Source organism: Syngnathus leptorhynchus, chromosome 5 (assembly GCF_054491065.1).
Source record: "Syngnathus leptorhynchus isolate UIUO chromosome 5, UIUO_Slep, whole genome shotgun sequence".
NCBI classification, from domain to species: domain Eukaryota; kingdom Metazoa; phylum Chordata; class Actinopteri; order Syngnathiformes; family Syngnathidae; genus Syngnathus; species Syngnathus leptorhynchus.
In genome coordinates, this window is record NC_141199.1 from 4,204,702 (window position 1) to 4,469,253 (window position 264,552).

The following is a 264,552-nucleotide window of genomic DNA, read 5'->3' on the forward strand; positions in this document are numbered from 1 at the left end:
TTTCAAATAACTATCATATTCCAACAATATTATCAAACCATCTGTCACTCCAAATCATTAAATCCATCGATCAAATTCCTCGTCCTTTATGTCAACAACGCCGTGCGTGCGCCGCACAGATCTAGTACAGTGGAGCCTCGGTTTTCGAACACAATCCGTTCCAGAAGGCTGTTCGAGCGTCTTTGTGTTTTTGGATGGCTTTGCTGCTCCCACTTGCTTCCTTTGGAGGCATGATTCGAGTTGATGTAATCCTCAGAGTAATGAGAATGTAATAACGAACGGAGTCAGTTGGCATGCGCGTGCTCTCGGCTCATCTTGCGAGGTTTGAAATATTGAATTTGTTCGAAAACCGGGATGTTCGAAAACCGAGGCTCCACTGTATTTCCATTTTTATGCGTTGCTGCCTGTATATGGCTTATGTAAAACCAAACGTATCAAGTAAGGTCTGAAATGCCAAAGTAAGTGGCTCTGACGGTAAATCCATTCATCCATCTTCTTCCGCTTATCCGGGGTCGGGTTGCGGGGGCAGCAGTTTTAGATGGGACTCCCAGATTTCCCTCTCCCTAGCCACTTCATCCAGATCATCCCTGGGGATCCCAAGGCGTTCCCAGGCCAGGCGAGAGACATAGTCTCTCCAGCGCATCCTGGGTCGTCCCCGGGGTCACCTACCGGTGGGACATGCCCGGAACACCTCCCCAGGGAGGCGTTCAAGAGGCATCCTGATGAGATGCCCGAGCCACCTCATCTGGCTCCTCTCCTCGTGGAGGAGCAGCGGCTCTACTCCGAGTCTCTCCCGGATGACCGAGCTCCTCACCCTATCTCTAAGGGAGAGCCCGGACACCCTGCGGAGGAAACTCAATTCGGCCGCTTGTATCCTGGATCTCGTTCTTTCGGTCACGACCCATAGCTCGTGACAATAGGTGAGGGCAGGAGCATAGATCGACCGGTAAATCGAGAGCTTTGTCTTTTGGCTCAGCTCTCTATTCACGACGGACCGTTACAGAGTCCGTATTACTGTTGATGCTGCACCGATCCGCCTGCCGATCTCGCACTCCATCCTGCCCTTAATTGTGAACAAGACCCCAAGATACTTAAACTCCTCCACTTGGGGCAGGATCTCATCCCTGATCCGGAGAGGGTATTCCACCCTTTTTCGAACAAGGACCATGGATTCGGTTTTGGAGGTGCTGACCCTCATCCCGAACCGCTCCAGTGAGAGCTGGAGATCACGCCCTGAAGAAGCCAACAGCACCACGTCATTTGCAAAAAGCAGAGACGTGATGCTGAGGTCCCCAAACTGGACCCCCTCAACGCCTCGGCTGCGCCTAGAAACTCTGTCCATAAAAATTATGAACAGAATCGGTGACAAAGGGCAGCCTTGGCGGAGTCCAACCCTCACTGGAAACGAATCCGACTTACTGCCGGAAATGCGGACCAAACTCTGGCATCGGTGATACAGGGACCGAACCGCCCTTATCAGTTGGCTCGGTACTCCCGAAGCACCCCCCACAGAATCTCCCAAGGGACACGGTTGAACGCCTTCTCCAAGTCCACAAAACACATGTGGACTGGTTGGGTGAACTCCCATGCACCCTCGACGATCCTGCCGAAGGTGTAGAGCTGGTCCACTGTTCCACGGCCAGGACGAAAGCCACACTGCTCCTCCTGAATCCGAGGTTTGACCTCCCGACAGACCCTCCTCTCCAGCACCCCTGAATAGACCTTACCAGGGAGGCTGAGGAGTGTGATTCCCCTGTAATTGGAACACACCCTCCGGTCCCCCTTCTTAAATAGGGGAACCACCATCCCAGTCTGCCAATCCAGAGGCACCGTCCCCGATGTCCACCCAATGTTGCAAAGGCGTGTCAATCATGACAGCCCCACAACATCCAAAGCCTTTATTAAATCCGGGCGGATCTCATCCACCCCCGGGGCCTTGCCACCGAGGAGTTTTTTTTAACTACCTGAGTGACTTCAACCCCAGAGATTGGAGAGTCCGCCTCAGAGTCTCCAGGCCCTGCTTCCACAATGGAAGGCGTGTCAGTGGAATTGAGGAGGTCTTCCAAGTATTCTCCCCACCGACTCGCGACGTCCCGAGTCAAGGTCAGCAGCACACCATCTCCACTGTAAACATTGTTGACCGTGCACTGCTTCCCTCTCCTGAGACGCCGGATGGTGGACCAGAATTTCCTCAAAGCCGTCCGGAAGCCATTCTCCAATGCCTCGCCAAACTCCTCCCACGCCCGGGTTTTTGCCTCAGCAACCGCCGAAGCCGCGTTCCACTTGGCCATCCGGTACCTGTCAGCTGCCTCCAAAGTCCCGCAGGCCAAAAAGTCCCTATAGGACTCCTTCTTCAGCTTGAAGGCATCCTTTACCGCCGGTGTCCACCAGCGGGTTCGGGGATTGCCGCCACGACAAGCACCAACAACCTTACGGCCACAGCTCCGGTTGGCTGCCTCAACAATGGAGGCACGGAACAAGGTCCACTCGGACTCAATGTCCCCCGCCTCCCCCGGGACGTGGGAAAAGCTCTGCCGAGGTGGGAGTTGAAGCTCTTCCTGACAGGGAGGGGATTCTGCCAGACGTTCCCAGCAGACCCTCACAGAGCGTTTGGGTCTGCCAGGTCAGACCGGCATCTTCCCCCACCATCGGAGCCAACCCACCACCAGATGGTGATCAGTTGACAGCTCCGCCCCTCTCTTTACCCGAGTGTCCAAAACATCCGGCCGCAAATCCGATGACACGACTACAAGGTCGATCAACGAACTGCGGCCTAGGGTGTCCTGGTGCCAAGTACACACATGGACACCCTTATGCTTGAACATGGTGTTCATTATAGAAAATCCGTGTCGAGCACAGAAGTCCAATAATAGAACCCGGGCAAAAACCCGGGTGTGGGAGGAGTTTGGCGAGGCCATGGAGAATGACTTCCGGACGGCTTCGAGGAAATTCTGGTCCACCATCCGGCGTCTCAGGAGGGGGAAGCAGTGCACGGTCAACAATGTTTGCAGTGGAGATGGTGTGCTGCTGACCTCGACTCGGGATGTCGTGAGTCGGTGGGGGGAATACTTCGAAGACCTCCTCAATTCCACCGACACGCCTTCCATTGTGGAAGCAGGGCCTGAGGACTCTGAGGCAGACTCTCCAATCTCGGAGGTCGAAGTCACTGAGGTAGTTAAAAAACTCCTCGGTGGCAAGGCCCCGGGGGTGGATGAGATCCGCCCGGAGTTCTTAAAGGCTCTGGATGTTGTGGGGCTGTCATGGCTGACACGCCTCTACAGCATTGCGAGGACATCGGATTGGCCTCTGGATTGGGGGACCGAAGGGTGTGTTCCAATTACAGGGGAATCACACTCCTCAGCCTCCCTGGTAAGGTCTATTCAGGGGTGCTGGAGAGGAGGATCCGTCGGGAGGTCGAGCCTCGGATTCAGGAGGAGCAGTGTGGCTTTCGTCCTGGCCGTGGAACAGTGAACCAGAACCTCGAGGGGGCATGGGAGTTTGCTCAACCAGTCCACATGTGTTTTGTGGACTTGGAGAAGCCATTCAACCGTGTCCCTTGGGAAGTTCTGTGGAAGGTGCTTCGGGAGTACGGGGTGCCGAGCCAACTGATAAGGGCGGTTCGGTCCCTGTATTACCGATGCCAGAGTTTGGTCTGCATTTCCGGCGGATTCGTTCCCAGTGAGGGTTGGACTCCGCCAAGGCTGCCCTTTGTCACCAATTCTGTTCATACTTTTTATGGACAGAATTTCTAGGCGCTAGACATGAATCTGCTCGTGAGAGCTGTATTAGTCACAAAATGTATGTGTTTTACTTTATAATTTTTAGTTCACTGGCGTGTTCAATGAATCTTTTGTCTGTCATTGATGAGAGCAATGAAAGTGGAATGTGGTTGACAGAAAGCCAGTCACCTGTTGGGAGCTACTGATGAATGAATGCTCTTCCAGCTTCTGCAGTTAAAATGAGTCAAATCGCAAGAGCCAAATCTGGCCTCACTCCCTTCACACCTGCGGTCACTAATTTGTTTGTGCTCTTCAACTACTTGATTTGATGACATGAAGGAAAATGTTTGTCTTGTAGCGTGACGATTATGTTGTAGTTAAAAAGATGGCCTTTCATAGTTAGCTTATTATTTCTATGACTTTTCTCTGTCAATGGTACCAATACTAAATCAATCTAAATGTACAGTATGTTTGCAAGAACTACCAAGTGCCTTAATGCAATGTGACCATGTGGAAGCTGTAGTGATCACCGAAAACGGCCATTCGTGGCCACGGCCACCCTTGACCACGTACATAGGCATAGCTCGGCACCTGTTTGTGGGTAACAAAGTTTTTGAAAGCAATCAAATGACAATCACCAATCAAATATTAAAAATGAAGGGGCATATTGTCCCGTGTCTTTAAGTCAGAAAAGCCGCGCTGTTGCCCACTTTTTTGGTTGCACAGATTCTCCCATCAACTGTGTCATTTACACACCTTCATGAAATGTATGCACTCTGGGTAGACCAACCCTAAAATGAGGGTGACAGGGCGTAGCTGTTTATACGTCCTGGACTTTATTCTCTGGACCAGACATGGGCAAACTACGGCCCGCGGGCCGTTTAATCCGGCCCACCAAACCTGAATAAATTGTATCATTACACTTTTTTTGTCATTTTCCCTGCAATGACTGCGTTTCCTCAGTAGATGGGGAAACGCCTGCCCGCGCATTTACTCCCGGAAGCCGTGTCTGAAAGCTCGGTGCACACTCATAAATGCGTGTACGTACTCAGTACTCTGCGCTCTATTTCTATCAGCGCCGAGTGCGGGCTGTGACGTCAGCATTCTTGTAATTCTCGCACTGAGCTTTCAGATTCAGTTTTACGCTAAAGCTACCCACAAACCTTCCCCTGGAATTCTTCCGTTAAAATGAGTGGCCAGAGGAAAAGAAAGGCGGACACTGAGTGCCGAGTGTTTCAAAAAGAGTGGACAATTTGGCTCGACCGACGTGTATGAGCAGACGCTCAGCCACGTGAACATCAACAAAGCCCCGTCACAGATCAAGGTTAGCGGAGACCTCGGCTCTATCCTAAGAATTGCCACAACAAATTTTACTCCAGACTATGATGCACTAGCAAAAAAAGGGAGACCAACCCCACTGTTTCCACTTAAAATGAAGGGGAGTTTCTCTAGTTTGTTGTAAAAAGAAATGTGGTTTTTAAAATAATTTGTACAAGTAGCAGGGATGGAAATGAACGACTATTCTCATTTTCAAACAATGCAGGATGCTCAAGGACATTGATGCACCACCTGTTTGCGACTAATCTTAACTTTTAAAGGTTTTAAGGCCGACTTTAAGGAAGTGTTTCCCGTTTCCTCACCTCCCGTCACCAGGTGTTTGTGAGTTAAAGCTCTGCTCTGATTTTCAGGTATCCGTCACCGTGTTGCCGTTTTGATTTCTTTATTACTTTATTGAGGCGTTTTCTTTCACTGACTCTTTAAGATGGTGTATTTGGTCTGAATGTTTGCCGTTTTATGTGATTTCGTCTCATAAGATGAACATCTTTCATAAATCTGACCTGCAGCTGGTGAAGTGATGGGAACTGTTATTCATAATAACAGTGTCATATTTAATGAGAATCATCGATGGTAATTTTTCAATGAATTTTTTTTTTGCTGTTAATAAATGCGTTTGTTTTCAAAAAGCTTTTTTTTCGAATAAATATACTTTACTACCTACTAAAGGCCAAAACCAAGTGTCATGTCATTTATATATTACTTCACACAAACACTACATCCATCTGCTCCTGGTTCGCCCCCCCCAGTCAGAATTTAGAACCCAATTCGGCACGCAAGTCAAAACGTTTGCCTACCCCTGCTCTAGATTCAGAGACTGCACAAAGTACATCGCCCCCTAAAGGCGAAACTTCACATTGCAGGTTTTGAGTCATTTTAGCAGCTCTCCAATGACTAATGACAGCCGTCACCGGTCGATCGATTTTTATTTGATTGACTTTGATACTTTATTTGGATTTATTCAAAACAGACTGCAAAAACTCATTTTCCTTCAAAGTGGTCTTTTGAGATTGAGCGCACACGTGTCAGTGGCGATGATTAGTATAACTTCCGGATCCATTACACAAATTAATTTTACATTCAAAATGTGTTAGTTTTCAAAGTATTGTTGAAATTTGTCATTCAAAGTCTAACTCAAATCATTCTTGTGTATGTGCAGTTGCATCGTCTCAATGCTGTGACCGTTTGCACAAGGAGAAGGAGGAGGCACGCATCAATTTGGAGGAGGCCTTGAAAAGGCTAGATGAGCAACACAAGGATGAATTGGTGCAGCTAGAGGAGAGGTACCGATTTTTCCACGCACAGAACACATCCAATCATAATCGTTTGTCCAAAATTCTTATTCTGTCTTGTTTGTGTATGTCAGATTGAGGAGTTTTTACCAAACAGAGTGTGACAAAGTCCATCAAACATACCAGGAGGAGGCTGACAAATGTCGCATGTTGATGGAACAACAGGTCAGAGAACTTGCACCGATCAGCTTTCTGGCAACAACTCAAAATCAACAATTCACCAAAAAAAGCCGCTCCGGACAACAAGCCGCAAGGTTCAAAGCTTGTGCAAATAGTAGTTGCTTATAGTCCGGAAAATACAGTATTTTAACAAAACAATTTCAAATTCTTGGGCTAAGGCTAAAATTCTATACGTTCTTTATACTTATGCACACATATTACAAATGTTTTTATTTTTTCTCTTAGGGATGCATAGTGCATCCATCCCTTTATCTGTACCCCATGTCCCAACGGGGGTCACGGGTGTGCTGGAGCTTATCCTAGCAGTCATCGGGCAGTCGGCGGTGGACACCCTAAATTGGTTGCAAGGCAATCGCAGGGCACACAGAGACGAACAACCATCCGTACTCGCACTCAGACCTATGGGCAATTTGGCGTGTTCAATCAACATACCAAGCATGTTTTTGGGATGGACCCGGTGAAAACCCATGCCGCCACAGAGAGAACACGCAAACTCCATATAGAGAGGGCCGGAGGTGGACTCAAAACCGCACCCTCCGAACTGTCAGGCTTGCGTGCTAACCAGTGCTCCACCGGGATGCATTGTACTTTCGTAAAATCCTTAACAAAGCAGTAACAAATGAGCAAAACATGACAAATGACAGACTGCTGCACAACACAAGATTGGAGCACAGATTCCTTATTATTGTTGACTTTTGAAAATGACCAACTGTAGATCTACTTTATCTTCACTTTTGTTATTATATGAAACTCGGGACACAACTAATGACACTGTTGCGCAACAATGATAAACTCACATTGGATCTCACATAGTTTTGATGAATCAAATGATCTGATCTCAGATTAATGTGCACAAAACAAAAAAACATGCTTACAGTGACATCATTTAAAAAAGAAGTTACTGATCATCAACTTTGATTTGTAGGTGGAAGAGATGAGGACCAGGAATGAAGCTGAGAAGAAGAACCAAGAAGTGAGTCACCGCCAAATCATTGAGTCTCTCAAACAGCAACATGAAACCTCCCTACAAGGTGAGTCCATCAACCAATAAAGCTAAACAAATAACTTAACCCACTTGTTAAACAGTTATACAGTAACATACAGTATCTATACTCATAGGTACATCTCATGTCAATGTTTGTTCATGAATTTGTTCATTTCAGACCTAAAGATAATTCAGGAAATCGACCTGGAGAACCTGAACAAAATATTAAAGGAAACAAAAACAACTTTTACTGTAAGACTAGCTTTTTATTTAAAATGTATTGTCTTTTTTAACCAAATTCTGCAGCCTAAATATTGTATATCAGTGTTTACCTATCAGCCTTTAATGCCCTTCTCCCATCAGGACAAAATAGATGCGCTGTCAGCAGAAAACGCGGCCATGAATGAAAAGCTGAAAGCAGAGGATGAGAGGCGGATGCTCTCAGATAACAATCTGGTAATGACTTTTCCAGCATCGTACATGACACCACATGACTCTTCTGCTTATCATTTCACTATTTAGGGAATAACAACCAGCACTAAGTTCAAAGAGCAAAACCAAGGTGAAGCAAATTTGAACACAGCTGCCCTCTGCTGGCACAAAAACTGATTACGCTTGCCCTACCTTAAAAGCGCAACTGCTGGACAACATTCACTTTGTAACTTATAAGATCAGACTGCAAGGCAGGCATTTCACAACATTAGGTAGACATGCACAATCTAATGAAAGCCAATACACTTAAAAAATTACAGGTGCTTCTGTTAGAGACCATACGTATGTGCTGTGTTTAATGATATTCTCTGTGTGTGTGTGTGTGTGTGTGTGTGTGTGCGTGCGTGCGTGCGTGCGTGCATGCGCGTGCGTGCGTGCGTGCGTGCGCGTGCGTGCCTCTGTGTGCCTCTGTGTGCCTCTGTGTGCCTGTGTGTGCCTGTGTGTGCCTGTGTGTGTCTGTGTGTGTCTGTGTGTGTCTGTGTTTGCAGAAGGATTCCCACACTCTTTACCTGGAACAGGAGCTAGAAAGTTTAAAGGTGGTGCTGGAGATTAAGAATAACCAGCTGCATCAAAAGGAAAAGAAGCTCATGGAAATGAACAAACTGGTTAGTAGCTTCATTTTTAGGCTTATCGACATATAGGCAAAATATTTATGGCTGTGTGTGTCCCAGGTGGAGACAAATGTGAAACTGGAGGAATGTCTGACAAAAGTTCAACAGGAGAACGAGGACTACAAAGCTAGGATGGACAAACACGCTGCTCTCTCAAAGTACGTACATACATGTGTCTGTGTCTATAGATTGTATTTCGGATTGTCACCTTTATTTACTAAGCGGTGGTCTTACTTCAAAAACACATTACAGGTGGGTTCATCAAGACTTTTATTTGTGCTGAGTATATATCTACACATGCACAAGCACAAGAATATAAAGATTATTTTAAAAAAAAGAAAGTGCTGTCCTTAATTTTAAATCAGCACGTAATTGTCACTCTGGAAAAAAAAGGTTTATGTAATTACGTAGAGATAATGACGCTCCACAACACAATTAGTTCCTTGGCACAACGATGCCTCCAGATGGGCCTCTACAAAAATTGACAAAACACTTTTAGGGAGACAAACCAAAAATATTATAACAATAAAATAAAATAATATATTATTCTGTCTACAACGTGTATTTCCAAAAAAATGTGAACCATCTCAACTGCATATTTTCAAGAGAAGAAAAAAGAAAATCAACGCCTGTGCATCTTATCATCTCCAGTATGTTCATCTAAAAAGGTATGGCCCTTTGAAAATTATGTTATGCAACTGTGACTGCAGGCAACTGTCCAACGAGCAGGCCAAACTCCAGCAGACACTACAGAATGAGTCCAAGGTCAACAAGCGTCTTTCAATGGAGAATGAGGAGCTGCTGTGGAAACTGCATAATGGCGACCTGCTGGGGAGTCCACGCCGCCTCTCTCCTACATCTCCCTTCAGCTCACCACGAAACTCTGCGTTGTTCCCTGCCGCTGCACCCTTATCGCCTAGATAACGACGTCCTCCCCTTCTCCTCTAACGGCTCATTCCAAACGCCATGAAGATCCAAAAATTGTACAGTGTTGGATACGTATCTCATGATGAACTTGTACATTTTAAACTATTTGCAGTAAAAGACTTGTGCTTTGAAAGCACATCATGAGGCTTGTTTAGCTTCTGACTACCAAATGCCAAGAAACGTCTTCGTTATTCTCAAGAAAATTACAGGCACTAACTACTCAGGGTTTGTATATAGCACCTCTCGTATGTTATGGCTATTCACTTTTTATTTATGTTATGTACACAATAAGGAGGAGGCTGAAATAACTTGGTTGGGATGTGTACCATAACCAAAATCTGTCATTTACATGTTCGTTTTTATTCTCCTTTTCAAGAGAACAGTTTTCTCTCCAATGAGCAAAGCTCAATCACTGGTCTGCTTCAGACCTTTAGAAGAATGAATGAACTTCACATGCTAATGTAAGCAAATGCAAACTTTCATCTGACCTAAACCCATAGACTTGAACTTAGATGTGCTTGTTCTAAGTTTGCTCCTTTCAACCTTACTCTACTATGCGGAAATTAATTCTCCTTGGATGTTTCGCTATGTTTGTGCTGGTCAGATTAGACCCCACATCCAATTTGCTGAAGCAAAATGCTTTTAACTACTATATTCCCGCTGTTTCCTAAAATCCCAGGTAAATAAGACTAATTGACACTTTGTAAAAGGACCTAAAGCCCTCATTGACTTCATAGCTGATCACTTATAATGTCACATTTGCCAAAACCTTCCTACAGCATGAAAACATTTATTGAGAGACACTAACCTTTTAGGGTTGTTGTTTTTTTTTTTGTCTTAATCCTCAAAAACTTCAAATGTACCCAGAATACCTCAGTACAGTTTGGTCTCTTTTGTTTTGAAAACAGGATAAATACAGTATGACGATCGATTTTAGTGACGTTTTAATTGTTGCAATCCAACTACAGTGGTGCTGTAATACCAAAAATGAAACAACAGAAGCACAGACTACATCTGCTTTTGTAACTGCAAAGTTAGACTTCAGCCTATTGGCCAGGTGGGTAATGAGAGAGATCAGCTGACGCTTTCTTCGGGTCCAGTTGTCTCAGTGCCTTGACCTGTGGCTGCTTAAGGTCAGCAGCTCGTACCATCATCACCACTGATTTGATGGAGTACCACCACCCGTGCCATGTGTACCACACCATGCCATCAGTGGTCATCGCTTGGTATGGTCCTTTGTAGTAATGACCGTTAAGGTTCCCTGAATCGCACCTGAGCACAAGATGTGAGAAGAAAATTACAGTGCAACCCATCTATGAAGATGCTTTGCAGCATGGTGGATTTGTGGGAATGAGAAAACAGTTTAACCTGCTGAACCACCAGCCTGACTTGCTGTGCCTGATGCACTTGCCAGCTCCACCGGGCTTCTTGTCATAGGTGCTGAATTTGACTCCAGCCGAACTGCTGCCTGGAGATGGGTGCTTGGTGGTGTGCAGGTCAGCCAGGGCGTCTCCTGCATTCCCCCTGTACTCCCCCAAATGCAATCGGTACAAGTCCTGCCACACATTCAAAGTCAGTATCAGCTCTAAAATTTGTAAAAATTGTCAAATAGTTATATGAAAACCAAAATGAGCAGAGCAAAGGTCCCGACATGGGGTCAAAAAAGAGGATGTAGTTGAACTATATCTTTTGTGGCACCAGTCCCAATAATCTATCGATGAAGAAAAAGCATAGGTGTTGTTGAAGGATTCAAGAAAGAGAAAACTTTAGTCTAAATAAGAGCCGTACTGTTGTGAGAAAAGAAGGAAGGTCGAGGTTACAGATAAGGTGCTTGGAAACAGCAGATGGGAACTTACCGTTTCGCTGTCCACTTTAAATTTCTTGTACTCTGCAAAGCTTTCTTTACCATCAAAATCTTCCATGTCAATGCGCAGGTCGTAGTCCCCTAGAAAAGGTTTCATTAAAGATCTGACGTGTGACAAATCACCTATGAGACAATGGGAATGTGTGCTTGCACACACGCACTTTGTGAGGTGAGATGATGGAGAGCATCATTGCCCATCCAGAATTCTCCATCAGGGGAATGTAGGTCCCCAAACCCATGCTTGTACTCCACCCACGCTCTGCACACACAGAGCATTTACTTAAGACATTTTGTTCAATGTTCCATTGATTTAGCAAAGTCACACACCTATCAAAGTTCTCTTTGCCATCCCTCCTTCTCTGAAAAACTGTCCATCCTCCTCCATTGTTCATGTCACAGTAGACACTGAGCGCTGTGGGTAAGCCATCAGGGCGGATCACATACAAGCCACTCGCGACGTTTCCATCAGCAAACACATCGGAGCAGTCTACACACATACACACACACACACACACACACACACACACACACACACACGTACACACAGTCATGTCTGGAACATTTTTGAATTGTGTTGTGTGCAGTGTTTTAGCTGGAAATACGGTTGATGTGAGAAATTAATATAAATGTTTTTTGTTTTCATTTTTCATATTTTGACAAAGTTTGACCAAAAGTGCCAAAACACCAAAAACTTTCACCCTGTATCAGCATGGCATCTATGATAAAAAGACATTTAACTGTATGTAGTTCACACTTGTTTAGTCTTCTGGGTATGAGCAGGCAGAAAGAAAAGAGAACTGTACCTCTGTAGGAATTTTGGGCTCCCATATGTGAGTATGGAATGTGCTCTAGCTGCTGAGCCTGTTGGCTGTGGAGCACCTGGATGTATCTGTGCTGTTCATTGATCACATTTGTCAGCTCCTCAAGGTCTGCCTGCAGGCGGACCACAATCTGTTCACATGGCACAGGTGCCTGGACAAGGTAGCACTTTTTTTTTAGTTGAATCAACAATATGCAACAACTGTCACAAATACTTTGGAACAATGGCATTCTCTATGTGGTTATAATTACTGTAATTTTCAGACTATAAGTCGCGTTTTTTTTTCATAGTTTGGGTGGGGGGGCGACTTATACTCAGGAACGACTTATATGTGTTTTTTTTTTCAAAAAAATTTACTTGATCATTAACACATTACTTACTAGTACAGTTGATCACCTCACATATTTTTAATACACTGAAAAAACGAATAAAGCAATTCACACTTTAAAGCACAATATTCAAGTTCATGAAACAAATAAACAAAACAAAAAAAAAAACGACTGAAAAAGAAATATAGTCATTTTCAAACTAAACTGAACGAGGGTGATTTAAATTTCACCATTGGCCGTGACGCAACAACTGGGAGGGGAAAGCGCTGTTTTTTTTTTTTTTTTAAAAGGCACAGGTCTGGTGAAGAGAATTTAGTGAAACAGTAGGGGGAGCAATGCAATTTAGGATGCAAGCTCTGCTTGTGATGGACAGCATGCGAGCACACATCACGCCAGACATGCAAATCACGAGTCCGACGGCGCGCGTACGCGGCATTGTTTACACGATCGATGATCGATTTATTTTATGATTTGGAGAGACAGATGGTTTGGTAATATTGTTGCTATATGATAGTTATTTGAAATATACTTTGTATATCGTTATATGGGTCTGTGGAATAATTAGACATGCAAATCACGAGTCCGACGGCGCGCGTACGCGGCATTGTTTACACGATCGATGATCGATGTATTTTATGATTTGGAGTGACAGATGGTTTGGTAATATTGTTGCTATATGATAGTTATTTGAAATATACTTTATATATCGTTATATGGGTCTGTGGAATAATTAGACATGCAAATCACGAGTCCGACGGCGCGCGTACGCGGCATTGTTTACACGATCGATGATCGATGTATTTTATGATTTGGAGTGACAAGATGGTTTGATAAACGTGTTATTTATGTAATACTTATTTGAATAACTGAATGTCACATCAGGCCCGTTCTCAGCTCCTCTTTTGTGTTTATGTCACGTTAGCATACCGTATCATTTAGCCTGTCGTTGCTGGTTCATGTCTGTTCTTAGTGTTGGATTTTGACAAATGAATTTGCCTCAAAAGTGTGACTTATACTCCGGTGCGACTTACATTTTTTTTCACTTTATTGTGCATTTTATGCGATTTATACTCCAGAGCGACTAATAGTCCGAAAATTACGGTACTAGATTTATTCTACATTATTGGAACTTGGGCGGCTCGGTGGAGAACTGGGTAGCACGTCCGCCTCACAGTTAGGAGGGTGCGGGTTCGAGTCCACCTCCGGTCCTGCCTGTGTGGAGTTTGTGTGTTCTCCCCGTGTCCGCATGGCTTTTCTCCGGGCACTCTGGTTTCCTCCCACATCCCAAAAACATGCTTGGTAGGCCAATTGAAGACTCTAAAACATCCCTAGGTATGAGTGCGAGTGCAGATGGTTGTTCGTCTCTGTGTGCCCTGCAATAGACTGGCAACCGGTACAGGGTGTTGTCCCCCGCCTACTGCCCGATGACTGCTGGGACAGGCTCCAGCACGCCCGCGACCCCCGTGGTGGGGACAAAACGGTTCAGAAAATGGATGGATGGATAGTTGGAACTTGTTTGTTGACCCGACGTGGCCCATAACACACACTGATTACAACAACAACAAAACTGAAATAGTTTATGGTAAGTCTATTTGAAATATTGATGCTGTTTCTTTCAACTTTGGAACAAATAATTACCTAGTTAATAGAAACCACGAACATACATACATTGCCTTCATTTTTCATTGGATATCATTGGATTGTGCAGATGCACTATCCGATTTAAAACTGCCTAACAAATGCGAGTGACTCGGCGTGGCGACCCCTGACTACAATAATACTCTACACACGCAACAAGTTAAAGAATGAGGTACGATTTCTTACCGCCACTGACACAGCCATGTGAAAAAGAAAATACACTGATTTTATCAGCCTCCACATTATGTTAGTCCTCTCCCGACCTGCTGTCTTGTTCTCTGACCTAGTCTACCTTGAGTTCAGCGGTGTAACCCACTGCAGCATTGTCCTACATTTGCATGTACGCCATCTACTGGTAAGAATAAACAATGGCAAGTTTTGGGTGTCCTGCTCCTGAAGGTTCTCAAACGTTCAAGTCTTGCTGATATATATGCGCTTCGTGCCGCAAATCGCTATGCCTCGATTTATAGGCCATTAAATTTCAATTACAAAGAATTCATTCTAAACATTGAATACATAATGCGACGAAGGTAATCATTATTTAGCTTTGTATTCTTGATGGTTGTTGGTTTGATAAAATAAAACTCTAACTAGGTAATAATTATGTAGCGTTGTATTTTTAGAAAAGTTTGATAGGTTACGTCGTAGTGAAATTGTGCTAATTACTAAAAAAATAAAAAGCTTTTCTGCCAGAAAATACGACTCCGGTGGGACTCGAACCCACAACCTTTGAATCACTGCGAAAGCCTAGAAGTCCAATGCGCTGTCCATTGCGCCACGGAGCCACCTGTTGAATTCACTTGTAAATCCTATTATATACTATAGTGATAGCCGTAATGGAATTTTTAATCAAATTTTTTTTAATTTTTTTTTTGCTGCCGCTTGCTGTATTCACGTCTGTTTATATGTTAGCTCCTCACACCAGAATTTCCATCGAACAGACGCTAACGCAACAGTCTTGCTGCAGTAGGAAAAATGCATCGTTAGATAGCTAGCAAGATAGCTGTGTAGTTTTGTTGGAACTTGACCAATTTCCCGTGACAAATACGTTTTTTCTGGGGTCTAAAAAAGTGTTCCGATTATAACCCATTTACGACCTACGTCACGATGGCGTCACTGTGTTAGTAAACAGCTACATTTATGGGAAAAAAAAGTTGTCTTATGGTTTTGAATGCCAAAATTGTAAAAGCTCATTAGATAAATAGCAAGATAGTTGTGAAGTTGTTTTGTTGGAACATGACCGATTTCCCGTGACAAATACGTTTATTCCTGGAGTCTAGAAAAGTGCTCCGATTATCATCCCTTTACGTCCTACGGTCACGATGGCGTTGCTATATTAGCAAACACCACTACTTTTATTGTGGTTTTGAATGCAAAAACTAAAAGAAACATACAAAACTCAAAATTATATCACGTCACAGATCGGGGCGGCCATTATGGAGGATATGCACGTGACGTCACAGACCGGCCGACGGTTTGTTTGGATGGCAAAAAGCGGCGGACGCTAATAGTACCAAGGCTGGTACTGGAGCATTTTTTTAGCATTTTATCGGAAATGTCCTGTGTGCCGCGGCACAGTGGTTGGGAAACACTGTTTTAATTGATTAAATTTTTTTTTTTCTTGAAATTCAAATTTATGCTGATGTATTCAAGAATCTGAATACATAAAAAAAAAAAAAAACATGAAATAGAGTTAAATAGTGACAGGGTGCCTACGACTATACGTAGATTTATTGATTGATTGTGTCATTTTGGGGTTCTTATTTGTTAATAGATCAAAACTTGCCCGAGACCAGAAATCATCCAGGCTATGGGGCCTTGTTCAGACTGCCATTTAAAATCTGATTTTTATCCTATCCAGAATGAAACAAGACAAAAAGACCCATGACAAAATCATAACGGATAAAGAGTAGGGCTGAAAATATATCAAAAATATTGACCCATCAACCAGTTTCTTATGGAATTATATGCTTTTCTCTGGATTTAACCAGTCAGATGCGAACTTCATTGTATATTAGTATCCAATAGTTGAACATTGTCCACTGTAATTACAATTAATTAGCAAAGAACACTGTAAAATGGCTTATTTTGCCGCATGACCAAAATCTAAAGATTTCATTTGATAATAAAAATTGTATTTATTCAGGTACGTGCTAAATATCCAAATTTGCATCTTTGTGATATGTCGTTTGCCCAGATGGAGTGACCTCACAACCTCTGCAAATTTTATTTATTACGTTTTTATTTTCAACGTCATAAAGTTCAGACGAGTGGAGCAAAAATTAAGATTTAAACATTAACAATATCTTGACTGCTATTGTCAGCAAGCATAGTATGGGTCTGCCTTATTTCTTTATAATTGATTGATTACCTTTGATTTCAGAATCTCTGGATTTGAGGTTAATGGGTGGAGGTAGTCAATGTGCTGGGTGGCTGGAACTGCAACATGACAAAGACTGGAGACCAGTCAGTTACCAGAACAACTGGGGTCTGAGAGAAGGTGCTGTGGTCTGCCGACAGCTTGGCTGCAATTCGGTTGTTTCAACCAGAAAAGTTAACAAATCAACGCATCCTGTGCCTGTGTGGCATTTTTATTCAAATTGTGAAGGTTCTGAGCTTGCACTGATGGACTGCGTGACTGTGAAGAATCAGCATTCTTCTGCAGTTGAAGTTGTCTGCCCTGGTGAGAATATTAGTATCAGTGGTCCCGAGTTGCTTCTTTGTTATAATGGTGGTCCCTTGGACAAAACCAGTTAAAAACCTCGGTAATAAGTCATTAATAGCCCCACAAGTTAAACCATAACTACGATGTGGGCCGCAACTAAATGAGTTTTACACCCCTGAATTGTAAAGGAATGAGGTAACCAAACAGAAACAAGTTTCAAATCACTACAAACAACAGTTCAATTACAGCACAATTACAAAAAGTGTTAGTTAAAACTAATCATATCAAGCGAAAATATTTGCATATTTAATAATTAGATTATAATAATTCCGTAGTGTAGTTTATGTCATATCCGGTGTATAAACTAAAGGGAAGACAACATTTTGACCACATAACCATGACAAATGGTATCAAATCTTCAGTTTTGATTGTACCTGTGCAGATAAGGCTCTGGAAACCTGGTTATATATTTTTGCATAATACAAAGTATTAATGTTTTCATTGGGACAGTATCATAGCAACTGTTCACAAGCAAAGCACATAACACAAATGTAGATATGAGCACTGTATAAACTATAAACTTACGACTTTATCATAGAATGAGGCTTAATTTTATACAAATGTTACTATTTTGATAACCACACTGAACAAAAACTCATCTTTTTGCAGACGTCCTGCCTCAACCAAATATAATGCTCTTCTCTGGCTGCACCGGGGAGAAGTGGCAGGAGAAAGTGGAGGTCCTGAAGGGCTACAGCTTCTCCATTGAGTGCTCTGTGGAGCCACATTACCCTAAAGGTCACTTTAACCTGAATTTTAGTGGCCTCCTACCAGACTTTCAGCCAGAGCCAGCCAGCTGTCAACCACTCTGCTCACTTCATGTTTCCTATTGCACATTTTCTGCACACTGGAAACTATACTTGTGTGTACCACAACTTTGTTTCAGAATGTTACGTCGGACTCGTACACTGCTAGGGGGAAGTGCAGGCTCCTCTCACAGACTACCTATCTATTCTTTATTTTGCATTTTAAAGGTTTAAGTGTAACACGTATTTAGAAGGGAGTTAACCGTTTGGGGTTGGCTCATAATAGTCAACTTCTACTTCACAGATGGCTGGCATTTTTTAGAACATAATCAAGGTAACACTGTCTTATCGCTTTGGGTTGAATCGTTAGTAAAAAAAATAAAAAAAAATAAAAAGACACCCTTGTTTTAGTGCTTCAGTGGTATGCAAACTCCTTTTTAAACAAAATCATGCTTTTTCTCATCAGTCCTAGCAATGCATTTTTATCTGATTCCTCCATTTTGGTAGCCATCAGCCGAACTCTGATGTCTCAGTTAATTGCTGTAAAGGGAAATTGTGCACTGAGAAAGGTCCCACATTGTTTGGAATACAAACTGCGATCTAAATGCTTGATTTTTTTTGAATGTGTTAAGTATTTGTAATCAATTATTATAAATTATGCTTTAAGTCCCACCTCTAGTTTCCAACAATTCAAATTCACCTTATTGTAGGGGAAGTGAAATGTGGTAAAAGAACTGTAGCTTTGTCTGGCCTATCTTTTCAGGCAAAAAGGAGGCAACGAATGAATAATGACACAAAGCATCCACCGCCATTTTATTTTTAATCACCAATATTGGAATAGTCCATCGATTAGCTTTAAAAAGCACTTGAGAAATAAAATCAAAGTCAAAGTCCGCTTTATTGTCAATTTCTCCACATGTCAAGGCACACAAAGAGATCGAAATTAGATTTCCCACCGTCCCACGGTGACTAGACACAGTACACAACACTCACATCAAATAGCACAAAGAGTAAAAACGAACAGACAAGAGCAACGAATAAGTAATAAGCAAATAACCCAAATAAATAAACAATAAATAAATAGACAAATAAGAGCAGCAAAATGGAGCAAGCGCGCTAATAGCAGACAGCCAGATCATAGCGCAAAAGAACAGGACGTCATGTAGCAGAAGGTGGAGGGAATTCAGGATCCGGACAGTTTGGAGTACGAAGCTGTCTCTCAGTCTGGTGGTGCGGGAGCGCAGGCATCTGTATCTCTTCCTAGAGGGCAGAAGTACAAACAAAGAGTGAGCGGGGTGACTCACATCACACATAATCGCGGCCGCTTTGCGGGTGAGACGGGAGGCGTAAACTTCCTTCAGGGAGGGGAGTGGAGCCCCGATGATTTTACTCGCAGTGGTCACTATGCGCTGCAGGGCCTTCATGTTGTACAGCAGCCACCACCCCACACAGCGATGCAACTGGAGAGGACGCTCTCAATGGTGCCACGGTAGAATGTGGTCATGACGGCGGGAGGAGCACTTGCTCGCCTGAGTTTCCGCAGAAAGTACAGGCGGCGCTGAGCCTTCTTCGCCAGCGACGCAGTGTTAGTGGTCCAGGAGAGGTCCTCACTGATGTGCACCCCCAAGAATCTGGTACCGCGCACTCTCTCCACCACAGCACCGTCGACGGTCAGTGGCAGGTGGTGGGTGTGACCCTTCCAGAAGTCAATGACAATCTCCTTGGTCTTGTTGACGTTCAGCAGAAGGTTGTTGTCCCTGCACCATGCGGCCAAAAGGTCGACCTCTGATCTGTAGTGAGTCTCGTCGCCACCGGTGATCAGACCCACCACAGTCGTGTCGTCTGCATATTTCAGCACACGGTTGCTGCTGTAGGTCGCAGTGCAGTCATGCGTCAGCAGGGTGAAGAGCAGCGGACTGAGAACGCAGCCTTGAGGGGCCCCCGCGCTCAGCGTGATGCTGCCGGAGACATTGTCGCCCACACGCACTACTTGAGGCCTTCGACAGAGGAAGTCCAGTAGCCAGTTGCAAAGGAAGGTACTGAGGCCCAGCTTGTCAAGTTTGCAAATGAGACGCTGTGGAACAATGGTGTTGAATGCAGAGCTGAAGTCCACAAACAGCAATCTCACATACGAGTCCCTGTTCTCCAGGTGGGTGAGGGTAGAGTGGAGGGCAGAGCAGATGGCATCCTCAGATGACCAATTGGGTCGGAAGGCAAACTGGAAGGGGTCCACGGTGGGGGGAAGAACAGATCTTCATTGAAGCAGGAGGGAGCAGGATTTTGGCAGCCTTGAAGCAAGACGGGACGACGGCCTGCCGCAGGGAAATGTTAAAGATGTCCGTGAAGACATCCATCAGCTCCTCAGCGCAGTCCCGGGATGTTGTCCGGGCCCGCGGCCTCACGGGTGTTGATAGCAGCAAGCGTCCTCCTCACACTGACGGCAGAGAGTGTCGTTCTGTGCGTCGAAGCAAGCAAAGATGCGGTTCAGTTCGTTGAGCAGAGGGACGTCGCCCTCACATCTCTGTGGCGCGGGCTTGTAGTCCGTGATGGTCTGAATGCCTCGCCACAGGCCCCGAGCATCCCCGCTGTCCTTGAAGTGGGCATTAATCTTGGAAGAGAACGCCTTTTTCGCATCTTTGATGCCCCGGGACAGATTCGGCCTAGCTGATCTCACGCCCGCTTCATCCCCAGCCCTGTAGGCTTCGTCCCTGGCCCTCAGTAGCCCGAGGACAGCCCCAGTCAGCCATGGCTTCCAGTTAGCGCAAGTGACGACGTACTTCGTGAGGGTCACATCATCAATGCACTTCGCGATGTAAGAGGTCACAGAGTCAGTATACTCCTCAATGTCCGTCTGATTGTTGCAAGTGGCTGCCTGCTTAAACATTTCCCAGTCTGTAGTGCCAAAGCAGTCTCGAAGAGCATCAGAGGCCCTCAGGCCACACCCTAACTCGTTTGCAAACCGGCCTGGAAGTTCTCACTCTGTCTGTATGCGGGGGTAAACAGAACGGTGACGTGGTCAGAAAGTCCGATGTTGGGGAGGGGGGTGGCCTTGAAAGCTCCTTTATGTGCAGTGTAGACCAAGTCCAGGAAGCTGCCACCACGCGTTGGAAAAGTATCATGCTGGTGAAGCTTTGGAAAGACAGACTTCAGGTCAGCATGATTAAAATCACCAGCGAAGATGATGAGACCGTCAGGGTGCGCCGTCTGCTGATCACTGACAGCCTGATACAGTTCATTAAGGGCCGTGATCCTGTCACTTCCAACGTTGGAAGGCGGGATGTAGACCGGGACAAGCAGAATCGCAGTAAACTCCCTTGGTAGGTAAAATGGACGGCACTTAACGATCACAAACTCCGCCAGTGGCGAGCAGTGTCTGCATACCACTACAGAGTCCCGGCACCATTCGTCGCGGATGTAGACACATATACCTCCTCCACGCGATTTTCCTCCTTTTTCAATTGCCCGGTCCGCTCGATAGCACGCTAGCTGCTCCAGTTGCACAGCAGAGTCCGGAATGTTGACATTCCGGCCAAGTTTCAGTGAACACGAGCACACAGCAGTTACCCACTGCCCGGTTTGTGGATCTCAGCAGACGAATGTAATCCATCTTGTTGTCCAGCGAACGGACATTCGCCAGAAGAATGGAAGGCACGGCCGGGCGAGTTGGGTTCGCCGCTAGCCTGGCCCGGACGCCTCCGCGCTTTCCCGTCTTCTGCCTCCTCGCACACCGCTTCCGACGCTGCTTGTCCGGGGAAGGAGTAGCAGACGAGTCCGGCGATGATTCAGGCCGGAGTAGTCCCAGTGACTTTAATGTCCCCGTATCAAAGTCCAAAACGCCGCAAAACTCGCTTTCGCCGATGTCAAGCAGAACCTGCCTGCTGTACTTGTAGCACAACGTGGTACGACCAGATAACCACATAAAACTGTCTGACAAACACTTATTAAATGAACAAAACACCGATCGGTTGGGACTGAGAGAAGCCGCTGCGTGTGCGTGTGCCAAAACACTTGGGATTCCTGGTAAAAATGAAAACATTTTATTTGTTTTATGATTTTATTTTTTTTAGTTATTTTTGCCTGTATTGAAACAGTAGATGTTTGTCATAATTTTGTATGATTGTAGGACTTGAACTAATGAACCTCTACGAAGGTGGTAAAGGAACTTAAGAGTTTGAGCTTTAAGTAGTTCATTAGACATCCTGTGTATGAGAGTGTGAAACTGTAAAGTGCTGACCGTGTGACGGGGGGGGGAACAAAACAAGATGTGTGGTGCAAGGATGTGCAAGAATGGAATGTTCCAGAACAAACGAGATAACAGAGGCAGCAAGGAGGACAAGATAACCCAGAAGCAGCAAGGAGGACGAGATAACCCAGGGGCAGCTGGTGGATAACAACAACACAACTGTAAGGAAAACTACAACCAGGAGGAGCCAGCAAGTGATTCTGCAGGAGAAGACCAATGAGAGCAAGGTAAAGTTAACTGCAGTATACACATAGCCAATAGAATAATGCCAGAATGCCTTTGTTGTTGTGCCATTTGCATATTGTTTAGTATAACTCATTGCTGGGCAACTCGGATAGAGAGTATGTCTGCTGGTGGCAACAGAGGCGTACAGACCTGTATTGAGAGGGACCCGAGACCCAGGTGCTTGTATTAGATCTGTGTGTTAGGAATAAATCCACTCGTGTGTGAAAATGCCGGCTTCCTGATACCTTTCTATTGCAGAACGAGCGCGCATATTGTTGGATGAGTGGCAGTTGGGTAAGGTCACAAATTGGAATCAGATTACTAACTTGAGTTTATGTTGATTTAGAAATAAATTCCAACAGTGGATACTTTTTAAAAATCTTTCAATCAGCACCAAATTGTGCACCTTTATAGACCTCTTGATAGGTCTACTCATGTCGCCCATTTTGTCAACAAAGTGAAATAAATTAATGGATGCTTACCATCATTATACAGGTTCTTCCCCTACCTTGAATTTATATTGAAATGTAAAATAATAAATTTGTGTTTAACATATCTGCTTCAATGTTGAATGCACAAGTTCTTTCTGGGTAACTTAACAAGACTGAGTAAAAAAAGCACGTATGAAAACTTGCGAGTGATTGAATTTTTATTTGCAAAATGTCTCACAAGAATGTTCCCAATTTATTCTTCAGTGAATGTGGGACATTACTGACTTGTCTTTAAATCACAAAACTAAGAAAAACTAAAACAAATGTAAACTCTCGTTTTTATTTTGAGGAAACCAATTTTATTCATGTATAAGTATCAAATCAAAGGTGCTCCCAAGGCATGTTTGATGAGGAGTAGTTCTATGACCAACCTCCAAGTATTCAGACAAATATGTGAACCTTGAGTATGAAGCAATTCTATTTTTTTAATGATGGTCGAAAAAACTTAAGTCTCCAAAGATGCCTTGAAAAATTATGATCTCCACTGCTTTCTTTAACCACACGGATTACCTTTATAGGGACAATCATTGCGAAGACACACTAAGAATGTACAAACAAGGATGTAAAGCAGATTAATTTAGGCTATCAATGACTTGATCATTATCATTTATTATTCATTTCTATTTACTATGTATTTGTGGGTTGGAGGGAGATTATCGTTGCACTAAAAGAACTGGGCAAGAAGATAATGGTGCACTTTTTATATAATAGAAATAATTTTTAATTTGAAGGTTCAACATAGGCATAATTGTAAACAAGATTTTAGATTAAAAAAAGATTTAATTATTAAAACTGCTGTTGGTTCATTCAAACGCAATCCTTGTTCTTTATCACAAAAACATACATTAAAATGACTCAATGCGGCCATGCACACACACACACTCGCACAAACGCGCACACACTGCCTCAAGTGTGGGGTGGGTTGGATTGATGATCTAGAAACTTCTACCTGGACGAGGCAGGGATCCTGGGAAAGACAAAATATATTATCTTAGAAACTGAATTAATGAACAAAAAAAAAACGTTCATTAAATGAAGATTAATTTAAAATACAGTGTCCGTCGGCGAGTGTGTATGATGGTGTGCTCTGGGATTGGCTGCTGCGATTGATCGGTGGCCGATCATTATCAGGCGATATTCATGAAAAAAATGCAGGATTGGTGAATTTAATGGACAAATGGTCATCTTATCTAAATCTTGTGAAGGAATGGCAATTTTTTTCAGTTTTTTTTGGTATGACTAATAGTTGTGTTAAGCTCAATAAAATGTTTAGAATTAGTAGCACCACCTCTACACTTCATTAATGCTTACCAAACGAAGAGGGTATCGCAACTTAGAGCAAGAAATTGACCTGGACATCTGTATTTCACATACAACTTAAAGTCACAGTTTGTTTGGGGGGAGAAAAAAGAAAAAAAAGGGACAAATGTTGGTGTTCAAATATGACAGTTGTTTTTTGTATTACTACCAGTTGTGTTAAGCACAATTAAATGTTTAGAATTATCACCAGCTCTATACTTCATTATTTGTTGCCAAACGAAGAGGGCATGGCAACTTATAGCAAGGGATTGATCTGGACATCTCTATTTCACAACTGAAAGTCACGGCTTGTTTGGAGAGAAAATGAGAAGAAAAAAAAAAAGGGGTGACAAATGTTAAGTGTTTAAATATGACACTCATTCGATGACTGGCAAAAGAAACACATGACAAGGATTAACATCCTCACAACTTCAGGAATTAAATGTATTGCAGCACGCAATGTACCGTGGTGACCAAGTGGTGCTAGATCATATGACATCTGTACATTGTCACTGCGTTCTGTTCATCAATCTGTACTGTCAAACTCAAGGCCCGGGGGCCAGATACGGCCCGCCACATCATTTTATGTGGCCGGCAAAAACAAATTGTGCATCAAATTCGTGTCATTACTATAATTGCAAATTGTCTTCACTTTTAATAATATCTTTTTTTTTTTGTTAGTTTTAATATTTGACCAGTTTTTACTCATCTGATTTGAAAACGAGTTATTTGTCAGTTTGTTTTGTAGCTTTTACTGTATATAATATGAGGTGCTCATACATTTATTTGGGTTGACAGTCATAATGGCCCTCCAAAAGAAGCTATGACTACAATGCGGCCTGCGAAAAAAATGAGTTTGACACCCCTGGCTTAAGCCATACATAGTTCATACATGTGGTGTGAAGAGTGATGTGACTTACTGTAGTTTTTCCTGTAAGAAGTCCAAGCGCTGACGGTCAATAAAGCGTGAGAAGAGGGTGACCAGGTTGGTAGGTGTGAAGAGAGGAGATGAGAGGGATGAAGAGGGAATGCTGAGCAACTCCCTGGTTATAGAAAACACCAGCTCTGTCCTGGAGAAGGGTTGAGGGTTTGAAAAGAGTGGGGAGGACCAAATAACAGGAAATATTATAAAAAGGCATGACTACAGACAGTAAAACACACAAGACTACAAACACTGGTGAAACTAACATCACAAAGTAGCTCACCATCGATTGTCATCCATGAGCTGACAGTTGGGGTCAGAGCTTTGCATCCTCTCTCCTTCACTCAGTATCAGATAGAGCAGTGTGACACCAAACTGAACAAAAACAAAATAACGTATCTTCATATCTGAACATTTAAATATGTAAACTAAAGTGCAATCAGATTTGTAAATAAATGGCTTCTGGTTTTTGAAATGTAAATATACCAAACTACTGTGATAAAAAAAAAAAATTGCAATAACTGCATTAACCATCAATGTGAAGTCTAACTAGTCTTGAAACAAATCTGAATAAGGAAAAACATTGCAATAAAATAATGCAAGCTGGTTTAAACTTGAGAGTAGCTGAGATCTCTCTCTTTCTTCTTTGTGACAGGGGTTCGCTTTGGCCAGGGGAGTTAAGTCCAGCATTCGCTTTAAAGATATCTGGCGCCATCTAGCGTTGTGAATGGGTATAATGTCTAGTCCCCGGATGTAAGACGACCCCCACTTTTTCTTATTTCAATGCAAAAAACACCGTCTTATGTTCGGGCCAATACGGTGCACGTATATATACACTGGTGTGTGTATATATGTGTGTATATATATATATACACACACACACACACACACACACACACACACACACACACACACACACACACACACACACACACACACACACACACACACACACACACACACACACACACACACACACACACACACACACACACATATATACACTGGTATATATCTATATCTATATATATCTATATATGTATAGGATATATATATATAGAGGGTGGAACGCCCTCTTCAGATCGGGGATGAGGTCTTGTTCACGAGTGAGGGCAGGATGGAGCGCGAGATCGACAGGCTGATCGGTGCAGCGTCGGCAGTCAGGCGGACTCTGTACCGGTCCGTCGTGGTGAAGAGAGAGCTGAGCCAAATGGCAAAGCTCTTGATTTACCGGTCGATTTACGCTCCTACCCTCATCTATGGTCACGAGCTATGGGTCGTGACCGAAAGAACGAGATCCAGGATACAAGCGGCCAAAATGAGTTTCCTCCGCGGGGTGTCCGGGCTCTCCCTTAGAGATAGGGTGAGAAGCTCGGTCATCCGGGAGAGACTCGGAGTAGAGCCGCTGCTCCTCCACGTTGAGAGGAGCCAGATGAGGTGGCTCAGGCATCTCATCAGGATGCCTCCTGGACGCCTACCTGGGGAGGTGTTCCGGGCATGTCCCACGGGTAGGAGACCCCGGGGACGACCCAGGACGCGCTGGAGAGACTATGTCTCTCGACTGGCCTGAGAACGCCTTGGGATCCCCCGGGATGAGCTGGATGAAGTGGCTGGGGAGAGGGAGGTCTGGGAGTCCCTCCTAAAGCTGCTGCCCCCGCGACCCGACCCCGGATAAGCGGAAGAAGATGGATGGATGTTTAGTATTTCAATTATATATATTTTATATATATTTTTTATTTTCACTTTTCTTTTTAATATTGGTGTTTTTTGGTATATAGTATATAGTACAAATAGTAACACAGATTACAAGTTTCTCAAAACGGCCATTGTTATTGAGTAACTTGTTACTAATGCATTATCGACATCACTGATTATAACCCCTTGCAAATGTCCAGCCATCACACTATTCAGGAAGGAGATTTTCCATAGATTTATATGTTTTATTTATGAAGTTTTATGTCCCTGAGCGAAACATGCTTTGTTCCGAAACTTGCACATCATCCCAAGACCAAAAGACCTTGTGAACATGTTGCTTAAGTTGCTAAGAGCGTGAACACAAAAATAATTTGGGATTTAAAACTAAAATTCAAGAGGAAAAAATAATAATCATGGATCATTACCGTTCTGTTTAATCTAATTGGATGTGGGAGTCCCATTATCATGCAGGGTTTGATGTATAGTAAGCTGACTCGTCTATTGTGTGGGAAACGTAATTTCGATCTCTTTGTGTGTCTTGACATGTGAAGAAATTGACAATAAAGCGTCAAAGTCCGCTTTATTGTCAATTTCTTCACATGTCAAGACACACAAAGAGATCGAAATTACGTTTCCCACCGTCCCACGGTGACTAGACACAGTACACAACACTTACAATCAAATAGCACAAAGAGTAAAAACGAACAGACAAGAGCAACGAATAAGTAACAAGCAAATAACCCAAATAAATAAACAATAAATAAATAGACAAATAAATAGACAAATGAGAGCACCTTATGTATGTGTGTACCTTGTTGTGTAGTACGGTGGCAAGTTGACCCTCATTGCCCTGAAGCTCCTGGAGCAAGTCTGTGAGGGCAGAGCTTGATAAGGACATGATCACCGCAGACACAGGCTCCACTAACAGGCACAGCACCTAATGATGGCAGAGAAACATCAGTACTGATGTGCAGATACAATACCTGTAAAAAAAAAAAAAAATCACTTCCACAAATACTGTACTTTACAGCAATTCCAATCTACTGTAGATCCTACCCCATACTTTAACCACCCATCCCCGTCAACATCAGGACAAAACACTTAGTTTGAAGCCATCACCTTTTCAAGTGAGTACTGTATTTTTTGGACTATAAATCGGGATTTTTGTCAAAGTTTGGGTGGGGGGGTGATTTATATGTGAAATTATTCACAAATTTTCAAAATTCAAAAATCCACGATGTAGTGAAACCCCGATAAACGAACCGCGATGTAGCAAGGGATTACTGTAATTTGAACATTAGCGGCGTAGCGCAAACGCGGTGGTGTTTACATAAAGGACAAAGGATTGGACCACGGGATTTAATGACTTGGAGAGACAGACTTTGTTTAATAAAATTGTTGTTTATAATTATATGGGCCTGTGGAATAATTTGAACAGCAACTGAAGACGAGTCCCACGTCAGCGCACATCGATGGATTTAATGATTTGGAGTGACAAAGGTGGTTTGATAATATTGTTGCTTATATAATAGTTATTTTATATATAATTTATATAACGTTATATGGGCCTGTGGAATAATTTGTACTGCAACTGACATCAGCGGCGCGGCGCGCACCCGGCATTGTTTACATAAAGGACGATCAATGGATTTAATGATTTGGAGTGACACAGATGGTTTGATAATATTGTTGCTTATATAATAGTTATTTGATATCTAATTTATATGTCATTATATGGGCCTGTGGAATAATTTGGACTGCAACTGACGTCAGCAGCGCGGCGCACACCCGGCATTGTTTACATAAGGACGATCGATGGATTTAATGATTTGAAGTGACACAGATGGTTTGATAAAGGTGTTATTTATGTTATAGTTATTTGGACAACTGTCAATGTTAAGGTCAGGCCCGTTCTCAGCTTTTCGTTTGTGTTTATTTCACGTTAGCATACCGCATCCTTTAGCCTGTTATTGCTCGTTCATGTCTGTTCTTGGTCTTTTGTCAAAAATATTTCCCCCAAAATGCGACTTGCACTCCAGTGCGACTTACATATGATTTTTTTCACTTTATTGTGCATTTTATGGCTAATGCGACGTATATTCCGGAGCGACTTTTAGTCCGAAAAATACGGTAAAAGGATTGGACCTTGGAACTGTCATGACTAAATTAACAAAGTGAATAACATTTAATATTTGGTGGCCTAAACCTTGCATTAACTTTGGACCCAGACCCTATTTCATGAGATATTTGCATCTCTAAACCAATGCTAAATCACGATAATGAAAAAACACTGCTGGCTAATAATTGGATCTGACAGAGGCCTGTAAACTTAAGAGGTAATGGCTGCACTCACTGGTGCTTGCAATATATTTGGTGTGAATACAGCTCGTCATAGAGTTAGGGGTAAATAGACAGAGTTTTCGCCAGTAGTCCGTGGGTTATTTTGCCTTTCCCTGTGCAGTGTCACTGGGAGAGTCTCTGATCTTACCATCGCCTTGGTCCTTGGTGTGCGGACATTTGAATGAGGAAATGTCTGTGTCACTGATTATCTGATGATCACAAACGGACACCTGTGTGCGCGTAAACTGGGAAGGGATGGGGGAGAAGGTGCTCGCACCTGATCATGAGCACCCGCTCATGTGCGTTCGTACGCGTTTAATTTCTGTGGCTTGCTCCGGGGCGCACAGGTCCCCGCGACAGTGCCAGCAGGCCACATATTATTGATTACATGACACAATGCTTCGGGCCAGTCTAAATTTACACACGGGCCGAATTTGGCCCACGGGCCCAGAATTTGGTCATGTCTGTTTTAGTGTGTTTCAATGTATTGTAATTTGCTCTGGAACTTTATGCTGCAACCTTTGAGCACTACCAATTTGAAATAATTCCCTTTTAAAAATTAAGGGATCAAAATTAAAAATAAAATGAGATTCACTTAATAATAAAAAAAGACGGATTTATCAATTATTAATATAATTATTAGTTGCAGGTCCAATATGGTAGTAAATGGTCTTGATTACCTGGTCCTGCTTGTCCTTCTTGGCCAAAGTCGGAAGGTTTCGAGCAATTACCATGACAACTGCGGCAGCATGAGAGGGGGGTAGGTAGGGTAGGAGCCTGGAGATGAGCCGCTTGCCTTTCCTCACCGACATGATCATTACGCAACGTTCATCGCTCACCCTTTCCAAAAAGCACAAGGGAAAATAATTTGTGTGTGCAACATGTGTTTCTGTGGGTATGATAAAATCTTTCATTTATACCGTATACCCTCAGTGATTTGCAAATTGCCATTTGAAAAACATTCTCTGAAACACACACCTACGGTTCATGCACATATGAGTGGATTACTAAAAATACTCCAAATTTATTTTGGAGCAGTCATTGCCAGGGTGGAGCTGTCACGTAATGCCTCCACTTCACAATACATAAAAATGTAAATTACTTCTTTCCCGGTGACCATTTTATTGTTGTTGTTTTACTCATCGGTAAAACACGCCTGGAAATTGAGGCGCAAGAACATTTCCCTGCAGCAGACCATCGTCCCGTCATGTTTCAAGGCTGCCACATCATACCTGTGCCGAAAAAACCTGCTTCAATGACTACCGCCCTGTGGCACTGACACCCATCATCATGAACTGCTTTGAGCGGCTTGTCATGGCGCATCAGGTCCGTTCTCCCCCCCACCATAGACCCTTTCAGTTTGTGTACCGAGCCAAATGGTCCTCTGAGGATGCCATCTACTCTGCCCTCCACTCTGCCCTCACCCACCTGGAGAACAGAGACTCAAGATTTTGATGAATTCTGATGTGATATTATTCAAAAGCTGCTGCAAATTCTCACCTGTACCAAGGATTCAGCAAACAGAATGAATTTGAGTAATTGAGAAGTTTTACATATGTCATTTATGTACATGATAAACAATTTTGGTCCCAACACTGACCCCTGTGGCACACAGTTTAGACCACCAACACTGCATCACTGGTGAAGAAAGCTCAGCGCCGCCTGCACTTTCTGCGGAAACTCAGGCGAGCGAGTGCTCCTCCTGCCATCATGACCACATCCTATTTGGCACCATTAAGAGCATCCTCTCCAGTTGTATAGCTGTGTGGGGTGGTAGGTGCACTAAATACAACATGAAGGCCCTGCAGCGCATAGTGAACACGGCTAGTAAGATCATTGGTGCTTCACTTCCCTCCCTGAAGAACATTTACACCACCCATCTCACCCGCAAGGCGACCACGATTGTGTGTGATGCGAGTCACCCTGCTCACACTTTGTTTGACCTACTGCCCTCTGGGAAGAGATACAGGAGCCTGCGCTCCCGCACCACCAGACTCACCAACAGCTTCATACTCCAAGCTGTCAGGATCCTGAACTCTCTCCCCCCTTCACCCTGGGCTGCATAACGTCCGGTACTTTTGCGCTATGTTCTGGCTGTCTGCTGTATGCACGCTTGCTCCGTTTTGCTCCTCTTATTTGTCTATTTTTTAATTTATTGTTTATTTATTTTGGTTATTTGCTTATTACTTATCGCTCATATCTATTGTTTTTACTCTTTGTGCTATTTGCTTTTATGTGTTGTGTAATGTGTCTGGTCACCGTGGGACGGTGGAAAACGTAATTTCGATCTCTTTGTGTGTCTTAGCATGTGAAGAAATTGACAATAAAGCAGACTTTGATTTTTATATGTTTTTTTCACGTTATTGTGCATTTTATGGCTAATGCGACCTATATTCCGTAGCGAATTTTAATCCGAAGAACACGGTAGGTTGAAAAGGATTTTCAAATCATTGTATTTTGTTTTTATTTACAATTTACACAGTTTCCCAACTTCAACCGAATCTGGTTTGTACTTCACACTGAAAATCAAAAGATTGTAAAAGGAATTCATGACCACAATCCTCTTTTGTTATCTTAAGTAATCTTCCCAAACAATTCTGTTAATTATGTATATGTATGCTATTACACTGAAATAATTCCATACTAAGTACTTCTGGAAACAATCTACAGAACTAAGTAAATATGGAGAATAATGCAATTTCCTTCTCAACAAATTTAGTCGCGGTAGATCTACAAGTGAAAATGTGCCTAATGTATCTTGTTAGCCTTTAATGTAGTAGTTTTATGTTGAAAACATTTAAAATGGTTTTAATCGTGATCAGTAAGGTAAAAAACAGACAAATTGCCAAGCTTCATCTGACAAGTTTTGCCAGGAATAATTGTTGATGTGAATCTGACCGCATTTGGTCCATCAGAATGTAATATGGACAAAGCAATTTTAATTACAAGCCTTTATTTTTAAAAATACTAATTGAAGTAACATTGTCACTTTGATGCATGTAAGTAGATTAGTTATGTAGTTCCAAAACAATTTTGCAAATTGAAAAGGCATTTGCAGCGTTAGCAATAATGCGGACTCTGTACCGGTCCGTCGTGGTGAAGAGAGAGCTGAGCCAAAAGGCAAAGCTCTCGATTTACCGGTCTATCTATGCTCCTACCCTCACCTATGGTCACGAGCTATGGGTAGTGACCAAAGGAACGAGATCCAGGATATAAGCGGCCGAAATGAGTTTCCTCCGCAGGGTGTCCGGGCTCTCCCTTACAGATAAGGTGAGAAGCTCAGTCATCCAGGAGAGACTCGGAGTAGAGCCGCTGCTCCTCCATGTTGAGAGGAGCCAAATGAGGTGGCTTGGGCATCTCATCAGGATGCCTCCTGGACGCCTACCTGGGGAGGTGTTCCGGGCATGTCCCACCGGTAGGAGACCCCGGGGATGACCCAGGACGTGCTGGAGAGACTATGTCTCTCAGCTGGCCTGGGAACGCCTTGGGATCCCCCGGGATGAGCTGAATGAAGTGCCTGGGGAGAGGGAAGTCTGGGAGTCCCTCCTAAAGCTGCTGCCCCCGGGACCCGACCCCGGATAAACGGAAGAAGATGGATGGATGGAAAAAGGAAAACTTTTCTGGGATAAAGTTTATAAAGTGACCAGTGCCGTATGATCATCTGCAATTTTGTGCTATTTAAGGTCCCTAACGCTATGAAAAGCTAGGGTCAGCTGTACATTGTCCCTACCTGTCATCCCACTCCTTCTCTTGCAGAGAATTACAGAGCTGCATAGTATTGGTTTTGTGCTGCTCCAGTAACGTCTCCCTGTCCTCCTCTGGTGCATGGACAAAACGTTTCTCAAAGTCTTGGACCTCGAGCATCAAACTGTAGATCTGAAGACGGTGAGTGAGATTAAACTTTCAGCACACAGGTTGAATTTGTGGAGGGTTCTTTGGATTGTCAATTTACCTTCTCCACAGTGTATAGAATCTGTCGTCTTTTATTCCAAACCTGCTTTTCTCTCTTTTCCTGGTGATGAAAGCATGAAAAATGTCAGAGAAAGTATTCAAGAGGACATAAAATACAGTACGGTATTTCTGAAGGTAACAATTTATCAGTGATGTCCGATGAGAGGAGGCAAGGGCCGTGCCTCCCCTGCCATCATGAAAAGGTGAAATAACAAATTCAATTTAATTATTATAAAGTAATTTTCCTTTTAATTTCAGTAGTTTTGTATCATTTTGAACCAAAATTGATGAATTTATATACCGTAATTTTCGGACTGTAAGTCGCGTTTTTTTTCTTAGTTTGGGTGAGGGGGCGACTTACACTGAGGAGCGACTTATTTGAATTTTTTTCCACAAATTTTCACAAAAAAAAAAAAAAAAAAAAAAGGGAAACCATGATAAATGTAGCAAGGGATTGCTGTAATTTGAATTTCAAGTGACGTCAGCGCGCAGCGGTTGTTCACATAAAGGACAAAGATTCGATCACGGGATGACGAAGATGATGAAGGGCCCCACGTACTACCGGCATCATTAGCGGCTTTGTTCGTAAGCGACACGGAGGACAACGAGTTTGAAGGATTTAATGATTTGGAGTGACACAGAGGTTTGAAAAACTATTATGGCTTTTTTTTACGCACGCCCGGTCATAATCTACGGAGCTTTCTTTCACCTCCGTGGATGGAAGTCGGGGGCCGGCGCTTGGTCGGCTGGGTGGCTGTCCGGGGACGGTGGATGGGGCTCGGACATGGCTTTTACGCACGCCCGATCCTACTTTATGGAGCTCTCTTCCACCTCCGTGGCTGGAAGTTCAGTAGTTGTTGCCTTGTTGAACTCTTGTTTTGTTAAATAAAGAGCCATTTACCAAACCCACATCTTTGCTTGTACTTTGCTAACGCCACAATATAGTTATATACTAGATCTGGGGAATAACGACGAGGCTGACGTCAGGGCGCATGTGCGGCGTTGTTGACAAAGGACGAGGAATTTGATCGATGGATTTAATGATTTGGAGTGACAGAGATAGTTTGATAATATTGTTGTAATATGATAGTTATTTGAAATATACTTTATATATCGTTATATGGGTCTGTGGAATAATTAGAAATGCAATTTACGAGTCCGACGTCAGCGGCACGGCGCATGTGCGGCGTTGTTGACAAAGGACGAGGAATTTGATCGATGGATTTAATGATTTGGAGTGACAGAGATAGTTTGATAATATTGTTGTAATATGATAGTTATTTGAAATATACTTTATATATCGTTATATGGGTCTGTGGAATAATTAGAAATGCAATTTACGAGTCCGACGTCAGCGGCACGGCGCATATGCGTCATTGTTTACATAAAGGACGATCGATGGATTTAATGAATTGGAGGGACACAGATGGTTTTATAAACGTGTTATTTATTTATGTAATAGTTCGTAGAATAACTCTGAATGTTACGTCAGGCCCGTTCTCAGCTTTTTGTTTGTGTTTATGTCACGTTAGCATACCTATCGTTTAGCTTGTTGCTCGTTCATGTCTGTTCTTGGTGTTGGATTTTGTCGAATAAATTTCCCCCAAAATGCGACCTATACTCCGAAGCAACTTGTGTTTTTTTCACGTTATTGTGCATTTTATGGCTAATGCGACCGATATTCCGGAGCGACTTTTAGTCCGGAAAATACGGTAGTTATTTTAAAATGGAAGATGATTCGTTCGGAGGAGCCAACTTCCTGCCTTGCCTCCTCTGAGGATTGCGTAATCACACGGCTGCCTACGCTGACAGGCTATGCCGTTAAACTGAATTGCTGTCTATCGTTGTTTAAGTGATCAAACACTGTGGCTATATTAACACATTTCCGTAGTTAAGGTGATGTATATACCGTAATTTTTGGACTATAAGTCGCGTTTTTTGCCATAGTTTGGGGGGGGGGGGGGGCGACTTATACTCAGGAGCGACTTATATGTGATTTTTTTCACAAATTTACAAAATTCAAAAATCCGTGATGTAGTGAAACCGCGATAAACAAACCGTGATGTAGCAAGGGATTACTGTCATTTGAACTGCAAGTGACGTCACGCGCGGCCGTTGTTTACATAAAGGACAAAGGATTCAATCACGGGATGACGAAGATGACCAAGGGCCCCACGTATTACCGGCATCATTAGCGGCTTTGTTTGTAAGTGACATGGAGGACGAAGAGTTTGAAGGCTTTAATGATTTGGAGTGACGCAGAAGGTTTGAAAAACTATTATGGCTTTTACGCACGCCCGGTCTGGGGACGGTGGATGGGGCTCGGACATGGCTTTAACGCATGCCCGGTCATACTCTACTGAGCTTTCTTTCACCTCTGTAGCTGGAAGTTCAGTAGTTGTTGGCTCGTTGAACTCTTGTTTTGTTAAATAAAGAGCCATTTTCCAAACCCACGTCTTTCCTGGTACTTTGTTAACGCTACAATATAGTTATATACTAGATCTCTGCAGCGCACGCGCGGCATTGTTGACATAAAGAACGAGGAATTTGATCGATGGATTTAATGATTTGGAGTGACAGATGGTTTGATAATATTGTTGTAATATGATAGTTATTTGAAATATACTTTATATATCGTTATATGGGTCTGTGTAAAAATTAGAAATGGAACTTACAACAGGTCCGACGTCAGCATATGTGGCGCATACGCGGCATTGTTTACATAAAGCACGATCGATGGATTTAATGAATTGGAGTGACGCAGATGGTTTGATAAACGTGTCATTTATGTAATACTTACTTGAATAACTCTGAATGTTACGTCAGGCCCGTTCTCAGCTCCTCGTTTGTGTATATGTCACGTTAGCATACCATATCGTTTACCCTGTTGTTGCTGGTTCATGTCTGTTTTTGGTGTTGGATTTTGACAAATACATTCGCCCTAAAAGTGCAACATATATTCCGCTGCAAATATATATATATATATATATATATATATATATATATATATATATATATATATATATATATATATATATATATATATATATATATATATGTTTTTTTCCCACTTTATTGTGCATTTTATGGTTGGTGCGACTTATACTCCGGAGCGATTTATAGTTCGAAAATTACGGTAATATCTAGTGTTTTTTGTCATCTGTCTGTAACGTCGTGTTTCTTTAGATGAACTAAACGGCTTTGAAAAGAGACCTTACAGAGGCAACAAAAAAAAAGGCTCTCCAGCCTTATGGCAGGGGGTGCTAGTGATCCCAGGATGCTTCATGAGCCCACCTGTAAAATAAGTGATCTCCAGTTCGAATTTACAGTGAACAACTGAGGAGCAGTTGTCCATTTATTTTGTTTTACATCTGTTTTTACATTTCATTTTACAATGGAAGATTACATATCTAAACGATTTTCAACTATGGATTTTGGTCGAAGCAGGAGGTCATCAGCAAAGGAAGACTAACCCCGGAGTTAAAAGGCTTGATTCGAACGGGACTTCGAAGCATGTCTTTTCAAACAGAGTTGTACGCACGATTGAAAACAAATTTTTGATTCCATGTGCTTTATTGAGTGTTTTTATGTGTGAAGACTTATGATATGGGATTTCAATTATAATAGTTCAAATTAAATAATGAATAAACTACTCTAGAGCAACATTCCCCAACCTTTTTTGTGACACGGTTAGGTGTCTGAGAAATCTTACTGGGGTAGGGGGCGGGATGATTCCCCAGTCATGAACCTCACCGCACGTCACTGCAATTTATATGGTTTTCTCAAAAGTAAAACACAAACTTCCGATGTACCAGTAACACAACATAGCATTAATTTGAGTGCAAAATATGTGTGGCTTTTGATGACAGTCCTCAAATTCTCAATAAGGGTATTTGCTGACTGGAGAGATCCCAGTCTGAGATTTTGAGCACGAGTGTGCATCGAACCGATATGACACTTTAAAAAATTTTGTTTCCACCCTGGGAAAATAAGCAAGGTTCTTCGTCTAGTTCTGCCAATTCAAAACAATGTAATCATTGATAAAAGAAAACTGCACAGACACGCTATATCAAACGTACCTCGTCATCTGAGCGCGTGGTGACAACTGCGTCAATCATTTTGCGTGGATTGTTGACACTAGAAACTGTCAGTTTACCCAAAGAGCCTGCAAATTGAACTGTGAGAAAACAACAATTAATCAGGGATGAGAATGGCAAATGTGAAAAAACACTTAAAAGTAGCTGGGGGTCTGAACAGGGGTCGGTATATATATATATATATATATATATATATATATATATATATATATATATATATATATATATATATATATATATATATATATACAGTAATCCCTCCTACTTCGCGGCTTCAACTATCGCGGCTTCGCTGTATCGCGGGTTTTCAAAAATGCGTAAATTAATTATTTTATCGCAGAAATTTCATCATTTCACGAGGTTTCGCGGCCACTTGAGTTTCTTCATTTTCCTTTAATAATGATAGCTTACGTTTAAAAGTCGTTTTCTTGTTTTGAAATGAATAAATTAAAGAGTCAGTACAGTATACTTTATCGTCACATGTGACTTCAGGGCGTTCTCTCCACCGGCGGTGGCCTTCATCTGGACATAGCGATACACTGTTAGTCTCGTCGCTAAGGCATGAATGCGGAGCGCACAGTCCATTGATATGAAAGTCCCCTAGCAGCGAGCTGGTTGATGTCAGCGATAAAAATAGAATATCCTGTTTTAGAAAGCAGTTTAAGTGTTCTGAAGTGTTAAAATTATGGCTCATACTTCAAAAAAATCTAGTTTCTATTTCGCGGAAATTCCCATTTCGCGGGTGGGTCTGGAACGTAACCCCCGCGAAGTAGGAGGGATTACTGTATATATATATATATATATATATATATATATATATATATATATATATATATATATATATATATATATATATATATATATATATATATATAATATTTATATCAGGAGATTTAATGATTTGGAGTGACAAAGATGGTTCAATAAACTTATTATTTATGTTGTAGTTATTTGATATATAGTTTATTTAGAGTAGCAACGTATATGTTGTTAGACTTAAAGGGAAATGTGCTTTCAGCAGTTTGCAAACATTTTTTGAGGTTGTGTTAACCTCATAATCATATCAATATAATATCTAGTATTGGAGTGCTTGTGTGGATTGGTGGGGGTGTGGAATGTGCAGACACACAGCATGAACTTGTCTTCTTCAAAGTGTTGTGGAACAGGCCCAGGAAGGGAGTACCAGAGGAAGAGAGTACAGGACGGTACGGGACGAGGGGAGTACCGGACGATAACACCTCAAGGTCGGTGAGGAACGAGAACAAAGAACAACACCACGTCCAGGTGGATGGGCTTCGAGAGGAAAAAAACCAACCGCCTGACCAGAGTGATGACACCTCGACGGGGAGGAGATGGCCATCGACCAATCATCACATAATGTTTTGCATGTTTAAATATTCATATTGTGTATCTTTAAAACTGGGCGACCCGGAAGAATGTGTCGTCTTTTGGTGGTCAGAAAAACGCACGAGTTTTATTGTGAGGGACCCGGGACCCAGGCCTGTCTTAGTGCGCTTTGTTAGGAATAAACAATTGGTAAATTTGGTCTGATTGATCAACTGGTCTTCTCTTTGACAGAACGAACTCGCAAAATTGTTAGGTGCGCCAGTGTGTGGATTGGGACATAGCAACTTGTGTTAAGTGTTGATCGCAATTTGGAGTCAGATCCGTATCCTAACAGACTTCAGTAGTTTCCGATTGTCTAGCAAGGCCGTGAAGGCAGCGGGGGGGCCGGGGGGGGGGGGGGGGGGGGAGAGTGATCCAGGGCGCTTGCTTATAGCACTGTGTGTTGGCTCATATGTTGAGGTCTTGATTTGTGAAATAAAGAGCTGGTTACCAAACCCATGTCTTGCCTGGTACTTTGACAACGCTACGCCTCCCTTGCCATCATGAAAAGGGGAAAAACTAACTATTTTATTTTACAGTCATTTTCCTTTTAATCTCAATAATTTTGTATCATTTTGAACCAAAATTGCAGAGTTTTTATAGTTATTTTAAAACCGAAGACGATTCGCTCGGAGGAGCCAACGTCCTGTCTTGCCTCCTCTGAGGATTGCATAATCACACGGCTGCCTATGTTGACAGGCTATGTAGTTACACAGAACTGCTCTCTGTCTTTATGTCGCTGTTTAAGTGTTCAAACACTGTGGCTATATTAACTAATTTCCGTAATTAAGCTGATTTGTATAATGTACCGTAATTTTCGGACTATAAGTCGCGTTTTTTTTCATAGTTTGGGTGGGGGGGGGAGTGGGGCGACTTATACTCAGGAGCGACTTATATGTGTTTTTTTTTCCCAAAAAATGTACTTGATCATTAACACATTACTTACTAGTACAGTTGATCACCTCACATATTATTTTTAATACACTGAAAAAACGAATAAAGCAATTCACACTTTAAAGCACAATATTCAAGTTCATGAAACAAATAAATAAAACAAAAAACAACTGAAAAAGAAATATAGTTATTTTCAAACTAAACTGAACGAGGGTGGTTTAAATTTCACCATTGGCCGTGACGCAACAACTGGGAGGGGAAAGCGCTGTTTTTTTGAGTTTTTAAAAAGCACAGGTCTGGTGAAGAGAATTTAGTGTGGTGATGTAAAAAAAAAAAAAACCAGTAGGGCCAGCAATGCAATTTAGGATGCAAGCTCTGCTTGTGATGGACAGCATGCGAGCACACATCACGCCAGACATCCAAATCACGATTCCGACGGCGCGCGTACGCGGCATTGTTTACACGATCGATGATCGATGTATTTTATGATTTGGAGTGACAGATGGTTTGGTAATATTGTTGCTATATGATAGTTATTTGAAATATACTTTATATATCGTTATATGGGTTTGTGGAATAATTAACATGCAAATCACGAGTCCGACGGCGCGCGTACGTGGCATTGTTTGCACGATCAATGATCGATAGATTTTATGATTTGGAGTGACAGATGGTTTGGTAATATTGTTGCTATATGATAGTTATTTGAAATATAATTTATATATCATTATATGGGTCTGTGGAATAATTAGACATGCAAATCACGAGTCCGACGGCGCGCGTACGCGGCATTGTTTACACGATTGATGATCGATGTATTTTATGATTTGGAGTGACAGATGGTTTGGTAATATTGTTGCTATATGATAGTTATGTGAAATATACTTTATATATCGTTATATGGGTCTGTGGAATAATTAGACATGCAAATCACGAGTCCGACGGCGCGCATACGCGGCATTGTTTACACGATCGATGATCGACGTATTTTATGATTTGGAGTGACACAGATGGTTTGATAAGCGTGTTATTTATGTAATAATCATTTGAATAACTCTGAATGTTACGTTAGGCCCGTTCTCAGCCTCTCGTTTGTGTATGTCAATTAGCATATCGTATCGTTTCGCCTGTTGTTGCTGGTTTGTGTCTGTTTTTGGTGTTGGATTTTGACAAATAAATTTGCCCCAAAAGTGCGACTCATACTCCGGAGCGACTTATATATGGTTTTTTTCACGTTATTGTGCATTTTATGGGTGGTGCGAATTATACTCCGGAGCGACTAATAGTCCGAAAATTACGGTATTGTGTTTTTTGTCATCCGTCTGTAACGTCGTGTTTCTTTAGATTAACAAAACGGCTTTGAAAAGAGACCTTACGGAGGCTACAAAAAAATGGCAGAGGGTGCTAGTGATCCCGGGATGCTTCAACATCGCTGACATCAGTGCCTCCCCAGTCATGAACCTCACCGCACGTCACTGATATAGTATATAATTATATTATACTCGCCGGGAGTCCCAGCCACAATCGGCGGCATACGGGGAGTCCTAGCTGCAATCGCAATCGGCGGCATTCAGAGATTCTGCATGCAATCGGCTGCATTCAGGGAGTCCGCGTCGCAATTGCCGGCATACGCGGAGTCCCAGCTGCAGTCGACGGCATACGTGGAGTCCCAGGTGTGATCAGGGAGTCCCTGCCGCAATCGGGGGCATACGGGGAGTCCCAGCCGCAACCTGCGGCATACGGGGAGTGACTATATATAATATATACATAGATCTGCGGAATAATTGGAGCCGCAACTGACGACGAGGCTGACGACGAGGCTGACGTCAGCGGCGCAGCTAGAGCAATAGCTGTTTTATTTTTGTTTTTTGTTTTTTAAGTGACACAGAGGACGAAGATTTCGATGGATTTAATGATTTAGAGTGACACGGATGGTTCAATAAATTAGTTGTTTCTATTATAGTTTATATATAGTTATATGGACCTGTGGAATAAGTTGAATTGCAACTGACGTCAGCAGCACACCGCACACATATCCGGGGTTATTTGCACAAAGGACGAAGATTCCAATGGATTTAATGATTTGGAGTGACACGGATGGTTCAATAAAATTGTTTATATTATTGTTATTTGATATACAGTTTATATATCGTTATATGAGCCTGTGGAATAATTTGAACTGCAACTGACGACGGGTCCGACGTCAGCGGCGCGCTGCACACGCGGCGCGCTGCACACGCGGAAATGTTTACTCAAAGGACGAAGATTTCAATGAATGATTTGGAGCGACACATATGGTTTGATAAACGTGTTATTTATGTTATAGTTTTATAGTAATTATACAATTAGAATCAATAACCAGTCTTAGTCTTATGCAAACAAACCACATTTGGCAAGAGTAATTAAATGAATTAAAATGGTAACTGCTTTGCCTTTTTTGTCTGCCCAAAGCTGCCAGAAAAAAAGTCATCCTGAAGCACTGGGGAAGTAGTGTTGGCGTGCACCTGCAGGACAGGAATCTGTTCAGGTTCTGCAAGTGTCTGAATTTACCTGGTCTGTAGGTGTGTTCAATCTTGGCAACTTGTGGAGTGATGAGCTTGGCAGTGTGCTCTTTTTTACTGCTGTCTCTCTCTTTTTCCTGACGCTTTTCCATCTTTTCATAGTAGTGCTGTATAACAATATAATGATGGAGACCATAGAATAATAACATAAATTATAGCACAATTTGAATGGCCAGGATTTAAATGCATATGAGTCTCTGTGCATTTTCATAGTGGAATCCCAGAGGTTGAACACAATCAAATCCAGTTTGACCTTTTTATTGTTCTAGATTTTTTTATATTCTTATTGTAGGAGTGGAAGGAAATAATTACAATTTTAGAGGAGCAACAATTAATTGATAATTATTTTCGATAATCGCTGAATAATTTGGATAGTTTTCTAATTCAAAATTGTCCAAATGCCTTGAACTGTCAGGTTCTCAACATTATGCAACTCATGTAGTTCTCTATGAAAGCAGCCCAAAAGTATTTGCGTTAAATTGTAATCAATTTATGTCAATTTGAAATAATGACAGGATTTTAAATACCGTATTTTTCAGACTATTAGTCACGTTTTCTTTCATAGTTTGGTGGGGGGGTTTTCACCAATTTTTACTTGATCATTAACACATTACTTACGTACTTACTAGTATAGTTGATCAATTTGCATGTTATTTTCACTTTAAACCGCGTGAGGGCGCACTATGGTTGTGGAATAAATGGAGCCCCACTGACAATGAGTTCCATTCACTGACTTCCAGAGTCAGGAGATTTAATGATTTGGACTGACACAGATAGGTTGATAAACTAGTTATTTATGTTATAGTTATTTGACATATAGTTTATTTAGAGTAGCAACGTGTATGTTGTTAGACTTTAGTAGTTTCTGATTGTCTAACAAGGCCGTGATGGCAGCAGGGAGAGGAGGGGGGACGGGAAGAGCGAGCCAGGGCGCTTGCGTGTGTTGGCTCATATGTCGAGGTCTTGTATTGTGAAATAAAGAACTGGTTACCAATCCGACGTCTTGCCTGGTACTTTGGTAACGCTACAATATAGTTATATACGTATATCTGTGGAATAATTTGAGCCGCAACTGACAATGAGGCTGACGTCAGCGGCGCACGTAGGTCCGGAATCAACAGCTGTTTTGTTTTGTTTTTTGACACAGAGGATGAATATTCCGATGTATTGAATGATTTGGAGTGATACAGGTGGTTTGTTAAAATTGTAGTCCATATTACCCTATCTTCTGGACTGTAAGGCGCACATAAAAACCTAAAATTTTCTCAAAAGCCGACAGTGCGCCTTATAGTCCGGTGCGCCTTATATATGGATCAATTGATGAATTTGTTGATCCATACTGGTTGTACACAGTGTTCTGCCAAAATTTTCAGTACGTTTTAGTACGACTAGTAAATTACAAGGTCGCATCGCTTATCAGCATTACGGTAACCGTGGTCAGGGGGCGTCACTGAATAGCTGTTGGGGCTATTTCATTTCAAAATAGGATGCTCTGGTAATCTTTCGAGTAAATTTACAGATAGATATGGGAGGGAAACATAGGTAAGCAGTACCAATGTGTTAGATCAAACTTTAGTCAGTTTCGATCATTTTATAAGCGCTCGTTTGAGAAACGCGATTGTTTACACTTTGCTGAGGCTCATGGGAGTCTGCGAGCTGAGGCTCATTGGAGTCTGTGGGTGGCTAATGCTATAGTGATAGCTGCTATACGCACGAAGCTATTTCATGTCAAAATAGGCTGCTCTGTTAATGATTCGAGTAAATTTATGGATGGATATGGAAGGGAAACATAGGTAAGCAGTACCAATGTGTTAGATCGAACTTTAGTCAGTTCTGATAATTTTATAGAAGATAGTTTGAGAAATGCAATTGTTTACAGAGGGCTCATTGGTTATTGGCTAGTGGATGCATACCGCAACCCTAGTCAACCGCAGTTTGTTGCAGGATAGCTTCTATTTTATGCGCCTTATAATCCGGTGCGCCTTTTAGTCCGGAAAATACAGTACATTTATTTGATATATCGAGTCTGATGTCAGCAGCGCATGAAGTTCCGGCGTCAACAGCTGTGTGTGTTTTTTTTTTTAAATTGACACAGAGAATGAATATTCCGATGGATTTAATGATTTTGAGTGTCACGAATGGTTCGTTAAAATTGTTGTTTAGATTACATTTATTTTATATATCTAGTCTGACGTCTGCGGCGCACGTAGTTCTTTTTGGCGTCAACAGCTGCGTGTGTGTTTTTTTTTAAGTGACAAGACTAAGATTCCGATGGATTTAAAGATTTGGAGTGACACAGATGGTTCAATAAAATTGTTGTTTATATTATTGGTATTTGATATAGTTTATATATTGTTATATGGGCCTGTGGAATAATTTGAACTGCAACTGACGACGAGTCCGACGTCAGCGACGCACCGCACACGATGAAATCGATGGATTTAATGATTTGGAGTGACACAGATGGTTTGATAAAGGTGTTATTTATGTTGTAGTTATTTGAATCACTGCTAATGTTACGTCAGGCCCGTTCTCAGCTCCTCATTTGTGTTTATGTCACGTTGGCATTCCGTATCGTTTAGCTTGTTGTTGCTGGTTCATGTCTTTTCTTGGTGTTGGATTTTGTCAAATAAATTTCCCCCCAAATGCGATAAACTCCGGTGCGACTCATATGTTTTTTTCCCCTTTATGGTGCATTTTATGGCTGATGCGACTTGTACTCCGGAGCGACTTTTAGTCCGAAAAATACGGTAACTGCATGAAAATTAAAATGTTTAAATAATTAGATTCACCAATTAATCAACAAAATTTTAATCAATTGTCAAAATTGTTGGTTGCAGGCCTTGATATCATGCTTACTGAAGTGAGCTCTCGAGATATAAGGTTTTGCGTGACGCATATGCAGCACATTCTTTTGTAAAAGCTGTTGCAAAAAAGCCACATTGAACTGAGGTGCATCTCACAATATGATGTTCCCTGTGATGCCGCACAACAGCACTCCAATTGCGAATGTTATGTGTGACTTTAAACGTATATGTTACAAGAAAATGTAATCAAGTTATACTGTAAAACTTCAGCGGCTCCACTGTATGGGCAAAGTGACAAGTCAAAGTTTCAACATGAAATACACAGCCATATAACATTCTAACAAACCTGATAATAGTAGTCATCCAGGAAAGGGTCAGTACTTTGAAGTTGCATCATTTGGATTTTAGTGACCCATTCCTTCTCTTTCTGAGTCATCAGGTTACTATATGGGTCCCTGCTGCGCCAGTCCCCTCCTGTTCTGCTTCGCTCTCTTCAGGGTAAAAAAAAAAAAAAAAAGGGACAAATGAGATTGGTTTTATGGGAAGGCTCAGCTCTGGCATTGTTAAAAGTACATAATAAACGACGGACGATCACATACCCGCCCCTGTTTTGCATGCGCTGGGTAAGTATGCGCCGATGTTGAGGATGGAGATGAGTGGCGTTATGCCTGATGGGTGGCATGTGGTTAGGATGACCATGCGGATGCGGCGGCCCCATTCGATGACCGTGTGCAGGGTGCGGGCCACTGAAAAATGGTCTGAAACCACCACCAGCTGGTAACAAAGAAGGCACTGGACCACCACGAGGAACTCCTGCCACCTAGAAAGAGAAGAATGTGTGATATAAATAATATCATACACACAGGACAGTACATACAGTATCCAGTGTCCAAATCCAGTTGTGGAGGGCAGATATCCTGGATGTTTTAGATGCTTCCTGCCTCAAAAGCACCTGATCCAAATGATCAGGATTGTTATCAGGCTTCTGCAGAGCATTTGACTCAGGTGAAGAAGGAAACATCTAAAACACTTAGTATAGCGGCCTTTGGGAGCTGGATTTAGACACCCCTGCAATCCATGCACACAGTTGCAAGAAAAAAAAACCTTTGGAATTAACAGGAATTTTGAAATTGGTTATGTAATATGTAATAAATTTTTTTTTTTTTGGTATGGCGCTGTTGTGAGTGGCAGCCTCCCAGCAGTATTCTCGCTTTTCCGCTTTATTTCCTTCTTTTCTCCTCTTTCTTTCTTTCTATTTGCCCATTCAGCGATGCCGGTGCCTTCTACTGCACCTCGGCGTGTGCAGATCGGTTCGGATATTTTTTTCTCCAAGAGCCGGGCTGCGCACATCAGTCGGGACTGGCGTAGAATCCCTTGGTTGCACTAGTGAAACCGTAAGGGAAGTGGGAATATGTGGAGTGTCCTGTTTGTAAATTAAACTGGGGTGGAAATGAAGGAATGAGTGTAGAAATGTGACTGCGTGGTGACTGAGATTGTGAGAAAAGTGTGAAATTGCTCAGCATGTGTTTTAGAAGGAACATAGGTTTCCAGGTTTTTACTGAACACACGTCAATTACAATGCAAGACGTAAAAAGTGTATGATCCAATGGATTTAGGTGAGCATCCTGGCAGCAATTACCTCAACCTAAGGTTTTTTTAAGTTGAGACCTGCACAATGGTCTGAATGAATTCTCGAACATTTCCCTTTACAGAACAGTTTTAGTAAACAATATTCTTGGGATGTCTGTGTAAATTGCTCGCTCACGCACGCTCACGCACGCTCGCGCGCTCGCGCACGCACGCGCACACGCACACACGCACACACACCACACACACCACACACACCTCTGCTCAGCCAAATCTATTGTGTGACATTATCATGTCACTCACCAACATGATAATGACATAAATTGACACCTACAGTACTAAGACCACAGACCAAAGACCACATTTTCAACAATGAACATTGTGTGCATTGTCTCACACAGACAAACTCCATCCATCCATCCATCCATCCATCCATCCATCCATCCATCCATCCATCCACCCACCCACCCACCCACCCCACCCACCCACCCACCCATCCATCCATCCATCCATCCATCCATCCATCCATCCAGTTTTTTAATTTGGAAAAAAATTCCACGATGTAGTGAAGCCGCGATAAACGAAACGTGAAGTAGCGAGGGATCACTGTATTATTTTTACTGTGGCTGTACCACTGACCTGAGAGTTGAGGAGCTGGGCCCGTTGAATCTGTGACAGCATCGGGCCGACTCCTGGAGGAAATGGTCCACGACACAGTGGCGAGTTCTTGTGGGGGAGAGGGCAAAAATTAAATATAAATCTAATTTATAATGGAAAGATTTCAGTGACAAATGAAACTAAATAAGGAGAAATTTTGTTTTGTTCATATGAATATCAGGCACAATGACATAAACCACTGTTACCAGTATACAGGGATACATCAATACCACTTTTACACTGTGTTCAGCATTATTAGGCAAGTGCATATTTTGACCGTATGATCATTTATATGCATATTTTCCAACTCCATGCTGTATAAGCTTGAATACTTAATACAAGCACAAGCAAGTGATGTTTATTTGTGTTATGAGGTGTGATGGAGGATGGTGGGTTCTCAGCAGATCAACACCCAATATAACTGCATAATTATGAGGCAGCTTGCGTTCCTCAGGCAAAATGGGACAAAAAAGAGATTTAAGTGACCCTGAAAAGTCAAAAATTGTAAAAGGTCTTTCAAGGGAATGCAGCACACTTGAAATTGCTAACCTCAGAACCATCAAACATTTCATTGCAAATAGTCAATTTTCCCAAGAAAGCCAGAATCTCAATTTTACTCTCTTAAAGATTGAAGTTTAAGGTTAATTAACATTTTGGTTGACTGGGAACTCTGTAGCTGTTCAAAAACAAAATTAATCCTCAAAAATACAGTTTACCTAATAATTCTCCACACAGTGTATATTTTTTCCAAGGCATCAAAACTATGAATGAACACGTGGCATTATTAGTACACACACACACACACACACACACACACACACACACACACACACACACACACACACACACACACACACACACACACACACACACACACACACACACACACACACACACACACACACACACACACACACACACACACACACACACACACACACACACACACACACAAACAAAAGATGAAATAACTGAAAACATGCTTTATATTCTAGGTCCGTAAAAAATAGCCACCCTTTGCTCTAGTTACTGCTCTGCACACTCTTGGCATTTGATCGATGGGGTTCAAAAGGAAGTCACTTGAAATGTTTTTTCAACAGTCTTGAAGAAGTTCCCAATGGTGCAGAGCGCTTGTTGGGCCCTTTGCTTTCACTCTGTGGTCCAGCTCACCCCAAACCATCTGATTGGAATTCAGGTCTGGTGAATGTTGGAGGCCAGGTCAACTGTCGCAGGAATCTCTTCTGCTTGTTGCCTCTCTCATGGTCAAGTAGGGGCTACTTGACCATGAAGGCCAGATTCAAGCAGTCTCCTTTTAACAGTTGTTCAAGAAATGGGTCTGCCACTAGAACTGCGTGGCATTCATCTGGTCTGTGATCTGAGCTGCTGTTAACTTTCAATTTTTAAGGCTGGTGACTCGGGTGAAGCCAAGGTGACTCTTGATCTTCCTTTACCAGGTTGGTCCTCAGTTTCAGTTTTATCTTTACTGTTTAGTTTCGTTGTCACGCTTGATAGTTTTTGTGACTCTACATGGGGAGACATTGATAGTTTTTGCAATTCTCCGACTGATCTTCATTTCTTCAAGTAATGACGGGTACTTATATTTCTTTAGTTATCTGATTGGTTTTGCATTATTTGAATTTGAATAGTTGTTCAATAGGGCTGTCGGTCGGCTGTGTATTAACCTGACTTCTGCGCAAAGCAACTGATGCTCCCAACCCTATTGATGAAGCAAGAAATTCCATTAATTATCCCTGATAAGGCACAATGTGAAGTGAAAACCATTTCAGGTGACAACCTCTTAAAGCTCGTTGAGAGAATGGCAAGACTGTGCAAAGAAGCAAAAGGTAGCTATTTTGAAGAAACTAAAATACAAAACATGTTTTCAGTTATATCACCTTTTTTTGTTAAGTATGCAGATGCATGTGTTATTTAAGGTTTTGATGCCTTCAGTCAGAATATACATGTAAATAGTCCTGAAATAAGAATCCATTGAATGAGCCTCGAATGAAACTTTTGGCCTGTACTGTATGTAATCAGATTGAATTCGAAAACCAATTATATTGAGATTATCAAATTGCTAAAATAACGATCAATCAATTGCTTTACGGTTTCTCCCGTGAAAATTTCTCAATGGATTTGCGCTTACGTCGAAAGTGGTTATTTTTGGTCCAAAAAAGTCGGGAATCTGCCGATTGGAACAAAATCTTCATCTATGTCATCAATATTGCAGTTGTGTAATACAAATTAAGTACCAAAATTGATCCGATTTTATCCATCTCAGAAGGTGGCCATTTTGCCATATACTGTCAACTGAAAATGACATCAATGATTGACCGTATCGAAAAATACTTGATATCAAGTGACTCACACTGATGCGAAAGGCAAAATTAGATGATGTCACAGAAAAGCAGTGTGGCATTATTACCCATCGAAGAAGGTAGGGAAAAAACTCACAGCAAAATTGAGCAGAGTGTTGGGTGACAAACGTTCAGGGAAAGGAAGAGGGTATCTGTGCTGGATTGGGGCTCTCACATGAACTGCTGTAGGATGATGAATCTTCATACACAAAAACACAGAAACAAACAGAAGAAGAAAACAGTTTTAGTGTGGATAAAACAGAGTTTTAGTGGTGCTCTATAACGGATCGCCAATCAGCTCTTGGGCAGCACATGGTCAGCAAATTGGTTGGTGAAAAGAAATCTATTAACGTGAAAACATCACCAGTCCAGAGAGTAGAGGAACTTGAAACCTCTCGTGGATCATGCAAGTCATGTATCACCAACAGCCCGCAGCCCCCAAAGGACCACTTCAATAGCTCATCTATTTTTCTTTGTTAACTATTCTAAAAAATGGCTCCTCTTGCCAGTAATCTGCTTTTTTTTTTTGTTGCTATTCTTATTGAATCACACTTGTATTGGTCTAAATGTGGAAACAGCACTTATTATCTATCTTCACGCTAGTGAAGGTCAAAGGTCAGCATAGTAGCACATGACCAAATCATAGAATTAGTGAGGGGGAAAAAACAGTGGGCGAAATGATGACCAGAAGACTTACTGACGAATAATTTAAGCAAAATTGTGATTTATTCATCACGAGATATCATTACATGACTGCTTTTCGTTTTAAATATGCTGCAAACCAGTGATGCTTCAATTAGCCCTAATTAAGACAGAGCTGAAACGTTGGCAATAAATTCCTTTGCTAGAGTGCCTTAGCTTCTCCTATGCATTTAATTCACTATTTTTTGGCAATCAAGCTGGAAAAGCACCTGTTGCTCGTATGTGTTGTGTAATGTGTCTAGTCACCGTGGGACGGTGGGAAACGTAATTTCGATCTCTTTGTGTGTCTTAACATGTGAAGAAATTGACAATAAAGCTGACTTTGACTTTGACTTAAGCGTTGACATGACTACACGTTCAACGTTTTTGATCCACAGTAGCACTATCATCCTCCTACCTTTTTTTCTTCAAATATTTTTTTGCTGATCTGAAAAACGGTCAGAATTGTGACTCAAATTCGTGATTCGGTTTGAACTGTGAGTTTTTTTATTCATTGCACCTGTAGTAGCTATTAGCAGGATTGCAAAAAGCTTCTTGTAATCTTGATAAATGGCCAACAGTAACAACTGAATTCTGACATGACTTAGACAATTTCTGTAAATAAAGGTTTTAGTTGGCTCACACATGTAGTCTTGTCTGTTTCTTAAAAAAAAATATTCTGCAAAGAATATCAAACAAGCAAGAAAAAAAGAAATGTATCACTGGAAGCTGTGATCTGCTTTGTACCTGATGATTTAAGGCGTGACTTATTGGTTGCTTCGGCGGAGTTCCAATGGGCACTGCCCTGACTGGAGGGGAGCCAATCACAGGAGAAGAGGAGCGTGGAGGTGGAACCCTTTCTGACAAATCCCGTCCTTCATCGTTCCTCCCCTGAGATGGACGTTTTGGAAGTCCAACCTCTTTTATTATTGACATTAATGGACTATCCTGAAGAGCCATCCAAAAACAAGCATGGGGTATTATAAAATCAATGAGAGTAATCTCATAAAACATAAAAAATGTGCTAGATTACCGTAATTTATGGACTATAAAACACTACTTTTTCCTCAAGTTTTGAACCCTTTGGCTTGTCATCCGGTGCGGCGTATCTATGGATTTTTCGTGATTTTTTGTGATGACTTGATCACCTTTATACACTCGTAAAAAGGCTGTGGACCGCTATTGTGCGGCACCGCTCTGCTGGGCGGAGGGATATGTGAGACAGTCAATGTTGAGAGCAGTGGTGTGTTGATCGCATGTCCATGCGCCAAGCAAATAGTGCCGTGTAATTGACAAAAAGAAGAGACAGAACGAGATCAAGACGGACATTACTAAAGAAAGGAAGCTTTTATACACAACCCCTCATTATGGGGGACAAAAGAAATGCATATGAAGCTGTTTTTAAGTTAAAGGCAATCAATTTGGCTCTTAACGTAGGAACTACAGCTGATCATGCATTGTAAAGGTTTCTTCCGGTCACTATGGGGCACTGGGCTATTGTTGGTGACATCTTGTTGCGTCACCCTATTCATTATTTCCTGGTCACGTCTACTCTGGAGCTAGCGTATTTTTCGGACTAAAAATTGCTCGGGAATATACGTCGCATCAGCCCTAAAATGCACAATAAAGTGAAAAAAAAAACATATATAAGACGCACCGGAGTATAAGTCGCATTTTGGGGGAAATATTTTTTACAAAATCTAACACCAAGAACAGACATGAACGAGCAATAACAGGCTAAATGATGCAGTCTGCTAACGTGACATAAACACAGAGCTGAGAATGGGCCTGACGTAACATTATGTTATCCAAATAACTGTAACATAAATAGCACCTTTATCAAACCATCTGTGTCACTCAAGATCATTAAATCCATCGATCGTTCTTTATGTAAACAATGCCGCGAATGCGCCACGCCGCTGACATTGATTGCAGTTCAAATTATTCCACAGGCCATCCATCCTCTTCCGCTTATCCGGAGTCGGGTCGCGGGGGCAGCAGCTTTAGGGTGGACTCCCAGACTTCCCTCTCCCCAGCCACTTCATTGAGCTCATTCCGAGGGATCGCAAGGCCTTCCCAAACCAGCCGAGAGACAGTCTCTCCAGCGTGTCCTGGGTCGTTCGCGAGGTCTCCTACCGATGGGACATGCCCGGAACACCTCCCCAGGGAGGCATCCAGGTGGCATCTTGATGAGATGCCTGAGCCACCTCATCTGGCTCCTCTCAACGTGGAGGAGCAGCGGCTCTACTCCGAGACCTTCCCGAATGACCAAGCTTCTCACCTTGTCTTCACTTGCCCGCTGAAGACCCTTCCATACGAGCAGCCCCTGTGCCTCTCTGCCGATAGCGTGAGGAGGACGCTTGCTGCAATAGACACCCGTAAGGCAGCAGGCTCAGACAACATCCCAGGTCGAGCGCTGAAGGACTGCGCTGGGGAGCTTATGGGTGTCTTCACGGACATATTTGCCATTTCCCTGCAGCAGGCCATTGTCCCATCATGTTTCAAGGATGCCACCATCATACCTGTGCCAAAGAAACCTGCTCCTTCCTGCTTTAATGACTACCGTCCCGTGGCACTGTCTCCCATTGTCATGAAGTGCTTTGAGCGGCTTGTCATGACGCACATCAAATCCGTTCTCCCCCCTCCCTTGACCCCCTTCCAGTTTGCGTACTGAGCCATCTGAGGATGCTATCTGCTCTGCCCTCCACTCATCCCTCACCCACCTGGAAAATGGAGACTCGTATGTGAGATTGCTGTTTGTGGACTTCAGTTCTGCATTCAACACCATTCTACCACAGCGTCTGATCTGCAAACTCGACAAACTGGGTCTCAGTACCTTCCTCTGCAACTGGGTTCCGGACTTCCTCTGTCAGAGGCCTCAGGTGGTTCGTGTTTGCGACACTATCTCCGGCAGCATCACGCTGAGCACAGGGGCCCCCCAAGGCTGCGTACTCAGTCAGCTGCTCTTCACCCTGCTGATGCATGACTGCACTGCAACCTACAGCGGCAACCGCATGCTGAAATTTGCTGACGACACGACTCTGGTGGGTCTCATCACCAAGGGCGACGAGACTCAATACAGGTAGAAGGTCGACCTTCTGGCCACGTGATGCAGAGACAACAACCGCCAGCTGAACGTCAGCAAGACCAACGAGATTGTTGTTGACTTCCGGAAGGGTCACGCCCAACACCTGCCGATGACCATCGACGGTAATGTGGTGGAGAGAGTGAGCAGTGATGACCTCTCCTGGAGCACCAACACTGCATCACTGACACAATCTTTCTATTGCTGAATATAATGAATTTTGTCTTGCTTAGGTTTAATGATAACTTATTTGTACTGAACCAAGATTTTATTTTGATGAATTCTGATGTGGTATTATTCAAAAGCTGCTGCAAATTCTCACCTATACCAAGGATTCAGCAAACAGAATGAATTTGAGTAATTGAGAAGTTTTACATATGTCATTTATGTACATGATAAACAATTTTGGTCCCAACACTGACCCCTGTGGCACACAGTTTGGACCACCAACACTGAATCACTGGCGAAGAAAGCTCAGCGCCGCCTGTACTTCCCGGGGAAACTCAGGCGAGCGAGTGCTCCACCAGCCATCATGACCACATTCTACCGTGGCACCATTGAGAGCGTCCTCTCCAGTTGTTTCACTGTGTGGGGTGGTAGCTGCACTGAATACAACATGAAGGCCCTGCAGCGCATAGTGAACACAGCCGATAGGATTATTGGTGCTTCACTCCCCTCCCTGAAGGACATTTACACCTCCCGTCTCACTCGCTAGGCGACCACGATTGTGTGTGATGTGAGTCACCCCGCTCACACTTAGTTTGATCTGCTGCCCTCTGGGAAGAGGTACAGGAGCCTACTCTCCGGCACCACCAGACTCACCAACAGCTTCATACTCCAGGCTGTTAGTCCAGCTGACTCTCTCCCCCCTCGGCTGCATAACGTCCAGACCTTTTGGGCCACGTTGGCTGCCTTGCACTCCTCTCGCGCTATATTCTGTCTGCCTACAAGTCGATCAACAAACTGCGGCCTAGGGTGACCTGGTGCCAAGTGCACACATGGACACCCTTATGCTTGAGCATGGTGTTCATTATAGAAAATCCGTGTCGAGCACAGAAGTCCAATAATAGAACACCGCTCGGGTTCAGATCGGGGGGGCCGTTCCTCCTAATCACGTTCTTCCAGGTCTCACTGTCATTGCCCACGTGAGCATTGAAGTCACCTAGTAGAACGATGGAGTCCCCAGAAGGAGCGCTCTCCAGCACTTCCTCCAGGGACTCCAAGAAGGGTGGGTACTCTGAGCTGCCGTTCGCTGCATAGACACAAACAACAGTCAGGACCCGTCCCCCCCACCCGAAGGCGGAGGGAGGCTACCCTCTCGCTCACCGGGGTGAACCCCAATGTGCAGGCGCCCAGCCGGGGGGCAATAAGTATGCCAATACCTGCTCGACGCCTCTCACCGTGGGCAACTCCAGAGTGGAAGAGAGTCCAGCCCCTCTCGAGAGGGCTTGTACCAGAGCCAAAACTATGTGTGGAGGCAAGTCCGACTATGTCAAGTCGGAACTTTTCTGCCTCACACACCAGCTCGGGCTCCTTTCCAGCCAGAGAGGTGACATTCCATGTCCCTAGAGCTAGCCTCTGCAGCCAGGGATCGGACCGCCAAGGTCCCCGCCTTTGGCCGCCGCCCAGCTCACTTTGCACCCGACCCCTTTGGCCCCTCCTACAGGTGGTGAGCCCATGGGAAGGGGGACCCACGTTGTCTTTTCGGGCTAAGGCCCGGCCACCAGGCGCTCGCCTTAATAGTAATATATAAATTATATATCAAATAACTAATATATAAACAACAATATTATCAAACTATCTGCGTCACTCCAAAGCATTAAATCCATCGATCGTCCTCTATGTAATCAACGCCGCAATCGGACTCGTCATCATTTGCAGTTCAAATTATCAGGCCCATATAACGATATATAAATTATATATCAAATAACTACCGTATTTTTCGGACTATAAGTCGCGTTTTTTTGTCATAGTTTGGGTAGGGGGGCCGACTTATACTCAGGAGCGACTTATATGTGAAATTATTCACAAATTTTCAAAATTCAAAAATTCACGATGTAGTGAAACTGCGATAAACAGCAGTGTTTGGAAAGAAATGTTAGTATATTATTAAATCTTTAAAAAGCCTTTCTGTGTCCAGTCTTTCTTTGTAAATAACATGCGTGCACATGCGGCTTTTAGTACAGTTCTGTTTATTTATTATATTAAAAAAAATAATCTTCGAATTTATGCTGGTGCGGTTTATAATCAGGTGCGGTTTATAGTCGAGAAATTACGATACTCTTGAGCAGGTGTGTCAAATTCATATTAGTTCATTGGCCAGAGTCACCATGATGTGATTTCAAGTGGGCCAGACCAGTTCCATATATTTTGGGCCCAATAAGTCTGTAACACTTTAAAAACATTTATATTGGCAGTATTCAGGTTTCAAAAGGCCACGTAGATATTAAATCGGGATATTCAAATGTGGGAGTAACTCACGCATGTAAACAGGTTACACCGAACGTTTCCAAAATCTTCACCAAAATTTTGACTGCATGTAAATGAAGTCTGTTAGGGTTTACAGATTATCTTGATCGTATGATTATATTGGAATGTAGACTAGAATTATTAACTTTGTTTAAACCTTTTACCTTTCCTTGACTCTGAAAAGTTTAACCATTTAGTTGTTGAAACTTTCCAAATGGTGTGGAAACATTCTTGCTTAGTTAGTCATCTAAAATGCTCCACTAGTTTCTGTTTCCATAACCTTGTAAAACAATGAGCTGGGACCCTCCGCACTAATTAACCAGTTGTTGAGGTGACCACCAAACATGTCCAATGTCACCCGCACCCTACTTGTTCTCAATAAATACTCTCTTGCAAGAATCCAAAGTCAGACTTTGTTCGAACATTGCTGTACCTAAAGTAACGAACAAATTCTCTACTTGCAAGTGCTTAAAGGGCATACTGTCTCCCATGTGGTTCTTGCAAAATAAGTTAGAGTGGGAACATCTCTAACAAAGTCAATAACTACTCCAAATTGTCCCAACATTTACGTGTAGATAAAGTACATACTAAATAGAAAACCACATTAATTATCATTATGTTGCAAATCTGTAATTTGCAGTCAATGTGTTCTACTTTGCCAAAATCCAACACAAGGGGTTGAATGGACCGCTGGACAGGCTGGTTTTGGCTGCTGGCTGTACGTTTGACACCCCTCCTTTTGAAAGGAATTTTTTAAATTAACAATTAAAATTTACATTTAGTATCAGAGTGTTCAAGCTTTTTCCTAAAAAGGTTCTCCCGTAGGAATGTCTCCAATGTTCTAATTGTGACCCGTTAGTGATTCTTGACCATACACCAAAACTAAGGGCCTACATTCATTGCTTTTTGCTGTCGCTAAAGAGGTAAAATCTACAATAATAATTTAAAAAAAGAAAAAAAAATGTTCCAACAGTAACATGACTTCATTGGTCTAAAGTCAAGCAAGATATTTTCAATTCGATACACAAAATTCTTAGTGGTCAAAAATCTTTCTTCTAAAATCTGTATAATAATAATATTCATTCATTCATTTTCTGAACCGCTTAGTCCCCACGGGGGTCACGGGCGTGCTGGAGCCTATCCCAGCCGTCATCGGGCAGTAGGCGGGGGACACCCTGAACTGGTTGCCAACCAATCGCAGGGCACACAGAGACGAACAACCATTTGCACTCACACCTAGGGACAATTTGGAGTGCTCAATCGGCCTATCAAGCATGTTTTTGGGATGTGGGAGGAAACCGGAGTGCCCGGAGAAAACCCATGCGGACACGGGGAGAACATGCAAACTCCACACAGGGAGGGCTGGAGGTGGAATCGAACCCGCACCCTCCTAACTGTGAGCCGGACGTGCTACCCACTGCACCACCGAGCCGCCCCATAATAATAATAATAATAATAATAATAATAATAATAATAATTAAAAGAAGTAGAAAAATAATGACTCACCTCCATGTGTGTAACTAATCCAGGACTAACACTGACTGGTCCAAACCCCATACTGTTCTCCCAGATATTGCGTGAGTTCATCTTAAGAGCGACGAGGGAGAAATGAATAAATATTGAAAAAAACAAAAAAAAAAAAACATGACCATCACCATATAGACAAAAAAACAAGCTGCTGCAAAGACATGTTTGTAGATATTAAAGACTAACATGGCTGACCTGGTAGTTAGTATGAATTGTTTTCTTCTCTTGAGCTTTAAACAGTGTGTAGGAAGGTAAAACAAGTTTAAGTAAAGTTTAAAATGACAGAAGAGCAATGTATTTGTATATTCATATTTTGATGGCAGTGTTGGCAACATAATTTTGAAATAAGGATGTCTCAATTATTGGGGCTGATGATGTGATTTTGAGCTGATCTGGTATTGCTTGACAAGATGACATTTATTTTTTGAACATTTAAAGGGTACAAACTACAAAGCCACACAATAATCCAAATGTGCACATATATGTATTACAAAATAGAACAGTAATAGCTTATTTTTAGACAACACGCCATTACGTTTCAGGTTGTTTTTTTTAGCAATATATCGTATTGGCCCGAATATAAGACAGTGTTTTTTGCATTGAAATAAGACTGAAAAAGTGGGGGTCGTCTTACATTCGGGGTCTACACTAGTTGAAGCTGAAGCAATCATTTTAAGTAATGTTCTGGCAGTATGTTACCCAAATAAAACATGTTTTGTTTGCTTAGTCACACACTCATGCATGCAGGTGAATCACTGTTACAAATTCAGCAAGTAAGTGGAGATCTTCACTGAGCCACAACAATTTGCCCAATAATGAGTACGATTGAAAACTAACCTGGCCAATGGAACCTGGTGCAGAACGAAGTAAATGTTGCTGCTGTTGGTAGGTGAGTATTGGTGGATGGCCTGGAGTGGTGCAAGAAAATATTTCAGGTCATAGAATGAAACTACATTTTACAAGACTAACATCGTACCACGTTCCATACATTCAATTGTGTGACAATGGTGTTGAGAACACATACTTGTATGCTTGTTTTTACTTCTCACCTGAGGTGGAGGACCCAGGAGGCTGTTGATGCTGAAGGGGCTGTTGGTGGGGATGAGGTGAATGTGAAATGGGGGAAGGTTGGTGCAAAACCCTGGGCCTCAGGTCATGGCCCAACCTTTGGTTTTTGATAAAAACAGGCCTCTCTGCTGCTCCGACTCCAGCAATAGCAGGGTCAGCTTCCAGGACAAGTCTTGCCAATGACTCAGCCAAGTGACCTTCCCTTCTTCCATCTTCCACATCTGGTAGCAAATGGCAACAAGAATATGCAGGGTTTTGGTCCAGCTTATTGCTTACACACAGTGCTTCAAAAAATATTCATTTCTCTTGAACTTCATCACATTGTGACCTTACAATCACAAACCTAAATGTATTTTGTTGAGATTGCATGTGACAGACCAACTCAAAGAAACAAATTGTGAAGTGAAGCAAAAATGACATGTGTGCATTTGTATTGGGTCCCCTGTACTCTGAGAGCCCCAGACATACTTCAGTGCCGTTGATTTCCTCCAGAAAACTTTTCTGTTTGTCTTCATCGCTGCAAGGTTTAATATAGTTTCAGATTTTTAATTAGCTTTTATTTCATTTTGAGTTTTGTTTTTAAATGTAGTTTCAAGGGAAGGTAAAGCGATCCAACATTGGCACTTATGTGATAGGACTTTATTAAAAATTATGTCAGTATCGCAATTCTCCGCTGGAAAGAACGAAATCTGAAGAGATTTAACAGTATTTTGGAGCACAATAGTGTGGACTTACTGCTGTCCACTTTTTTGTGCAGAACCTGTTTGATTTGACATAGCTACGTCACAGAAGGAAGCGATCACAATTTCCCCATTGGAAATCATTCTACAGACTAGCGCTTAAATGTCCAAAAACAGCTATGGATTGGCACCAAAATTGACATGGACAGCTCCACTTATGACTACTTCAACATATTAAAAGGATTAGCCTCTCCATGGCTGATTTAAGAGAAATGAGCAGCCTCTCTGCAGCTGAAGTGCACTGTCACGCCTGTCTATTTCCTTTCACCAATCACCAACATACGCAAATACGACGCATTCTGAGAAATTGTTAAGGGTTCATTTGACTTATTTCAATTTCAAATTCAATTGATTATATAAAGACATATGAATAATTCAGCTTACATTAAGTCTCTCAAAATTGGATAGACAGGCTTGACAAAGCACTTCCGCTGCAGAGAGGCTGCTCATTTCATCAACCAAGACATGGAAGGGAGGGTGCTTGGCCCAATGAATGGATGAAATAAATGCTAACTTTTTTAATTCTCCTGATAAAAAGAGAATAGTGAAAAGTTAATTAGTGAAAAATTAACTATCTTCACTTTTGTGTCCCTTTAAAGTACAAAATGCATCAACAATAAGCAGGATGTCAGAGAAAAATTCCGTATTTGGTGATTTCTATACCCAGATTTCAAGCTGTAATTGATTGTGAAGGATTTCCAAGCAAGTATTGAAAAGTCCTAGTCTAACTTACATTTGTTAGTTGGTCCCATTACCTTTGATTTCTTAAAAGTGGGAGCCAAATATACCGTATTTTTCGGACTATAAGTCGAATTTTTTTTCATACTTTGGGTGGGTGGGGCGACTTGTACTCAGGAGCGACTTGTATGTGTAATTATTTACAAATTTTTACTTGATCATTAACACATTACTTCCGAGTAAAGTTGATCACTTCACTTGTTATTTTCACTTTAAAACGCATGAGGGCGCACTATGGCTGTGGAATAATTGGAGCCTCACTGACAATGAGTTCTATTCACTGACTTCCAGAGTCAGGAGATTTAATGATTTGGAGTGACACAGATGGTTCGATAAACTTGTTATTGATGTTATAGTTATTTGATATATACTTTAAAGTAGCAACGTCTATGTTGTTAAACTTCATTTGTTTCCGATTGCCTAGCAAGGCAGTGAAGGCAGTGGATTTAATAATTTGGAGTGACATGGATGTTTTGATAAAATTGTTGCTTATATTATTATTTGATATATACCGTGTTTATCGGACTATAAATCGCGTTTTTTTTCATAGTTTGGGTGGGGGAGGGGGGCGACTTATGCTCAGGAGTGACTTTTTTCCTCAAATTTTTAAAATTAAAAAATCCGCTATATAGTGAAACCGCGATAAAAGAACCGCGATGTAGCAAGGGATTACTGTCATTTGAACTGCAAGTGACGTCAGCGGTGCGGCGGTTGTTTACATAAAGAACAAAGGATTTGATCACGGGATGACGAAGGGCCCCACGTTTGAAGGATTTAATGATTTGGAGTGACAAGGTTTGAAAAACTTGTTATTTGTGTTATAGTTATTTGATATATTTTATTTTGTGTTGCAACTTGTATGTTTTTATCGTTACAGTTCAGTAGTTGTTGGCTCGTTGAACTCTTGTTTTGTTAAATAAAGAGCCGTTTACCAAACCCACGTCTTTCCTGATACTTTGTTAACGCTACAATATAGTTATATACTAGATCTGTGCGGCGCACGCGCGGGTTGTTGACATAAAGGACGAGGAATTTGATCGATGGATTTAATGATTTGGAGTGACACAGATGGTTACATAATATTGTTGTTATATGATAGTTATTTGATATCAAAGTCAAAAAAGTCAAAGTCCGCTTTATTGTCAATTTCTTTACATGTTAAGACACAAAGAGATCGAAATTACGTTTCCCACCGTCCCACAGTGACTAGACACAGTACACAACACTTACAATCAAATAGCACAAAGAGTAAAAACGAACAGACAAGAGCAATGAATAAGTAATAAGCAAATAACCCAAATAAATGAAAAATAAATAAATAAATAGACAAATAAGAGCAGCAAAATGGAGCAAGAGTGCTAATAGCAGACAGCCAGACCATAGCGCAAAAGAACAGGACGTTATGCAGCCGAGGGTGGAGGGGGGAGGGAATTCAGGATCCTGACAGCTTGGTGTATGAAGCTGTTTTTGAGTCTGGTGGTGCGGGAGCGCAGGCATCTGTACCTCTTCCCAGAGGGGAGAAGTTCAAACAAAGAGTGAGCGGGGTGACTCACATCACACACAATCGCAGTCGCCTTGCGGGTGAGACGGGAGGCGTAAACTTCCTTCAGGGAGGGGAGTGGAGCCCCGATGATCTTACTACCAGTGTTCACTATGCGCTGCAGGGCCTTCATGTTGTACTCAGAGCAGCCACCACCCCACACAGCGATACAACTGGAGAGGACGCTCTCAACGGTGCCACGGTAGAATGTGGTCATGATGGCGGGAGGAGCACTTGCTCGCCTGAGTTTCCGCAGAAAGTACAGCAGCATTGGTGGTCCAGGAGAGGTCCTCTCTGATGTGCACCCCCAGGAATCTGGTGCTGCTCACTCTCTCCACCACAGCAAATCGTCGGTCAGCGGCAGGTGGTGGGTGTGACCCTTCCGGAAGTCAATGACAATCTCCTTGGTCTTGTTGACGTTCAGCAGAAGGTTGTTGTCCCTGCACCACGCGGCCAAAAGGTTGACCTCCAATCTGTATTGAGTCTCGTCGCTACCGGTGATCAGATCCACCACAGTCGTGTCGTCAGCATATTTCAGCACGCGGTTATGGCTGTAGGTCGCAGTGGAGTCATGCGTCAGCAGGGTGAAGAGCAGCGGACTGAGCACGCAACCTTGAGGGGCCACCGTGCTCAGCGTGATGCTGCCGGAGACATTGTCGCCAACACGTACTACCTGAGGCCACTGACAGAGGAAGTCCAGGAGCCAGTTGCAAAGGGAGGTACTGAGGCCCAGCTTGTCGAGTTTGCAAATGAGACGCTGTGGAACAATGGTGTTGAATGCAGAACTGAAGTCCACGAACAGCAATCTCACATACGAGTCCCTGTTCTCCAGGTGGGTGAGGGCAGAGTGGAGGGCAGAGCAGACAGCATCCTCAGAGGACTGATTGCTTCGGAAGGCAAACTGGAAGGGATCTACGGTGGGGGGAAGAACAGATCTGACGTGCGCCAAGACAAGCCGCTCAAAGCACTTCATGACGATAGGGGTCAGTGCCACAGGGCGGTAGTCATTGAAGCAGGAAGGAGCAGGATTTTTTGGCACAGGTATGATGGTGGCAGCCTTAAAGCATGACGGGACGATGGCCTGCTGCCGGGAAATGTTAAAGATGTCCGTGAAGGCCCGCCGCCTTACAGGTGTTGATAGCAGCAAGCGTCCTCCTCACGCTAACGGCAGAGAGGCACAGGGGCTGCTCGTCCGGAGGGGGAGGGGTCTTCAGTGGGCAAGTGTCGTTCTGAGCGTTGAAGCGAGCAAAGAAGCGGTTCAGTTCATTGAGCAGAGGGACGTCGCCCTCACAGCTCTGCGGCGCGGGCTTGTAGTCCGTGATGGTCTGTATGCCTCGCCACAGGCCCCGAGCATCCCTGCTATCTTTGAAGTGGGCAGTAATCTTGGAAGAGAATGACTTTTTCGCATCCTTGATGCCCCGGGACAGTTTCGCCCTTGCTGATCTCACGCCCGCTACATCCCTAGCCCTGTAGGCTTTGTCTCTGGCCCTCAGCAGCCCGAGGACAGCCCCTGTCAGCCATGGAGTCCAGTTAGCCCGAGTGACGACGTACTTTGTGAGGGTCACATCATCAATGCACTTAGCAATGTACGAGGTCACAGAGTCAGCATACTCCTCAATGTCTGTCTGATTGTTGCAAGCGGCTGCACGCTTAAACATTTCCCAGTCTGTAGTGCCAAAGCAGTCTCGAAGAGCATCAGAGGCCCCCTCAGGCCACACTCTAACTCGCTTGCGAACCGGCCTGGAAGTTCTCACTCTGTCTGTACGTGGGCGTAAGCAGAACGGTGACGTGGTCAGAAAGTCCGATGTGGGGGAGGGGGATGGCCTTGAAAGCTCCTTTATGAGCAGTGTAGACCAGGTCCAGGAAGCTGTCACCACGTGTTGGAAAATTAACATGCTGGTGAAGCTTTGGAAAGACAGACTTCAGGTCAGCATGATTAAAATCACCAGCAAAGATGATGAAACCGTCAGGGTGCGCCGTCTGCTGATCACTGACAGCCTGATACAGTTCACTAAGGGCCGTGATACTGTCACTTCCAACGTTGGAAGGCGGGATGTAGACCGCGACATACTATATACTTTATATATCGTTATATGGGTCTGTGGAATAATTAGAAATGCAACTCACGACGAGTCCGACGTCAGCGGCGCATACGCGGCATTGTTGACATAAAGGACGATCGATGGATTTAATGAATTGGAGTGACACAGATGGTTTGATAAACGTGTTAATTATGTAATAGTTATTTGAATAACTCTGAATGTTACGTCAGGCCCGTTCTCAGCTCCTCGTTTGTGTATATGTCACGTTAGCATACCATATCGTTTAGCCTGTTTGTTGCTCGTTCACGTCTGTTCTTGGTGTTGGATTTTGACAAATAAATTTGCCCCAAAAGTGCGACTTATACTCCGGTGCGACTTATATACGTTCTTTTCTCGTTATTGTGCATTTTATGGCTGGTGTGACTTTTACTCCGGAGCGACTTTTAGTCCGAAAAATACCTACACTGTTCACCACTTTCGAATGTAACTACTCTAACATTAAAGCTGAAAGGCTGTAGTTAAAGCACACCTTGCATGCCTTAGGGTGCGACTATGTGATCCATGTTGCAGACACATTGGCAAACAAATTTGAAAGAAAATTTGAAAAGAAATTTGAAAATTCACAATGACTTGCAGAAATAGTTATCTCACAAAAGATAACATTGTTGGGTAATTTCAAATTTCATGGGTGAGCAAGCACAAAAATTAAATATCCATAATTTGTCTCCTTTATGGTCAATTATAATACAATCTATTTCAGGATTTAACAAGTTATAGTTGTTGATTAATGTCTTCAAACTTTACATTTAAAAAGTAAGATTTATAGATCAATTTGAGATTTAGTTTAAATGAACCGATTAAGGTGTGCGCTTATTTCTACAGAGGTTTTCTTTTTGACCATTTCAGTGCATATGTTTCCTTTGTTATCACTAACCTGGTTGGTTTATACCAGAGGAAGAGGAGTGGCAGGGTAAAGAGAAGGGTGAGGGAAATGGAAAATCGCCCGCTTCAGATGTGACATGGGTGGACGATGAATCCTCCTCAGCTGCTCCTGAATTTGATTCATTTTTCACGCTCACTCCAATTCCAAGCCCCTCTCCGAGTTCATCTCGCTCATCAAGCTCAGCCAGGCGTTTATGTTCTTCTTGCCAATCATCATCTGGATGAAGAGAGAAGTAAAATTTGTTGTTTTTTCACAGACACTCCTTTTGCATTTAAAAAATAAAATAAAATCTTATTTGTAAATATTAGCATAATTTACAGAAAAAATTCTTATTTGTAAATATTACCATAATTTACGGAAAACATAGAACACTTGGTCAGATAGTCCAGCTCATCTTGGGCGATCCCAAGGCATTCCCAGGCCATCTGAGAGACATACCATAATTTTCTGACTATAAATCGCGTTTTTTTTCATAGTCTGGGTGGGTGGGGGGGCGACTTATACTCAGGAGCAACTTGTATGCGAGTTTTTTCAAAAATTTTCAAAATTCAAAAATCCGCGATGTAGTGAAACCGCGATAAACAAACCGCAATGTAGCAAGGGATTACTGTTATTTGAACTGCAAGTGACGTCACCGATGCCACGCGGCAGTTGTTTACATAAAGGACAAAGGATTTGATCACGGGATGACGAAGATGGCGAAGGGGCCCACGTTTGAAGAATTTAATGATTTGGAGACATATATGTAGTTATTTGATATATTTTATTTTGTGTAGCAACTTGTACATGTTTTTATCATTACAGTTCAGTAGTTGTTGGCTCGTTGAACTCTTGTTTTGTTAAATAAAGAGCCGTTTAACATACCCACGTCTTTCCTGGTACTTTGAAAACGCTACAATATAGTTACCGTAATTTTTGGACTATAAGTCGCTCCGGAGTATAAATCGCACCAGCCATAAAATGCACAATAGAGTGAGAAAAAAAAAAAAACATATATAAGTCGCACCGGAGTATAAGTCACACTTTTGGGGCATATTTATTTGTCAAAATCCAACACCATGAATAGACATGACACAGATGGTTTGATAATATTGTTGTAATATGATAGTTATTTGAAATATACTTTATATATCGTTATATGGGTCTGTGGAATAATTAGAAATGGAACTTAGAACGGGTCCAACGTCAGCATATGCGGCATTGTTTACATAAAGGACGATCGATTGATTTAATGAATTGGAGTGACACAGATGGTTTTATAAACGTGTTATTTATGTAATAGTTATTAGAATAACTCTGAATGTTACGTCAGGGCCGTCCTCAGCTCCTTATTTGTGTATATGTCACGTTAGCATACTGTATCGTTTAGCCTGTTGTTGCTGGTTCATGTCTGTTTTTGGTGTTGGATTTTGACAAATAAATTTGCCCCAAAATTGCGACTTATACTACGTTGCGACTTATAAGTTTTTTTTCACTCTATTGTGCATTTTATGGCTGGTGGCAGATTTATACTCTGGAGCAATTTATAGTCCGAAAATTACGGTAATTTCTCCAGTGTGTTCCCCTGGGTCATCCCTGGGGTCTCCTGCAAAACCTCACCAGGGAGGCACTCAGGAGGCATCCTAATCAGAGGCCAGCTCATCTGGCTTCTCTCAATATGGAGGAGCAGCAGTTAGACTCTGAGTCCCTCCAGGATGACCGAGCTTCTCACCCTATCTCTAAGGGAAAGCCCACACACCCTGCGGAGGACACCAATTTCGTCGTTCTTTCAGTCACAGCCCATAGCTCATCAACATAGGTGAGAGTAGATTGATCGGTAAATCAAGACCACTACAGACTGCTACAGCATCACACCATTCGCTGCACCGAGCCGCCTGACAATCTCCTGCTCCAGCATTAAGAAGCCAACAGCACTGTATCACCTGCTAAATGCCAAAACGTGATCCTGAGGTCACCCAACAAAATCCCCTCAACACCTCAGCCGCGCCTTGCTATTCTGTTCATAAAAGTTATGAACAGAATCGGTTGAGTTCAGCCCTTACCAGAAACAAATCCAAACGTACTGCTGGCAATGCGGACCAAGTCCACGACACACATGTAGACTGTTTGGGCGAAATCCTATCCCCCCTCGGGGATCCTGCTGAAAGTGTAGAGCTGGTCCACTGTTCCACGGCCACGATAAAACTTCCTCCTGAATCCGAGATTCGACCTCTCGACGGACCCTCCTCTCCAGCACCCCTAAATAAACCTTACCGGGTAAGCTGAGGAATGTGATTCCTCTATAGTTGGACCAAACCCCACCGTCTGCCAATCTAGAGACACTGTCCCCAATGTACAAGTGATGATTTTGGCATGTGGGCAATCTTGGTAAAATATTTCATCATCAACACCTCCAACTCAACTAAGATGATATGAAGAGGGTGGAACTGGACAGTCGAACTGTGACATGTTTACCAATTTCACTGGTCGGACATGAAAATAATTTGTGTGAATCGATCAATAGCATGAAGCCATCCATCCATCCGTTTTTTTAACTGCTTTTATTCACAAGGGTGGCTAGTCGGCAAAAAGTTATGATCACATTTGAAGCTGCAAGGACCAAAGCATTGCAAAAAATGAAGTGGTTGATAATCCGGAAAGTACGGGACATTTTCAGGAGATGTCAGCAACTGATGTACAACACAGCATAACTAACCTATTGCCCCAGCCCCAAAGGTGTCATCATTAAACTGGTCAATTTCATCTTCGTCTTCTTCTACTAGTCCGTCATCTTCTTCCTCCAACGTACAGTCTTCATCCAGGGACTGGAATAAAAAAATAAGATAAAATGTGAAGAAATTGCAATTAGATTTTGAAAAGACGTTTGAAACTGAAAATTTGGTGTAAAATGGTTTGATGTTATACTTTTAGAAAAATATCTCAATATGCAGGTTGTGCACCGCACAGACACCAGTGGACAAATGCATGGACACTGTAATGAATTCTGTTCTTGCAGAATTACCCACAGTTTCCTTTTTGAAAGAATAGTGAGAGGTGCCTTGTCCCTTTTTAGTTGGTAAAGATGCTAGGGACAATATTATCATTGTTTAAATGTAGGTGCATCCCAATGCCAGATTAGCATTGACTACAGGGTGCTCCAGTTCCACTCACACAAGGCTGTATATGAAGCCTCCTACCTGAACATAAAGAGACGACAACACAAATGCAATTGTTGGGTTTATAGCACAGGATATGAGGCCTGTTAATGTTGTGGAGAGTACAAGTATAGAGCGGGCACTGCGCTGTAGCAAGTTCAATTAATCTAGAGATAACGGACGTTTTTTTTCCTCCCCAATGAACAATCGGACGGTTGAAAAATTGGACGACTGAAAGTTGACCAAGACTTTTGCGGGTTGACTACAATCCTAATCACGACACAGTAACACGATTTTGGCAGCAAGAGATATGAACTGTACGCGTGTGTATCTCTGTAAGGAATTTTGACCAGAGGTGGACAATGAGAAGTCAGATGAAGCTGAAAAGTATTTCTGGAAAATGAGAAGACAGACGAAGCTGAAAAGTATAACTTTAAGGTGTTACTCAACAGTGCTTTTTTAATGTCTCCAAAACAAAATGATGGGGTCTATTTTTTTTTTAAATATTTCATGTGTTTTTTTAAGCATAATATTTATTAGAACAACCATAATTGCAAATTATGCTAATTGCCTGTAATTGCGATATATTTCAAATGATGTTAAACTGTTAATAACACAATGTTGTCACTGCATTAGACATAGTGTGACTAAAAAGCATAATTATTCCAAGATGTACATGTTTATTTATAACAGAAAAGCACGATAACAAAAACGTATGCTTTTCTTTTCAAGGCTCCACCTAGCCGAAGTAGCTTTTGTGTAGCTTAGCTACTTTTATCAATTTATTAGCTAGCTACAGTTCTCAGCTGGGTAGCATTGAGCTAACTTTAAGTTCAAGATGGAAATGTGGGATACTTATTTGTTTCAACATGAAAGCAGTCGTGAGTATTAATGTTAACACACAAATTGTCAATGATACGACTATATTGAGAGAACTATTGGTTAGAAAATTGGGTTTAAAATGACTGAGCTCGATTTCCTTGTGTAAAACGTAGCATCACAAGCCACGTCCAGGGTGTGTGTCCAATGTTTCACTAACACGTCAATGCATCCCGATTGCATGAGCACGATGTACAAACATCTAAGACCGTGAGAATCAACGCATTCTGTTGGGTTCTCTGTCATGGGTGAGTAACAAACAGGTCAACCCATTAGCAACAATCAAGCTAATCCTGACGTTAACTTGCATCACGCACGACCTAGAATTTCAATCTTAAACGTAACCGACTACGTCCAGTTTCGGCAACCATTAGAGATAACAATGACTCGCAGAGGTGGGGTAACCGTATGATTTAGGGCTAAAGACGATGTGAGCCTCCGCGGTCTGGAGGCAAACGGTGCCGCGTCGCTCTTTCTTTAGCGGCTCATTACGGCAGGATATGGGCTGCTTCATAGGCCTCCAATGGGGCAGAATCTAAACGTAACTCACCTCCAAACTGGTGTTGCTTTTTGAAATGTCAACTATTTTCCGAAACGCGGTATTTAAAATTCGAGGTAAAACACTCACCTGAAATCGAAACATCTATCCGTAAATTTTAGGCTAGGTAGGCGTATCAACGGCGAAACGATGCGCGAGTGACGCATTCGTTACGTTCACGTGAACGTGCGTTTGGATATGACGTGAACGCGCACGCATTCGGACCCACGAGAGTACCTCCAGTCCTCTTCGCTGTAATCTTGACTCAGTCGCCAGTCTACTGAATTGATTTGCTGATTGGCCTTCACTGGAGCATTTTTAAAGCAATATCCCTTCCAAAATAATTAACTGTGTATTATTATAAATGAAAGAAAGTCATGTAAAGTTAGTAAAGGTTAACTTCGGGAATGCACATTTTGGTTCCTTGGGGGTAAAACATCCATCCATCCATTTTCTGAACCGCTTTGTCCCCACGGGGGTCGCGGGCGTCCTGGAGCCTATCCCAGCGATCAACGGGCAGCAGGCGGGGGACACCCTGAACCGGTTGCCAGCCAATCGCAGGGCACACAGAGACGAACAACCATCCGCTCTCGCACTCATACCTAGAGACAATGTAGAGTCTTCAATCGGCCTACCAAGCATGTTTTGGGGATGTGGGAGGAAACCGGAGTGCCCGGAGAAAACCCACGCGGACACGGGGAGAACATGCAAACTTCACACAGGGAGTCCCGGAGGCGGAATCAAACCCGCACCCACCTAACTGTGAGGCGGACGTGCTACCCAGTGCTCCACCGAGCCGCCGGGGTGGGGGGTGTAAAACAATGCTGCTAAATAAGTAAGTAAGTAAGTAAGTAAGTAAGTAAATAAGTAAATAACATACATACATACATACATACATACATACATACATACATACATACATACATACATACATACATACATACATACATACATACATACATACTGAAGGAATGAGGTCGAAATACAAAAAACCCTGCCTAGCTACAAAAACAGATATGTTCAAACCTCATTGAATAAAGTACACAAGTTGACAAGTATGTTCACATCTTAAATCAATAAAAGAAACATTTCAAGCATATAATTCTACCTGCACACCAAACCAATAAAGGAGACATAACTAGACATTTTTTATATATGGTAATGACATGCGTTTTTATAACTTCATGATCTGATGTGTATTTCTGTGCTCTTTGAAATAACAAATGTTTGTTGATATATTGCCTGAATAGCATAATGACCCTTACGGAACTATTTAATGCATGCTTGATGTTATTCTAAATCACAGACACTGCTCAAGGTGTATAAGAATGTTCTGTACTTGATTAAATCTTATGTTTTTTTTCTTAGAGTCCTGTTCTCCATAATTAATAATTCAATCCGCCCCCGTGACTCCCTCCCCCCACACTTCTACTCTACTGGTCACTGTAACACCCTGATGTCCTTCAACAATAAAATAGCCACTATCCACCAACAACTAACCTCTAACATGTCAAGCTGTTCATCTTCTTTCCTTCCTCATTCCACCCCCACCTCTCTTTCCTGCTTCCAACATCCCTCTGCTGCTGACCTATCTAAACTCGTTCAAAATTTAAAGCCATCTACATGTCAACTTGACCCTCTGCCTTCTCCCCTGGTCTTCGCTTCCCTCTCCTCTCAGCTCCTCTTGATTACTGCCATCAATCCTTCCCTCACCTCTGGGTCTGGACCTCTATCTTTCAAATCTGCTACAGTCACACCAACTCTTAAAAATCCTGGCTTAGACCCCAATATCCTCAGTAATTTCCGTCCCATTTCCACCTTCCATTTCTCTCCAAAATTCTCAAAAAAATCGTTGCATCACAGATCCACCTCACTAATAATAATCTATACGAACAGTTCCAGTCCGGTTTTCGCCCTCGACACAGTACAGAAACAGTCCTTATTAAAATCACCAATGATCTCCTGATTGCAGCTGACTCTGGTCTCATATCCATACTCATTCTTTTTGATTTAAGTGCAGCTTTCGACACCATCTCTCACTCCATCCTCGTTGCTGGTTCATGTCTGTTCTTGATGTTGGGTTTTGACAAATAAATTTGCCCCAAACGTGCGACTTATACTCCGGTGCGACTTATATATATATTTTTTTCACTTTATTGTGCATTTTATGGCTAATGCCACCTATATTCCGGAGCGACTTTTAGTCCGAAAAATACGGTATTTTATGTTTTACTGGGAGATGGCAGCAGACCCGTGTGCTTCAGAAACACACGTCAAGATTGCTCTATTTCTGCACACACAGCGATCAAAATTGTGATCAGGGGTCAGAGTGAACGCCTCGCTGCACGACCTTTGTGTTGCCCTTTCTGGCCCAGCTTTAAAATGGGGACCGTAGCAAAGAAAATGGAAATGGGCAGAGGGCCTTGGTTTCCAGGACAAGTAGAAATTGGCAGTTTTTTTTCAGTGAAATACAAAACAACTTTGTCTGCCTAGTTTGCTAAATGACTGCATCGTTTCAAGAAATTTCATTTCGAGAGGCACTACCAGACGAAACATGTAGGCCATGACAGGTAGACTGGTAATGAACACTGAAAATCTAAAGCTAATGGAAGCTGACTGGCCTGCGACCCTTGTGAGGATAAGTGGTTTAGATAATGGATGGATGGAAGCTGAATGGTAAGGCCCTACACGTTCACCTCATCAAATCTGGCCCTCTTTGCAAAATGTTTGGACCCTTCCCCCTTCTCTGACATACAGAAAGTGTGATCACTACCCATTGACACATCTTTGTATATTTAAATGAGGTTTCCCTGCATTCCTGCATGTGTGCGCGTGCTAGTTGTTTACGGGGTAAACTATACAACACAATGTAAATTCATTAAAAGTATCATAAAATATACAAAAGTAAATAAGATTAAATTAAATTAGAAATGGGTGCAGAGGTTTCATACATTGTTTATTCTTACATGTATTAATCAGTCATACTCCAGCATTTTGTAATTACACATTGTCCTTCAGGTAGAGGACATGCTTTTTTCTGAGTCCCATCAGAGCTCACATTTTGAGGATGAACTATTGCCATGTGGATGAACTGCTAAGACATCTGCTTTTAAAGGATACACATGACTTGAGTAATGCCTTTTCTTGCCTTTGCTCAAATGGTTCAAACACTGCACATAACACATAAGAATATCAATCTTTATCAAGATACTAGATCTCGACAATAGAATGACCATGTGTTTGGGTCATATGAGCAAGAAATTGGACAAATGCAAAGACACTCAAGAAAACATTTCAATCCAAAAATCACTCTTGAGCATTCTCAAACCATCTAAATAAAAACTTGAGCATTCTCAAACCGTCTAAAAAAATAAAAATAAAAATCAAGCGTAGAAGGGGCTTATAATTGCAATACAAATTCATTTGACATGCAAATAAAATTATATCATGACATTCCTTTTCCAAAGAAAAGATGTTTCAAATCCGCCTCACTTCAACCTATGCAATAAAAATGAAAAAAGCGATTGTATTAAAAAATTGTAAACCGAAGTGACAAATAAAAAAAAAAATCACAATGACTACCCATTAAATGTACAACAAAGCCTATCATCTCTATGATAATGTAATGAAGATACTATTGTACACAAAAGTTGTTGCTACAGTTCACATTAAAACATAATAGCAAGGTAAAAACATTGGAGTAACCATACAGTGAGTACCATCATTATCATCAGCCTCAGAGTTTCCAAATGATATCATTACTACAGAAAACAGAAAAGTAACAGAAATAGTAACAATACTCTTGACTGAGAGTATGTTGGTACTAGTATACACAGTACACAGCTTTCCTCTCGCAACACACATGCCCTCACTCGAACAAATTCATATGCCAGGCAATTTACAGACGCAAAACCCGAAGTGGGCAGTGCATCATCACCTGCTGCTGGATGAGAGACGGTAATACAAAGTGCGCGTAATGAAAATCTCACAGTATCAAATATGCTAATTTGCGGTCAGCAGAGGAAAATGCATTGTGCTGCCTCAATGGGTTTGTTACAGTGGTCGCACAGGAGGAAAAAAAAAATAGATTCCAAATTTTCATTTAATTCAACACATATTAGGGAATTATATGTAAATTCGGGTACCTCAGAGGAATGTAAGGTTCGTGTGCACCTCAGTTTATTTGTAGGAAAAAAAAGGCAATTAAGGGAAAGAGCCTTGGTTTTATTTCATACACAATGATAACTCTTCTTGGCTTGGCCCCAGAAAGTAAAGGAATAATGTAACAATGGTGAGTACCACATACTACTGGCAACATTAATGCACCTCAGTGGCTTACAGCCTGAGTGCAGTCCAACAGAAAAATCACAAGAGGGCGCAACTTGACAGAACGTTATTGACTAAGGACAAAACAAAGGGGGGGGGGGGGGGGGGGGGGGCTTCCACCTACCACTTGGACATCATTCTTGACTGATTTTGTCTGTTTGTGGTGAACCTACTAGCAACTGAAAAGTACCATACAAGTTAATGTTACTCTGGAAAGTACCTTATACAAGTTAGTGTTCACACTTATTCTACACTACATTCATAAAACCCTTCTTCTCTCTTGTGGACGGTTTTTCTTCAGTCCCCACCCCCACATCAGACATCTACCTCTCTTGCTCCCATCCCTCAATTTTCTGACCCGCTGAGACATACCATCTTCTATTATTTTGCTCACTAAACTTGTTTTGTTCTTCGTTATTAGTACCATTTCATGCTCACTTGCTTCTTAATCTGCTATCTACTCATTCCTTCAATGAGTATTTAACTATACACTACTGGAATGACAATGACAAACAAACTGCCAGTAAAAAAACAAGGTTTAAAAAAGTGGTTATTTGGGGGGGGGGGATACTTCAAATATCCGCTGCATTCCTTTTAAATACTGCCAGACTGACTGCCTGTTGTCCTCCTCTTCTTGCCTCTGTTATATGGTGCAGCAGATTTTTCTTGTGCGTTTCCTTTTTTCCACCCCACATCAGAAGTATCTCCTCATTGTTGTCCCTGGTTCCATATCTAATCACTTTTCTAATCCATCATTTTCTGTGATGCCTTGAGCTCGGAGCTCATCCAGAACATTGTCTAGGTGTCCAGGGTCAGGGAAGCCATGACCTGTTAGGTTGGAACCAAACTCTGTTTTGTGGTGTACCTAAAGAACAAAAGGACAATGTAGTTACTGGAATCTGATATGACTGGTCCACTCTATTTCAGCAATGAACATATGAGCTCAAAAACATACCTCATTCCATATGACTGTGTCAGATTCTCCTGTGGTGCTTGAAGTCCCAACTGAAAAGATCAACCTTCGGTCCCACGCTACCAGAAGCAGTCTCAATACCTGATGACAAATATTCTTATGAGTGAAGGATGGCATCATAAATCATGCACATGAAAATGGCTAAACTGCATAGCGTAGATCCCTAGCCATTACTAAAACAGAAGCATTAATCAACAACTCATCATTATGACACACCGGCCCAGGTCATCAGACCATGCCTTTATGGTCCTTGTTTCATGCTGTGGGGCACCATTATGATTGAACCCCAAATGGTTTCTATGAAGTCATACATCCAAGCATCAGTTACAGCAATGTGAAGGATGTTTTACCTTGCGTCCCTTGTCACTGTCTGGGAGGTAGCAGTGTCTTGGGAAGCCTCTGGCTGTGAAGGGCTTCCCTGGATTGGGATGCTCTGGTCCCTGATCACACACAAGAAGAGGAACCATCACGTTGATCAACATGATTGTTACAAGAATATGGGTGCAATTCAAACTAACATGTGGAGCTGCTGACTTCTTTTCAATTACCTGAATGCCCGGTGGGATGTTATAGATTATGCGAATAGTTTTGCAGTCGGGATGCCCCGGTAGTGAGTGAGGGATGATGTGGTACTCCATTTTTCCTGCTGGTTGGTTCCCGGTCTTTACACCATAGATAGTTTTACAGGTCGGACACTGAAGACTGACATAAAAGGGAGACATTCTGGTATATTTAACTGAATGGACTTCAGATGTCCGTGCAGGGCAACAAAATGGTATTGAACGTTTAATATGAGTATTGTTCATTTGGTATTGTTATGTAATTCCATATTGTCTCTGCTCAGAGTTAACACTTGTGGTGTTATTTACGTGAACTGCGGGCATCTGTGTTATGTGTATGTGGATTACTTTATTTGTTCCCTGAATGTAAAAAGAGCCATTTAGGTGTCACTTAAAATGTACTAACTAACTAACTAACTAACTAACTAACTAACTAACTAACTAACTAACTAACTAACTAACTAACTAACTAACTAACTAAAAAACAAAACACAAAAACTCAAATATGGACAGACTTCATCTTCCGAGACTTGGACCTGCAATGTAAATCCAGCCCAGGGGTTTATTTTCTTAACTATAAAAAGTATTCTGACCTACCTGCCATCCTTGTTGCCATTATTATACATGGCCAGCAGACACTGGAAATGGTACTGGTGTCCACACTGCGCTAGTCGTCCAACAGATTCTGCTCTGGAAACAGATCCTACCCCAGGACCTTTGTATCCAGAAGGACCCCCTAAAGGTTCCATGCATATGGTACAATCCTGGAGGAACAATAATGAATAAAGAAGACACCACAAACTCTACCCTTCCCTGATCTTTTAATGAATCTGATCTAAAAATATAGCAACTGGTCTCACCTCATCTGGTGGACTCTTAACTTTTTGCAGGTACTTCTTAACCACATCTTCTGGAGTCTTACCTGGAGACAAAATTAAAGCACAGATGGTGTAATAGATGTTAAAATATTAGATGTACTAATGTGTTTCTTGTGAGCACATCTCAGGTGTACTTTAAACACAGTACTTTTACCCTTGCGAGCCTGCTTCTTGGTGGTCTTTCTGCAGCAGTGGCCAAAGCCTGGTACTGGTTTGATGTCACTCTTGCTGACAGGTGGAGGGTGTAGTACAAGTTTAGGGGGTCTTGTAAGACACACAGGCAGAGCAGCAGCACTCATTAGAATGCCTGTGATCCCTGAAACACAAAGACGGAAAAAGAATGAACAGAGTTGAAAATATTTTTTTTTTTCCCATTTATTGTCATAAACTGTCATTTTGATGAAACCGACCAAATGCCTCAGCACTGTGTCAATAAATGTGTGTGGTAAAATCTCACCTGCCAGTGCAGGGTGAACAGGACTAGATCCGTTGAGATTCTTCACGGGCACAGTGGGCACACTGCAAAAAAGACAAATTATTTCCAGTTGTTTTCAGTGACTTACAATGTATTTATCAGACCTTTCAATAATATCTTCAATAAACTAAGACTAGTTAGATTCTCACTTGGAAAAACAGATGACTGTCATCTTTATTTTGACCAAGGACAACAAATTCTGGTCCCACAAAAAGGAAAAAATAGTATCAGGTGGAAAAAAATATCCAAAATGGAACTCCCATTAAAAAACACATCTAACACCTCTGTCTTTATCACTGTCTCTCCTTTGCATCGGCAACACACTGACACAATATGATGGTTAGTGAATGATCAAAGAGGGCTCTCAGGTTCTGTGTGCGTGTGTTTTTCAGAGCTAATCCATAGATTTTCCATCTGCTCAGAGATGGACGTCACACAGGCTCTCTCTGGGGATTACCTGCATCGTCACAAAGCCAATCATCTATCACTGACAAATCACATATCCAGACTGATAAGGAGTTTTGGTTGGCGCAATTGAAAATGCTATATTTATCTTTTCCAAGTTATTATCAAAATATTTTGATATCAGTGTTATGTGGTGCATTGGTACACCACTGCAAAACTCAGACGCAACCATGAATAACAATAAAATGAGCAGAGTTGATTATTTCAAATCTGGAAAATGTTTTTGGACTACTGTTGAGGGGAGCACTAACCATTAAAGACATTTGTAGCTCAGCACCGAAAGCCAACATATTGTTTCTTAGTGTGTTCAAGACTCCCAAAAGTTTCAAGAAAAGTGCTTATGTATTATGTACTTATTTGAATAACTGTGAATGTTACGTCAGGCCCGTTCTCAGCTCCTCGTTTGTGTATATGTCACGTTAGCATACCGTATCGTTTAGCTTGTTGTTGCTAGTTCATGTCTGTTTTTGGTGTTGGATTTTGACATATAAATTTGCCCAAAAGGGCGACTTATACTCCGGTGCGACCTATATGGTTTTTTTCCACTTTATTGTGCATTTTATGGGTGGTGCGACTTATACTCCGGAGCGATTTATAGTCCGAAAATTACGGTATATGTGGAATAGCAAAAGACTGACGATGAAAATTAACCTTGTTGTTGGAGATTTTAGAAAGTGTGCTTCTGTTATTACACATGCATAGTGGCCAACTTTGGGTCGTGAAAAGGAGGGAGATTTCTTTCACCATCAGCTTATTGCCCAATGTTTCTTTGCCAGATATCAAAGTTGTTAGGCTTATATTTACCACATGATGGAAAATTATGCGCACAGAGCTGTTTCTCTGTTTCTTCACAGAGCTGACAAGCACATCTGCTGGCTTTAGCACTAGAACTACCGCGGCCGTCATTTAGATGGTTCTCAAACTTTGATGTGTTATTACTACTGTTTACATAGATTGAAGATGTGTCTGGGCTTTTGACTTTTCTGTCTCTATCATGCTGAAATTTCATGGTATTAAAATAATTCATTCAACTACCACAACCGTCAATTTAACCCCTATTTTCATTCAAATGTGAATCCTTTGCAATGCTGGTTTTGAAAGCAACCAGCAGGAATTGATTTTGACAAAAGCTGTTGGTCACCATGGTCAAATAAAAAATTGAATGTACAGGAGATGAGGCATTACGTCTGGTTCAAATATATTGATGAGGCTGTGTCTGAGGATGAATGGTCGCTGGACGGTTTGTGGGACCGCAAGTCCCAGCGAGTTTCTACCTTTCCCGTAGAGGACCTAAGTAGTGTCACATTCCCCACAAAGTAAACTACCTACTTCATTGTAAAATTGTGAGATTAGCAGGATAAATGACTGATCAGGAACCACAGAGGAGAAAGTGTTGAAATTCACTAGTTTTCTGCGTAAATCGGGAAAGTTGGCAAGTATGCACATTAGCAGAAAAACTAATTCAAGTTATGTAAAAACAGTTTGATGACAAGAAGGATGGTGATGATCTGTTGTTTCCTATAGGTAAAAGGCTTTCTCTGTCTGAGCATTAAGCTGATTTCACTTGACCCGATTTAGTGACTCATTCTGGCACAAGTGAATGACTCACTGGCATGCGTGGACATAGACAATACATGGCATATAAAGGAATATGATCAAGTTAGGAACGTTCTCGTGACTCTGTTAATCCGTAAGGAGACCAATCCTAACATTACACGCCAAAACAGTCCAACCAATTGCAATCTTGTGGGTGGTAAAAGGATAAACCCTCGGCCCACTGATAACATGGCGGAGAGGGCGCCCAGACCATTGAGCATATCCTCTGAGAATTCCTTGTATTATCCCATATCCACAGAGGAGTGAATCGTGGAAATAGTATTTAGGGGCAATGAAGCAAGGCTTTTCGATCGCATTTCATGGAGAGGACATCGCGACATTGTCATGAATAATAAATGAACCGTGTACATTACTGAATTACTACTATCGCCACAAATGTGCACTCAATGCTTCATGTTTCAAGTGGGATTAAATTAAAGTTAAATGCAAAGTCAATAATGTTATTCTAAGAACTTTGCAGATTCACGGACAATCAAAACAGTCACTCTTCCTCCCAAATAGTCGGTCTACCCGCCTGCAGAGCGAGTGATGACGTCCAGGACAATCATACTGCGGTCATATTGCAAAAACACCGATACATAGCTGATCTACGTAACAAGGATGGAAAGGGGCCCAGGTCTGGAACAAAGGATGGACAAGCAAAATAGCCTAAAGTGGACTGAAACCCACACGGGGAAGGGGAGAACATGCAAACTACACATAGGAAGGCCAGAGCTGGAATAAAACCCACTCTAAACTGTGAAGCATATGTGCTAACCACCTGTTAAGTTGTTAATTTTAAACCGCAGAGCCTTTTGGCTGTCCTGTGGACAGGAAGGGTAGGAAAACCCCGGACTTTATAGTGTTAAAGTGTTTTTGTATTTAATGAGGCTGAGATCAACCGGACTCCAATTCCCTGTTTGGCATTCACAAACTTGGTCAATAAAGCTCATTCTGATGCTTTTTTGGTGCTGCTGCTGCTGTTGTTGTTTTTTTTGTTTTTAGAAATGTTCATTACGCAAATACACAATTGTTCTGTTGAAATTTCAAGTAAGATACTAAAATACTGAAACATTTGATAGTTGTAGCTCAACATCCAACCGCTTTGTTGATTGTCATATTTGTATTGTTTAATAAAACCCTTGCATTCCTGGGATTAATTGAAAAAAAAAGCTCCTTAGAACTACTAAAACAAAATCCTTGATTAGAAAATTGTTCTTCAAAGAAAAAAAAAGTTCTTTCAAAATTTGCTATTTTGTAATACCGTGCGTAATAACTAACCTAGATCATTGGCCACAATGCAATGCAAGATTTTACTACTGAGAAAAAAAGACCAACTTACTACTTAGAACTAAAACAAGAACGTTTACTACTTAGAACTAATAAATAAATAACCATAGTTCTAACAAAATGGCAGCAATGCGTCTGCTTAATACATCTTTATAGAGCAAATTGTATTATATTCAACCTGAACATCCTCATGCTCTCCAGCACGGCAGACAGACTTGCTTTGGAGGGAAAGTGACTGTTTTGATTCTACGTGAATTTACAAAGTTGTTTTGAGTAACAGTATTTATTTTAGCTTGAAACATGAAGAAAAAGCACTGCGGTGATAGTGACATAGACGGTTCATTTATTAACCACGGCAATAACGTGATCTCATCTTTAGTGACGTCTTCATGAAATGCGATCAAAAAGCCTCTCCTCTCCCCTAAATACTGTAGTTTCATCTCTTTCCGAATTGCTCCTCTGTGGATATAAGATAATAAAAAGATAAGCCTGTGACGCCTGCTAGTTCCCGCCATTTATTACCGCAAGTACTACGCATACTGGTCACTTTAGGGACGTGTATGTTTACACACCAGGACTGAAGTCATATTTAACATGGAATGTGAACGTTTATACAAAATTGGATCTCACCCAAAATTCTGAATTGAGCATTAAGAATCGTGATGTAAATGCTGCCTTACTGACCTGGGCAGAGGCCGCACAGACGTCATTGCGTCAATACAGCGCCCAGTTTGCTTTACTTTTGAAAATGTTTTGGAGTTCGTCAGAGGATGTCGGTACGCCAGGACAACACAGGGTTGAGTTTCCTCTGCATTTTTTCAGACAATTTTGGAAGCTGGTTTTACTTTACTTTTTGACCAAGTAACAAAGCGACATTAATAGAGTGCTTGAACAAAGGGTGACTGGATGATGCATTTAATTGTATCAATGAAGAACGGGCCATTGTAGGTGTGTGGGCTTCTTTGCACACGCATATACCACAATGATGCCTTCTAGCTAGCTTGCAGCAGCATGAACAAGCTGCGTGGTGAAAATTCACTTTTCTGTGGATACGAATAAATCACGATTTAAGAGCCCTTATGGAACGTTGCTGGGCGAAGCTCCACTATGTCATCACAGCATGTAACTAAACAGACAAATCAAAAGAAGATTATCCACACGGCATTCAACTTGCAGCCATCCTTTCTGATGTGCGCGCATTGTGGACCGATCGCACGATGCATCGGTCACGTGATGCAGCGTGTAAGATGTCGGCTGTGTGAGTACATACAAGTTTTGAGTACCATAATTTTCGGACTATAAGTCGCGTTTTTTTTCTTAGTTTGGGTGAGGGGGCGACTTATACTGAGAAGCGACTTATATGAGAATTTTTCAAAATTAAAAAAATAAAAAATAAAAAAATTAACAAAACAAGAGTTCAACGAGCCAACAACTACTGAACTGTAACGATAAAAACATATACAAGTTGCTACACGAAATTAAATATATCAAATAACTATAACATAAATAAGTTTTTCAAACCTTGTGTCACTCCAAATCATTAAATCCTTCAAACGCGGGGGCCTTCGTCATCTTCGTCATCCCGTGATCGAATCCTTTGTCCTTTATGTAAACAACCGCTGAGCGGCACGGGTGACGTCACTTGCGGTTCAAATGACAGTCATCCCTTGCTACATCCCGGTTCGTTTATCGCGGTTTCACTACATCGCGGATTTTTGAATTTTGTGAAAAAAAATCACATATAAGTCGCTCCTGAGTATAAGCCACCCAATCTATGAAAAAAAAACAACGTGATTTATAGTCCAAAAATTACGGTATATATCTTTGTTTCAAGTTATTGTGTATTTTATGGCTAATGCGACCTATATTCCGGAGCGACTTTTCGTCCGAAAAATACGGTATTTGTTGCTTGGCCAGTTTTATTGTTGGATTTGGTCCACAATTTGGGAAGCGCGCTATCCGCGCCTCACGGCAAAATGTGTCAGAAGGGGGAGGGGGAAAAAAAAACAAAAAAACAAAGGGGGGGAATTGTGAGATTTTGAGTGTATTAAGTAGTAACAACTTAGTAGTTGATAACGCACATGAAACAAAAGTGGGCCGATAGACCACAATTAATAAAAACAAAGAATTATAAACTTGCTTCACTTTTTATAAAGGTATTTGCATCTGCTAGAAATAAAAAAGTAAGCATTACTAAGTGTGAAGTACTCCTGAAACGTTTTTTTTTTTATTTTTTTTTTTTAATCCTGTTCCTGCTGTAGGGGATGGGATTGAAAGGAGCTTGAGTCTCTTGACCCTTAGTCAAAACACACATACTCCCTTAGCTTTGTTTCTCCCACTCCCACAATCCCGATGCCCTACACTCTTTTCTATTCCCTCGGGCCCAGATGGACATCAGGACTGATTTAAATGTTTAAAGGGTGTGAGCGCTCACACGCGCACACGGACACAGGATAAACCTGTCACACATGCCTTAACTCCTACTCTTACTCTCCTTCCAGAAAATGTTAGTTCAAACATGTCATTAGCAGTGATGCCGGGAACTCAAAAATGTGGGCATTTTAAGTAATTTAACAGATTACTACTGCAAAATTAGTTGTCAGACGACATTTTCCGTATTTTTCAGACTAAAAGTCGCTCTGGAATATAGGTCGCATTAGCCATAAAATGCACAATAACGTGAAAAAAACAAAACATACATACAAGTCGCTTCGGAGTATAGGTCGCATTTTGGGGGAAAATTTATTCAACAAAATCCAACATCAAGAACAGACATGAACGAGCAACAACAGGCTAAACATGACATAAACACAAACGAAGAGCTGAGAACAGGCCTGACGTAACATTCGGTTATTCTAATAACTATTACATAAATAACACGTTTTTAAAACCATCTGTGCCGATCCAATTCATTAAATCCATCGATCGTCCTTTATGTAAACAATGCCATGTATGCGCCGAATATGCGCCGCTAATGTCGGACTCGTAAGTTGCATTTCTAATTATTCCACAGACCCATAGAACGATATATAATGTATATTTCAAATAACTATCAAATTACAACAATATTATCAAACCATCTGTGTCACTCCAAATCATTAAATCCATCGATCAAATTCCTCGTCCTTTGTCAACAACACCGCGCGTGCACCCTGATGTCAGCCTCGTTGTTATTCCACAGATCTAGTATATAACTATATTGTAGCGTTAACAAAGTCGACTTCCAGGTGTGCGGCTGCGACGACTTCCATCCCCGGAGGTGGCGTTTCCAGCCACGGAGGTGGAAGAGAGCTCCATAGAATAGGAGCGAGCGTGCGTAAAAGCCATATCCGAGCCCCATCCACCGTCCTGAGACATCCACCCGGCCGAGCGTCAGCCCCCGACTTCCATCCACGGAGGTGAAAGAGAGCTCCGTAGAATAGGACCAAGCATTAGTAAAAGCCATGTCCGAGCACCATCCACCGTCCCCCGACATCCACCCGGTCGAGCGCCGGCCCCCAACTTCCATCAGGTGAAAGAGAGTTCCGTCGAGTAAGACCGAGCGTGCGTAAAAGCCATAATAGTTTTTCAAACCTTCTGTGTCACTCCAAATCATTAAATCCTTCAAACTCTTCGTCCTACCTGTCATTTACAAACATAGCCACTAACTAATGAGGCCGGTAGTACGTGGGGCCCTTCGTCATCTTCATCATCCCGTGATCGAATCTTTGTCCATTATGTAAACAACCGCCGCACCGCTGACATCACTTGAAATTCAAATTACAGCAATCCCTTGTTACATCGCGGTTTGCTTATCGCGGTTTCCCTTTTTTTCTTTTTTAATTTTGAAAATTTGCGAAAAAATTCACATTTAAGTATAAGTCGCCCCCCCTCACCCAAACTAAGAAAAAAACGCGACTTATAGTAAAAAAAATTATGGTACTTTTCAAAATCTTCAATCAAAGCTCTTGCATTCACTCAAGATGACTTACCATCAAAAAACACTCTGACTGCAGAGCCATTTTATTCTGCAATGATCTAACCTCAAAGTTGCATTCAAATGAACTTGAATGAAATGAAAACTGTCAATATGGTGGATAAAAATCCAGCAGTTAACCAACACGGGCCAAATCATTATTCAGAGAGAAAAGGTGCATAACAATAAACATACTATTAAAAGCTGGATTCTTAGCAAATGGTCTGAAATTAAAATCAAGACATTTCTCGGAGGAGATTAAGGCTGCTCGTCTATATGCATTAGAATCCCAACAAAACTGTTCTTTCTCACACTTGTTCATTGCTTTTATCTGCTTCCGAGAAGCACACATTCCTCACTTCACTTCCTGTGTGAACTGTCAATATTTACACTCACCGTAAGAGAGAAGGACAATGTGGGCATGAGCCAAAGAAATGCTGTGTGAGTGTATCTTCTTTCTGTCCTGATTTGTGTCATGTGGATCAGTCTTTGACTGCTGACTTGTTTCTTTGTTTAAAGCCTCTCCCCCTATCACCCTGCCAGCTATGGGCCTTGGTACTGTCTGGGATAAGTCTAAAATGCACACGCACAAACACACATGGCTTCATATGTAAATTTACCCCCTAGAATTGTGAGGGGCTATAGACAATGGTGTCTACCCCATATCCACACAAATGATTGCTTCATGATGATATACCACAGAGCACAGCAATTTCACCACATAGTTTAAAAGTAATTATCCCATAGTTCTACAATCAAAGTTTAAAAGATGGGGATGGGGGGGGGGTAACGATGTGCAAAAACTCTAGCAATGGATGGCAACATATAAGAAAATGCAATTAAAAAAATATGAAATGAGTGTGGGGGATGGACACGGAGAAAAGTAGCAGAGACTCAGCATTGTGCTGCTAATGTGGCCCAGGCTTGTGTAATCTAACAAAGGTTACTGTGGAGACCAACAATGAGGCTCTGAGAGGCCCAGACTGCTGGGAAGTGAAGGTACATAGGGAGGGTGAGGAACCACAGGGTAAAGAAAGCAAGTGAAAAGTCTCAAGGATGCGAGGACTACACAAAAAACAACATTTCAAAACCATTTGACCTTGTTTTCAGGTTAAAAGTGATTAACAACACCAGTCGTGTCAGGAATGAGTGGAGCAGGGCGATCAAATGCAGCTTGGACCAGGATTTATTGAGTCAGGTGGGGAAACAAAGAGACAGACGGGATAGAGTCTCACGGCCAGCAAACAGACAGACCGACCAACATGAAGTCCACTTGGACAAGGTTAAAATTCTGACCGTGAGCCTCCAAACAGACCGAGGGAAAACCAGAAGACAAGAACAGGAACACTGGGCACAGACAGGAATGGACACAACAGTAGACACAGACAGCGAGAAACACAGGGGCAGGGCTTAAATACACAGTGTAACAAGAGGAAGCAGGTGACAGACTTTACGGTAACGAAACGGGTGTGGCTGAGGGAAGTGCAGGCCGAACTTGCTCTGGCACGGGCGTGACAAGACGTCTGTTATTTTTAAGATAATCTGTAATTCAACACCTTTGTCCATTGTGCACACAATTTGCTCATGGAGCATATTAGTGTTCCACATTTCTACTTTTGCCAAAACACAAAAGCAATGTGCGTGACAATTTGGGCCATATTTTGGTAGAGCGGCACCCACGCACTCTGTGCATCTCGGGCGCATCTTCATTTTTGTGCTAGGGCCACGCTGGCTGTTCTGGCAGACAGAACTGCCGCGGTCCCAGCGCCCCTGCCAATTTGGTGACAGAGTAGATTGCGTTCGGCCTAAAAACTGGCATATAAAAATTATATTCTGGGTAAATTTAGCATGTTTATAAATTTGGTACATACGTCTCGATGGGCATTCTGCCGTATTCTACAGCAAGGTCCTGACACTTCTGACAATTTAGTGATAAAAGTAGACAACATTTTAGATTTTCTAAAAGGAGGTCTAACTTGGTAGTTGAACACGATTTTGGCGGATTTGCTCGACGCACAGGCACAGATTCTGGTGGATGTCATCGGATTTCATTTTCAAATGTGATAGAAGCTTGGTATAATCCCTCTGTATCATTGTGGAAATGTATGAAGTGAAGTAATTATTATTAAAATCTTAAAGAACTTTTAATAGTGTCCCCCGACAGAACTATGGGGAGGGTCACACAAGGATGCGTGATCAGGTGGTCTCTAGTTGCCCACATCATATATACAGTCGACCACATCTTTCACAAGGGGTGCAGTTTACCAATATTATGGACTTTGAGATTCCGCTGAATATAAAGTGCGTTATAAATAAAAATTATTATTATTATTAAAGCCAAATGGAAATGCTACAGATAAAAAATAAGGCTAAATATTTGCAAAGAAGGTTTTACACTAGGAGTGGGGGGATGGCTAGAATATTCGAGAGATGCAGCCGTAGACTGGATTTATGAAAGCTTATTTTAGAAGGACACTACAAGTGCAAAGATGAGGACTCTTGTTATTTAGATGCTATACACTTTTCCGTTGAACGTGACACAAAGCTTCTTGAGTTGAAATGTTTTCTTTACTTACCCTGACGCTATTAGTGCTCTTGACTGGGCCATGGCAATCCTCTGCAATGCTGGTCTACTCAGTCCAGCTAAGCTTGATCTCTGTGGTAGCGGGGCATGGCAAACTTTGGATGCGGACAATGGCTCACGTTGTGGCTTCATTACTGCTGGTGATGGAGATGGCACAGGGGATGGGGGTGTGGTCACTGTGCTTGCCGGGGTAATTAATGTGGCAGTGGGTACTGATTCGCTGGCTGAAGATGAAGACTGCTTTGCTGGAATGGATGGAGGATTCACATTTATGTTGGATGATGGTGGCACCAGTGACGGAGGAGGAGGCCTGGAAGATGACGAAATGCCAAGAGTGGAGGTCCCTGTGGTGAGCGCAGCCAGAGACTGTGCAAAGAGCTGGGCATTCCTTCTTGGAGATGCAGTGTTTTTAGAAATGGCAAGGCCATGTGGCAGCGTCTGATAGGTGTTGCAGTTGGACTTCAAATGCTGTCCTCTCCCCAGTGTGGCTGATTTAGATGGATTCAAGGGTTTTGAGGTGATGGGTGTTAAGGTCTTGGGCCGCTGAATGGTTAGTGAGCGTCCTGCTCCTCCTAGGTTTGTTTTCACACTAAAGACAAGCATGCACTGCTGGCAGGAGCAAGGTTGGCCCACTCCAGTAGTCATTATGCCCCCGTTCGGGTATACAAAACTTCCAATTCCCATGCTGGCTCCTGATACTCCAACACCTAACAGGGCACCTGTCAGTCCTCCTCCTACACCCTCACCTCCTCCTTTTGGAAATGGAAGAGGCCCAGACACTAGTGGATAGGCCGTGTCAGCACGTCGCTGAATCCTTCGACATCGTTGGCTCTGTCGATTCACCTGAAAGGACACAGGAAAAAAAGCATATATCCATCAATTTTTCCTGTGGAAATCTTTCTTTAATTAGTGACAACACATTGCAACACTCCCACCTTATTCATTTTCAATACCCATTTAGCTTGTTTGTGGCCAAATCTCTTATTAGCATATTCAACACATTGCAACACTCCCACTTTGTTGATTTTTAATACCCATTTAGCTTGTTTGTGACCAAATCTCTTATTAGTACATTTAATTGATTAATCATGCACTATAATTTTGTAATGTCCTAGAATTTAAATTCTTTATTTGGGGACCTTCATCAGATATGAGATTAAAATGCAACTAGGTTAATAAATTACAAATCCTGTAATTAATTCGATTTAGTACCTGACAGCACTAAGATGGATAGATGGATAATAGATTGATGGACAGATATGAAGAAAAAAAAAACTTCACACCTGTGTCATATTCTGAAAATCAATGAGATAGGAGAAGCCAAGGGTTGTCAGGTCCAGGCAGGGCTGCTGGCGGCTATGAGCATTCTCGATGGAGATAGCCACCTCTATGTCATATGGTGTCCATGAACCTGCATCATTTTCCCACTCCCACCGCCACCCTTGTCCCGGGGCTGAGGCCGGGTCATAAAAACACCTCCTCACCGGTCGGATAGTTCCTGGGTTCAAATGAAGAGAAAAAGTAAATGTGAGTAATTGTCCTAGTCTCGACATGTGTCCCGGGGCTGGGGCCGGGTCATAAAAACACCTCCTCACTGGTCGGATAGTTCCTGGGTTCAAATGAGGAGAAAAAGTACATGTGAGTAATTGTCCTAGTCTCGACATGTTGTATTGGGTACATTGAAACATTTTTTTTATACATTTACTATGTATACTGTGCTGTGAATATTTGTTGCACACCACATAGAAAAGGAGATATCACACCTGTTTGATCGTGTTTTAGTTATATACTTCTACACTTTTCAAAAAATTACACTTAACAGGATAGGGTTGGGTGAATACAGATGACAGATATTTGTTTTACTTATCGTATAGTTGTTGTGGCAGGCAAGACCAATATCGGTCATCCTCTTAAGGCCATTGAACTATCAGAAACTAAAAGGCATACATGGATGACAGATACCCATTAGGATGCAATTTATGTGAGTATATGAATGTTGATAAGATTGTTATGTTGTTCTTTAAAATTGTGTTAATGTGTGTTTTTGTAATATGTATAACCCAAGACCGCCCCCTCATTTGAATAACATTTCTTTCTGCATTGCACATCGAACTCTCCGTCCTGAACAGTCCAGATGGTTCTTCTCGACATCCAAAATTTCAAAACACAATTTGAAACGTGGACTCATCAAACCACGGAGATTTTTCACTTTGCATCAGTTCAACTTAGAGAAGCTTGGGCCCAGTGAACCCGCTCTCACTGGAGCGGTTCGCAGCCGAGTGTGAAGCGGTCGGAATGAGGGTCAGCACCTCCAAATCCGAGTCCATGGTCCTCGGTCGGAAAAGGGTGGAATGCCCTCTCCGGATCGGGGATGAGATCCTGCCCCAAGTGGAGGAGTTCAAGTATCTTGGGGTCTTGTTCACGAGTGAGGGCAGGTTGGAGCGTGAGATCGACAGGCGGATCGGTGCAGCGTCGGCAGTAATGCGGACTCTGTACCGGTCCGTCGTGGTGAAGAGAGAGCTGAGCCAAATGGCAAAGCTCTCGATTTACCGGTCGATCTACGCTCCTGCCCTCACCTATGGTCACGAGCTATGGGTCGTGACCGAAAGAACGAGGTCCAGGATACAAGCGGCTGAAATAAGTTTCCTCCGCAGGATGTCCGGGCTCTCCCTTAGAGATAGGGTGAGAAGCTCGGTCATCCGGGAGAGACTCGGAGTAGAGCCGCTGCTCCTCCACGTTGAGAGGAGCCAGATGAGGTGGCTCGGGCATCTCATCAGGATGCCTCCTGGACGCCTCCCCGGGGAGGTGTTCCGGGCATGTCCCACCAGTAGGAGACCCCGGGGACGACCCAGGACGCGCTGGAGAGACTACGTCTCTCGGCTGGCCTGGGAACGCCTTGGGATCCCCCGGGATGAGCTGGAGGAAGTGGCTGGGGAGAGGGAGGTCTGGGAGTCCCTCCTAAAGCTGCTGCCCCCGCGACCCGACCCCGGATAAGCGGAAGAAGATGAAGATTTTTTCACAGACCCATATAACGATATATAAAGTATATTTTAAATACCTGTCATATAGTAACAATATTATCAAACCATATGTGTTGCTCCAATTCATTAAATCCATCGATCGTGCTTTATGTTAACAATGTGCCGCATATGCTGACGTCGGACCCGTTGCAAATTGCATTTCTAATTATACCACAGACCCATATAACGGTATATATAGTATATTTAAATAACTATCATATTACAACAACATTATCAAACTATCTGTGTCACTCCAAATCATTAAATCCATCTATCAAATTCCTCGGTCTTCATGTCAACAACGGCGTGCGTGGGCTGCAGCGATCTAGTACATAATAGCGTGTTGTAGCGTTAACAAAATACCAAGAAAGACGTGGATTTGGTAAACGGCTCTTTATTTAACAAGAGTTCAACGAGCCAACAACTACTGAACATCCAGCCACGGAGGTGGAAGAGCGCTCCATAGAATAGGACCGGGTGTGCGTAAAAGCCATGTGCGAGCCCCATCCACCGTCCCCGGACATCCACCCAGCCGAGCGCTGGCCCCCGACTTCCATCCACTGACGTGAAAGACAGCTCCGTAGAGTATGACCGGGCGTGCGTAAAAGCCATGTCCGAGCCACATCCACCGTCCCCGGACAGCCACCCGGCCGAGCGCCGGCCCCCGACTTTCATCCACGAAAGGGAAAGAGAGCTCCCGTCGAGAAGGACCGGGCGTGCGTAAAAGCCATAATAGTTTTTCAAACCTTCTGTGTTACTCCAAATCATTAAATCCTTCAAACTCTTTGTCCTTTGTGTCACTTACAAACAAAGCCGTTGATGATGCCGGTAGTACGTGGGGCCCTTCGTCATCTTCGTCATCCCGTGATCAAATCCTTTGTCTCTTGTGTAAACAACCCCCGCGCGGCACGGGTGACGTCACTTGCAGTTCAAATGAGAGTAATCCCTTGCTACATCGCAGTTCGTTTTTCGCGGTTTCACTACATCGCGAATTTTTGAATTTGGAAAATTTTTGAAAAAAAATCACATATAAGTCGCTCCTGAGTATAAGTCGCCCCCCCACCCAAACTATGACAAAAACTGCGACTTATAGTCCAAAAATTACGGTACATTGTAATTGTCTGTTACTGATTTGATAGCCTACTGTGGTGAGATGAAGCAGTGGTTCCAAACCCCCAATTGTTTTGGTACCAGTCCGCACAAGAAAGAATAAATAACTTGCATTATTTCCCTTCTATTTATGTGAGTCTGAACGCTCTTTCATTTTGAAAACTGGACTGGATCATCTCCATCTCGGTCACGTGAACACAACATAACATTACTCATGTTATATTGTTAGTGCGATGTTATGAGGACGCTGCTAGTAAAGTTGCATAGGACACAGTTGATTCACGTTTATTATTATGATATACTATGGCATTCGCATACAGAATTCCACATACAGAAATGGAACATAGTGTTGGGAACGTAATGTTTATGTGACAATGCACTTCCATTGTTGCTTCCTATTCCTCGTTCTACGAGTAGTACGTTCAGTAAAGTCTTTTGCGACACCTCCTGGGTCTCCTTTCCTTCTGCACCACAATACCATTGTTTTTATGCCGGTCGTATCATTTTATTTTCTTGTATTTATCCACCTCACCTTAAAAGCCAGTCTGTGAAAATATTGTCTGACAATAATCCAGTTCTTGGCACTGAAAAGGTTGGGGACCACTGAGATAAAAAATCTGAAATGAAAGAACGTAGAGCTACTCGAGGCAGGTGGATAGAGTGGCCATCTGGATTTTTTATTTCCCATTCATCCCTCCCTATATGTGTTCAGCAGGCAAGCACATGCTAGGGTCAGGTCACTCTTCATGCATTGTTTCTCCTCTTTCGTAACTACATATTGCACATCAATGACTGTGGGAAACCACATTTAATTTGTTTTTTACCTAAATGGCAACACCTTAAAAGAGCATCAAAAAACATTAACCTGATCAATTAAGTGGACGTGGTTACTTGGAAAAAAAATTAAATTTGCCCGATAAGCAATCGCAGAAAACTTAAGCCCGGTATGCTTCTTGTTGGGAAAAAGTTGAGATTGTTAGTTTACAACATGCAGTGTTTGTGTTTGGCTCTGTTTATTATAACTCATTGAATTCTTCAGGGATTTTGATACAGATTGGGTTGTTACAAACATCTATTGTAGGAATCCCTGCTCAACACGGCAATAAAAGCTTAATGTATTGAACTCCATGTCCAGCAAACAAACAAACAAAAAACAAACAAACAAACAAACAAACTAATACATAAACAAATAAAAATAAAAAAAGCAACAAAGACGAGCATGTTTTTTTGTTCGATTTCATCCTGGTCTTGCTGGTGTCACCAGTAAAAACAAAGCAGCAGCGGCGGCAGCAAAAGTAATGCAAAAGAGTCAACTTTGAAGATCAAACTTTGGTTCACTGGACAAACCGCTCACCCAAAGCCACCCAGCAAGAAAAACATGCCTTTGTTACCCCACTGGTAGCTGGTGACATTCACAAGATCGGTACAGAAACAACAAAACTGCATCTTTTTTTTAGCTATCAATTTTAATTTTCCTTTCAGTTTTATACATTGTTATATTTTATTAGCTAGACCTCTCCCATAGTGACAAAACATTTTAGCATTTTGACTTGCAATGCTCACAAAAAAAAACAAGTTGCCTTAAGGTTTGATTCCGGCTCCGGCCTTCCTGTGTGGAGTTTGTACGTTGTCAGTGTGCCTGCGTGGGTTTCCTCCGACATTCCAATGATATGCATGGTAGTTAATTGTGCACTCGAAATTGTCCTTAGGTGTGAGTGCGGGTGTGGGCGATTGTTTGTCTCCGTGTGCCCTGCGATTCGCTGGCAAGCAGTTGAGGGTGTCCCCCGCCTACTGCCCAAAGACTGCTGGGATAGGCACAGGTCAGATGCTGGATGGATGGATGGATGGATGGATGGATGGATGGATGGATGGATGGATGGATGGATGGATGGATGGATGGATGGATGGATGGATGGACAAAAGGACAGATGGATGGATGCTCACACAATGCTGAAGGGACATTGCATTTGAGGGCACTAACTGTTCATATAGGAAGGGAATTTAATTTTGATACAAGATTAACTTTTTTGGGCGAGAGGTTCTTTTTGGCAAAAGCAGTAGGCCTAAGTGAAAGCAATTGATAACGATGTTTGCAATATTGTGGCAGTGAAAGAGAAGGAGATCAGTTTGGATATGAGCTTTTGCTCATAATCTGTATTGATGCACAGAACTGTAAGACTGTTTGGCCAAATTATATTTTAATTTTAAGAATGTCATTTCTGTTTCAAGAAATTAGCCAAACCAAAGGAAGAAAACTGGAACCACCAAAGGGGGATCCTTCCATCTGTGGTCCCTTCTCAAGGTTTCTCATTTTTCCCCTGGTAGGGTTTTTGAGTTTTTCCTTGCCCTTTTGGGAGCCCAAGATCAGGGGATGCTTTGAGAATAATTGTCAATTGATTGTCTATGTGAAGCCCTTTGAGACAGCTTGTGATTTAGGGCTATACAAATTAACTTGACTTGACTTGGAACATGACTGTTTACTAAACATTTTACGGGGCATTCTAACATTTTCAGGTGTGGCTTTTCCTCAAAGAAACTCACATTTTATGTTAATAAATGCAAATTATTGTGCTATTGCTTTTATATTTTCACAAGTTGAAATGGACAATGTAGGCAATCAAACACTGTCACAGATACTGACAACGGAACGTGTCAAGCCAGGAAACAATACGTGCCCAAAAGTGGGTGGGACAACTTATGCTACCTTTGACACTTACCCTTGTGGGCAAACAATGATGTTTTTTTTCAATACTTTCAAAGCTAACAAACCACCACTACTACCTTTTGGTCTCCACGTGCCTCCAAAGCCATTGTTTCAACTGAATGGAATATTTATGAACTTGGAACATGACTGTTTACTAAACATTTTACGGGGCATTCTAACATTTTCAGGTGTGGCTTTTCCTCAAAGGAACTCACATTTTATGTTAATAAATGCAAATTATTGTGCTATTGCTTTTATATTTTCACAAATTGAAATGGACAATGTAGGCAATCAAACACTGTCACAGATACTGACAACAGAACGTGTCAAGCCAGGAAACAATACGTGCCCAAAAGTGGGTGGGACAATTTATGACACTTACCCTTGTGGGCAAACAATGATGTTTTTTTTCAATCCTTTCGAAGCTAACAAACCAGCACTACTACTTTTTGGTCTCCACGTGCCTCCAAAGCCATTGTTTCAACTGAATGGAATATTTATGAAAAGGTTCCTCCCAAACAACTGTCGTTAGCAAGCAGATGCCTCTCCAATGTATTTTCAATGACTGCCATTCTGCATCCCAAAAGTGAGGTTCCATTGGTGGTTGAGGTGTACCTCAAACTTTGAGGATACTTGCCCTCAGGCTAGAGCTGTCTCATCTAGTCTATATGAATGCAATTTATAAAGCCTGCTTGAATGAGAGACGATCTGGCTTCTTCGAAGACAGTGGTTCTTAACCTGGGTTCGATCGAACCCTAGGGGTTTGGTGAGTTGGTCTCAGGGGCTCGGCAAAGCCTCCACTGCGGGGATCCAAACACGCTTGATTTATCGTGTAAATTTGTGATGACGCATATCTAAACTGGTCTCGCAAAAAGCAACAGCAGAAGTTACACTGATTTGCAGGTATGTCATTTGTTGTGAGCCTGCATTGTGTTGATTTTGTTCTTTGAAAAAGGTGATGTTCATATACGGCTCATTTTGTGCACCAATTGTCCATTTTGTGGACCAATTCAGCATGAGGAAACTGCAGCGGATGACCCTCCTAGAGGACACTGCCAGGACAATCGAAGGCACCTCCGACAGCTCTTTGCTTTGGCCTGGACATCCACTTTTTGATTTCCATATTATGTATTTTATGTGCCATCTTTGCATCCATTGCAGCCTTTTGATCCTGAAAGGGGGATCCTTCCATCTGTGGTCCCTTCTCAAGGTTTGTCATTTTTCCCCTAGTAGGGGTTTTTGAGTTTTTCCTTGCCCTTTTGGGAGCCCAAGATCAGGGGATGCTTTGAGAATAATTGTCAATTGATTGTCTATGTGAAGCCCTTTGAGACTGCTTGTGATTTAGGGCTATACAAATAAACTTGACTTGACTTGACCAATAAAAAAACATCTGTCTTGAATTTTATTCATTCATTTTCTGAACCGCTTTGTCCCCACGGGGGTCGCGGGCGTGCTGGAGCCTATCCCAGCCATCATCGGGCAGTAGGCGGGGGACACCCTGAACCGGTTGCCAGCCAATCGCAGGGCACACAGAGACGAACAACCATCCGCACTCACACTCATACCTAGGGACAATTTAGAGTCTTCAATAGGCCTACCAAGCATGTTTTTGGGATGTAGGAGGAAACCGGAGTGCCCGGAGAAAACCCACGCGGGCTCGGGGAGAACATGCAAACTCCACACAGGGAGGGCCAGAGGTGGAATCGAACCCGCACCCTCCTAACTGTGAGGCGGACGTGCTACCCAGTGCCCCACCGAGCCGCCTGTCTTGAATTTGAAAAAAATAATTTTATTTTTCACTTAAGAGGGGCATATGAAACTGGTGGGGTTCGGTACCTCCAACAAGGTTAAGAATCACTGTACTAAGACAACCAGTGTTCACTTACGATGCATTCAATGACCTGAACACGCACAGCAAACGTGGCTTGCTTGTTAACATGTCTTACCTGTGTCTTGTCTGAACTGGTGCATGGATTGGAGATCAATGATGTAGGGAGAGAGTCGACTCTCCACCTGACCGAGGACCACGCTCCCCCCGCGGGTATCTCCACTCCGAATGGCTGCCTCTATTTGATGGGAGACGGCAGCGCTGTAGGGCCGCCACCGACCGTGTTCGTTCAGCCATTCCCAAACCACCACAGCAGAGGCTACGAGCATGTTGTTACTGTTGGCCCTGCGGAGTAATTAAAAGATGTAACAGCGGTCTTCGATCAACCGACTGATGATATCATTACCATATCTTATCACAATAACAAAAAGATGAGGTTGCCGTAGCTTACATGAATCCACTGCAGAGCTAATGCCAAGAGAAAGCGAAGCATTTCTCTACAAATAGTCAAATTCTTCGCATGGCCACACAGCGAGTCTTTGCCACAAAGCCGTAATAATAGGTGAACCGGTCAGGAAGAAAAACACCGTCTACAATGGATAGGCTTTTTCTTTTGCTACCAACCCCTGCAGACACGCCGATATGATCTCTGAAGAGTCGTCGACTTAAGGCAAAGGCCTTTAAACATCTTGTGGTAATCAGTGTTGTGTTGATGCGGTCAAAAGCTTTAAAAAAAAAAAAAAAAAAAAAAAAAAAAGGCAACGGTTTTTACTGTTTTTCCCCGTCAAAGAAATCACGTACTACATTTTCCCTTAGCCCAATAGTGTACGTGTAGGTTTCCAAAGTGTGTATTCCTCCTATTTGGGCGTAGATGTCGATTAAAAAAATATAGCTTCCCACCAAAACGCAGATTCAGTAGTAACGACTCTGCTTCTCGGGTGCAACCCGGATCCAAGAACACGTTCCCCCAGTAGTTCACGACCAAGTTGCAACGTTTGCGCTGGTAAACAACTAATCTATAAACTAGACGTGCTGCAACGTTACGTTTACCCTAAACCTTTAGTTTAAACATACCGTATCAATACTTGGGCTTTAACACGTAATTAATCAAGATAGTAAACTCAAGTTAATCACATTTTGTGTTGTTTTTTTTGGGGTGGGAATGGGTTGAAACGTATTGTCTGAATGAATAGGCTTTCCACGTAATTACTCCACGTGGCAACCTCAAGTTAATAGCTGGCAAATTTGGCCATGGTTTGAGCCACATAGTCACACGCACCTGCTGATGTGATATTCTGGGTCCACCATCCAAAATTCGGAGACTATCCTGTGTCGATGCACACCCTTTCAGGAGGCAACTCTGCTCCTGCATCCCCCTGCCTCCACCATTGCTCCCTTCGCTTTCACGAGGGCTCGAAGAAAGGTAAACACGTCCCTTTTGGTGTAAACAAAAATAGAGTCCATGCAGGAAAAACATCCAACAGAGACACTGTATCAAAACCTAAAACGAATCACTCTTTTACAATGGAATCACTCAAGTTCTTCATGTTTCCGTGTCCAACTTTTCTCTGCTGTGAGAGTATGGCGAAAACTGGCAGTCTGCTACTACTCACTTTCACCGCCAGCTGTCACTCAGCACACACAGTACACGATCCCAAGACAAAAGATGCCGAGACAGAGTACGATGTCTTTCATCAGTTAGTTTGGCGGGTCCATTATGTTTACGATAGCTTTGCATTTTAGCAACTTGATCATTCCACAATTTAGTGACGTGTAAAAGACAAAAAGCCAGTGTTACACATGTGGAAAGTCAACACACCCTTTTCACCCCCTGGTGGAAATAACGGTATTACCCTGGCTTTACAGCAGTAGCCCGCAATTGGCTGAAGAGCGGGGTGCAGGGTCGAGGCGTGGCTCAATCCGGGGTGGCCCTTCACGTTTTTCTTCACCTACACGGATGCGATTTGTTGTTGTTAAACTATTTCTTTGGCCGTTTTAATGATGCGCTGTCTTATAACATCACGCATTATTTAACGTATTTAAAGATCAGAACTCACCCCTGCAGGGCGGAGCTAACTTAACTGGATGGCATTAGTTGAAAGTCCATTTTGACTTTCATTCTGGGTGAACAAAGGGTTGGAAAGCTACAGAAGACGCAGACTTTACGATTATATACGGCAAAACCTTTATGAATACCAAAAAAATAAAAACATAAACACAAAATTCAACACAAAAAATGTCCGTTCAGTGTGTAGGCTCGGCCATTGGGTTAAAATGGTGTACTCAAAAGACGTGCCACATTAGAAAGGCTTGAGTGGGATGAGTGCGGTATGATTGATGTTATTACAGTAGTTGGATTTTGGTCAGTCAATAGTTTAGAGTTTTCGATGAGAAAAAAATAAATATTTTGACAGTCAAAGAAAAAGAAAGCAAAAATGAACACAGAGGTCGAGAATCCGAGTCAGACGTTTAGGTCCGCCCCACGTTGAGTCACGCCTCGAACTGCAGCCAGGGCTTACTCTGCTGTCGTTAAGAGGACGCCCGGAACAGCAATTTTAATATTGGCTCATTGTATAAATTATTTTATTCAAGTAATTACCTTTCGATTGGACCACGGGCTCCATAGCTCAGGGGTTAGAGCACTGGTCTTGTAAACCAGGGGTCGCGAGTTCAAATCTCGCTGGGGCCTTGTTGAAATTTTTTCAATGATCATTTGCTTTATAAACCCGGCTCAACTGCCTTTTATTTTCATTCATTGTTGAATGGAGGTAGATTGGGCTCAAATGTTGTGTACTTGACAAAACACTTCTCGTACTTGAAAAAATAAAATTTGAAACTGTTAAACTGAAGTCCAAACATAATTTATAAGAATTATATTTCCTTAAAAAAAGAAAAACATCTGCCACTCTTCGTTTGAATGTACAGTATCATTCATCTGAAATTGTTAGATTTTTAAGTGGGGCCAAAAGTATTAGATCGTCACATGGGCAATACGTTAGTCTTGCTTTGACATTAGTTGTAGTTGCAGCTCTTCAACACCAAACGTGTCTCCTATTCCAAAGCAAACCCTTTAGCATATCAAATACCTCGTAACTATTGAGACGTCATTTGCCACCCACTGAGACGTGTTTACAACTTTTTATACAAAAACTTGTCCAAATTCGAGAATGGCCCGGATAGCTCAGTCGGTAGAGCATCAGACTTATAATCTGAGGGTCCAGGGTTCAAGTCCCTATTCGGGCGATACATACATTTTTTTTTTAATTGAACATATCCGTTTTTACCTTCTTGCCTTTTAATTTATAGGTTTTCACCAATAATTTCTTTGTCAGACTTCAAAGTCCCAGTTTGAGCGAGCTTTTTTATTTGAAAATATCAGTTTTTATCTTCTTGCCTTTTATGACCATCTAACAAAGAAAAATGCAGATATAGCTAGGGAAGCCAGGATGCTCAGGAAACAGGGTAAAATACAGTCAACCTGGACATTTAACTGTCGTGTTTTCATTAAACTAGACGGTTCTTCTGAACAGGCAAGGGTTTTTGGATTAAAAAGGTGGAGGAGCTGAACATGTATCACTGACCTTGTACTCTTTTTGTGTATAGAAAAAAAGTAGCAGACTTGCATTGCAATGTCCCATTCGGTCTCTCAGAGAGTGATGATGAAAGTGAAGATATAATTAGTAGTACTACCTCACAATTCACAACCTTTTAAAGGACGCCGGTGGTATCACTACTCACACCTACGTCCGGCCCCAGAGTTTGTTCCGTCAGGATGAAGGTATTCTTGTTTGGCCGTGTCCCGGACCCGGCCAAGAGGGGGGAGACAGAAGGAGAAGGATCAGCAATACGGAAAGGCAAAGGGGAGGGCCGGAAAGGTTTTTCGGATGTTTCAGAATTTATTTCAGTAGTGCTATTTTTATTAAGTTTTCTTTTTGTGTGGACATTGGTGACAATTGATGAGACTATCCAGCAGAAAACGTCCCAGATTCAAATTTTACCCACCTATAAACAATACCAATGCAAAGGAGAAGTAGTTTATGAGGCTGAGGTGAACACAACAGAAGAGCTCTCACGAGAAGACCAGTAGATCAATCAGACCAAATTTACCAATTGTTTATTCTTAACAAAGCGCACTAATACAGGCCTGGGTCCCGGGTCCCTCACACTAAAACTCGTGCGTTTTTGTGACCACCAAAAGACGACACATTCTTCCGGGTTGCCCAGTTTTAAAGAAACACAATATGAATATTAAAGCACGCAAAATATTGTGTGATGATTGGTCGATGGTCATCTCCTCCCCGTCGAGGTGTCATCACTCTGGTCAGGGGGTTGGGTTTTTTCCTTTCGAAGCCCAACCACCTGGACGTGGTGTTGTTCTTTGTTCTCGTTCCTCACTGACCTTGAGGTGTTATCGTCCGGTACTCCCCTCGTCCCGTACCGTCCAGTACTCTCTTCGTCTGGTACTCCCTTCCTGGGCCTCCCTGTTCCACAACTCTTAGAAGAAAACAAGTTCATGTAGTGTGCCTGCACATTCCTCACCCCCCACCAATCCACACAAGCACTCCAATACTAGATATTATATTGATATGATTATATGTTTCACACAACCTTAAAAAATATGTTTGAAAACTGCTAAAAGCACATTTCCCTTTATTTTACACCAACTAAAACCACCAAAGGACTCGTTTAATTTAGATCCTGAGGACAATTTCTTTAATTCTGTTCATGTCGACTGTAATTATTACCAGATGACCAAATTATTGTTATATACTCTAACCAAGAGGGAAAATCTCTATCCTTGATCCATTATACTGCTAGAAGTCGACAAGCAAATCTCCAATGAATGAAAGATTATCTAAATATTCTAACAATTCCGTTTGATATCATAGTGGTCAGTGAAACTTGGTAATGTGATAGCAAGTTGAATGATTTTTGTCTGAAGAACTATAACATGTACAATATGAACAGGGACAAAAAAACTGAAGATGTTGCACTATGCATCAATGAGAAATACAACTGTAAAGTCGTTGCCAATATGAGGTGCAATGGAAAATATTTTTGAGTATGTCACAGTAAAAATTAAAATGACAGACAGAAATCTTTTTTTTATTTCTTGTGTTGACAAGACCCCTATCAGTATCAGTGCATTTTCAGATTCTATTGAAAGATTATTCTCAAACATCACACAGAAAGATTTTATTGTCTGTGGGGATACTTATACAGAACTTTTGAAGTATAATAATCATAAACTCACTAAAGATTTTCATGATGTATAGCTTAATGCCATTTCCAAGAATCACTAAACCAACAAGGGTTACTACAGCCAGTGGATCCTTAATAATATCTTTATAAGATTCGTAGGAATAGGAAGTGTATACAGTGATATTCGTGACCACATGCCAGTTTTTATATTTACATAGATAGATCAATCGCTCAATCAAACAGAAGGAAATCAAATACAGAAGAAAACTACGAGCCATGGATGACGAAATGCCTTATTAATACATGTAGAAAAATTTACTGTATAAAACGTTCATCAAAAATGGGACTTTTGAATCGGAAAGCAAGTATCCATCCATCTTCTGAACCGCTTAGTCCCCACGGGGGTCGGGGGCGTGCTGGAGCCTATCCCAGCCGTCATCGGGCAGCAGGCAGGGGACACCCTGAACCAATTGCCAGCCAATGCAGGGCATACGAAGACGAACAACCTTCCGCACTCGCACTCACACCTAGGGGCAATTTAGAGTGCTCAATTGGCCTTCCAAGCAGGTTTTTGGGATGTGGGAGGAAACCGGTGTGCCCGGAGAAAACCCACGCGGGCTCGGGGAGAACATGCAAACTCCACACAGGGAGGGCCGGAGGTGGAATCGAACCCGCACCCTCCTAACTGTGAGGCGGACGTGCTACCCACTGCACCACCGAGCAGCCCACACCAGCCCTAAAATGAAAAAAAAAAAAAACATATATAAGTCACACCGGAGGAAAAGCCGGACAAACGAGGAGCTGAGAACGGGCCTGACGTAACATTCAGAGTTATTCAAGTAAGTATTACATAAATAACACGTTTATCAAACCATCTGTGTCACTCCAATTCATTAAATCCATCGATCGTGCTTTATGTAAACAATGCTGCGTATGCGCCGCTGACGTCGGACTCGTCGTGAGTTGCATTTCTAATTATTCCACAGACCCATATAACGATATATAAAGTATATTTCAAATAACTATCATATTAAAACAATATTATCAAACCATCAGTGTCACTCCAAATCATTAAATCCATTGATCAAATTCCTCGTTCTTTGTGTCAACAACGACGCGCGTGCGCTGCAGAGATCTAGTATATAACTATATTGTAGCGTTAACAAAGTACCAGGAAAGACGTGGCTTTGGTAAACAGCTCTTCATTTAACAAAACATGTGTTCAACGAGCCAACAACTACTGAACTTCCAGCCACGGAGGCGAAAGAAAGCTCCGTAGAGTATGACCGGGCGTGCGTAAAAGCCATGTCCGAGCCCCATCCACCGTCCCCGGACAGCCACCCGGCCGAGCGCCGGCCCCCGACGTCCTTCCACGGAGGTGAAAGAGAGCTCCCGTCGAGAAGGACCGGGCGTGCGTAAAAGCCATAATAGTTTTTCAAACCTTCTGTGTCACTCCAAATCATTAAATCCTTCAAACTCTTCACTTACAAACAAAGGCGCTAATGATGCCGGTAGTACGTGGAGCCCTTTGTCATCTTCGTCATTCCGTGATGGAATCCTTCATCCTTTATGTAAACAACCACGGCGCGGCACGGGTGACGTCACTTGCAGTTCAAATGACAGTAATCCCTTGCTACATCGCGGTTCGTTTATCGCGGTTTCACTACATCGCGGATTTTTTTATTTTGAAAATTTGTGAAAAAATCACATATAAGTACTCCTGAGTATAAGTCGCCCCCCCCCCCCAAACTATGACAAAAACCGATACTTAGTCAAAAATTACGGTATTTGGAGAAATTTAACTAGCCTAGTTAATAAAAGTAAAAACAAATTGCTGTGCTTTGGAGTACCTCTCAAAAAATGTTGGCTTGCAGTCCACCGAGGATGGAGTTGTAAATGGTTTCAATTATTTTGTCAATATAGGTCCAAACCTGGCAGAAAAGATCCCCAAAACACACAGCTCTGTCACAACAACTGCTGTCTTTGATCCCAAACTTACAAATTCTATCTTTCTCCGGCCTGTTGATGAGACTGAAATTTTAAAAGTTGTTCGCAACATGGTAAACCTCCCAGCGAGCAGGTTTTGTTCACAGAGTAAGTTACCACAGTAACGGACCCAGAGTTACATCTCTTTCTGGAATGGATAACTCAGAGTTTCCCTCATTTTAGGCTTAATTTACTCACAGTTTCCACATGACCCGCTTTCTGGAATACCCCTCTGGTGGAAGAAATCACAATATAGACAATAAACCATATGGCAATCTTCATTGACTTAAAAAAAGCCTTTGATACCATAGATCATGATGTTCTCATTCATTAATTAGTTAATTGAGGAGCTCCATTCCAACCTTCAGTACACAACCTGTGGTGTCCCACAAGGATCGATTTTAGATTCACTTTTGTTTCTATTGTATATTGATGACATATGTGATGTATCAAAAAGGTTTGAATTGGTTCTATTCGCTGATGACACCACTATACTATGCTGTGGAAAGGATTTGCAAAAATCGCTGGTCGATGTGACTGCAGAAATGGTAAAACTAAAGTCCTGGTGCTATGCTAACAAATTATCCCTCAACCTAAAAAAATTGAAAGTCTAAAAATTGACAATAAAAGTATAGGGCAGGGTAACAAATATTGAGTCATACTTGACCACAAGCTGTCTGAGAAACCCTAGATAGCAAACATTCAAAACAAGATAAATCCATTCCCAACTCAAGTCATCAACCCCACTTGCTCTCATAATGTACAAGTCATATAGGACTACATTAATCTTTCAGATCTGGAAATGTTCATTTTTATTGGTTGAAATAACACATGATAAACCAAACATACTTTCCAAATTTCTGTAGATTCAACTTGGTTGCAAGGTTAGTCATTACATCAGCCACCATATCTGATGTTGTACCGTATTCTATGACCATCACTGGCTGACAAACGGACAAAATGAAAATGAATATCAATATCCTTACACCTCTGGTGATTTACTGGATTTTTAGCCAAAGCAATGGCTCCTTGGTTGTCCTCTAAAATTTTTGCTTGAGCATATTTATGTTCCATTTGCATGTTCTCCCCGTGTCCGCGTGGGTTTTCTCCGGGCACTCCGGTTTCCTCCCACGTCCCCAAAACATGCTTGATAGGCCGATTGAGCACTCCAAATTGTCCCTAGGTGTGAGTGCGAGTGCGAATGGTTGTTCGTCTCTGTGTGCCCTGCGATTGGCTGGCAACCGGTTCAGGGTGTCCCCCGCCTACTGCCCGATGACGGCTGGGATAGGCTCCAGCACGCCCGCGACCCCCGTGGGGAATAAGCGGTTCAGAAAATGGATGGATGGATATTTATGTTCCTTGTCCATATCCTGTTGCAAATGTAAGAAATATACACATTATTGAGTCGTTGCAGCTAGAGCCATATAATTTGCCTCTCATGTAGATAACACAACTGTGGGCTGTTTCTTTGATTTCCACTGCAGGGGCTTGTTCAGTTAAACTCACACAATAACCCCTGGTACTGCGCCTATCCTTCAGATCCGCTGCCCAGTCAGCGTCACTGTAGGCTACAAGTTGAAGCACTTCTTCACTTTTCTTGCTGCATAACTCATAATTGACTGTACCTTTTAAATATCACGTTTGGCCGCTATCATGTGATCTTGTTTTGGTTGTGATAGGTACTGAGATAACCTGCTCACTGACAAACTTATGTCTGGTCTTGTACATGTCATCACATAGATTAGGCTGCCGATAATTTTCTGGTACCTTTGTGGGTCAGCAAGCTTACCATTCCCATGTAGGGGTAACTTCTGTTTACACAGGGTAGATCTCGGTTAACATTCAGTCATACCAAATATTTTTTAGATGTACCTCCGTTGAGTCGTTTTCACAATCCCTTTTGTCTGCTCAAAATCAATGCCTAGGAAATGCTTGAGTTTTCCTAAATCTTTCATTTTAAATCTTGCCATGAGCATTCTCTTCACACCCTCAATTTGTTCACCATCTCTAGCTGCAATAAGTAAATCATCCACCCAAATAATCAGTATGACCTTCTTACATCCTGCTCCCCTTGTGCAGACACAGTGGTCTGCTGGGTTCTGTCATTTTCACTGAGGTAGTCATGCTCTATATACATGTCTAGCGGCATTTGTCCTTGTCCCCATCTGTTATTGATCCTTTTTTGAAATTTTGCCACTTGTATTCTTGCACTTGTATGCGCTGCTGTGACGAGTAAATTTCCCCGCTGTGGGATGAATAAAGTTCTATCACTCAATCAGTTCAGATAAGCTGTCTTGACATCCATTTTCTGTGTTAGGTTTGTTCATGTAAAGGTGTCATTTTCTAGAAGAGAATTAACCTCTTCATCCATAGCGCTGGCCCAAAATTGGGACATTGGGGAACTCATAGCATCTTCAAAGGTTTGGGGTATACTACACACCATCCTGTAACAAGAATCGATGTTAGCCTGGTCATCATCAATATCAGACACGTAGTCATCAAGGTATTTTGGAGCTCTCCTGTCTCTTCGTGGATAGCGCATAATTTTATCCTCTCCTCCTTCACCTCTCCTCTGTGGTTCTTGGCTAAGCATCGCCTCTGCCTCTGGACAGGTCAAGTCGCACGTGTCAAACTCAAGGCCCGGGGCCAGATACAGCCTGCCACTTCATTTTATGTGGCCCACGAAGACGATGTTCTCTCTCTCGCCCCCTCAAGGAGTTGAGCCAGTCACTTTGGTTCAGTACTCTCAAAACTTCTTAACTTAGTTTTAACGTCAGTGAATGTCATTACGTCAGCACTCTGGGTTATATAGACGCTAATAGTTATATGACTCTGGTAATGCTTTCAGAATCATTGCGATCAAAAGTCCATCACTGAGCGTCTCTTAAGCCTTTCTCAGTGCTGTTATGGCCCTTTCGATCCAAAGCACATAGTCTTGACAGTTTCATTGACCCCCTTCTGAAGAGATGTACATTCTGTGTAGAGGTTGATCACTCGTGGTTTGCCTTTACCTGCATAATGATTCCACCGAATTTCCAAGGCTTTCTGCCCATCTCCACCGGCATGCCTCATTAGGCTCTTATCCAGAAACTGAATCAGTTCAGCATAAGCGTCTTCATTTTTCTCTTTGTACACGTCTATGTCAAAGTTATCTGGCTCAGGCAAGATGATCTCCTTTAGTCCTTGCAGCTGCATGTGTCCTATGAACTTCTCTTCACAGCTTGTAATTTGTTTTGTCTCTGTCAAAACACAGTCTTAACCATCGGATTCCAATATCCCGCCCGGAACCATAACCTGTTGCGTTTGCCATTTCTCTGGATCACCCGATCAACCTATTATCTGTGGAGGAACCAATTGCACACAGCACGCTGTGGGATTGTGTTTAGGACATTCACATTTACTTCAACAGGTGCAACACATACACGCAATCCTCCTGCCTGATGACATCACCACAGTGCGCCTCTCCCCCAATTAAGAGAGCACACACCCCAACTCAAGTCAACATTAATAAATATAGGTTTTCGAGGTATTAAAATTAAATGGTAAATATTGAGCAATACCATCCTTATATACGTAAAACTACACCCATGTATTTGTCAAATGGTTGCTTATTTACTGTAAAGAAGTGTTTCCTAAGAAAAAGGCCACTGTACAATTGGAGGTAGGTCTCGATAAGTTCCTTGAACAGCAGTACAGTACAGTAATCCCTTGTTTATCATAGATAATTGGTTCCAAGACCACCCTCGATATGTGAAATTTCACAAAGTAGTGTCACCCTCACATTTTTGACATACATAATGTTTTGGTGTATCAATAAATGTATATTAAACCATATAAGTAGTACATATGTACATATAAGTACAAGTACATATATCTTGAATATAGGCGATTTGAGGTGCTAGGAGACTGTGCTTTACTTTTCACAAAGATTGGCGAGACTGATTTCGGACAGTATAAGTGTACCTGTTTCAAATGGAGTGTGAGGAAAACAGACGGCCAAGAGATGGCAGACAGCGTTAAACTCGTGACATTGATGGAGAAAAATGCAATTGCTGAAGAGACAGCACGCTCGAGGGGCATGCCAAGTAGGAGGAGGCGGTCACAATCAAAAATGACACCTCACCCCTGACAACAATTAACGGCAGCTTTAAAACCCATTCTGTCGCTTCAGGCACGCTCATGACGAGAGTAGAGGCTGTGAAGCCGACGCCTGACGTTCCAGAAAATGTCAACGAAGCGTTTGCGGAATCGGACTGGTCCCCGACAGGTGCGAAGTAACTTGCATGCTATGACGAGACGAGCGGCTGCATGGAAGGTTTGTGGGTTCGAGGCCTCGGCATTACCAGGGGTTGACGAATGGGCAAGCAAAAATATGTGGTATCAACTGATGGTGCATTCAATTAAATCATCCAAGGCGGTGAGTGGTCCGTGTTTAGTCAGGGTAAAAACACCTAGTACGCTGCGGGCTGTTTTTCAAACCATCCCGGTGTCGGTATCCGACGACTGTCAACTTAGGTTGCTGGTTTGGTTAGTGTATGAACAGTCGTGGAAAGCGTCCGAAACCGACGCCCAGGTCAGGAAGATTATCAAACCCACAGGGGTGTGCGCGTAGATAAGTGAACTCCCCTACTTGGATTTGCTCGCCGTGCACGATGATATTCAAGTTGCGGTGCCGGGGTCCATAAATGTTCCATCGGTAAGGGTGCCTGCCTGTTTTTGTTCTAATGTGACACATGGAGGACCTGGAGTGTCTATGAGAGTGGCAGATTGCGAGGTTTACTCCATGCAGTTCCCAGGAGAATCATGGGGAAAGAGGGGTGCCATTCATCCGGTGACCTTTGCTCTACCAGACTCACAGCACACTATTACTGTAAAGGTGCAAAATCGTACGGTCCCTGGAAACACGACCATAGGAAATTTTAGGAATATCTGGTGGGTGTGTGGGACTAAAGCTTATTTGGTTTTACCTTATGGCTGGGTGGGTTGCTGTTATTCTGCTATCTTGAAGCTCCCGTTTGAGGTAATGACGATAAGGAAGGGCCACAAGCCTGAGGGAGAGGCCTTTAAGTCAGTCCCGAGTAGGGCGAAGAGTGAGATGGCAGCTATTCACACTACAGACACGTACCATTGGAGAATTAGCTTGGGAGAAAAATGGGGCCTGGGCATTTTTCCCTGGTATGGGGTTACGTTTTTGGCGGATCACATTGATAACACTACGTATAGGGGTTTGCAAATGAGACGATCAAGGGTTTCAGACAGTTGTCGCTTACTCAGAAGGGCCAGCGGCTGACTCTGCTTAGACACGATATGGCCTTAGATTATATCTTGGCAAGGCAAGATGGGGTTGTGTGTGTCCCTAAATTTAATGGACGACGTTTGCTACACTTTGATCCCAGATAACACCGACAACATAACCAGTATCATCGACGCGCAGTCATTCGGGATTCTATCGGGCGGTCCGAGGTTGCTGGTTGGTCAGCGACAAGCTGGCTGCAGGATAGACTGGGACCTGTGGGGGCGATACTGGCGCAGGTGTTGGGGGCGCTCGGGATATCACTATGTGTAATGTTTTGTTTCTGCACCGTGATATGTACTTGCGCAAAGGCCATGATATTGCAGTGGATAGGTGTGATAATGTCGAGGGACCAAACCCAGATGCCGCTACTCCTGGTCGACTGCGGGGCAGATCGGCAATGGGCGAATGAGGTGGTAGTGAATGACAGGTACTCGGCTTAAATTAATGAAAGTGAGAAAAGAAAAAAAAGAAAAAAGAAGACAGGAAAATGAAGAGAACAGAAACCCAGGAGTGGCGAACAATGATAAAGGACCAATTTCTTTTTTGTCCAGCTTTTCATTTTAATTTTTGCGACGTTGTGGCATGATTGTGTGTTACCATTGTAATGTGACCCGCCGTACAGTGTTGCCCAGCCGGTGAATATCGGGGTGGGGGGATGAAGAGACTGTCCAGCCCGTGACGGACTCATCTCAAGGTTGCATGTGTGGCTTGCATTTTGTGCCGTTGTCATCACTCGATACTGGCAGTGGTTCTCATTCGTTGCAGAACCCCTGGATGCTGACCGAGGCCTTGCAAGGGACTCTATGGACGGTGAACTTGTCACGTTTCGTCCCCAGCCGTTCCACTATGTGTCGGTTGTCTTGGTTTCTGTCTGTGTGCTCGCCCCTCGCTTCCTGTGTGCCCATGATTAGTTTGATTATTCCCACCTGCCTCTTGTTACCTGTCGTGTATATATGTTCTGTCTGCCCCTCACTCCCCATCGGATCATTGTTGTCTGTTGTTTCGTTGTCGTGTCGTCTTCATGTCCTTTTGGTTCCTGTCGTTTTCAAGTATGTTTTGGTTAGGAAGTCATGTTAGTTTTGTTAAGTCATGTCAGGTTATCGAGTCTGTATTTTGAGTTCCACCAATAAACCCTGGTCCAAGCTGCACTTGGTCGCCCTGTTCCATTCCACCCGTGACAGAATGATCCGACCACTTCAGCGACGCCCGATCCACATCCGTCATCCGGGCTTGTTACAGCGCAAGCGGCTCCGTTGTCTCCGTCAGACTTCGCCCCAGCGATGTCGGACCCGCGGCCGTCGCCAGAGCTCCTGCTAGCGGGGCTAGACCCGCGGCCGCCATCGGACTTCGGCACAGCGCCATCGGCTCCAAGGCCGCCGTCGGACCTTGTCCCAGCGACGCTGGACCCGCGGCCGTTGCCGGAGCTCCTGCTCGCGGTGCTAGACCCCCTGCCGCCATCGGACTTTGGCACGGCGCCATCGACTCCACGGCCGCTGTCGGACCTTGTCCCAGCGACGCCAGACCTGCGGCTGTTGCCGGAGGTCCTGCTAGCAGCGCGAGACCCGTGGCCGCCATCGGGTTCCACCGCGGCTGTCGCTGGACCTCATGCTAAGGGGGGGGGGGGGCAACACTTCGGGGTTTTGATTTGATAGCATGCTTTGATACCTTGTTACTATATACCTCATTAGTTTATCACATCTTTATTTACCTCATCTTGTTAACTCTTTGCATGTTTATCATATGACGGTTCAGTTTGACTGTCTAGCGGTCAGTGGACATGTCATTTCTTTTCATTATTGTTTTGGGAGCTCATACTGTGTTTTGTGGATTGTGATGTGTGCCAGGACTCCTTTGACCTAGCTAACATCAGGTAGAGGGAATCGCTGTGGGTGTTAGAATGGGCTTACCTTGTCATTAGACTGGCAGGGTTTTTCTCGAGGGAGGGCCGGCAACTTTTTGGGGCTCCTAACGGGCCACGCCAAATTCATTACTTCCCAAATTGTCGACGTTGTTGACTAAGGGGGGTGGTTGCCGTCAATTAGATACTGTGACCTTCAGTTTTCTTCACTTGTGGTTCCTGAGAGGCCTTAGATTGCTGTCAGGGAGCGATTGGATACTGAAGAGGGAGCAACAGCAATGTGTACATGTTCTATTAGGGCAGACAATCTCTGTACAATGTGATGCTCATATGTACAATTCTTTTATCATTTTATGTATACATAACTGCTCAATCAGAACATGTATACAACACACACAACAGAATGACTTACACACGGGGTTGACGCCCCCCACACTCAGGTACGAAATGGTTATGTGACAAGTTCCCGCCTCAGGTACGAAATGGTCATGTGACAAGTTCCCGCCTTTCCGGACAGTATAAAACAAGCTGACCTGGAGACAGAAGCTGTTGTTTCATCTGCTGCCGTGCCTTGTGTATTGACCGCCATTAAACAACCCAAGATCTTGCCAATAAAGAACCAACTCCATACCCCACATCCTTGCTTTCCTGGCTCAACAACGGACATCCCGCGCAACACGCAACAATACCAAAATAGTTTGAGCTTTCCTAGTTAATATAACCTAAAGTAGCATGCCTTGAGCGTTATTTAGGCTGAGCGGTTATAGACCAAATTGTAGATGTGACCATAAATTGGTAGGGGGAAGATTTTTGGATGTTTACTAATGTCATCTCTTGCCAGACCGATGTAGAGTCATTTAAAATGTCCCGAAGGGAGGGTATGTGGTATATATTTGCCGGGCTCCTGTCTCTGTATGTTGCCCTCACAAGGCTGGGGTCAATGCAGCGGATCAAGCATAGGCTATTTGTGCTGAATAGAGGTTTAGTTTCAGTAATGTACAGGTACGACACAGAATATAGAACGGTCAGTTGTTCGTGACCAGAAAAAGAACGAGAAGATGGCCTTGTATGGATTGCAGAACGAACAAGCAAACTGAGGCTCAAACCGCAGCTGTTAGGGCCTAACAGTTAGGCAAAGCGATGAGATCATGAGTCTCGCCAGGTATAAAGCCTGGGGACTGAAAGACCTCGGGGGGCCACTCAACTATTTTTCTTTGGGCGTGAGGCACTTCATTCTGACATCGGTTGAATAAAATATTTTCCCAATCAACTGTATGTCACTGAAGTTTTCCTTCTTTGAGCCAGCCACCTTCCACCAAGTGTTTTTGGACATCAGCCGAGCAACGATGACAATTCACCACAGCAGTGGACCGCCGACCGCGCAACCGTAGCGCGCTGGTCGCATTATTGTGACACAGCCGCTGAAATTTTGAAAATATTTTTTTAATCCTGATGTACTTTCCAAAATTTAAGTGGACCTCAGTGCGCGGGGAGCTTAATTTGGTCCTTTTAGAGCGTCTTTGTGTTTTAGGATGGCTTTACTGCTCCCACTTGCTTTCTTTGGAGACATGATTAGGGTAAATACAATCCTCACAGTAACGAAAATACAATAACAACGAACGGAGTCAGTCAACATCCGGGCCGCGCGGTCGGTTTTCTCGGGTCCTCTCCGCTCATCTCGCGAGGTTCGACCTCCGAATGTTTGTTCGACATCGGAAGCAAAAAAATCTCGTTTTTTTTCGTTCGAACTCCGATTTGTTTGAGAACTGGGACGTTCGAAATCCAAGGTTTGACGGTACTCGATTTTGATAGTGCTTCCTTTTCAATACTGAAAAAATACGTATAAACGCCAGGAATTACGCTGCACGTACTCCTACTGACGTAGGACGTAATGGCTTCCTCTCCGCCAATAAACACAAAGGAAAAGAGAAGCCCGATGACGTCTACAATGACGCCGCAATAACAGCATCAGGAAGCCTGTACGAAGAGTGCTCAACTTGGGTCCCAAGTGGAGTTAAAACCAATTGAAGAGTATCTGAAAATATTACAGAAGAAGGCCCAAATCAAAAACGCCGTTTTTAAATAAAAGTACATCACAGTTTCCAGCATGAGCTAATAAAGCTCCGGATGTAAGACAGTCAGGCGAGCTAGTTAACTTTACGTTAGCTGTCTCTGCTAATTTATTTGTCAACACAACTGTCATCCTCAGTGACGATCGTAAACGGCAGTTCAGACGTTGGTAAGAAATAGCAACTCGACAAGCTTTTACAAAAACATGAAAGCCCCCCTCACGTGACTAGGTTTACTCGTGACTGTCCTAATTCAAAACATTAGCTTGATTATGTGTTCAAACGCACTACGCGTGTTTTTGTGTGCATTTGCTTTACAATTTGAAAACAAATGCTGACTGAACTATTCGAAAGTTGCCTTCACAATATTTTCATTGCACCCCCATGGTTAACTAAATGACACAGGCCAAATTTTCCTGCGCACCTGGCATGATATTATGTTGTACATCAAGTTAATACACTACATTGCCTGACTCGTGTCAGTTTCAGGATGGCCGGAGTGTTCGATATAGACTTGGAGACTGAGGTTCTCAGTGAATCAGAGGTATGTTTTAAGCCCTTTTACTTAGATTACTTCTCTATAGTCAATGTTACAATGCAGATATTTGCAAATATACTTTATTGTGCAAAAGTCTTAAGCATTGTTCTTCGTTGTTTGGCTTTTAAATTAACTTATCGCACACAAATTAATACAAAACCGATGTTCCTTAAAGTTTGCAACAAAATACTGCATGAACCAACAACCACAACTGGATAAAGTGCCATTACATCTATTGGAATCATCCAACCCTTAGACTCAGATTGGTACTTTTCTTTCTTACTTTTACTTGCTTTTTCTTTTCTTTATCCATTAACTGGAAGTAGCCAGCTAGTTGAAATAAAACAAACAAAAACAAAACAAATGGATGGACAAACCCAAGTTCTATGATATTTTTTTTTGGTCCTTTATTTGTTTCCTTTGTTTTTTGTTTGTCAGTAAGTTAGTTGAGCCTTGGTGGAGGCTGGCGTGCTACCATGTGGCTTACTTGCAGTTTATTCCTTTTGACATGGCTGAAACAACAAATACAATGTTGACCCAAGACTGTGCACATTAAGTTACATAATAATGTACTTGCATTACTTTTAACTATTAGGACTTGTTCCCCATCCTTAGGATGATGTTTCTGATGGCACCGTAACTGAACCGGACAAGTGAGTTCAATTCATCGTTATACTGAAAAGGGAAGTCAAGTCAATAAAATGTTTTATGTGGCACCACTATGTATGTATAGTATGATTAGTATTAATCTGTTCTCTGAGTTCGGTCATCTGACGTTCGCAAGTTGATCCCTAATTGGTCGTTACCACCTGAGAAACTGTGATGTAATTTTCAGTTGGCGCTGATTGGCAAAATGGCAGCCCCTTGAGATAGATAAAAATATTTGACAGGTGAATTCATGTTCCACAAATGCTATCTATCTATCTATCTATCTATCTATCTATCTATCTATCTATCTATCTATCTATCTATCTATCTATCTATCTATCTATCTATCTATCTATCTATCTATCTATCTATCTATCTATCTATCTATCTATCTATCTCGACTCCCCCCCCCCCCCACACACACAGGTACTAAATTAACTTGTTTTAATTTCTTTTCAGTCATTGTGCAATACAAATTCCGTAACATTCAGATGCAACTCTCCATATGTATACAGAGGATGTAAAAAAGTCTGCATGGACATGTTTTAATGCCAGTGGGTTAATTTCGCAAAGAGAGCGTAGAGCAGATTCTGAATTTGTTTGTACAACTGAAATTTACTGTCTGCTACGGCCTCACCTCATTTGAGAAACCTCAATTTAATTTCAGCTTGTTGGTGCTGTCTGCATAGCAGTACTGTTGCATGCACGTGCGCACGCACTAATTCCAAATTGATCAATCCCATACTTTGCGTGAGAATGTTTTAACACGCTTTATACAGAATTCAAGTGGGGCCCCAAGTTTTTGTGGTAGAGACAAATAAGCCCAAGACAAATCATTTTATTTTTCTTTTCTTCACCAACAATATGACCTATAACCTGTACAGATCAAATGGAAAAATAAATCTAATAAATAAAAAAAATAAAAAACATCTGAGAGAATTTGGTAGAGAAGAGGATGATTTAGGGATACTGGGCAAAGAGGAATGTATTCTCCCATCTTGTGAAACAGTGGTGAAGATTTTTTGCGATTAAATTCAGATGTGCTACGAATTGTGGCACACATGATATGATGTAGAATTTTTTTTTTTCTAAAAGACCCCCCCACACACACTAAATAAAGGCGCCTAGATTAAAGGTTGGATATTTCTTTTATCTATTTTTTTATCATTTGGGGGATTTTTTTCTTATTATTAGAAGCTAAAAACATCTGAAACAAGGCTGTTATCTGTCGTAAGACCCATCGGTTAATGTTAATGTTTAACTCCAGGGCTCTGAGCGATGTAAGGTAATTAGCACAAAATGCTTCATGTATACATACTCAAATGTGCTGTTTCTGATTTGATTGTTTAATCCAGTGTGCAAAAAGAAGAGGTGGAGCTGACCAGTGAATCTGTGAATAGAGACCGTGAGAGAGTTGGACCAGATTTCTTTGAGCTTCTCACTGTGCTTGGAAAAGGAGCCTATGGCAAGGTGCATGCATACATACATACATACATACATACATACATACATACATACATACATACATACATACATACATACATACATATATATATGTATATGTATATATGTATATATGTACATATATAGAATTCTCTGCTCTCTATATAATCAAGTATATATATATGTGTGTGTGTGTATATATATATATATATATATATATATATATATATATATATATATATATATACACACACATACACCCGAGTGTGTGTGTTTGTGTATAAGAGAAATAGTGTGTGCGCAATTTGAATATCAGGCCTGCGTCTAAATATAGGAATTTTTTTTCCAAAAAATGGTTTTGTGTACTGCACAAATGAGCCAAGGTACTTGTACCACACTAAAAAAAATACAGTAAACATGTCAGATAAACTAATTACCGTATTTTTCGGACTTAAAGTCGCTCCGGAATATACGTCGCATTAGCACAACAAAATGCACAATAAATATATATATAAATCGCACCGGAGTATAAGTAGCATTGACGTTGTCAAGCATGCATACAAGTATGTGGGGGCTACACAAGAGATTGAAAGAAGTTTTGAATTGCAGAAATTGAATTTAGGCAAAATGGACGAGCCTGCCGCATCATTTTTTCACTTTGATTTTTGGGGTGTCTATATACTGAGCCCTCTGTAGGCTGAAAACTTTTATTTCCCAAAAAAGATGTGGCATCCTTTTGTTCCTGAGACATTAAACTGTCCATATCAGTATAGATATCCAACTTTTTTTTTCACCATTGAAATCTGATGTGTTTTCAAAGTGTTCCTTTAATTTTTTTGAGCAGTGTATTTTGTAGCGTTAACAAAGTGCGCTGCAGAGATCTATATATATAACTATATTGTAGCGTTAACAAAGTACCAGGAAAGACGTGGGTTTGATAAACGGCTCTTTATTTAACAAAACAAGAGTTCAACGAGCCAACAACTACTGAACTGTAACAATAAAAACATATACAAGTTGCTACACGAAATAAACTATATAAATTAACTATAACATAAACACGTTTTTCAAACCTTGTGTCACTCCAAATCATTAAAACGTGAAGTGATCAACTATACTAGTAAGTAAGTGTGTTAATGATCAAGTGTTTATGATCAATGTGTTAATGATCAAGTAAAAACTTGTGAATAATTACACATATAAGTCCTCCTGAGTATAAGGCGCCCCCCCCCCCCCCCCACCCAAACTATGAAAAAAAAAACGTGATTTATAGTCCGAAAAATCCGGTAGATCTTCTGTGAAAGTACACACAAGACAATAAATTAACCTCACTGCTGCTGAAAATGTCAAAATGATTAAAGTATCCCTTTAAAATGCAAGCACTGTGATAAAACGCAAGCACTGTGAAGAGTAGTTATAGCCAAACTGTCAGCACAATGTAGCGGTACGCCGTCTTAGATGAAAAGCTTCTGTTGGGCAACAATTCACAGACTTTAGTTGGACAATATGAAGCATATAGTATATGAACAAGAAACATACTCATGCATTATATCATGTAGTGTTATGATAACAAAATCATGTCTGTCATACAAAAATGAAAAAAAAAATTGAAATATGATGACGGAAATATGACGAACTAATCGCGTGAAGTCGTTAATGACCAATGACGGCTAATGTGCCATCCTGGTTAGTTGGCGTCACTCCAGTTTGTGTTTAACTGAATAAGTTTTGATTAAAAAAAAAAACCACACTCCTAAATGTTCAATCAACTGTTTCATAGAAGGAAACCACTGTTCAAATGTTAGAGGTGTAAAAACATAAAATCCCATCTGCATTACACTTTTGGAGGTCCCACGTCGAAGTCTTGCTGAGAAAAGGGTGCAATCTTATAAAGTTTGGTCAATATCTGCTTTCCCCATGTTTGTGTCTGGTCTTGTATTTGCCAAAATACGTAATCCCCCTCTCAACCTTTAATATACAGCGCGATGTTGGAACTGGTGATATCATAATGTTGACAGGGCCGTAGGCCACTCATGTGCTGTTCAGTGGTAGCCAGATTGCTTGCCTATTGATTGAAATATTTTGTTTTTTTACTAGGTGACTTTCATAAGTTGTCATACAAGAAAAAAAACAAGTTCATTGCCAACCCAGCAGGGACTGAGCAAGCTCGACGCCGCTGCTTCCGCGGCACTTGCTTCCTCATTCTGCTTGAAATGTCCCCAAAATCCAAACCACCCGTGCAGTAGACAACACCCGTTTCTAACGAATTTGCCGCATCAATTTTGACGAAAGGTTCGTCAATCTGTCATTGAAGCGCTGTAGCACGAAAAAAGAAAGCCTGCAAGCTCGATGGTGCCACTGTCATCGCTGTTGCTCGTTTGACATGCCTGGTGTTGTCTACTCCACCCGATATTAGCAAATATGAGTTATTCTCGCAATCTGTCAATCTGTTATTGATGACGCACTTCTCAATGTGGGATCTCTTCAGTTACACCTTAAAGTCACAGTTTTACTTCATGTTTGTTAAGTCTACATCTGGAGATCCCACATTGAGGTTTTGATGATAAAGGAGCAACATTATAAGGTTTGAGTAATATCTGGTTTTCCCATTTTTGAAGTATGCTTTAACTAATTACTCTGGATTTGGGCAAAGCGGCTACTGGCAGTAATTATTCCTGTTACTATCATGTGTAAAATTTCAGGATCATTCTCGTAAGTCGAGGATCACTCTCATAAATTTGACAAATGCCGATTATTATTCCAGCAGGATTTCTCACCATGACCTACCCTGGATATTATTTAGTAAGTGTGTTTTGAAAATTCCATCTTGGTTTCGGGATATTTTCCTTACTGTAGGTCACGAAGTACAAAATATATTCTGACTCATATCAAATGCATTGCCTGGAATAAAAATGACAAGTTCTCAAAAACAGGAAAGGAAAATTTAGCTAAACTGTCAACAATTATTATGTTGGTTCGTGTTCCCCCCTTCTTGTTAATGTGATTCTGAAAATGTATACATGATTGTCATGGTAATAATTATTGACTGGTAGTACATTAGTATTTGTCTTGCTGTTCGTATTGACAGGAATTGGTGATTTATAAATGGGTGTTTAGAGCAGTGGCCTCAAACCACTGGGTTGCAGACCGTTACCAGACCACGAGCCAGATTGGACCGGGCTGCACAAATGAAAGAAACAAAAAACGACAGAACTTCAGGTTAATTTAGTTGTAGAGGCTGAACATTTTGAAATAGTTTTGAAAAATGACCAGATTCGCTCCATTACATTACTATGACTAACTCTTAACACATTTTTGAACAGGGTTATGTGCACTTTATAGATCGACGAAAAAAGGTTCAAAGGTAGCTCGAACATACGGGTATCCCAATGTTTGTTTACCTATATGTCTCAAAGAGAGGTTTAGAATTAAAATGTTTTGTGTCCGTCCGGTGTTTTACTTCCATTTCCAACCATATCTCAGTTGTGAAAATGTTGAGGATCTGAAATCCATAATGAAAATGTCCTTTGGCAGATAAATTTTTTGTCTTGGCGACTTCAAGGCAACATACATTTCTTTACAGGTTTTCCAGGTGAGGAAAGTTCGAGGTGCCATGTCAAACAAAATATTCGCCATGAAGGTTCTCAGAAAGGTATTTTTGAAAACATCCTTTAACCTGTAAAACAAAAACAGTCCAACTGTGTCCCTAACTATTTGCCTCTCCCATATGTATGTATTTAGGCCAAAATTGTGTGCAATGCTAAAGACACTGCACATACGCGAGCAGAGAGGGAGATCCTCGAGACAGTGAGACATCCTTTCATAGTGGATCTCCTCTACGCCTTTCAGACTGGTGGTAAACTCTACCTCATACTGGAGTACCTAAGTGGTAAGATACTGAGGGCGCTTGCTACTTAAGCAATGTACTATATCAAGTTTTTAAACTCAAAGACAAAACCCAGAATGGACTTCATCAATATAATTCCAACTGGGGATGGGTATCCCTTTTTTGGGTATAGACCGATTTGGTACGAAGCGAGCAAGACCTAATGTGCCCACCCGCCGCCAGCTCACACAAACACAGTATATAACGTGTATTGTAATGAAGACGTGCACTTCCCAGCATTCTTTGATTTGCCTTTGATTTGCCTTTTGATGCTGGCTCCCTCTCAGCAGCCTTTGGCAGTCAGCCATTAATGACAATTATTCTCTTTGATTTTTTTTGTGTTGTCTTACTCCCCTTCATGACAGGCCAGAGTGTTCTTGAAAAACAACAGAAAGGAATAAATACAAACGAAAACTAATACAATGATAATTTTCTGCATTCTTTGTATTGCTGTTTAACTTTTTTCCTTGTGCAGTTCATTGCAAATTGCATTGCTAGGTATTGTGTCTTGTATACTTACCGTAATTTTTGGACTATAAGTCGCTCCGGAGTATAGAGTCGCACCAGCCATAAAATGCACAATAAAGCACACAAAAACACAAAACACACAAATATAAGTCGCACTGGCGTATAAGTCGCACTTTTGGGGCAAATTTATTTGTCAAAATACAACACCAAGAACAGACATGAACCAGCAACAACAGGCTAAACGATACGGTATGCTAACGTGACATACACAAACAAGGAGCTGAGAATGGGCCTGACGTAACATTCAGAGTTATTCAAGTAAGTATTACATAAATAACACATTTATCAAACCATCTGTGTCATTCCAATTCATTAAATCCATTGATCGTCCTTTATGTAAACAATGCCGTGTATGCGCCGCATATGCTGACGTCGGACCCGTTACAACAATATTATCAAACCATCTGTGTCACTCCAAATCATTAAATCATCGATTAAATTCCTCGTCCTTTATGTCAACAACACCGCGTGCTCCACACAGATCTAGTATATAACTATATTGTAGCGTTAACAAAGTAGCAGGAAAGACGTGGGTTTATATAACAATATTATCATACCATCTGTTTCACTCCTAATCATTAAATCCATCGATCAAATTCCCCGTCCTTTATGTCAACAACGCCGCGCATGCACCGCACAGATCTAGTATATAACTATATTGTAGCGTTAACAAAGTACCAGGAAAGACGTGGGTTTATATAACAATATTATCATACCATCTGTGTCACTCCTAATCATTAAATCCATCGATCAAATTCCTCGTCCTTTATGTCAACAACGCCGCGCGCCGCACAGATCTAGTATATAACTATATTGTAGCGTTAACAAACTACCAGGAAAGACGTGGGTTTGGTAAACGGCTCTTTATTTAACAAAACAAGAGTTCAACGAGCCAACAACTACTGAACTGTAATGATAAAAACATATACAAGTTGTGTCACTCCAAATCAATAAATCCTTCAAACGTGGGGCCCTTCGTCATCCCGTGATCGAATCCTTTGTCCTTTATGTAAACCATCGCCGTGACGTCACTGGCAGTTCAAATGACAGTAATCCCTTATGACAGTGACAGTATGACAGTAATCGCTCCTGTGTATAAGTCGCCCCCCCGCCCAAACTATGAAAAAAACGCGACTTATAGTAAGAAAATTACGGTACTTTTACTTATTGTTTGTACTATTTCTAAAATGTTTTAACCTTGTCTTTATTCTATCCTCTTTTTCTCATTTGTTTTAAATTCATGTTTTGATATTTGTCCTGTCTTGGAGTTGAATATGTTTAACCTTAGAGGTTACGCAGTCGCTGTACTCTTGAGGACTGGACTGTTATACCTTACCTGCAGTTGTATGTCACCAGGAGGAGAGCTTTTCATGCAATTGGAGAAGGAAGGCATCTTTATGGAGGACACTGCTTGGTAAGGATTCTCTATCTTCTTCGAAAAAATGTGAAATTGCTATTTTATATAGCTGTATTTTGCTAATAAGATAAGAACAAAACAAAGCAAATCAGACATTTTCGCTCTATATGTACTTTTTTTTTTTTTTACTAAATGTTGCAATTAAAAAAAGCAAACCACAATCCATTTAATGGTCAGATAATTTTCAAGGCTTTTTTTTTTGTCCTTTTCCTCGACCTGATAGGATTTGTAGGTTACAAGATATACTGTGTGAATATTTGGAGTTACCTACATGCTTTTTAGCATTTATGTTTTTACCTTGATTTTAGTCATTAATTCATGCAATTTGTGCATGGGCAGTTTCTATCTAGGAGAAATCATACTGGCTCTTGGGCACCTCCACTCTAATGGAATTATTTACAGAGACCTCAAACCTGAGAACGTCATGCTCAATCACCAAGGTAAAATTAAGACAACATACAGTATCTCACAAAAGTCAGTATACCCCTCTCATTTCTGCAATGATTAATTATATCTTGTCATGGGACAACACTGAAGAAATGACACTTTGAGGCAATGTTAAGTGGTCACTGTAGAGCTTGGCTAGCAAAGTAAATGTATTGTTACTTCAAAGTAACTCAAAATAAAATCATAGAATGTGTAAAATCCTCGGAACAAAAGTGAGTACACCCCAACTGAAAATGTCAAAATTGGACCAGTGTGTGGCGGCAAGTGTGTCTTGCCTACAGTCAAGCATGGTGGTGGGAGCGTCATGGTCTGGGGGTGTATGAGTGCTGCTGGCACTGGGAAGCTGCAGTTCATTGAGGGAACTATGAATGCCAACATGTACTGTGGAATACTGAAGCAGAGCATGATCCACTCCCTCTGTAAACTGGGCCGCGGAGCAGTATTCCAACACAATAACGACCCCAAACACACCTCCAAGACGACCACTGCCTTCCTAAAGAAGCTGAGGGTGAAGGTGATGGACTGGCAAAGCATGTCCCCAGACCTAAACCCTATTGAACATTTGTGGGGCATCCTCAAACGGAAGGTGGAGGAGCGCGCAAGGTCTTCAACATCCACCAGCTCCGTGATGTCATCATGGAAGAGGATTCCAAGGGCGACCTATGAAGCTCTGGTGAACTCCATGCCTAAAAAGGTTACGGCAGTGCTGGAAAATAATGGTGGCCACACAAAATATTGACATTTGGGTCCAATTTTGATATTTTCAGTTGGGGTGTACTCACTTTTTTTGCCAGCATTTTACAGATTAATTGTTGTATTTTAAGTTCCCGTATTTTTCGTACTAAAAGCTGCTCCGTAGTACAAGTCGCATCAGCCATAAAATGCACAATAAAGTGAAAAAAAACCCCAAGTTGCACCGGAGTTTAAGTCGCATTTTGGGGGAAATTTATTTGACAAAATCCAACACCAAGAACAGACATGAACCAGCAACATCAGGCTAAACAATACGGTATGCTAATGTGACATAAACAAAAATGAGGAGCTGAGAACGGGCCTGACCTAACATTAACAGTTATTCAAATAACCATAATATAAATAACATGTTTATCAAAACATCTGTGTCACTCCAAATCATTAAATCCATCGATCGAATTCGCCGTCCTTTCTGTAAACAAGTCCAACGTCAGCGGCGCGTTGCAGTTCTAATTTTTCCACAGGCCCATATAACAATATATAAACTATGTATGAAATAACAATAATATAAACAACAATTTTATCGAACCATCCGTGTCACTCCAAATCAACAAGTCCAACGTCAGCAGCGGGTTGCAGTTCAAATTTTTCCACAGGCTGATATAACAATATATAAACTATATATCAAATAACAATAATATAAACAATTTTATCGAACCATCCTTGTCACTCCAAATCATTAAATCCGCCGGAATGTTCACCATCTGTGTCCCAATTTTTTTTTTTTTTAATTAGCGGACAGACATGCGCTGCTGATGTCAGCCTCGTCGTCACTTGCATTAAATCCATTGGAATATTCATCCTCTGTGTCAATAAAAACGCCCCAAAAAAACAGCTGTCGACTCCGGACCTACATGAGCCGCTGACGTCAGCCTCGTCATCAGCCTCATCGTCAGCCTCGTCGTCAGCCTCGTTGTCAGCTGCGGCTGCAATTATTCCAAAGATTTACATATATAACTACAGTCAAACCTCGTTTTTTCGAACATCCCAGTTCTCGAAGAAATCGGAGTTCGAACGAAAATTCGAGATTTTTTTGCTTTCGATGTCGAACAAAAATTTGGAGGTCGAACCTTGCGAGATGAGCCGAGAGGACCCGAGAAAACCCGACCGCGTGGCCCGGATGCTGACTGACTCCATTGTTATTGTATTTTCGTTACTTTGAGGATTGTATTAACCCCTAATCATGCCGCCAAAGAAAGCAAGTTGGAGCAGTAAAGCCATCCTAAAACACAAAGATGCTCTTAAAGCAATGTGACAGTGAGCGCCCGGCGTGCTGTGGTTGCGCGTTCAGACCAAATTAAGCTCCCTGCGCACTAAAGTCCACTTAAAATTTGGAAACTACATCTGGACTTTAAAAATATTTCCTAAATTTCAGCGACAGCTCTGTCACAATAATGCGACCAGCGCGGTGCAGTTGCGCAGTCGGCGGCGCTCTACGGTTGCGCGTTCGGCGCTGCGCTGCAGTTGCGCGGTCGGACAAAAATGCGCAAATGAAAAATGCTTAAAATAGGCGGGGTTTTTTTAAGTCTTGGAACTGATTGAAATTTTTTCCATTATTTGTAATGGGAAAAATAGATTCAGAATTCAAACAAAACCCTTCTCAAACCGCCTTCTGGAACGGATTGTGGTCGACAACTGAGGTTTGACTGTATATTGTAGCTTTACCAAAGTACCAGGCAAGATGTGGGTTTTGTAACCGGCTCTTTATTTCACAAAACAAGAGCTCAACATATGAGCCAATACACAAGCGCCTTGCTGCCTTCACAGCCTCGCTAAACAATCGGAAACTACTGAAGTCTAACAACATACACGTTGCTACTCTAAATAAACTATATGTCAAATAACTATAATATAAATAACAAGTTTGTCGAACCATCTGTATCACTCCAAATCCTTAAATCTCCTGACTCCGGAAGTCAGTGAATGGAACTCATTGTCAGTGAGGCTCCAATTATTCAAGATTTAAGAATTTTTATTGGCCATGTTTGAGCATGCCAAACAAGGAATTTGACTTCGGTACACTCAGCCTCTAATCAACATTTAGGTGACTAACAACACTCAGGACATGTGCGAAAATTGACGAATTTTCTCAAAAATCCCCTAATATTAAACGCCCAGGAGTTTCCACAGACATAGTGCACCCCAATGCGGTTTAAAGTGAAAATAACATACTAGTAAGTAATGTGTCAATGATCAAGTAAAAATATGTGAATAATTTCACATATAATTCCCTCCTGAGTATAAGTAGTCCCCCCGGTACTTTGAAGTAACAATACATTTACCGTAATATTCGGACTATAAGTCGCGGTTTTTGTCATAGTTTGGGTGGGGGGGGGGGCGACTTATACTCAGGAGCGACTTATATGTGATTTTTTTCAAAAATTTTAAAAATTCAAAAATCCGCGATGTAGTGAAACCGCGAAAAACGAACCGCGATGTAGCAAGGGATTACTGTCATTTGAACTGCAAGTGACGTCACCTGTGCCGCGTGGCGTTTGTTTACATAAAGGGCAAAGGATTCGATCACGAGATGACGAAGGTACTACCGGCATCATTAGCGGCTTTGTTTGTAAGTGACACGGAGGACGAAGCCTTTGAAGGATTTAATGATTTGGAGTGACACAGAAGGTTAGAAAAACTATTATGGCTTTTACGAACGCCCGATCCTTCTCGACGGGAGCTCTCTTTCACCTCTGTGGATGGAAGTCAGGGGCTGGCGCTCGGCTGGGTGGCTGTCCGGGGACGGTGGATGGGCTCTGACATGGCTTTTACGCATGCCCGGTCATAATCTACAGAGCTTTCTTTCACCTCCGTGGATGGAAGTCGGGGGCCGGCGCTCGGCCGGGTGGCTGTCCGGGGACGATGGATGGGGCTCGGACATGGCTTTTACGCACGCCCGATCCTATTTATGGAGCTCTCTTCCACCTCTGTGGCTGGAAGTTCAGTAGTTGTTGGCTCGTTGAACTCTTGTTTTGTTAAATAAAGAGCTGTTTACCAAACCCACGTCTTTCCTGGTACTTTATTAACATTACAATATAGTTATACACTAGATCTCTGCAGCGCATGCGCGGCGTTGTTGACATAAAGAACGAGGAATTTGTTCGATGGATTTAATGATTTGGGGTGACAGATGGTTTGATAATATTGTTGTTATATAAACCCACGTCTTTCCTGGTACTTTGTTAATGCTACAACATAGTTATATACTAGATCTTTGCAGCGCATGCGCGGCGTTGTTGACATAAAGAACGAGGAATTTGATCGATGGATTTATTGATTTGGAGTGACACAGATGGTTTGATAATATTGTTGTAATATGATAGTTATTTGAAATATACTTTATATATCGTTCTATGGGTCTGTGGAATAATTAGAAATGCAACTTACAACGGGTCCGACGTGAGCATATGCGGCGCATACGCGGCATTGTTTACATAAAGCACGAGTGATGGATTTAATGAATTGGAGTGACACAGATGGTTTGACAAACGTGTTATTTATGTAATACTTACTTGAATAACTCTGAATGTTATGTCAGGCCTGTTCTCAGCTACTCGTTTATGTATATGTCACGTTAGCATACCGTATCGTTTAGCCTGTTGTTGCTGGTTCATGTCTGTTTTTGGTGTTGGATTTTGACGAATAAATTTGCCCCAAAAGCGCGATTTATACTCCGGTGCGACGTGTTTTTTTTCACTTTATTGTGCATTTTATGGCTGGTGTGACTTATACTCCGGAGCGACTTATAGTCCAAAAATTACGGTACTTTGCTATCCAAGCTCTACAATGACTACTTAACATTGTCTCAAAGTGTCATTTCTTCATTGTTGTCCCATGACAGGATATCATTAAAACATTTCAGAAACGAGAGGGGTTTGCTCACATTTGTGAGATATACTGTATGTTTTGCTCTACAATGCACGCATTAAGAGTTTATTTTTTGTATTTGTATGAAATAAATTAAAATCCTCTCATGTAAAGTGCTTGTTATTGTGCTTTTTAAAATGTTCTCAATTGTCCATCAATATGATGATTTGACTTAGTGTTCTGAAAATATTTGTCATGCATGTCTGTAGCTTTATTGACGTAGCCAAGGTTTTATTCATTGTAAGGTCAATTTATACCACCGACTAATCTTAATTGTAACAGAATTAGTGCCGTTAAAGTGCAAATTATTCTTTTTTTTTCTTATTGTATTTAAAGGACACATCAAGCTAACTGACTTTGGCCTCTGTAAGGAGTCAATTCATTATGGAAGTGTCACACACACATTCTGCGGAACCATTGAGTACATGTGAGTATCGCTCGCTCAGCGTACCAGCATATTATTTATTACGTTACTCATTTGTGTTATTATCAGAACATTAAAAACAATCCAAGACACGTCAATTATATGTATAACTGTATATGTATGTATATGTTATAACAAAATAACTTTTTTCACTTTATACACTGGTGAAACGGACCTGAGTGATCATATTAGTGTAGAACATCAGAGTGGATAGAAGACATAAAAGATTTAAAAGAAACAAAAGACATCAGAGTATAGAGGAATTTTTTTGTGGCACTGGTGCTGCGACAAGTACTCTCCTGTTTGCCAAAAAAAGACTTAGCTTGAGAAAACCAACTTTCTAATATTGAGGATTTTTTTTTCTTTTTTTGCAGTTTATTTTTAGGTACCTGAAGCAAGGGTTTTCTTAAACAATCAAAATGTGACAATAAACTAATGTTCTTTTTTTAAATGTAATCACACATTTTTATTTATTAAATTCACATTGTGAGTAGCAGCAGACTGTGTTTTACTGTCCAGAAAATAATGATCATGATCATTCGAATTCCGAATCATGTTTTCCCATTACAAATAATGGGAAAAAAATGTAATCCGTTCCAAGAAAAAAAATAAAAACCGTCATTTTTTCATCTGCGCATTTTTGTCTGATCGCGCAACTGCAGCGCATCGCCAAACGTGCAATCCTCAGAGTAGCGAGAATGTAATAACGGAGTCAGTTGGCACGCGGGTCCTATCGGCTCATCTCGCGAGGTTCGACAACCGAATTTCGTCCGACATCTGAAGCAAAAAAATCCCCAATTTTTTGTTCGAATACCAAATTGTTCGAGAACCGAGACGTTCGAAAACCGAGGCTCCACTGTATGAGTTTTTTGAGAACATTATTGGGCAAATTCTGAAAGTTATAATCACATCTCAAGACTGTATTGTGAAGATGAGAGGCCAAGTGTACTCAGCCTGCTTCAGAAGTGCTATGACGTACAGAAGTGAGGCATGGGCCCTGAAAACAGAGGAGGAAAACAAACTAAACAGAGCAGAAATGAGGATGATCAGATGGATGTGTGGTGTGTCAATGAGGGAGGAAAAGACCAATGCAGGGCTGAGAAAGAGGATGGGAACAAATTGATGGATAACTACATTTGAAATCATAAGTTAAGGATAACATTTTTGTTCAAGCTACTGTAAAAGGGCTATTGATAACAAGAAAACGCCTGCAATAATTCAACGTAATTTATTAAGTGACAACTGGTACAGATTTTAGCACAAAACATAGAATCCGACACACTTTCGCGGGCCACATAACGTGATGTGATGGGCCAAATCTTGCCCCCAGGCCTTGGTTTTGACTCTTGTGTCCTAATGTATGATAATTAATTTACAGTTTCCGCTTACAGATCTGCTTAGCATTATGATGGATAATTTTCTCTCCATACAGTTGTTAAATTGTCAACTATTTTGCTGTTCAAAGTTGTATACATCCTGGTTTGATGCAGTTCCAACCAAACTTTGAAAAGTAAACTCAAGCACAATAGCAGTGTTTTACGATACTTGTCAATCTTAGCAGTTTGCATAGATCCTCCATCTTCTGTTGAATCCTTCAAGTATTGTTCTCGCGACGAGATGACAACCATTCATGAGGATGACACTCATCAGAAGCGTAGCTTATTTGCCACCATGGCTGCGGTGATTACTTTGGAGTCACTGCGCAATTTTTTTCGCTGCATTAACTAGCCAGCAGTATCTCATTGCATGCTAGCTGATGTGACAGAAGTAGCGTTGATGCCATCTAACTTGCCTCAACCACGTTTTTATGACGGGCTCCGTATTTGAGCTACCATGAAAATTTAAAAACATTTGTGATTCTTAGTTTTGTCATCCAATCAATTTTAATGAGGTGCACAAATCGAATTTCGATTGTAATTCTCAGTTTTGTTATTCAATCAGTTTTAATGAGGCGCACAAATCGAATTTCAACTCAGTTGTGCATGATGCAATGAGAGATTCTTGTCATTTTACTTATTAACTTCTCAATAGGTTACTTTCATTTAAAGATACATTTTTATGAATACATTTATAAATAAAGAATTTCAGGAGTAGATCCTCATACCCTCATCCAATTGAGCTGACCAGGCCCACATTTGTCCATTCAAGTTCCAGTTACGATAGTGCAGCGGTCCCCAACCTTTTTAGCACCACGGACCGGTTTATTGTCAGACAATATTTTCACGGATCGGCCTTTAAGGTACGACTGGCATAAAAAACAATGGTAATGTGGTCGCGAAGGAAACGTGATGCAGGAGGTGTGTCGCAAAAGACTTAATTGAACATCCCGGTAAAACGAGGAATAGGAAGAGCAACAACAGAAGTGTGTTACCACATACACCCCACATTCCCAACACACCTTTAAACACTTAGTTCCATGGGTGGATTCTGTGTGTGAACACCACAGTATAACAGAATAATAAATGTGAATCCACTGTGTACTCTATGCAACTTTGCCTTGCTACAATCCCTTGCTACATCGCGGTTCGTTTTTTTGCGGTTTCACTATATAGCAGATTTTTGAATTTTGAAAATTTGTAAAAAAAATCACATATAAGTCGCTCTGAGTATAAGTCGCCCCCCCAAACTATATAAATTCTAAAGGCTCACACGCACTGCATCACCAACAGTCAGTTCATCGTATGCATATAATGTGCAAGTAACATTTTTGTCCACTTGGGGTCGCCATCCACACATTCTACATTAGCCACGCCCAGTCCTGGAGGGCTGCTGTCCTACGTTCTATGTCTCCTTCCTGTAAAAGAGCTGATTCATATGATCAGCTCATCAGCTTGATACTGATATTGATCATTTGAATCAGGTGTGTTGCAGCAGGCAGACATGGACAACAGTTAGGACAGCGGCCCTTGAAGACCGAGTTTGAACACCCCTGTTGCACACTATAGCAGTGGTCCTCAACCCCCTGACGAGTAACTTGCATTATTTTCATTTTACGTATCTGGGTCTGAATGATCTTTTAATTTGAAAAATGGACCGGATTCTCTCTTACACCTTGGTGACGTGAACATAACATAACATTATTCAACTAGAATTTGCAATTTCTGGAGAAATTGCGTGTGAAGGCCAAGAAGCTGAATATTTTTTTAGGGGGAATACTGTGGAATGATTTTGGAATGAGTTGAATTTCTCGAGAAACCTAGAATTTAGAGGTGAAAAACTGAATTTTTGAGAATTTGGTGGAATTTCAAATTTGAAAATGTGAAATCTATGGGAAATGGGAATTTGCGGAATAGGGAGGAAAAATATGAGTTGAAAGTCGGAATGGGTTGAATCGGTGGAAAAATGTGGAAATTAGAGATGAAAAACGGAATTTTGGAGAATTTGGTGGAATTTCAAATTTGAAAATGTGGAATTTATGCGAAATGGGAATTTGGAGAATAGGAAAGAAAAGGAAACTTGAAACTTCCAACTTGAAACTTGGAATGGGTTGAATCAGTTGAAAAATATGGACAATAGAGGTGAAAAATAGAATTTTGGAGAATTTGGTGGAATTTCGTCCATCCATCCATCCATCCATCCATCCATCCATTTTCTGAACCGCTTAGTCCCCACGGGGGTCGCGGGCGTGCTGGAGCCTATCCCAGCCGTCATCGGGCAGTAGGCGGGGGACACCCTGAACCGGTTGCCAGCCAATCGCAGGGCACACAGAGACGAACAACCATCCGCACTCGCATTCATACCTAGGGACAATTTAGAGTCTTCAATCGGCCTACCAAGCATGTTTTTGGGATGTGGGAGGAAACCGGAGCGCCCGGAGAAAACCCACGCGGGCTCGGGGAGAACATGCAAACTCCACACAGGGAGGGCCGGAGGTGGAATCGAACCCGCACCCTCCTAACTGTGAGGCGGACGTGCTACCCAGTGCGCCACCGAGGCGCCCTGGTGGAATTTTGAATAAATATAAATATTTCGGTTCAATTTGGGTCACTTCCGGTTTATTTGGGTCACTTTCGGTTCAATTTAGGCCACTTCTGGTTTATTTAGGTCACTTCCGGTTTATTTAGGTCACTTCCGGTTCAATCTAGGCCACTTCCGGTTTAGCTGAGGTCACTTCCGGTTTATTTGGGTCACCTCCGGTTCAATTTAGGCCACTTCCGGTTTAGCTGAGGTCACTTCCGGTTTATTTGGGTCACTTCCGGTTCAATGTAGGCCACTTCCGGTTTATTTGGGTAACTTCCGGTTCATTTTGGGTCACTTCCGGTTTGCCTGAGGTCACTTCCGGTCTATTCGGGGTCACTTCCGGTTTGCCTTAGGTCACTTCCGGTTCATTGGGGGTCACTTCCGGTTCATTGGGGGTCACTTCCGGTCTATTTGGGGTCACTTCCGGTTTGCCTGAGGTCACTTCCGGTTCATTGGGGGTCACTTCCGGTTAATTGGGTGTCACTTCCCGGGTCCCTGGGGTCACTTCCGGTCCAATCGGGGCTCATTGGGGTCACTTTAGGGTCAATCCAAAATGGCCGCCACATAGTGGAAGTGGGGGTCAAGGGGGTGAATATGGGAAGCATAAGGTGAATAAAGTTGGAATGGGTTGAAAAATGTGGAATTTAGAGGGGAAAAAAATGAATTTTGTAGAATTTGGTGGAATTTTGTAGAATTTGGTGGAATTTCTAATTTGAAAATGCGGAATTTTTGGAAAGTGGGAATTTGGGGAATAGCGTGGAAGAATATGAAGAGTTGAAGGCTGGAATGGGTTGAATCGGTTGAAAAATGTGGAATTTAGAGGTGAAAAACGGAATTTTGGGGAATTTGGTGGAATTTGGTGGAATTTGGTGGAATTTCTAATTTGAAAATGCGGAATTTTTGGGAAGTGGGAATTTGGGGAATAGCGTGGAAGAATATGAAGAGTTGAAAGCTGGAATGAGTTGAATCGGTTGAAAAATGTGGAAACTAGAGGTGAAAAACGGAATTTGGGGGAATTTGGTTGAATTTCAAAATTGAAAATGCGGAATTTTTGGGAAGTGGGAAGTTGGGGAATGTTGAGAATCATTCCCAATGTGATGTGAATGTGCTGAATGGTGTGAATTTCAAACTGGAACGACGTGAATGTGAAATGTTGAATGTGCCATTGAGAATGAATGGGGAAAAAATTGTCGGAAATTTGGGAATTTTGCGGAATCTGAGAATTTGCGGAATAAGAAAAATGGAAGCACTCATCTCGGGAATATTTGGAATGCGTGAAAAGTCGAATGGAGTGAATGGGTTGAATTGTGTGGAAGAAGAAGGACAGAAATCGTGGAGAATAAAATAGAAGAATAACTAGAATTGGCAATTTCTGGAGAAATTGCGTGTGAAGGCGAAGGCACTTCACACTATTGTGGGACTCGAAACAATGATTAAATGAAATAAAAATGACGATGAGGTTGGAAATCTGATGCTCTACTTACTGAGCTAAACAGTGACTTACTGTGGTGATGGTGGAATGATGCTATTAAATGAGAAATAAAAATGGTAAATTATGATGTTGAATAAAATAAAAAAAGTGGGAGGTATAAGTTGTTTAATAATAATAAGAAAAAATAAAATAATAATAAAGTAAAATTAGAAAGTGTAATTTATTACGGGATTTGAACTTACGAAGTTGAGGGTGGAGGCAAACAGTGACTTACAATTGTTGTGGTGGAGTAATGATTAAACATAAGAAATAAATAAATAAAAAAAAAGGTAAATTAATTATGATGATGATGTTGAATAAAATAAACGAATAAAATGTGTTTAAATTAATTGAATAAATGAATGAATAAAAAATAACGGCCAATGTTCGATTCAAACTCACTCGGGAACATGGCTCGTGTTGAATGTGCCATTCTCTACTTACTGAGCTAAACAGTGACATACTATCAAAGCGGTAGAATAATGCTAAATCCAAAGAAATAAATTGATTAAAAAAATGGTAAATTAATTACGATGATGATGTTGAATAAAATAAATTATTAAAATGTGTTAAAATGAATTGAATAAATGAATGAATAAAAAATAACGGCCAATGTTAGATTCGAACTCACTCGGGAACATGGCTCGTGTTGAGTTAAGTCGCTCCGGAGTATAAGTCGCACTTTTGGGGCAAATTTATTTGTCAAAATCCAACACCAAAAACAGACACAAACCAGCAACAACAGGCTAAACGATACGGTATGCTAACGTGACATACACAAACGAGAGGCTGAGAACGGGCCTAACGTAACATTCAGAGTTATTCAAATGATTATTACATAAATAACACGTTTATCAAACCATCTGTGTCACTCCAAATCATAAAATACATCGATCATCGATCGTGTAAACAATGCCGCGTACGCGCGCCGTCGGACTCGTGATTTGCATGTCTAATTATTCCACAGACCCATATAACGATATATAAAGTATATTTCAAATAACTATCATATAGCAACAATATTACCAAACCATCTGTCACTCCAAATCATAAAATACATCGATCATCGATCGTGTAAACAATGCCGCGTACGCGCGCCGTCGGACTCGTGATTTGCATGTCTGGCGTGATGTGTGCTCGCATGCTGTCCATCACAAGCAGAGCTTGCATCCTAAATTGCATTGCTCCCCCTACTGTTTCACTAAATTCTCTTCACCAGACCTGTGCTTTTTAAAAACTCAAAAAAAAACAGCGCTTTCCCCTCCCAGTTGTTGCGTCACGGCCAATGGTGAAATTTAAATCACCCTCGTTCAGTTTAATTTGAAAATAACTATATTTCTTTTTCAGTTGTTTTGTTTATTTGTTTCATGAACTTGAATATTGTGCTTTAAAGTGTGAATTGCTTTATTCGTTTTTTCAGTGTATTAAAAATAATATGTGAGGTGATCAACTGTACTAGTAAGTAATGTGTTAATGATCAGGTAAATTGTTTTGAAAAAAAAAACGCATATAAGTCGCTCCTGAGTATAAGTCGCCTCCCCACCCAAACTATGAAAAAAATCGCGACTTATAGTCCAAAAATTACGGTACGGTTTTTTTTTTCCCACTTTATTGTGCATTTTATGGCTGGTGCGACTTGTACTCCGGAGCGACTTATATTCAGAAAATTACGGTAAATAACACAATACAATACAAACTTGGTTGCTACCTCACAGTTGTTTTAGTATTTTTTTTACAACGGTGGTCTGGAGTATAAGCCCCAGACAGCACTTAATGCTGATTCCAAAATGTCTACTCACAAACACAGCAGACTAGCTTTTTTTTTTATGTTTATAAAATATTGATTGACGATTGATTTTTATTTTTTTATTTTTTACAGCTGGCTTGGCATGACAAATTCCATGAATGACTTTTTTTATTGTATATTACAATAATACAAACAGCATAAATGGCCAGTATTAACTGTGGTGTCAAACATTTCTCATAGAATTACCGTTTATGATCGAATTTTGTGATGAGGCTGTGTTCACATTTAGTTACATTTAAGTTTATGTGAAATAGTAGTAAGCACACACATATATTATAGTGTGTGCTTTCCCGTTTTGGGCCATGTTTATATTGTACGTTGTGAACAACCATTTGTATGCTGCTTCACTTTCTTTGTCTTACTCTGTGTTGCAGGGCCCCTGAGATCCTTACAAGGTCAGGCCATAACAGAGCAGTAGACTGGTGGAGCCTTGGAGCCCTGATGTATGACATGATGACTGGATCGGTAAGCTGGAAACTGTTTTAAAGGGAATCTGAGAACTAGAGCGTTACTGACACGGTGGCCTGTTTGTGTTTTGGAGACAAGAAAAACAGCGTCGGCAAATGTCCATGAGTGAACTTGAACAAACCCTGACGAAAAATCAACATTCACTACATTTACAAATCTTCACTCACAAACCTTCGGTGCTCAGTAGGGAATGGGTTCTAGGGCTCGAAAATGTTCAGTTTCATTTTCTGCTGCTCCCTCTCACATGAAGAGGAGCCAGATGAGGTGGCTCGGGCATCTAATTAGGCTGGCTCCTGGACACTTCCCTGGTGAGGTGTTCTAGGCATATCCACGAGGAGGAGGTGGAGAGACAATGTCTACTAGGTGAAAGAGGCAATGCCTCTTTACCCCCCCCCCCCCACACACACACACAAAAACACATACTTACATTTTTACATTTCAAATATATAACAGTGCCATTTGTCACATTTAGTCACTGATGTTATTTTTTTTGTTAACCCTTTTTCAGTGCTCTGTATTAGCACAATTACTGTTTATGTTTTGTTTTGGTCCGCGGTCAACACTTTCTCTCTAAAGAAGCAGTCTTTATTTTCTACTCCTAATTCCCCTACTTAGTGATCATGTTAAATGATAAATGCGCTTTCACGTGTATAGCCCTTTCAAAACACTGTTAGCTCATTTACTTACTTTATTACTCATGTGACACCTTGAATCATGTCACCATTCATTGTACAGTGTGTATGCGCAATTTCAAAACTGCAACACTGTACCTCTATGAGTGTAATAGACCAATTTGTATAGTTTTTGTGATTTGTGATTGTTTATTTGCTGTTAATATATGAGTTTGCAAAGCGCCAACTTTTATTCATTGATTGAGACAGGATGGAAAAGTTTTTTGCCTTACATAACTGATGCTTCAACATGTACTTCCCTCAGCCTCCATTCACAGCGGAGAACAGAAAAAAGACCATTGATAAAATTTTGAAATGCAAACTTAATCTGCCTCCGTATCTGACCATAGATGCCAAGGACCTCATCAAGAAGGTCAGTAACACTAACACGGATAAATATGCCACATTGGTTGTTATGAGTTGTTTTTATGGAATAATGCACATACACGTACACACACTTTTAGCACTCCTGGTTAAGATGCTATATAGCTTCTAATGGATTTTTTTTCTTTTCAAACTTTATGCAAGTGCATAAAGTGGGGAAAAACACAGTTAACATAATTTCTTTTTTTTTTCAAATTATGTGACTTTTAACACCCTACTCTGTACCCCGTTAACAACAAAACGGTACTGAATCTTCTACGTTTCACGAAATGGGAGAATACAGAAAGCGGCATCTTAGACCACCCCTTGTTGCATAATCCCTCAAAAACATCCAGCGACCAGAGTCCTCTCCTCTGCACTCTCCTTTTTATGCAGTGAGATTGAGGTCTGTTGACTGCGATGGCCAAGGGAGGCTTGTTGTTCTGTGTTTGGTGAACCATTCCTATATGAGATTCCAGTCTGCTTCCAAGATGGCGGCGCGTGCACACGCAGCGGCCTCTCTCTGTCCCGGTGTTTTGTTCATTTAAAAAGTGCTTGTCCGACTGTTCGTCTGATCTTACCACGTCTTACAAGTACAGCAGGCAGGTTCCGCTCGACATCGGCAAATGCGAGTTTTGCAACGTTCTGAACTTTGATATGGAGACATTAAAGACACTGGGACTACTGCGGCCTGAATCAACGCCGGACTCGTCTGCCAATCCTTCCCCGGATAGACAGCGTCGGAAGCGGTGTGCGAGGAGGCAGAAGAGGGGCAAGCGCGGAGGCGTCCGGGCCAGGCTAGCGGCAAACCCAACTCGCCTCATTCTTCTGGCGAACGTTTGGTCGCTGGACAACAAACTGGATTACATTCGACTGCTGAGATCCATGAACCGGACAGTGAGTAACTGCTGTGTGCTCGTGTTCACTGAGACTTGGCTGAATGTCAACATTCCGGACTCAGCTCTGCAACTGGAGCGGCTAGCGTGCTATCGAGCGGACCGGGCCATTGAAAAAGGGGGAAAATAACGTGGAGAAGGTATCTGTGTCTACATCCGTGACGAATGGTGCCAGGACTCTGTAGTTGTACGCAGACATTGCTCGCCACTGGCGGAGTTTGTGATCATTAAGTGCCGTCCGTCCTTTCTACCTGCCAAGGGAATTTACTGCGATTCTGTTTGTCGCGGTCTACATCCCGCCTTCCAACGTTGGGAGTGACAGGATCACGGCCCTTAGTGAACTGTACCAGGCTGTCAGTGATCAGCAGACGGCGCACCCTGACGGTTTCACCATCTTCGCTGGTGATTTTAATCATGCTGACCTGAAGTCTGTCTTTCCAAAGCTTCACCAGCATGTTAATTTTCCAACACGTGGTGACAGCTTCCTGGACCTGGTCTACACTGCACATAAAGGAGCTTTCAAGGCCACCCCCTCCCCCACATTTGACTTTCTGACCACGTCACCGTTCTGCTTACGCCCGCGTACAGACCAAGAGTGAGTGCTTCCAGGCCGGTTCACAAGCGTGTGAGAGTGTGGCCTGAGGGGGCCTCTGATGCTCTTCGAGACTGGTTTGGCACTACAGACTGGGAAATGTTTAAGCAGGCAGCCACTTGCAACAATCAGACGGACATTGAGGAGTATACGGACTCTGTGACCTCTTACATCGCAAAGTGCATTGATGATATGACCCTCACAAAATACATCGTCACTCGGGCTACCTGGAAGCCATGGCTGACAAGGGCTGTCCTCGGGCTGCTGAGGGCCAGAGACAAAGCCTACAGGGCTGGGGATGAGACGGGCGTAAGATCAGCTAGGGCAAACCTGTCCCGGGGCATCAAGGATGCGAAAAAGGCATCTTCCAAGATTACTGCCCACTTCAAAGACAGCAGGAATGCTCGGGGCCTGTGGCAAGGCATTCGGACCATCACGGACTACAAGCCCGCTCCGCAGAGCTGTGAGGGCGACGTCCCTCTGCTCAACGAACTGAACCGCCTCTTTGCTCGCTTCGATGCTCAAAACAGCACTTGCCCGCTGAAGACCCCTCCCCCTCCGAACGAGCAGCCCCTGTGCCTCTCTCCCGTTACCGTGAGGAGAACGCTTGCCGCTATCAACACCCGTAAGGCGGCGGGCCCGGACAACATGCCGGGTCGAGCGCTGAAGGACTGCGCTGAGGAGCTGATGGATGTCTTCACGGACATCTTTAACATTTCCCTGCGGCAGACCGTCGTCCCGTCATGCTTCAAGGCTGCCACCATCATACCTGTGCCGAAAAATCCTGCTCCTTCCTGCTTCAATGACTACCGCCCTGTGGCACTGACGCCCATCGTCATGAAGTGCTTTGAGCGGCTTGTCATGGCGCACGTCAGATCTGTTCTTCCCCCCACCGTAGACCCCTTCCAGTTTGCCTTCCGAGCCAATCGGTCCTCTGAGGATGCCATCTGCTTTGCCCTCCACTCTGCCCTCACCCACCTGGAGAACAGAGACAGAGTATGTGAGATTGGTGTTTGTGGACTTCAGTTCTGCATTCAACACCATTGTTCCACAGCGTCTCATCTGCAAACTCGACAAGCTGGGCCTCAGTACCTGCCTTTGCAACTGGCTACTGGACTTCCTCTGTCAGAGGCCTCAGGTAGTACGTGTTGGCGACAATGTCTCCGGCAGCATCACGCTGAGCACGGGGGGCCCCTCAAGACTGCGTGCTCAGTCCGCTGTTCTTCACCTTGCTGACGCATGACTGCACCGCAACCTACAGCAGCAACCGCGTGCTGAAATATGCCGACGACATGACTGTGGTGGGTCTCATAACCGGGGGCGACGAGACCAAATACAGGTCGGAGGTCGATCTTCTGGTCACTTGGTGTAGGGACATTAACCTCCTGCTGAACGTCAGCAAGACCAAGGAGATTGTTGTTGACTTCCGCAAGGGTCATGCCCAACACCTGCCGCTGACCATCGACGGTGCTGTAGTGGAGAGACTGAGCAGCACCAGATTCCTGGGGGTGCACATCAGTGAGGACCTCTCCTGGACCACCAACGCTGCGTCGCTGGCAAAGAAAGCTCAGCGCCGCCTGTACTTTCTGCGGAAAGTCAGGCGAGCAAGTGCCATTTTGACCACATTCTACCGTGGCACCATTGAGTGCGTCCTGTCCAGTTGTATCGCTGTGTGAGGTGGTGGCTGCACTGAATACAACATGAAGGCTCTGCAGCGCATAGTGAACACTGCTAGTAAGCTCATTGGGGCTCCGCTCCCCTCCCTGAAGGTCATTTACACCTCCCGTCTCACCCTCAAGGCGATCGCGATTGTGTGTGATGTGAGTCACCACACTCACTCTTCGTTTGATCTTCTGCCCTCTGGGAAGAGGTACAGATGCCTGCGCTCCCGCACCACCAGACTCGCCAACAGCTTTGTACTCCAAGCTGTCAGGATCCTGAATTCTTTCCCCGCTCCACCCTCGGCTGCATAACGTCCTGTTCTTTTGTGCTATATTCTGGCTGTCTGCTGTATGCACGCTTGCTCCATTTTGCTCCTCTTATTTATTTATTTATTTATTGTTTATTTATTTGGGTTATTTGCTTATTACTTATTCATCGCTCTTGTCTATTCGTTTTTACTCTTTATGCTATTTACTTGTATGTGTTTTGTAATGTGTCTAGTCACCGTGGGACGGTGGGAAACGTAATTTCGATCTCTTTGTGTGTCTTAACGTGAAGAAATTGACATTAAAGTTGACTTTGACTTTGTCAATATCTTCACATGTCAAGACACACAGAGGTCAAAATTTCGTTTTTATTACACATACATATTACACACACACATATATATTGGTCCATGGACAAACAAAACATTCAAGTCATCAACACAAAAAATAAAAACAAGAATAATTTTCACAACAATAGTCAGAGGAGATAAAACCTACAATAGTAATTTTCATTCATCCAAATGACTTTAATCAAATCGATCAACAATGTTTGTTAGTAAGTGGATTCCTGCTGTTAAACAGGATTTTTGTTCACTTTAAGCTTGTTCACTTTTAGCATGGCCTTCAGATCACTTGCAACTAGAACAATCAATCATTTCACTTTAGCCCTCTTGCCAAGCCAGTTTAATCATAACTCGGTGAATCTAATTCAAGCTACGAAATACGTATCTATGATCTGCAGAGGAAATTACATTAATAGCAGTGTTTCATATCCACAAAGTGAATCCATGTTGCATTAAAGACAAAACGTATTGACTTCTAAACTTGACAAATTAGAATATAAAGTACAATTCTAAATGTTAAACCACATTTCCATTGGTCATCTGGTTTTCAACACTGGTCCATCTCACCATATCATGGAACTTTGTGATCCAAATCTGGCAGAATAGTCTGTCGCACGAGCTGTCAAACTAAATTGTGTGAATTACAGGGCGATAACCTGCAGACAGATCTCTTTTGTACATAACAAAGTTGAATTCATACAGCATTTGTCCTGGGATGAGTTTAAACAAAACCAAAATATAGTTTTTTTTTTTTGCCTCATTGAATCTGATTAGCCTTTTTCTGTTTCCAGCTGTTGAAGAAGAATCCCGCCCAAAGACTTGGCTCCAGTAAAGCAGACTGTGATGATATCAAAGTAAGTGGCATTTCCACACCCACAAGAGGTTTGAAAGATGTTGTAGGTCAGGGTCCACATAGCTTACTTGTAGGATGGACCGGTAAAAGCGGCATAAATAACAATCAGTTCATTTTCCATCCATCCATCCATCCATCCATCCATCCATCCATCCATCCATCCATCCATCCATCCATCCATCCATCCATCCATCCATCCATCCATCCATCCATCCATCCATCCATCCATCCATCCTCTTCCGCTTATCCGGGGTCGGGTCGCGGGGGCAGCAGCTTTAGGAGGGACTCCCAGACTTCCCTCTCCCCAGCCACTTAATCCAGCTCATCCCGGGGGATCCCAAGGCGTTCCCAGGCCAGCTGAGAGACATAGTCTCTCCGGCGCGTCCTGGGTCGTCCCCGGGGTCGCCTACCGGTGGGACATGCCCGGAACACCTCCCCAGGTAGGCGTCCAGGAGGCATCCTGATGAGATGCCCGAGCCACCTCATCTGGCTCCTCTCAACGTGGAGGAGCAGCAGCTCTACTCCGAGTCTCTTCCGGATGACTGAGCTTCTCGTCTTATCTCTAAAGGAGAGCCCGGACACCCTGCGGAGGAAACTCATTTCGCCCGCTTGTATCCTGGATCTCGTTCTTTTGGTCACGACCCATAGCTTGTGACCATAGGTGAGGGTAGGAGCATAGATCAACCGGTAAATTGAGAGCTTTGCCTTTTGGCTCAGCTCTCTCTTTGCCACGACGGACCGGTACTGAGTCCGCATTACTGCAGACGCTGCACCAATCCGCCTGTCGATCTCGCGCTCCATCCTGCCCTCACTCATGAACAAGACCTCAAGATACTTGAACCCCTCCACTTAGGGCAGGATCTCATCCCCGATCCGGAGAGGGCATTCCACCCTTTTCCGACCAAGGACCATGGACTCGGATTTGGAGGTGCTGACCCTCATCCCGACCGCTTCACACTCGGCTGAGAACCGCTCCAGTGAGAGCTGGAGATCACGGCCTGAAGAAGCCAACAGCACCACGTCATCTGGAAAAAGCAGAGATGCGATGCTGAGGTCCCCAAACCGGACACCCTCAATGCCTTGGCTACGCCTAGTAATTCTGTCCATAAAAATTATGAACAGAATCGGTGACAAAGGGGAGCCTTGGCGGAGTCCAACCCTCACTGGGAACGAATCCGACTTACTGCCGGAAATGCGGACCAAACTCCGGCATTGGTGATACAGGGACCGAACCGCCCTTATCAGTTGGCTCGGCTACCCGTACTCCCGAAGCACCCTCCACAGATCCTCCCGAGGGACACTGTCGAACGCCTTCTCCAAATCCACAAAACACATGTGCACTGGTTGGGCGAACTCCCATACAGCCTCGAGGATCCTGCCGAGGGTGTAGAGCTGGTCCACTGTTCCACGGCCAGGACGAAAGCCACACTGCTCCTCCTGAATCCGAGGTTTGACCTCCCGACAGACCCTCCTCTCCAGCACCCCTGAATAGACCTTACCAGCGAGGCTGAGGAGTGTGATTCCCCTGTAATTGGAACACATTCTTCTTAAAGAGGGGAACCACCACCCCAGTGTGCCAATCCAGAGGCACCGTCCCCGATGTCCACGCAATGCTGTAGAGGGGTGTCAGCCATGACAGCCCCACAACATCCAGAGCCTTTAAGAACTCCGGGCGGATCTCATCCACCCCCGGGGCCCTGCCACCGAGGAGTTTTTGGGGATCGAATTTCAACCCCAGAGATTGGAGAGTCCGCCTCAGAGTCCCCAGGCCCTGCTTCCACAATGGAAGTCGAGCAGTGGGTGGGTTGTAGATGTCTGTATGGCTCGGTAAATTGGGAGAGTCTTTGATCTTTTGAAGCATCTTATGGGTGGCTGCTTCTCGCCGGATATGTGGGGGGGGGATGTTTGACAGGACAGGAAGCTAGGGGAGTGGTTTTGTGCGGACAGTCCCGGTTATGGTCTTCATGGTTTTGTTGAGCTGGGTGTCCACATAGTGAGTGTGGGGGGACCTTGACCAGACAAGGGCACAATATTCGGCTGCAGAGTATGCAAGGGCCAGTGCCGAGGTGCGCAGTGTGGACGCCTCTGCCCCCCCATTTCACACCAGCAAGTTTGCAGAGCAGGTTGTTCCTTGATTTAACTTTGGCTGCCGTCCCCTTTAGGTGTTCCTTAAAAGAAAGGGTCCGGTCAATGGTCACTCCAAGGTAGGTTGGGTTGGAGGCGTGCTTCAGTTTGAGTCCACCCAGGTAGTTGTTTAGTTCTCTGGCAGCTTTTGCGTTATGGAGATGGAATACGCTAGATACAGTTTTTGCTGGGCTTGGCTTTAGGCGCCAGGTTTTACAGAACTGGTCCAGTTTGACAAGATCTTCTGTGAGCACCCGTTCCAGTTGGTTGAAGTCTGGTGCTTGAAATGCCGGACAGATGTCATCTGCATGGATGAATTTACGGGATTTGGTGGTGGGTAGGTCATTTATGTAGAGGTTGAACAAAGTTGGAGCTAAGACTGAACCTTGTGGTAGCCCATTTGTCTGCCTTCTCCATGCGCTCGTGTTCTGACCGAGGTGAACTCTGAACCTTCTGTTTGTCACCAGAGTTTGTTTTCTTGCCGTTGCCCAGGCAGGGAGCGCTTTTGTAAGTTTGAGTAGGAGGCCTTTGTGCACAGTCCCTGTCTTCAGTCTGCTCCCGAAACCATTTTCGATAAAGGTGGATAGGGCCAGTATTTGTTCTCCTGTGCTGCGGTCCTTGCGGAAACCTGCCTCTTCCACACAAAGAAGTTCCTGTACTCCTGGCAAAATACATTGTAAAAGTAGTCGTTCCAAGATTTTGAAAGGAATGCTGAGTAGGGAGATTGGGCGGTAGCTAGCTGGCATTTTGTGATCTTTGCCAGGTTTTGGTATGGCAATTACTTTTTCTGTTCGCCATTTGTTCGGGATCGAGTTTGTTTTTACAATCTTACTGTAGAATCTTGTCAGCCAGGTTCGGGCTCGGGGGCCAAGGTGTTTCATGAACTCTGGAGAGATATTGTCATATCCTGCTACCTTCCCACATTTCACGCCCTGCAGGACTTTCTCCAGTTCAGCAACTTCAAAAGGCTCTGGAATTCTATCCTTTCTGAGCACTTGTTGTTGGTGTTTCTTTAGCTCAGATGAAACTACTCTTCTGGTGGGTTTGTCTTGAGTTACTTTTCCAATAGACAGTAGGTGTGATGCAACTTGATTGGGTGTGACGGGTTCTCGGTTTTGGTTAGGGGGCTTTTGTGCAGCTCCGAGACGGCGGATGAGGCCCCAGCATTTCCTGCTAGAGTGTGTAAAGTTCAGGTCAGCTACTGTCTCCTTCCATTTCCTTCGCCATGGTCTGCTATCTCAGGGTCCCCTGCTGTTTTGTAGGCTTGTAGGAGTGCAGCGCTTTCTTCGTCCAGGCATGGGACGTACAGGGGTCGGTAGCCTCGTGGGATTGCTGAGTGGGCAGCTTTGTAGATGGCGCTGCAGAAGTGGTTGTAGGCTTCATCGACAGTGATGGTGTGGAGTGGGATGGTGACAACACTCCTATCCAGAGTTTCACTGTATTTCTTCCAGTTGGCTTTGCGGAAGTTCCAGCGCATCTTCCTTGGGCTGTTTATGACTGGGAGCTGTAGTCCAACGTGTACGAGCAAGGGGCGGTGTTGACCGTGTGGAAAGTCGTCAAGGATGAGGATCTGAGCAGGATAGGGCATTCCATTCAAAGAGCTGACCCAACACAGGTCAGGAGAATAGTCTTTCTTCCACCTGGCGGAGTGGAAGGTTTCTCTTTGTTTGGGATCGTGTATCAGGGCATGGTCATTTCTAGATGCCCAGTCTGAAAGTGCCTCTCCATCGCTATCCTTTGCTGGGTATCCCCAATCAGGGTGGCGGCTGTTAAAATCTCTCACGTAGATGGCAGGGTGGGATAGTGTGGGTAGGACCTGCAGATCCCAGTTGGCACTAGGGGGCTTGTACACATTGACAATATCGAAACCACCGATATTTATGGTGTCAGAGAAATGTGTTGTTGTCAAGTGGTTTGCTTCAACTATGTCAGACCGCACATAAGTGGCCCGTCCATGTTTGGCATCTGGGGTGTGGCACAGGAGGTCAAAGCCTTTGATGGGGAAGCGGCCTGCTTCCTCTGTGCCAATGTGAGTCTCTTGGAGGCAGATAACATCAATCGTGTGTTGGAAGGTGAGTACTTCAATGAGGCTTCGCTTGGCTGCGGAAAGGCCTTCGACATTTAGTTGTAGTATTCGAAGGGCAGGTCCCACTGCGAGGTGCTTGTGAGGCTGTTTGCTATCAGCTTGGGGACTATGACTAGGATTCTTTGACTTGGCTCTCAGGCGTCGTCTCTCGAAATTTAGTCTAGAATCATTTGCTTCCCTGGGCAAGCCCGGGTACTGACAGGGGGTGCGACGAGAACGCTGATCCATTGCCCCCCACCATATTGATTAAAACATCATAAAACGTTTGAATCAACCTGTTTGACTAACCATACTGATTAAAACATAAAACATTTGAATCAACCTTTTTGACTAACCATACTGATTAAAACATCATAAAACATTTGAATCAACCTTTTTGACTAACCATAGTGATTAAAACATCTCAAAAACATTGAATGAACCTGTTGATTTGACTAATTCTTAACACACCACCATAGTATCCTATAGCAGTGGGCACTCATTTAATTATGTGATAATATTGCTTTAAGCTGTTACCAAATATATCGTAGCCAAGCAAAAAATAAAATCAAAAATCGTAACTTATGTGCTTCCATGTGTGACTCAGAACTGACCTCGTGCCATTCTATTTATCCATGTTTTTGCTAATTCAGCTTGTTTACTCGCTGCTTCTGGTCTCATGTCAAAGTTTGGCACCATCTCTTGGTAAAATTTGGAATTTCAGCAATGCCAATTCATTCAACAATCCCATACTCACATTTTGCACCACCTGCTGCTAAAATTTGGAATTTTAGCAATGCCAATTTATTCCTGGGAACAATCCAATTCTCACATTTTGCACCATCTGTTGCCCCCTCCACCATGTAACTTGACTATCTCTAATGAAACATGTTCGCCATAATCATGTCGACAAACTTTGCTTTCAGGCTGGATGAATATCGCAGCCAATACAAACATGGCAGGTGTCAATGAGTTAATGGCTTTTAGTGCAATGCGAACATGCTTATTTACCCCCCCCCCTCTCTCTCCAGAAACATCCATTTTTCAAGCAAATAGAGTGGGATGACCTTCTAAATAAGAGAGTTGAGCCACCATACAAGCCACAGCTGGTAAAACATTTGAAACATTTAGCTGCTGTCATGTCTCATTGACTACAAATCCTCAATCCAGTAATTACCTCTCTTCACACTTGATTCTTTTCTCTAATGAGATTGTTTGAACATTTCTTTGTCCATGTAGCAGTCCGATGAAGATATAAGCCAGTTTGACACCAGGTTTACCAGACAGACACCAGTGGACAGTCCCGACGATTCCTCACTTAGCCAAAGCGGAGAGCTCACCTTTGCTGTGAGTAGAGTTGTAAAAAAAACAACAAAATAATTTGTCTGCTCAAAGATTTTTGCCTTGCATTTTAGTCAATCATTTTAAAACAATGTTTTCAGCCTCTTACTGTTAGTTAATTTCAGGGTTTTTACTCCTTTCACTTCTTGAAGCAGGTAAAATGCATGTTATGTCCGGTTTGAAATGGGCGGGTCTAAAACCTCCCACGTCTTTCCTCTGATGGTTTTGTTTGTTGGTTTGACATTGTGTTTTGCTTCATTATTTTTGTTGCGTTTTGGTTCCCCCAATCAGTCTGTTTGTGTCAGACTGTTTCTATAGACTTCCGAGTTCACTTTGCTGACGTGTTAGATTGATAAAGATTATTGTGCCCACTACAGAAGAGGCCATCTAAGAAGTCCAAGGCCTGACATTACATCATCAACTTTACATGTTTGTAGTGTTTGAAATCATGAGCCAATATTTTATTGTTGCTTTGTCCTAGTTTGAAATACATTGTCACATCAGTCCATAAAACATTCTCCCAAGTTTTTTTAAATACCGTAATTTTCGGACTATAAATCGCGTTTTCTTTTCTTAGTTTGGTTGGGGGGGCGACTTATATGTGATTTTTTTCACAAATTTTCAAAATGTAAAAAAAAGAAAAAGGGAACCTGCGATAAACGAACCGCGATGTAGCAAGGAATTGCTGTAATTTGAATTTCAAGTGACGTCAGTTTTTATTTTGATGTCAAATCCAAAGCATTTTAGTTCACAGGAAGAAAGGACTTTTACTCAATTGCCCAACACTTTTGAACTATAGTGTCCATATTTTTCCTCAGAGAGAGACGACAAAAGCTGTCAAATGTTCCATCCATCCAAACATTTTCTGAACCGCTTAGTCCCCACGGGGGTCGCGGGCGTGCTGAAGCCTATCCCAGCCGTCATCGGGCAGTAGGCGGGGGACACCCTGAACTGGTTGCCAACCAATCGCAGGGCACACAGAGATGAACAACCATTCGCACTCGCACCTAGGGACAATTTGGAGTGCTCAATCGGCCTATCAAGCATGTTTTAGAGATGTGGGAGGAAACCGGAGTGCCCGGAGAAAACCCACGTGGACACCGGCAGAACATGCAAACTCCACACAGGGAGCGCCGGAGGTTGAATCGAACCCGCACCCTCCTAACTCCTAACTGTGAGGCTGTCAAATGTTGATTTATTTATTTATGACACCAGAACCTCGATTTTTATACGTGAAATTTGGGGTCCATATTTTGGTATCCGCGTTATGTAGAAAGTCTAAAGATAGGAAAGAAACACTTTATTTTTTTTATTTTTTTTATTATTATTATTTTTTTTTTAAACCTCTCACGTATACTTACTAATCGGGATTCGGTAACTCCAACAAGGTTAAGAACCACTGCACTAGCGGGAAGGTTTACGCATAGTTTTCCAAATGTTTTAAGGTTAGTGTTCACATTTCAAATGAAAATGTATTTACGATGAAAAAAATTCGGGCACATGACCAAACCGTGTTAGAATGTCGCGTAAAATCAAAGCGCGTTCTATTGAGGTCTAGGTGTAAATTGCTTATTGCACAATCACAGTGTTGTGATGCAGTAACTGGCAAAGGGTTGTCATATAGTAACTGGCATAGGGTTGTAATATTTTCCCACAGTTACGTTGTAATTACCATGATAACATTTGTGGTTGATGTGAAAATTTCCTTCATTTCCATCAGGGTTTCACCTATGTGGCTCCTTCAGTCCTGGACAGCTTAAAAGAAGGTTTCTCCTTTGAACCCCGAATGCGGCCTGCTCGCCGACACAACAGTAGTCCATGCACACCTAACAGGTAACACATATTAAGCCACCTGCAACTTTCCCACCCAGCTATTAACTCTTTTTAAAAGGATGTGGCTTATTTGTGAATTGGCTCGATCTCACAAACGGCACCATGTCGTCTTGTCTCATACTCGTGCCAAAAACGCTCTGCATGCATTTTTTTTCTTGTGGTAAATATAAGGCCAAAAAAACTTGAAATCTGGCAAAGAAACTTTGGGTTTATTTGCCGATGGAGGGGGGGTCCTCCCTATTTTTCACAACTCAAAATTGGCAAGTGTGTCCTGCACATTCGACACTTTTTTTTATTGCACTAAACCAGGGATGCTTAAGTACACATCTTAACATGTCGCTAAGTAATGTAGTAGTGACTCAAGTCAATTTATTATTTGTTCATGCGACAATACTGTAATACTTTCCAATTGTCTTTTGTTTTCATACATTAGAACAAGGTAGACACCAGAGGTAGTAGTAGAGTGTCAGCCCTGAGACTGGAAGGATGTGGGTTCAAACCCCGGCCGGGTCATATCAGAGACTATAAAAATGGGACCCATTGCCTCCCTGCTTGGCACTCAGCATTAAGAGTTGGAATTGGGGGTTGGATCACCAAATGATTCCCGAGCGCGGCACTGCTGCTGCTCACTGCTGCTGCTCACTGCTCCCTCAGGGGATGGATTAAAATCACATGGGGATGGGTTAAATGCAGAGGACAAATTTCACCGCACCCATATGTGTGTGTGACGATGATCATTGGGACTTTGACTTTGACAGACTAGTCAATGTAGCGCTTTATAAATGAAGCATACATTTTCAAAATGTAAAAATTGTTTCCCGTTCATAATAGTACATACATGAAAAGAATTAGGATATGGGTTTTTGTACAGTGATTCAATTAATTTCAAATTGTCTTTTGTTTTCAAACGTTAGAACAAGGTAGACACCAGAGGACAGGCTAGTCAATGTAGCGCTATATAAATGAAGCATACATACTTACGATTTATAAAATTTCCAAAATGTAAAAATTTTGTTCGTTCAAAATATTATATACATAAAAAGAATTAGGTTTTTGGTAAAAAAAAAAAAACAACTTTGAGATTTTTTTGTACAGTAATTCAATTAATTTCAGATTAGTAGCTGTGGTGAGAGACCAACTTGTGATACAGTATTCAATGTGATAAAAAAATGATAATTGAATGGAGAACCATTCTGGCAATACCAAGTGTTAAAAAATGCCTAATTTGTTTAAAATTTGCACGGTTAAATTTACAGTATTGGCAAGTCCTTTAATATGATTTATGAAGGACAGAGTGGAATTAAGTATCACTCCGAGGTATTTGAATTCTGTGACAGGTTGTAATTCTTTCCCTCTTAAGAATGCTCTGCAGTAGCAGCGCACGTTTCTTTGAAAACGTTAAAGACAAATAACTGCCTCAATGAATATGGTCCAAACAGTCACAGCTTTATTATCTGGCCCTCCATTTCAGTTCCAGCTCTTGTCCCTTTTTCCCTCTTTTGTTTTCCTCATTCATCAACTCATCAAAGTAACGCTTCATGTACTCTGCCTCCTTTCCTTACTTAGCGGTACATTTCCATTTCTTTCTTTAATCACCCTAACCAGCTGCAAATCTTTCCCAGTATGATCCTACTGCCTTGCCAATCTGTACGACTCTCTTTTATCCTTTCCTTAGGGCCACCCCCTTGAACTCATTACACACTTTTGTTTGGCAACCACCTCCGCTCTTCACCTCCATTTTCTTGTAGTCCTGTCTGGTTTAGGTTTCCTCCCAACCTATTTTTTTGTACGCATTCCTGAAACTCCCCCTTCTACTACCAAGTCTCTTCATCTTCAGGTGCTATAGTCCATATAACCGTGTATAAGACGGTAATTATTTTCACATTGTCAAGAATACTGGTGTGTTGTTATTTAGCTCATCAAAACTTAGATATCACTTGTGTCAAACCACATAAGCTCTTTGTTATACAGAATCAGTTACATGTACGTGATACACTATAATACCGTACTGGCCTGAATATAAAACGACCCCGATTATAAGACGACCCCCTTTTTTTCAAGACTCAAGGTTGAAAAAAAGACTTTTTGAACACCATATTTATTTTTTTACAGAAAATAATTACATCTGAAACAAATGATTATAACAATATATTTGAGAGAGAAAAAGCACGTTTTTTTGGCCTCATTCAAATCATGCAAAAACTCTATCACATCTTAATATCTGAACATTTAAATATGTAAACTAAAGTGCAATCACAGTTGTAAATAAACCAATCTACTGTGATAAAACAACAAAATTACAATAACTGCTTTAACCATCAAAATGGAGTCTAACTGTAGTCTTGAAACAAATCTGAATAAGGAAAAACATTGCAATAAAATAATACAAACTTCTACCGCTATTGTTGGGGAGCCTGAGGACTATATAGGGGGTTGGCTCGGATGGTTGTGCTCTTTTCTCCCTCGGTTGTCGGTCAGAACACAGGAGGGAAGACGTGGTTCAGTTTTGATTGCTTTACTGAATTATTGGCAAAAAAATAACAATTACCACTAAACCAATAAACGAAATACTCTCGGCAACACACCAAACATAAGTCATCAATCGAGACAACAAAATACATTTGCTGGCGACCGTTAGTCGCCGTGCCGCTGCGTAACGGCTGCTCGTACAATGCGAGGCAAACTTAAAGGAGCGTGCCGGAGCTGTCAATCAAACGGCGCGCACATGAAGCAAACCAAAATCGGACAAACGGCACAACAGTGGACAGTAGTAACAATGAAATGTAGATACTCACTTTGTGTCAAAGACACACACGATCACTGCAATATACTCAGTTGATTATCAGCGCGCCGAAGCTGTCGATCAAACGGCGCACACACGAAGCAAACCGCGATCGGCACAACAGTGCACAGTAGTAACAATGAAATGTATATACTCACTTTGTACAAAAGACGAATATAAGACGACCCCCACTTTTTCCGTCTTATTTCAATGCAAAAAAGATCGTCTTATATTCGGGCCAAAACTATAATAACATTGCAGTTTAACTCTTGTCATCAGCTTTATTCCCATTCTTTATTTTTAAAATTTTGTTTGTTTCATTTTCTTTTAAGTCCTCTGAAATTTTCCCCTGCTGGACCCTTCAAGTCAAATATTGATGGAGAGCCAGGACCTTTTTCTCCCAAGTCTTCATCAGTATCTTCATTCCCTGTGCCAAAGGAGAATGGATCTGCCAGTATGCCTATCAAGACCCCTTCCAGGAACAATAAGGTGAAGGGACACCACAGATGAGGAGGGCCTTAAGCATGCTTGCACTGCCAGCCCTGGTCAGGTTAACCTTTTCAGTTATTTTGAACGACGGGTGTACAAAGTGATGTTTGTGCCTTTTTTTTTTGGGGGGGGGGGGGGGGGGGGGCTTTATTCATTCATTCATGGCATGGTACATACCAATTGCTTTCATTCCACACTTGCCACAGTGGATGAATTTTCAATGGTTCTTCCTGAATGCATCCGAGAATTAGGAACAATGATATTTATGGTACCACGGGAATGACGACCATTAAACATCAAGTATGCACCTAAAATGTCAGTAAACTGAAACTTTTTGGTTCTTAGATAATTGACCAAAAGTCATACCAAAGTTGTCACAGGTTGACAGTAAATGGAAGTGTCATGCAAAGTTGTTTCCAGTCTATACATGCAAAATAAGACAGTCACATGTAAAACCCCCCTTTTTTTTTTTTTTTTTTAAACAGCATAACCTGATTACATAACAGAACAAGGATAGAAATTGATCATCAAAAAAAAAACAGTGATCCCTGGTACCGGGTCTGAAGTGCCCTCAAGATGAATGCAACAATTTAATACGAGAATGATCATACAATAAAGAGACTTGTACTTAAAATGCACAATAACCAATTGTGTCACCAGCAACAAGTTAATGCACTTAGAGCTGAGGTATTTCTATTACTGACTCTGACCAGTGATTTGTTTCGCTTTGTTTTGTTTTAAATGATCTCCCCATGTATTTGCTCCTGTGTCATATTTATAGCACAGAATATTTGGTGTAGATTGTGTTCACATATTTATCTATATTAAGTTAAGGATTTATATATTATGGTGCTGCTAGTGTATAGTGTGCAATTCTTTAATCAATATGCACTGTACAGAACACTTGTGGAAATTCATTGTAATTGCAATAATAATATTTCAACTAATATTGAGTGGATTTATGGGTGATTTGGTGGATTGGTGAATTATATTGTTATACCACTGTCATACCACTGACAAGTAAATAAAATCAATGCTACCATTTGTTATCTAGTAAGTACAGCATTGTGTTACTTTTCAAGTTATTTGGTAAAGCAGATTGTATTTAGTGATCATAATTGAATTTAGGAAATTCTCATTTAAAAATTAGGGGTATCTGCAGTGTGATGGGGCGGGGGGCATGAGTGACCTCTGGTAACAGGACGTTTTGCCGTACTAGAATAAAGACTTGCGTATTTTTCAGACTATAAATCGCTCCGGAGTACAAGTTGCACCAGGCATAAAATACATGATAAAGAAGAAACAAAAACAGTCGCACCGGAGTACAAGTCGCATTTTTGGGGGAACTTTAATTGACAAAATCCAACACCAAGAACAGACATGAATAAGCAACAACAGGCTTAAACGATCCTGTATGCTAATGTTACATAAACACAAACGAGGAACTGAGAACGTGCCTGACGTAACATATTAACAGTTATTCAAATAACTTTAACATAAATAAGTTTATCAAACTATCTGTGCCACTCCAAATCATTAAATCCATCAAAATCTTCATCCTTTGTGGCACTTAAAAACAACGCTGCTGCTGACTCCGGAAGTGCATGCGGCGCTGTCGTTGGACTCATTGTCAGTTGCGGTTCCAATTAATCCACAGGCCTATATAACTATATATAAGCTATATATCAAATAACTATACATGAACAGTATGCTCTTCAACGCTAAGTTACTTAAAATCTGAGATTTGGGGAGATATGAAATTTGAAGAGATGCTTATTGGTCGTTTGCATTTGACTGGTGGCGCAGGAAGGAAGTGAGGACCCACTGAAGCCTACCGGTCACTCACTGGGCCATATTTAAAATGCTAGAGCATTCATTAGTCACATGATTAATTGATCTATAGACGGTCGCCACGCAGCTAACGCTCGCCACGCAGCTAACGCTCGCCACGCAGCTAACGCTCGCCACACAGCAGCTTTCAAGAGTGAAAGAAACAGACGTGGAGAGGAATTAACAAAACCAAGAATCTCAAGAGGACAGGAAGCGGCTGCTTAGGCCAACTTTGGTTGAGCATGCATGTCGGTCTCTAGGCAAGCTGAACAGTAGCTTATTCATCCTCGTGCCTAATCACCGCAGTGGGTCCACTTGTTGGGACCCGGGTAGGTAAGTCTTGCTGCCAGAGGTATTCCTGATGATCACCATTTTTACCTAACCTAAACCATATCAACGCAGTGGGCCCCAGGTGGAGCCCCTGTGTGTAAGTACCTGAATACGCTAAGCTAAAGCAGTCACCATCTGCAACTGGTTGTTAGAGCCAGGCACTCTTAGCCCTGTACTGCCGCTATTTCTTGTCCTTTACAGGCACGCAGCTAACGCTCGCCACGCAGCTAACGCGTGACAGGGCACAGGGACAGGCTTTTCAGGACACTTGGCTTTTCGTATCATCACACGGAGCCATCCACCACCACTAAAGGATCAGGCTTAATCGTGAACAACTGAGGCCCAGCGGCGGTGGCTAACAGCACCGGACAAAGGAGCAGCACAACGTGCTAGCGGCAGCTGAAGAGAAGGCCCAGCGCGGCTACTAGCGCCTGGTGGCTAACAACAGCAGCGGCCAGCCATCTTTCGTACAACCCTGGGTAGACGAAAAAGAGCAGACACAGAGATGCCTAAAAAAGTGTAGACGAAGCCAGAAGATGAGGAGAGTGAATACATGTCACGTAGCCAGGTATCTGACCTGATGCAAAAACAGAAGGACATATTTACAGCCCTCCTACAACAGCAGCAGGAGAACTTTAAAGGCTTCATTCAACTTATTATGGATTCCACAAATAAAAGATTTGAGACTGTTATTAAAGATATCCAAGAGTTCAAGGTGAGTCTGTAATTCACCCAAAAAGAGGTGACCTGAAATGTTGCAACGACAAACAAACTGAAAAAGCCAACACAATGCAGGCTGACATTGACAAACTGGAATACCTGGAAGGACAAACCAGAAGAAACAACCTGGTATTTGATGGAGTGGCAGAAGCACCAAGAGAAACATGGGCTGATACAGCAGGAACAATCACAAACATTTTGAAAGAAAAACTTAAACTACAGCACAGGGTAGGAATAGAGAGAGCACACCGTATAGGGAAACCTAGAGAATGTGGCAAACCAAGACCTATAGCTTTTAAACTCCTCAGGTATAGACAGAGACGCCATATTGCAGCGGGCAAAAGCTCTTCATGGCACAAGAATTTATATCAACGAGGACTACACAGACTCCATCAAACAGAAAAGAAAAGAGCTTATGCCAGAGTTGAGAGCAGCAAGAGAAAGAGGAGACATTGCCTACCTACGAAAATTTCATGCAAATACACACTGTTATAAAACAAATTTCATTGTCACAATTGTCTTTATTTTTCAAATGACAAAATAACCAAATATAAGCCACTCAGGCAGATGTGAACAACTCTAAAAACACAAATTCTGCCTTTCATTCATATCTGAATAGTCAGATTACATTGAACAAACTATGAAATACCTTAAATTTACATGAGTTTAAAATTATTTTTGCCTCATGAACATCTTCAACCAGAGTTATAAGTAATGCAAAGTTGTCTGTTATTATTAAAACTTAGAACAAGTGAATTTTGCTATTGTCATTTACAATATCTTTCAGAAAGTAATAGTTTGTGTCACGTCTACAGGTTCATAACGTCAACAGTATTAACATGGTCACTTCGTAGCTTGCTTTCGTAATATTTACTTTTGACTCACAGCCCCGCGTGAAGAATCGCTGTTGTGATGCCAGTTCAGCTTGGAGCTGCTTCACTTGATCAGCACGGTCACTCCCTGTTAGCTTGTCGTATGCGTTAGCATGTTTAGTCTGATAGTGTCTCTTTAGGTTGAAATCTTTAAACAAGACAACCGTCTCTTTACAAATTAGACAAACAAAATTGCCTTGATTTTCAGTGGAGAAGTATTGTAAGTCCGATTTCACTTTAAATCGACGGCCCTCAATTGCAACTTTCCTCGTTTTCTTTGCAGTCGCCATGGCAGAAATGAGCGGAGAGGGATGGTGCTGCCGCCTTTTAGTAATAGGAGGAATTACAGTTTCAAGTTTCATGATTTTTTTTTTTAATTCAGTTTGACAGTGCAGGCGGGCAATAAAAAATACATTATATGACCGAAACTGCGAGCCATATGAAATCTGACCGGGGGCCGGATTTGGCCCGCAGGCCGGACTTTGGACATGACTAATCTATATGGTAATAAAAGATTATGACAATACATGTAATCACAAATAAATGGTACACGTTCTTCTTTGCCAGTTTACTTCAATCATATTGTGGACTAACCAAAATACTGTACAGCCCCAATCCAATTTAACTTACTATACTGTAGCTTTCAGTTTTATCAAGTAGAAATGGCTCAGCCTTTCAGTTGTAGCTCTGGGAATATCCTGGCGAAGACATCTTATTTTCAAACTCCATCTTTCATTGAACAGCTAAAACTCTTTGGATGAATATTGTGGTGATCTGATACATTTGGTACATCTTACCTTGCAAAGTGGACCTTCTATTTCCTAATTTAATAATGCACCTCTCAAAACGTGGAGTAGTAATCCACCTTTGTTAAGTAATCTTTGTTGTGACAGGTCTCTTACTACTTTGACCCATTGTCTGCATGTCATGCGAATATAGTCTCTCAATTTGGTGCTTGGGGGTCCATCCACTGACCTATAGGTGTGTGTGTCCCTTGGATAAAGGTCTTTATGTACTCATTCAAGGCGGCACGGTGACACGCTGGTTACCATGTCCGCCACACAGTTCAGAGGGTGCGGGTTTGATGCCACCCTCCCTGTGTGGAGTTTTTCATGTTCTCCCCGTGCCAGCATTGGGTTTCTCTGTGTCCTGCCGTTTCCTCCCATATTCCAAAAACATGCTTGGTTGGCTGATTAAGCACTCCAAATTGCCCGCGAGTGCGGATGGTTGTTCATCTCTGTTTGCCCTGTGATAGGCTGGCAACCAGTTCAGGGTGTCCCCCACCTACTGCCTGATGACAGCTGGGATAGGCTCCAGCACGCCCGCGACTTCTGTGCGTGCGTGCATGTGTGTGTGTGTGCGTGTGCGAGTGTGTGCATTCACATGGGTGAATGTGAATTATTGTAAAGCTCTTTAAACATCGTAGAGTGTAGATAAAGCACCATGAAAGTGGAGTCCAATTACTATTTACCATTTATATTTGTCTTGCATTTCATTGTCACTTTTCTTTTCCCGCTTCAAGGAAAAGTCACACCACACATTTAGTTCTATTTAAGGTTTTCTGAAAGCTATAATTATCCCTGCTAGGCTAATTAATGTTGTAACTTTGTTGCCACAGACGATCCATTCCTGTGCAGTTTCTGTTGTTAATTTGTTGTCACAGACGAACCATCCCTGTGCTGTTTAGTGAAAGGCAATACAAGAAAACATAACCGATCTAAGCAGATCGTGAACCCGCGAGTTTGTTAGCAGACTCCTAACAGCTGATTTACCGTGGAACAGCTGATTGAGCTGTCAAAGAGATAGCTGCGACCAACATGAGCAATATGGGGCCGAAAAAAAACCTAACCATGTCCACGGAGGAGGTCGAGGACATAAAAAGGTCACTTGACTTCCTTTCGGAAGAAGTTTCTGCTGGAAGGATGCAGCAGAAAACCATCTTGGCACTAGTGGAGGTAAAGAAAGTAAAGGTATGCTCAATGCTGAGAAGGACAAGCGGCTTGCCTACCTTGAAAGTCGGGTAGCGGACATTGAGCAATATACAAGAATAAATGACATTGTCATCACGGGAATAGCAATTAAACCTATATCTTATGCAAGGGCAGTGACGGCAGGTAACGACGGCTGTGAGCAAGATGCAAGCTCAGCCGAGCAACAGGTGGCTGCATTTCTGCAAACTAAAGGAATAACTATGGACTCCAACCAGGTTGAAGCATGTCATCCACTGCCCAGAAGAAACAATATTGACAAGCCAGCAGTCATTCTGAAATTTGTCAACAGGAAGCACAAAGTTGCACTTCTAAAGCAGGGTAAGTTGCTTAAAGGCACAGACATCTACATAAATGAACATTTGACAAAGACCAATGCGGATATTGCAAAGAAAGCACGTCATTTGAGAAGAATGGGAAAAATACAGAGTAGAGTACATGGACCAGAAATTTCAAGATATACATCAAACTAAATGGATCACCAGAAGAGGCCAAGATACTGATGGTGTGGAGTATTGAGGAACTGGAAAAGCTTGAATAAGTATCCTCAATAGAAAATCAACTGGAATGGACTTGGAACTGAATGGAGGTAACAACACAAAACACAAGCATAATGCTCAGGGACTCTACATCAAGCAACAATGGACATGTAATACAGTGGATACAAGAACAGGAACGTTTGATTACAGTGAAAGCAGCACTCTGGACATAGATCAGGACATCGACCCAGATAATAATTTCTTCTCCACCACAAACAACACATGTTATTATTACAGCAATGATCAGTACAATACGGACATCTTAACAAAAGATAAGCTATCTATTATCCATTTCAATAGCCGGAGTCTATATACAAATTTTAGGAGCATTCGGGATTACTTAAACACATTGAAACAAGCATTTAATATAATTACTTTTTCTGAGACCTGGATTACGACTGAGAAGGGAATGCACTTTGAGATGGAAGGCTTTGAATTTATACATACCGTAATTTTCGGACTATAAATCGCTCCGGAGTATAAATTGCACCAGCCATAAAATGCACAATAAAGTGAAAAAAACAACATATATAAGTCGCACCGGAGTATAAGTCGCACTTTTGGGGCAAATTTATTTGTCAAAATCCAACACCAAAAACAGACATAAACCAGCAACAACAGGCTAAACGATACTGTATGCTAACGTGACATATACACAAACGAGAACGGGCCTGACGTAACATTCAGTTATTCAAGGAAGTATTACATAAATAACACGTTTATCAAACCATCTGTGTCACTCCAATTCATTAAATCCATCGATCGTGCTTTATGTAAACAATGCCACGTATGCGCCGCATATGCTAACGTCGGACCCGTTGTAAGTTGGATTTCTAATTATTCCACAGACCCATAGAACAATATATTAAGTATATTTCAAATAACTATCATATTACAACAATATTATTAAACCATCTGTCACTTCAAATCATTAAATCCATCGATCAAATTCCTCGTTCTTTATGTCGACAACGCCTTGCGTGCGCTGCAGAGATCTAGTATATAACTATATTGTAGCATTAACAAAGTACCAGGAAAGACGTAGGTTTGGTAAACGGCTCTTTATTGAACAAAACGAGTTCAACGAGCCAAAAATGAAAAAAATCACATATAAGTCGCTCCTGAGTATAAGTCGTCCCCCCACCCAAACTATGACAAAAACCACGACTTATAGTCAGAAAATTACGGTAACACCATGATAATATTACATGCATTTACTGTTTACTGTACTGAGAGCTCCATAGAATAGCACCGGGCGTGCGTAAAAGCCATGTCCGACCCCCATCCACCGTCCCCGGACAGCCACCTGGCCGAGCGTCAGCCCCCGACTTCCATCCACGGAGGTGGAAGGGAGCTCCATAGAATAGGAGCGTGCGTGCGTAAAAGCCATGTCCGAGCTCCATCCACCGTCCCCGGACAGCCACTCGGCGGGGCGCCGAGCACCTTCTTCCATCCACGGAGGTGAAAGAGAGCTCCCGTCGCGCGCATAAAAGCCATAATAGTTTTTCAAACCTTCTGTGTCACTCCAAATCATTAAATCCTTCAAACTCTTTGTCCTCCGTGTCACTTACAAACAAAGCCGCTAATGATGCTGGTAGTACGTGGGGCCCTTCGTCATCTTCGTCATCCCGTGATCGAATCTTTTGGCCTTTATGTAAACAACCGCTGCGCGGCACGGGTGACGTCACTTGCAGTTCAAATGACAGTAATCCCTTGCTACATCGCGGTTAGTTTTTCATGGTTTCACTACATCGCGGATTTTTGAATTTTGAAAATTTTTGAAAAAAATCACATATAAGTCGCTCCTGAGTATAAGTCTCCCCCCCCACCCAAACAATAACAAAAACCGCGACATAGTCCAAAAATTACGGTACTTGGAACATACAATCCAAACTATTGAAATTCACTGACATAGTATCTTATCAAACAGCGATCATCATATATAGGGCAAAAGCAAAACAACTACCAGAAAATATCCAAAATTTATTTCGGAATCGGGAGGGAGGTTATAAGTTAAGGGGGAATCACAACTTCAAAATCTTAAACATAAGAACAACCTTAAAAAGTTTCTGCATAACTATAACCGGGGTCAAACTATGGAACAATCTAAGTGAGGAACTCAAGCAAAGTCCAAATATCACTCACTTTTTGGTTCTTTTATCACAAACAGGGTATTTTGGTTGTATTACCTGACATGTTTCGGCATGAACTTCCGCCTTCATCAGAGTGTCACTGTTGTAATCGTGACGCGTCTTTATCAGCTGATCGATGAATGAAGGCGTGACTCACCTGTCAGATTTGACAGATGAGTCACGCCCTCTGCTGTCCCTTCACCTCTCCAAAATGCTGCTCCAGGTGGTAGAGAGCATGTAGGCTCCCTCGTCTCTGTTGATGGTCCTCGGGCCTCGTTTACGGATCTCAATGACCTCCCTGATCCAACGCTGATGTTTATTTTCTTCGGTGCGGATGACTCTGGCCTTTTCCCAGTCCATGATGTAGTTTTCTCTTTTACAGTGGTCGGTGATGGCTGACTTGTAGTGTTCCTGTTCTGCTTGCTGTTTTATTGCTCTTGTTTGTCTTATTGCTGTCTCCTTCTCACACTCCTTTTTGTGTTCCATTTTCCTGGTGATGAAATTTCTCCCTGTCTCCCCGATGTATGATTTATCACATGATTTGCATGGTATCTCGTATACCATGCATGGTATCTCGTACCGGCAACTTTGCAAAACTACCGGGAAACTAGGAAGTACTGCCAACTTCACAGGAATTCTGACATACAGATTGGTTATCTGACCTGGATCAAAAGGTGAAACAGTTGGATACTACTGGAGAAGGTCACTGCACCATCTGTTATGATTCTTTTTAAATTGGAATTTGTCAGTGTCAATGTCACCTGCATTTTTTCTAGTTATTATTCAGGACAAAAATAAGTACAGATACAAGTGTATTTCTGCACTACAGTTTGAAGGTAAGTGGTAGTTCTTAATAAAATCATGAACCTGATTCAGGTTTGAGCTTTTACACTCAATAAAGATAAAATCCTTTCTATTTTTCTTTTGCCATAGAAAAATAATTAAGAAACCACCATGTTTTCTTCAATGTCTTGTTTTATTGTCTGGTCCCACTTAAAGTGTATCAAGTGACTAACTGACACACAAAAAAAAACATGGAATGCCTAAAAGAATCTTTTTTGGCAGTCATAGCTATGTAGGTTGAAAGTTTGTGTGTTAATTCAATTATTATGAAAGTCTTTCAAGAATGTTTTGATCAACTCTTAAATTCAACTCTTGTGTTTTTGTTGTCATTGATAGATTGGTCCAAACAAATGTACCTTTAGTTGTACTAGGCATTTTGAATGAACAGGAAACCAAGGAAACAAGGTTGGTCAATTAATTCTTCCCATGGTTGTATTTCTACTGGAGCGAAACAAAGTAATCACAATAGAAGCTTTTTATATTGCGGTTGTATGTGTATGGAGGAATACTATGGGATTGTAGGCATGAGAATTTATCAACTTGCCTAACTTGCGCCAACTGCTTTAAAACACAATATAGAGAGGAGCACTGTTATTCTTCATCATATTCAGCTGGGTTAATTTTTTTCTTACACTCGTGATACTCTTTTGTATATGACACCTTTTAATACATTCATCCATTATCTTAACCTCGCATTCTCACCGCATATGGAAATTGGATGGTACTACCAGAATATCCTTCAGGAAATAAAGACTTTTGCCAGGCATCATAATTGATGAATCAGGTAAATGATCAATAATTCAAAATTATGAGCAATTAATTTTAGAAAGGTGGCACAGTGGTGCACTGGTGAGCATGTCCCCCACACAGTTCAGAGGTGGTGGGTTGGATTCCGGCCTTCCTGTGTGGATTTTGCATGTTCTCCCTGTGCCTGCATGCATTTCCTCTGGGTGCTCTGTTTTTTTCCCCCTCACATCCCAAACACATCCATGAGTGGCTGTTTGAATGTAAGTACAAATGGTGTTTCGTATATGTGTGCCCTGCGATTGGCTGGTGATCAGTTCAGGGTGTCCCCTGCATACTGCCTGAGGTCAGCAGGGATCAGCTCCAACGCGGAGGAGAAGCGGTTCAGAGGATAGATGGGTGGATTGGGTGGATAATGGATGGATGGATGGATGGATGGATGGATGGATGGATGGATGGATGGATATATAATTTTGGAAAAGGTGGGATGATGGTGAAAATGGTTAGCATGTCTGCCTTACAGTCAAGAGCAGTGACGCGCGGTGAGGTTCATGACTGGGGAGGCACTGACGTCACCCTCCCCCGGTAAAATTTCTCCGACACCGAACCGTGTCTCAAAGGTTGGGGAACGCTGGTCTAGAGTAGCTTATTCATTATTTAATTTGAACTATTATAATTGAAACCCCATATCATCAATCTTCACACATAAAAACACTCAATAAAGCACATGGAATCAAAAACTTGTTTTCGATCGTACGTACAACTCCGTTTGAAAAGACATGCTCCAAAGTCCCGTTGTCCGAATCAAACCTTTTAACTCCGGACTTGGTCTTCCTTTACTGATTACCTCCTGCTTCGACCGAAAATCCATATTTGAAAATCGTTTGGCTATGTAATTCTCCATTGTAAAACAAAATGTAAAAAAAAAAAAAAAAAAAAGTAAAACGAAATAAATGGACGACTGCTCCTCAGTTGTTCACTGTAAATTCGAACTGGAGATCACTTATCCTAAAGGTGGGCGCATGAAGCATCCCGGGATCACTAGCACCCGGCACACAAGGTTCTCCAGCCTTATGGCAGCCGTGTGATTACGCAATCCTCAGAGGAGGCAAGGCAGGAAATTGGCTACTCCGAGCGAATCGTCTTTGGTTTTAAAATAACTACAAATATTCTGCAATTTTGGTTCAAAATGATACAAACTACTGAAATTAAAAGGAAAATGACTTCATAATAAAAAATATTGAAAAATGTTTTCCCCCCTTTTCATGATGGCAGGGGAGGCACGGCCTCCCTTGCCTCCTCTGACCGCACGCCACTGGTCAAGGGGTTCTCAATCCTTGGGGGAGGATTGAGAGCTCTCCCCAATGCTTGCATGGGTTTTCCCTAATACTTTTAAGTTTAAGGTGAGTATATGTTAAGCTACTTTAAAATTGGCAGACATGGGCCCCTCAGAGGTCATCGTCACTTGATGGTACGCAAATGCTTCAGAGCCACTGGAGGTAATCGAGCTACATGTCCAAATTTTTCAAGGACCTCTTTGATGACTCTGGACATACTGGATAAATCTCTCACTTTAACTGAGCAGGCAAAATGTGAGCTATCGCTGTATTTTAACCAGAATTTGTGTGAAAGCCTGGTGTGAGTGAGCTTGTTTTAACTTTAACAATAGTTTTAGCAGTCTGCTTTGGAATTTGACTCGTGATTAAATCATGCAAATTGAACCACTTTTCAAAACAGATCTGATTTCCTTTCTGAAATACGGAAATACAGCTTGCCCGAGGTTTCAACAACACTCAAAGAATTATTTTTGTAATAACTTTTTGGACTGGTACTATGTTGGTCTTAATTATGTGTAGTAAGAGAAGGACAAAGCCTAAACATTTTTAAGAATTCATATCCTGTGCATGTGGTCTCGTATCCATGTTTTAATTTCAATTTCCCTGAAGTGCTGTGAGAACAATCGTGTGTGTGAGCGAGTGCGCATCTGTGTGTGTGTGTGTGTGTGTGTGTGTGTGTGTGTGTGTGTGTGTGTGTGTGTGTGTGTGTGTGTGTGTGTGTGTGTGTGTTGGGGGGTCTGGTGTTGGCAGGATTTGTGCAGGAGACGTCCAACAATGTGGTGTGAGAGAAAGGAAGCAGAGCGCACAACCCCCCTTGCCTGGTGTATATTTGGCTGGACACTTTAACATTGCGCAACACAGCATTCTCCAAAAAACCAAAACTTTAACCAAAGCTAATTTTGGCTTGCAGCGGAAGAAAAAAAAAAAATCGACACTCGAAAATCAAGGCCCTCTATATACCAAAAACAAAACAAAGATCTTGTCTCAATTTACTTAGTTTGAAACCGAGGCCTGTTCAAGACAAAACTACTATTCTGTTGTGCTGATGGCAACAGGCAGTTAAAGAAGGCATGGGTACCATATTGCAGCATCTCAACAGCAAATAACAGTGTTGTATGTTGTACAGAAATTGGCAAATAGCTCAATTCTTCAGCAGCAAATCATAATTGGTCACCCTGGTATTTTACTGAATATTTGTTTGACCAATTGATTCTCGAATATCTGAAAGCTCCTGCTGAGCAATTATCCTGTGGTCTGGGCTGGTGTGAAGACTGTTTTTTTCTGTCCCAATCTGCTCAGAAAATAATAATTGTCAGTGTTAAATGTGTTCCATATTTTGGATATAAAGTTATCATGTGTGGCTGAGCCACAAACCCTATCATTGTGACATCTAATGGAACAATAACCAATTCGGAAGTGACCCGAAGCTTTGTTACAATTGGGGAAGCAATTGGTTGTATTTAACAATTGTTTTCGTCATGTACCACATATAAGCTTTTTTGTTCGTCACGTTTGAATATGTTAAACATTTTTAACATGTATGTATGTGTTTGCCGGTAATGTGTACTCATGCTGACTGACGCATGTTTAATATGAAATATGTGAAATAATCTAATGAATTATAATTTAACAATACAAGTTTAACAATAGAATGTGTGGTGTTATCACCTTACTTATGCTTATTTTGGTCATAAATGCAACATATATTAGTCACGTCATCTCTTGAGCTCCATATACCCAAGTGCTCATTTGCGAGACTGAGACACTGAATGCCAGACAAAATCGAAAGATGCCAGACAATTGTGATCACACAGAAAGATAATAAATAAATGGAACCTGACTGAAATATTTGTGAGCTCGTTGAGAGTCTCACAGATGGATGGAAGTTCTCACTCATGTTGTGCGCGAGGTGCATTCAATGACCACTCAAACAGTCGGAAAACTAATATATTGCACCAAAAAGTAATGACAAGTACGTGAGCGCATTGCAATAATTTATTAGTCTGCCTTTTTGTGTGCTTTCACGGGGGTATTTTTAACAAGTGTAGAAAATTAGAACATGTTTCCCCTCCCCAAGCAAAGTTAGGAGGTCAAGAATAAAGTGACAATTATTGTTTGTTATAAAAGTTTGAAAAAGCAAAAATAAAAGTTATTTTGGTTTTTTGTATGTTTTACACAGACCAGAAGGGGAAACAGTGTGACTATCTGGCACACATTATTTGCTCTTACATTGTTTCCTATGGAAAACATTGCTTCTACTTACAAACAATTCTACTTACAGACCTGATATTGGAACCAATTAAGTTCATAAGTAGCAGTACCACTGTGTATAGGTGGGAAATTAGTGTCTTTTTATCATACGAATTATATAATGCTCCCGCATATATAGTAATTGATTATTATTACATATGCATTTCAAAAAAAGAATTTAACCCAAAATTTGCAGCCCCCCTAAAAACAAAAAACAACAACAATTCTTTTCATTGAAAAAAACAACCCTGCAAATATTGTAATCTGAATCTGGTGCCAAACCATAATATTGCGGGAGTCCACTGTACGAATATACTATTGTACGTAATGCCATTTATGTTGTACCTCATCTGACTGCATTTTCCTGCAGTATAAATCAGGAGCTTTTAAGTGTCACTTTAGTGTAACAGTACATTTTTGCACTGCCACTCTTGCAGTTCCCAAAGTCAATGTATTCAGTCAAATGCATCATTGCTAAGTTATTTTCATATGTCAAAATACTTTGAATTGGAACAAAACCAATGTGTTTTAGCTTGATATCTAGGACGTCATCATTTTTTCCCTTTTTATTGTAAGTTGCATTTGACTAGAAATGAAAAGGAAACTTGTTAGGGATGTTCTGACTCTAACTTATTTTGCAAGAACCACACGGGAGACAGTATGCCCTTTGAACACTTGCAAGTGGAGAATTTGTTCGTTACTGTAGATACAGCAATGTCCGAACAAAGTCTGCCATTGCATTCATGCAAGAGGGTATTTATTGAGAGAAGAAGGGTGGGGGTGAGAGTGGCCAAGGTGGGGGTGACAATTTACATGTGTGGTGGCCAAGGTGGGGGTGACAATTTACATGTGTGGTGGTCACCTCAGCAAATGGTTAACCACTTCAGAGGGTCCCAGTTTATTGTTTTACGAGGTCGTGGAAATAAAACCTAGTGGAGCCTTCCAGATGACTAACTAAACAACACACCATTTGGAAAGTGGCAACAACTGAATGGTTAAACTTTTCAGAGTCAAGGAAAGGTTAAAACAAAGTTCATCATTCTAGTCTACATCCCAACATAATCATACGATCAAGATAGTTCATAAACCCTAACAAAACTTGTGAAACTTTTTTTTTTTTTTTGCCAGAAACCATTGCTCCACTTCATCTGACAGCTCACTTTCGCTTCTTGCTGGCCATATTCCAGTGTGTGTCTCCATGGGCAGTGTGGAAATTCCAGTGCATGTTTTAGGTTCGGCTTGATGGAAAAAAGCATGGGCTCCGGGAAAAAAAAACACTCACTGCTCAGTATAAAACAGGAGGAGATTGTCAGAAGCCTCCCAGTCCTTTCTTGACAAGTTGAGCTCTTGTGAGGATATTGATAAAGAAACATGGCTTTGGCTGTCAACAGCTTTGCACTCCTGCTGGTTGTTGTGGCTGGATTTTGCATACATCCCTATCGAGGTGAGTTCAAGTGTGAAAATAAGATCGGATATTGTTTTTGTTTTTTCCTAATGTAGTCCAAATCTTCATTTCAGCTCACAACTTTTCTGGTCGTTGCTCATGTCACAACACAATCAAATTCATCAAAGGCAATATGTCTGATTTTCAAGTTCTTGAAAAGAGACCCGGATGTGATAAAACAGAACTGATGTAAGTGAATCTATGAAGCTCGTTCTCTCGTTTGTTGTGCTGTGCTGACTTTGACTCCAGTTTTAATTTGTGTTTTTTTTTTTTCAGTGTCACTATGATCAGGCCAGACAATGCCACTGAAAGAGTTTGCTTAAACACAGACAGAAAGCTGGCCAGAGCTTTTTATAGGTGCTGGGACAGGTAAGATCATACACATAGTAACGCGAACTTTAGTGTTAACTTTTTGATAGATACACATTCCACACATGACATCATCTGAGCCTCTGAAACATAAAATGCATCTGAGATCCCAAAAGAATCTTCCAGAAACAGCATGCACACACACCCACACACAGGCACGCACGCACACACACACGCAGCTTTAACAAGGAGCTGGGAAAACAAAGGCACACTAAACGGCTCCAGATGTTTTGTATTAGGACTTTGGCCAATACCCAACATTCCCCCATCATTTTTTCAAGGATAAACAAAGCTGAGAACCGGAAGATGGAGTGCATGGAAAGGAAAAGAAAAGCAGAGTGAATGTAATGTGCAGCAGATCTTCAAGAAAGGAACTGCACCAGAGTTCCTGAATTCATGTGTGAAGGCAACGGCATACAAGCCCAAGAATGTTGAGAAAAGAGTTTGGAAAAAAGAGACAGGGCGGGGATACAATGCAATGTAAAATCCGACGGTATATGCACAAATATGTTTAGGTTTTATAATTGCAAGTCTGTGTAAAGTCCACTGTTGATATCTAATCACATTTTAATGTATATTATTTATCGGAGTTTATTTATTTTTGTATAAATGTTATTTCCTTATTGTCAAAAACTGAATAAAATTGATTTGGATAAAACTATGTATATTCCACTCTGAGATAAATCCTCTGTGAGAGTGTAAATTAAGGACTATGACGAATCTGTATTCATCTGGCATATTTTAACTATCCTAATGACTCCTGTGGCTCAACAGCGCTCTTGCTAAATAATATAAATAATAATTATTCTGTAGGCACATCTGGCACTTGAAGATGTTGAAATGACTTTGTATAAATTATTGTTCAAATAGAAGAATGCTTTCTCTTCAGTGGGAGGCCAACTTGCATAGGTGCAGTTTAAAGATGCTCTGGAGAAAATCTTTTTGTAGCTGCAAGCTGGACGAGACATATTTCTGAAGCATCTCATCAGACTGTTGACAGAAATAAGACTTAGGAGAGACCGGGTATGCTTTTAACATGAGAATTGTAATACAGTGGAGCCTCGGTTTTCAACCACAATCCGTTCCAGAAGGCTGTTCGAGAAGTGAATCGTTCGAATTCAGAATCGTGTTTTCCCATTACAAATAGAAAAATACGTAATCCGTTCCAAGGAAAAAAAAAAACAAAAAAAACGCCTTTTTTAAGCATTTTTTCATTTGCGGATTTTTGTCCGATTGTGCAACTCCAGCGCACCGCCGAACGCGCAACCGTAGCACGTCGTCGACCGCGCAACTGCACCGCGCTGGTCGCATTATTGTGACAGAGCGGGTCGCTGAAATTTAGAAAATATTTCTAAAGTCCTGATGTACTTTCCAAAATTTAAGTGGACCTCAGTGCGCAGGGAGCTTAATTTGGTCCGATCACGCAACCGCAGCGCGCCGGGCGCTCACCGTCGCATTGCTTTAGGAGCGTCTTTGTGTTTTAGGATGGCTTTACTGCTCCCACTTGCTTCCTTTGGAGGCATGATTAGAGTGGATGCAATCCTCAGAGTAACGAGAATGTAATAATGAACGGAGTCAGTTAGTTGGCATGCGGGTCCTATCGGCTCATCTCGCGTGGTTCGACAACCGAATTTCGTCCGTCATCCGAAGAAAGAAAATCTCGAATTTTTTTGTTCGAAGACCGATTTGTTCGAGAACCGGGACGTTCGAAAAGCAAGGCTCCACTGTACCACCAATTCCACCAATCAGGGATAAGATAGAAGACATAAAATAATTTCAGTATTTGCCCACTTCCTCCTGGTGGAAGGATAATATCAAGGTTGGAAACAGCTGCATGCAGATTTTACACAGAATAAAAAAATGAATTTGAGGTATATCTTGGGTCCCTCTTGAAAACGAGATGCTGCATCTCAATGGGGATACCCTTAATAAATAAATTGTAATTAAGTATAAGAGTATTTTCTAGACAAGACTATATTTTGTCTACTATTGCAGGTATGGCTGAAGGAGGAATCAAACCCACAAACTCCGCACTGTGAGGCGAATGTGCTAACCAGTACAGCTCCGTGCTGCCCTCCTAGCATTTTATTTTTACGAATACGAATCTGCACTGTGGGCAGAGCAAACCACTGAAAACATGTCAAGGCAGCAAACAATGGCAAATTATCGCTACTCAAAATCTGATGATGCTCATAAGCTACCACAGTTTGTTTTGATTTGTTGAATAAGATCATCAGTCCAACCTTTTTTTTAATCATTGTTTTGGTTTCCTTTCTGCTGGCCTTGTCCTGCCAATCAGAAAGAACACGGGGAAATATCGCACACTCTGCTTGCAGGTAGTTGACTTGCAGTAAACTTCAAGCAGACGGTATATTTTATATTATGCCACGATAATAAACAGGTAGTTGGTAGATAGAAAAGCTCAAATAAAGCTGTAAGATAGAAAAGCTCCAACAAATCATAATATGACTGTTAATGTAAAATGTAAAATGTCACCGCTGTACCAAATAATTCAACTAAATAAAGTAAATTTAATCTATCGACACTCACTTAATCTGCACAGCCAGAGAGTGTAGATACTTTCAAGTTGACTAAAAAAAGCCTGTAAGGTTTAAGATTTCTGATAAGATGACAACTTTCTGTTATATTTCGGCTGCCAAGTTTAAGACCCGCTAATTCAAGTATTAGGGTGGGGAAATAGGTAGTTCTGAGGTGGGTTAGGTTTGCAAACCTGAAGTCGACAAGCTGGTTGATAGTGCATGTCTAGCCAAATCACATTTATTTATCACAGGGATGTCCATGAGCCAAGCTGTGCAATCGGTGTTACATGGGATTGGATTGATAAACACCCACAGAAGCTGTCAGTCCAGAAAGTTAAGTCACAAAAGTTGTGTATAGCAAGTTAGAGTGGCCAAATGTCAAGCAACTAAATTCCATTAGCGTGTGTCACAACAGAGACATGGTAGGAAACTAACAACAATACGTGAGGAAGTTAGTCAAGTGTACAGTGTCCTGGTGTTAATGTACAAGCACAGTGAGGACGGACGTTCCTATCCAAGAGGGAAGCACAGGCCATTACACCAATCCTGGGATTCTGATTGACCATACATGCCAAAGGGGAGTCTGTCAGTGTCCCCTGGGCAGATGATGGGTTCCAATGGCGCTGCAACCAGCCAACCAGAAAGGGCTTAATTGTGGTGATTAAGACAGGAACAGTGCGAATGTTTTTGGCTATGGAATATCCACCTTCTTATGTTCTTTGGAAACCTCATTAAATTGGTGAGACCATATCTAAGTCTGCAGTTTCTTAAGTTGCAAACATGAGAGTAATGGCTGGTGATGACATAATCCATTCCGTATTCATTTTAACTGCCTCTATTATGCCTCTATTTGCTATCTATTCCTCTATTCACTAGCTAAACACCAGAGCACAGCAAATGAACTGGAATCCTACTATTTATTTTCTGATTTATGTTCGACTGTGGAACTTTTGTGTTAAACGTCACGTCATCTGCATGGAAAAGTACATGGGAACGTTACTGTCTTCTGAGCTGTGAATGCTGTAATGTATATTCCTTTAGAGAGGCTGCTACCTACTGGACGTCATGTGAACATGACTGCAACGTTTTCTTTGTTTTTTTTTTTTGGGGGGGGGGGATTTCTTTGTTAAATGATGGCCAAGAAAAAATATAGGTTATGCTATGGTAAATTTGGAGGGTTTCTAAGTTACTTTCTACTAAATGGAGCCAATTTAGTTACTTTTACTAACTTATTTACTTCAAACCAATTCACAAATAAATGTATTTTATTCTTTTTGTCAAAAGACAATTCCTTATACCGTAATTTTCGGACTATAAGTCACGTTTTTTGTCATAGTTTGGGTGGGGGGAGGGGGGGCCGACTTATACTCAGGAGCGACATATATGTGATTTTTTTTCACAAATTTTCAACATTCAAAAATCCGCGATGTAGTGAAACCGCGAAAAATGAACCCCGATGTAGCAACATCATCAGCGGTTGATTACATAAAGGACAAAGGATTCGATCACGGGATGACGAAGATGATGAAGGGCCCCACATACTACCGGCATCATTAGCGGCTTTGTTTGTAAGTGACACGGAGGACGAAGAGTTTGAAGGATTTAATGATTTGGAGTGACACAGAAGGTTTGAAAAACTATTATGGCTTTTACGCACGCCAGATCCTTCTCGACGGGAGCTCTCTTTCACCTCCGTGGATGGAAGTCGGGGGCCGGCCCTTGGCTGGGTGGCTGTCCGGGGACGGTGGATGGGGCTCGAACATGGCTTTTACGCACGCCCGGTCATATTCTACAGAGCTTTCTTTCACCTCCGTGGCTGGAAGTTCAGTAGTTGTTGGCTCGTTGAACTCTTGTTTTGTTAAATAAAGAGCCATTTACCAAACCCACGTCTTTCCTGGTACTTTGTTAACGCTACAATATAGTTATATACTAAATCTGTGCGGAGCGCGTGCGCGGCGTTGACATGAAGGAGGAGGAATTTGATCGATGGATTTAATGATTTGCAGTGACAGATGGTTTGATAATATTGTTTTAATATGATAGTTATTTGAAATATACTTTATGTATCGTTATATGGGTCTGTGGAATAATTAGAAATGCAACTTACAAAGGGTCCGACGTGAGCATATGCGGCGCATACGCGGCATTGTTTACATAAAGCACGATCGATGGATTTAATGAATTGGAGTGTCACAGATGGTTTGATAAATGTGTTATTTATGTAATAGTTACTTGAATAACTCTGAATGTTACGTCAGGCCCGTTCTCAGCTCCTCGTTTGGGTATATGTCACGTTAGCATATCGTATCGTTTAGCCTGTTTTGTTTTTGGTGTTGGATTTTGACAAATACATTTGCCCCAAAAGTGCGACTTATACTCCGGTGCGACTTATATATGTTTTTTTTTTCACTTTATTGTGCATTTTATGGCTGGTGCGACTTATACTCCGGAGCGATTTATAGTCCAAAAATTACGGTAATCAAAGCTAATTTGTTGTTTAATACATTGATGTCTATTTACTTTAACTTACATAAATAAGGTGTTTTCTAAAGTTGGTAATTGGGGCAAATTTACTCAAATCTGGAACCCTTTTCGATATTGGATGTAGATCACATGGGCTATGCTACTCAATGAAAAATGCATCATCTTTTCTTTGCCTTCTAAAATAACACAATGGGACCTTTTCCCAGGTTACAATCCATGTAAAGTTGTCCAAGAAATTTGTTAAGAATTAGCCATACTTTTTTTTCCCCCACAGTCGGTACCATTGACAAAGAATTCCAATAAGAAATCACATATGGAACAGATAAAGATTTTCTTTGGATGGACATATGCACAGTATATAAGCCTCTTCGGCCACTGTTGTTACAGCAGCTTAGAAGAAGAAGCAGCAACATTTTCTGGTTGTAAAACAAATAAATCTCCAGGAAAATAAATCATAAATATATATTGTTTCCAGAGGTCGCATATTGTTTCCCGACTCGTTATATAAACACATAATAGATGATCATATTCCCCTCCGTGAGTCGTCACCTTATCGTGGTGGAGGGGTTTGCGTGCCCTTATGATCCTAGGAGCCATGTTGTCTGGGGCTTCATGCCCCTGGTAGGGTCACCCATGGCAAAAGGGTCCTAGGTGAGGGGCCAGACAAAGCACGGCTCAGAAGACCCCTTATGATGAAAAAGATATATGGATTTCGTTTTCCCTCGCCCGGACGCGGGTCACCGGGGCCCCTCTCTGGAGCCAGGCCTGGAGGTGGGGCTCGAAGGCAAGCGCCTGGTGGCCGGGCCTTCGCTCATGGGGTCCGGTCGGGCATAGCCCGAAAAGAAGACGTGGGTCCCCCTTCCAATGGGCTCACCGCCTATAGGAGGGGCCAAAGGGGTCGGGTGCATAGTGAGCTGGGCGGCGGCCAAAGGCGGGGACCTTGGCGGTCTGATCCCCGGCTGCAGAGGCTGGCTCTAGGGACATGGAATGTCACCTCTCTGGCTGGAAAGGAGCCCGACCTGGTGTGTGAGGCAGAAAGGTTCCGACTAGACGTAGTCGGACTTGCCTCCACGCATAGTTTGGGCTCTGGTACAAGCCCTCTCGAGAGGGGCTGGACTCTCTTCCACTCTGGAGTTGCCCACGGTGAGAGGCGTCGAGCAGGTGTTGGCATACTTATTGGCCCCTGGCTGGGCGCCTGCACATTGGGGTTCACCCCGGTAAGCGAGTACCCACCCTTCTTAGAATCCCTGGAGGAAGTGCTGGAGAGCGCTCCTTCTGGGGACTCCATCGTTCTACTGGGTGACTTCAATGCTCACGTGGGCAATGACAGTGAGACCTGGAAGGGCGTGATTGGGAGGAACGGCCCCCCCGATCTGAACCCGAGCGGTGTTCTATTATTGGACTTCTGTGCTCGACACAGATTTTCTATAATGAACACCATGTTCAAGCATAAGGGTGTCCATGTGTGCACTTGGCACCAGGACACCCTGGGCCGCAGTTCGTTGATCGACCTTGTAGTCGTGTCATTGGATTTGCGGCCGCATGTTTTGGACACTCGGGTAAAGAGAGGGGCGGAGCTGTCAACTGATCACCACCTGGTGGTGGGTTGGCTCCGATGCTGGGGGAAGATGCCGGTCCGACCGGGCAGACCCAAACGCTCTGTGAGGGTCTGCTGGGAACGTCTGGCAGAATCCCCTGTCAGGAAGAGCTTCAACTCCCACCTCCGGCAGAGCTTTTCCCACGTCCCGGGGGAGGCGAGGGACATTGAGTCCGAGTGGACCTTGTTCCGCGCCTCCATTGTTGAGGCAGCCGACCGGAGCTGTGGCCGTAAGGTTGTTGGTGCCTGTCGTGGCGGCAATCCCCGAACCCGCTGGTGGACACCGGCGGTAAGGGATGCCGTCAAGCTGAAGAAGGAGTCCTATAGGGTCTTTTTGGCCTGCGGGACTCCGGAGGCAGCTGACAGGTACCGGATGGCCAAGCGGAACGCGGCTTCGGTGGTTGCTGAGGCAAAAACTCGGGCGTGGGAGGAGTTTGGCGAGGCCATGGAGAATGACTTCCGGACGGCTTCGAGGAAATTCTGGTCCACCATCCGGCGTCTCAGGAGGGGAAGGCAGTGCACGGTCAACACTGTTTACAGTGGAGATGGTGTGCTGCTGACCTCGACTCGGGATGTCGTGAGTCGGTGGGGGGAATACTTCGAAGACCTCCTCAATTCCACCAACACGCCTTCCTTTGTGGAAGCAGGGCCTGGGGACTCTGAGGCGGACTCTCCAATCTCGGAGGTCGAAGTCACTGAGGTAGTTAAAAAACTAATTGGTGGCAAGGCCCCGGGGGTGGATGAGATCCGCCTGGAGTTCTTAAAGGCTCTGGATGTTGTGGGGCTGTCTTGGCTGACACGCCTCTACAGCATTGCGTGGACATCGGGGACGGTGCCTCTGGATTGGCAGACTGGGGTGGTGGTTCCCCTCTTTAAGAAGGGGGACCGGAGGGTGTGTTCCAATTACAGGGGAATCACACTCCTCAGCCTCCCTGGTAAGGTCTATTCAGGGGTGCTGGAGAGGAGGATCCGTCGGGAGGTCGAACCTCGGATTCAGGAGGAGCAGTGTGGCTTTCGTCCTGGCCGTGGAACAGTGGACCAGCTCTACACCCTCGGCAGGATCCTCGAGGGTGCATGGGAGTTCGCCCAACCAGTCCACATCTGCTTTGTGGATTTGGAGAAGGCGTTCGACCGTGTCCCTCGGGAGGTTCTCTGGAGGGTGCTTCGGGAGTACGGGGTGCCGAGCCAACTGATAAGGGCGGTTCGGTCCCTGTATCACCGATGCCAGAGTTTGGTCCGCATTTCCGGCAGTAAGTCGGATTCGTTCCCAGTGAGGGTTGGACTCCGCCAAGGCTGCCCTTTGTCCCTGATTCTGTTCATAATTTTTATGGACAGAATTACTAGGCGCAGCCGAGGCGTTGAGGGGGTCCGGTTTGGGGACCTCAGCATCGCGTCTCTGCTTTTTGCAGATGACGTGGTGCTGTTGGCTTCTTCAGTCCGTGATCTCCAGCTCTCACTGGAGCCGTTCGCAGCCGAGTGTGAAGCGGTCGGGATGAGGGTCAGCACCTCCAAATCCGAGTCCATGGTCCTCGGTCGGAAAAGGGTGGAATACCCTCTCCGGATCGGGGATGAGATCCTGCCCCAAGTGGAGGAGTTCAAGTATCTTGGGGTCTTGTTCACGAGTGAGGGCAGGATGGAGCGTGAGATCGACAGGCGGATCGGTGCAGCGTCGGCAGTAATGCGGACTCTGTACCGGTCCGTCGTGGTGAAGAGAGAGCTGAGCCAAATGGCAAAGCTCTCGATTTACCGGTCGATCTACGCTCCTACCCTCACCTATGGTCACGAGCTATGGGTCGTGACCGAAAGAATGAGGTCCAGGATACAAGCGGCTGAAATGAGTTTCCTCCGCAGGATGTCCGGGCTCTCCCTTAGAGATAGGGTGAGAAGCTCGGTCATCCGGGAGAGACTCGGAGTAGAGCCGGTGCTCCTCCATGTTGAGAGGAGCCAGATGAGGTGGCTCGGGCATCTTATCAGGATGCCTCCTGGACGTCTCCCCGGGGAGGTGTTCCGGGCATGTCCCACCGGTAGGAGACCCCGGGGACGACCCAGGACGCGCTGGAGAGACTACATCTCTTGGCTGGCCTGGGAACGCCTTGGGATCCCCCGGGATGAGCTGTAGGAAGTGGCTGGGGAGAGGGAGGGAGGTCTGGGAGTCCCTCCTAAAGCTGCTGCCCCCGCGACCCGACCCCGGATAAGCGGAAGAAGATGAAGGTGAAGATGAAGATGATCATATTGTTGCTATCCTATGAAAAAAAAATCCATTATTCATTTTTCTCTTGTAGGATTAAAAAAAAAACGATTAGGGGAACCTTAAACCTGTGTAAATATATATACATACCAAGGGTCTAAAAAGAAACTGTTATTAAAAGTAGAACTTACATGCATTGTCAGCATTTTTTTTTTTTTTAAGCATACGCTCCAGGGAGCTATTATTTACGAGCTATTTATTATGCCCCAACAGAATTTTGATGGCAAGTTGTTTAAGTCTCACATTAGCATGTTATGTTCATCAAAGGTTTGTCGAGGGGAATTGTGAACCATAATGTTAGCCTATTCCAATGCTTCTCAATGATTTTTTGTTGTTGTTATCGCAATTATTGTTTTGTCTAACCCAGGGGTCACCAACACGGTGCCCGTGGGCACCAGGTCGCCTGTGAGGACCACATGAGTCGCCCGCAGGGCTGTTCTAAAGTTATCTGAAAATAGCGGCACTTATCAGTGAGCTGCATCTTTTTATTTTATTTTATTTTTGCTATTCTTGTTTAAATCACACTTACATGAGAACTGGAAATGACAATTTATTTATCTTTTTATTTATTCGCTATTGATTAGTATTGCATATTGATATTAATATATTTCCTATCTTGTTATCATTATTTATATTTATCATGAGAAATCATTAACATGATCAGTGTCTTAACATAGCTAAATACCATTAATTATTAATAATAACACATAGTTAAAGCTAAATTGAGCAAATTGGCTATTTCAGAAGTGTGTGTCAAACTGGTAGCCCTTTGCCTTAATCAGTGCCCAGGAATTAGCCCTCGGTTTAAGAAAGGTTGGTGTTCCCTGGTCTAACCCTAAAGCCCAGCCCTACGGGAAACACATGATTTTTAGAAAGGTTATTATTCAATCTTTAAATTGGCCAATTTTACTTTTTTGAATAGTTGCGTTGTATTGTGTCAAGCTGAAATAACTAAATGATGAAATCACCTAAACTCACCCTTTTTTTCAAATCACATCTCCCATTGTCAAACTGATATTAAGTATCTTTGAAAAAAATCTTAAAACAGGTGCATTAAATATTCAAATCATAATAAATAGTAAAGGGAAATGTGCTTTCAGCGGTTAGCAAACATATTTTTTAAGGTTGTGTGAAACATAATCATATCAATATAATATCTAGTATTGGAGTGCTTGTGTGGATTGGTGGGGGGTGAGGAATGTGCAGGCACACTGCATGAACTTGTTTTCTTCTAAGAGTTATGGAACAGGCCCAGGAAGGGAGTACGGGACGGTACGGAACGAAGGGAGTACCGGACGATAACACCTCGAGGTCGGTGAGGAACGAGAACAAAGAACAATACCACGTCCAGGTGGTTGGGCTTCGAGAGGAAAACAACCAACCCCCTGACCACAGTGATGACACCTCGACGAGGAGGAGATGACCATCGACCAATCATCACACAATATTTTGCATGCTTTAATATTCATATTGTGTTTCTTTAAAACTGGGCAACCCGGAAGAATGTGTCGTCTTTTGGTGGTCACAAAAACGCACGAGTTTTAGTGTGAGGGACCCGGGACCCAGGCCTGTATTAGTGCGCTTTGTTAGGAATAAACATTTGGTAAATTTGGTCTGATTGATCTACTGGTCTTCTCTTTGACAGAACGAACTCGCAAAATTGTTAGGTGCGCCAGTGTGTGGATTAGGACATAGAAACTTGTGTTAAGTGTTGATCGTAATTTGGAGTCAGATCAATAGCTAAAATCCGTATCCTAACAATAGGAAGATGAGAACAATATAAATTACATCACCCAAAGTTTGCAAGACATGTTCAAATAATAGAAGGATGGATGTTAGTGACCATGGTGTATGTGTATGCTAGTTTGCACCTTCAGGGGGCAGTGACATACTCCTTCACAACTGTGCCCTGATCAGCATTCTGTTGAAGCTTTTTGCACCCACCATGTCTTGCTTTGGTCACTGTAGGGGGAGTCATGATTTCAGTGTTGAATTCATTAACCTTTTCACACTCCCATTGAATGTGTATTGAACTAACCCCACAGCTTAAACAGTTTAGTGAGATCGGTCTGGGAAACAGAAAAGGGGACAGCACCCCATTTGTTCATATCTGTAAAATGTCATTTCACACCAGATTGTTAATTATTCAACAACCCAAGGTGTGTTAATGGCTGTCAGGCACAGACATGGGCCATTCGGTGAACATGTATTGGACAGGTGTCAAATTTTGGAAAGAATTGTCTATTTTGAGACCGTGTGATACCCTACCAGGACTTGTAAGAGAGCTTTCGCAAGTTGAGTCAGTGTGACCAATGTACTTCGGGTGGAAAATTAAATGGAAGGCCATCTCACCATCTCACAGTGAGTAACTTGCCAAATTTGTGATGTATATTTTTTTTAGTAAGTAACTGCATATTTGCAATGACGATGATGATAGAACTTTATTCATCCCACAGCAGGGAAATTCACTTGTCACAGCAGCGCATATGAGTGCAAGAATAATACGAGTGCAAGAATAAAACAAGTGCCAAAATTAAAAAAAAGGGCAAATAACAGACAAGGACAAACACAAGAGCCGCTAGTAGAGATGAAACACATTAATTTTATCAGGTGCCACGCATGTTGTAAAGTCTGACAGCAGAGGGAATGAAGGACCTGCGGAACTGTTCCTTCCTACACCGAGGGTGCAAAAGTCTGTCGCTAAAGGAGCTGCTCAGGGACTGCACAATCTCATGGAGGGGGTGAGAGGTGTTGTTCATGATGGATTTAAGCTTAATCAACGTCCTCCTCTCACCCACAACCTCAATGGAGTCCAGGGGACAGCCCAGGACAGAGCTCACTCTACTAACCATCTTATTCAGTCTCCCCCTGTCCCGGTCAGTACTGCCCCCACCCCAGCAGACCACAGCATAGAGGATGGCTGAGGCCACCACAGAGTCATAGGAGGTCCGGAGGAGAGCCCCGCACACACCGAAGGACCTCAGTCTCCTCAGCAGGTGGAGGCGACTCTGGCCCTTTTTGTACAGGGCGTGGGTGTGATCAGTCCAGTCCAGTTTGTTGTGAAGGCGAACACCCAGGAAATTGTAGTTCTCCACTACCTCAATGTCCAATCCCTGCATCAATGCATATTTGAAATGTATACAAGAGAGAAGACAAACAAAATTGTGAAATGAAATTGAATTGAAGTGAAGGAATGAGGTCGAAAAACAAAAAGCCTTGTCTAGCTACAAAAACAGATATGCTCACACCATTGAATAAAGTACATAAGCAGACAAGTACCGTAATTTTCGGACTATAAGACGTGTTTTTTTTCTTAGTTTGGGTGAGGGGGCAACTTATACTGAGGAGTGACTTAGATGTGAATTTTTTCACAAATTTTCAAAATAAAAAAAAATTAAAAAAAATAAAAAAAAAACGGAAACCGCGATAAATGAACCGCGATGTAGCAAGGGATTGCTGTAATTTGAATTTCAAGTGACGTCAGTGCGCAGCGGTTGTTTACATAAAGGACAAAGAAGATTCGATCACGGGATGACGAAGATGATGAATGGCCCGACATACTACCAGCATCATTCGCGGCTTTGTTTGTAAGTGACACGGAGGACAAAGAGTTTGAAGGATTTAATGATTTGGAGTGACATAGAGGTTTGAAAAACTATTATGGCTTTTATGCACGCCCGGTCCTACTCGACGGAGCTCTCTTTCACCTCCGTGGATGGAAGTCGGGGCCGCCGCTTGGTCTGGTGGCTGTCCGGGGACGGTGGATGGGGCTCGGACATGGCTTTTACGCACGCCTGGTCAGGCTCTACGGAGCTTTCTTTCACCCCCGTGGCTGGAAGTTCAGTAGTTGTTGCCTTGTTGAACTCTTCTTTTGTAAAATAAAGAGCCATTTACCAAACCCACGTCTTTGCTTGTACTTTAACGCCACAATATAGTTATATACTAGATCTGTGGAATAACGACGAGGCTGACGTCAGGGCGCACGCGCGGCGTTGTTGACAAAGGACGAGGAATTTGATCGATGGATTTAATGATTTGGAGTGACACAAATGGTTTGATAATATTGTTGTTATTTGAAATATACTTTATATATTGTTATATGGGTCTGTGGAATAATAAGAAATGCATTTTACGAGTCCGACGTCAGCGGCACATATGCGGCGCATACGCGGCATTGTTTACATAAAGGACGATCGATGGATTTAATGAATTGGAGTGACACAGATGGTTTTATAAACGTGTTATTTATGTAATAGCTCTTAGAATAACTCTGAATGTTACGTCAGGCCCGTTCTCAGCTCTTTGTTTGTGTTTATGTCACGTTAGCATACCTATCGTTTAGCCCATAGGTGTCAAACTCTGGCCCGCGAGGCAATTTCAAATTAACATTAGAGCTGGCCCGCCGGTATTATACGGCGGCAGCGCTGTAACACCGCATTCATCGCTTGTACTACAAATCCCATAATGGTCTGCTGTTGCTTTGGCGCCCATACGTCCGTTCATGACTCCGCCTCATGCCCATATAAGTAGAATCCGTGTTCATTTTTCCCCAGAATGCACCTGAAATTTTCAAGATGGCGCTGCCTAGATTCGATACTATTGGCTTTCGAGCAGCCGTCCACAAACTAATGGGTGACGTCACGGATGTTACATCCATTTCTTAATACAGTCTATGTGCACACCCCGCATCTTCGTGCCTCTCCCCCACACTGTGTTACCCTACCAACAAATGGTGAAAAGAAAGGCAGAAAATAGAACTTTTCTGGACATGTGGGAGACAGAATATCTGTTTATATGTATACAAGACAGACCTGTTTGTCTTGTTTGTGGAGCCAACGTGTCAGTAACTAAGGAGCACAATATTAGACGACACTATGAAACCAAACACCAGGACAAATATAAGGACCTGGACACGGCTCAAAGGAGCCAGAAAGTTAAGGAGATGAAAAGAGGTTTGATTTCACAACAGAAAATGTTCACAAAAGCCACAACACAAAGTGAGGCTGCTGTAAAGGCAAGTTTTATCGTGGCACAAGAAATCGCCAAATCAGCCCGACCCTTTAATGAAGGAGAGTTTGTAAAAAAGTGCATGATGAAGGTTTGTGACCAAGTGTGCCCCGAGAAAAACCAAGCCTTTGCAAACGTAAGCCTGAGCAGAAACACAATAGCTGACCGCACATGCGAGCTTGCCACCAATCTGCATGTCCAGTTGATGGAGAAGGGAAAAGATTTTGTTTCTTTTTCCCTTGTTGTGGATGAGAGCACTGACGCATCTGATACTGCGCAGCTGACTGTCTTCGTCCGCGGCGTGGACACAAATCTGTATGTCACGGAGGAGCTTTTGGGATTTAAACCAATGCATGGCACAACCACAGGGAAAGAAATCTTTGAGGAGGTTTGAAAATGTGTTACTGAAATAAACCTTCCGTGGAATAAACTTGTGGGATTAACCACTGATGGTGCGCCAACCATGAGTGGTAAAAGGAATGGACTGGTGGGCAAGATCTGTGAAAAGTTGCACGAAGAGAACTGTGCAGGTGAATTATCTGTTTATCACTGCATCTTACATCAAGAATCCCTGTGTGGTAAAGCGCTGAAGATGGAGGATGTTATGTCCACAGTAACACAAAGGTCTCAATCACCGCCAGTTTAAGTCTTTTCTGGAATTTTCTATGCACCTTTTCTTGCTACTCCAAGGCCTGAATGGTTGATTTATTCATAGTTGTTATGTTATTTTATTTTCAAATTCCTTAGCCTGTGTAAGAAGCTAATTTTGACATCTACCTCAGAAGGCTGCAAACAGAAAGGAGGCATTAAATTTTTATTTAAATTTTATTGAATATGCCATTGATATGTTTTATTATTATTATTATTATTATTATTATCATTATTATTATTACTATTATGACTATTATTGTTATTATTAGTATTATTAGTGTTATTATCAACTTGATTTTGCACGCCTGTACTTTTAAGTTATATAAGCCTTGCTTGTTCAATATTCATTGTAAAATCAAAACTTGTTTGATTTCATATTAAAAGGTTCCTTTGTTCAACCTTGGCCCGCGACTTTGTTCAATTTAAACTTTTGGCCCACTGTGAATTTGAGTTCGACACCCCTGGTTTAGCCTGTTGTTGCTCGTTCATGTCTGTTCTTGGTGTTGGATTTTGTCGAATAAATTTCCCCCAAAATGCGTGAATACGGTATATTCACATGTGAAATCAATAAATGAAACAGCTTAAGCATATAATTATAATTTACACACCAAATCAATAAAGAAGACATAACTATACATTTTTGATATGTGGTAATTACAAAGGTTTTTATAACTTCATTTGATGTGTATTTCTGTGCACTTTGAAAGAACAAATGTTTTTTGGCATATTGCCTGAATATCTTAATGACCCTTAAGGAACTGTTTAATGTATGTCTGATATTTTTCTAAATCCCGGACACGTCCAAAGGCATCTAAGATGTTCAGTAATTGATTATATCTTATGTTTTGATTAATGCTCGATGTGACGTCGTATTTTGCCTCATGCTAACTGCCAGCCTTTGATGACTACTGAATGTTCTGGACAGAAGGAAATGTTTTTCCTCACAATGAAAACATATGGTTGGAAGCAGGATTAAACTAAGAATGTGACAAAGTAAGCAAGTACATGGAGTGTCAAAAGAACAAACAAACAAATGCATGGTAAACGATGAGTAAGAACTTTGCATAATCAGGCATAATTAACAAATTGATGATGTCACACCCAAAACTTCACATAATTCCATATAAAATTGGAAGGATGATGAATGGACGAGGTGTGACAGTGGGTGAAGTGGGTGTATGCACAAGAATGGAGGAAAATGTTTTCAGGAAAGTCACTTGGAGATAAAACCAGCAGAGGTGCCAGAGGGAGAATGCCAGGAGAAAGACAGCCAAGAACCCGACCAAAGGTGATCGCCAAGGCCAAAAGACGGGATGGAAAACAACAGCCCCCACAAAGTCACCCCCCCCCCCCCACACACACACACACACAGGCACACACCGAATCACCCATAATCAGCAGCCCCTCACCGAACAAGCCCTCATCGAACCAGCACCCACTCTCATGGAATCAAACTCTCCTGAGAACTTGCCCCAACCCCCTGGACTCATCACCCATCAAACTCGGCCCAGACCGGCATGTCCAACTGAATATAAGCTGACCAAAGAACCTTGAACGTTGCCTTTTCTGAAAGGAGACTTTCTGCTCTTGAGCATGGTCACACAAAAGGCCCAGCGCTGTATTGTATTTTTCCTGAAAACAGAGCTTTCTTGAGAAGAATTGTGAATGAACTCAACCAATCTGTGTAAGTCTAATTTTGTTTCGGTGTTTTAGTCTTTTCCTAAAACTGAAGAAATAAAACGAGCACGCAGTGAGTGAATTGGATAACAGGTGATTGGTGATGGCTTTTGCTGTGAGGTGCGGATAGCGCGCTTCCCAAATTGTGGACCAAATCCAGCAGACAACTGAGGAAATAATCGCAGAGTGATCTGAATCTCTCTCTGCCAAACTTGACAAATGGAGCAGCAATTAGTTGTGGTCGCTTTGTATCCTGCCATCTGATTCAAATGACCACAATAAACTACGAGTTAGCTTAGCTTGTTCTATCGTTTTTCTTGCTATTCCTTCTTTTTATGCAGTTTTATTTATTGATTTACTTTTTTTATTTGACGGGTGACTCACATTTTAAAAATGAGTCCAGGTGTTTGATAGAGAATATTTATTGAGAGAAAGCACTGTGGTGGTGAGGGTGAACAGGTTTCGGGGGTCACCTCTGCAAACTGGTTAATCAGTGCAGAGGGTCTTAGCTCTTTGTTTTACAAGGTCATTTGGAAAGTTTCAACAACTGAATGTGGAAAGTTTCAACGAGTCAAGGAAATGTGGAAGGTTTTAACAAAGTTAATGATTCTAGTCAACATTCCAACATAATCATACAATCAAAATAATTTGTCAACCCCAACAGTGTTAAAAATCATGATGTACCGTATTGACCCGAATATAAGACGACCCTGATTATCAGACGACCCCCTCTTTTTCAAGACTCAAGTTTGAAAAAAGACTTTTTGAACACCAATTTTAATTTTTATAGAGAAAATAATTTCAGTACAACAAATGATTATAACAATATATTTGAGAGAAAAAGCATGTTATTTTGCCTCATTCAAATCATCCAAAAACTGTCTATTACATCTTAATATCTGAACATTTAAATATGTAAGCTTAAGTGCAATCACATTTGTAAATGGCTTCTGGTTTTTGAAATGTAAATAAACCAATCTACTGTGATAAAACAACAAAATTGCAACAACTGCATTAACCATCAAAGTGAGATCTAACTGTAGTCTTGAATCAAATCCGAATAAGGAAAAACATTACAATAAAATAATGCAAACTGGTCTAAACTGCGAGATCTGTCATGTCAGAACATTACGTACTCGTGACAAACATCCTCTGCCTCGCTGTGCTCAGTGTCACTGTCCACGTACGCGCACACCCTCCTGTCGAACTCTAGAAAGCGGCCGCTCCGAGGACCACAGAAAGCTTTTCTCTGATTGTGAGCATTTTTTTAGGCGATCTTTTTGAGCTCTCCATCTCCGTACATTACACTCTGTGACACCATATTACACAGCCGCTTTGCAATTGTTTGAAGACTCTGCCATCATCTTGAAGTTTGCATCATAACTTCTCCTCAGCTGCCGGTTAACCTGGCCGATCTTCAACCCACTTTTCTCCAGATTGTCGCTACGTTTCTTCATCATTTTCTGTTATCTCTTCTCTTATTTTCTTCTCTTTTCTTTCTTACTACAATTTTGTATTTTTCTTCTTCGTGCTACTGCTATTTTTCTTTTTCTTCTTCGTGACAGGGTTTTGCTTTGGCCTGGGGAGTTAAGTTCAGCATTCGCTTTAAAGGTATCTAGCGTTGTGAATGGGTATAATGTCTAGACCCCGAATGTACGACAACCCCCACTTTTTCAGTCATATTTCAATGCAAAAAACACCGTCTAATATTCGGGCCAATACGGTATGTTCCCCACTGAACATTTAGACAATCAAATGTGCTAACGGAGGAGCAGATAGTAGAGTGGAGGGGATTTAAGAAGCCACACTGCTGATAATGCAACAAATGACCGACACAGGTGAGACTAATAGTGGACAGTGGACACAAGCGCGACAAGCATTGACGCGTGACTGTCACGGAATGAGTGGAGCTGGGCGACCAAATGCAGCTTGGACCAGGGTTTATTGAGGGAAAGGCAGTTGGAAGGGAAGACGAGGGGGAAGTGGATAATGGATAAATGGATAAACTAACATAATGGCCTAACAAAACAACACTGGCAAACAGAAACAGAACTGACAGACAAAGACGAGAGACGAGAACAGAGACGAGAACAATCCGATGGGAGTGAGAGGCAGACAGGACTTAAATACATGACAGGTAACGAAAGGCAGGTAACTGTGATTACATAGATTGTGAGGTGACACAGAAGGGGAGGAGCGACGCGAACAGAAACCATGGGAACATATACACATAATAAAACTACCGGGGACGAGTTGTAACAGCGATTTGCTGGAAATAAGAGAACAAGACAGATGGACCACATTAAATTATTGATTGACATTTGAGAAGCTCTACAGAGACACAAGGAATCAACGAATAACAAAATAATAAACCAAAAAGAAAACACACCAATCTCTGGGTTAAGATCAAATGTATTTGGGCAACACTGCATCTGTGCGCTACCTGATAATTTTGTAATGTTCAAACAAAATATCAAACAACAGCTTCATTATTAAACTAATATTAAAAAATAGACAGAATTCTTCATTTATTTGGTTGAAAAATAGATTATTAGGTCCCTTGAGGCGAATATAGAGAACAGACGTTTTCATCAAAAAAGAAAGATGCACTACAACCAGACCTTATGTGAGCCCAAAGAGCCGACAGAATTCAACTTCATTGTGAATATTTGCTACAGGCACTGCACTCTGCTGGATAATCGAAGAGACAGCCCTGAGATCAAGAAGAATAGAAAGTTATACAGGAATGAGACTCCTATGAAGGTGGGTAAAACAGAAGGCAGTTAGGGAGGAATGAAGAGTTAGACAAAGCAGAAAGAAAAAAAACAAGTGACAAGAGGAAGAGGAGCAACTTGAAATTTGCTGGGAACGTTCCAGTCGGTTGGCAAAAGAAAGACAGTGTGGGGAGGAACCACTGTGAACGGGAGGGTTTGAATGATCGAGAAAGTAAAATCAGTGAGGAGTGAACAATTGCGAGTACGGTATTTTCAGAGACAATAAATGTTGCGTTCCCCTCAGGATTGGTCAGGGTTTGTTCAAGGGCGCAAATGTTCACCAGTCACCAGACGTTCATCTGTACTTTTATTGATGCAAGGCAATTATGAACATGTTCAAAATTTTCTCCACTGTTGGTAAACATTTGTCGGTTTCAGAACATTTGCAACATCGAACAAACCCTGATGAACTCTGTTGAGAATGCAACATTCGCTGCCTTCAAAAACACTTTTAAATTTTTTAAATTTTTGGCTGCTCAGTGAAATAGGAGCTTATGCAGCGTGAGATGGTGCACATATTCAGTCTTGTCTAAAAACGTCTCCAGACATTTTACCAGCATTTTAAACTGTCATAGAACACTTTTTTGCCGGTGATTTATGTTAGGGTTAACATTTTTTAAATTGTAACTGCAAACTGTCTCCAGTGTGGTTCTTGCAAAGCAGTTAGAGTGAGCACCACTCGAACAATTTGTTTTGCTGTTTTCCATTCACTGGTGCACATTTATGGTTAGCATTTTGAGATAACTATTATGTTAACATCAGTTTGTGACAGGGGCTTAGGCTGTGTTCTCACCGCAGGTCTTAATGCTCAGTTCGGAATTTTTGGGTGGAATCAGATTTGGTTTTTTTTTCACGCGTTAAGTGCGCCCTCTGTTTGAAATGTGAAGATATATCTTCCTAATGTGACCTACATGCGCAGAAGGAGATACATATAACGTCACTCACAATGTAGTGTTGACAGAAGTAAATGTGTTCCACTGTGTACAGACTTATCCTTTTAATATTTAATATACACAGAGGAGCGACTGGGAGGAGGTAGAGCTAGACTTGAGTATGGTGGGGAAATGAGGCAAGATGACATCATGCCATTGTGATGCTTGATAAATGAACTGTCTATGTTACCATAAATGTCGACTTTATGCTTTATGTTTCAAGTGGGCTTAACATTGAAGTCAATACCGCGATTCAAACTAACTGCAGATTCACGGACAATACCAGTGAACCACCCTAAGCAGGCTTTCTGCCCGCCTGTACGGACCGCAGGATGATGTCTGGGTTGGATATGAGCAACCCGGCAATTCAGACTGAGGTCGCATTGCAAAAAAACAGATATGTATCCGATCTAGAACCACATAATCAAATGACCCAGGTTGGACTTGAAAATATCGGAATTGAGTCGTTCAGACTTAAAAAAATCAGATACAGGTTGCAATAAAATTGGAATTGAGCTGCAATGTGAATGTAGCCGTTTTGTGTTCAGTTTTGCATACAAAATCATTAAACATCGATACCTTGCAAATATACAACATCCATTATAAATTTACCATGAATTATACCTTTAGAGCTTTGCAAAGCATTTGTCTCACAGTGATGAAAAATAATTGTAGTGAATGAAAATATATACACTCACATTGAAAAGTTTGGAGTCACCCAGAAAGTTTAGTGTTTTCCATGAAAACTAACATAATTGCACAAGGGTTTTCTAATCATCCATTAGCCTTCTAACACCATTAGCAAACACAATGGACCATTAGAACACTGGAGGGATGGTTGCTGGAAATGTGCCTATGTAGATATTGCATTAAAAAATAGACGTTTGCAGTTAGACTAGTCATTTACCACATTAACAGTGTATGGAGTGTATTCCTAATTAGTTTAACATTATCCTTAAAAAGCGATTTTATTTTCAGAAGAAGGAAATTTCTAAGTGACCCCAAATTTTTTAACAGTAGTGTATAACCACTATTATAATATTCATCCATCCATCTTCTGAACCCCTTTGTCCCCACGGGGGTCGCGGGCGTGCTTAATATTATTATATATATTATTATAATATAATGTTTGATAAGTGGAATAAGATATTCCAGAGCTACACAAATATTGAACTTTTGATTCCGCTACCTTAAAATACTGCACACCAATCTACTGCTGGTAATTTGTGCAGCAAAGACATGCTCCAATCAAAGAAGCAACAATGTCAGACTGGCTACCTTCAGTATAGATTTTCTTTGCCCATACAGCAGTATTTACTTTATCTGAAGCTTGCTTCTGACTGACATGCCAACCACACCCTTAATTGGGTGAAAACTCCCAGAAGCCCAATTGGAGATGCTCCTCCACTGGATGCTGCCCACCACCATGCACTACTATACAATAGCTCAGACGAGAGTCCTGTCAGGAAGATGCTTCTCAAATACAATGCCCTCATTCACACTGCATGCTGCTTGAGTCAAATTACCACAATCATAGTTCACTTGTGCCCTTTACAGTTGGTATGTGTTTGGTCACGTTGCCTTCTGGCAATTACTTGACCCCTTCCAACTAGATTCCTTTCCAACGGAATTGGATTCTCACAACAAGCAGAATGGTTGTGTGTAATGAATTGGCTACTGGATTAATAGTGAGCCCTTAGGACTATAGATGTAGAATATGCTAAAACTCATTGGGATGCAGCTAACATACTCACTACTCATGGTCGGAGTGCAACATGCAACCAATCATAAGCACATACAGGCAACAAAGTAGACAGTCCATATTACCGTAATTTTCGGACTATAAGTCACTCCGGAGTATAAATTGCACCAGCCATAAAATGCACAATAAAGTGAAAAAAACATATATAAGTCGTACCGGAGTATAAGTCGCACTTTTGGGGCGAATTTGTCAATTCCAACACCAAAAACAGACATGAACCAGAAACAACAGGCTAAACGATACGGTATGCTAACGTGAGATATACACAAACGAGGAGCTGAGAACGAGCCTGACATAACATTCAGAGTTATTCAAGTAAGTATTACATAAATAACACGTTTATCAAGCCATCTGTGTCACTCCAATTCATTAAATCCATCGATCGTGCTTTATGTAAACAATGCCGCGTATGCGCCGCATATGCTAACGTCGGACCCGTTGTAAGTTGCATTTCTAATGATTCCACAGACCCATATAACGATATATAAAGTATATTTCAAAGAACTATCATATTAAAACAATATTATCAAACCATCTGTGTCACTCCAAATCATTAAATCCATCGATCAAATTCCTCGTTCGTTTTGTCAACAACGCCGCGCGTGCGCTGCAGAGATCTAGTATATAACAATATTGTAGCGTTAACAAAGTACCAGGAAAGACGTAGGTTTGGGAAACGGCTCTTTATTTAACGAAACAAGCGTTCAACGAGCCAACAACTACTAAACTTTCAGCCACGGAGGTGGAAGAGAGCTCCATAAATATGACCGGGCGTGCGTAAAAGCCATGTCTGAGCCCCATCCACCGTCCCCGGACAGCCACGCAGCCGAGCGCCGGCCCCCGACTTCCATCCACGGAGGTGGAAGAGAGCTCCATAGAATAGGAGCGTGCGTGCGTAAAAGCCATGTCCAAGCCCCATCCACCGTCCCCGGACAGCCTCCCGGCCGAGTGCCGGCCTCTGACTTCCATCCACGGAGGTGAAAGAGAGCTCCTGTCGAGAAGGACTGGGCGTGCGTAAAAGCCATAATAGTTTTTCAAACCTGCTGTGTCACTCCAAATCATTAAATCCTTCAAACTCTTCATCCTCCATGTCACTTACAAACAAAGCCGCTAATGATGCCGGTAGTACGTGGGGACCTTCATCATCTTCGTCATCCCGTGATCAAATCCTTTGTCTTTTACGTAAACAACCGCCACGCGGCACGGGTGACGTCACTTGCAGTTCAAATGACAGTAATCCCTTGCTACATCGCGGTTCGTTTATCGCGGTTTCACTACATCGTGGATTTTTGAATTTTGAAAATTTTTAAAAAAAATCACATAAGTCGCTCCTGAGTATAAGTCGCCCCCCGAACCGAAACTAAGAAAAAAAACGCGATTTATAGTCAGAAAATTACGGTACATGAAAAGCAATCCTGGAAAGACACTACCCAAGCAGGTAGAGTTAAAGTGCAATTAATAGGATTAGCAGTAATTTATAAAGGTCCTGGACTCGCAATACATTTTCACTCAGTCAGCCCAGTGACATTATCTAATCAGCAGGCTGATTATTCCTATTCTTTGTTCAGCTCCAGTGAGTGATGTTTATAAATGCTGCCCACCTATTTACTTGTTCTGCGTTTGCTTCCTCGTATACTTGTCAGAGTAGGAATTGCTTAGTGTTCATCGTAGACTACTGTCCCAGTTTCAACTTGCTCTCAATACAGACAATTTTAAAAGTCCACAAATAAGTCATGTTATATACTGACGCACAAAATTACTGGTGCTCATCTAAAATAAATAATTCATAATAATTGAATGAATTCATAAATGAATGAATTAATGAATGAACGGACTGATGAAGAAAGGAATGAAGAAACAAATAAATGATGAATAAATGATGCTGCTGCTGTCATCGTTTTAGTGATTGTTTTGACCCACATGCAGAAAACCAACTAGGAAGTCCAGAATGAGTGAGGAGTATTTATTGGAGGGGATACGGTGGAGGTAGAGCGGGAGGATCTGAGCCAGGAGTACGGAGCGGGAGCAGCAATGATGGAGCATGTGGAGTTCGGCCAGAACGGGGTGGATCTTGGCTATGGTCCGTGGAGCGAATCTAAGAGCTGGAATACACAAGACTTGGTTTGAGAATTCAACGTACCTGTGGCGGAGATCATACGGCAGACCGGAGGATCAGGAGACGTGGCGTTGACAAGCAAGGCGAGGACTAGGAGCGAGTTCAAGGAGGTAGAGGCACAACCGCGGAGGTGATCACAACATGTAAAAGCCTTGCCCTAACGAGCCTGATCACCCACACCTGTGGGGATCAGCCACACCTGTGGGTCCTCCGCCACTCTGCTCACATCTGCCCCCTGTGGATAAGAGAAAAACCTCCCGGACCCTGACAGCTGCAGATAAATATATGAACAGAAACAAACGGACGAACAAACTGACATATATATATATATATATATATATATATATATATATATATATATATATATATATATATATATATATATATATATATATATATATATATATATATTAATCACCATCCTCTCCTTAAACCACCTTTTTTCAGATGCCATAGTTACGTACCACACTTTAGAAAGAAAATTATCAGTGTTATTATTGAAACAAATTGTGCACAACTTCAGATTTCCAGAAGGAGGTTGCTGCTTGTGCTTCTGAGGAGGGACTTCATGAAATCTATCTTATTTTCTGATGCACGGTTTTATCTCTGAGTCTAAGCCTTTACAATGCTTTTTATACACAAACATGCAAGCCTTGTAAAACAGTACAAACACACAAAGGTAGGCTGGGTAGATATTATACAGTCGTTTCAAAATAGGTAAAGTTTAATACTTAACTTAAATTATCTATGCACATGGCCTATTTCAACTTGTTTTGCACCTGTAGCTTTTACCTTGCAGTTTCAGCTTTTGTGTTTATCGCAGTGATGCTGACATTGGATCATTGGATCAAGTGTTCTGGTTCTGCAGCTGCTGATGATTTGCAGTCTAATTTGACCTCCAAGCCTTTGGTTGTTGGATTTGGTGTAATTGGCATATTGCTCCAAACATTGTTGTAGTGTTACCAGCCAGTTTATATGCTCTTGGGCTGCAAAAATCTTTGGACTCTGGTGGCTCCACTTTGCATTCAGATACACAGCAATGCATAATACACAGCACACAACAACACAGCAACCAAACACTTTCTCATTAAGGCAGAAATCAACCCAAGGTATTTTGTAAAGAATACACTAGGTGTATGCAACAGTGACAATCTGGCTTTGTGCTTAACATAAAATTTCTGGAATAGAGCCTCAGGGGGGCGTCATGACAATTGTGAGAAGGCCTGATTTGGTGCCTGGATGTGGAAAAGAGAGCCCCAAATCACCACACAAAACAGTAAATGCATGTAATATTATCATGGCATTACCGTAATTTTCGGACTATAAGTCGTGGTTTTTGTCATAGTTTGGGTGGGGGGGGGCGACTAAGACTCAGGAGCGACTTATATGTGATTTTTTTCACAAATTTTCAAATTTCAAAATTCTGTGATGTAGTGAAACCGCGATAAACGAACCGTGATGTAGCAAGGGATGACTGTCATTTGAACTGCAAGTGACGTTACCCGTGCGGCGGTTGTTTACATAAAGGACAAAGGATTTGATCACGGGATGACAAAGATGACGAAGGGCCCCACGTACTACCGGCATCATCCGCGGCTTTGTTTGTAAGTGACACGGAGGACGAAGAGTTTGAAGGATTTAATGATTTGGAGTGACACAGAAGGTTTGAAAAACTATTATGGCTTTTACGCACGCCCGGTCCTTCTCGAGGGGAGCTCTCTTTCACCTCCGTGGATGGAGGTCGGGGGCCGGTGCTCGGCCGGGTGGCTTTCCGGGAACGGTGGATGGGGCTCGAACATGGCTTTTACGCACGCCTGGTCATACTCTACGGAGCTTTCTTTCACCTCCGTGGATGGAAGTCGGGGCCGGCGCTCGGCCGGGTGGCTGTCCGGGGACGGTGGATGGGGCTCGGACATGGCTTTTACGCACGCCCGGTGCTATTCTATGGAGCTCTCAGTACAGTAAACAGTAAATGCGTGTAATATTATTATGGCATTACCGTAATTTTCGGACTATAAGTCGTGGTTTTTGTCATAGTTTGGGTGGGGGGACCACTTATACTCAGGAGCTACTTATATGTGATTTTCAAAATTCAAAAATCTGCGATGTAGTGAAACCGCGACAAACGAACCGCAATGTAAAGTCCCAATGATCATCGTCACACACACATCTGGGTGTGGTAAAATTTGTCCTCTGCATTTAACCCATCCCCATGTGATTTTGATCCGTCCCCTGGGGGAGAGGGGAGCAGCGAGCAGCAGCGGTGCCGCGCTCGGGAATCATTTGGCGATCGAACCCCCCAATTCCAACCCTTAATGCTGAGTGCCAAGCCGGGAGGCAATGGGTTCCATTTTTATAGTCTTTTACCTCCGTGGATGGAAGTCGGGGGCCGGCGCTAGGCCAGGTGGCTGTCCGGAGACGGTGGATGGGGCTCGGACATGGCTTTTACGCACGCCAGGTCATACTCTACGGAGCTTTCTTTCACCTCCGTGGCTGTAAGTTCAGTAGTTGTTGCCTCGTTGAACTCTTGTTTTGTTAAATAAAGAGCCGTTTACCAAACCCACGTCTTTGCTTGTACTTTGTTTACGCTACAATCTAGTTATATACTAGATCTGTGGAATAACAATGAGGCTGACGACATGAGGTTTGGTAATATTGTTGCTATATGATAGTTATTTGAAATATACTTTATATATCGTTATATGGGTCTGTGGAATAATTAGACATGCAAATCACGAGTCCGACGGCGCGCGTACGCGGCATTGTTTACACGATCGATGATCGATGTATTTTATGATTTGGAGTGACACAGATGGTTTGATAAACGTGTTATTTATGTTATTTTGAATAACTCTGAATGTTACGTTAGGCCCGTTCTCAGTCTCTCGTTTGTGTATGTCACGTTAGCATATTGTATCGTTTAGCCTGTTGTTGCTGCTTCGTGTCTGTTTTTGGTGTTGGATTTTGACAAATACATTTGCCCCAAAAGTGCGACTTATACTCCGGAGCGACTTATATATGGTTTTTTTCACGTTATTGTGCATTTTATGGGTGGTGCGACTTATACTCCGGAGCGACTAATAGTCCGAAAATTACGGTAATACTTACTTGAATAACTTAATGTTACGTCAGGCCCGTTCTCAGCTCCTCGTTTGAGTATATGTCACGTTAGCATACCGTATCGTTTAGCCTGTTGTTACTGGTTCATGTCTGTTTTTGGTGTTGGATTTTGACAAATAAATTTGCCCCAAAAGTGCGACTTATACTCCGGTGTGACTCATATATGGGTTTTTTTTCACTTTATTGTGCATTTTATGGCTGGTGCGATTTATACTCCGGAGCGACTTATAGTCCAAAAATTATGGTATATTTTAATAAAATGTTATTTTGGATTTATATAGCACCCATCAAGACATGGGTATTTTATTGTATTGTATTGTATTGTATTGTATTGTGAACAATCTGAAAAAATCCTTCCCACCTGAATATATCACACTCTTGTTAATGCACCCAAAAGCATGGCATGTCAGCAACATACATAATACATAATAATTGGGTGAATAAATGCAATAATTTGAATGTATTTGAAAAAAATAATTCTTAGTAGACCAAAGTTTAAAAACCACTGTTTGGCAAACATGCCAATTTTAGATTAAACATAAAGTTTTGTCGTCTCAGTTTGACTTCCGCTTCAAACACGCCTGACTTTGGATGTTAAAACTTCCCCTGCGTATCCACAGGCGACAATAGTAGCATTCCATCACGCACCACCCCAGCGACCACCCCAGCAACACATGCTCTGCACATGAGAGAAAATTGTTACTGCATGTAAATTGCCCCATCCATCATCTCTCGTGATTGATCCATATACTCACATGCTGTGATGACAACAGGCTCCTCAGCTTTCCCTGGCTAATATCCTCAATACACAAGGATTTAAGCTAGTTCGAAGGCAGCATGTTAATTTGTAGAGCCTATGCGAAACTGCATCCAATTCCTAACTCGTGGAAAATCAACTATACAGGCACAAGACAACCTGGATATGATGCAATAGTCAAACGACAGGCAACACTTCCCAAGTGTTGATAAGAGTGGCTGATTGTAATGCAGCTCAGGTGCGTGCCAGAGGCGCCGCTCATCTCTGACAGTTCTAGGAAAACCAGAAAAAAAGGTAAGCACCACACCAGGCAAGAACACAGGAACATAACATTAGGCATTTGATGTTGGCTGACTCGGGTCTGAAATGGAGGGTGGGAGGAGTAACAGTCAGTAGGATTCAACACCCAACCTGAGTAATATTGTATGTGTGGAATTTTGTGGAATAAATAATCAATACACTGACGGCAAATATCAATATTGTATGACAACACGCTAACACAACACGCATACTAGATTTACCCCGTTGTAATGGTCAGTAGTTAATATCACCTGTTCTGTTTGTGAGGTCGCTAATCCCATAAATAGGGGTTAAGAAGGCGGAAGCAGTGGCCGGTTAAGAAAATGGATGCAAACACAAACCCATTGTGTGGAAACTCCTTGGCTTTTCTGAGACAGATGAAACAAACGAACGAAACCCACCCACCGGTGTCCAAAGCTGTTGCCTGGAGGACTGAATGGTCGCGCCGAGTGGCACACACATGAACATTTCTACTCCAAGGTTCACTATTTTAGCTATTGATACCGATGAAATTTGTGGACTCTGCACCGGTCCGTCGTGGTGAAGACCAATTTATTGGTCGATCTACACTCCTACCCTCTCCTATGAAACAACGAGATCCCGGATACAAGTGGCTGAAATGAGTTTCCTCCGCAGGGTGTCCGGGCTCTCCCTTAAAGATAAGGTGAGAAGCTCGATTGTCAGCAAGGGACTCGGAGTTGAGCCACTGCTCCTCCACGTTGAGAGGAGCCAGATGAGGTGGCTCGGGTATTTCATCAAGATGCTTCCTGGACACTTCCCTGGGGAGATGTTCCGGGCATGTCCCACTGGCAGGAGACCACGGGGACGACCCAGGACTCAAAGGAGAGACGATGTCTATCGGCTGGCCTGGGCACGCCTTGGGATACTCCCGGGATGAGATGGACTAAGTGGCTAGTCCCTCCTAAAGCTGCTGCCCTCGCGACCTCTCTCCGTATAAACGGTTGACGATGGATGGGTGGATGGACCTATGAAATTCTAAATATAGTTACCAAGTAGAAAACACTATGTATTTTGTATTACTGAATTTTTATGACTTAGCACATAGTGGACAGCTCTGTCCCGCTGGTTAAATTTATTTTTTGTCTGTGTGAATGTTTTGGTGCATTTGATTGGCTGTAATTTGCAATGTCATGCAACGGTGATTCACGGCAAAACGAGTGGCAAAGACACACCCACTCCTGAAATCTTATGGCATGATGCGAGTGTGCACTGTGCAGTGAAGGACTGCGCAGTTCAGTTGGTTCACCTCTGATTGAGTGGCGCCTGTTGTAATAGAAAAGCCACTGAGGCCAGGCAGGGCCAGGCCAGGCCAAGCCAGTGCAGTGGGGTATCAGGCTATTTGGAACCTGAAATGGAAAAGCGGCTTCACACACATATGCATGCTTTGAAGCAACTACGGAGTTAGTCCTTTTTAGTCCACAGATTGACGCAAAAATGTTTTGCAGGGCATCAGTTGCTATTATGTGCCCCCAGTGTGTCTTTAAAACAGAGTTCTTATACATTTACATCTTCTCATTGGGCTTGCTTTGGGACTTTGAGATTCTGAATCCTAATAATGCAAAGTAAATCATAAAAAGAAAGCAAAATCTCGAGAATAATAATGTGAAAACGAGTTACGGCTTTAAGTCAGTTTTTCTTTGCTCTAAGAATGCTAACGTGCATTGAGTTATAAATATTTAGGAGCGAAAAGACGCAAGGATTTGCATATGGCAAGATGTGACTGATTGAATGGAAGATACATAAGATGGCAGCTGTGACGAGATAGAAGTTTCCATTGTTGGGAGGATGGGAATGATGGTGAAACAACAATGAACACTGTACAAAAATTGCCGGGGACGTGTGTTTGAGAGACCTCATTTCACCATGGGCCAACACTCAAATTTGGACGACAATGATGAGCAGCCCTGTCCACACACACACACACGCACGCACGCACGCACGCACGCACGCACGCACGCACGCACGCACGCACGCACGCACGCACACACACACACACACACACACACACACACACACACACACACACACACACACAAACACACACACACACACACACGCAGCGGGAGATTTGTGAGCTACTGAAAAGGGAGTGTTTTGTACTATTGTTGTATTTGCAAGGAAAGTCAAATCAGCAGATATATTAAGATATCAACATGACATGTTTCATGATGAATAATTGTACAACTTGCCTGGGGTAATAATGTCTTTGGTTGTCAGGGGATCTCATTACAAATCCATTTCACTCCTGTGAAAATACATTGTTTCCATTACAATTTCTTTTGAGATGTCAGCTTTTTTTTATTGAAAAAAAAAAAATCTAATTTTGACCCTCACAATAGTGATGTCCTGTTCCAAGGCATAGTGAAGAAAACTCATTTTACTTTAAAATTATGTAGGCTATACGTAAACCTGCAGAAGCATTTTTGTCCACAGGGAGAAACCGTGAGCAGTGTGGCGGAGGACCCACAGGTGTGGCTCATCAGGCTTGTTATGGGGAGGCTTTTAAAGAGCGTGCTGCCAGGAACGCGTCGCCTTAATGTCTGCCTATGTAGATCACCTCCACAGCTGTGCCTCTCGCATCTTGACTTCACCTCACCTTGCTCGTCGACGCCTCGTCTCCTGATCCTCCGGTCTGCCGTTCGATCTCTGCCACAGTTCCGCCGAATTCTCTGACCTTTCTCTTGTTGCGTTCTAGCTCTTGGATTCCCGCACAGACCTTCGACAAGATCCACCCTGTTCTGGCCGTACTCCACACGCTCCATCATTGCAGCTCCAACTCCGTACTCCTGATTTGGACCCTCCTGCTCGATCGCTACAGTATTCCCCTCCAATAAATACTTCACATTCATCTTGGACTTATGAGTTGGTTTCTGCATGTGGCTTAAAACTATCGCTAAAACCATGACACATCGTATTTTATGGTCATTTATTAATTTGGATCAGTCTGGTACGTGACATCCAATCAACTAATCGAATTAACAAAATAAAATCCAATAATAATCTCCAATATTATGTTACAATATAATAATTCATTAATCATAATATTACAGCAAATTCATAATGAAGCATTCACAAACGATAGCAGGCAAAGGGAAACAAACCCAAACACATTAACTAACTGAAATACATAATAAAAAAGCACCCAACATAATTATAAGATGTGTATATCAAACCCCAGGATCTTGTCTAGACACCTATAATGAGAAATTAGCTGCCATTCTCAATTATTCAAGTTATAAGAAAATGCAAATATTATGCAGGTACTTTAATATTGATTTATTAAACCCCAACAGCCACCAGAAAACCTCGGAATTTATGAATGCAATGCACTTTCTTTTCCCTGTAATTACAAAACCCAGTAAAATAAGAGTAGATACAGCCACATTAATAGATAATCTCCATTTATTTTCTGTACCACGTCCCCATGGGGGTGGCGGGCATGCTGGCTGCCCGGAGAAAAACCACGCAGGCATTGGGAGAACATGCAAACTCCACACAGTGGAATCGAACCCGGACCCTCTGAACCATGTGGCAGATGTTCTGACCAGTGCACCACCGTGCCTCCTGTTTTTTTATAACAAGCACACACGCACTCTCTAGGCAGTCCATCGATTTCGATGCTGACGCTGCTTCAGATTAAAAGTATGGACAGTTATTGGGGTGTTTTGCGGCGGTGCATAGCCATGTGGCGTGATCCGCAGATCTTGCCACATGAGGGACAGGGGTATATGGTACTGGAGGGCGTTGGCCCTGCAGCACACTGATGCCTCTGTACACGCCGTTGTATCCTCTCTCTGTGGCCTGCTCCTGAGGGTGAGTAATACCATGGTGGCAGGTGGAACTCCAGGTGTGGCGAACAGCAGCCAGGGACTTGAGTGCTGTAGGTGTAATATCACACTTCTTCAGGAGGGTTTTGAGGTGATCCTTGTAGCGCTTTTTCTGTCCCCCTGCAGATCTCTGACCACCCAAAAGCTGGCCATAGAGGATGTGCCTAGGGAGGCGGTGGGTGGACATATGGATCACATGACCTACACAGCGTAGATGTTTCTGCGCAAGGAGCAGGGCAATGCTGAGTGTGTGGGTCCGGTCAAAGATCTCAACATAGGGCACCCTGTCTTCCCAAGACACACCCAGGATCCTTTGCAGGCAGCGGATGTGGAAGGCCTCTAGGGTTCGTATGTGCCTCTGTCCAGGTTTCCGAGCCATATAGCAGTGTAGACAGACATACTGCTTTATACACAGCTGCTTTGGTGGAGATAGTAAGACTCCTATTCTGGAAGACCCTGGAGCTGAGCCTGCCAAAGGCAGTGGAGGCCAGGTCGATGCAGACCTGAATGTCGTTGTCGATGTTGCAGGAAGGGGACAGAATACTGCTTAGGTAGGTGAAGTGTGGGACGATGGCAAGGGGATGACCATGGAGGGTGAAGGTGGGCGCCCAGGTTTGGGGGGTGGACTCTTGCACAACTATCTGTGTTTTCTTGATATTAATTTGAAGACCAATGGCGCTGTACAAGGCATTTAGCGCACGCTGTAGGGACTGTGGTGAGTGAGCAAGGAGAGCACAGTCGTCTGCATACCGTAGCTCCAGGATGTGTTGGGTGGTGGTTTTGGTGAAGGCTTGGAGGCGCCAAATATTGAATAGGTTGCCGTCCAATCTGTACTGTATCTGTACCCCATCGGAGGGGTCAATGAGTTTATGAGAGAGGAGGCTGACAGTAGAGAGGAAAATGTTGAAGATGGTTGGTGCTAGAACACACCCTTGCTTGACCCCCACATCCACATTGAAGAATGTGGATTGTTGGCCACCAACGCTCACACAGGCTCGTGCAACTGACGCAGGAGGTTTCTGAAGTTGGGTGGAACCCCCAGCTTCACACGCACGCAAGCAAGCAAGCAAGCAAGCACGCACGCGCGCGCGCGCGCGCACACACACACACACACACACACACACACACACACACACACACACACACACACACACACACACACACACACACACACACACACACACATTTACCTCCTTACTTGCTATTGGAATTTACTTCAGATAGGTCTTTCAACACTTCCTGAGAGATTGGGGTCAATAGTTTTTGCCTGAGATATCAGTTGCTATGGACCTTTGAAAGATGTACTATGTGCCAAAACGCTTTTTTATGAAAACTAAGGTTTTCCACCTGCCAACATTGAATCAGCTTTACCTATATCATTTTTTTTAAAGTCAAAGTCTGCTTTATTGTCAATTTCTTCACATAGGACACACAAAGAGATCGAAATTACGTTTCCCACCGTCCCACAGTGACTAGACACATTACACAACACATACAAGCAAATAGCACAAAGAGTAAAAACGAATAGACAAGAGCATTGATTAAGTAATAAGCAAATAACCCAATAATAAATAAATAGACAAAAAGAGGAGCAAAATGGAGCAAGCGTGCATACAGCAGACAGCCAGAACATAGCGCAAAAGAACAGGATGCTATGCAGCCAAGGGGGGAGGGGGGAGAGAATTCACGACCCTGACAGCTTGGAGTATGAAGCTGTTGGTGAGTCTGGTGGTGCGAGAGCGCAGACATCTGTATCTCTTCCCAGAGGGCAGAATATCAAACAAAGAGTGAGCGGGGTGACTCACATCACACACAATCGCGGTCGCCTTGCGGGTGAGACGGGAGGGGTAAATGTCCTTCAAGGAGGGGAGTGAAGCACCAATGATCTTACTAGCTGTGTTCACTATGCGCTGCAGGGCCTTCATGTTGTATTCAGTGCAGCCACCACCCCACACAGCGATACAACTGGAGAGGACATTCTCAGTGGTGCCACGGTAGAATGTGGTCATGATGGCAGGAGGAGCACTTGCTCGCCTGGGTTTCCGCAGTAAGAAAAGGCGGCGCTGAGCTTTCTTCGCCAGCGACACAGCGTTGGTGGTCCAGGAGAGGTTCTCACTGATGTGCACCCCCAGGAATCTGGTGCTGCTCACCCTCTCCACCACAGGACTGTCGATGGTCAGCGGCAGGTGTTGGGTGTGACCCTTCCGGAAGTCAACAACAATCGCCTTGGTTTTGCTGACGTTCAGCTGGAGGTTGTTGTCCCTGCACCACGTGGCCAGAAGGTCGATCTCTGACCTGTATTGAGTCTCGTCGCCCCTGATGATGAGACCCACCACAGTGGTGTCGTCAGATTTAGATACTTCTATGTTTTATACATTATTTTAAAGGCAATTAAGTGGAGAATTTTAATACATCAATATTTTCATGTTTAGAGAGAAGCCTGATTTTGTGAAAACACAATGCACACGCGCATGTACACGCAAGAGCTTACAGGAAAAAAACAATGCTGTTTTGTGAATAAATGCCTCTTGTCATCAAACAATCATATTATATTGCTCATGCATACTATATACTGATTGTGTGCTGTATATTGTATTCTGTTTGTATCCGACACTCATACAAAGTCATAATTTACATTACTTTCCCTTTGGTTTTTGATTTATTGATGTATTGACGACCCAGGACGCGCTGGAGACACTACGTCTCTCGGCTGGCCTGGGAACGCCTTGGGATCCCCCGGGAGGAGCTGGAGGAAGTGGCTGGGGAGAGGGGGGTCTGGGAGTCCCTCCTAAAGCTGCTGCCCCCGCGACCCGACCCCGGATAAGCGGAAGAAGATGAAGGTGAAGTGAAGAAGGAAGGTGATGTATTGTTTACATGTTTGAGACAAATAAAATTCATTCATTCATTCATTGTTTCTTTTAGTATTTTGCTGTTTGAGCATGTCAGTCCCAAAAATGAACTGACTTAAATTCCAGTCTCAAAAAGTTTCATAAATATGAATGAATGAATTAATGCATGAATGCATGAACAAATGAATGGATTTTATTTGTCTCAAACATGTAAACAATACACATTTTGTTTAAAAAATACTTGTGATTTCACAATAGTATCCACTCAGAGGAAGAATTTCATTATTTGTCATTTAATACTGATGACTGTGTTGATAAGTTGTAAAAGACCATATTTAAATGGAGCTCTCAGATTTGTTGGCTAGCATACCATCCTTTTTTATAGCTACCACATTGCTTGTGGTAATGCAATTCGAGAGCGTTGAAGACAATTGCTTCTGACAAGACAAGGGAAAACTTCTAAGACAAAAGCATCAAAACACTCCACACCCACTGTTCCTGTCTTTGATTCTCTCTTTCTGTCTCTCCCTGTCAGTGAATAACCAAGCAGTTGTTTCTCCTCAGTCATCCATCCTTGAACATCACTTTTTATGTTCTCAAACAATAGCAAAAGCAGAAAAAAAGACATCCCTTACAATTATAATGGTGACAATAGCCCACAGTGTACCTATAATCTATTCAACCAGTATAAACAAGGCTCACATCTGCATTTGACATTGTTTATTTTAGTATTTTGCTGTTTGAGTGTGTCGGGCCCAAAAATGAACGGACTTAAATTCCAGTCTCCTCAAAGAGATGGTTGTCTTGGCAACCAATTTCTTTCAGCTGCATTGTTAAAATACAATGTCTGAATCGTTTATGATGTAGTTTGCAGTACCATATTTTTCGGACTATAAGTTGCGGTTTTTTTTCTTAGTTTGGGTGGGGGGGCACTTATACTGAGGAGCGAATTATATGTGAGATTTTTCAAAATAAAAAAAAAAAAAAGAAACCGCGATAAACGAACCACAATGTAACAAGGAATTGCTGTAATTTGAATTTCAAGTGACGTCAGCGGTGCGGCAGTTGTTTACATAAAGGACAAAGATTTGATCATGGGATGACCAAGATGACGAAGGGCCCCACGTACCACCGGCATAATTAGCGGCTTTGTTTGTAAGTGACATGGAGGATGAATAGTTTGAATGATTTAATGATTTGGAGTGACACAGAAGTTTTGAAAACGATTATGGCTTTTACGCACGCCCGGTCCTACTCTATGGAGCTCACTTTCGCCTCCATGGATGGAAGTTGGGGGCCGGTGCTCGGCCGGGTGGCTGTCCGGGGACGGTGGATGGGGCTCGGACATGGCTTTTACGCATGCCCGGTCCTGCTCTACGGCGCTGTCTTTCACCTCCGTGGATGGAAGTCGGGGGCCAGCGCTCGGCCGGGTGGCTGTCCGGGGACGGTGGATGGGGCTCGGACATGGCTTTTACGCACGTGCGGTCCTATTCAATGGAGCTCTCTTCCACCTCCGTGGCTGGAAGTGCCACCTCCGGGGATGAAGTTCCACGCCGCCAAACGTCTGAAAGTCGACACCGGTGCTTGGGGCCGTGTGGCGGTGAACTATTTATGTTATAGTTATTTGATATATTTTATTTCGTGTAGCAACTTGTATATGTTTTTATCGTTACAGTTCAGTAGTTGTTGGCTCGTTGAATTCTTGTTTTGTTAAATAAAGAGCCGTTTACCAAACCCACGTCTTTGCTTGTACTTTGTTAATGCTACAGTATAGTTATATTTGTGGAATGACGATGAAGCTGACATCAGGGCGCACGCGCGGTGTTGTTGACGAAGGACGAGGAATTTGATCAATGGATTTAATGATTTGGAGTGACACAGATGATTTGATAATATTATTCTTATTTAATAGTTATTTGATATATAATTTACATATCGTTATATGGGCCTGTGGAGTATTTTGAAGTGCAAGTGCAGTCAGCGGCGCATTGTTGACATAAAGGACGATCGATGGATTTAATGATTTGGAGTGACACAGATGGTTTGATATTATTGCTTATATAAAAGTTCTTTGATATGTAATTTATATATCGTTATATGGGCCTGTGGAATATTTTGAAGTGCAACCGCCGTCAGCGGCGCGCACCCGGCCATTGTTGAAATAATGGACGATCAATGGATTTAATGAATTGGAATAACACAGATGGTTTTATAAACGTGTTATTTATGTAATAGTTATTAGAATAACTCTGAATGTTACGTCAGGCTCATTCTCAGCTGTTTGTTTATGTTTTTGTCACGTTAGCATACTGTTTAGCCTGTTGTTGCTCGTTCATGTCTGTTCTTAATAATAATAATAATAATAATAATAATAATAATAATAATACATTTTATTTGTATGGCACCTTTCACGGCACTCAAGGTCGCCGAACACATAAAATAGACACAATTAAAAGAAAAGAAGTCTAAAAGCAAAAAAAAACCATCTGCAGCAGAGTAATAAAATTAGGCAAATGCCTGCCTAAACAGGCGGGTTTTGAGGTGAGATTTGAACAGTTCGATGGAGTCAATGTTTCTGATGTCCTGGGGGAGGGAATTCCAGAGGCGAGGGGCAGAGCAACTGAAGGCTCTGGCCCCCATAGTTGACAGATGAAATGAGGGGACAGTGATACTGGAGGCAGACCTGAGAGACGGGTAGGAATGTTTCAATGAATTTCAAGTGAAGGAGGTCTGACAGGTATGGAGGAGCAAAGTTATGGATAGCCTTGAATGTGCGGAGGAGAATTTTAAAATCAATGCGCTGTGTTAGGGATGTTCCGACTCTAACTTATTTTGCAAGAACCACACGGGAGACAGTATGCCCTTTGAACACTTACAAGTGGAGAATTTGTTCGTTACTGTAGATACAGCAATGTCCGAACAAAGTCTGCCGTTGAAGTCATACAAGAGAGTATTTATTGAGAGAAGGGTGGGGGTGAGAGTGGCAAAGGTGGGGGTGACAATTTACATGTGTGGTGGTCACCTCAGACAATGGTTAACCACTTCAGAGGGTCCCAGTTTATTGTTTTACGAGGTCGTGGAAATAAAACCTAGTGGAGCCTTCCAGATGACTAACTAAACAACACACCATTTGGAAAGTGGCAACAACTGAATGGTTAAACTTTTCAGAGTCAAGGAAAGGTTAAAACAAAGTTCATCATTCTAGTCTACATCCCAACATAATCATACGATCAAGATAGTTCATAAACCCTAACACGCTGTTTTATGGGGAGCCAGTGAAGTTGGTGTAGAACGGGAGTGATATGATGGTAGACAAGGGTTCCGGTGACAATGTGAGCAGTAGCATTCTGGACCAGTTGCAATTTATGGAGGATTTTGTGAGGGAGACCAAAAAGGATGGAGTTGCAATAATCTAAGCTAGAGGTGACAAGAGAGCGGACTAGGATAGCAACGCTGGATGGGGTGAGTGATGAACGGAGGCGATTAATGTTACGGAGGTGAAAATAAGCAGAACGGATAGTGTTGTTTATGTGGGTCCTGAATGATAGGGTGCAATCAAGGACGACACCCAGATTCTTTGCCTGAGGGGAAGGGGAAACCGAGGAGGTGTCAATGGTGAGAGTAAAACAGGGTTGTATGTTGAGAGAAGCTATGAGGACTACCTCAGTTTTGTCACTGTTTAGTTTAAGGAAAACAGAGAGGATATAGTAGGATATATACTGGAAGAGAGTCCAGGACCCGTCCCCCCACCCGAAGGCGGAGGGAGGCTACCCTCTCGCTCACCGGGGTGAACCCCAATGTGCAGGCGCCCAGCCGGGGGGCAATAAGTATGCCAACAGCTGCTCGACGCCTCTCACCGTGGGCAACTCCAGAGTGGAAGAGAGTCCAGCCCCTCTCGAGAGGGCTTGTACCAGAGCCCAAACTATGTGTGGAGGCAAGTCCGACTATGTCTAGTCGGAACCTTTCTGCCTCACACACCAGCTCGGGCTCCTTTCCAGCCAGAGAGGTGACATTCCATGTCCCCAGAGCCAGCCTCTGCAGCCGGGGATCTGACCGCCAAGGTCCCCGCCTTTGGCCGCCGCCCAGCTCACTTTGCTCCCGACCCCTTTGGCCCCTCCTATAGGTGGTGAGCCCATGGGAAAGGGGACCCACGTGTTCTTTTCGGGCGAAGGCCCGGCCACCAGGCGCTCGCCTTCGAGCGCCACCTCCAGGCCTGGCTCCAGAGAGGGGCCCCGGTGACCCGCGTCCGGGCGAGGGAAAACGACATCCATATATTTTTTTCATCATAAGGGGTCTTCTGAGCCGTGCTTTGTCTGGCCCCTCACCTAGGACCCTTTTGCCATGGGTGACCCTACCAGGGGCATGAAGCCCCAGACAACATGGCTCCTAGGATCATAGGGGCACGCAAACCCCTCCACCACGATAAGGTGACAACTCACGGAGGGGTTGTGTACTATACCAATAAAGAGCAAATATCTTTGCTGTCACAAGACAAAAGTCCAGTCAACATGCTTCCACCATTTGGACACAAAATAACTATTAGACTCCAGGCTCTTGATAGAAGTCATCCCACATATCAGTACTCCTCTCTACAATCAAGCAATTAACAATGTTGTGATAGGTCACTTTGGAGAACAAATTGACTTCATTTGACCAGTCTGAGTCGGCGTTTTCCGGTCGTTTATCCCTCCAGCTATCTTCATGTTTTCTACATAACAGCTTTAAACGACTTGCTGTAATGTGTTACCGTAATGACCAGGTGTCCTAATTGAAACCTTTTTCACAAAACCTGACATAAGTAGATGGATGACCAATAACTTAACAATGGATTTGTGTTTTCCTATTGCATGCCTGCCCTTGACTATTTCGACTGAAATGAAGCATTTTGGATAAAATGACATCAGTAGTAACCTTCAATAGCCAACCACAAAATAGCATTTTAAGCAGAACAACAAATTTTATGTCAAGACAAAACCATCATGATATTGAGGCACTTTTAAAACCACAATATTGTCAATATTGTGACATCTGTTCACCATGCAGGGTCTTTGGGTGAAATTATAGGACACGAATGAATTCTGAGTAAGTGAACGTGTTGCAGAGTGAATGTGATCCTCAGGGCTGAGTAATGAAAGCTACATGGTATGAACCTTGCACCTTTTATTGTGACTGTGCGCTTTATTTATTAATCTTGACAATTCAGGCCACCAGATTTATCCATCGTCTTGTCACATCTGACCAGTAAAATTACCGAACACGTCAGTGCAGTTTTCCCTCCCTCATATGGTTGGAGTGTGCACGAATGAGAAGGACCGACTGTCTGAGAGAAAAGTGCTGAAGTGTGTGTGCATGATGTAGCCGTGTAGAAACAATTGAATTTGTTTGACTGCTATACTTCCACCATCGCTGGCGACAGACAGGCGTTTTCTTTGGAGGAAAGCAACTCTGGCCCTGGAGTGACACGTCCGTCTACCGACCATGGTCAGGTGAGCGAAGCAGGAAACTGGTTTCCAAAGGCAGCATACTTGCGTGATGAAGACTGCATAAGCCCGTCGGCAAATTTGCTGAAGGTTTCTAGGAGCTTTCTGTGTAACTAGGTGCATTCCGCAGTGTTTGGAAAAAAATAAACCTTAAACAATCCATCCATCCATCCATCCATCCATCCATCCATCCATCCATCCATCCATCCATCCATCCATCCATCCATCCATTTTCTATACCGCTCGTCCCCACGGGGGCCGCTGGCGTGCTGGAGCCTATGCCAGCAGTCATCAGGCAGTAGGCGGGGGACACCCTGAACTGGTTGCCAGCTGATCACAGGGCACACAGAGACAAACAACCATCCGCACTTGCACTCACACCTAGAGGCAATTTGGAGTGCTCATTTGGCCTACCAAGCATGTTTTGGGGATGTGGGAGGAAACCGGAGAAAACCCATGCGGGCACGGAGAGAACATGCAAACTCCACACAGGGCTGGTCGGAGGTGGAATCGAGCTGGCACCCTCCTAACTGAGGTGGACGTGCTAACCAGTGTGCCACCGAGCCGCCCACCTTAAACAGTGTTTAGGGTTATTAAAAGTTTCAAGAAATCCATGTGTAACTTCTTTTCCAACTATCCCATTTTATAATGTAGAGACCCACGGCTAATAAGGCAAAGCGGACAATATATATGTACTATGTAATATATATTTGTTTTTAGAGCAAAAGTGTTTGCAAAACAAGCAAATATTCCGTTCTCGTCAGTTCTCGCAAATGTTCACTCCTCAGGGGGATACAGGATATGGGTGTGGGTATTTGGAGTGATGTTGAAGCATTTGATGTGGTTAAGCCACATAAAACGTGAAGACAGACAGTGTGATATAGACCGCAGTGACCTCTTGTATGAATATGCTAGCGCAGCAGTTTAAAAAGGTTCTTCTGCAGAGATTTATTTGGAACACAGCCCATGAGCTGATTTTAGAGCAATGTTCTCCCTTGGTGGTCTGTTGCACTGTCCATTATTGAATGGTGCCTGACATCTTTCCAATAGGTTTGTCACCTTTATCCTATATTCCTGAATATACATCAGAGGATGTGGCCCCAGGTGAGTGGTTCCTTCCCTGCTTTTCCTCTTTGGTGTGTGATGGTTGGTAGTATACGTACTTCCTCTTGACAGATGAAAATGTGGTAGGAATGCTGATATACATACATACGTTTAACAGTTATGATAAAAGAAACTTCTATTTTTTGACGAAGAGTACTACACAAATGCCTTAACGGCTTTAGACTACTGAATGGATAACATGCAGGATTTTATTTTAGGACAACTGAAACCTTTACTCTTATTGTTTAAAAATTATGTCAGAGATTCAACAGTTGAGCCAGGATTATACAATAAACCTGGGGCTTATTACACAAAAGAACAAATAGGCAAAATATGGAAGTACTGAAAAAAAAAGACCTAAACACTTGAAAAATAAATCGAGGTGAAAACTCAAAATAGTTTATTAAAACATTTTACCAAAGCAAAGCAAGACTATTTTCAACTCCCAAAAACTCTTCATACAAGTATTTTTATTTTGAATACATTTTTCTAACTTTCAAGTTTCTAGCTCAACACCTTTATTTTTTTTCAAGTACAAGTTCAAATCATGACATTGCCATGTTTCTGTGTGAATTCAGACAGCAAAGTGAATTCTTCATATAGATTAAATTAAATAGGATATGTGATGAAGTGTCATGTACAAAATACAGCGGCAATTGCGACGCACACAGGCATGGAAAAAGCAAGTATCAGGAAGGACATTTTCCATCCTGGTCCTTCTGCTACTTCCTCACACATAGCTCCAATCCCGCTTTTGATACTACACTTCAGAAGTAGAGAATTGTGAAATAAAAAGTCTGCAGAGTCAGATCAAAAAGAGATCAAAAGGGTCTTAGTATGTAAGGTGAAAACTAGAAAAAGAAGCTGACTGACTCTCTGTAAACCACACCGGCCTTTGACAAAACACGTTTAGGGATGATAGATCTAGCTAATGAGGTCTGTCTTGGGAAATTACCTTAAAGTCACTACTAGCCTTTACAAGCACTACAAGAAAAAAGACAAGAGATTTCAGTTGTCTGGTATATTACATAGCAAATTAATTGAATGGCCCTTCAAAGGCAAAATAAATTTCCAGTTAGGTATTAAATATCACAGTTGAATATTTAAAATGTCAGATTTGTTGGCATATTATAAGGCATTTAAAAGAGAAGCACACAAGTGACTGTACGGCAGCTGGTCATTTTATCTGTTTACCGTATTTTTCGGACTAAAAGTCGCACCAGCCATAAAATGCACATTGAAGTGAAAAAAAACCCCCATATAAGTCGCACTGGAGTATAAGTTGCCCTTTTGGGGCAAATTTATTTGTCAAAATCCAACACCAAGAACAGACATGAACGACACGGTATGCTAATGTGACATATACACAAATGAGGAGCTGAGAAAGGGCCTGAGTAACATTCAGAGTTATTCAAACAACTATTACATAAATAACACGTTTATCAAACCATCTGTGTCACTCCAATTCTTTAAATCCATCGATCGTCCTTTATGTAAACAGTACCGCATGTGCACCGCGTATGCGCCGGACTTGTCGTGAGTTGCAGTTCTAATTATTCCAGACCCATATAACAATATATAGTATAAGTATATATCAAATAACTATCATATAACAACAATATTATCAAATCATCTGTGTCACTTCAAATCATTAAATCCATCGATCAAATTCCTTGTCTTTTATGTCAACAACGCCGCGCGTGTGCCACACAGATCTAGTATATAACTATATTGTAGCGTTAACAAAGTACCAGGAAAGACGTGGTTTTGGTAAATGGCTCTTTATTTAACAAAACAAGAGTTCAACGAGCCAACAACTACTAAACTGTAACAATAAAAACATATACAAGTTGCTACACAAAATAAAATATATCAAATAACTATAACATAAATACGTTTTTCATACCTTGTGTCACTCCAAATCATTAAATCCTTCAAAGGTGGGGCCCTTCGTCATTCCCTGATCGAATCCTTTGTCCTTTATGTCAACAACTGCCGCGCCGCTAACGTCACTTGCAGTTCAAATTACAATAATCCTTTGCTACATCGCGGTTCGTTTATCGCGGATTTACTACATTGCAGATTTTTGAATTTTGAAAATTTGTGAAAAAATTCACATATAAGTTGCCCCAAACTATGAAAAAAACATCGACTTATAGTGCGAAAAATACGGTAGTTTGTACTGTGTAGTACATTGATGGGAACTACAAACGTGGTGGGCATTCAACGGTACCCAGGAAAAATGTCTTTGGAAATTGTATTTGATCTCTATTAGAGAGGAAAATATTATATATTGGGTTTATAGGAGCGAGTCCAGGTCCGAATGGGGATTATATGATTCAGTCCAGGCCCTAATGTATAATTGCATTCATGGCTATGACTGTGTACTGACCTTGCTAAAATCATGGCATTGTCCATCCATCCATTTTCTGAACCGCTTCTTCTCACGAGGGTGGCGGGCACGCTGAAGCCTATCTCAGCTGACTTCAGGCAGTAGGCCGGGGACACCATAAATTGGTTGCCAGCCAATCGCAGGGCATGCATAGACAAGGGGCCATCCACACTCACGGGCAATTTGGAGTGCTCAATTGGCATATCATGCATGTTTTGGAAATGTGGGAGTAAAGTACCCAGAGGAAACCCACGCATGCACGGGGGTAAAATGTAAACTTCACACAGGAAGTAATCGAACCCACAAAGTCTGCACTGTGACGCATCATGCTAACCAGTGCGCAATTGACTAATGAAGTCCGAGGTGCTCATTCATGGGCTCAGGAGTGACGTCTATTGCATTAGCATACAGCAGACCAATTCCGAGACAGAACTCCGGATCAGGTCTGTCCGTAATCGCGAAGGTAGTGAAGCAGAATGCGAGAGGATGCCTATCCCTGGACCCACCCTTATAAATTTGATTAAAAGGTGAAGACGGACCGTGAGTATTGATTTGTGGGAAGAAAATAATTTGACCATATTTATACGTTTTTCCTTCAAACAGCAAGGCAGTCTCTTTACCCTAATAGCCACCATGATATGAGACAGGTTCTTTTGCAACGCAGGTGGGCCTCATCAAAAACAAACCTCACACACAACTCACGCCTGGCAACAACAGAATTCACTCACACACACACACTCACACTCGATAGACAACCAGTCTGATGGTAAATAAACGTCAAAAGTCATGCAGTCACGACAGATGTAGCAATCTCGTATGATAGCAACATTTAGAATAAGGAACTCAAAAAGCTGGAGAAATATATGTACTGTATTTATGTTCTGTATGTTAAGAAGAGTCGCCAGTAAGACAAAACTCACAGAAATAAACCCTAAAAGTCAGTAAGCGGATAGTGAAAAATACTACTTGAGCGAGCTAGGATGCAAGCTGGCAAATGAATCCAAATGAAAAAGGAAAAAACGAGAACACGTTATAGTTTTGGAAGCCAACCTGTTCATTAACCTTATTCACTCACCTCTTTGTGTACAATAAAATATCCTGAAATGTCAGCAACTGGTGACATTTGGTCATTACATTAGGTCATTTGTATTGCGATGCACTTATTTCCAACCTCTGCACAGTGCATCACAGATCATTGTAATTGCACTTTGGTCTGTTAAGGTTTCTGTTAAAATTGTGAACCACAATTTAGGTTTTTGATAGGTTTGACAATGTTTAATTGTCAAATTGTTTAAAATCAACCGAGGAGCTTAACGTCTTAAAAGTCAATTTGCAACCCATTTCCCACAAACCTTATTTGACGGTATGAGTTCAAAATGATCAAAACTGGTAAATGTTGCTTTTTACAGGTCACCATTACAAACCCCCGAAACATTCACATTTGTCATCAATAGTTTAGTGGTTATTACACAAGTCGAACCATGCTGTTACGTTTGACACTTGGTCACGCGATATAACCAGAACAATACAAGCCTCGAGGCACTGTTTCAAAGCAGTGTAATTCATGAGGATAGACAGAAGCTTTGAAGTTTTGGTTTTACTTGTTTTGTTTTATTTATTTGCTTTGTTGTCAATGTGTTTGTTTGTTTCTCATTTTGAGAATGATGGTGGTTCACACACAGTCACACGAGAACTGGGATGAATGCATAAAAGAAAACTAAAAAAAACACAAGAACTGGGATAGTATCCCTCATGAAACTGCAACTATGTTTTTGTTTTTTGGGGGGGTGGGGTATCATGCCAGGCAAGGATGTGTATGGGCCGTACGCACCTAAATGCAAGCGTTGGTGAGCGCTATCCACTCTGCGGACCGATTATGAAAGTGATCATTTTCAGACTTCCAAGCACTGTCTCCATCTGGAGGGAATGTCAAAATGGTAAAAACTGATACACAAACACATTTTCGCATGGACAGGGCCTCAGGATCAATGTCTGTCGACTATTTAAACATTTTTTGTCCACCTGTGATGGTTATCCCTTTCCCTTATGATACACAACCTCCCTCCATTCATTTCCAATTTTGGCTGTGTTTCACAATTATTTGTATGTATCAGGCGCATAGCTGTCTTTTTCCACCGAAGCTCAACAGTCACAGTTGTTTCGACATCCTAACACACAAACGTGCACGTTGTCTCGCACTGTAACGGCTCTTTGGACATGACTCGCTGTCTGGAGCAGCAGGCTGCTGTATATGCAGCCCAGAACTACGACAAAAACTTCACACTTTGGATTGCGTTGCCTTTGCTCTTTTAGAAGATAGTAGTGAAAATCCTGGGTCGACTCAAAACTGCTACCACTGCTCTATGCAATAACAAAACAATGCCCCACTTGATTGTGCCATTAAAGAGTATGATTCGAAGTCCATAGGGGGCTTGACATGGTGCCCAGAATTTGAATTAACTTACTTATATAGTTATATATATATATATATATACGCCTATCAAAAATTTACGCCTCCGGAGTAAAAAAAAATATATATATATACATATATATATATATATATATATATATATATATATATATATATATATATATATATATATATATATATATATATATATATTTTTTTTTTCCAACTATTTAATAAGAGGAAAGATTTCAGCTACAACTGTTATGGAAATATGAGCCTGTAACAAAACTAACTCTCCTGTTTATGTTCACGTTTTAGCAGATCATTTTCTTAGCAGTCTGCTTGATGAAAAGAAAAACATTTTGAAAACTGAAAAAAATATATTTTACATTAGAAATTTTGCCAAAATCTCGTTTCATCTTGTTCTCATGGGCTCCATCTCATGAAACATATCTTCTCGTAGGATTTGTATCTTATTCTTTCCCTACCTTTAATAGATATATTGCTCTTGCGATCCGAGGGCCCGGTCTTCCTTGACGGGGTTGTCACACCGCATAAAGCTGCTCAGCTTCACCAGGGCCCACCAATGACCATGGTCTTAGGCTATTTCCCCTGCATCCTCCTGGTGGTGGAGATCCTTCTTAATGACATTGAGCCATCTTGTGTAGGGTTTGCCATGAAGCCCTTTCCATCCATGTGTAGCTGGATCGAATGAAAAGAGTAGGGTGTTCCAGGGGAATTTGGAGATTTCCAACCCAACGGACGCATGCGCCAGTCGAGATGTAGAGGGCTGAAGGATGCGTTTTTCTGAGGTCTGAGTTGGTGACGTGGAGGTCCCAGTTGATATTCATGATGGTCCTGAGTCTCCCGCTGTCGAAGTCATCAATCCTCTTGGTGAGGGTCTTGCTTAGAGGCCAGGATTTTGCTTCATACAAGAAGATGGGGAGGACTGCCGTATTATAGATGCACAATTTGGTCTTCTGGGAGTGAGAGTGACGCCAGAGGGTCCTCTACAGTGAATGCATGATCGTGAGGCCTTGTCTGCGGTCAATCTGAGGCTTGAGCAAATGGTGGAGGCCAGTTAGATGAAGGAAATAAAAATTTCATATGGACTGAAAGACGGGAAGGAAGGAGATGGTCTGTCACCAATGCATATAAGTCTTTTGGTTTTCTGCCAGCTTACTTGGAGGCCAAGCTTTGCTGCTTTGGTTTGGTATATGATGAGAGCACTGCTGAGGTGTTGGAGGAGTTACTGAACAGTGTGGTGTCATCAGCACATTCAAGGTCGGCCAAATGACACGCCTGTCACTTGCTCGCAGATCTGAGTCATGAGGTGGTTGATGATAGTTGAAAAGGTCAGAAGCTTTTAAGGTATGTACAAATAAAAACAGACAAACAAGATGATTCAATTTTGATTCAATTTTGCAGCTTGTACCAGCATGTTTAAAAATGATAGTGCGACTTAAAATAAAGGTGATACTGTGTCCTGAATATTTTTAGCTGTAAAGCTTTACTGTATTTTGAATTCGATTAAAAAACAACTGTATTTACTATGCCCATTTACACTATGAATATTCTGAAAGTATCTATATATAGTTAAATATGAAATTAATACTAAACATTTTGCTCTGAATATCTGATGAGTAAAATTAGGAAAAAGCACCGTGCTAAAGAAAACGATAATGGTAAACACTGACATTGGTATTTATGTACTTTTTGGTTTGCTTCACAAGGGGGCGAAAGGTGAGCCATCACGCCTGGTGCTCTGCGGGATATTGGAATTTCTTACTTTGGTTTGCATCCGGGGCAACTGCCTGAGCAGGGTAACTGAAATATAAGCGCTGTAAACCCAGGCACAAGTGTCCTACGATTTTATCATTTGTCCATGTATGCCTCCGGAGTAACTTTTTGGTAAATTGGGTAACCAAATAATAAGCACCATGAGCGGCCTCCTCCAACTACAGGCTTGTTTGCCCCACACTGACTGATAGGCAGCTATGACCGACCATTGGAGGGCCACCCGAATGCAGGCCTTTCACCTACAGGCTGTGGTTGCTTCTGAAGTGCTGGCAATGCTGCAAGCTCTGGATGTCTCATGTCAGCAGCCAATAAGTTAAACTGGGAGTGAGTAAACACAAATGCACATAATAATCAAATGTTTAGGTCATAGCATACACAACTAGAGCATGCATGTACGTACGCATGCAGCATGGGTTTCACAGACTGCTTAGAACTGCTTAGGTTGACCATTGTAAACCATGGTAAATTCACTATGTGTTGCTGAGGCCACAATAAATAAACGCGACTGGCCCTTTTTGTCCCTCTGTCTCTGGGAACAGAAGATTGTATCAGCAGGAATGTTGCTGCACACTTATGTCCGTTTGTTTCACTATCATGGCACTTAATTGTCTTTTTATTTTTATTTTTTTTACACCAAGGAAGATGATGGAGGAAGTTCCGCGCGAGGAGGAACATTTGGATTCAGTCATGGCCTGGTGAAAACAACTTGGAAATATTTACTATAACACAATTACTTTTGTAATTTTGTAAATGCACAAGCATTTTTTCTCGCCTGTCCTTCAAATGCAGCGTTGGCAAATATTTTTTTCTTTCTAAAGAAAAACAACATAAGTGAGCCCATCAATCTGTAGCATATTTTAACTTCCCCATTATTGTATTTTCTTGAGGGTCTAAAAAATAAAACTTGTGTGAATTATAATACAAGATGTAAAAATAAATACAGTGGTTAAAAATATCCCTCTGAGTAACTAATACTAATTTCTAAACACGTTTTCTAAAAAGGGACAGCCTTTTTGTTCAGCTGCCACTCGTGATTCCATGCCTCGCTCAGTTAGTACCACACCACATTCGGGTCAAAAGTGTGAAACACACACAAAAAAAAGATTTGAAACTGGAAAAAAAAAAAGATCCGAAACTGAAATGAAACCCCAGACAAAATAAGACTTGAATTGGTAAGATGTGAATTGAAAATATAAAACATGCCACCGTAAAAAATACATCAAACTTCAAACTATAAATGGAAGTGAGAAATGAAAATAAATCGTTTATTCACAATAATTACCAATGTGAAGAAAAATTATGTTTAACCCAAAAAAACGTTTCATACAAGTATTTTTGATTTGAATACATTGATATATTTTGTCCACCTTCGACCCTCCCTGTGTGGAGTTTGCATGTTCTCCCCGTGCCCGCGTGGGTTTTCTCCGGGCACTCCGGTTTCCTCCCATATCCCAAAAACATGCTTGGTAGGCCAATTGAGCACTCCCAATTGCCCCTAGGTGTGAGTGCGAGTGCAGATAGTTGTTCGTATCTGTGTGCCCTGCGATCGGCTGGCAACTGGTTCAGGGTGTCCCCTGCCTACTGCTTGATGACTGCTAGGATAAGATCCAGCACGCCCGCGACCCCCGCGGGAACAAGCGGTATAGGAAATGTATGTATGTATGGATGTTATATTTTTCAATATTTAAGCTCAACACATTTATTTTTAGTTTCAAGTTTTATTTTTTCCAAGTACAAAATTTTGACCCCCATCTAACGCCATACAAGCCAGTCTGTACCCACAGAGAATACCAAAAGAGAAACTTTTCTTGTGTTATCAGTATAGGTTTGGTAGTCATTCAAGAGCTTTGTATAGTTTGAAAATACTGTGGCTTGAGAAGAATGGGAAAAATACAGAGTACATGGACCAGAAATTGCAAGATATACATCAAACTAAATGGATCACCAGAAGTGGCCAAGATACTGATGGTGTGGAGTATTGAGGAACTGGAAAAGCTTGAATAAGTATCCTCAATAGAAAATCAACTGGAATGGACTTGGAACCATAATGGAGGTAACAACACAAAACACAAACATAATGCTCAGGGACACTACATCAAGCAACAATGGACATGTAATACAGTGGATACAAGAACAGGAACGTTTGATTACAGTGAAAGCAGCACTCTGGACATAGATCAGGACATCGACCCAGATAATAATTTCTTCTCCACCACAAACAACACGTTATTATTACAGCAATGATCAGTACAATACGGACATCTTAAAAGATAAGCTATCTATTATCCATTTCAATAGCCGGAGTCTATATACAAATTTTAGTAGCATTCGGGATTACTTAAACACATTCAAACAACCATTTAATATAATTACTTTTTCTGAGACCTGGATTATGACTGAGAAGGGAATGCACTTTGAGATGGAAGGCTATGAATTCATACATAATAACAGACAGAGTAAAGGTGGGGGTGGTGTTGCAATCTATGCTGATTTGAATATGAAATTCAAGATTGTAGCGGCTATGACACAGGTGGTGGACAATCTTCTTGAATGTCTCACGATACAGATTTGTGTTGAACAGAAAAAAGACATTATTATAAGCTGTGTCTATAGAGCTCCTGGTTTTAGCATTGAGACGTTCACAGAATGGATAGAAAGTGTGATAAAAAAAGGCAACACAAATATTTTTATTTGCGGGGATTATAACATTGATCTATTATATCCAAATAAGCAACAAAATATTGATGATTTTTTTTAAAATTTAAAGCATAGCCTGAGTCTCTTTCCTACAATCACTAGACCCACGAGAGTAACATCATAGAGTGCTACTCTGATAAATAACATATTCACCAATATAATAGAAAACAGGACAACATTACTAATTACTGATATTACTGACCACCTTCCAGTGTTCACATTATATGACAACAATTTCAAATCTGAAATTGGGGTGTATAAACAACAAAGAGGAATTAGGACAGATGAGACAATTGCTACTCTAAAACATGAATTAATGGAACAGAACTGGGATGCAATATATAAAGAAAAAGATGTAAATAATGCATACCATAAATTGATGACTACATTCACTTCATTATATAATAAGCATTGTCCAATCAAGAAATATAATAAGAAAACTAAATATAAGAACAGTCCATGGTTGACGAAAGGCATAAGAAATGCCTGTAAAAAGAAAAATTTACTCTATAGGAACTTCATAAAACAGAGAACAGAAGGCGTTGAAGATAAATATAAGAGATATAGGAATCAATTAACTAATTTTTATAAGATTAAGTGAGAAAGAATATTATAAGAATAAATTAGAGGATAACAAAAATAATATTAAGGGGATATGGACTCTCCTAAACCACATTATTAGAGAAGGTACCGAACAACACAAATTACCTAACTATTTTGTTATAAATGATACTGAAAATTATAATATGGAAGAAGTGGCAAACTGTTTTAATCAGTTCTTTGTAAATGTTGGGCCTCAAATAGCAAAAAACATACCGATTCCAGCGCCAGATGTAGGCAACAGAGATAAATTAATAGAAAGGAATCCTCACTCAATGTTTTTGAAAGCTGTTGATGAAAATGAAATTATTAACACTGTAAAACAACGCAAAAATAAAACATCTACCGTCTGCAATGGGAATGATATGATGTTAGTTAAGCAAATCATTTCAAAGCCACTTGTTCACATCTGTAACTTGTCATTTTTAACTGGTACATTCCCAAAGAAGATGAAAATTGCTAAGTCATTCTTCTTTATAAAACTGAGAGCAAACACAACTTTACAAACTAAAGACCTATCTCAATATTGCCACAACTCTCAAAAATATTGGAAAAGCTTTTTAACAGTAGAATGGATGGATTTTTGGAAAAACATAAATTATTTGCAGAGAACCAATATGGTTTTGGAGTAAACAGATCAACAGCACAGGCGTAATAGACAACAAACGACATGCAGTAGGAGTTTTCATTGACCTCAAAAAAGCTTATGACACAATTAACGGAAGTTCATGCCGAAACATGTCAGGTAATGCAACCTAAAATACCCTGTTTGTGATAAAAGAACCAAAAAGTGATTGAAAAAGGAAACAGAATGAACTTAGTACAACTAAATAACCCAATAAATAAACAAATAAATAAATAGACAAATAAGAGGAGCAAAATGGAGCAAGCGTGCATACAGCAGACAGCCAGAATATAGCGCAAAAGAACAGGACGTTATGCAGCCGAGGGTGGAGGGGGGAGAGAATTCAGGATCCTGAAAGCTTGGAGTATAAGGCTGTTGGTGAGTCTGGTGGTGCGGGAGCGCAGGCATCTGTACCTCTTCCCAGAGGGCAGAAGATCAAACAAAGAGTGAGCGGGGTGACTCACATCACACACAATCGCGGTCACCTTGCGGGTGAGACGGGAGGTGTAAATGTCCTTCAGGGAGGCGAGTGAAGCCCCAATGATCTTACTAGCTGTGTTCACTATGCGCTGCAGGGCCTTCATGTCGTATTCAGTGCAGCCACCACCCCACACAGCGACACAACTGGAGAGGACACTCTCAATGGTGCCACGGTAGAACGTGGTTATGACGGCAGGAGGAGCACTTGCTCGCCTGAGTTTCCGCAGAAAGTACAGGCGGCGCTGAGCTTTCTTTGCCAGCGACGCAGGGTTGGTGGTCCAGGAGAGGTCCTCACTGATGTGCACCACCAGGAATCTGGTGCTGCTCAAACTCTCCACCACAGCACCGTCGATTCTGTTTGTCTGTTAAAGCTCCGATTATCAAATGACATGTATTGTATCTTGTATCATTTTTTTTTCTTATAACAACTCAATCTGCGTCAAAATCGCTAAAAATTTTGATGGTATAATGAACGGAAACAAACACTAGCTGTGGTATATCCACCCTCGGCTACTAGCTCCCATGAAGAATCACACAAAATAACTTGTCCAATGTTTGCCGTGGGGACTATTTTCCACTATTGCAACACCAACGTGTGCAATAACCAACCCAGATTCTACGGTTGGCCGCAATACAATTTGAGATTCTACTTAGGGTAAGCCATTTGAATCAAAAGAACAAATAGAAAAAAAAAATCACGCAACACTCAACAATTCCGTAGCCAAAACAAAACAGCAGCAATGCGTCTGCTGAACACGTTTTCAACTGAATACACCCCTCTGAAAAGGCAAATCAAGTCAAATGTATCGATGTTATCCTGCTCTCCAGCACCCCTGAATAGACCTTACCAGGGAGGCTGAGGAGTGTGATTTCCCTGTAATTGGAACACACCCTCCGGTGCCAAGTGCACACATGGACACCCTTATGCTTGAACATGGTGTTCATTATAGAAAATCCGTGTCGAGCACAGAAGTCCAATAATAGAACACCGCTCTGGTTCAGATCGGGGGGGCTGTTCCTCCCAATCACGCTCTTCCAGGTCTCACTGTCATTGCCCACGTGAGCATTGAAGTCACCCAGTAGAACGATGGAGTCCCCAGAAGGAGCGCTCTCCAGCACGTCCTCCAGGGACTCATAGACACAAACAACAGTCAGGACCCGTCCCCCCACCCGAAGGCGGAGGGAGGCTACCCTCTCGCTCACCGCGGTGAACCCCAATGTGCAGGCGCCCAGCCGGGGGGCAATAAGTATGCCAACACCTGCTCGACGCCTCTCACCGTGGGCAACTCCAGAGTGGAAGAGAGTCCAGCCCCTCTCGAGAGGGCTTGTACCAGAGCCAAAGCTATGTGTGGAGGCAAGTCCGACTATGTCTAGTCGGAACGTTTCTGCCTCACACACCAGCTCGGGCTCCTTTCCAGCCATAGAGGTGAGATTCCATCTCCCCAGAGCCAGCCTCTGCAGCCGGGGATCGGACCGCCAAGGTCCCTCCCTTCGGCCGCCGCCCAGCTCACTTTGCACCCGACCCCTTTGGCCCCTCCTACAGGTGGTGAGCCCATGGGAAGGGGGACCCACGTTTTCTTTTCGCGCTATGCCCGACCGGACCCCATGGGCGAAGGCCCGGCCACCAGGCGCTCGCCTTCGAGCCCCACCTCCAGGCCTGGCTCCAGAGAGGGGCCCCGGTGACCCGCGTCTGGGCGAGGGAAAACTAGGTCCATATATTTTACTCGTCATAAGGGGTCTTCTGAGCCGTGTTTGGTCCCTCACCTAGGACCCCTCTGCCATGGGTGACCCTACCAGGGGCATGAAGCCCCAGACAACATGAGCGAGACATGCTAACCGCTGGTACACCGTGCTGTAGTGATTTGCTCGCTTCATAGATTTTCAAACCTTTCCACGTGATGAGTGTTTGTTAGAACTTGTGAAAGGTAGAAAAGAGAAGTTTGCTTGAGCCCTGTCTCACGCACACACATTCCCAAAACAGGTCTGTGACTGATATGGGACATTAATGTCCGTCTCACAGTTCTGAGGTGCAGGCTCCAGCCTTCTTGTGTTGAGTTATCATGTTCTTCCTGTACTTGCATGGTTTCCTTTGGAAGCTACAGTACCCCCCTCCCCTCACACAAAAAGTATCCTGCCAGCAGGGATCGACTCCAGCACACCTGCGACCCCCGTTAGCGGTGCAGAAAATGTATGAATGAATTATTGAATTCAGCCGACTAGTTGCGGGTGTAGGACTAGGCTGCAAGCTCTCCACAGTAACTAGCAATCCAGATGTTTATAACAGCTCACATGTTTCATTGTAAATGTTGTTTAACTTAAGTCCTGCAGTGAATACAGTTAAAATCATTCAACATTTTTTCTCTTTGTGTCATATGTGAAACTGGGAACCGCGCTCAAATCAACACGTGCCCAGTCAGTAACCTGTCATTTAATTGTTGGATGACCACTGATCAGTATAGTGAGCAGTTATGCACTTAACTCTAAAGTTTGTCTGGCCAATAAGGGGTGGCCAATAAGTTTAAGTATGGCAAAAAAAAAAAAAATGACTGCAACGTCTCTCTCCCCACGTTAAAAATATAATCCTGCAAAATAGTTAATTATAAAATGTACCTGGTTTTGATTACATTTTTCTTTTTCTGTAAAATACAGTTACTAAAGTTATTGTCTATCCTGAATACTGTCACACGCAGGCGCAACCGACCACTTGACCCCTTGCCACCGAAATCACCATCATCTGGCACTGACTCATTGGGAGCACTATATTAGCGTGGCCAGCGCAACACACTCTGTCAGTTTGTCTTGTGATGTCCTTGTGTGTACTGGTCCTCGTAAGCCGGACTCCCCGATTCATTCTGATTCGGTTCCCGACTTGCCTGTCTTGTCCGTCCTGTTTCCCAGTCAGCAGTTATTCTCCTCAAGGTACTCCTGTCTGCAGTCTGCCCTCGCCAAAGAGAAGCCCGCCGATCACTCCGTTCCCTGGCGTGCCATCCAGCCATCCACGCCCTATGAACCCAGTTTCGTCTGTACACCGCTCCAGCCCTCCACCAATCCCTTTTCCCTTGACAATAAACTCTGTGTCGCACCGCACTTGGCTGTACTGTCCGTCTGTTAAAAATACGGAACACCGGTGCATGTATTCCAAACCTCCCCAAGCCTGCAGAGTGGCAAGCCTGACTTTACCTGCGCTCTGCATCTGCCCTCTGATTATCAATCAATCAATCAAGTCAAGTTTATATAGCTCTAAATCACAAGCAGTCTCAAAGGGCTCTGTCCTCTGCATTTAACCCATCCCCATGTGATTTTGATCCATCCCCTGGGGGAGAGGGGAGCAGTGAACAGCAGCGGCGCCGCGCTCGGGAATCATTTTTGGTGATCTAACCCCCCAATTCCAACCCTTAAATGCTGAGTGCCAAGCAGGGAGGCAATGGGTTCCATTTTTATAGTCTTTGGTATGACCCGGCCGGGGTTTGAACCCACAACCTTCCAGTCTCAGGGCGGACACTCTACTACTAGGCCACTGAGCTGTCAATTAGCTGAATCTCTGGCTCTGGCTAGATTATTTTATTTTATTTTATTATTTTTTTGAAAGCAGTCTCAGTTTAATGATGGGACCATAACAAACATGCATGCAGTCCCCACCCACCATGCCCCTCTCATTTTCCTAATGACGAAAATCCGTCACCACAGCACGGATTATTTGTTTGACATACTCTTTATGCTCAATGCTCTTCCTGATGCAACCCAGATTTCACAAGGGCTTGTGACTAGCAGTGCCTGGACTGACCGGAAATCAATAGATTTTGCTACCCATATACTTGTTTATCAAAACACCCGCCCTCCTCAAAAAAAGAAGAAAAAAAGGGCATAGTTAAAGTTGAATTTTGACTTCATGACAATTTTGCGATGTTCTCAGAGACTATGGCTGCATGTAGGCCAGGGTCTGCGTAATGTCCTGGCCTGGTCTGATGATGAAGAACAATTTTATACTGTGGTTGAAAGAAATGACCCTTGTTTTTTTTACATTCAAATTATTTTGAAAGTGCATTGCAGTATCTAGTATATTCAAACTTTTATCTTTACCATATGAGATGTGAGTGAGGCCTTCCACTTTTAAACACTGATATGCTTTGGGTTTGTGATCCAGAGTGCACTTACAGTATCAGCGTACTTTAAATATTCATTCTTATCATCTTGAATTTGATGCGACTGGACATGTGCAATATTACACACAATGAGTGTTTTACTCTTGCAAATATGAGATGCTCATTGTTTCTGAAGACAATGAACATAAACTGGATTATGCCATTGCACACAGATGAATAAGATATTGCAGCACCCTCCTTTGGAGTTTATTTTTTAAGTAGGAGACTTGACAGATTGCTAACCTCACATGAGAGAACTGGCACCCTGAGGGTAGTTTGCCTCTCTTCTTTCAGAGATGAGATTTTTAAGTACAACCACTCACTGTCAGTTTCCACTGCTGTCTGCAAAAGTTACTTTTTCTGAGCCGGTAGGAGACACTGAAAGTCCGGAGCCCCAGATTTGAACATAAATTATAAATTAAGAACCTTACGTTTAGTAACTAGATTGGTAAAATGACTATCTTGAATGTGAATTTTGAGAAAAAAAATCTGAAATTTGATAACAATGTGTGTATGTAGAAGAGTGATGAGGGAAACGAACTTTGATTTTCGTTGAGAACAAGAAAATATTTGTGTTACATAATACACTCAATGATCAAATGTGTCTGCTGCAATTTACAAACATACCACCACACAGGTGTTAAATCACAGGAGTTAGAGTGGTGCTCACTCTAACTTATTTGCAAGAACAACACGGGAGACAGTATGCCTTTTGAACACTTGCAAGTGGAGAGGTCGTTCGTCACTGTGCATACAGCGATGTTCGAACGAAGTCTGAGTTTGGATTCTTGCAAGAGAGTATTTATTGAGAGAAAGAAGGGTGGGGGTGAGAGCGGACTGGTTTGGTGAACCCCTGGCCTCAGGTCAAATCAGAGCAGGAGGTGTTTTACGACGTTGTGTAAACAGAACAACTTTGATTCCTTACTCTGCAGCTGGTCAATCAGTTCAAATGATCTTAGCACTTTGTTCTACTACTTTGTTAAGACAGGACAAGTTTGGTTAATTATTACAGGTTACATTCCAACATAAGCATAGGATCAAACTAATCTGTCAACCCTAACAACAGGTGTCAAACTCAAGGCCCGGGGGCCAGATACGACCCGCTACATCATTTTATGTGACCTGCGAAGACAAATTACTCAAATAGCAAATTGTCTTCACTTTTAAAAGTCATCTTTTTAAAATATCTGAAAAGTTTTCATTTGTCTGATTTGAAGACGAATTATTTGTCAGTTTGTTTTGTAGCTTACACTGTATACCGTTTTGGCCCGAATATAAGACGATATTTTTTGCATTGAAATAAGACTGAAAAAGTGGGGGTCGTCTTAAATTCGGGGTCTAGACATTATACCCATTTTCACTTCTGCGCAGCGGTAAGTTAAAGGTTGCTGGTATCAACTGAGTATGTTGGTGTGATTATGTGCGTCTTTGACACAAAGTGAATCTCATTGTTACTACTGTCCACTGTTGAACCGTTTGTCCGATCGCGGTTTGCTTCGTGTGCCGCCATTTGATTGACAGCTCCGGCGCGCTCATAATCGACGGAGTATGTTGCTGTGATCGTGTGCGTCTTTGAAACAAAGTGAGTATCTACATTTCATTGTTACTACTGTCCACTGTTGTTGCGTTTGTCCGATCGCAGTTTGCTTCGTGTGCGCACCGTTTGATCGACAGCTCCGGCGTGCTCCTTTAAGTTTGCCTCGCATCGTACGAGTAGCCGTTACACAGCGGCACGGCAACTAACGTATTTTGTTGTCTTGATCGATGACTTATGTTTGGTGTGTTGCCGAGAGTATGTAATTTATGGTTATTTATTATTATTTTTTGCCAATAATTCAATACAGCAATCAAAACTGAACCACGTCTTTCCCCCTGTGTTCTGACCGACACCCGGAGGCGAAAAGAGCATAACCATCCGAGCCAACCCCCTATACAGTCCTCAGGCTCCCCAACAATAGCGGTAGCAGTTTGCATTATTTTATTGCAATGTTTTTCCTGATTCAGATTTGTTTCAAGACTACAGTTACAAATAGACCTCACTTTGATGGTTATTGCAGTTATTGCAATTTTGTTGTTTTATCCTAGTAGATTGATTTATTTACATTTCAAAAACTAGAAGCCATTCACTGTGTGAAGGTGAAGACCTTCACACTTATGTTATTCTACTCCATTCACTTTATTGTGTGAAGGCTGTTGGAATTTATTTCTAATTTAACATAAACTCAAGTTAGTAATCTGACTCCAATTTGTGACCTTACCCAACTGCCACTCATCCAACAATATGGGCGCTCGTTCTGCAATAGAAAGGTATCAGGAAGCCGGCATTTTCACACACGAGTGGATTTATTCCTAACACACAGATCTAATACAAGCACCTGGGTCTCGGGTCCCTCTCAATACAGCTCTGTACGCCTCTGTTGCCACCAGCAGACATACTCTCTATCCGAGTTGCCCAGCCATGAGTTATACTACACAATATGCAAATGGCACAGCAACAAAGGCATTCTGGCATTATTCTATTGGCTATGTGTATACTGCAGTTAACTTTAGCTTGCTCTCATTGGTCTTTCTTCTCCTGCAGAATCACTTGCTGGCTCCTCCTGGTTGTAGTTTTCCTTACAGGGTCACCAGTTGTTATCTACCAGCTGCCCCTGGGTTATCTTGTCCTCCTTGCTGCCCCTGGGTTATCTCGTTTGTTCTGGAACATTCCACCACACATCTTGTTTTGTTCCCCCCGTCACACGCTCAGCACTTTACAGTTTCATACTCTCATACACAGGATGTCTAATGAACTACTTTAAGCTCAAACTCTTATGTTCCTTTAAGGCGAAGGCCTTCACACTTATGTGATTCTACTCCATTCACTTTATGATTATTGTGTGAAGGCAAAGGCCTTCACACTTATGTTATTCTACTCCATTCACTTTATTATTATTATTATTATTATTATTATTATTATTGTGTCAAGGCGAAGGCCTTCACACTTATGTTATTCTACTCCATTCACTTTATTATTATTGTGTGAAGGCGAAGGCTTTATTATTATTATGTTATTCTACTCCATTCACTTTATTATTATTATTGTGTGAAGACGAAGGCCTTCACACTTATTCTACTCCATTTACTTTTTTATTATTATTATTATTATTATTATTATTATTATTATTATTATTATTATTATTGTGTGAAGGCGTTATTCTACTTCATTCACTTTATTATTATTGTGTGAAGGCGAACCGGAAGTGGCCTAAACTGAACTAGAAATGACCCAAATAAACCGGACATGACCCCAGCTAAACCAGAAGTGGCCTAAATTGAACCGGAAGTGCCCCAAATAAACCGGAAGTGCCCTTAGCTAAACCAGAAGTAGCATAAATTGAACCGGAAGTGACCCAAATAAACTGGAAGTGACCTCAGCTAAACCAGAAGTGGCCCACTTTGAACCGGAAGTGACCCAAATAAACCGGAAGTGACCCCAAATAGACCGAAAGTGACCTTAGCTAAACCGGAAGTGGCCTAAATTTGACTGGACGTGACCCAAATAAACCGTAAGTGACCTCAGCTAAACCGTAAGTTACCTTTTTAAACCGGAAGTGCCCCCTAATAAACCGGAAATGACCCAAATCAAATTGGAATTATTATATTTATTCAAAATTCCACCAAATTCTCAAAAATTCAGTTTTTTACCTCTAATTCCGACATTTTTCAACCGATTCAACCCATTCCAACTTTCAACTTCATCTTTTCCTCCCTATTCCCCAAATTCCCATTTCCCATAAATTCCACATTTCAAATTTGAAATTCCACCAAATTCTCCAAAATTCCGTTTTTCACCTCTGAATTCTTTGTTTCTCAAGTAATTCAACTCATTTCGGCATCATTCGTCAGCATTCCCCAAAGTTATTCAAACATTTCGCCTTCACATGCAATATCTCCAGAAATTGCAAATTCTAGTTTACAAATGTGATTGCACTTTAGTTTACATATTTAAATGTTCAGATATTAATGTGATGTGATCGACAGTTTTTGCATGATTTGAATGATAAAAAATAACATGCTTTTCCCCTCAAATATATTGTTATCATCATGTTTCAGATGTAATTATTTTTTGTATAAAAATTAAATTTGGTGTTTAAAAAGTCTTTTTTCAAACTTGAGACTTGAAAAAGAGGGGGTCGTCTTATAATAGGGGTCATCTTATATTCGGGCCAATACGGTATAATATGAGGCGTGCATAGATCTGTTTTGGTTGACAGTCATGGCCCTTCAAAGAAAACTATGACTACAATGCGGCCCGCGACAAAAATAAGTTTGACACCCCTGGTCTAAATGATGATCTTCAGTCAAGAAAAATAATTGCAAGTTATGTAACCATACAGGTTTATGACTGTGAGGGATACTGGACTGACTACCCAGTGAAAGCACATCTTGAGGAAATGTATCATATGTTTAAAGTTATTTAGGAAAATAAATTACATACTGCTAAATTTATTCTATGACATATCTTTTTGAACGGTCATATGTTTTAAAATTTGAGCCAAGCCTCTGAAACGGTTCATTTGATGTGTTTTCTCATAGCAGGAGACGTCATCATCGCAACCTTGTCCTCAACCTGCCAATTCTATGTGCTGAAAAAGATTATGTTTCATCTCACAGTAAAGCAGATAGACGTCTGGATCTTACACCTTGACAGTGACAGACAGAGACCATTTTTCAAACAATAGCAACAAACCACCCACATAAAACCTCATGTCTGGGAGCATTGTTCGTGTGCACACCCAAAATGCAGGCACTCGCTAACCCCAATTATGACACTGAACAAAAAGTTGACTCAGTCTTTGAGGAAGTATAAATCTCTCAATATAAAAACAAAAAAGTAATATATTAATTCAGCATCTGCCATTTGGCCCTCCTGATCGTCTTATGAGGCACACCATACACATCTTCCAGTAACTGTTTTTGTCTTTGTTTGCATTATTTCACAGTCTCCCTCTAGCAGAGATGGAGACCGAAGAGACAGTTTGCAACAGACTTATACCTTTTGGGCCTTGTGACCCAATTCTAACTGTTCATTGTTTTGAGCTCAGAGTCAAACTCTTCGGAGCACCTATGTGTTGTTGATCAGTTGACAAACTCCAAAGTGCAGCTCACTTCAATGCTTTTTAGGCCCCTGGCAAAACTTCAAATAAGTGAGGAATACACGCTCAAGTGCAACTTCATCTGATGACTTCTGGTGCTTCACTGTTTTCCGTTTTTATTTTTTCAGTCGACCAGAGACGCCTTTATGCATAGCCTTTATCTATCCCCAATGGGAAAGTCATCATTATCGCAACTTGTCTGAGAAAAAAGTCCGGCTTGCTCTTCAAATGGCCCTGCGCACAACAAACATGCAGCTACATTGTATCTCTGTGGCAGTAGCTGAGCTTTGCTCTCACAGTTGAATGCAAAATACGTAGCAAAAATGCTCCCTATAATGCTTATAGTTTAACATCTAAGAAACATATTTTAACTTAGTGGAGTGCACAACGGCCCCTTGCCGCTCCTATGCAAACCTTGGTATTATTTAATATATTCTAGCTAGGGATGGTCCGATCCACTCCACAGTATTGGTGTTGAGTTCAAAATGACTGGATCGGTATCAAATTGTTTTATGTTTTTATGTCTATTTCACTTGATTGTATAGTAATTTACTATTAAATGACAGTGAAAGACGTGATCCAGATGTCTCTATAAGCAGGGAAGTCTTGAGCGAGTGTGCCATCGCTGCCATTTCTCAATCTGGCTTGGATTCTTTATCATTATATTTAACAAAAAAGGGAGTAATCTAATCTGCCAGAGTTTTGCCAACTAAAGAGCCGCCAGCCCACGGTGCTCTCCGGATAGACAGTCAGACTACCGCTGGAGACGAGGCTACCTGGCTGATTATTTAATTAGCATGATATTTATATCAAAGATTAAGTCGTGCAAATTTAGCCTTTGTTTAAGCCTTTGTATGATCGTAAGCACCTGTGTAGTGGGAGGGAAACTCAAAGACAATATTTTATTGCTCTGCGTACTGCCAAACCAGCCGAATCCTGGTTTAATATCCAATATCCTGTCCAGCTTCTGTCATTTTCATCAAAATGTGAACTCGGATGGTATGTTGATGGATAAACGCTAGTTTTATCGACACGCTCCATTGTTCATCATTGATGTACTGGTGCTACTTAACAGCCAATGTGGCTGTGTAAAAGGGATGTACCACGTGAAGTCCAGACTCTATAAGCAAATAATTCAACTCAAGACACCCTTAGGACAGCACCCTCATTTGAATATAACAGTTCCTTCTACATTGGAGGATAAAAACTGCCAAAATCACAAATAAATAAAAGTGATTTTTAAAATGAATATTAAGAATATGGGGGGCGGCTCGGTGGCGCACTGGTTAGCACGTCCGCCTCACAGTTAGGAGGATGTGCGTTCGATTCTACCTCCGGCCCTCCCCGTGTGGAGTTTGCATGTTCTCCCCGAACCCACGTGGGTTTTCTCCGGGCACTTGAGTTTCCTCCCACATCCCAAAAACATGCGTGGTAGGCCAATTGAGTGTTCCAAATTGTCCCCAGGTTTGAGTGCAAGTTCGAATGGTTGTTCGTCTGTGTGTGCTCTGCTATTGGTTGGCAACCTGTTCAGGGTGTCCCCCGCCTACTGCCCAATGACTGCTTGGATAGGCTCCAGCCTGCCCGTGACCCCCGTGGGGGACGAGCGGTATAGATGATGGATGGATGGATATTAAGAATATGATTGAAAAAAACACATATATATATATATATATATATATATATATATATATATATATATATATATATATATATATATATATATATATATATATATATATATATTTCTTCAATCATATTCTTTGTGTGTGTGTGTGTGTGTGTGTGTGTGTGTGTGTGTGTGTGTAGTGGCGCACTGGGTAGCACGTCTGCCTCACAGTTAGGAGGGTGCGGATTCGATTCCACCTCCGGCCCTAATATATATATATATATATTGACCCCATCCAGTTGTTGGATGCTTTAATAATATTACATTTTATTTACAAGGCGCCTTTCAAGGTATTCAAGGTCGCCATACAGATATAAAATAGCATAAAAAATGACCAGAGAGCCGCAGCAGCAAGTCGCGCCAGCGTTCACTCACATCCGGTAGACACAATTACAACAGATTATCAAGATAAAAAAAAATACGTGACCTACTTATACACTGTACAAAAAGGCTTTCCTCAAGATTCATTCCATCAGCGCCGGTCCATCGGGGATGCGGGACAAGCAACTGTCAAAATAGGGTTCTCACAAACAAATCTTTTTAGATTGGATTATCTATCGAGTATTCCTTTGATTATTTGAGTAGTTTGTGTAATCGTCCCACTCTCCCTCCCCCAATGGCACACGCACCTAATCAACCTCTTTTTGTTTATCTTGTTTTGTCTTTTTATTGGAGAGGGTTGGCTAAAAGGGGCATGTCGGCTGCCATGAGTAGGCTCACGAGCCGCCCAAACCATGCATGTGAATTACATTGGCCTGCTTTTTATTTTTGTTGTACACATTTTCTAGAATCCACATCGCATCCCACTCACAATGCAAGCAAAGCCCAGGAATGCCTTGTGGCAAAAAAAAAAAAAAACATGGACCATGAATTTGAATTTAATAAATTTGAACTTGGTCAAATTTTCTGTTGACGGACGAATTATTTATGTGCATGTGCTCTACTAATCATGCATTGCCTGATGGGAACGTCACCCCTGCTGACATGGCCGCCACATAGGCACATCTGTTAGTCTTCTCTAGTCTGTACTGAACATCTGTGACAGCATCGGCACAACACGCATACAAATCTCTGTTATTGCTTGACAGCGCCAGGAGACAAGGGTGAGCAGTTCTGGAACAGACAGACTATAACAACCACTGCACAAAGAAGCTGTTTGAGTGGACCGGATACTATTTTCTGTCAGTTATATACTGCCGGTTTCAGGTCCATTCAATAAAATTTCATCTGTATTGATTAAAGAGTGATTAATTGTGAATATGTACTTATTGGCAATTTAATGCAAAGGCATATTTATTCCTAATTACTAATGGCATAAACTATAGATACTGTCAGGGTCTGCAAGTTTTTCTTTTTGTCTACAGGGAGAAACCGTGAGCAGAGTGGCGGAGGACCCACAGGTGTGGCTCATCAGGCTCGTTATGGAGCTTAAGGAGCGTGGTGCCAGGAACGCCGCCTGAGTGTCTGCCTATGTAGATCACCTCCACAGCTGTGCCTCTCGCATCTTGACCGCACCTTGGTCGTCAATGCCGCGTCTCCTGATCCTCTGGTCTGCCGTTTGATCTCTGCCACAGTTCTGCCGAATTCTCTGACCTTTCTCTTGTTGGGTTCTAGCTCTTGGATTCCCTCACAGACCTTCGACAAGATCCACCCTGTTCTGGCCGTACTCCACAAGCTCCATCATCGCAGCTCCTACTCCGTACTTCTGGCTCGGACCCTCCTGCTCCATCGCTACAGTATTCCCCTCCAATAAATACTTCGCATTCATCTTGGACTTATGAGTTGGTTTCTGTATGTGGGTCAAAACTATTGGTAAAACCATGACAGATACAAGCTGCAACTTATTGAAACAAAATTCATTGCTTTATAAAATGCCATTAAACTCGTTTATTTTAATTGATATTAACATGTTGGTGAAGCCGCCGAGAAACATTTCAGTTTCTCACACGGCCTCTTCGAAAAACTTCTTACTAAGCAGTGAGTCCAAGATGCCTGCGAAGCCCACCCTTTTGGTGGCGGTCCCTCCCTGTTTATCCACTGCCATAGGTTAGCATGTTGGTGAGCACTTTTGCCGAACAGTTGAGGGGTTCCAAGTTAGAATTCTGTGCTTGTGTGTTTCTTTTATTATACTTATCCCAAATCAAGAGCTAGGATGACTTTTTAATGGCATCTTCATTTGTCATTAACTTAAGCACATTTAAAGGAAATGTATTGATTTAATGCATAAGCAATACAATAGTTAACCTATACTTACATGTGTATGATGTGATAAATCACATTGGCTGTCCAGTTAATGTTTAATTATGGCAACACTTTGACCCTGGAAACATTCATTCATTCATTCATTCATTCATTCATTCATTTTCTGAACTGCTTAGTCCCCACGGGGGTCGCGGGCGTGCTGGAGCCTATCCCAGCTGTCATCGGGCAGTAGGCGGGGGACACCCTGAACTGGTTACCAACCAATCGCAGGGCACACAGAGACGAACAACCATTCGCACTCGCACTCACACCTAGGGACAATTTGGAGTGCTCAATCGGCCTATCAAGCATGTTTTTGGGATGTGGGAGGAAACCGGAGTGCCCGGAGAAAACCCACGCGGACACGGGGAAAACATGCAAACTCCACACAGAGAGGGCCGGAGGTGGAATCGAACCCGCACCCTCCTAACTGTGAGGCGGACGTGCTACTCACTGCACCACCGAGCCGCCCACCCTGGAAACAAATGATTGTTATTCACTTTTTTCCAATGTAGATTTTTCAACATTGGAATCCTGCCAAAACATATATCCGCCGTTAAATGTTTTACTGTTTCGATCTGTTTGTGTGCCTTGGCATGTGGAGAAATTGATAATAAAGCGGACTTTGACTTTTTGAGATGAATAAAAGTACAGCATCATCTGGACCACATTGTGAGGGTTTAGGGGGCACTTGAAAATAATACAGACCATCCCTATGTACCTGTTACTGATGTGCATATTCCATAAGTGATAACAACATAGATGTTCCTTCACTGATTCTCTAATACAAATATACAAGATGGATGGCTGTCTGGATGGCTTGATGGATGTATGGAAATATACACTGGAATATAAACGTCATACTATTTGGGAAATAGTTCAATATGTTCACAAGATATTTACCTGGGTCTGCCTTAATTAAAAACTTTTGTCCAAATTCTGGTGATGATGTAATTGGTCAACAAGGGAGTTTTAGAAAAGAGGTCTTAAATTGTCAACATGTCCTTGTCCGCTGCCAATGGGGGGATTAGCCAGGGGGATGTGTCTATAGATGAATCAAAGCCTTGTTCAAATACAGATGCACCGCTCTGGTTTTAAATTAGACAAAAGGAAAACCATCAAATTATTTTAACAAGTTTTTCCAATGCACAATTAAATATACTGTAATTGTGTCTACCGGATGTGAGTGTACGCTGGCGCAACTTGCTGCCGCTGCTCTCTGGTTATTGTGTGAAGGCGATGGCCTTCACACGTTATTGTGCTTTATTAGTGTGAAGGTGAATACCTTCACACTATTGTTATTCCTGTCCTTTATTATTAGTGTGAAGGTGAAGACCTTCACACTATTGTTATTCCTGTCCTTTATTGTGTGAAGGCGATGGCCTTCACACATATGTTATTGTGCTTTATTAGTGTGAAGGCGAAGGCTTTTTTGGCGCGTAACTCGTTCCACATACTTGAACCGATTCACCCTGTTCAATCTTTCACGCGTTACAAAAATTCACGCGACGCTTGCTTCCATTTGTTATCGTTCAAAAACTTTACTGTTTTCGCTAAATTCGTACATCTACGGTGAAAATTTACCCATTCATTCTTAATGGCACATTCAACATATACCGTTTTTGGCGCTTTTTGTATTCTCGCTTATCGTTTTCCGCGCTTACCGTTTTCCTGCTTATCGTTTTTCATGCTTATAACTTTCCCGCTTACCGTTTTTCGCGCTTATTGTTATTCGCGCCTACAGTTTTCACACGTATTGTTTTTCCCGCTTACTGTTTTTCCCGCTTACCGTTTTTCCCGCTTACCGTTTTCACGCGTATCGTTTTTCATGCTTACCGTTTTTAACGCTCACCGTTTTTCGTGTTTACCGTTTTCTAGCTTACTGTTTTTCGGGCTTACCATATTCACGTGTATCGTTTTTCCTGCTTACTGTTTTTCCCGCTTACCGTTTTACGCGCTTATTGCTTTCCCGCTTACCATTTTTCGCGCTTACCGTTTCCTGCTAACAGTTTTTTGCGCTTATTGCTCTCCCGCTTACCGTTTTTCCCGCTTACCGTTTTCTCGCTTACCGTTTTCCCGCTAACCGTTTTTCCTGCTTATTGCTTTACCGCTTACCGTTTTTCTCGCTTACTGTTTTCACGCTTACCGTTTTTCATGCTTACCGTTTTTCGTGTTTACCGTTTTCTAGCTCACTGTTTTTCGGGCTTACCATATTCACGTGTATCGTTTTTCCTGCTTACTGTTTTTCCCGCTTACCGTTTTACGCGCTTATTGCTTTCCCGCTTACCATTTTTCGCGCTTACCGTTTTCCCGCTAACCGTTTTTTGCACTTATTGCTCTCCCCCTTACCGTTTTTCCCGCTTACCGTTTTCTCGCTTACCGTTTTCCCGCTAACCGTTTTTCCTGCTAACCGTTTTTCCTGCTTATTGCTTTACCGCTTACCGTTTTTCTCGCTTACTGTTTTCACGCTTACCGTGTTTCGCGCTTACCGTTTTCACGCGTATCGTTTTTCCCGCTTAACATTTTTCACGCTTATCGTTTTCACGCGTATTGTTTTTCACGCTTACCGTTTTTCGCGCTTACCGTTTTTCGCGCTTACCGTTTTTCGAGCCTACCGTATTCACGCGTCATTTTTCCTGCTTGCCGTTTTTCCTGCTTCCCATTTTTTGCGCTGATTGCTTTCCCGCTTACCGTTTTTTGCGCTTACTCTTTACCCGCTTACCGTTTTTCGCGCTTATTGCTTTCGCGCTTACCATTTTTCCCGCTTACCGTTTTCTCGCTTACCGTTTTCTCACTTACGTTTTTTTCCACTTAGCGTTTTCTCGCTTACCGTTTTCGCGCTTACCGTTTTCAAGCGTATCGTTTTCAAGTGTATCGTTTTTCGCGCTTACCGTTTCCTTGCTTACCGCATTCACGCGTATTGTTTTTCTGGCTTGCCGTTTTTCATGCTTACCATTTTTCGCGCTTGTTGCTTTCCCGCTTATTGCTTTCCCGCTCACCCTTTTTCGCGCTTACCGTTTACCGCGATTTTCGTTTTTCGCGCTTAACGCAAGAAGCATTTCCCGAGAATTTTTCAGCTTATTCACCTTCACACGCAATTTCTCCACGAATTGCTTTTCTAGTTTTTTATGCTATTTTATGTCTGTACAGCAACCTTGAGGCGCATTATAAATCAAATGTATTATTATTATTTTTTTTTTTATTTCCTCATTTTGGAAATTTTAAGGAAAGCTACATATCACCAGGTAACAGATGTTTTTGTTTTTCACAATATAACTTAGCATATGATAAAAAGACACCGGCGGTACTAATGACACATTACTTAGCTTGAGATGATAAAGGAAAACGACACAGGTGTGCACAGACTTTCTTAATTTCCAATCTGAGGATTTGTGATACAGAATTGGAATGTTAGAAAATAGTGTATCGCCAAAGCAATATCAAATAAATACATCAGTGTATTTATATCATTATTATATGGTATTTTATGATAAATCAATCATTGAATAAGTCAGGTTCATAGTATATTTGGAAATACTGCTCATTTGTTCTGCCAATATGTATTGAAATCCTTTGTTTAAAACACAAATCTGTTCTACTAATTTTCATTTAAAGATTAGGAGGACTCTAATCCAAAATTTTTACTGAATAATAGAAGTACAGCTGTTGGCGGCCAATAGGCACTGCTATCGTAAAATTATAATGTCACTCTATCCTGGTGTGGTCTGAGAAAATCTAAATATCATTCACCTGTTTGCACTACTAAACTGTTCAGTGTCATAACCATGACGCTTCTAGAATGATGCTTCTAGAATTCTTGTTTGTGACTGCATGTTGTGATATATACAATTTTTATGCTTTGCTACTTAAATGGTCATTGCCATAGGATGCTTCATTCATGTCAATTCAATTCTGTTTAATGGGCACATCTATATAAATGGAATCTCAATTTTAGTCTTTGGTAACACCATTTCCTTTGTGTATAAATCAGCTACAAGCACAAGGACCTTTGACATACACTATTGACTTGCACGCACTTTTTAACCATTTTTTAAATCTTCAATGATTTTATTGATTATACAACAAATACAGCAGAACCACCATTAAACCTAGAATGTTGGTACCCCAGCTTTATTGATTTTGCAATGGAATCTTATTGAATGGCCCTTTAGGCATCTTGGAAAGTGTGAATCAGCAAAAAAAAAAAAAAAAGCACAGGTGCTGATACAGAAAATAATTGTCGAGAGCCTGTAGAATGCCTGCTGCTCAGCCATCTTTCTGACTTGTTTATGAATCCTCTGTGGTGTAAAGGTTAACTGTCATCAGATAAGCCATTGATTTCACTTAGTGCGCCCTGCAATTAAACAACCTTTGGCTGTCTGCGATCACTGACTTTTATCAATCCCAAAGCTTGTTCACTTATGTTTGACTTTCACTGCGCAACTGTCAATCCCACAACCTTATTACCTCGACACCTCACTCTACAGCGATAACACCATATCCAGGGCAGGTTTTCCAAAGACATTTAAACAAAAAAACATTTGTATTGCATATAGTGTGAGATTTAACATGTACTAATTTTACCGTTCTTCTGGCAGTTACTGTAGTTTGCATGTCTACCTCACAGGTGAAATGATTTTGGTTTGAATCTCGGCTTCGGGCTTCCTTGATTTCGATGTGCTCTTTTGTTTGTTTGGGTATTTTTCATAGCTTTCTTTTGTTCAGGTTCCATAGTCTTTTTTGCATTAGTACAATATTAATAGTTTCCTATGTTTTGATTTTGTTTTGGTTTTGTTTCCTGTCTGATTGTGATATTTTTGTCTCCACCTGGTCTCACTAAGTCCCACAAGCCCCACTTTGGCCCTGCTGTGGGTTGACGTACTTCTTCTGTTGGAATCAGTCTGCTGATTCTGCTCTGGTGGCACAGGTCCTATGGCCGTCTCTCAAACCTTCTCATACAGCACACTCCTCTGTGTGTCTGTCTGTTCACCCTGTGCACCTAGCATCCCAGACGTCCATCGGACTGTGATGGGGCTGTGTTCTTAATTAACTACTCATCAGATTAAAATCATATTAAAGTCAAAGTCATATTAAAATTTTCACCAAGTGCGTTGACTGCAACTGATTTACTCTAAGTAATGTTCAGCTGTTTTAGCAGTTTTTTCCTGACGTTTTTTTTTTAAACTTACCCTGAATGTTTTGTGCTAACACTGACTAGTACTGTTCATACTTCCCTTCACCATGACTGAGGCCTCAATTCCATCTGAAGCAAACTGCCTCAGCATGAGGGTGCCACTGATTGACTTCATCATCATTAGGTGATTACCAGTATTGTGTTTGATAAAAGCCCTCTTATGGAATAATTTTCAAAAGGTTCAGTATCTGAACCACTTGGTGCAGAGATCACATCTGTACTTGAACAAATTTGCAAAAGTGCTTCATTACTATGACACTGAAATCACTTCACCAGCCTGACAAACTACTTTGTGGGTAGGAGCCAGGTCAGTCGTTTGGAGAAAAGGGCTGATATGCTTCACAGATGAGCTTGTGTGTTTTGGATCAGAAGCGTATCCTTTGTTACTCTATTGGCCTTTCCATCTCTTTGGTAGAGGTTAATCTACTCCACTATTCCAAACACATTCATCGTGGGCTGATTAACCACTCCAAATTGCCCGTAGGTGTGATTGTGTGAGTGAATGTTACTTTGTCTATGTGTGCCTTGCGATTGGCTGGCGGCCAGTTCAGGGTCTACCCCACCTATCTCCCTAAGACAGGTAGGCTTCAGCACGTCCTTGACCCCCGTGAGGATAAGCGGTTCCGAAGATCAATGAATCAATGAACTTAATTGGAGGACTGTACTCATGACTGTATGTGTATTTGGATATGTCCATTGATTGAAAAAGCAAGCATTATGGCTGTTGTTTAAGTGTTACCAAGAAACTCTTCCTGGCACACATATGAGCATTTCTATGGCTTTCACAACCCACATATGTTGACAAAAACAAATGTTTCAAAATCTAACTCATTTCCACCATTAGAATGACTAAAATGTTTGTAAGCTGTGCTGACAGACAATCATCATCGTTATCGGCCGTCACTCCTGGTCAAGTATGACTGTCCCCTGTCTTGGTCTTTGTGGGGCTTCAGATGGGAATGAAGGCCGATCCTGGACCCAACTGTTCTTGTGCAGTGTGGACAGTTGAATGTGGTGGTGGTTGGGCCTGTTTGGTGGATGCTCTCTTCTTTCTGAGTCTGCGATTGTCTTCTGCAGTACAGTGAAGGTCAGCATTATAAAGTGCAGCACCCTCATGGACAAGGTTTCTCCATGTCAACCTATCTTTTGCCATGTTTTCCCAGGTTTTAAAGTCTATGTGGAACGTTTTGAGGTTTGCTTTAATGTTGTCCTTATACCAAATCATCTGGCCTCCTGGGGCACGTTTTCCTTCAGCAAGCTGGAAGTAGAGAACTTGTTTTGGAAGTTGAAGATCAGGCATGCGGACAACATGACCAGTCCATCAAAGCTGGTGTTGTGCGATGGTGGCAGTGATGGTAGGGATGTCAGCCTCCTCCAGGACGCTGGTGTTAGTGCGTCAATCTTCCGAAAGTGATCCTGAGGATTTTTCGGAAGCATCTCTGGTGATATACCTCTAAGGTTTTTAAATGCCTCTTGTATGTGGTCCAGGACTCTTACAGAAAATATTACTGCAAGCCACTAGCACAACAGCAGCCGCTCGGTCACTGGACTGTCTCCAGCTGAGCATGAAAGCAATTCATTGAAACAAAACATGTACTAAGATGAATGTTTCACCTTCAAGAGGCGCTAGTGCTTAGGCACCGCTAGATTTGACAGAACGTCCTCATTTAAATGTCACCCCACTCAGAGTGTGTGCACTTCATGAAGGCGTTCACCTGATGCTATCAAGTTGATGGGAGAATCTGCGCAGCTAAAAAAGTGAATAGAAGTTAGCCTTTTAACCACCCAGGAGAATATGCTCTTATGTAAAGTTGGCTGATCTGATACTTGGATTTTTTGGAGATGTGTCCCATTGCTGGACGCACCTACGTATATCTTACTAAAAACTGACAAAGAACCACATGGCTCAACAGACAATGTACAGTAGCTGATTTGTGTATGTAGTATTGAGCTAATAAAAGTCTGTTGAACTGAAAAACAAAAACAAACAACAAAGATAACTGGAGTGAAACAGGACGATGGCATCAAACATGCAGATTCTGTATTCATTTATGTTAAAGATTGACAAGAGATTTAGATTTTCAAAGATGGATATTGATTCTGAATGAGCAGCAAAATTTACTGAGTAGCAATGAAGTCAAGTCAAGTTAATTTTATTTATACAGCTCTTGATCACATGTCTCAAATCCTAAACCTTCACACGACCACAGTTGGCACTTATTCTCAACATCCCCTGATCTTAAGTGCCAGGAAGGCAAGGAAAAAACTCACAAAACCCCAACTGGGGAAAAATGAGAAAACTTGAGAAGGGACCGTAGATGGGAGGATTCCGCTACCAGGACGACCAAGCTGTAATGGATGCCGAGTGGGCAACATTGAACACACAATATAAAATAATCCAAAGAAAAAGTAGAGTAGGCGGCTGAGTAACTGAGTAAGCTACATGTCAAGCATTGAGTCCTATTTTTTGATAGCACAAGTTAGATAATATACTAGATCCATTAATTATTTCACATTAATTACATGCAGGCAGCACAGTGGAGCACTGATTAGCACGTCCGCAGGACATGTTCTCCCGTGCCCCCTAGAGTTTTCTCCGGGCACTCTGGGTTCCTCCCACATCCCAAAAACATGCTTGGTAGGCCGATTGAGCACTCCAAATTGCCCCTAGGTGTGAGTGCGAATGGTTGTTGGTCTCTGTGCCCTGCGATAAGCTGGCAACCAGTTCAGGGTGTCCCCCACCTACTGCCTGATGACCGCTGGGATAGGCTCCAGCACGCCCACGGCCCCCGTGGGGACCAGCGGTATAGAAAACGGATGGTTGGATGGATGGAAAAAGTAGAGTAGATGTCCATAGTCAAAATGACGAGCTGCAGAAAGATGCCCTCAAATGTCATGGCGGTGCCTGTGAGGAGGTGGTCTACCTCAGATCTCATCTTGGTTGGTTGATGAGGATGCTGTTGTGGTAGCTTTGCCACAGTATCAAATAAGTATTTACTAGGGATGTTTTCATTTAGACCGATATTTCAAGAGAAATAATTAGTTTTTGCTTAACGAGCGCTTCTTTATATTTCAGCAGGCTGTCACACCATGCCTGATGGTAAACCTCATGTTTAGTTACACACCATTTGCGCTTAAGGGTTCTGCATGATTGCTTAAGTGTACAGGTTTCATCTGTGTACCATGGAGTAGTAAGCCTTCCAGTTTTTAGTCTAAGTTTTTAGTCTAAGTTTTTAGACGTAAAGGCACTACTGAATCGAGAGCTTAGAGACATGTTTGAAATTTATCAACAAGTTGGTTTGAGTTCAACAATTTGTCAAGTTGGAGTAAGTGATCACAGTCAGTAGATTAAGAGTAAAATAAATAATCGACAAGCTAATAATAGTGATCAAACTTTAGAACTAATGATAGACAAAAAATTACTATGAAATTACTTTTTTAAAATGTGATTTGTTATGAACACATTACCACATTACTTAAAAGGTTAAACGTTCGAAAGTAATAAAATAAAATAAATTAATATCATAATTCAAAACAGTTTAGACATTGACAAGGGAGTAGAAAGAAGCCATGCAAAAATTGATTATCATTTATTTATACAAAAAAAATAAAAAAGAGTTCAAAGGGTTGGGCCCCACAGTGTTTCTTCACAAGGCTTAAGTTTAACGTCTTAGACCTGGCTAAATCGCCATTTTCTTATCCAAAAGCCACAAATCAATTTTCATAATCAAACATTTTGTCCAAATGGTGATGGCTGCTAAAATAGAGCTTGCCCAGTGACAAAGAGACCAGAAGATAAAATCAACCAGCATTAATTTAAAATCCATTTGCACCGTTACATTATATCCTGTGCACGTCATACAAAGAAGTCAGTGTGATGTACAGTTATTATATAATGTCCAATTCTGTGGTTCTCTTTTATGATCAAGGCAAAGATGGATTCATGACAAAATCACGAATTGGCTTTGATAAATTTGACTATTCTCATATTTAACACCAGCATATCTTAAATGTTTTGTTCGAAGCATCAATGATAGATGTACTATCGGTGTCTTGTTCATTGGGAGCATACACGCTGTGAAGCAATTAATAATAGAACAAAGGACACATGCTTTAAAAAATAGCCATGCTTTTGTATATTTTTCGTAGAGTAGTCTTGAGACATAATTGTTCAAGAATGCAGCCTAAGTAATCCATGACAAAGTGAAGATTTTTTGTTATCAAAGGTACTAATGAGTGCTATGATTTTCAGCTTTCTCAATAGCTTAGCATATTCCTCATCATTTACTGCTTTTGCTTGCCCTTCTCTTACACAAAGCAGAGCCATTTCACAGGTTATTCAAATCCTAAAAAGTCCTTGTGCATCTGAATTTTTGAAATATTATAAAGAATATTATAGTATTGCAGACAATTATAAATCTTTTTTTCTCAAAGTTATCAAATGCTGAGGGCGTTTCACTTATTTCCATGACCAGTATTAAAAACCAATCATAAATACGAGGCATTAATTAACCCATCTTTGTTACAATTCAGATGGTTCCAATAAACAAAGAAAATTTTCTATGCCTGAAGTTAAGCAAATTAAAACAAGTGTGTGAAGTTTTAGAGGACACCCTCAGCATGATTTTCCATGCAGTTCCATGTTCTCATGCATATGAAATCTCTCTGAAAAACTCCTTCGAGGCAAAATCTTTCACCTCTTAAACTCTAGTGAAGGGGAAATGGTTATTATTCTCTGTGATATTTTATGTGCTTTATCATTTTCCCCTAGAGAGGTGGGATAGCTGTGCTACAGTATTAAAGGCTTCTCACTGTCTGAATCAGTAGTTCCAATTTGAATATGCTTTAACCCTTCCAAAGTAAAAGTGAAAATAGTCTGGGGTAGCTAATGAGATTAGAAATGCAATTACTGCTGCTGACTGAATAGGAAACATTGAGACCACATTTTTATGCACCAGGTTTAACAAGGGCTTGGCTGTTATTCAATTTGTTAATTTATTAACTACCTCTGAAATCACTATCCCTTTAAAATTCTTAACTGACAGACCAAATATGTAATTTTTAATTCGAAAATATAAAAATTTTTGTCAACATAGTTGACTGACATCCTGCGAAAAAACATGATCTCTCAAAGCGCACTAATGTGCCACGAAACACTGGTTTGGACTTCATCCATCCATTCATCCATCCATTTTCAACACCGCTTATTCTGTTCAAGGTCATTTGGACTCAAGGTGGTTTAGATTCATGAAACAAAACAATAGGCACACCAGACAGAGATGACGTCGCCGTTCATTTCTTTACCAGACTTCATAACAACATGGATAAAACAAATATTTTGACTGAAAGTTATTTTGGCCCCCTCCGTGAGTCGTCACCTTATCGTGGTGGAGGGGTTTGCGTGCCCCTATGATCCTAGGAGCCATGTTGTCTGGGGCTTCATGCCCCTGGTAGGGTCACCCATGGCAGAAGGGTCCTAGGTGAGGGGCCAGACAAAGCACGGCTCAGAAGACCCCTTATGATGGAAAAGATAAATGGATGCCGTTTTCCCTCGCCCGGACGCGGGTCACCGGGGCCCCTCTCTGGAGCCAGGCCTGGAGGTGGGGCTCGAAGGCGAGCGCCTGGTGGCCGGGCCTTCGCTCATGGGGTCCGGTCGGGCATAGCCCGAAAAGAAGACGTGGGTCCCCCTTCCAATGGGCTCACCACCTATAGGAGGGGCCAAAGGGGTCGGGTGCATAGTGAGCTGGGCAGCGGCCAAAGGCGGGGACCTTGGCGGTCCGATCCCCGGCTGCAGAAACTGGCTCTAGGGACATGGAATGTCACCTCTCTGGCTGGAAAGGAGCCCGAGGGTCCTCCGTCCTGGCTTTCGTCCTGGCCGTGGAACAGTGGACCAGCTCTACACCCTCAGCAGGATCCTCGAGGGTGCATGGGAGTTCGCCCAACCAGTCCACATGTGTTTTGTGGACTTGGAGAAGGCGTTCGACCGTGTCCCTCGGGAGGTTCTCTGGGGGGTGCTTCGGGAGTACGGGGTGCCGAGCCAACTGATAAGGGCGGTTCGGTCCCTGTATCACCAGTGCCAGAGTTTGGTCCGCATTTCCGGCAGTAAGTCGGATTCGTTCCCAGTGAGGGTTGGACTCCGCCAAGGCTGCCCTTTGTCACCGATTCTGTTCATAATTTTTATGGACAGAATTTCTAGGCGCAGCCGAGGCGTTGAGGGGGTCCGGTTTGGGGACCTCAGCATCGCGTCTCTGCTTTTTGCAGATGACGTGGTGCTGTTGGCTTCTTCAGTCCGTGATCTCCAGCTCTCACTGGAGCGGTTCGCAGCCGAGTGTGAAGCGGTCGGGATGAGGGTCAGCACCTCCAAATCCGAGTCCATGGTCCTCGGTCGGAAAACGGTGGAATGCCCTCTCCGGATCGGGAATGAGATCCTGCCCCAAGTGGAGGAGTTCATGTATCTTGGGGTCTTGTTCACGAGCGAGGGCAGGATGGAGCGCGAGATCGACAGGCGGATCGGTGCAGCGTCGGCAGTAATGCGGACTCTGTACCGGTCCGTCGTGGTGAAGAGAGAGCTGAGCCAAAAGGCAAAGCTCTCGATTTACCGGTCGATCTACGCTCCTGCCCTCACCTATGGTCACGAGCTATGGGTCGTGACCGAAAGAACGAGATCCAGGATACAAGCGGCTGAAATGAGTTTCCTCCGCAGGGTGTCCGGGCTCTCCCTTAGAGATAGGGTGAGAAGCTCGGTCATCCGGGAGAGACTCGGAGTAGAGCCGCTGCTCCTCCACGTTGAGAGGAGCCAGATGAGGTGGCTCGGGCATCTCATCAGGATGCCTCCTGGACGCCTCCCTGGGGAGGTGTTCCGGGCATGTCCCACCGGTAGGAGACCCCGGGTCGACCCGGGACGCGCTGGAGAGACTACGTCTCTTGGCTGGCCTGGGAACGCCTTGGGATCCCCCGGGATGAGCTGGAGGAAGTGGCTGGGGAGAGGGAGGTCTGGGAGTCCCTCCTAAAGCTGCTGCCCCCGCGACCCGACCCCAGATAAGCGGAAGAAGATGAAGATGAAGAAGTTATTTTGGCCAAATTGTATTCCCCAGTTTATTTGAGAGCTATGAAACACATTGACACCTGTTCCTTTTTTGCCACACAGTTGCTGCAGTGTGTACATGCCCTTACCTCAATATAATTTTCTAATACAGCATTCAAATACTAAGGTTTAAATCCAAACCATATTAATATACCAGACCATTTAAAAAAAAAAGAGAGTAATGTTGAACAGATTTCTATTGTAGTTTGCTCTCACATAATTTCAACGTTTTCAATCGATTCAATAAAACGATTCTTTTGGCAAGGCTTGACTCGATTGTGATCATCCAAATAATCAACCATCTACACATAACTTTATTCAATATTATTATTATATTATCATTATTAATATATTCTGACATTACAAAAGCCTGTCATAACTTGACGAGCTCAACCAGTGGCTGCGACATGGTGAATGGTAAGTTGTGCTCCACTATAAAAGCACACACGATCAGCCATAGATGCAGTGAAGTGAATGCACGGCACTTTATGTCTCTCTTCTGCCGGGTTTTGCGTGAGCACCTTCTTGCCATTACTGCCATAACGTATTTCTTTATGGCATATGTATCAAACACATATAAACAAACAATTGGCGGTTTCACTGTAACAGATAAAGTGGGTGAAACAGCAACGTGTACGTACCGTATTGGCCCGAATATAAGATGATGTTTTTTGCATTGAAATAAGACTGAAAAAGTGGGGGTCATCTCACATTCGGGTTCTAGAGATTATACATGTTTGGACAGTTACGTCACCACGCCTTAAGTCTCGCGTGAGTTAGTGTTGGCTCGTGAGTGAACGATTCGTTCAAAAGAATGAATCGTTTCAGTGAGCGAGAGTGAACGAATCACTTCCCAAAGTGATTTGTTCTTTTTTCAGTTCATAGGACTTCAACCAATAGGTGTCGGTAATGCCCATTGAAGCTGGTGCCACCTCGCCGTAAAACAAAACGAAGAAGAAAATTATGTAACTTCCCGTTGAACGACTGGAGCCTATCCCAGCCGTCATTGGGCAGTAGGCGGGGGACACCCTGAACCGGTTGCCAGCCAATCGCAGGGCACACAGAGACAAACAACCATTCGCACTCGCACTCATACCTAGGGACAATTTAGTCTTCAATCGGCCTACCAAGCATGTTTTTGGGATGTGGGAGGAAACCGGAGTGCCCGGAGAAAACCCACGCGGACACGGGGAGAACATGCAAACTCCACACAGGGAGGGCCGGAGGTGGAATCGAACCCGCACACCCCTAACTGTGAGGCGGACGTGCTACCCAGTGCGCCACCAAGCCTCAGTAAGAGCCATAAAATATATTTGTATATGTATTTATTTATATTTATATGTAAGGATAATAAGCCTCTGAATTTATTCTTTTAAATAATGATGTTGTAATACTTACCATTAATGTGACTTCTGGTGCCGCATGGGTTTGCTGATGACTTTGTAGTCTGGTTGATGCTTGGTGAGGTTAAGTTTCATGCAGGCGTTGAGGCGAGGTGAAAATGACTCGCCTACTCGCCATCTGTGAATGGTTTTCCGCTCCTGACTATTGCTAAAGATCCAGCAAAACTAGCGGAATTATAGTCACCTTGTCCATATACAAAGTTGCTGCTGTACCCTGCTCAGTAGCTCTTGGGAGACATTATTCCTGCTGTCTCCCGCAGGGTAATTTAATGGAAAGGTAGCATGGCGTGTGCCGAAGTGCCGCTTTACATTCGACCCTTTCATGGATGCAATTTTCTCATTACAAATTAGGCACACTGCAGAACCTGCTCTCCCCACAAAGGTGAATTCTTCAGTCCATTAGTCTTGAAATTTACAATCCTCATTCTTTTCGCCATCTTCTTCGTCGAAGAGTCAGCTTTGAGGTAATGACCGGGCAAACTGATTCAAAAGGGGGCGTTTACCTGTTTACCCAGCAACGGCCAACAGAGGCTATTATCATCCAATTAAAATAAGGGACAGTTGCCCCTGCAGCCAACTGCAGCCCTGAACAGGACATGAGCCGTGGAAAATCGATGGCTGGATTAAAACAAGTGATAATATTCTATGTTTTATCTGAAAAGCCAAAATCTGATGGCCAGATGAATTCATCAAAAGAGCCACACCTGGCTCGCGAGCCATAGGTTCCCAACCCCTGGTCTAGAGCATTCTCTATTCATATCAATAGATATCAGAACTGCTACCTCAGTAGAAACATTTAAGACACTATTAAAAACACCTTTTTATGCTGTGGCCTTTAATTAACCTGTGTTGACCGATTTGGCTGCACTTTGTGCTCTCTGTTCTGCCCCCCGCCTCTCCTCGGCTGGGGAGGGGGTTAGGTGACACTCTAACTGAAAATGGCTGTCTAGATTCCATGTTGACCAATCAGGACGAGGGATCTGAGGCCCCCTTCGCAGACACTGTCATGACAATTGAGGTCATCTTCCAGCAGCTCTTCACTTTGAATAAGGACATCTACTGTAATTTTAGGACTATAAGTCGCTCCGGAGTACAAGTCGCACCAGCCATAAAATGCACAATAAAGTGAAAAAAAACATATATAAGTCACACCGGACTATAAGTCGCACTTTTGAGGCAAATTTATTTGTCAAAATCCAACACCAAAAACAGACATGAACCAGCAACAACAGGCTAAACGATACGGTATGCTAATGTGACATACACAAACGAGGAGCTGAGAACGGGCCTGACGTAACATTCAGAGTTATTCAAGTAAGTATTACATAAATAACACGTTTATCAAACCATCTGTCACTCCAATTCATTAAATCCATCGATCGTCCTTTATGTAAACAATGCCACGTACGCGCTGCGCATATGCGGCATTGTTTATGCCGTATGCGGCGTTGATGCTAACGTCGGATCCGTTGTAAATTGCATTTCTAATTATTCCACAGACCCATATAACGATATATAAAGTATATTTCAAATAACTATCATATTACAACAATATTATCAAACCATCTGTGTCAGTTCAAATCATTAAATCCATTGATCAAATTCCTCATCCTTTGTCAACAATGCCGCGCGTGGGCCCTGACGTCAGCCTCGTCGTTATTTCACCGATCTAGTATATAACTATATTGTAGCGTTAACAAAGTACAAGCAAAGACGTGGGTTTGGTAAACAGCTCTTTATTTAACAAAACAAGAGTTCAACAAGGCGAGAACTACTGAATTTCCAGCCACGGAGGTGGAAGAGAGCTCCATAGAATAGCACCGGGCTTGCGTAAATGCTATGTCTGAGCCCCATCCACCGTCCCCGGACAGCCAACTGGCCGAGCGCCGGCCCCCGACTTCCATCCACGGAGGTGAAAGTGAGCTCCCGTCGAGAAGGATCGGGCGTGCGTAAAAGCCATAATAGTTTTTCAAACCTTCTGTGTCACTCCAAATCATTAAATCCTTCAAACTTTTCGTCCTCCGTGTCACTTACAAACAAAGCCGCTAATGATGCCGGTAGTACGTGGGGCCCTTCGTCATCTTCGTCATCTTCGTCATCCCGTGATCGAATCCTTTGTCTTTTATGTAAACAACCGCCGCGCGGCACGGGTGACGTCACTTGCAGTTCAAATGACAGTAATCCCTTGCTACATCGCGGTTCGTTTATCGCGGTTTCACTACATCGCAGATTTTTGAATTTTGAAAATTTGTGAAAAAAAAGTCCCCACCCAATTTATGCCAAAAAAACGTGACTTATAGTCTGAAAATTACAATACTTTTGGGGGGGGGGGGGATTGTTTTATATTGTGTGTTCAATGTTGCCCACTCTTCATTCAATGCAGCCGGGTCATACTGGAAGGAGCATCCTCCCATGTGTGATCTCTTCTCAAGGTTTCTCATTTTTTCTCAGTTGCAGTTTTGCGAATTTTTCCTTGCCCTCCTGGGAATTAAGATCAGGGGATGTTGAGAATAATTGTCAACTTGTCAACTATGTGAAGCCCTATGAGACTCGTCGTCTTGACTTGACTATTCTAATATGTTAGAATCCAGTAAACAGACATGATTCAAACAATTGTAACAGAAATATTTTGAATGTCATTCATGAGTCATAGTATAAAAAGACAATTTCAAATAGAGCCTAAAGTCTTGGAATAAAGAAATGTTGACAAATCTTAGGTGAAAGACAAGGCAGTGATACGCAAGTTGTTTACCTTTAATTTAGCAACATCTTTACAAACCCACAGTAAACAAATTTGGAATTCTTTCCAATTCACATAGTTACTCTAATAAAAAATAGAATAACAAACAAACAAATAAACAAACAAACTAATTTCTTAGTATATCACCAGTAAATGTCTTGTATTGTGATCATGACAATTCTAGCCTTTTCTCTCTGCTATATTCGTGTCTACTTTATGCCATTAGCACAAGTATTTATTACCTGCTCTCTTGTAACAATACACATTGCTCTCAAAGCCCTTGACAGTGGAAACTGATGATGAATCAACATTTTGCTCTCAGCTTCCAAATGAAAGCATGTCTGCCTGCAAAAGCAACTTCCTTCCACCCTTTTCTATGGAACACGCTGATGTGCACGACTGGGTCTGCATTCTGTACTCACTGACAGCTCAAGCATCCAATTTAAAGGGCAGGCCTGGGAGTTGGGTCCACAACAAAGGGCTCATAATAGGCATCCTTCTTGTCTTATTAAAGCAGAAAGGACATGGATGAAGCCTCTAAACTCTTTTGGCCTTTCATGTAAAGATTGGCCAAAGTTTGGACCTTAAAGTAGACAGAGTGCATTGTAAGAATAATTCCAAAAAAAGCAATAAAACAGACTAACATGAAAAGGAATACAAAAACACAACATACACAAACACTCCTGAAGAGAAGGGAATACAAAACATTCAAGAAATTACTCCATTCTTGTTGTTTAATATTTCTGTTTTTTTTTTCTTTTTAATTGTCAACTCAACCTACATTTCTGCTTTCTTTGTTCTACTATTTTGTACTATTGTTTTTTTACCTCACCTGTCTTACATTATTATTACTACTACTACTACAATTACTACTACTGCTACCATTACTACTACCACCACCAATACCTCTTTTTGAAATACCGTAATTTTCTTAGTTTGGGTGGGGGCGCGACTTATACTGAGGAGCGGCTTTGTTTGTAAGTGACACGGAGGACGAAGAGTTTGAAGGATTTAATTGATTTGGAGTGACACAGAAGGTTTGAAAAACTATTATGGCTTTTACGCACGCCCGGTCCTGCGCCGCTGACGTCACTTGAAATTCAAATTACAGCAATCCCTTGCTACATCGCGGTTTGTTTATCGCGGTTTTCCCTTTTTTTTTTCTTTTTTTCGTATGCGCCGCGTATGCGCCGCGTATGCGCCGCGTATGCGCCGCGCCAAGGATCCACTTACAAACAAAGCCGCTAATGATGCCGGTAGTACGTGGGGCCCTTTGGAGGGTGCGGGTTTCATTCCACCTCCGGCCCTCCCTGTGTGGAGTTTGCATGTTCTCCCCGTGTCCGCGTGGGTTTTCTCCGGGCACTCAGGTTTCCTCCCACATCCCAGAGACATGCTTGGTAGGCCGATTGAGCACTCCAAATTGTCCCTTGGTGTGAGTGCGAGTGCGGATGGTTGTTCGTCTCTGTGTGCCCTGCGATTGGCTGGCAACCAGTTCAGGGTGTCCCCCGCCTACTGCCCGATGACTACTGGGATAGGCTCCAGCACGCCCGCGACCCTCGTGGGGACAAAGTGGTACAGAAAATGGATGGATGGATGGATTCTATGCAAATTCTTCTGTTTGGAAAACCATGATGGTTCATAATTTGTCTGAATTACCTAATCCAATGCATTGATTTTTGATGTTCAAAAATGGAAATAAAAATCAAATAAATCTTTAGTTTAAAAGTGTGTCATTATAAAATATATGTCCTAAAGACTTCACCTGGGATCAAAACCACAGCATAATTGTAAGGCAATTGTAACGCTTCGCATATTTCTTTAGGTCACAGATGTCAAACTCAAGGTCCGGGGACCAGATACGCTCCGCCACATCATTTTATGTGGCCCGCGAAGACAAATTGTGCATCAAATTCGTGTGTCATTACTAGAATTGCAAATGTCTTCACTTTTAATATATAGATTTTTTAAATATTTGACCAGTTTTTACTCGTCTGATTTGAAACGAGGGCGGCTCGGTGGGGCAGTGGGTAGCACGTCCGCCTAACAGTTAGGAGGGTGCGGGTTCGATTCTACCTCCGGCCCTCCCTGTGTGGAGTTTGCATGGTCTCCCCGTGTCCGCGTGGGTTTTCTCCGGGCACTCCGGTTTCCTCCCACATCCCAAAAATATGCTTGATAGGCCGATTCAGCACTCCAAATTGTCCCTAGGTGTGAGTGCGAGTGTGAATGGTTGTTCGTCTCTGTGTGCCCTGCGATTGGTTGGCAACCAGTTCAGGGTGTCCCCCGCCTACTGCCCGATGTCGGCTGGGATAGGCTCCAGCACGCCCGCGACCCCCGTGAGGACTAATGAATGAATGAATGATTTGAAAACGAGTTATTTGTCAGTTTGTTTTGTAGCTTTTACTGTATATAATATGAGGTGCTCATACATTTATTTGGGTCGACAGTCATTGTTGGCGCAGCCATCGTGGTAAGAGCTGGTGCAGCCAGATAAAGACAGAGGATCTATATAACGTAGACATGAATTTGGTTTGGCCTGCATGTGATCTTCTTAGTGAATGAGCTGCTGCCATTTATTGATTGGACACGGGTGTGAAGCCACGTCCACAATCACTGGGTCACTGGGTCAATTAGGGACATGACATATCATCAGTCATAATGGCCCTCCGAAAGAAGCTATGCCTACAATGCGGCCTGCGAAAAAAAATGAGTTTGACACCCCTGCTTTACGGTCATCAAGTTGCAAATCAAGGGTCTATTGTTGGCAAGTGTGAGGAAAAAATGGGGTTATTTTTTACTCTCAGCCTGTACCAGCATGTAACCTTTGAGAAAAGACCCGCCACTATGGCCAATATAACTTTTGAGACAGGTTGGCAAATGCAACTTCCAACTTCTTTAACATACTCTCACTAGATATGACCCTTGGTGCATAACTTTGTTACATATGGAATGTTCCATCAGATAACATATGCTGTATATTTATATCGTCTATAACATTTACATTATGTGGCACCTTAAAAGTGCACTTTTTGCCTGCACATAACCTGAAAAAAATCAAGCTACCGTAATTTTCAGACTATAAGTCGCACCAGCCATATAATGCACAATAAAGTGAAAAACAAAAAAACATATATAAGTCGCACCAGAGTATAAGTCGCACTTTTGGGGCAAATTTATTTGTCAAAATCCAACACCAAAAACAGACATGAACCAGCAACAATAGGCTAAATGATACGGTATGCTAACGTGACATATACACAAACCAGGAGCTGAGAACTAGCCTGACGTAAAATTCAGAGTTATTCAAGTAAGTATTACATAAATAACACGTTTATCAAATCATCCGTGTCACTCCAATTCATTAAATCCATTGATCGTGCTTTATGTAAACAATGCCGTGTATGCGGCGCATATGCTGACGTCGGACCCGTTACAACTATATTATCAAACCATCTGTGCGTATGCGCCGCGTATGCGCCGCGTATGCGCCGCGTATGCGCCGCGTATGCGCCGCGTATGCGCCGCGTATGCGCCGCGTATGCGCCGCGTATGCGCCGCGTATGCGCCGCGTATGCGCCGCGTATGCGCCGCGTATGCGCCGCGTATGCGCCGCGTATGCGTACGCGCCGCAGCGTACGCGCCGCAGCGTACGCGCCGCAGCGTACGCGCCGCCGCGTATGCGCCACGCGAAGGACCGGGCGTGCGTAAAAGCCATAATAGTTTTTCAAACCTTCTGTGTCACTCCAAATCATTAAATCCTTCAAACTCTTCGTCCTCCGTGTCACTTACAAACAAAGCCGCTAATGATGCCGGTAGTACGTGGGGCCCCTTGTCATCTTTGTCATCCCGTGATCGAATCCTTTGCCTTTTATGTAAACAACCGCCGCGCGGCACGGGTGACGCCACTTCCAGTTCAAATGACAGTAATCCCTTGCTACATCGCGGTACGTTCATCATGGTTTCACTACATCGCAGATTTTGGAAATTTGAAAATTTGTGAAAAAAATCACAAAAGTCGCTCCTGAGTATAAGTCGCCCCCCCACCCAAACTATGACAAAAACCGCAATTTATAGTCCGAAAATTATGGTACTGTTTTTGTTTCTGTTAAGGTTGTTTCTGCTTTCCAGACATTCCGTGTGATACTTGATTTAGATTAAATTGATAGAGACGTTATACACAAATCTCCCTCCCATAATGATTTAGAATACCTATTATAAACCTGTGTTTTACAGTATTAGAGAGGTGGTAATTTTACCTTGTTGAAGTTGGACAGCATTGCATAATGCCGAATTATCCACGGCAAAGTTTTACTGTAAACTGTATAATGCTTTCCATTACAAAATCGTCTCAAAAACTGTCAATCAAATCGGTGCCTTGTTATCGGTGCAAAGGCTGAATGTTGGACACAGCTATGCAATGGATCTCATTAGACCAAGTGTTGTAAGTGGTCTTACTTATGTGGTTGATCTATGTAACAAAATTTGGACCAATTATTTTCTCAACAGTAATGACATATAGTCTTGCTCCTTGTCTGGTGAAATCAAAGGAAGCTAACCAGGGGAAATGTGCGCAATTAAAGACATACCTTTTTTCAAGACATTTTACACAGAGGATTTAGGAGTGGTGGAAGGAGATGAGAGAATGAAAAAGGAAAAGAAACTAGACGTAATTAGGCTGAAAGAGAGCAGAGGGGGCCCGAGAAGATGCTGTGGGAAGACATCAGACAAGAGTAAGACAGAAAGATGTGAAAGAAGAATAGAGAGTGTGTTTGTGCGCGTGCGTGCATGTGTGCGTGTGTGCGTGTGTGCGTGTGTGTGAGAAAGCGAGAGTGACAGTTTGAGCATTCAGCATCAACCTAAATCCCACTTATAAATTGAATTTTAATCATCAAGAGTGATATTCAGTTGCACTAACAGTGTAAACTCATTTCACAAACAACCTTGTTCATATACAAATTGCTTTTTGTCAAAGATTTTCAAACAAATATCAGATATGGTTTGCATGACACAATGCACCATCATTGGCTCTGTGTCACCTATTTAAGATACAGGTACTGTATCATTTTTGCTCTTAATTAGAGAAGACAAGTGAGTTCTATTTCAAAGCCAAATTATGTATTTTTAAAACTAGTTGTTTTTGTATAAAAATATAATTTAATCTGTTAATGGGACAACACTTAATAAATGAAACGTTGCTACAATGTAAACTGTACAATTTGTATAATGGAAAGGAAATTTGCTCTGCTCTCAAAATAATTCCATCCAAACCTACTAATGTCTAAACCACTGGTGAGTCTTGTATTTAAACTGTCAGTATGTCGTGTAGTCACTATTTACCCCCTAGTACCTCCTTAATACTAGTTCATCAGAACCACTTTGGTTGCTGTGAGAATTTTCTTCCAATTCTCCATGACAACCTAGTCACTAGGTCACAGTATTAACTATTAAAGTTTAATTGTTAATACTGTTCGCTGTTGTGTTGCTGTTTATCCAAACATAACTTGCTTGACGTGTGCCATTTGATTGACATCTCCGGCACGCTTCTTTAAGTTTGCCTCGCATCTGACTGAGCGTCCTAAATAGCAATGAGCTAATGCTCACACATCCCTTTCTATATGTGGAAATACAACATGCTATCTCTCTAAATTTTGAAAGATAATTTAACATTTTGATTTCAGTAGGTCTATTTTTTACTTTGATAATATAATAAAATTATTCATGACTTCAATTGTGTCAACAAATGTCAGATTTGTCCACGAGCCAGACACAGTCACCAAACGAGCCATATATGCCTCGCGAGCCATAGGTTCCCGACCCCTGACCTAGTGGATGTTTAAGCCCTTGTATTATTTCGCCTTCTCTTCAAGGATGTCCCACATGTTCAACGAGTTTTGGGATCCTTCTGTTTCAATATGTCACAATATGTTAACCCTCCTATCGTCCTTGGGGTCAATTTGACCCCATTCAATGTTTGTAATTCAAAAAATAGTAGTTGACTTTTATTTTTTTCCCTTCATATTTCATGACTTTTCCTAAATTGAAAGGGACAACTCATCTAGCATCATTTTTTTTTTTATGATGATATTTTTTTAATGTACTGAACACATATTACAGACATTGGTCGTCCTCTGGGTTCAATTTGACCCCAAGCTGTTTTAGCTGTGTCTGCAAAACTGATTTGCCACACACTGTGGAGGGTGGGGTATTCCACAAGGATATTGGTAGTTTATGCAAAATCAGGGTGGCGCAAACATATAAAAGCTTGCACGGCAGTCCTCTATCTAAATCATTCCTCATTGAGTATACTGCTATCTGCCTGTCTCTCAAAATGTGGTGTAGAAAAAGGTTTTACTGTCAAAGAGGTTATGGAACAGCTCTTTGACAGTGTAAGTGACATAGAGGAGATTGTGTCTGAGACAGGACTGTGTTGAGGAGAACCCTGATCTTGAGTTTGTTGAAGCCTTCGGAATGCTCAGACTAGAAGAGAAATACTTCCAGCCTCCATGTCACTGCAGACATTCCATGCTTTGTCTCGTATCATACGCTTTGATGACAAACAAACTAGGCAGGGCCGACGAGAATGTGACAAACTTGCTGCATTTACCTCTGCTTTATAATAGGCCCCAAAGTGACTGTTCATGAGTGCTTAGTTACGTTTCGTGGGGGCTTTCCTTCCGACAATATATGCCGAGTAAACCAGCCAAGTATGGCATCAGAATATGGGCAGCATGTGCTGCAGATATGCCTAGAGATGGTGTACAAGGGCAAATCTTTTGGCGAAGCACCTGAAATACTAAATCCAGCCAGAAGGTTATTACCTGGGTGAGGAACTGCTCAAAAGGAAGGTTACAATGTTAGGGAAAATGAGAAAGAATAAACCAGAGTGTTCCAAGCCAGGATAACGAAAGAGGAGGTGTGAGTGATATGTTACAGTAACTAGCCTCAGTAATATTAAATAATATTACACATAGGTCATATTCCATCATCACCAAAACCAGACTTGTGGTCATTAATGTTGAGAAATAAATTTGAGAAGATTTGTGTGAAAACGTCAGCATAAATTAATTCTAATTGAAAGATTTGACCTGATGGTGGTGCTAGAGAAGTCAGCTCAATGATTTTTTTTTAATTTACATATTCAACAAATAAACAAAGCACTTTTCACAAAAACTTGGGCAAAAATATTCTGTTATTTTCTGGAGGTAAATGTACCTGGAAAAGTGTTAGATAGTGAAGGAATATAAGAATTTGATCTTGAAATAGTTCATTAGACATCTTGTGCATGAGAGTATGAAACTGCTGAGTGTGTGACAGTGGGAACAAAACAAAATATGTGGTTGGTGCGAGGACGTCTGCGTTCCAGAACAAAAAGATAACCCAAGAGCAGCAACAAGGACGACCCACAGGGCCATCTGATCGATAACAACAATTGGTGACCCTATATGGAAATCTACAACCAGGAGGAGCGAGCAAGTTATTCGGCAGGAGAAGAAAGACCAATGAGAGCAAGCTAAAGTTAACTGCAGTTGACACATAGCCAATAGAATAATGACAGAATGCCTTTGTTGATGTGCCATTTGCATATTGTGTAGTATAATTAATGGCTGGGCAACTCGGATGTAGAGTACGTCTGCTGGTGGCAACAGAGGCGTACAGAGGTGTATTGAGAGGGACCCGAGACCCAGGTGATGTATTAGATTTGTGTGTTAGGAATAAATCCACTCGTGTGTGAAAATGCCGGCTTCCTGATACCTTTCTATTGCAGAACGAGCGCGCATATTGTTGGATGAGTGGCAGTTGGGTAAGGTCACAAATTGGAGTCAGATTAGTAACTCGAGTTCATGTTAAATTAGAAATATATTCCAACAATAGTTTGCCATCTAAGCTGTGCACTACATGAGTCAGTTTCAATGTATTTTTGATCATATATATATAGGCTCACGTTGAATCTGACACTCAAAAATACCCACTATTTGATTGAATAAAAGAGTAGGCTGAAACTATCATGCTGATATACATCTCCCCATCAGTAAAAGATACCTGGCGGGCTCAGCTGTGATTTTTTTCTTATAAAACGGTTGAGAAACTCTTCTGTTATTCTAAGATTTTATAATTGGTTCTCTTGTCTTTTATTCAGGTACTCTACTCTCAATCAATCGGGGAAACATTCCTCGAAATTTGGATAATCGCTGAGAAGTCTGGTCGTATACTTGAAGTCCACTGCACGTTTGGCAATGAACTAGCAAAGACAAGCACCGGCTATGGAGTCTACAGTATACACTAGCTGTGACTTTGGTTTATCCATCTTTATTCAATAATTTCAAAAAGACCAAATCAATGACAATTTATGTATCCCGGACAACTAGAGTTATCATTGCAATATGTCTGATGTTATCTGGAGACATACACCTGTGTCCAGGTCCCCACCACTCCCAGGCGCTAGGAGAAGCTAACCTATGCACAGCCCTTTCCATCCATGAACGGCAGACAACTGTTACCCCATATGTTTGCTCCCATAATCCCCCAGTCTTCCTCTGCACAGCTTCCTGATACTCTTCTTCCTCTCTGCCTGGTGTCCACTGTGACTGAGCTGTTGGTCCGGGAAGGCAATGGTGGGTACTATGCGGTATAGGGCCAGTCTGCTTGAACACCGCATGGTGAAACTCCCAGCCTGGATATGTGAGCTGGTGCGTCGAGTAAGAGCTCTGTTGGTGAGATTGTGGGCAACTGTGGCCTTGCCTGGGAGTGGAAGGCATCATCATTCAGACATTCAACATCAATTACAAAAAACTTTCCATAATAGTAGCTCTGTCGCCATGGTAAAGACCATAAACAGAAACCGGCTCCATCCAGGGACAGCCAAACACCGGAACTGGTCATTCTTTGAATCTGTCAATCACTCGGAAATAGTTTGGGACCCTAAGGCGAAACCTAGCGGTTTGGTGGTGGTGGTGTCATTTATATAGAAGAAGCATTATGTCAAGAATGGAACAAGTTAACCACCTGCTACTTAATTCTAATCTAGACTATCTCTGTCTCTCTGAGGAGACCTGTCTTAATAGAAATACTCCACCTGCAGCATTCAATACCCCTGGATATATCATGTTCAAGAGAAACAGGGAAGGACCAAAGGGTGGTAGTGGTATGATCTATCTATCTATCTATCTATCTATCTATCTATCTATCTATCTATCTATCTATCTATCTATCTATCTATCTATCTATCTATCTATCTATCTATCTATCTATCTATCTATCTATCTATCTATCTATCTATCTATCTATCTATCTGTCTGTCTGTCTGTCTGTCTGTCTGTCTGTCTGTCTGTCTGTCTGTCTGTCTGTCTGTCAGTCAATACATACACATATACACACATACACACATACACACGTACACACACGTACACACACATACACACATACACACATACACACGTACACACACATACATCCATTTTCTGTATCGCTTTGTCCCTACGGGGGTCACGGACCAATCGCAGGGCACACAGAGAAAAAGAACCATCCGCACTCACACCTACGGGCAATTTTGAGTGCTCAATCCGCCCACCATGCTTGTTCTTGGGATGTGGGGGGGAAACCGGAGTGCCCGGAGAAAACCTGCCATTCAGCCACTCCTTTCCCCAAACATCATCACTCTCAGTCATGCCCCCAATCAAGCCAATCACCAGCACTTGCCACTGCTCGTTAGGTCAGCCCTACTTAAACTCCATGAATCCATCCAGTCCTATTACCCTGCCCGTGACGGCACCACTGGGCTCTGCCTGAACAATCCCGTGACATTGCCCATATACCGACCTGGCCCGCCTTCCTCGCTTCCCGTCCTGACCACTTGCCTGTCCTTGACTACGCTCTAATCGCCGCCCGCCTCAACCACCTACTTGCTGACCATGATAACGTGCTGCAATTTTCCACCCAGCGCGCTTGCTCTGCTGCGCTCTCCGCCAGGTTGGTTCCTGCCATCAGCCAGCTTGTCGCTCCGAGGCCAGCAGCACTCCGGCAGTCCAGCCATCCACTGTCCCTTTTCCCTTTTTCAATAAAGATCTGTGCTACATTTGGTCGCCCTGCCTTGTTCTTGACAGAAGGAACCGACCATTGTGCGACCAGTGCATGGACCCAGTGACAGGTGCTGGTGATTGGCTTGATTGGGGGTGTGGCTGGAAAGTAGGTGAAGCAGGGACGTGACAGTGGTCAGCTTGAGTTTGGAAAAATTATTCTAAGTGACAACGCAGTATGCCATAATAAGTGGTGTCACTACATGTGCATTCATGTTAAGATTGCACCAAAGGATAAATTGTATTGCCCACAGTGCCAAAGGTTTAGGTGATGGGCATGTGTACTTATAAGACTTGCACATCTTAATCTTTGAGATTAGTATAATGCCACTATCAGGATCACCCGGGATGCTGTTGAGTCTGGGGTGGTCTGCCTGGCAGGCGGAGGGAGCCCAATGGGTGGGCGGCTAGCCCGAAGAGACACAAAGATTTTTAACACATCACTGCAATTTAATCTTCAGAAAGAAGCCAATTCTGTGGAGTGGGCCAACAGAATTGGTTAAAATAAGCCATTTCATTGTGACTTTGACCAAAACACTTCATCATCAAAGTCTGAAAATTTTGAATAATTGCTGGAAATTACTGGTCTTTAACTTAGACTGACCCATTTGTTGTATTTTGCTTAATTCTTCAACTATCACAAGGAAATGACACGCAGCAATCAAGGAAACAATAGCAATTGGCGTGTTGTCTCGAGGCACACACAGGCACACCAACATTGACAAGCCACACAGCTACAATTTCCTCCAAACTTGAAATTATGCTAATGCCACGCTAGGCAGCTACCTTCAGATAGGCGGACAGGATCACCTTGTTCAGCGGTCTCAGGCACCGACCATCTATCCAGTTGAGCAGGAGATGCAACGGCTATGCTGTGCTGCCAGTCCTTGCCTGCCTTCATCATCAGTTTCAGATAAATAACTGCAATACAACCCCCAGGAGTCACATTGTTGAAATGTAAATGTTTGACATGCGAAAGAAAGCACACAAATTGGCCAGGCTGCTGTCTATCAAAGACAACCCCGTCCACCCACTGTACAGCACCGTCACTGGGCGGAGGAGTAGCTTCATTTCTTCCCCATGCTGTGAGATTTTTTTAACTCATCACAGGCATTAGGGGCGCATTCACGGTCATGATGCTGTTTATTGCTTGTTTATTTCATCTATTTAATTATTAATTAATAATATTTAATTATTAAATTGCTACTGGGGTTGCAGTTGGTATTTCGGGGTCAGCACTAGGCTGGTTTCATTCGTATCTATCAGACAGGACGCACCGAGTGGTCCATGGCAATGCGTCCTCTGAGCTCTATAAAGTTACGTGTGGTGTCCCAGGTGTACTAAGACCAATTCTATTTAATATTTTTATGACTCCGCTTGGGGACATAATACGTAAATATAATATTAGTTTTCAATGTTACGCGGATGACACCCAATTATATATGCCATTATCAATGACAGATCCGCGGGACTGTTGTAATCTTGAGGCATGCCTTGCGGAGATCAAGCAATGGATGTCTCTCAACTTCCTTCGTCTGAACCCAGATAAAACTGAGATGTTGATAATTGGTCCAGCTCGTTATCAACATTTATTTAAGGAAACCGCTATAACTCTAGATAACCGTACTATCACTCAGAGTGATACTGTAACTAATCTTGGGGTAATATTTGACCAAACGCTCTCCTTTCAAAAGCACATTAAGAATATAACCAGAATAACATTTTTTCACCTTCGTAATATTGCTAAGATTCACCCAATCCTCTCGACCGGTGATGCGGAAATTATTATACATGCATTTATCACGTCGCGCCTGGACTACTGTAATGCATTATTCTCTGGTCTTCCCAAGTCCAGCATCAAAAGTCTACAGTTAGTACAGAATGTTGCTTCAAGGCTGCTCTCACGGACAAGAAAATTTGATCACATTACCCCAATATTAGCCAATTTACACTGGCTCCCGGTCCATTTAAGATGTGACTTCAAGGTTCTTCTATTAAACTATAAATCATTGCATGGCTTAGCGCCTTCATATCTCGTCGACTTAGTTGTTCCTTATGTTCCGTCTCGTAACCTTCGTTCGCAAAACGCTAGTCTTTTAGTGACACAGAGGGCCAAGAAAATGTCTGCAGGGGCTAGAGCATTTTCTATTCGGGCTCCAGAGCTCTGGAATGCCCTACCAATGGATATTAGAACTGCTACCTCAGTAGAAACATTTAAGAAACGTTTAAAGACGTATTTCTATGATATGGCCTTTAATTAACCTGTAGTAGCCGATTCGGCTGGAGTTTGTTTTTACTCCCTCTCCCCGACCCCACTCCCCCCACCCCTCCACGGCTGGGGAGGTGGTTAGGTGACACCCAAGCTGACGACGGCTATCTAGATTCTCGTGGACCAATTCAGCATGAGGGAACTGCTGCGGAATACCCTCCTAGAGGACACTGCCAGGACAATCGAAGGCACCTCCGACAGCTCTTCGCTTTGGCCTGGACATCCACTTTTTGATTTCCATATTATGTATTTTATGTGCCCTCTTTGCATCCATTGCAGCCTGGTGATCCTGAAAGGGGGATCCTTCCATCTGTGGTCCCTTCTCAAGGTTTCTAATTTTTCCCCTGGTAGGGGTTTTTGAGTTTTTCCTTGCCCTTTTGGGAGCCCAAGATCAGGGGATGCTTTGAAAATAATTGTCAATTGATTGTCTATGTGAAGCCCTTTGAGACTGCTTGTGATCTAGGGCTATACAAATAAACTTGACTTGACTTGACTTGAATATTAACCTATCTAAAAAGATCTATTCTCTTCCTCTCTTTTGTTGTCATTTTTGTCGTGTCCGATGTTCATATTGTCTATCTGTTTATTTATATATTTAACTGCTGGCAACTGAATTTCCCCCTATTTATGTGTGAGTTCTGCAATTTTCAAGGCATTAGTTATTTCATTACTCCTCCAAAACGAATGGCTTTAATAGAAAATATAGACTGTTTTAATTTCCCTGATAAAAAAAAATCACAAATAAGCCCTGCCTGTAACCACGCCCCACTCATCACTTCAATCACCTGCACCTGTCTCTGTTCATCAGCTGACTGATATTTAAACACCACACACCCATCACTTCCCTGTCAGTTTGTCCCTGTAGGCTACCCGCTCGTTCCTGTGCCGTGTGCCATGTTCCCTGCTTTGATTCCCAGTTGCTGACCTCGCTTTGTGTGCTGAGTGATTATGCCGGCTCCCCTGACCAGCTGCCCGTCCACCGACCACGTCTGAACGGCGCCAGCCCTGACCAACTGCCCGTCCATCGACCAAGCCCGAACGCCGCCTGCCCCGATCGAACGCACGATCACCAACGACGTCTCAGCCTCGACCCCAGAGATCCCCAAGCTCGATCTTCCCTGATCCCCCAATAAACAATGTGCAGCATTTGGTCGCCTCGCTCGTCTGTCCTTGATAGAACTTAAATGAAGAAGCCATTAATATGAGATGTTTGGCTTGAAAATGACTTTGTGAGTGTGTTATTGAGTGCATATAAAAACATGTTCTTAGTCAGCAAAGACACTTGGACATTTAGGATCAGGAAACTATTTCCCTACGTTATTTTGTTAACAAATCAATTCCTCTTTTAGTTGTGATTTACATTTTACTGCACTTACTACCAATATAATTTGACAGTGACCTTTTGCACTTAGTGATTATGTTGTCATAGAGTGGTCCAGAGAAAAAAATAGCAGACAATGCACTGCTGTGATCAACTCTCTGAGCTTGAAACTGTAAATGTCATCACATTAACATTGTCTCCAGGGTTGAAACACTGCCCTGCATTATGATGTAGTATGGTTGAATAGTGGTCAGATCACTTACGTATTTCACGTGACTCCGGCTGCCATAATGACTAATCCAAGATAGTAATTGTGTGATAGTCTCTGTCTTCTAATTACTTTACTGTAATGAACTTAAAAAAAATACTAATCAAACCACCACTGAAGCATTTTCCCCCTTGACCCGATGCCACTTCAAGGACGGTCCATAGGGGTCAGGTGTAGAGAAACCTGGGCGGTGGCCAGAAGGCGGGGACCAGTCCAATCCCCGGCTACAGAAACTAGCTTCAGAGACATGAAATGTCACCTCTTTGGCAGGGAAGGAGCCCCAAGCTGGTGTGCATGGCAGAAAACTTTAGACTAGATATAGTTGGACCACCCTTCCATATGTATGCCCGAATACAACCTTCATGAATAATCATCTGGTGCTTCAATTTCTGCTCAACATACTCTGTAATGGAGATGTTGTAGGATGATGGAAATGAAATAGTGGGCCCATTCTTACTGAGTTGAACGAAAGCCATTGTGCGTGAATCATACATTTCCTAATCCACATGAATGAAAACACTGTGTGTAAAATGCCTTTGGTAATCACCAATGGAATCCCTCTCTTTTGTTTTTCTGTGATTTGAGCATAATACTCTATTCATTGAGGTTTTTTTTAACAAAGTTCCACAACAGCGACCACAACATTATATTTATTTGTGCTTCTGTTTCGAAATGTTCTATATTCCTTGACTTATTGCCTGACATAGTTGTGGATAAACACTAGAGAACAGCAGTCGTGATAGATGTAGCAAAACCGAATGATAGCAACATCAGGAAATCTGTGGTCATTAAATCTTTTGAGAGGCTAGTGTTGAGCCATCTGAAGGACATCACGGGCCCCCTGCTTGACCCCCTACAGTTTGCCTGCCGGGCAAACAGGTTGGTGGACGATGCGGTCAACATGGGACGGCACTACATCCCGCGCCACCTAGACACCCCAGGGACGTTTGCCAGGATCCTGTTTGTGGACTTCAGCTCAGCGTTCAAAACCATCGCTCCTGACATCCTCCACCAGAAGCTCATCCAGCTCACGGTGTCTGCCTCTACCTGTCAGTGGATCACCAGCTTCCTGACCAACAGGAGACAGCATGTGAGGCTGGGCACCATCACATCTGACGCCCGGGCCACCAGCACTGGCGCCCCCCAGGGGTGGGTCCTCTCCCCACTGTTCTTCTCTCTCTCCACCAACGATTACTCCTCAGGCGACTCTTCTGTGAAGCTCCTGAGGTATGCGGACGACACCACTCTCATCGGACTGTTCCGGGACGGTGACAAGACTGCATACAGACAGGACGTGGAGCAGCTGTTCCACTGGTGCAGCCAAAACTACCTGGAGCTGAACCCGCTCAAGACTGTGGAGATGACAGTGGACTTCAGGAGAGACCCTTCGCCACTTCCACCCCTCACCATCCTCAGTAATGCTATGCCCACCACAGACACCTTCAAGTTCCTGGGATCCACAATCTCCTGGGACCTGAAATGGACCGGCCACATAGACTGTCCGGAAGAAGGCCCAGCAGAGATTGTACTTTCTGAGACAGCTCAGGAAGTTCAACCTGCCACAGGAGTTGCTGAAGACCTTCTACACTGCCATCATCCAGTCTATCCTCTGCACCTCCATCACTGTGTGGTTTGGATCGGCCACCAAACAAGACAAGAACAGACTGCAACGGACAATCAGGACTGCGGAAAAGATAATCGGGACCAACCTCCCAGCTATCCAATTCTTGTACCTGTCCAGGACCAGGAAATGTGCAAGTAACATCTCTACAGACCCTTCTCACCCAGGTCACAGTCTGTTCGAACTACTCCCCTCCGGACGGCGTTACAGACTGCTGTACGCCAAAACCAGCAGACACAGACACAGCTTCTTCCCCCAGGCTGTCGCTCTGATGAACTCACACCACTCATAGAGTCTCAGAGACATCACTGGGCAATAACATCCTGCTCTTATCACTTAAATGTTGATGGTCACCTGAATGTTGTCAGTCACTTAAATGTTGTTCAGAGGCTGAGATCAACCGAAGTCGAATTCCTTGTTTGGCATACTCAAACTTAGCCAATAAAAGCTGATTGACTGATTGGCTGATTGACTGAATGACTGAAAAGGTACATGAAAAGCTGGAGAAATGTCAAAGGCTAAAGGAAGAACTCGAGAAAATGCGGAGGTTAAATGCAACAGGCACTGGGGGGAAAATTAATTTTCATGGTGCACGTTTAAAAAAACCTGGACTGAAAGAGGCGAACTTAGAGTTTACCTCCAGAGGTCCAAAAATTAAGGTCTTGCTCAGAAGAGGAAGCAATAATGTAAAGTTTGGTCACTATCTGGTGTCCCCATTTTTGTTAGTCTTGTATTTGCCAAAATAATCATCATCTCTACTGGCTCCATGTTGTAACTAGCTCATTGGCCTAGTAGTAGATTGTCCACCCTGAGACTGGAAGGTTGTGGGTTCAAACCCCGGCCGGTTCATTCCAAAGACTATAAAAATGGAACCCATTGCCTCCCTGCTTGACACTCAGCATTAAGGGTTGGAATTGGGGGGTTACATCACCAAATGATTCCCGAGCGCGGCACCGCTGCTGCTCACTGCTCCCCTCTCCCCCAGGGGATGGATCAATATCACATGGGGATGGGTTAAATGCAGAGGACAAATTTCACCACATCCAGATGTGTGTGTGACGATGATCATTGGGACTTTAACTTTAACTTAATGGGTGACGTCATGACGTTGACCTTTCACCCACCAACTGTTATTGAGTGGGTAGCCAGATTGTTTACCTATAGATGGAAATATTTTCTTTTCCACTGGGTGACTTTAATATTTTCACTAGGTGACTTTAATAAGCCGCCATATGCTCTGCTGCCTTGCATGCTTTGCTCTGCTCCTCTCTCTGCTGCTCTCTCTGATAGGTTGGTTCCTACTCCCTGTCAGTTTGCCACTCTGCAGTCAGCAACTAGCTTCGGCTCTGTCGTCTTCTGGTCCCCACTCAGCCACCAAGCTACACCAGCCAAGCAAGCAATCCAGCTTTCCACTTCCCCTTTCCCTCTGTTCAATAAAGATCCATGCTGCACATGGTCCTTCTTGACAAAATGCAGACTCAAGTGGCAATCTTTATCCAGCATTAATGTAATATTCATCCATGCAAACAGTGATGTGTGTTACAAGTAAGTAGGTCAAGTAGGTCAACCATAAGTAAAGAGCTTGAATTAATTTGATTTGTTTACACTTGGGAAACAACATATTGGGCTCATCAGGCAGATTTTGCAATGAAGGTCATCATGGGTTTTCTCAAACTCAAAGTTCTTGAAATTTATCTGGACATTTTTTAGGCAGACGCTGATGACAACAAATAACACAGGTAACATCCATCCGTCCATCCATCCATCCATCCATCCATCCATCCATCCATCCATCCATCCATCCATCCATCCATCCATCCATCCATCCATCCATTCATTTTCTGTACCGCTTTGTCCCCACGGGGGTCGCGGGCGGGCTGGAGCCTATCTCAAATATAACAAAATAATAATAGATAAAATAAAAGGTAAACATAGAATGTGAGGCCTGCGGTCTTCTGCCTTTTCTGTCAGCGAGCCACTCAATGCTTCCTTTGAGGTTTCTGTCATCCTTTACAAAATGAGTAGCTTTGAAAATTTCCGGGTGGAGGCAAGGAGACTTTATTTGCGGTCATGTTATTGTCTGGGTCAGTTTGCTTGGTGTGATGGAGTCCAAGGCACAAGCCTCTCCGAGAAACTAGAACAAATAGATCACATAAGCAATAATTAATAAATGCAGACGTTAGCTGAACTATCTCAAAGTAATGGAGCAAAATATAGTTTCTTCTAAAAATAAACACTTCAAAATGAAAAATATATTGGATCATAAGTACTTTGATCAATACAATTTATTCCAAAGGTTATATGTATAAATGCACCTAAAAAATTGTGTCACATTACTATACATGCTAATTTGGGTAGCTTGCGCAAAGTTGCTCATTTTGCAAGTTTACCCAAGCTACTCAACTGTGAATCAATGTGAACCATTGCAATTGAGCATAATCTTCTTTCTGAATGTGCTGGATTAGTGTTTCAATGTCAGCGTGGTATTGAGTAGAACAATACACCCTGCAGGATTTGCCCAAAGTCAGCTGGAAGAGGCTCTGCAATCCTCGTCAGGAAATGCGGTTCAGGAAATGGATGGATAGATGGATATAATGTGAGTTCATGTTCGTGAGGCTAAGTTGTTTGAGACTGACTCGTGAAACTAGGACAATTTAAGTCAAGATTCATGATCTCATGGAGTCTCAGTTTGATATATGTCAGATTCTTAGTTATAAGGCGGCACAGTGGGGCACTGGTTAACACGTCCACCTCAAAGTTCAGAGGGTTCAGGTTTGAGTCCACCTCTGGCCCTGCCTGTGTGGAGTTTGCATGTTCTCACAGTGCCTGCGTGGGTTTTCTCCAGGTCCTCCGCTTTCCTCCTACATCCCAAAAGCATGCTTGGTAGGCCGATTGTTCACTACAAATTCCCCACAGGTGTGTGCCAGTGCGGATGGTTGTTCGTTTCTGTGTGCCCTGCGATTGGCTGGCAACCAGTTCAGGTTGTTCGCACTGGGTAGCATGTCGACCTCACAGTTAGGAGGGTGCGAGTTTGATTCCACCTCCGGCCATCCCTGTGTGGAGTTTGCATGTTCT

The 264,552-nt window shown here is 42.4% G+C and overlaps 6 protein-coding genes, 1 long non-coding RNA gene, 3 other non-coding genes and 1 pseudogene across 21 annotated transcripts in view; 7 read left to right on the forward strand and 4 right to left on the reverse strand.

Moving 5' to 3' along the window:
* LOC147056268 (uncharacterized) overlaps window positions 1–13,809 on the forward strand; it is an 89,100-nt gene extending 75,291 nt beyond the window's left edge. For all 5 annotated transcript variants that reach the window (XM_085911721.1, XM_085911722.1, XM_085911719.1 and 2 more), the window contains 8 exons: window positions 6,214–6,337; window positions 6,421–6,511; window positions 7,452–7,557; window positions 7,690–7,763; window positions 7,875–7,967; window positions 8,492–8,608; window positions 8,675–8,772; window positions 9,325–13,809. In XM_085911721.1, the coding sequence (XP_085767847.1) occupies window positions 6,214–6,337; window positions 6,421–6,511; window positions 7,452–7,557; window positions 7,690–7,763; window positions 7,875–7,967; window positions 8,492–8,608; window positions 8,675–8,772; window positions 9,325–9,538 (917 nt within the window). In that variant the 3' untranslated portion in view covers window positions 9,539–13,809. The remainder of the gene's footprint in view (window positions 1–6,213; window positions 6,338–6,420; window positions 6,512–7,451; window positions 7,558–7,689; window positions 7,764–7,874; window positions 7,968–8,491; window positions 8,609–8,674; window positions 8,773–9,324) is intronic.
* LOC147056269 (fibrinogen-like protein 1) lies at window positions 10,469–14,567 on the reverse strand. Its single transcript, XM_085911725.1, has 7 exons — window positions 14,379–14,567; window positions 12,209–12,377; window positions 11,733–11,892; window positions 11,567–11,664; window positions 11,398–11,486; window positions 10,910–11,097; window positions 10,469–10,813 (listed from the first exon to the last, which is right to left on the reverse strand). The coding sequence occupies exons 1-7, from the start codon at window positions 14,433–14,435 to the stop codon at window positions 10,588–10,590; spliced, it is 987 nt and encodes a 328-aa protein (XP_085767851.1). The 5' UTR covers window positions 14,436–14,567; the 3' UTR covers window positions 10,469–10,587.
* Window positions 14,568–14,891: 324 nt separating this feature from the next.
* trnar-ucu (transfer RNA arginine (anticodon UCU)) lies at window positions 14,892–14,977 on the reverse strand. The gene is given in 2 exon segments: window positions 14,892–14,927; window positions 14,941–14,977. It is a non-coding gene; the product is annotated as a tRNA-Arg (tRNA).
* Window positions 14,978–23,339: 8,362 nt separating this feature from the next.
* On the reverse strand, window positions 23,340–68,822 carry patl1 (PAT1 homolog 1, processing body mRNA decay factor). The gene is made up of 20 exons (XM_085912452.1): window positions 68,650–68,822; window positions 66,704–66,812; window positions 64,000–64,224; window positions 57,987–58,226; window positions 57,775–57,845; window positions 56,917–56,997; window positions 50,604–50,804; window positions 49,273–49,374; window positions 46,801–46,887; window positions 45,174–45,394; window positions 44,921–45,065; window positions 41,757–41,874; window positions 36,909–37,006; window positions 32,831–32,890; window positions 32,609–32,754; window positions 29,559–29,718; window positions 27,350–27,475; window positions 25,127–25,218; window positions 24,842–24,991; window positions 23,340–23,589 (listed from the first exon to the last, which is right to left on the reverse strand). Exons 1-20 carry the CDS (start codon window positions 68,662–68,664, stop codon window positions 23,568–23,570), a joined length of 2,469 nt encoding a protein of 822 aa, XP_085768578.1. The 5' UTR covers window positions 68,665–68,822; the 3' UTR covers window positions 23,340–23,567.
* Window positions 68,823–71,501: 2,679 nt separating this feature from the next.
* Window positions 71,502–96,318, reverse strand: LOC147056272 (E3 ubiquitin-protein ligase DTX4-like). 6 transcript variants are annotated; one of them, XM_085912455.1, is made up of 13 exons: window positions 96,177–96,318; window positions 95,603–95,758; window positions 94,442–94,668; window positions 86,945–87,159; window positions 85,654–86,504; window positions 75,754–75,815; window positions 75,451–75,612; window positions 75,279–75,340; window positions 75,016–75,182; window positions 74,407–74,560; window positions 74,209–74,298; window positions 73,841–73,939; window positions 71,502–73,750 (listed from the first exon to the last, which is right to left on the reverse strand). In XM_085912455.1, the coding sequence occupies exons 2-13, from the start codon at window positions 95,629–95,631 to the stop codon at window positions 73,622–73,624; spliced, it is 2,247 nt and encodes a 748-aa protein (XP_085768581.1). In that variant the 5' UTR covers window positions 95,632–95,758; window positions 96,177–96,318; the 3' UTR covers window positions 71,502–73,621. The 6 variants fall into 6 exon arrangements, with proteins under 6 accessions (XP_085768581.1, XP_085768580.1, XP_085768579.1 ...); XM_085912454.1 differs by lacking the exon at window positions 96,177–96,318 and adding an exon at window positions 95,937–96,140; XM_085912453.1 differs by lacking the exon at window positions 96,177–96,318 and having other exon boundaries at window positions 95,603–96,140.
* Window positions 96,319–96,939: 621 nt separating this feature from the next.
* Window positions 96,940–97,012, forward strand: trnat-ugu (transfer RNA threonine (anticodon UGU)). Its single transcript has one exon. It is a non-coding gene; the product is annotated as a tRNA-Thr (tRNA).
* A 481-nt stretch (window positions 97,013–97,493) lies between these two features.
* Window positions 97,494–97,566, forward strand: trnai-uau (transfer RNA isoleucine (anticodon UAU)). Its single transcript has one exon. It is a non-coding gene; the product is annotated as a tRNA-Ile (tRNA).
* Window positions 97,567–110,620: 13,054 nt separating this feature from the next.
* LOC147056275 (ribosomal protein S6 kinase beta-2-like) lies at window positions 110,621–153,572 on the forward strand. Of its 2 annotated transcripts, XM_085913178.1 has the most exons (17): window positions 110,621–110,904; window positions 111,218–111,278; window positions 111,888–111,925; window positions 113,276–113,390; window positions 116,947–117,015; window positions 117,105–117,252; window positions 119,134–119,191; window positions 119,534–119,634; window positions 124,598–124,688; window positions 132,298–132,388; window positions 133,328–133,435; window positions 137,977–138,039; window positions 143,259–143,336; window positions 143,467–143,574; window positions 145,289–145,401; window positions 148,516–148,672; window positions 151,034–153,572. In XM_085913178.1, the coding sequence occupies exons 2-17, from the start codon at window positions 111,225–111,227 to the stop codon at window positions 151,043–151,045; spliced, it is 1,404 nt and encodes a 467-aa protein (XP_085769304.1). In that variant the 5' UTR covers window positions 110,621–110,904; window positions 111,218–111,224; the 3' UTR covers window positions 151,046–153,572. The 2 variants fall into 2 exon arrangements, with proteins under 2 accessions (XP_085769304.1, XP_085769303.1); XM_085913177.1 differs by lacking the exon at window positions 151,034–153,572 and having other exon boundaries at window positions 148,516–148,798.
* A 331-nt stretch (window positions 153,573–153,903) lies between these two features.
* On the forward strand, window positions 153,904–215,216 carry LOC147056276 (uncharacterized; annotated as a pseudogene).
* Window positions 163,473–164,731, forward strand: LOC147056277 (uncharacterized). Its single transcript, XM_085913179.1, has 4 exons — window positions 163,473–163,701; window positions 163,776–163,890; window positions 163,978–164,070; window positions 164,352–164,731. The coding sequence occupies exons 1-4, from the start codon at window positions 163,629–163,631 to the stop codon at window positions 164,410–164,412; spliced, it is 342 nt and encodes a 113-aa protein (XP_085769305.1). The 5' UTR covers window positions 163,473–163,628; the 3' UTR covers window positions 164,413–164,731.
* Window positions 215,217–221,773: 6,557 nt separating the features above from the next.
* On the forward strand, window positions 221,774–230,341 carry LOC147056278 (uncharacterized). 2 transcript variants are annotated; one of them, XR_015066140.1, is made up of 3 exons: window positions 221,774–222,044; window positions 228,631–228,815; window positions 228,881–230,341. It is a non-coding gene; the product is annotated as an uncharacterized LOC147056278 (long non-coding RNA). The 2 variants fall into 2 exon arrangements; XR_015066141.1 differs by lacking the exon at window positions 221,774–222,044 and adding an exon at window positions 222,083–222,422.
* The last annotated feature ends 34,211 nt before the right edge of the window (window positions 230,342–264,552 follow it).

What these genes read in the sequence shown, in the direction of transcription:
- LOC147056269 (XM_085911725.1), bottom strand. Translation starts at nt 14,435, where the DNA reads ATGTGGAGGCTGATAAAATCAGTGTATTTTCTTTTTCACATGGCTGTG. An exon ending in ACATGGCTGTGTCAGTGGCG is followed by an intron (nt 12,378 to 14,378) that starts GTAAGAAATCGT and finishes TACCTTGTCCAG; the next exon opens with GCACCTGTGCCATGTGAACA. An exon ending in AGCCCAAAATTCCTACAGAG is followed by an intron (nt 11,893 to 12,208) that starts GTACAGTTCTCT and finishes GTATGTGTGTAG; the next exon opens with ACTGCTCCGATGTGTTTGCT.
- patl1 (XM_085912452.1), bottom strand. An exon ending in TGGATGACTACTATTATCAG is followed by an intron (nt 41,875 to 44,920) that starts GTTTGTTAGAAT and finishes ATTGTTATACAG; the next exon opens with CACTACTATGAAAAGATGGA. An exon ending in CCACGCGCTCAGATGACGAG is followed by an intron (nt 32,891 to 36,908) that starts GTACGTTTGATA and finishes TTTCATCACCAG; the next exon opens with GAAAAGAGAGAAAAGCAGGT.
- LOC147056272 (XM_085912455.1), bottom strand. Translation starts at nt 95,631, where the DNA reads ATGGTGGACCCAGAATATCACATCAGCAG. An exon ending in ATTTTCAGAATATGACACAG is followed by an intron (nt 86,505 to 86,944) that starts GTGTGAAGTTTT and finishes GTGTCCTTTCAG; the next exon opens with GTGAATCGACAGAGCCAACG. An exon ending in TTAAGAGTCCACCAGATGAG is followed by an intron (nt 75,183 to 75,278) that starts GTGAGACCAGTT and finishes TTGTTCCTCCAG; the next exon opens with GATTGTACCATATGCATGGA.
- LOC147056275 (XM_085913177.1), top strand. Translation starts at nt 111,225, where the DNA reads ATGGCCGGAGTGTTCGATATAGACTTGGAGACTGAGGTTCTCAGTGAA. An exon ending in CAGACTGTGATGATATCAAA is followed by an intron (nt 138,040 to 143,258) that starts GTAAGTGGCATT and finishes CTCTCTCTCCAG; the next exon opens with AAACATCCATTTTTCAAGCA. An exon ending in GCGGAGAGCTCACCTTTGCT is followed by an intron (nt 143,575 to 145,288) that starts GTGAGTAGAGTT and finishes CATTTCCATCAG; the next exon opens with GGTTTCACCTATGTGGCTCC.
- LOC147056277 (XM_085913179.1), top strand. Translation starts at nt 163,629, where the DNA reads ATGGCTTTGGCTGTCAACAGCTTTGCACTCCTGCTGGTTGTTGTGGCT. An exon ending in TTGCATACATCCCTATCGAG is followed by an intron (nt 163,702 to 163,775) that starts GTGAGTTCAAGT and finishes TCTTCATTTCAG; the next exon opens with CTCACAACTTTTCTGGTCGT. An exon ending in TTTTATAGGTGCTGGGACAG is followed by an intron (nt 164,071 to 164,351) that starts GTAAGATCATAC and finishes CATTTTTTCAAG; the next exon opens with GATAAACAAAGCTGAGAACC.